Raw genomic sequence first — 288,358 nt, 5'->3', positions numbered from 1 at the left:
CTTAAACATGAAAATGAGGGGAAAAAAATCACTTTTTTTGTAAGCATTTTTTAACAGCTACATTTAAAAAGAATTAATTGCTTCTTATTCTTAATTTGTAATAAATGTGACTTTCTTTTCAATCACTCAAGATACTACTTAGAGTGAAGCTTTACTATTGATGTTTGTAAATATCTGAAGATTTTAATTTTTTTTCTTTTACAGCTTATGGAAACGATCTAATTAAAAAGTGATTGATTAAATCAATAAAAATTGCAACTTAAAAAAATATTTTGCATATTCATTCCTACAAAAAAGTAACATATAAAAGATTATGATGTAATGTGTCTAAGTATGTTGTTAGTAGCTGTAGACGAGTTTTTAAAATAGCCTGCCTGGGACTGTAGGCATCAGGTTGCAGTGACTATCAGGCTAAAGAAAGAAAATTTAATTTACCCTGGAAAAAAAATGTTTCAATCTATTACTTAAGTAATCTGATGACTGAAAAAAAAAAAGGGGGGGGGTTATTACAGCATTTGAGTGATTTCTTGGAGAAATACTACTGCAGTGGTAGCCTGTGGGATTTTTCCTGTTTTCTTTCTGCAGCACACACTTTGTAGGCACTTGTCTGTATTTTGAATACGTGTTTTAGTAGGTGTCATCAATAAATTCATCTGAATCAACATTGCACATGTTAAAACCACGAGCACAGACGAGATGTACACAGCCTCCAGTGCCTTTTGTTAACTAGCATCCAGGTGTAGTCGCACCAGGGCAGGGGGTATGATGAGTTTGATTACAGTAATTGAAAAGGTGGCAAACAGCATTCGGGCTGGCTGGTGTCTAGACTTAGATCCACTCGAGGCTGTGAACGGTTGTCAGTTTCTCACTGGCGAAGCAGCCATATATCACCCTGGAGTTTTACACTTCGGGCCTATTTCTTTCAGTTGGCTTCCCGCTTGCGTGCAGTTAAATTTGCCCAGAAAGCAGGTGTATCCTGTCTCCTGAGCATGCAAAACCCAAGGACTCGCTCATCTTCGGCCACAAACCGCAAAGTGCATAATTTAAATAGAAGATGAGCTATTCCCACTTCATTGAAAAACGAGGCTTTATTGTACACGTGCCCAAGGACACCAGACAGCAGCCGTACCAACGCAGGACACGATGTGCCAGCCCCTAGCGAAGCAGAACAGCGAAAGGCAGCAAGGCGCTGCACCAGAAGCGCACTCAGGGGAGCGTTGAAAGCTCAGAGGCCCAAAGGAGTAAATAATGAAATAAACCAACTCCCGAGAAACAGACCATAACTAGCCCACAGGGAAAAAAAGGCCTTTCTTGAGCCCGCAAGGCTTCATCTCTAGCACCCCAGCACAGCGAGGGCAGCTCCTGGCGAGGCAGAGCCCTTAGGCAGGTCCCTCCGTGAGGGGCTGCGGCGGGGCGGTCTGAGCCGCGCAGCACCGCCGGGCGAGCCCAGGGGACGGGGGGGCTCTGCCAGGCTCCGAGGGCGCCCTCGGCAGAGCCCTTCCCCTGACGAGGGCTGCGGGACACCGAGGAACCGTGCCGGGTGGCGGGGAGCAGGAGGCGGGTCGCGGCTGCCGGTGCCCCCCGCCGGGCTTCGCGGCCGCCTCCGCCCTCGGTCCCTCCCCAGCGCCTCCCGCAGCGGCGCGGCCGGCGGGTCCCTCCCATCCAAGATGGCGGACAGCCTCCCCGAGCATGATCGGATCCTGCAGGAGATCGAGAGCACCGACACGGCCTGCGTGGGACCCACCCTGAGGTGAGGGGCGGCGGGAGCCGCGGCAACGCCGCCGGCCGAGGGCCCTCAGCTCGCCCCACACCGCCCGGCGAGCCACGGCCCGGCCCGGCGCGGCCCGGCTCTGACAGCTCCTCCCCAGAGACCCCGCGGGGCCGCCCGCAGCGCCTCCGCCGAGAGCGGCGGCTCAGGACGAGGGGGCCGCGGCACGGGCAGGGAGCGGCGCTGGGGCGGCCGCGGGCGGCCCCGGGCGGGCTGCGCTGACAGCAGGGCGGCGGGCAGGGCCGAGGCGGCCGCCGTGCCCCCGCCCCCGGCCGGTATCTCCGGCAGCGGCTGGGGCTGGGGCTGGGGCGGCCCCGCTGTGGGCTGGGGGCTCCCGGGGCAGGGAGGTGCGGGGCGCTCCTCCGTGTGCGGGTCTGCGCTGGGAGCCGGGTCGAGCCCTCGGTTTGGGTGGTGGCTGTGTTGTAGCGAGGCGCCTCTGTCTGTGTGCAGCCCTTTCTAATTCGGTGCAGACGGAAACCGCCGCCTGAAATCTGCCACCCTGGACAGTTTCCGCGTCCTGGGGATTTGACAGCGTCCAGAGCGCTTTCCGAGTGCCGCGACCTCGATGGCTTGTCCCTTTTCGATGCCACACTGGCAAATGGCGTGGGATGCGTGTCGAGGTTTTAGAGGTTTAGCTCTGTCCTGTGGTGAGAGAAGCTTGCCGGTGCCAGGCCTGGAGGGAGTGAAGCAGGGTATGGGGAAGGTGTAGGGGCACAGGGGTTTCCACCCCGCAGCTGCTCTGGCAGCCCGCTGGTCAGAGCCCTCTGAAATGAAAGAGCCCGGACACCAGCCAAACAAGGAAGAGATGGCTGCAAGTTTACACATTATCTCTTTGGAAAGATATGGAGATCTTGTGCGCAGGGAACTGGAAAAAGCGGTTTGTGGTGTCAGCATGCGCAGGGCGGAGAGCACACGTTGCTGATTCTCCCTGGAGAGCGTGTACTGGAGAGTGCAGGAGAGGGCAGACATGGGGTGGGAGGCTGGGGAAACCTTTGTGGAGAACTTACGGAAGGAAAATGTCCATTGCCCATGAAACGGGTCATTTTGCGCCTCACAGTGAATGATGTTGTGGCCTGTCTGCAGCGGTTCCTCCAGCAACGAGGGGTCCAGGGGAGTTTGCGGCCAGGGAACTGATGCGGGGCCGGGGCTAATCAGCCCCTGGGTAGCCCAGCTGGGGAGCGTGGTGAAGCAGCCCAGACATCACCAGAGATGCTCTGGTCTCCCCTTACTGTTCCTTCAACGCAGCCAGTACAGGGGGTGCACGTGGGGCCCTGAAGCTGTGCGTCACATGGAGCTGTCTGTGAGCTCAGGCTGAGAGACAGCAGCTGAGATGTTCTCAGACTTGAGTTGGCCCTGGAGGCAATCTAGCCATGTCTGAGCTAACAAGCCCAGGCACACTGAAGCTGATGTCTACAAAAAAAACCCACACCAAAACAAAAAAAAACTTAGCAACAAAACATTAAATGTAATTGCAGCTTCGCTACAATCTCCAATACAGAGCTTATATCAGATGTGCTATATGTCCTTATGCAAAGGACATACAGAGAATCGGGCTGAACAGTGGAAGAAGGCACATCTGGGAACCACAAGCATGGATAGGGGAGAGACATGAAATGGGGAAGGGACGATATGAATCTCTTATTTTGTGTTATGCATCTAAAATATTGTTCAAGTTTATTTAGATCTGTGATTTTTTAACATGCTCCTGTTCTTCCTGTTTACTTATATATACATATAATATGTGCATATAGATATAAATATACCTTGTTGTCTTACTGGCTTTTCAGAAATGTAGCTTTGCATTGGTGACTTTCAGAATTTTTAGAAAAGTGCACATTGGTCTGATTTAGCAGCTAGTGCTTATTTACAAACCCATAAATCAAGCTAAAGAACATTTACATCTGGCTGAGTGTTTTGAAAGAAGTCCAGCTGACATCACAGAAATATTCTGCTTTTTTATAGAAAGAGAAATGTTTAAAATCAAAACTGTCTGTCTGTTCAGCTGTTTGTTAAAATTTGTGAGTTGCTGTGTGAAACTGAAAAGTCTGAAATCTCAAATCTAATTTCAAGATCTATTTCAATAAACAAAAGCTTGAACATAAAATAGAGCATTATTTTCTGCACAAGATACAGCTTTTACTTGTTAAACAATATAAACCAGAGAAATGAGTTTAGTAATTCCACGTGCAGTTGCCTAAGCCTACCACATCAAGCGATCCATTGATTTCCAGTCATGGAATTCATTCATACCAGTTGTGTCACGTAATGACTGAAGTTACGTTCGTTTCATTGTATGAAATGGAACATTTTAGTAATCTTTGGTCTGTAATGCTGGGAGAATATTTATAGCATTGTGACATGAAATGGAGCACCAACATACATTGTAAAATAGCAGAACAAAAGAGGTGAGCACTTTGGATAAGCAGCGTGAGGTAATACTTAATGCTGAAGATCATAGGATGTGCAAGATCTGACTTATCCTGAATTGTTCCTATTGCAATCTTAATATCCTCCTAATGCTTTACAAGGAGGTGTAATTTTTTTTTTTTTTTTTTTTTTGTGGGCCATATGTGGGTTCCATGGAAACGTGCTTCTGCTCCTATTTTTCTTCAGTGTTTTGTTTGATAGCTTGGTGTAGATGTCTCTGCTGGTGTAGCGTTTCCTGTCCTGCTGGAACAGCAGCAGCACTTGTGCGTAGCGTATTGATGTATCTATTGCTGAGGGTATTTTATGTGTTACTGACAGATAAGGAACATTGATCCTGCAGGTGATTTATAGTACTGAGATGCACCCATGTACAGGAATGGGAAACACAGGTCCTTCACAGAAGGAGCAAAGGGACAGCTGGGAGGGCTGGGATTACTTACTATTTAGGAGCGTTAGCTCCTAAAAATTGTGCAACTTTCTTAAATATCAAATGCAGAGATTGTATTTGATTTTTACTTATTTTAAGGATTAAGTGGATGAACTTACAGCTTTCAAATTGCTGGTACTTAACTTGCATCTCTAAATATAGTGGCGCACACAGAGTCCTTACAAATGAGATGTAAATCAACTGTACAACATACTTTTCATTAAATAGGTAAACTGTGTATATAGCAGGCCAGGATTTTTTTTTTCCTCCCGCAGACCCTGTGACTGTTTTATCAACATCTTAACATCTTTCTAGCTTTAATGGCTAACTAAACATGGTTAATGACAACACCTGTTAAAGGCTTGTCACTCTCACATTTTTATATAATGTGTTAATATCTTATAATTCATTTCTTATACATACTGTTGGGCTTTGCAAAACCAGGAAGAGAAGAGATGTCAGTGAATATTCGATCTTTACAAAGGAAAAGGTGAAAAACACGGTGAAAAGCAATATCCCTATTCCCCTCAAAAAAATATCAAAAAGTTAATAACAAAAAAGTTTCAGGCCCTTATTGAACTTCATAGAAATACATATTAAAATTTCTTGAATACTCTGTTGGATGTACCAGGGTAACTAATAAGATAAATTCTATTCAGAAGAAAATAACTGACCTTATCTGCTGGTTAGTGATATGTAGGTCCACAAAGGTCAAACAGAGAAGAAGATGCTGTTCCAGCAATGTCCTGATGTACTGTACTGAAGAGTCTTTTTCAGCTTGTGGTAATGTGTAATATTTCAAAGTCCTTTTCTAAAACCTGTATGAATTAACTCTTAAACTCTAGCTTGGCAATGTCTAGCATAAGCAGAGAGCAGGCTTATTTTTTCATCTTGTGACCTTCACGTCACTGAGTTTGTGGTGTTTAGGGAGCCCCATGTACAGCCTGTCAAGGGAATACCTCCAGACCTGCAATCAATAGGCTAAACAACTAATGCAAAAGTAAAATAAAATAAAAATTAAAAATTACAGGGGAATCAGTGATGGGAATTTTGTAGATAAGATGAAGTTGGTAAGGAGGTGCTATGTCATTGCTATATGGGATGTAAGCAGGATGTTCTCTGTGGCTTTCACCCATAATTGCAGCTCAGAAGTACTCCTCCTAAGTCAGTGTAAAAATGCTTGCAAGTGACTTTTCTCTCGCCCTCTTCCTGAAATCCATCATCACAAAGCTGTTGCCTCAGTAGGTATTCTCAGTTGCTGTAAATTGTGCTGACCATGAAACTTCTTGACTGAGTTATTGGGGGCCTTTGTAGGAAGACGTTGCCGGCATGTTATCTGAGGCTCCAGGCACGGCGCTGACACAGCCGTTACATTGCTGCTTTTCTGCCTGGTGCTGCAAGAGGCTGTGGCGACTGTCCACAGACATAGCGCTGCCTTGCTCTGATAAAGGCAATGGAGCTGCCTAGCTGCAAAGCAAAATCACTTCTGCTGGTGCTGCCTTTTTTTTTTTTTTTTTTTTTTTTGTTATATATATATGGGTTGAACAGAGTTTGGTAGAATGTAGATTTCTTCTGAGCTTCGTAAAAGAATATGGGTGGAGTGTTAGAAGCCATTGATGAAAAAAATTACTCATCCTGAACTTCTGTTTTTGTTTTGCAGGAAAGCTAAAGCAAAAAAAAAGCATGCTCCAGTAAGGCAGTCAGACATCATTCGAGGAATAAATCGAGAAAGCAAGAGTAAAAAAGTGGTGCAAGCAAGACTGTTTAGTCTTTCCTTGATCAAGATTTCTAAGAAAATTTAGAGGTAGAAATATGGAGAGAAACTAATTCTGCTGCTTTTACTAAGTTATGGTACACAGTGCAATTGCAGACACTTTGCCCAGACTGGGGTCTGTAATTTGTATTTCAGAGGTGTTACTTTATCCATTGAGGGGCCTGTCCAAAGCCAAGTAAATGAAGTGCCTAAATACTTTCTAGAGTGTGACAGGATGCTCTGAAGCCTCAACATGATTTACTGAGAGTGTACATGATTTACTGGTAGGTATAGTTTTGTTATGTGACTGTGTGTCTTTAGCAGTACAGTTAGCAGTAGCATGGGCAGTATGAATGATATTTCTAAATGTGGGAAGACAGAACAACATCAGCACAGTCGCAGGCTGGGGAATATTTTTTCTGAGTGCTTGCCTACGGACTGCTGGGATTTGTGATGTGGTTATCCAGTGGCAAAATGTGGTTGCCCTCATTTTTGCCTTGTGGTCATATTTGTCAGGTATGATTATCTAAAGGCATTTTTCCGTGTCCTCATAATTTTGTTTTTGGACTATGAAGCAGCAATTCACATCTGTTCTTTGCCAATAGTTTAGTCTTCTTTTAAAGGCAGAACAAACGTATTGGTGGATGATCTCTGTATCCTTTGTTTTGAAACAGAACTTAAGTGGTTTAATTATATATTTCAATTTCAAATAATATGATAATTAATATTTTAGAATATTATAAGATATTTTTATGGTTCAAAAGTCACTCTGTAACTTTATTAATAGTCCGTCTTCAAATTGTGCTGAGTTTTCTGGTTAATTTGTTTCATTCCTCTTCAGAATGAAGTTATGCAGTAGCCCAAAGGAACTAGCAATTCCTTCTGTGTCAGCTGTGGGTATTTCTGAATCAGGTCGTAGGATGTTCTCTGATGTATATGTATACATCGATTTATCTTTATTATAATAGCTATCTTGTATGTTGCAACTGGGTGCTATAGAGCAAGGAGAATAGCCTGCTCATTGAGAACAGTGTATCCTGAAAAACTGGTGGCTTGCTTGTAGCCTGTCTGTTGCAGGTTTTGTCACTTGGTGCAGGATTTGGTGATATTCCAAATATTCAAATTGAAAGGCAAGAGTCAGATAAAACCACTGTCTATGTGAACAAGTCTATCGCCGTGTATATTTTTATAAAGGAACAATATATATTTTTTTATCACTAGCCCACTATTTAGAGTCAAAACAGCATGAGAATACTGTATGCTGTAGGCTAATTAATTTGGCATTTATTTATTCAGTGGCAGTACTGCATTTTTTAATTTAATTTTATTTTTTTTTCTGTAAGCTAGCCTGATATTTCAGAAATTCTTCAGATTTGCCACTGGTGGCAAAAAAAGATCTTAGAAGAAGGTGAGGATTCGCTTCCATTGTTGTAAGTTTCGGCACAGTACTTCACTTTTTACGAAGGCTGAAACTGTTTGTGGGTAATATCTGCCGTGCGTTGCATTGCATTTTTCCAAAAATCTTTAGGGTTGGTGCTGATTAAGTCTGTCATGAAAAATGTCTGCAAGACAGGCTATCTTGATCTTTTTAAATGTTTATGCATCAGCTTCTGACTCATTTCTTGCAGTGGTTTCCAAATGGACAACTGCCAAATGAAGCTTTAACCTAACTAGTAACCTGTTTGGAGAATACTTCTGACATAGCTCTCTGCAATTTCATGAGTGTTACCAAAGAGCTTGAAATTGTTCCCTTGTTTAGGAGACATGTTTCAAAATACATGAAAGCTTTTAAAATAAAGGCATCATCTACTGAGAGATCCAGAATGGTGTACTTACTAGGCGGTTGATGTAGTTTGTATCATTGTGTTGCATCTAAATGTAACCTTCCCATCATACAAATGGCTTACGTTCAGGAAAGCCAACTGTTATTCTTGTAGTTTCTTCATATTCCTCAAGCCTTTTGTCCCAGATTTTAGACCTGTATTATGCATAGGAAATGCATTAATTTTACGTCCTGCACAAATGTCAGTCATGTGGGTACTTTCCTGCATTTTTTTTTCCCCAGAAGCCAGTGGCATACGCTGTACCCTAGCTTTCTGAGTGCATTTCTGAACCATTGATCTGTGACTTTGCAGTTTCCTCAATACAGATGTCTACCTGAGGAGTGCTAGCATAATTCAATTAAACATAAGCCTATTTTTGACCGATAAGTTCTAGACCATTTTCACTTAGAAGTTAGAGCAACTGCAGTTAAGTGAGTTTGGTCATGTTGTGTTTTATGGATTATACTACTAAAAGAAGTTCGTAAAAATCTGTGAGGACTGGTCTTTCTTAAATAATGCCAGGGGTAGATTTGCAAATAGGAAACTATTTCTATGGGCTGTAGTAAAATATTCAGTGCTAACTTGTTCAAAAACATCAAGCTAGTTTTGCATCAGCATCAAGCAATCAAATTAGATTTTATCTTACTTAAGGGCTTGCTATGGCTAGTTAAAAAACCCAGCTGTTGCCAGTCTTTCTGGCTATTATCTGATGGTGGATGAAATGCCCAAGCCTAATCCCTGTCACCACAGACCTTGGTAAAACAATGACATCATGTTCAATTTGATGTTCATCTTCAGGTGTTCATCTCAGCAACGCATCTTTTCTTCATCTTGTCCACGTCTGCTAAGGAATTGCTTGTATGCCTGGCCAGTTGTGTCCTGTATGGGAAGGAGTTAATGATCTGTTCTGGAAGCTGGCTGTGCCTCAGCCTTTGCCAGTCATACCAAACTGGCAGGGAACTTAATCGCTGATGGAGGTGTTAAGAAGGAAAGAAGCAGATTTTGGAGTGCATCAGCGCTTGTGGGAAGACTTGGGTTTGATGCAGAGGACCTAAAAGATGTCTTTGAACAGTTCTGTACTGGGAGCCTGCAGAGAGGGCAAGGACAGGGACTTTTCATTTCTTTTTTCCCCTGTTCATAGCATCAGATTTTACGAAGGGTGTTCAGCTCTAAAACTGAGTGGGATTTTCGCTGTCTCAGAGAAAGTAATTTACTTGCAAAACTACAAGTGAGTGTAATTCTTGCAATTGTCCCATGAATCAGAGCAATACAAAACTAAGAATGCATATGCTGTAGTACATATATCTAGGGGGATACTCTTGGGACACATCAACTTCAAAAAGAAGTGTTTGCACTTTCAAGTATCACATACTTGAATATTAATACCCTCTATTCTCCTTTCTGTTACAGAACATGGATGTTTCTGTTGGTAGCAGCTGTCTCTGGGACTTTCACAGTTTGCCAACTTCCTTATGCTCAGGGTGCCTTTGAACTACCTCTACCCCACTGATTATCAGCGAGGCAGTGTTTTCTTTTCAGTTTTGTTTTAGGTTAATTTCAACCTGAAGTTAACATAGTTATTATACATTGTGTTTGTTTTGTTTTATAACCTTAAGGAATTGTAAGCAGGAAGCCAATATGCACTCCCTCCTTTTGAAATGTGTCATCAGTGAGTTGTCAGCGCCATCAAAGGAATGGACAGTTTTCTCTGCCATTTAGTCTGTTTATCAAGCAGCTGGAGTATTGGAGTAAGTTAACAAATACTAGTACAAGTCAGTTAACACATGCTTTTACTTGCTACTCAACAGAGAGAAACTGTTAGTTTTAGTTGGGCTTTTGAATTAAACTGAGACTTCTTAAAAGTCATTTTCCATTTTCTTCGGTGATCCTGGGAGACAAGAATATATAGTACAAACTGGATTTGTATGAGAAGAAATCATTTTATGTTTATAGAAAGAACGCAGCCTTAGAGAGTTACCTGGTTTTGTCTGTACTGAAAATAATACATTCTTAACCCATTTGTGTGTAAAACTTCAATTATTGGATATTTCATTAAATCTGAAACTTCTTGATTCCTAAAATAATATATTTACATCTGTGTGGTGTTGGTATACAAAGCAAATTGAAATAAATAACCTAGACATCTTAGTTATGTCCGTGGGCCTTTGTTACCTTAAATGTTCTGTTGAACCTTCATATATCTCATGAGGGCTGTACAGAAACAATTGGTATGTATTTGTCTTGAAGGTTATGTCTAAAGTGTCCCAGATAAAGAAAGCAGATTAGCTGTAGATTGTAATAGATGGCTAACTATTTTTGGACCATACAGAATAGAAGTCTGATCAGATCTTCGAAAACAACTTAGAAGTTCAAATTTTCATTTCTAGATGAATCTCCGTTTGCGCCTAAAATGGAACAATTTATGTTACAGTCTGGGGAAATAAGAAGGGAAAATAAGAATATTGCTTTATGGACTTGAGTTGCCTATTTTATTTTCTATGAAATAGCATTGGTTCCACCTATGTCTGCTGTATTCGTTTAGGCACATGAAACAGATGGCCAGACTTGGCATTTTGTTATGTGTCAATAGCTGTTACCAAAGTGAGTGGGGCTGGCACTTTCTTTGCTGTTTTTTAATCTACTATTACAGCACAAATTTGGAAAAAAAATAGTACAGCACTTGTTTTTCAGTTTCTTGCTTCATACATCAGTAAGTAGCACAAAGGCTTAGCAGGAAGAGGCATCTCCTTGGTCAGCAGTGTAAAAACAGGAAGGAGGAAGTCTATTGCAAATCTGGGTTTGCTGATTATCAGTTCATGTTTCACTGCAGAGGATGTCCATTAACAGCCATCAGCGTGCTACATTGCTTATCCAGAATGAACAATGACTGCTGTAGTGTTGCTACTACAGAATATGGACCCTGGTTATAGGAAGTAATGTTAACTAACAAACTGTACTCAGCCCTTTCCTGCTCATAGAAACAGGATACTATTAGTGAGAACAATTCACAGAAACTGCACATACAGGAAAACCAGGCAAGTAAAGCATACCAGCTAAACTAAGATTAATAAAATCTTTTCTCTGATTAGGCCATAGCTTTGGTTGTGCGTTGTTCTGGCACGTAACATGATCTTTTAAATAGAGTGGTGAGAGGTAGTTATAAATAAGGATGGCAGAACTGGACCCTAGGTAGTGTCTGGCATAGAAAGTCTGCTTAGGTTTTAAGAAATGTGCTTATTACCATAACTCTAGTTGAATTACAGGAAACACCTGGACATTATTTTATAAAGCTTTTTAAGGGTGTATGCAACAACCTATATGAAATTACTCCATGGAAAAATCCATACAAAGTTTGCAGTTTGTGTAAACAGAAAATATCTTTGTATATTGCAGGACAAAGGAAAATTCTGCAGTGTTTCCTGTGAAATTGCAGCTTAAATTGAATATGTGATACAATATCGTGCTTAGGGATGCCATGGTTAGAGTCAAAATGACAGTTCTATTCTAAGGGCAGAATCTTAATTTGCATGGTCAGTTTTTTGCACTTTCATAGATTCCACTGAACTCATCATGCAAATTTGACTTTAAGTATTATTATATATCTTTATTCAATTTCTCTCTTTCTCATCTACTCGAATGCCTCTTGCAATGTGTATGTGGGAGTTAGTTGGGAACTTATCTGGCCTCCATTCAAAATTAGCTTTGGTAGCAAGATACTAATTCTAAAAGCATGATTTTTCACGAGCACAGTTTGTTCATTTGAGGGCTGGTTTTTTTTTTTTTTTTTTTGGTGTGTGACTTGGTGTAACTACTCACTTTGATCGGTTCAAAATTTATTTTTCCCCTACACTTGTAAGTCTGAAGCTCTACAAATGAACATTTTTCTGTTGCATCCTTTGCAGTTCTAGAAGTTGCATGATTATGTTCCCTGTCAAACGTGTATGCCTGTTGTGCAGATGTGTGTAATTCCCACTATTGTCACAGCAGTCACGGGGATGTAGCACCTACTTAATGGTTATCAGTACACAGAAAGGAATGTGTGTATATGGTTTTTAATTGCTTCATGTGTCTTGTGTAATCAGGAAATGAAAGACTTTGTGGCAATGCAGGCAGGGGTGGGGAACCTGCAATTCTTCCCAGAAATGGGACAGGACGGGATGGGCTGGGGGGTGTGAAAATGGTGGAAGGAGGCATGGTCATCGGTGAGGGGCTGCTGCCTTCTGAGCCGTCCTACTGTCCCTGCCGGGGAGGGAACTTGAGTCACATCTTTATCTGCTTAAGCCCTGCTCCTAATGTTTAACCCAACTTTATGAATTATTTTCAGTTGGCATCTTTACCACCATAAAAATGAATGGTACAGAAATGGAGTGCAGAAAACTTGGTGTTTGGAGAAATGGACCTGTTGTTTTTTCTGTGCTGCTAACTGCTGGCCTGGGTATTTCAGCTTGCAGTGATGGATGGAGAAGTGAGCATCACGCTTCTGTCGGCGTGGGCTGGTTGTAGGGTCAAAATAAGAACTGAAAATATTTGAGAGTCCCAGTGCATTTTATACTTGAGCACTTGTAATGAGTGCAGATGTGTTTCGGCCTTCGATTTGCTCCCAGAGCTCTGTTGCCCATCAAACTCATCCATACATTTTCATAGTCTATAATGTGTCCTGTAAAAAGATAGGTGGGATTTTCTCTCTTTTCTGACATCTGTTTTTGCTATTATTTAAATAAACCATCTCTTTTGAGAATCTTTGCTGCCGTTAGAGCATGTTATTATAAATAATTTCATTACTACGAAGAGAATTGTGCACTCGAAAAACTTCCGGTAATGCTGCATAAGCTCAAAGATCTTTCTCCTGAATATAGGTTATAATTAAAAATCAAATCATTATCTATTTAAAGCAAACCAACCAACCAACAAACAAAAAAACCCACAAAACTTGAAGAAATAATGCTTTTTTTTAAAAAAAATTTTGTAACCCAAGGTGGATGTTGTTTGTCTAGTAGACTGTGTTAATAATGATTTTTCGTAGACAATTATTTACCACCAACCAGGAAATCACATTGTCTTCTGAATCATGATTTGCTTATGAATGCTGGAACTTCTTTTCAGTGTTTTTTTTTGTTTGTTTGTTTGTTTTTTGGTTAGCTTGTTTTTCCTTTTCAAGCTCATTTTTGCCTGAAGACTGAGTAGCGGAGCAGTTCTGGCTACCATTTTCAAGTTTTTAATTGCTGTAGATGTAAAGGACAAAACTACTTGAGTTCTCATTCTGACTACTCTTGCAATTCACTCTTGCAAGCTGAACTCCTACCAGGTAGATGACAGTGGAAGGTTCAGGTTTCAGATTATCTTCATTTTCTAGTAGAAAGATGGCGTAGATATGAAGACTGACGGTGAGGGGTGAAGAGGAAATTAGGCGTATTGGCTGAACTCTCATAAATACTTTTAATCTCCTCTCCTTTTACACTTACTAGTCTATTTGCCTACCTTTCCACTAGCTCAGTCAATGTATTAAATTAATTACGATTTTTCTTTGGCCTCTAGCTTTCTTTTTTTTCCCCCGCATTACTGAAATGCTGACCTTCTTTTAATCCACCTTGCAGTTGGGCATTTAATGGCTCGCATTCTGGCTGCCTCCACAGAAATGATCTATATGCATCTATAGCCGAAATGGGTTTTTGAAGCTGTTCTGTAACCATCTGTGAAGAGATCTGTGATAGCAGCTCAGAGTGACAACGCATATGATGGAAATTGTCATTATAATGGAACAGATAATATGAGGATTATTTATTATAAAGGGTCAGGTGGAATTCATGGCAAGTTGGATTTTATAATTCTTTGCTGAATTTTAGCTCTCTGGAGATTGGCCTTTTTGCTTACTCAGCAGATGGTATTTTTGTGTGGAATGGTGCCCTCTGGTGTTGCTGTAGATTTTTTGCAGGTAAACAAAAAAAATTAGAGACGTACTAAATTACATATTTTTCATAGTGTGCTTCAGTTTGAAAATAAAATTAAGAAGTTGTTTTATGGTTATTATTAAGGTGTCCAGTAACCTTGTTTGATTTTCTTTAATAGTAAATGGTTGCATATCTGATTTTTTTCCATCATTTATTTATTGAGACCTGCGTTCAAATATGTTTATGCTCATCTTTCTCCCTTCAGTCCAGCTGGTAAGAAAAGACCAGGGCAAAAATAACCCTTTGGCAATAACATGGAGTCAGTGAGGGAGAGATATCTTTCTCCCTCTTTGCGTATTTTTTTAATCTTTGTGAGCATTGAACTATTAAAGTAAGCTTTAGTACTACACTGTACTAAGCTCTACCTAGATATAATATTTAAAACCAAATTTTGTTAAGCTGCTTTCCAGATCTGTCTTTAACTGGTTTATTATTCTTTTTTTTTCTTTTTTTTTTCATCTTTTGAGTACTTTCTGCAGTATCTTGTATTTACCTGTAGCAAAATAGATATGACTCATATTGTCCAGTTGTTGGGATGAGTCAGAAATAATCTCTGTCTATAGACAGAGTTCTGGGAACAAATAACCTGCTACACTCATTAACAGAGGAATATCCTTCGCCTCTGCTTGTGCTCTTCCTGGGTGCCCAGCTTGCCCCATCTGTTGAGAGTGAGGGTAGCACCTGCCCCGTCCTGACAGCTTGCGCATTGCCCAAATTCACACGGTGATTTCTCTGCTTGAGAGTTGAACAGAAAAGCACAGAATTATTATTAGGATTGCTTGTGGTGCCATAATTTTCAAATAATTATTCAAAGTAGGTAATTATTTAGGTAAATCTAGGTCATTTTTGAAAAGTGTGCAGAAAATAAACTTCAGGAGCAAAAATGAACCACACTGTAGTAGGGGTGACATTACCTAACGGGTAAGTCAGGCACACAGTCCTCAGTTCTATTTCCAGTTTTGAGAAAAAGTGTAATTTCTGTCCATGGTCAGAGGTGGCATGGCTCTCTCAAGTACGTGTATACTTCTTAAACACCGCTGCTTTAGGTCAGACTTCTTTATAAGCCTCTGAAGTAGCATGTGTATAGTGTCCTAAGAGTGCAGAGTACTGAGAAAGTTAGGGAGCGTTTTAATTCGTTTTCTTACTTCTCATGGATATCAGGGAGTTGTGACACAAAGTGTGGATTTCTTCTAAATACTGTGATTTATTTCTTTAAAAGTAGGTGATTCTCAGGGTTTTTTTTCCCTTGTGTGCTGAAGAGAGTTGATTTGTTACTGTTCCCACAAGGTGGAGCTCTTTACATATGGAATTAATATGGAATTTATACCATTAATGAATCTTAAGGGGCTCCATCAAACTATTGGCTTAGATCACAGATTATCACTTACATCATAATTTTGTTAGTATCCTTCCAGTAAGCAGTATCATGTGGAACATAAAATAGTAACCCTTATTTTAATAAGGTAGGGTAATCTTGTGGTTAAGGCAGTGTATTGATATTGTTTCCTGACTTTAAACACTTACTCACTGTATGGTTTTGAAGCAAATATTGTGATAATACCCCTGACCTTTTATTTATTAACGTTATGCACTGCAGCTGCTGGATACCGAAAAGTCACCAGGCAATAAGTCCAAAAAGACAGCGCATTGCTGCCACCACAAGCAGAAACTTTGCTGATACAAACCCAGCTGCGGAGTTCCCCTTCCTCCATCTTTTTACTGTCTTGTTCTCGTTTTAGGTATATTTAATCTACTGTGTTTTGCTGTTTTCACTTACAAATATGTTGAAGAGTGTGAGTACACAGTGCTAGAGAGAAGTCCCCTATTTTTGTGCTAATGATACCTCTTTTTTGCCCTTTTTTTTTTTTTTGAGAACACTGGAAAGAGACCTAAACTTTGAGACTCCTCCTGCTCTTAAAAGGCTTAAGGCAGCAGTAATAAATAGAGCTTTTTGCTTGTTCCGCTTTAGCACATTCCGGGGTAGCTCATGCATGCACAGTATCTGTGAGGGCACTATCTGATGCCTCCGGTCCTCTTAGTCTTTTTATTTCTTCTCCAGAAATGGTGCTCTGCTGGCAGGCAGATGTCCCTCTCTGCCCACCCTGCAGGTTTCAACGCCTCTCACCCTTTTCTTGCAGAGACAGAGCAAAGCTCACGTAACCAGCTCGTGCTGTTTTGGAGCACTCCAGCACCACTTATTGAACCTTTTCCTCACCCCTTTCCCATATCTTTAGAGGCGATGCAGTCCACGTGTCTCCCCCCATTTCTCCAGAGGCAAAACATCAGCTTGCCCAGTGAGGGCTCACCCACTGCCATGCGTCTCGCAGCTTTCTCCCCCCGCCAGGCTGCTGCCTCCCTCCAGCCGGCAGCAGGCCGCAGGTGCGGGTCACTTCCATCTTCCAGCCCAGCCCTTCGCACCGCGGCCGCCCCGGGCAGCCGTGAGGTGTTCCTGTCGGGCAGCCTGCCAGGAACCTCGGGGAGTGAGGCTGGCTGTCACACTTTTGCTCCTTCCAGCTGTCATTTCAAACTGCAGCAGTGGAAAGGGTGAGGGGCATTTTTTTTTTTTTTCCCTTTGTGATTCATTTCATGGGTCACCAACTTTGGATTTTCCGCTGGTGCTCTTAGGAGGAAAGAGCCTGCCTTTCAGTGTGCTAGCCTTCTTTTCCTATCAGAAGCAAAGGAGGATAATCCTCGCAGCTTTTAGGGATTGATTTATCAGACAAACAGGAATATTTTATTGTGTGGATTTTACTCTGAGAAAATATTTAGAGCAAGCAGGCTCTCAGAAGCTGGCTTTCTTCCTTCACCACGTGAGACAGCATATTGCCTTTCTTATTTCTCTAACTTCAATTGCATCTCTCAATATATTGCTCAAGGTCAAAAGGAACTAAAAAAGCGTCAAGAATCTAGTTACAGTCTCTTTTCAGTCTTCCTTGAAAGGTCAAGTTCTTCCCAGCCACTCAGCTATGGGTTTGTTGAACCAGGTGGTGATGACCCCAGACCTTGGTGGAGCCCAGCTGTCTCGTTAGAAAAGAGGATCTTGACTGTGTTAAGTCATACTTCTGCAAGAAGACCAGGAGGGAGGTCCTTTCCCTCTCCTTGAGAGTTTTAGAGGCTTTTGCTTACTTTTGCCTGGTTCTTGAATTTCAGACTGAAGTCTCCCACAAGCAGCAGTGAGACCATTGGAACTTCAGCCTTTTTTTCCCGTTTTATTCCCTAATATTACTATTTATTTATTTATTTTAAATGGCTTTGCCTTAGACATTTGTGGAGAAATCTTTGCAATTATGGAGAGAAAATAAAGGTTAAAAAAAAAAAAGGCAATTTTGAGGTTTTCAATCTCCTGTTTTTTGTTTTGTTTTGAATTCCTCACTTCCTTAGGAGACTTCATACCTTTGATTTCCAGGGTAGCAGATTAGGATTATGGTTAAAGTTAGGGGTTAGTGTGAGTGTTTAGGTTAGTGCTTGTGTTAGGGTTAGGATTAGGGTTAGGAGTTAGTGTTTGAGTTAGCATTTGGTTAGGGTTAGGGATATGGTTTAGTGTTCAGGTTCAATTGTATTAGGGTTCCTTCTTGGGGAAGGGTTAGGTATAGGGTTAGGGGTTGCGGTTAGGCAATGCAGCTCTCTGTAATACCCCTTTTTTGCTTCTTCTACTAAGTCTAAAGCTTTTAATTGCCCACAGTCGTCTTTGCTCATTCTCATGCTTGAACATTTTTCCATGCAGCTTTCTATTTCTGATGGAGCTCAACAAGCTACACTGGTAACTTCTGGAGTCATATTTCCCACTTGAGGTTTCTACATTTAGCACTCAACCAATTAGTAAAATAAACCAAAAGACATAATTTTAGCCATTCCTGAAAGTTAGATCCCGTATAGGTAGCAGCCCTAGGCTGCATATCGTGATTTTGCCTTTAGGACATGTTTTGAGGGGGCTGGAGGATGGGAGGGGAACAGGGTGGCTGGGCATCTGGCCCCAGCAGCACACTGCTTGGGTCACGCTGTCTGCGAGCACCCAACGCTGGCGCTGCTGGATAACTGCTGTTAGGAATACTAGAAAAGCAAATTTGCATGTTTGCACTTTTTTATACTTAGGAAATAGTGGAGTTTGATGGAAAAGTGATCCATGCTATTTGAGGTGGTCAGAGAAACCGAATCTTTTGTACCCGTATTTGAGCATTAGGGCATAAACAACAGACCAGTGAGGCTCAGGTCAACCATGATGTAACTGGTTAAGCACCTGGATTAATGCCATAAGGGCTGGGTTCAGTTCTCAGTTTTGCACTATCTGTTTGTTTTAATGCTGATTTTGGTGGAGTGCATCACAAATGATGGTACCATAACATCAAGTTTGCATGCTTTTGTTTATTTTAGAGATAATTCAATAAAGATTCTTGCATACTACATTTAACTGGTGGGTAGGAAAATAAACTCTGATTTTCTTATTTGTATTTAACAGGTCTGTATATGATGACCAGCCAAATGCACATCAGAGGTTTATGGAAAAACTAGACACCTGCATACGTAACCATGACAGGGAGATAGAAAAGATGTGCAATTTTCACCATCAGGGCTTTGTGGATGCTATTACAGAACTTCTTAAAGTTAGGGCTGATGCAGAAAAATTAAAGGTAAGGAACTAGTTTTTCAGAGTTTCATATCATTGTCTTTAAATTCAAGGAAAAGGGACTTGACTTTTCTACTGAAGAATAGTATTTTCCTGACTATCACATACACCCTGACATTTGCAACAGTTTTGTTTGTTTTTAAAGTGGATTACTTAGGACTTGTGGCAAGGACTGTGTTGTCTGATCCAGTAATACATTTATAAAGCTGAATATGTTATTAGGTCCAATTCTGATTTTTTTTTTAATGTATGTTTTCAGAACATATTACCAAAATTATTTTTGCGATTTCTTAAAGGCTTTCTCACATGGTAAAGAACAACAAATGCTAAAGTATTGGCAAAACCCGTATTTCTTGTGTAGGTCCGCTTTTTTTTAATCATGCGTTTATATGTCAGACCTTAGAAGGATTCAAATCTTGATTAGAAAAATAAGAATGCTGCAATTATTCATGAAAAATAAATTTTATTTACTCTGGAAATGAGTAAGAGAGTAGGTGGAGTTAGCAGTTTTCTTTAGAAATGAGAACTAAGATTTACTCACAAATCAGAATGGAGGATAGTGAATTATGAGATCCGTCCCTTTTAGCTCTCTTTACACTTTTGAGAGCAAAATATGCACACCAGACAGAATGAGCATAGTTCATCAGAGGTTATGATTAGAAGAGCATTATATAAAGGATATTCAGATAACAAGAGACCAAATACAGCGTCAATGAGGTCATTGAGCATCTTTGTTCAGAAATTAATGAGATTTTTAATAAACTAGAATGTGCTTCCTTATTATGATGACCTAATGAGTCACTTACTATGTGGGAAAATCTGAGGTCGAGCTTTGCCTGCACCTGCAGCATTAAAATGTTGCTGTGGTTTGGAGATTTCCACGTTTGATGTTAATCAACCACCCAGTGTTTGCATTCAGCAAAGTATGAATGTTTAATTACCATAAAATGCAATCACCATTTCTTACAGACAATGAATGGCCCATAGAGCTCATTGAGGTTATCAAAAAGGGACCAGTGGTCAATTGGGTCAATGATTTGAATTGTTTGACAGACCTACAGAAACAAGGAAAGTTCAAAAATCCCAAGTAAATTTGAGAAGTTTGCCACAGAATCTGTTAGAAAGAACTGTCATAAGTAATTGAAGTTAACAAAAGCCCTTTGCGATCAAAAGTTCAAGTTCAAGCTGTAGAGTTAATTTGAATTTGCATTTCTTTGTTCTAAGTTTCTCATGAAGCATGATCTGATTACAAGGGTGAGCAGTCACATCAGGGCAATATATGCATATTTGTCTAACAAAGGTGAAATTATTTTTAAGGTCCAAGTTACTGATACCAACCGAAGGCTTCAGGATGCTGGGAAAGAGGTGAGAAAATGGTGCTTCCTATATGGCCATTATGAATATTTGTAGCAAATTAAGTTTATTTGCATAATTTCATTGTAATTTTCTTTTAAAAAAACAACACTCCAAGGTGATAGCCCAAACGGAGGAAATCATCCGATGTAGAGTTCAACAACGGAATATTACAACAGTCGTGGAAAAACTACAGTTGTGTCTTCCAGGTGAGTGCCAGATAGCTGAATATGATGGCAAAAAGTAAGTCACAATAGCCAAAATGCAAAAGAATTTTATTTTTAAGTTGTGTTCTTGTAACATCCAGTTTAGCAGAAGGATTGCTGGGTTTTAGAAAGCTGTCTGCATGTAGATTCCGCAACTTTACAGTGTTTGACATAGGGTAATTATGTCACTTTGTGAGAAGACGTTGAGAGAGAGATAAACGATGCAAACAATGTAGCCACATACAACTTTAAATGCAGTCATACTTTTAATATAAACAATAAATTTGTTGCTTAATTTTTTTTACTGTTTGAATTCTATGAAAAATACTGATGATTCCATTTGAACATCTTTTAGCTGTGTCATTGCAATCTTAATTTTAATAAAGCCTAAGGGCTCTGAAAAGTGTTTTAGAAAGGTGATATTGTAGGATTACACAAGCTCTATATTGTTTGTAATGTTAGCGTAAAACAGATTTGAGAACTTTTCTTCATAAAGTCTTGTTGTTGACTTGTTATGATTACAGTAGATGGTAGTGTTGCCATTTAATGAAGACAGGACATAGACTTGTAATGCATATAAAGTTATGGTGCATAATAAGTGAACAAATGATCAAAGTGTAGTGTCTACTATTCTGTTTAATCTTAATTGTTTTTTTATTTAAAAGCTGTTAAGAGGTTGACGCTTTTTTTCTTTGCCTTAGCTGCTTTCTACAATCTTTTTTTTTTTTGCTAGTTTTACTACATTTCTGTCGTAGTAGGAATCGACTAAGGCAAATTTAGTGTATCCTTTTCTGTGGTTTATTTTGTCCTTTACAGTACATGTTGCATTTTTAATTAACTAAAGCCACAGTAAGATCCATGGGTTAATCTGCTTGTTTTTATGCAGTGCTGGAAATGTACAGCAAATTAAAAGAACAGATGAATGTAAAAAGGTGAGTGAATTTATTTTTCTTAGAAAAATACAACTTTTGTAAATAAACTGGTAGATTAGCAAAAACTAGTGCGGACAAGTAAATTGTCTAAGTCCTGTAGTGTGGTACGTAGTCTTTTTTTTTTTTTATAATATCTTGTCCGTGTTTCAGGAATGTCAATACAAGTGAACAAATGTTATACTAAATATAAAGACTTCTGGGAGCTTAACGATTGCCATGAAACATAATGTTTAGTTAAATAAGCATTAAGTGCAATGAAAATGGGTTTATAAAATGTGAAGTAGAAGGTATTTTTTAATACTTGAAACAGTTTAAAATGCAAGAATACCACAACTGTTAGGGAGTAAAGATCTTTGCATTAATAAATTAATACAAAGTATTAAAGTGTACATTAATATCTGCATAATTTATCACAATATATTAAATCAAAATTATAATCCAAGAAAAAAGGACGTTTTACTCCATATATCTTTCTTCAGATCTGTCTGATATCTCTGTGCTAGGCTTTTGTGTATGTAGGACTATGAGAATAACTGCAGAAAGTGTTGTGTTTTTTCATCTGTGTTGAAAAGAAAATAAAAAGCAAACATAATCAAAACCATAATGAAAAATAAAATTCTATAATAAAAATAAAATTCTATTATAATGTTTTTTTGACTGGTACCCCAGCAGTTGCTCCTTCCTCTGTTGTCGTCTTTTTCCGTTTTCTCCAAGCTCCACTCGCTGCAGCTGTAACCCCAGGATTCCCAGTTCTCTCTCCACAGCTGCTTGGCTGCCCCTGCCTCCCTGCAGCTGTCATCCTGTCCCACAGGGCCACTGCTGCCACCTTGTACCTCATGCACGCCCACCCCAGGAATACCTCTTCTTCTTTTTCTGCTTTCTACAGAATCATTGCTACCTTGTCCCTTGGTGCGCTTCACGCGGCCTCAGTCACACTGATTGCTTTCTCTTCCCTGCTGGATTTGCGGTCATTGTCATTGCCTCTGTGTGCTCCTGGCACCGCTGCAGGGAGCTCCTGCTAACAACTCTGTCTGGACCTGTCTCCATTTAGAACAATCTGTGCGTAGTCAGATGTATGCAGTGTAATCTGGAAGTACTTTTTGACTGTGTGTCTGGATTTCTGTGGTCTCGATAGGCAACACCTCTTGTCATACTGCTGCACACCTGAATATCCTAAACAGTTGCCTCTTTACAGATGATTTACTCATACACAGCCTCTGTGCAGACATGTCCAAAATGGATCAGATCTACACACCAGATTAATCAGCAGCACTGTAGCAAATCTGATGCATCTTTGTCATCGATGTACGTGCTACGTGACACTTGTACACACATGCTGTCTGGGAGTGTTTCTCCAGAAATATGAGTGCTTTGAGGAGAACCTAATGCTATGGCACTTGCTGTATCACATTACAATCAAAACCTGCTGGATAGGACCCAGTCTGGGAGATCTCATTAGCTTGACTACTATACACAAGTTCTTCTGAGCAAAGCACTGTCTTGACGTTTGCTTGAAGTAGCTGGCAGCATGCCATTGCAGTGATTTTTGGAGCAGCTCAGCAAAAGGATGTAAACAGTCCAGTGCCCCTGCTAGTCTGCTCAGAGAATGTACTGCAGGGTGTGCTGCCTGAGCTGCACCACTTCCTGCTGCCTTGTGCAAGGTGGTCTGCAGAATGCGCTGCTTCTTGCATGTTGAAAATTTGGAAACACTAGGGTCAAGGTCTACGTTCTACCATTCCCCTGATCTGTCAGGCAAAATAAACACCATTCTGGCTTTAAAATTTTGAGGGAAATGATAATTCCTAACATCATTGTGGAGAGATCACTTCAGTGAGATAATATGGCAGATGGCTTTTAACGTTTTCACTCTACGTTTACAAAATAGTTTTGTAGTTAGAGTTCACTGATGGTTGATGGGCTTTCTGAAAAAGCATCAGTATTCTTTAAAACTAAATTTCCATTATTTAAAAGATTCATTCATAATTTTCCTGGGGAAGGAGTTGCTAGACAGGAAATCTTAAATGTTGCAAGCCAAATAATGATGTACTGAATTGAGGGATTTGGACATGTCCTTGTCATATCATAAAAAGATCTAAGGGAAAGGGGAGATACCATAGCTTTGATGTACCATACCTTGAAATCACATGAAGTACAGACGGTTTACACTCTGCTGCAGGCTACTGCTCCAGCTCAGATATATCTCATTAGCTACGCTATGGTTACTACTTTGCCTGTGACTTACAATTCTCTATAATACAGCCTATAGGTGGATATTTCATAGAACTTGCAATTAATTCAAATGATAATTTCCTTGTGGCTTACCAGGCAACAAATCCAAAGGGTGAGTGTGTCCTGGTCTTTATCACTAAGTGGTTCAGCAGTGACAAGGACATGCAGAGCATCAGTGCTAATGCTCATAGCTGATGTGTACAGGTACAAGGAATTTTAAAACTGACCTTCCTAAGTTTTGCTGTGAGGCTTTCTTGGAAGAGTCAGAGATATGAGCATTCACAAAGCCTGTCGTAACAAAATGATAGGAGTGTTTATTTTGGACAAAGATAATTTTGCACATAAGCCTTCACTAAGTTTTGTGAATGCAGCAAAGCATTCATTGGCTTAAAAAAAAAGGAGGGGGGGGGGAAGACCTCTTTTCTTTTGAGTTTGTTTGAGCCTTTTAGAATATAATTTCATTATTCCATTGTCTTTAAATCTTGCACTATGAGTCACACTAGCCTTTCTAATATTTGAAAAGAGGGAAGAAGAAAGTGTGGATGTTCTATATTACGGGGAATAGTTGTTTTACGATAAAAATTGGAATTCCATTTATTTTTTCCGTGATGGCCACCTCTTAAGATAATGTGGGATTTGGGGTCTGGAACACATTCTGCTTTATGCAGACAGAATGAAGTTTTACTGAGGAGTCCAAAAAGTCATCGAATGGTAGCAACTTCTGGTCACTACCAACATGGGCTATGTTTGAACTGATGACCTAGAGGTGAAAGGCTCTGTATCCTATTTATCTGTTTCCTGAGTCATGCATAACACAAGTTGACAAGAACTATAGTTGTGAGAGGAAATAACTGAGGAATCTGCTCTAAACAGACACAGTTGGCTGGAAAGATTTATGGAGGGTTTAAAGTCTTAGAGAAGGAAGCACAAGGGAGAGGCGTGGTTTCTCCACTGCTCTTCAGAACACCTAGTGGACTTCCTTTAGTTTTAAGTCAGAGATAAGATCGTTACATGTTTCATATAGCTCTGTTGGCATGGCCTGTGTGTTTGGGTTTTGATATGTTTCGCTGGAAAGAGCTCCCAGCTGCCTCAAGTGATTGTGGATGACCAGTCTAATTGGAGTCATTAAAACTGGTGTTTTTGCAAAAATTCTTTCACAGTAAGTATTACTAAAAACAACAAACAAACAAATAAACACCCCCAACATAAAATGAAAATAATTAAATGATTAAATCTGCAAAGGTTGTTGCTGAATCTTCTTCAGTCTATTCTAGGAAGGACTAAAGAAAGACTATGGTCTTTCAGACTGAGCTTTTTGCCCTGAAAAACTCGGGTTTATTTTCTGACCTTGCTATACCTTCTTCTGAACTGTGGAAAAGACAGAGTCTTTTAGGTTACTAAGGCTCACTAAGAGAGTCATGCAACCTTTCTCTGCATAAACATTCCATGCATTCAAATAAATGTTAAGACATGGAGAATACAAATAGGGAAACTTCATAGTTTGTATAACTTGGTTCTCATATCTGTATGAGAAGGGTAGATAGAGCAGATAAAAAGTGATGCCAATTTGATTTTCTGCATTGTTTTAGAATGATGTCAAAATGAAGCACTGGACTTTACCAACTGCATATCAATACTTCCTAGTGGCATCCTGCTTTTGGCAACCCCCTTCCCCAAAACAAAACAAAACAATAACTACAATAACAACAACAAAAGAAGCACCCTAAAAATAGGCATTTGTCACTGTGCTGATAGCTGCTTTCTTTCTCACCATCTCCACAACATTATTTGTTTGATAATTTCTATTTTAAAGAATGGACACCTACCACATCATTATGGATAAAAAAGGTATTCCATAGAACTTGTTTTTTTTTTGTCACACAGGAACTGTTCCATATCATTTTCAGAAATACTGAACTTTTGACTCACTATCCAGAAGTTTCAGAATAGTGGTGCCTTGATCTTCTCATTTGCTAGTCCTTTGGGCAACTGTTAACGTTAGTATGCTGGAGAACCTTAAAAATCAGGTGTTGAATTATAAAGACAACTATAAGACAACTAGAAATAAAAAAAAAGTTGTTTGTGTAGTGAAAGGTGACATATTTTCAATTGCATTTTCAATGTGTGAATTTGACTCTTCTTTTATTATTGAAAAATTCTAATCAACTCCCTTACATTTATTTTGTTTTGATAGAGAACAAAAAATTTTGAGTGTTTAATCAATGGAAATGTAATAAGAGGGATATATAGTATTTGACTCCGAATGAAGCACACAATTCAGATAATGTTTTTTTCTTTGTAAATTCCTTCTGTTTCTTAATAAAGTTAAAATGAGAATTTCAAGATTATCTCTTTTTTTTTTTTCCAATGGGGAGTTTTAGTTACATAACTGTACATTTCTGTACACAAATACTTGCGTGCAAATGCTTTCTACTCAATAAAATACACAGCCTTTGAATTCATCTTGCTCCCATCCTGTGTCAGTTCTTGACTGCTCTATTTTAACTTGGAGCTTTTTTAGTAAGTTACAGTAATTCTCATATCTGCCTCCAAATGACACTCCACTGTTAAAAAATCTTCTGGTTTTATTTGTTTGTTTTCTAGTCCCACTTTTTGCCGATTTTAGAAGTTTCAATTTTTATAGTGGAGATGTTATTAAAGGTCTGATCAATCCATTTTACAGTGTTGTGGCAGTAATGACAAGATGGATAAGTTCAGTACAGTCTTATTGAATGACCTCCATTGGTGTTTCAAATTTCTGTCTTCAGTTTCAAAACTTACAAGATTTGTTTTGGAAAACATATTCTTACAATATTAGCTCAGAAGAATAGATAGGTGACTGCTACATTTATATGACAAAAATAACACTGAAAATGCTTCTTTAACTCATTTATATTTAAATGGGCAATCTTCAGCATTGAGTTAAATCTATGGAATGTTTTTAAAGGAAAATATACAAATACATCATTCCATGAAATGATATGCAAAACTTTTTAGTTTAAATCCTGGCCTGCAAGTGACCTTCAAATTAATAAGACTTCAGTGCTTTATCTGAACAGATGCTAAAAGGGCAAGGTCTTGAGCTCCATATATATATAATTAGTAAGCGACTCTAGAATGGATTTAAAATGGATTATGTTAATTCTGATCTTGGAAACAGCAGTCAAAAACCTTCCAGATGAACTAACAGTGTTCTGATAAGCTGATCTGTATAATTTAAATACAAACCTTTTATACGATTTTGATGCTATTATGGTTTTATTCCCCAGAAATCTCACCATGTGGCCCCTCTTGGTCATTTGCTATTTAAAAAAAAAAAAAACCCACACACATAATACCCCCAGACCCATTCTTATCTGCAACATTCCTGTTGCCTTATGTATATTTTATATAAACCAAGCATATAATAAACAAAAGCACCTAATTTACACTTGAAACCTCTTTATTTGCAGTCTCCTGAAAGCAGTTGTGTTCTAGAATAAAAGAGAAGGTTTTTCCCATCCTCTGCCTATGCTGAATTGTTAGCTTAGCTTAGAAATGCATTGATTGAGAAAATTAAAAACAAAAATGTGTTTATTTCAGAATGAACCATTAAGTTACAACTAAACTATTAACAACCTACTATTGCTTGTCTGCGGAAGGGAAGGCATCAGTTTGAATTTTATTTCAGTTTGAACATGAAGACCTATTCTATCTATAAAGTAATATCCAGAAGAACCACAAGTGAAAAAGTACACGTTTCTAGTTTTTCTTGAACATTTTCAATGGACATTGCAGATATTCTGCTTTTCCCTTTCAAAATGATTCAGTTATTTTACATTGCTGATTGTGTAGGACTTCAAAAAGAAAAAGGAGCCAAGGTTGTAAAACAAAAAGCTAAAAATGGGCTAAGGATATTGCTTTGCATTTTTGGAAAGGTTTGGAACTAAATAGCAAGTTAACTGAGTTTGATCTCAGTTTTTCTCCTTTTCCCATTCAATACCAAGCTAGAAGGCATTGGTTCACTTTAATCCGTTATAATAGGCCAAAATAAATGCATTTTTATAAAAGCCTCCTGGATTGAGTGGCTGGTAAGAATGCTGTGCAAAGGAAAATTCACATCTACAGATAATTGCTGTCCTATTACATATTAAACTGTATGTACTAAAAGTAATAATCTTGTGCAATATTCATATAAAATGTTTTGTAATAATTTACTGGGAGTTCAGATCCTGTTGTCAGTACAGCATTTTCAATATCATTTATTTTATATGATGGATACAAGTTATTTTTATTTTTCCTGAAATTTTAAGTATTAAAAATATTTTCATTTTTCCTGAAATGCTCCATAATTTCATTTAAATAACTTTATTATGAAAAAGATTAATGAAAAAGTACTTTATTGTGATATTTTGTGTGTAGACAACCAATTTCAGTATAGCTTGTTTCACTCCTTCCCCTACAGTTACCTATCTTTATAATTGAAAAGAAATCTTGAAGAAGACTTGAGAAGAAATATTTCTTGGTGTTTTCCTTTTTTCCCCCTTTCAGGCCATGTCTTCTGTATTTCTGCCTACAAATAGTCTGTAGGCTAACAGAACACTGAAGAACACTGCAAATTATACAATCTTTGCTGTTTTTTGTTTGGAAAACCTTCTGACCTTAAAGCTTATTCAAAGCAGTCATTTTGTTGGTGGGGTATGCTGTACTTTGTTAGAACAGTAAATTAGATGCATGACTTACAGCAAAATATGTTACACTGCTGGAAAAAATGTTGCTCAAGATAAGTTTATGCATGTCTTTTCTAGCTACAGATGGTGGAAGGAGAGTGGGTATGGATGTGTGTGTGTTCACATACACCTAAAGAAATCACATACATGCAGGCACACTTTTCCAAGATTGTTTTCGTTGTTTGGTACATATACTGCAGTGTTGAATGATTGGCAATTTGTGTTTCAAAACCAAAAATTAATTTAAACAACAACAAAAAAATCAATCTAGAAGGAGAGAGAGTTGTTAAAACTTTAATGCCTCTGTTCCACAAGCTTCTGCATGTGGTATTAGGAATATATTGACCAGAAGAGCTACATAGAAGTCTACTTAAAATCTTGACTTGACTGAGTTGCTCTGACAGTTGACTGTTTTTGTTTGTTTGTTTGTTTTTTTCCAAATGAAAGCTGTGTATGGATGACCTTTTTTTCACATTACTCATTTTTCTAAGAACACAGTAATTTAATTAAATGCTTATTGATTGCATGTATGATATTGATATGCTATATCTAATAAACAATGTGTTTTATTAAAATTTGATAAGAAAGCTATATAATTTGCTTTTAATCTCTTTGTAGGTACTACTCTGCTTTAAAGACGATGGAACAGCTAGAAAATCTGTATCTTCCTAGAGTTAGCCAATACCGTTTTTGCCAGATAATGATGGAAAATCTTCCAAAGCTACGTGAAGAAATAAAAGAAATTTCTATGTCAGATCTCAAGGATTTCTTAGAGAGTATTCGAAAGCATTCTGACAGAATTGGGGAAACTGCAATGAAGCAGGTAAGTCTACCTAACAGGATGACTTGAAAACTGACCTAAAGCTGCAAAACAAATGCTAACATCTCATGTAGTTTCTTCCTCTGGATGTGAAGTTGACAATTCCAGTAGTCTCTGTCTAATACAGGAGGCAGCAGCATTATCCCTCGGTAGCATCCAGTTTTTCCTTTCAGATTTGTATCTGTGTTCTAGACAAGATGTATTTTCCTCCCTGGGAATGGAAGGGAAAGTTCTGTGTATCTTAAGTTGCAATAAATAAATAAATAAATAATAAAATTGTGAAATGCTTTGAGTAGTCAGCTACTAGGTAGTCTGTAACTCAGCTACTGCACCAAAACAGAGCAGCACATCTGGCCAGCCTGCAAGGATGAATAAGACTAAACGATGCGTTGAGATTACTGCCCAGTTCTTTCTGAAGTGCTACTAATACAGGGTATATTATTGGCATATTACCATTCAGAGGCATGCTAAGAGGGAAGAGAACTGAGGAGAACTGAGCCAGGATGAGATTTGGACGGATGGAGCCATTGCGTATTCTATCACAAAATACTCTGCCACTTCAAAGCACTGATGCAGGGCAAGTTCTGGGCAAGCAGTTAATGCTTTTAAAAATTATTTGGAGAGCAAGTGAAGTTTTAACTTGACTTCTTGTTGAGCAGAGTTCATGTTGGGTTGCCATTTTGTCATCTAAGATTTTTAGAATTTTGTTTTGTCTTTCAGAAACTAAATTCTTGTAAAATGCAGTGTTTATTAGTATAAATGAAACTTAACTGTGTCTCTCAACAAGTGTTCTTTGGATACTGGATATTGTAATGTCCCGTGCCATACCTGAGGAAAAGAGCATCTCTCCACACTTAAACACAAGATTATACAGTGCTACCTTGGTGCATTTCTTTCAACAATATGGACAACATAGTGCGTTTGACTTCTGCAGCTGACTGTTTGCTAGGGCTTAACTGAAAACAGCAAACAAATAGCTGGAAAGTTATAACTGTACTTCATTTAAATGTTGATTCTGTGCTTGCAGTTTGATTGGGAAAGTTGGGAAGATGACTTTGTAAATTTTTTTTCTACTACATTCTGGGGATTTGGGAAAAAACATGCAAAAAATAGCTGTTGTGATGAATTCAGAACTAGAATTCACCACCTGAAACTGATTAAGGACAAAATCAGCAGTACAGGTTGAGAGCACACATCCTGCAGTTACCCTGATTTGTATTCAATATCACCACCTGTTTTTCATGGCATAGCATATACTCGTCAATGATGGAATTTGCATTACAACCCTCTCAATTGGTACTACTTTTAAAACAGGCACAACAGCAGAAAACCTTTAGTACCACTCTTCCGAAGCAGAATAACGTAAACTATGGTCGGAATATGCATTTAGGTAGAAGCAGAATTTTGGAATCCAAGAACGAAATTACATTGAAGCGAACATTTGAAGAAGATGATGAACATGAAGAAGAGGTGATGTTTTAGTAAATCAGTACATCTTATTTAAAGTGGATTTTGTAGTTTTATTGAACAAAACTTGGAGTATGCTGTCTATAGATGGAACAATGTTAGAAGGGACAAGAGAACACTTTCAAGGGACACCGGACGGGATCAGCATTTTAGGGGGAAAACAAAGTGCAAAATATTAATTGTATGAATGATAGCTTCAGCATCATGTTTGGGGACATTCAATTGAATAGAAATTTTAATTATTCAGGAATTAAATTGCAAGTTATATTATATAGTATCTGCCCACTGCAAATGTTATTGGACCCACTGGAATATTCCTCTGTTGCTAAAGCCAGCATTTCTTTGTTGAGGACTTCAGCTTGTGTTAGAAGCCTTTCAGCTATTGAACACTTAGTATCCATACATTGAATAAAATGGTAAATATTCAGACCTTTAAATCTAAGGTCTAAATGGTGGAAAACCCTGTGAAAAGAATGTTTTCATAACTCAGATAAAATTTAATACTGTAAGACAAAGAGAGAAGGAAGTCAAGCAGTTAATTTACTCTTCTGTGTTAGAACAGTCTCTTTTTGGGTTCTGAATTCCTGGCAAAAAGACTGATGCAGTTGCTCTTCAAGTCATTAATGCAAACTAATTCTACCACTTTGTGTCAAAACAGCAGCTTTTATAGCCATAAAACCTGTCAACATGGTTAATTTTGCTGGACCCAATTTGGTCTGGCTTTTGTCAACCCCAATGTATTTCCATATTCACCTGAAACTTACATTTATCAGTCTGTTAACTTCTCACCCTACTAAATGATTAGTTCTTCCTTAAATATTTCCAAATATTTAAGAAGCCAAATCAAGCAGTTTTAAAGATGAGGGCACTAAGACTGAATTTGAAAGTTAGGGACATTTCCTTTCCAGTAAGATGTCTTACCAAGTACGTAGTAAGTGGGCAAGTTCTGTTGGTGTTGTGTCACATTTTGCAGATCATATGCTTTTTAAGATTTATGACTTTTTCCTTTCCTCAGGTTTTAACTGCTCAAGATCTTGTAGACTTTTCTCCAGTCTACAGGTGTTTGCACATTTACTCTGTTTTGGTATGTATTAAGGTGACTTTAAAAGATCTTTTACTTTTTTTTTCAAGTTGAACGTTCTTTATTATTATTATTTTTTGCAAGCAAGCAAGCATATTTCTTCTAGTAGTTGTAGTTCTGGATGAACCAGGTGAAATGTATATACCATGGACATAGGGCATGACTGCGTATTTTATTTTATATGCATTATAAAGGGCACACAGCAAGACTTACTAATTATGTAAGTGGTTTTAAGAATATATTAAAATGTATGTTTCAATATTGATACCACCATTTTCGCAGTTCCCCTTTGTGTTCTATGTTACCTGAATGACTAGGGGGAGATGATCAATATTGCAAAACATATGAATATTCGTTCTAATTCTTGTGTAGATCAGAATAGCAGAGAAAAATAGCAAGCAAAACCTGGAGATTATGACAGACTGTACTCAAGCAGATTAGATTAGATTCAATGGCAGAGACACAATAGCCCCATTTTAGCTTCTGTGGAAGAAGAGTGCACAAGCTAACAAGGATGAAAACTTTTTTGGGGGGAAACTCAGTAGCAAATGATTTATTATTTTCTCACCTTTCCTATGTCTCAGTTACTTTTGAATTCAGATTACATACAGAAAAAAATGTTAAGGGCGTATAGATGAAATACTTTTGAGTATTGGTAATCGTACAATTTCAGTTGGACCTGGCTTTGACCATTCAGGTTGGGTTAGATTCTTCCTGTGGAACACTTGCAGCTGTGTAATGTGAAAGCTTGTATCTTGAAATAATTTTTAGTGTTATTTCACTGTTAATTTTTCTTAAAGAAGGAATCCAAACAAAAGTATCCGTAATTACATCAGTAATTATTCATATCAGTGAAAAGGAACAGAAAGGCTGCCAGAACTGTTATAAAAGAGTAAACCCTTTCTTTCTACAGAGGAAATAAGTATGAAGTAACATGAGGAACATAAAGTAGACCAGCTGACAACTTCTGCATATTCTTCCTTTAGTGTAATAGTGGAACAGGAAATAAAATTGATAGATGACATTTAAAAGTAATATATGATTATGGTCTTCACTGTGTCAAGGATCCTGATGTTGGGTCCTTGATCCAAGAATATGCTCTCTGGGTTTGCACAGAAAGAACGTTTGCCAGCTTACAAATTTACTGGAGGCAGAAAACAACTTGGGAGTGCTCTCTGATGTTAAAAGCCCTTAGCCCCTTAGAAAAAAGGCTTGTTGATGTCTTCAGAATAGGGCTTCTGTCTTTCCTGCCAACATCATCTAATTAATAAGCCATGGTAACAATATCAAGAGATGTGCGTTAACCACTTCTTGGATTCCCTCTCTTTTACCTCCTATTGTAAAAATTTTTTTTTTGGAGTTTACAAAACTTTATGATGACAGCAAAGGAGAGGAGTTTATACAAAATTCATTACACTAGTATATCAAAGACTTATCTCACAGCAAACATCACCTTCTTAGTGAATTCTCTCTCTCCTACAAAGCTGTAGAAAATATTCTCTTTTAACATAGAACAAGTTTTCTACTCTTTTTTATATCTCAAAATGAGTACATACAATCTTGTGATTGCAAGATACATACACACCAAAAATGATCGTGTATGTATTGACAACTAAGCTTTCTTTAGACTGCTTAACGTCTATACAGTAGAATGATGAGTTTATTAAAAAAAATTAAAAAGTGAATCTCTTATATAGAAAAAAAATCCATAGTTAAATAAGACTGACTAAAATATTTACTAGCTGTTCAGATGGGAAGAAACTTTTATTTCACGGCAGCTTATATTGTACTTACTAATTTTGAGTTTCTTGCAACTTCCTGTGATGTGTCTGAGAAGCATAAAGCGAGAGACAGTTTATATGGCCCATTATGACTGTATATTTCTGCGTTTTAAATGTGAGAGACATCCCGCATAATTTCAGTGTTATATTTGTCACTCTCATCATTATGTATTAGTGAAGTTAGCCTCTTTTTTTTACCCCTTTTTCTCCATTACTCCTTTTGGTGGTGGAAGGAGTCATATTTTTGATAGGGTAGTCTTTACACTGAGACTGTATATTTAAGCAATATACAATTATATATAACAATGTCATTATGTGAGATGCTGTACATTTAATTTTTACTGAAAACACCCTTTTGTATGCAATATTACCTTTTAACTAAATGCTATGTTAGTATAAAATAAATGTTACTATAGTGCGAATCATTTGATATATGAGCAGTATTCTTACAATTTATAACCTAGCATTAACTGATTTGTTATTTCTGTTGATATAAATGCATAAACTTTTGGAAGCTGGGCAAAAGAAATACATTATTTAGGTATATTTTATCTTGGCTTTCCTTTGCTTATTTAGTGCATGAATCACCAGAATAGCTGCTGTACTCTACTGATTGCTTTACAGCATATGTTTAAAATAGTTGTTATGCCTGAATTGCTGATCTTGATTGCATAAGATAGCATAGTGTATAATTATTCATGAGATATTTTACATCTCAGTATTTGGTGTGGATTTGAGAAGAGCACCTAGTCTTTTTCACTTGAGAAGCTTCTGTCAGGACTGAGTAGAGATTTGGCATTGGGAGTAGAATTAAATAATGGCTTTGTGCATCTGAAAACTGTGTTGAATATTTGGGCTGGAAATGACTGTTTAGCATGTCTGATACGTATGTGTTAGTATGAATTACAGCAGACTGTAAACTTCTCCTATAGTAGAAAGTGTCCTGTAAAATATACATCTAATTTACAGTGGGTTTATTCTTAAACAAAATTTCTTTTTTTACTTTTATATTTTGCTAGGTTTGCATATTTCTAAATATGACAAAATACTCATTATGAACTTAAAATATTAAAATTAAATTTTCTTTGTTACATCTTATAAAAGAGTTAGGTAAGTAATGCTGTAGCATTACAGTAGCATGCAGTCTCTGTAATATTTTGATTCAAATTTTTTTTTTATTTTTTGAAGATTTTTTGGAAGTCCAAGTAATGGAATTCTAAATAGCACAGGCGTAATAATAGACTCATGATGTAAAAAACAACCTTAAAAATGCTAAGCTGCGTTATTCTGCTTGCATACAAATTACATTGCATTCAGTAGGTAGATAAGTGAATGTAGCACTGATTTCAAATGGACAGATGGTTTCTACTGAATGGTCATCTTAATGAGATGGCTTGGATGTCACTTGAATTCCTCACAATGTAATCATTAGGCACAGAGGGTGTTGTATTTTGAGGACTGTGACAGGAGAAAAATCCACATCCATTCTCAGTATATTTAGCAATTCCAAAGAGAATAAGCAAATACTCAATAACTCTGTTGTGCTCTGTCAAAGCGCTTGCATTCAGATGTATCATATAAACACAGAAACAGCATTGTAACTTAACTTTGCAATGCAGTCAGTTTCTTGAATAACCTAAAGAACCATTTTAAGAGGCTTAGAGTTTCAGTTATAGAACAATGGGTAATATGCCTTATCTGTAAGCATTAATATAGTCGGAAGGCTATAGTTTAAAACATAAATATTGCTTAAAATGTCTAATACTGTATGATGAAATACAATAGATATAAGCATTTTTTTTCTTTATGGTACATTGCGTAGACTGCGCTTTTTTTTAAGTAATCTGTATATTTCATGCATGCAAAACTTCATTGATGTCAGCTGGAAGTCTCTATGTGGAACAAATGCAAAATATGTGGCTTAGTTTAAGACAGAGAATTCTACCATTATTTTTAAAAAGTGTCTTGTAATACTGAAAAAATGTTCTTGTTTTAACTATTTTTGTCCTCTTTTAGGGTGACGGAGAAATATTTGAAAATTACTACAGAAAGCAAAGAAGGAAACAAGCAAGATTAGTTCTGCAGCCGCAATCAAGCATGGTAACCAATACTTTACTTTTTGCATTGAATTACGTTGTACCTAATAATTAATGGTATTTTTATTCTTAATCTTCTTTTCTTTTTCACTGCAAGCATGAAACGGTAGAAGGCTATAGAAGATACTTCAGCCAGATTGTAGGGTAAGTTTTCTAAATGGAGATTTATTTCAGATGTACTATACTCATTCTTAATTTACCCTTTTTTCTCCCATTGTCCAAAAACTTCCGCAAGATTCAGTTTCTGCACAAATCATGTGGGTGTTGGTAGCTGAATCTGAGCAATGAAAAGCATTCATATCCTACCAGTATGGTGCCCCACAAGGACCCTTCAGCACCCTGGGCTCCAGGGGGCACAAAACAAGCTTTTCACAGTTTGACTTTGTGCTGGGCAAAGCAGAACACCAAACCTACCAAAGTGTTACTTCTCCAGTGGGAAAGGGTTTGACTATACTTGTGTGCGAAAGAGTTTGCTCTAATGTTAAAAGACAACTTAATTTAAGTATTGCTTTATTTTAGTTTCTTTGTAGTAGAAGACCACATATTACACGTAACCCAAGGACTGGTAACTAGAACATACACTGATGAACTCTGGAACATGGCCCTTTCAAAGATCATTGCTGTTCTTAGAACGCATTCAGTAAGTGAAAAGATTTATCAGTATTTCAGTTTAAAATCTTTTACCCAAGAGTTCTGTGTGTATAAAACTGAGATAATAAGAAAGTGAAAAATTACACCTCTCTCATGTTTTCTTTTCCTTGTGATTAAAAATTGCTCAGATATGGGAGGGAGCCTGCCAAGCTTTTGTTTTTTCCCAACAGTATCAGGCTGTGATCCACAGCCATGGGCTATTTGCATAATCCTTCACTGATTTACAACTCACTGGGTCTTCCAAACGTTCTCTTAGTCCAGCAGCTTAGAATATGCAGAGTTAATCTGCTGTTATTATTGCAATCCTTCCTCATTAGTCTCGACTGACCTCTTCATTAGATCAGATTGAATAGTTCAGCACTGAAAGCACCACCAGGAAATAGTTCCTAATTATCATTCCAAATGCTGTGTTTCCAAAATAAACTCCACCAGCAAAACCCTTGGAGCTATCTCTTCAGTGCTATACTAGTAATATGTTTATGTTGAAGTAAAGGTATTGGAAAAATCTTCAGGATGTTAGAATGTAATTCCGTATCAGCTGAGTATTTCAGTATATTCATAGGGTACCTCCTGAAGTTACATTTCTGTTCCGTTTCAAATGATACTGTGTGCTATTTCTTATTCCTCAGCGAAAATCAGTGGAATACCATTGTTCACTGAGACTGACTGATAGCGAATTGCTTGAGTTTACCAGTAAGGGCTGGTTTGACGTAATATTTGCAAACAGAAAAAGTAGAAAAGTTTTATCTTTATCTTTTTTAATGTTTGCCAGTAGTGGTTTCTTAATAGAATGTTATTTTTAGTACAGTTGGACTTTAATTTGAGGAATATTTTACTATCCATATATACTTAGAAAAACTGGGGAAAAATTCAGATTGCAGCTATAGTTTTATCACAGGAACTTTACTGATCAGTGTTATATGAGATGGTCTAATGACTTTTTAATTCATTTCAGAGGATTGGAATAAATTAAGAGATATTCATGTATTTTTTTAAGCTAAATACTTTGCAGGTTAGTTGACTGCATACAGATTTATAGACCTATTTAAGAGTACAGTACTTTAAGAAATAATGTAATCTCTAATTTAAAGAACTCTTCCATGTAATGTCATTGATGTAGTTGATCGTTATTTCTTCTTAAAATGCATAACTCCTATCAAAACCAATTCTATGACAGTCTCTTTCTAACATCATCCTAGTACAGAATAATGTTTAGATAAATATGTATTGTCTTATGAGGTGTTGCAAACCAAACCCTTACTTTATTTAAGTAGACTCAGAGCAAAAATTAAAGAAAGCTGAAACAGTCAAATATAGTCTCTAACCAATTTTTCACTACCATGATGCTTTAAATTATATAAATATAAGTATTTTTGTACTTTATCCACTATTGAAAATAATGAAGTTAAGGTAAAAATCAAGTTTCAGTCATTTAGTCTACTAAAGAATTTAATGTCTGACCTTTTTTCATCAAATCTGTAATTTGAGTAAATACTGAGAAAGTATTTTTATAGGGTTTTGCCCTTACATCTGGGAAACTGTCTGAGGTGGTACAGTGTTAGCACTGGTTAGACCCAGGCTTAGTGTTCAAAAGAAATTCCTGTGGAAATCTCTGATGTTAATTTAGCAAAGCATTTTGATGTATGCTTATATTCCATTAAAATAAATGTAATTTGCTGATTTTGAATCTCAGTTCAACACTAATTTTTATTGCATCTCATATTTTAGTTTACTTTTTCTGAGCTTTGTACTACTGATATATACTTTCACATAAGAAATTGAGCAAAGGCTTTTATATAACTACACTAGGTAAAGATAAGTGAGTATAAGTTGTTTTTCACCAAGGCAGTCAGTTAGGTAAATGGGTAAGGCTGGAGAATTTAACCTTCTGTGCTAATGTTCTTTGAAAACATATGTCCACTATTTAAAACCATTTTAACAAAACCAGAATTTCTCACTTTCAGTCATATTGCAGTGATCCTGATCTTGTTCTGGAACTAAAGAATCTCATTGTAGTATTTGCTGATACTTTGCAGGTAGGTATTATATTAGTAATTTAACTGAAATTCACAGAGTCAAATTTTTCCTTTAGATGAGTAAATACAGTGCTTTGGATCTCTCAGTCATATATATGAATCAAGTACAAAATAACACAATATTTAAATAATTAATTATAATTTTATATTTCTTGCCCTTGTTCCACCTCTTCAGAATTACTAACTTAGTGTATGCATTCTGGGTTATCCAGCTAGCATCTAGTTATTCATATCTATGCAAAATCATTGTTAGCTTTGTAATTTTTGTACGTTTTTGTCTTTTGACAATGTTTTACTTCTGATCTTAAGCAAGAATTAGCATTCCAGCTACTGTTAACTGTGTAACTAGAAGTCCAGATAAATATCATTAAAAAGTATTCTTGCAGTGTTTAACAGACTGATGAAGAAGATAGATTTTTGCATAAATAGCAACTTAAATGTTACAGAAAAATGGGACAAATTTCTGCTTGAAAACTGAAAGCATGGCACAGAATATTTACTAAAAATTTAATATGTAATCTTCTAATTGTAATGGTGTATTTACAGTAGTATGATTTGTTTTATAGAAGGGATAAGATTGAATAATCAGTCCCATCTCAGAATTTTGAAGTGATATGATAAGAATGAATGTATTATTTCTTGAATCATCCATCCTTTTCATTTTTTTTACCTCAGGGCTACGGTTTTCCTGTGAATCGACTCTTTGATCTTTTATTTGAGATAAGAGACCAGTACAATGAAACACTTCTTAAAAAGTGGTCTGGATTGTTCAGGTTAGTATTTCAAAATAATTAATTGTGCTTTTCGTATTGCATCTATTGTTTTTGTCTTGAAGTTTTCTTGATAGAGTTTTAATTCTGGAAGAATCGATTAAGTCTATATGAACTAATTAAGTCTATATGTAGCTAATCTTCAGGGAGGAACCACTGAGGACTGTTTTTATGGTTAATGGGGAGAAGGAACCCTCCTTATTTGGGACTTTATTAGAGAGTCACCAAAGAGGACACCTGTTTTTCTTCATTAGGAACCTAATCACCCTAGCTAGGCAATCGCTATAGGTCATTAGGTTCCTAATTTAGGTTATCTTAATGTTTAAAGTTAGCTGATATGTGTATATCCCTGACAAGAGTCCTGACACTGCCAGTACATCATCACATTCTTTTAATGCATGTGGGTTTCCACCTCTTCCTTGGAATTGCTTGGTTGACCAAATTGTAAGCCTGGGAATAGAGTAGCCTAGAACTGTACTCAAAAGCCTGTTTGCAGATAGGGTATGATGTCTAAATATACAGATGTTGTTTACCATAAAAGATGTTATATCATATTGCAGAAAACCTTAAAATGAACTTGACTACTTAAGATTCTCAAGCTCTCTAGACACCTAATATAGTCAATGGACTAATAGAGAAGTCCAGAGGATACTTCAGTAAAGCTGTGTCCATTTGTGTAAAGTTCTCTGAATCATCTCCGTTGACTCTGTGTAGCTGTGGTACTGAAGTGAGATGTTCTGGATATCTCCTTTAGTGTAGGCTACCATAATTAACAAACATCTCACTATGGTTTTCCTTGAAGCTGACTAGTTGATCTAAAATTCCTTTATTGTATAATTTTTTTGAGACACACATAGTAAAATGTTTTCAGCTATTTTTGCTCTGTGATAATACATGGTCTAAAGAGTTAGCATATAAAAGATAGTTTCAAATTAATCTAAAAATAGTTTGGATTTCTGATATTAGAATGATCCCAATTCATAACATTTTGTGGTAGTAAAATTTATATCCATTTACGTATTTTAACTCTGGAAAGTACTATAAATAAATTAATCCCATTTTTTTTTCACTTTACCAACAAATTCACCAGGGATATTTTTGAAGCAGACAACTACAGCCCTATTCCTGTAGCAAATGAAGAGGAATACAAAATAGTTATAAGCAAATTTCCTTTTCAAGATCCAGAACTTGATAAGGTAACGAAAATTTTATGTTATTAAAGTTTGCCAAAATTCAATTAGGGACTCATAGGACAGTAATGATATTTATAATTAAAAAATAATTAAAATTTGAAAAGCTAGGTAGATTAAGAGGCTAAATCACCTTCTCTGAATGTAATTATATAGTAATAAATAAATATGAAAATTAAAGCTTAGTAATTTGTTCTGATGCTTGAATGAATAATGAAACCCATTGTTTTGTAAACAAATTAATAATATGGTTTAATTAATACAATCTGTCTTTAATTAGTTAACTTAAATTTTGTTGCAAGACATTGGGTTTTGTAGCCCAACAGTATATTATATATTGTAACATTGCGAAAGTACAAGTAATGATAAACAAGGATCTATTAGAGACAGCAACTTCTTTATTTCACTTTGTAAATTAATTATTTGTGTTTGGGCATGTGGGACAAAGCAGACACAAAGGGACTGTAAATAATTCTGCTCTACTGGCATCCCACTATTCTTTCATAGCATCAGCCATTCTTTCACTAAAATATGCTTTCACAGAAAGATGGCTAGTAAGTTCTGCTTTCTAAATATGGTTTTGGTTGTACTTATCAAGTAGTATTAGACACATGGTGGAGTCTGCAGAGGGTAACTAAATCTAAGGACCACATGACAGTTGGAGTAACTGGTGTAGAGGGAAACTGGTTTATCCAAGATCCCTCACTACAGATATCTGCAAAAGTAAAAAGAGATTAATTCTGTGATTCAGCAGTTCATAGAGAAGAATAGACACCCCAGAGGACTAATTCCATTTTGATGCATCTGTGATGCCTATTACGGATTAAAATGAATTTCACCTCTGAAAACGTGTATTTCTCTACAATTAGTATAAAGAGAGATGAAACGTCTAATATTGCATTATAGATTAGGATAAATCAAATTCACAGTTTTACAAGTAAGTTTATCCTAGGAGTTGCTTGCAGCACATTAGGCAGAACTGAAACCAGAACATGAGTAAATATTTAATATACCAAATCCAATCTGACTAGACAAAACATTCTTTTCTGGACTCCACTGTTCAGAAATCTAAAGATGGAATGTGCCAAACTCTCGTGGTTTGGTTATATAATCTAATGTCTGCACTTTACTCCCCGTCCATATTCAGAAATTAAACAACTGGCTTTTCTTTCTTTTTCTTTTTTATTTTCTTGCTGGTTACTATAAGAATCTGTTGACAGAAAGAATGTTGTGTCCTTCTGTATTGACCAGACACTGTACAGGATTGCACAACAAATTGCTTCTCCAATTGTTGAGTGTAAGAAGGTTGATACTCAAGCGCTGCTGTTAGAACATTGTGAAGATCTTTATAGTTGAATACAATTGCTCTTGTTTTATCATAAAAATTCATTGCTTGAATCAGATGGACATATATATGAAGTAAATTTTATCATTAAAAATGTTTTCTATCACTGTTGAATGACACAAATGCATGGCACTTATACCACATACGTGTTACATCAAATAATCTTAAATAAGGAGCTCTGGTTAGAGGGGTGGAAAGGTAATCTGTTTTGGGTTTTAATATAAAACCTTTGAGCTGCTGTTGATTTATGCTCTTATTTAGAGAAATAGAATTCTGCTAGGATGATACAGGTTGTTAATTATTTTTCTCTTGGATTAGGATCTTTCTGTAATAAACAGGAAATTGTTTTGCAGATTTCAAAAAATTATGTATTCAATGAGGAAATAACTGGTTTGTGTGTTTAAATATAGTAGAACTTCTTTTTTCCATCCAAATACAATATCAACTTTAAAAATGAAGTGAGAAGTGTAATTTTATTATTGCAGATGACTAGTATTTCCCATGTGTTCATCTAAATTAATGAAAAGAATCCAAACTATGTTAAAATTTTGTGAATCATCTAGAGGTAAATATGCAATAGTAAATATATGTCTAAACATTCTCATGATGCTTTGAATATCTCAGACACATTGGACAACTTCTGATTTTTTTTATTTCCCTTGTCAAACAATAAGCATTTTTTTGAGCCTCTCTTCACACTTAATTCTATATCTTGTCTATTCAGACTGTTTTCTAATGTGTTTGTAAATTGCTTTCTACAGAGGGATCTTAAACTACCTACTGTCTCTAAACTTTATTGTAATTAAAATAAGTGATAATGTTATATTTTGCTTCTAAGCTATTTAAAAGATTCAGAAGTTAGCTCAACACATACCACTGTTTATATTTGATGAAAAACATAAAAGCATAAGAGATTAAAACATTGGTAGTGTTAAGTGGTTTTCCAGTTGTTGTGTTTAATGCCAATCTCTTCTTAGAATCAGAATTTGAAGTATAAGATAGCATTGTCTTTTATTTTTACAGCAATCCTTTCCAAAGAAGCTCCCAATGTCTCAGTCAGTGCCTCAGATTTATATCCAGGTTAAGGAATTTATTTATGCAAGCCTTAAATTTTCAGAGTCACTTCACCGCAGGTAAGCTTTAAGTCTGACGAATGTGAATGGGTATAAAGTAACCTATAACTTCCAGGTGAACTAACAATATATATTAAATTGAAAATACATTTTCCTGGGTACTTTCTTGTTGTGCTTGTTTAATAATTTACATATTTAAGTTTTTATATTTAATCTGTGATTTCCAGTGCTATAACATATTTGATATGTGTACATGTGTGTGTATGTATGCTGTGTGTGTAGGTGAAGGTAGCTTGGCATGGTGAATACTCTAAAGCAGTGCTGTGGCTTTTTAAACGGTATTGGCTAATTCAAATAATCTGAAGCTTTTTTGTTTAACAAACCCTGTAAGATTTCAAAAATATGCTTTTATACTGATCATTTCAGAAATAATTGTGTAGAACCCCTGATTACTTCAATCTAGCTTTCCCTCTTTAGTGCTTTGAGTTTTCTTAGTGATGATTTCTCTTGCAATAAACTGCTGTCTGCATGCTAATTCCGTCTTCTTTCCCACCTTTTTCTGAAGGAAAACATCATAATTCTCCCGTCTTGTTTACTCTTGTGCACCTCAGAAGCTCAGTTTTAATTACATAAAATAACATTGTAGATCTGAAATCTGGGTGGTATTTGTGGCTGCTCACCCACTTCTGCACTGTTAAAGATGTAAATGACTCGCTTTCACACATTCTTAATTGATACAGTTTATAATTTACGCGTACTAATTGGCACATGTTGACCTCTGTGGTAACTCATTAAAAAACACAAATTACTCCGTCCTAACTGCTGTGTCAATAAACATGTCCAAAATCTAAAAATAACAAGTTTTGCTTCAACATTGAAATTTAGTTAATGGATAATTTGGTAAGTGAAAGAGGTGTTTTGTGCGTTAGAACACAGACGATTTGAAGCAACCAGATAATCAATGCATATAGTTAATTCTGAACATGAAAAGTTCTCTTTGCAAGGAAGAAAATAAGTTTTACTGCAAGTATTGTCATGTACAGCACAGTTATACATGTTTTTTTCAGCTCAACGGAAATAGATGATATGCTCAGAAAATCTACAAATTTGCTGCTAACCAGAACTCTAAGTAGTTGTTTACAGAACCTAATTAAGAAGCCTCATATAGGTTTAACAGAGGTAAGTTTTAAAATACACACTCAAAACTGTGCTGTTCTAAGAAAATTAGTGCTAAAACTATTCTTGTGAATTTTGATATAATATAGAGTTAAGATTGTGTAATAAAAGCAAGTTGTGTTTTCTTTAAAGTTGACATTTTAAAAAGGTGGAGAAGTATAAAGAATTGTCAATATCTACTACATAGATAAATAAAAAAGTAAGATAAAGCGTTGGGTCTAGTTGGAAATATATTTACGTAAGGATGCTTACTGAGAGATAGGTGACAACGAAAGAGATTTGTCTCCTGTATGATAAACAGGGGGTTGCAAGAAATTACCTGAAAACTCTTACTGCTTTGCTTGCGTACAGGACACAATTCTTGTGTTCTGCTTCTGTCTAGCACATAGCAGGACATTGCCAAGTTTATTTTTCCCTTTTAAAAAAAAGATAGGGAGAAATAGCAAATCACTCTATGAACATTCACTGCAGGTCAGGAGACAGCAGGTACTGACTGAAAGATGATGCATGATATTGCTGAAAAGGCATTAGACTGCTGCCATTAGTGCAGTGTTATGTCATATTGAATGTTGCTTTTAAACTGCAAGAATCCCTTTTATAGATGAAATTTTAAAAAGATGATGAGGAGGAAAGCTCTAAAATCATGTATTGCCACGTTAGTAAGACAAGCCATGCAATTTTTCGAGATAGTTTTCTGAATTATTGTAGTTAGCACAGGAATATGTTAAAGGATATACAAAACACACTAATATATTTGAGGTATTTAATTATCAAGACAATATTTTTTGTGAGAAAAATGTTCAAAAGAGAAAACTGTTATTTTACCAAGCATTATGGTAGGGTTCACTGAAATATGTTGGAGCCAGGCAGTCTAGTGAGGATGGCACTCTTATACTATTGTGTCAGTTACTATGCATTGTCTGTGTTGTCTAATTTGTGAACTGAATGTGAATAAAGGTCCTTCTTGTACGAAGATTTATATTGTGTATATCTATATCATACATTTATATCAAAAGCAGGTTTGTTACTATTCGGGGGGTTGAGGAGTTGGCAACCTTATTTTTGAAGTTTCCTAACTTCCTTATGCATCACTTTTATTTGATTTTTTTTTTAATTGCAGTAATTGTGTTTGTTTTGTTGTTTGTTTACTTGTTTTTGTGGTACAAGTTAGTGTTTTTATTTTGGCAATATATTATCTTTTGTTTCCCCTTTTCTTAATTCTAAAATATCAATTAGATTCATTTCACTGAGTAAGTGCCTGCAATCTTCATTTTTAAAATGGCATCATTTGTATGTAAACTGTGGTATTGCTCCTTAATGGTATTTGAAAGATAACTTTAAAATTGCCAGTTAATAGCTGGTAACTTGAAATGCTGTAATTAACTTCTAGTAACACTGCTGTTGAAAGAACTACCCATTTATAAAAAAATGGCAAAGGGAAAAAGGCTTTATATAGTAATTGTTTATTTCTTGTAGCTTGTTCAAATCATCATAAACACAACCCACCTGGAACAAGCCTGTAAATACCTTGAGGATTTTATATCTAACATTACAAACATTTCACAAGTGACTGTTCACACTGCAAGACTTTATGGACTTTCTACATTTAAGGTATAGTTTATGTCATCTGTTACATGACCACATGAAAAGTTAATTCATTTATAGTGATTTTAATGTTTTTTAAAATAAAAGGGAATGAGGGGAAAGCTGCACATTTTCTCATTTTGACTGTGTAAAAAATCGGAACTGTTAAGAATTAATTTATAACACTGAGCAGATAAACACTTTTTATGTTATCAGTATTATCTGAAATTTGTCATTATATGAGAAGCGCATCCACATTGTTTCAGATACATCTTTTACTACGTTACAAAATGACAAGTTAAGCCTGACTGCACCAGAAGCTTTCAATAGATTAAGCTCCAAGCTGTGTAACATCTTCCATTTCTGAATGGAATCATGCAAAAACAGCAACTGTAATCTGAAATGTTTGTATTGTTTGGTTGGTTTTATTCTACAATAGAAATATTTGTGGTATATTTTCAGACTGTGTAATGATAATATAAAAGTAGTATTAAGAATGTGATACAAAGCATAAAATATTCTTTTTAGAATTCATATTTTATTTACATGTCCTTTAAATTTTTATGTGCAGTAATGGTCATTAAAATGGAATATATAGGGCTAAATATAAGTAATTGTATTAAAGTATAATTATCTACAAAAAAGTGTTAGTATTTTTTATCTTTAAATAGTAATAGCTATCCTAAGTAGGAAGGGGAAGAAATTGAAGAGCATTTATTCCAAAACACATGATTTTATCACTTATATGTATATGACTGAGTGGTTGAGATTATATTCAATATTGTATATTCAGAAAGCAAATCTATATATGATCGTCTATCCAAGTGGCCTTTTTGGTTTAGAATAGAAGCAATTGCGTGTGCGTCGGGAGGGACTTGGGGGTTTCTTTTTGAAGAAAATATTCCTACAGAAAAATAATCCTCTATAAGTCACCTTGTCCAGTTAACTCAGCCAGTGTGTTGCCTTCTCAGTCACTTGGGACTTTTATATAGAAATTTTTGGAGGAGAAACAAAACATTAAAAAAAAAAAAAAAAAAGGTTAGAAGGGATTCCAAAGCAGCTGTAACTTAAACTTTAGGTATGTTGTTGTTCCCCCCCCCCCGCCCCCCTTTTTTTTGTTTTGTTTTGGTTTTTGTTTTACAGTGTACACTGAAACAAAGGAAGATGGGATAAGGAGAATTAATCCTATTTAGAGTAGTTCTGTTTTCTGCACCTAATTTTTTTTTCCTCTTGGTACAATATGTAGCCTATCCTATTATAATATCCCCTCTGGCATACATTTTAAAGATGGGTGAGGTGACATCAACATTGCAATACAGTTCATATTTCCACTTGTTATCCAATAATTTTCCCATTAACTTTATTTTTTTTTCCCCCAAAGGGTTTAATGAATAAAGCAAGGCAGAAAGGTTCTGACTTAGCAGCTGTAGCTACTTGTAGCCATTGTCCTGCTAGTATGGTTTTACTAAATTTTGACCTATCCTGTTAGATATAGGCTGAGTAGTTTGTTTGTTATATACTAGTACTGTGCATGTGTATTTTAATTTGCATATGGCACAGTACAGAGTGAGCAGTGACAAACATAAGAAAATTTTTCTGGTTTCTCTCCTATCTCTTTCCCTGGAGAACTTAGCACAACATTCTCCACTTATAGCAGAACATTCTTTTCTCATTAATCCCTATTTTTTTTTTTCTTTCCCTTTCTATCTTAATGAAAAACTACATGTGGTTCCCCAGCTGGGCCCTCATGGAGTTTGGTATGCTATACGATTATTAAATTCATCTCCTGGTGGCGAATCATGTCATGTCCATTCTTTCTGAGTGATCAAAAATCTCCTTTTATTAGCAGTGTTGATCACATTTACATTCCATGAGATGATCTTACAAATTCATCTCCACTTTATATTTTAATAGAAACCCTCAAACCTATTTCATTGCTACTATATTAGAGAACTGTTTTTCCCATTTTATATTATATATAAGATGTCATTTTAAAATACCATTCAAATTCTCCAAGCATTGTTTCATGTGGCTAGAAGGAAAAATAAAAATAAATAAATAAATAATGCTAGTTTCATTTTATCAAATTAAACAATTGTCTAGCGTTCAGTATTTACAGCTACCCTTTCCAGCTTTGGATGACTGACTGCAGAAGTGGATACCATTTTATTTCTTTGTCTCTTGAAATCAGTTTTTGATGCAATTCTGTCACCAAGTTATGAAATGGAATACTTCCTCTTCATCTGCCTCTTGGAGCTACTGCTAATTCACTCTTTATCATGCATGGGATTCACAGTGCTGCTTCTCAGAAGTAATTTCTGGGTTTCTAATCTGTTCACAGTTTTCTCAGGGAACAGTGTACAACAGTCCTTGCTTAAAGTGTTGGCAGCATACTGCTGCTGTTGTAACCCAATAACCAAAGCAAAATAAAAAGTAGCCAAAACCAGGCTTCCAGAAACAAAAACCCATGGGCTGGTCTTGTCGTTGCCACTTAGTACAACCAGTTAACTGTTGAAGATGATACAGCCACTCCATAAATGACTTGGGTTTTGTTTGTTTTATAAACCAAGTAATCTCACTAAGCTTAAGCAGATGTATTTGCAAGCCTTGATCTTATAGATTGTTGAAACTGAGGTTTCATCATTAATTAGAAACTTTAAACAAAGAATTAACTTTAATTGAAGCTGTTACATTAATAGCCATCTACAAACTGTGAATGTCAACATACTCCTTTGTTTGAGACATTTACAGGTTCCCAGATTGTTATGTGTTAGAGGAGAGCTGGTTAGTGGAAGCTTTTACAAGTTGGTTTGGCAGTAAAAATGCCATTTTTAGTGAACCATACCTTGATATACCTACATGTCAGGACCATATGCTTGCTCACTTCCTCCTGAAGTGCCTCACAGCCTGGAGCCTGGCTGAAGATTGAATTTGATGCACACGATGTGGTGCCACGTTTAGGCCTTTAGAGCCTTTTGATTTTTCTTTATTTCCTTTTTCCTTTCTTATTTGCACCTTGTCAGAACTGCCATGATTTTGGGCTGGTAATGGGCTGGTAAGAACTTGTGATGGGACTTTTATCCACTTTTATGTTGCTCCAGTGTACCCAACCTATTTTTCCTCTCTAAAAACCCTCAGCAACTGACCAGTTCATTTAAAATTAAACCTCTTAATTGATTTGTTTTTCAAGATCATTGAAGAAAGTGTCATCTTGAGCCCGAATCAGAGTATAGAATTTTTCCAGTATCATTAAATTCCAGTCTGGCAAAAGCATGCCTTTCCAGCAAGATACACTTTATCAAACATCTGTAGGTAGATCACATTGCTTCTATGAGGATCTATCCTAAACTTGCTTAAATGCTAAAAATGCTAAATGTTATCTCTGATCAGATAGATCATTTCTACATCTACTGTCCCAAAAGGAGGATCTAGATGGTGGCAGAACAAAAATGAGTGTGAGGAAGTAGGGGAGCGCTCTGTATCGGTGTGTTATGATCAGGATATGTAAGGGACGGTGAAAATGATGCGTATTCTTCAGATGTACAGCATTAAATTAATTACATAAAAATGCTATGATTGCTGGACCTCCTGCCGTAACAGATGAAATAATTAGGTTCTTTTGTTATTTTCTTTGTAAGAGAGGGTAAATAAACCTTGTATCAGAGAAAAACACAAGACTTCGGTTTAATTGATGAAAACTATTTATCTATGTTCTACTAGTATTTTAGAATTCTGACAGTTGTGCACTTTATTTATTTTCAGGATGCAAGGCATGCTGCAGAAGGAGAAATATATACAAAACTTAACCAAAAAATAGATGAATTTATTCAGATTGCTGACTATGATTGGACAATGTCTGAATCAGATGGAAGAGCCAGTGGATACTTAATGGACCTTATAAACTTTTTAAGAAGCACATTTCAAGTTTTTACTCATTTACCTGTAAGTATTGAAAATTAAGTTTAATTTCAAGCCATTGTAGCTTTATTTTATTTTAAAATACTGATATTTTGAACAAATATGTGATTTTTGAATTGCATACATGCTAGCAGATTAATTTTTCAGTATTTTCAATACAGACGTGTTTTCAGATGTTTCACTATGTTGATGATGCTTATCTATCATAATAATTAGAAAAATGCTTTTGAATAGTAATAATTATAACAACAGCTAATTTACAAATTGTGTAAGAACATAGGTGGTTTTCTAGAGCAGGCTAGTCCTCAAATGGCCTTCTCTGTACAGTTCTGTATACACATTCATTGATTCAGAGGACACCAAATAGGTGCAAGTCCTGCATTTGTGCAGAATATTCTGGAGGCCTTGGGTTCTCGAAAGTTTTTTTTAGTTAGTCATTTGATTCTTGTTAAATGAGCTTCATTGAAACAAGTCCTTGTTCTTATTCAAATATATTCTTTGTCACTTTGTTCTAGGTAAAAGGGCATTGGCAACCTGTTTTGTGTGCTCATTGTTATATTCTGTTGTCTGATTTCCCCTTGCTTTAAGATAAAAAAGACAATTTCTAATTTGAGTTATCATCATTATAGTTTATACCTTTGTAAGTATGGAGTAACTTCAGTAAGTCTTTTGAGCTGCATCTGCTTTTCATCAGCTTGTCCTTGGTTGCTACCGTCACACTTATGTCTGATTGCTTTACTCACATGTAATGCCTGTCAGGAATTAGTTCTCAATGCACAGAATGTTTCTAGGCTCCAGACTGGAAGTAAAAGATAATTTATTTCCATGCACAGCAAAGTTTGAAGTTGCTGGCATAGCGGGCTTCTCAGGTCTTCTAAATCATGTTGAGTGGTTGTGATTCTTCAGTCTATTTTTTTAATAACTCAAAATGTATCACATAATGTTTATGTGAATGGAAGTATGAGGCATGTGCTTCCATGCCAAGTAAGTCAAGCAATTTTTTAATAAAGAATAGCATGTTTGTTAGTTAATTTCACTGTCACTTTTTGTCACTCTTTGAACAAATGGCACTGCTCCTCAATGGCCGTGTGCATACAGCAGCTGTGAGCAATGATGTACAGCTTCTAGAGAAAGATGTAAAGAAGTTTATCATGAGTGTATGTTGTGATATACCTGTTCTAAAATGGGGCACAGACAGAAACTTAAATAATGTTCTTCTATAAGCTGAAATGAAAATGTGGTTTCCTTGAATGAGATAGTTTGTTAGGAGGGTTGTAAGGATGCTGCTATGGCATTAGGACTTGAAAAGCATGAAGGGAATATAAATAAGCACCTAGGGGCACAAGCCAAACTTTGGAGAAAACTAGTTCCTATGAGGAGGTTATTCTGTAATTTCAAACTCTGGCCAGGTTACATGCTGGGGCTGTAAGATTTACTAGTCTGCTCTGGCAAGAGGGTTCTTCTAACTTGACTTATCCTGTGCATCACTTACTGTTCTGGCTTGGCAGATTGTAGAAATATACAGTCCTATAAATGTTGTTGTGCATGAGCTGTGAAGATTATATGAAAATGTGTATACAGTTTAATTTTGGTGATTCTGGTTAGATACATAGTAGTAAGTTATTTTCATTAAGAAAAAAAAAAATCTACAGTAAAGATATCTTCTGTGGCAAGCTCAGAAGTAAGTTCCATAACTCAGTAAAACAGTAAGTGCTGTGGAGTCATAGGTAAAACTAGATTAGCATACGGCACAGTTAAAATTTAGAATAATTTTAGTATTCATTTTCATTAACAGAATAAGAATGTCACAGTGTCATTTCTATAATAATTTTGTATTGCTGGCAGAAACATCCTACTGTGCAAAATAGTTCTTCAGAACGATGCCTGTAATCAGAAATCAAAGAACAGAAGTTCTGACCACTGGTTGTAATTTTACTAAGGAGAAGAGTGGGACGAGTAGAGGAATCTCTTCTCTTACTACCATAGTGGATCCAATTGTGCTGTAGTGCTAGGGCTTGGGGCGCTACTTTGCTGCATTCATTCTCCATAGTCTCATTCAAGGGTCACTGACTCTGTTTGATACTGTTTCAAAATCTAGTCTTCTGGTAAAAGTGTTATGCTATGTTCTTTAACAATTTTTTTGGCTGTTGTCAGATTCCTGCCGTTAGATTCCTGTCTTGTTTTAGATGTGTGTGTAAGCTGTGTAAACACATGGGGACGTCTCCTTTTGTGCTCTCGCATGGGCCTATACAGAATTATTTCTGTAGAAATGTAGACACATGGAATTGCTAGAAACATCTTACATCTCTGAATGTTTTTTCTCTCAAGTTTTATATCATAGTATTCTTCTCTGTATTTATGCACTGTGCTTTAGTGTCAGTTTGGGGAAAGAAAATATATTTATTTCATCTTCCAGTTATAGTACCTTTAGCTTTGTGTTAAAAAGTATTAATGCATTGTGTTACATTTAGATTAGTACTGTCCTAAGCCATTCTAAATTTTGTGTGAATTAAGTTAATAATGTACAGATTGCCTCTATAGGCCATGACAGTAAGCATGGCATTTATTTTAAAACCAAAGTATTTTGGAATCGATTATCTGTTATAATGAAAACTTTCTGGAAAGGCATATCAACAGATGTTTCCTAATTTGAAGGATTGCTAATTTGATATTTTGGCATACTTGTCCTTATTACAGAAAAACATTTTATTATTGAATTAGTATTACTTCAGTTATAATCTCTTAGTTGGGCCTTGACAAAATACTATAAAAGTTCAGTTTTTTTTCCTTTTTTAAAAAAAAGAAGGAATTATGTAGATATAATTGTTATTTTTTGAAACTTTTCCTTACCTTTTATTGCTACCAATTTTTTATTCTTTTTTTTTTTGATGTTGACAGTACATCTTAATTTTTTTGTTTTGATTGCCTTACTGGTTTCCTTCTCAGAATAACAACAATGACCATGCAGCTATGTCGGTAAGTAGATGAAAGATGAAGAAAAAGCATGTGAACTGAAAAACTATGAACTGCCTGCAGGCTTATTGCTTCAATTTTTAATCATTTAATAAAAAGATCTTTCTGTTTTGCTGATGACTTGCTGTGTACCTTGTGTGATTGCATGCAGGAATCAGGTTAATGACTAACACTGGGTTTTCATGTACTTGAAGGGCAGGAGCCCTAAAAACCTTGCAGAAGGGTGGTGGGGTGTGCATTGCATCCCAAATGAGATCATTTAGAGGAGGCTGAGACCTTTTGGAAGTGAGGTCATGTATCAAAATGCAGCTATAAGGCATGCATACAAAATAGGGGTGGAGCGATAAAACAAAATAAAGAATCAGTGAAAGTTCCATCGTTCCTCTGCTACATCTGTCAGAAGTCAAGGGAATGTGTACCCCCAAATATATATTTGTTTAGAAGATGATGAATTACATTTACAAATTCTTCCAAGTTCTGATTGTTTTCAGGTCATCAATTTATTTGGCATAAGCATTTCCGTTATAATGAAAATGTTGAAATTCATGTTGTTACTTTTACTAGTTTTCTGTGAATATAGAGTTCTGGTTTATCAGCTCTAATGTGTTTGAATCTTATTGCTGTATGCTGCTTAATTGAACAAATATACACTGTGCCATTCACTATTTAAGTGAATAAATGTATAAGGCATTACCGTACACAGTATGGGGATTCATATGTTCAAAGATGTATTTTTTACAGTTAAAATTATATCTCCTCAGGGAAAAAATAATTAACTCAAGACATCGTATGTTTTAGATCAAGGATACTGACTGGAGCAAAAGCTTCGAAACTCAGTATCTAATTGTTCCACAGATCTATTCTCGTAGTCCTGCATTCAGTAAATCACACACTTTAAATACATGTGTAAGAGGTGGGCAAATACGAAGCAGTCATTTTATCCTATTAGTTAAAATATTCAACTTATGTTAAAACAATTTACAGAATCACAGAATTGTGTAGGTTGGAAGAGACCTCCAAGATCACCTAGTCCAACCTCTGACCTAACACTAACAAGTCCTCCACTAAACCATATCACTAAGCTCAACATCTAAACGTCTCTTAAAGACCTCCAGGGATGGTGACTCAACCACCTCCCTGGGCAGTCCATTCCAATGCCTAACAACCCTTTCAGTAAAGAAGTTCTTCCTAACATCCAACCTAAACCTCCCCTGGCGCAACTTTAGCCCATTCCCCCTCGTCCTGTCACCAGGCACATGGGAGAATAGACCAACCCCTACCTTGCTACAGCCGCCTTTAAGGTACCTATAGAGAGTGATAAGGTCACCCCTGAGCCTCCTCTTCTCCAGGCTAAACAACCCCAGCTCCCTCAGCCGCTCCTCGTAAGACTTGTTCTCCAGACCCCTCACCAGCTTGGTCGCCCTTCTCTGGACTCTCTCGAGCACCTCCATGTCCTTCTTGTAGTGAGGGGCCCAAAACCGAACACAGTACTCGAGGTGCGGCCTCACCAGAGCCGAGTACAGGGGCACAATCACTTCCCTAGACTTGCTGGCCACACTGTTTCTTATACAAGCCAGGATGCTGTTGGCCTTCTTGGCCACCTGAGCACACTGCTGGCTCACATTCAGCTGACTATCAACCAGTACTCCCAGGTCCTTCTCTGCGAGGCAGCTTTCCAACCACTCATCTCCCAGCCTGTAAGTTTCAGAAGTAAAATAAAATGTATCAGTCAAAAGGAAAAAAAAAACAAATGGTAGTACGAGTGTTATTGTCTAGGAGTCCTTGCTGTATTTGTCAGTAATTTTCAACAGTAGCATTAGAAAACTTCAGTTATTATTTGTCTGTAGTGTAGATTACAATCTTGTATTAAGGGCAGCCAGACATCTGGACTGTTTTCTAACAGGACAGCACTCTTAGATTAGATGCCAAAAACAGTAGACGGAATCTTGGTGTCTTGACTTCCAAGGAAGTTGGAAGTGGATCCAAAGTACCTTGTGTTAGAGTGTGTGGAGAATGTCTGTAAAGCTGACTGGCATCCATTAAATAGCAAATTCTATTCCTGACTGCCAAGAAAATACATTGTATGTATATAAAATTATATTATGTTTGCTCTTTTTCCTTTTAATTTTGGATGCTTATAATGTTTTCTCAGGATTTTTAGTTTGCACCTAAATTTACCCTGGTATTTTACATCAGATAAAACCAAAGCTTAATTTAGTTACTCAGCCTAGATAGAGCCTATCGCATCCAACTAGCATGCTTCCTCTAGAGCATCAGCAAAAGAGTGTGCTTTAAAGAAAGTTGTTAGAAATTAAGGATCAATTTCCAACATTAAAGGTCCTTAGTAGTGTGTTCAGTTCTCCTTTATTTCTAATGGGGTGGTCTTAAGGTTGGCGACCTCATTAGAAAGCCAGCAGCACCTTGAGGAATGTGCCTCTGTGTCTTACAGAGGCTGGGACACTGGAGCTGATGTGCTGTGGCTGGGAGTCACAGCTGAAGCAGTCTCAGTAAGTGACCCAGTAAGAGTGAATTCCAGCTATGGTTTTATTTTAGAATCTTTCTATCTGTGCCTCTCGGGCTGTTCTCATCTCTTTCAAGATAACTTACCACTCCAAATAATAGAGAGGATGTGAGTTCCACACAGTAGCTTCTTTAAAGCAAGTTCCTATGCCACCTTCCCTGTCAGGAAAAGTTTGGCCGTCTTTATTGAAAGACGTTGTAGTACACGTGTTTCACTAATCAAAGAAGACTCAGTTCAGTGAGTAGCATATGATTTTTTTTCCTAACTTTACACAGCTGCTTTAGTAGATTATGGGAAATTCCACCTGTCTCATCATCACTGCAGTGAAAAACTGTATTAGGCAGAGTTCTTCTGAGAATAGGAAAAAAGAAGACAAACCTTCATATTTCAAAACCTTTTCTGGCTCAGACAGAAAAAAAAAAAAAGAAAAGAAAAAAAAGAAAAAAAAAAAAAGCAATGGGCCTGAACTGGGTAGAAAGTAAACAGCTAAAGAGTAATCATATCTCTTGTTTTGGATAAGTTAAATTGAAATTATAGAAGGTATATAGGGGTTTTTAATCTAAGTTTAAAATTATCTGAACTTTTATTCCAGACACAATTTGCATGCTTTGTCAGTACAAAGTTAGTATTGGACAACTCTTTGGGAAAGAATGACCAGTGTGAAGTTAAAATTACAAATTACTTTGTTAGGTATTTTTGACTATTTTCATTAGAATTTGGAGCAGAGAATGGCAGTAAAATTGAGTCTTAAAACTCTATTTGTGTTTTTGAATATACTTGTTTTTTTATCAATAGTTAAAAAGTTGTATTTTATTCTTGCTTTAGTTACTAGAATCATAAAATCATTTAGGTTGGGAAAGACCTTTAAGATCATCAAGTCCAACTGTCTTCATATGCAATGTGTGGACTGCTATAAGCAGCAAAGAAGCAGATAAAGCAAAGAGTACAAAATCTATGCATTTACCAGTTATTATAACTAATGAAATCTGTATGTTTAACAGTTGGGTGTTTTGTTTTGTTTTTTTCCAGTTTCAGAAAGTTGTTTTTTTTAAATTATTTGTCATTTCATAATGTTAAATTAATTCCTAAGCTTAATTTCTTAGTTTTAACAGATAAGTTTTGTTATCTCCTTTTATGCTGATGATGGCCGTTTGTGTTATTTTATTGTTTTCGTGATTGACAGCAAAAGCCTAATTTCACAGCTTGCAGTGAGGGTGAAGAGTTGGTGGTTTTCTGCAGCTATATTCAAAAACTGTCAATCAAAAGCCTCCATAGGCTACTTAGAGAATGGTGTTTTTTTCCCTGATTTCTCCAAATGCCGCTTCATGCTGTCTTTGATTGGCACAGCCTGGCAGGGAGGATGGATGAATCTGTCACTGGACGGTTAATTGTGTTGCTGGTCTCAGCCTGACATCAGGTCTTTGACTCGTAAGTGGCTCAATACAAAACAAATTAGCAGATTGTAGTCATATTTCTCATTCTATATGCTTTGACTTTGTTGAATGCAGTCCATAAATCATATTGACTGACACCATAGTGAATGATGAAAGCTGCTTTTGAGACGGCTAGCGTGGGTCTTAGAAAGCAGCACCATGAAGGTGCCATGGAAGGATGCATATGGCTGACCCTTTGGGAATTTCCTAGGAGCCAAATGTCTCTTTACTGCAATTGTTCTTAGGAGAAAAGCTTTTGGGCCCTATAAAAAAGGATTTAATATGTCAGCAGATTCTCTTTACAAGCTCCTTTGAAATATAAGAAGTTTGTCTAAGGGGTTTCTCTTTTTACAAACTTGTATTTCAGCAAAATGTGAAGACGGGGTTAAAAAGCAGTTGCCTTTAATACTGTTTGCAGGTGTTTTTGCTTATAGAATAGGGTCCTTGTTTCTTAAACTTTACATTGGTTGAGTGGAAGAATAGGTTTTGTAGATAGCAGCAATTAACATAGGCAGAGCAGAGATAATAGTAGTGTTCCCCAAATGGGAGGCAAAACTGGAACGAATGTGAGAAGCCTCCTGAATCTCTGCATGCTACTGAATATAGGTATTTAATTGCTTGATACAGTAGCCACAGCCACCCCCTCTTAAAAACGAAAAATAAATATTATGTTTTAAAACTAACTGAGATTTGTTTCATTCTGGAAATGTGTTATTTTTATGTTCATAAGTCATTACATTTCCTCTTTAAAATGCATTATGAAAAGTGGCAAGTAATTGATTAATTGGGGAATGATGGAAATTTGGAAAGAGATTTTAAATGGAACTCATTTGTCAACCAAATTTGAATTGAATTATTTTCTGTATGTTGTACATCCAGCGCATTTTGCACTGGGAAGCACTGAATTTTGAGGAGGATAACAGTAAAGTTCGTATTTTTCTGAGTTAAAATTCAGCATTTAGGTTGATATATTTAGCTTCATTTTTTTCCTCTAGTTTTGTGAAAATCAAGTGATTTATTAAGTGTAAACTATGCATAGTAGACTTGTATTATTTGTTGATAAACCATGTGAACAATAAGCCTGTAGTTCAAGTTGCATAGTTGGAAATAGTTTAAATGTTAGGATGTTTCCATCTTATGAAATTTTAAAAGAAGCATTAAATGTTCATGTATTGATACTTCTTTAAAGCCCAAGTGACTTTTACTATGTCATTTCTGTATTGTAACCATTATTTCTTGTGCTCCAGTACTATTGATATTTGCCAGATTGTAGAAATCACCTACAGATGTTTGTCAGAAAGATAAAAATCTGTCTTTTACTTATAATAACAGGGGAGGGAATAAGCATAATTTGCATATAAAACAAATTAAATGTTAAAATTTTTCTTGACAACCTATTAATCTGGTTGAACTTTTATTACATTATAGTGGCAGCATAAATAGGACATGGAGCTGATTTGATGGAGCAGTACATTAAACAGAGATGCATTAGTTGTTCCATTAAATCAAAATGACATTTCCATTAAGTATTTCAAACCTACTACATTGTAATTAAATGAACTGTGGCCCATTAATTCCCCTCTTCACCCCCTTTTTCTCCCCCCCCCCCCCCCCCCCTTTTTTTGGTCCTCTTTTTTTTTTTTTTCATTCATATTGATATTGTTCTGCTTGGGGAATAGAGCTGCATGTCTCCCAGTGTAATTAACATTGGGTTTGGGAGACTTAAGCATGCTGTTCTTGCATTGTTTCTTACATTCCTTGTTGTCAGTTCATCTCTTTTGGTCAAAAATGTTATTTGCTTTTCTGAGATGTTCAATTAAGAAACTGACATCTCATTTTAGATATAAAGCTCCTAACAGTTCAAGGTTTCTTAATGCCAAAGAGGTATTAGCAAAAGCCCTTTAATGTTTCTGTTTGACATATGAAGAGAATGAACATTTTACATTGTATTGTCTACATTTTATTATGTTTTAACAAAGCATGGATTTTTAAAGTACACAATATTTATGGACAAATGTGCTTTATGTGCAATATGTATACATGAAAATACAATGCTATGTACAAGTTGTCTTATTAAGGGGAAGATCTGGCTCTTCAGATGTTAGAGAGAGCTTTCCAAACTTTTGGAAAAGTGAACTGCTGTCAGTCCTTCCCATTTTTCATTGCTTATATGTGTTTCTCTGAGTCAACAGTGAATTGATCATCCTGACCTTGCAGAAAACAGTTGGGGAACCATTGCTTTAGAGAATAGGTGTCATCACTTTGCTGATGGATACAAATACAACAGTAGTGGTTTGTAGCCCAGTAGGTGGATTACATAATTATGATTTCTTTCATATAAATATGTTAATAGTTACCTTTGCTTCCATATATACCATAACATATGTCAGTTGAAAAGTGTGGTTTAAGTACATAAAACTACAGAGACAGAAATTCATATAATTGCATTTGAAAACCAAGGTGTCTCTGCTCTTAAAGATCGCAGTGCTACGAATAGAATGTTGCCATCTAATCAGGTATCTGGTCTTCACTGATTTTTCTTCTCTGGTAGAACTTCCATATTTTTCTGATTTTCTGTATGAAATTGATAGTAATTTATCAAATTAACATCTGATTTTTGGGATTTGTTTTATTGGTCTCTGGTTTGGAAAATTATTTGTCTCAATTACATATACATTGTAAAGAGGTGAAAAAATGTTACTTGCTAAACTGTGATTAGAGAATTATTTGTATTTTGTACAGCAGAGGGCTGCATTTCATTCTGCAAGTTGTTGATTACCGACAGCACTGATTTATTAAGCACCTAAAAGATGATGGATAAGCATGAATATTTAAAATAATTTAGCAACAACCTTTGGGATGGAATTCAAGTAATTAAGTAGCACAAGCTGTAATGAGAAATGCCCCAGCTGAAAGCAATGGTTTTGGTTTATATATATACACATTTATTTATTTATATATTAATGACTGTTCTTAAAAATGTGGCATGTTGATTTACATTCCTGCTTTCATTCTGTTTGGGTTAAAAAAAAAAAATCCACGCTCATGCTTCCGCAGCTTACATTGTTATTATGCTCTTCCATGTTGGGAAATGTCCTTGTATTCTTGAAGACTGTTGGATTTCTGGAAGAAGTATCAGTGATTGTTTGATTGTTTAACATACATTTAATTTAGTTCCCTAACTGATTTAATAGAAACGAAGCTAATGGGCCAAAGAAATAACAAAAAGTGTGATCATTCTTCTTCTAACCTAAGTCCTGCATCATTAAGACTTTGACTGTATAATAAATTCAAATCAGATAAGACGTTCTTTATTGATATAACATTTATTTCTATCTTAAAACCTGTTGCTCTTTCTACTAGGGAAAAGTGGCACAGACAGCTTGCATGTCAGCCTGCCAGCATCTTTCAACATCCCTAATGCAGATGCTACTGGACAGTGAATTAAAACAAATAAGCATGGGAGCAATTCAGCAGTTTAATTTAGATGTGATACAGTGTGAATGTAAGTAGATATTCCCATATTCCTATCCATGTTTGTCTTAGCGTTGCAAAAAAAAAAATCTTTAATGTAAGCTATATAGTGATCTTTTTCCATTATCTACTAAAGCTTTGCCTTTTTTTTCTATTAATATTATTGCATTACAGCCTCCTGTAAAAGTATTTATGATTAATTACGTTAACATTTCTGGGAAAATTTTTATATATATGTATTTTAAACTTTAGTATCTGATTGAAATGTCCATCTGTTGTTACTGCTAATGGCATCATAATCAGTACGTCCCGTAAACAGACCATAGTCTAGCACAGAATTGCCCCAAACCACTATATAAATATTATGGTTTTATAGTTGTGCACCGAAAGGTCAAAAGTCTGTGAAATTTAGTTTTCCCTCCGGGGAGTATTTATTACAATACAAGTTTTAATTGTGTTGTTACATAGGTTTTTGTCCCTCCTAAAACTATTGCCTTACTCACTGTAAGTAGTGGTTCTCATTTAATAAACGTCAGACATGGTTTTATTCTCACTATTCAAAATACAGCATCAGAATTACTTCATAAAACTGGTTGAATCCAGCACTGAAGGCAGGATTAATTTTATCATGTTTTACATGGAACTCGCCACTGTAGGGTGAGCTCTTACTCTGTATTAAGGAAGTTACTTTCGTAACGTTGTGGTATGAATAGGTTTTATGTCTGTTTTTATGGTTGATGGCTGAGATGCAGCAAAAAGGCTGTCTAGGGCTTTTTTAAATTCATATCTTTAGTTTCTTATGCTCTTTTTTTTCCCTGTTTATTTATTTATTTCTAAAATATCATTCCTCATATGTTTGAAGCAGAGACCTCGATTTTGGTGACTGCTGTAAAAAGTGGCAGTTTTGCAAATCCTCAGGTGTTTAGTGTGTGCATATGAGAAAACTGATGATGACTACTTAATTAGCAGCCACCATGGGAAATTGGAAATCTGTTTTCAAGTAATTTAGTGAGCATCATAAAGGATTCTTGTGGGAATAGAGTTAAAGGGCATTTGTGACTTTTTCAGTACAAACGTATCTTTCCTCCTCCTGCCCTGTTTGTTATGTAACTCCATACATGTTACATCTAAACTCCGTAACAAGGCAGGCATCTTTCTGACAGTCCTTCCTCGTGCAGCCTTGAGGCCTTTCAGTGCAATGGGAGGACCTGACAGGATTATCAGAGTCTGTTTTGAAAAAAGTATTTGTGATTGTGATGTTAAAGTTTGTCTTATGATGTGATTGCAGAAGTTGGCCAAATAGAAGTACACAGATGATGTTTTGACATTTTTAGTACAAATTATACATGTATGTATTGCAAATTTGATAGAGTTCTTTTCAAGTAGGTGGGTAGGGGAATGTATATGCACATTTGTGTGGTTTCTTAGTTTTTAAAAAAGATCCCAGCTGCAAAACAAATTCCATAACATTGATAATACTGGTATCATAATCATTTATCTAGACAAGTCAAATTGGTGCATACACTAGACAGTTATCTGCCTTCTGAACTAATAGCATAACAGCAGAGAAAGCTTGTTACCACCGTGTTATTTTGTTTCTAGTGTCCGAAATATGTACAACCGCAAATAGAATAAACTTTAATTCTTTCTATAACACTTTTAAAGCATGTTAGAAAAAAATGGTTTTGCACAGAGACCTTTTGAGTAGTTTAAAGATGGCAGCTTGGCAGAATAGTATGTTGCAGCAAATGATGCCTTACAATCTGTGGAATAAGGGATTGTCACAAGATGTTGTTCAGAGACTGCTTTGCTGTTGCAGTTCATTCATAAGGTCTGTCACAGGCACATTCCAGGCCTGGCTGAGAGGCCTGTGATTTATGTTCTTGCTCATCACCCTCCCCCAGCTTTATTCTTTGACACTTTGGGTGTAATGGATACAACAATGACATTTCAATTAGTGCTTAGGGTGTGCAAATAATTCACAAATGTTGGGTAATTTTCTACTGTATTTTACACATGGATATGACACTTTAGTTATAGACAGGGTGCATTCTGAACGAATAAGTTATGTGAAACATAGAAAGTTATGGATATTTGAAGATGCATTTCAAAACATTATTGGCAATATTCTACATATTTATTCTAATTTTTAATGTTGCGTTTTTATTCTTTCTAGTATGAAATGGAGGAGACCTAAATAAAAGCAGGAAAATGTGATTACTAGTCAGAAAAAGCAATCAGCAGTCCAACAAACAGCCCAACAGTCTGTTAGTGAGCTGTTAAGTCAGTAAGTGCTGAAGTTCTTGAGCCATAGCAACCAGGTAGAATGACGAGTGGAATTCCAAGAAATGGAGGTGGAAGGGAAAGAGGTTATCTTGTGGTGAACGCTGAGATTTCATTATCCTGTGCTGCATTTCAATGCAAAGTACCTAACTTTAAAAAGCAGAACAGAAAATCTGGAAGTATCTGATACTTTTCCTTGAGAATAAGATCAGGTGGTCTTATGTTTTTAAAAAAGAATAGTGATGATCGTCTTGCTCTGCTCTTCAGTTTTGTGTGTTCCTTTCAAACATTCCAAAAGCTTTAAGTTTGATTTCAGGATGTCCTGTTTTAATTGTAATATTTTCTACTCTCACTATATCTTTCGTAATGTAGAACAGTGTTTCACCTTTGGTTTTTACGCCATTCTTTCTCAATGATGATCTTCTGCTATGATGACTGGGTTTCTTACAGCAGTATTCAGGAAAATAGCATGTACTCGGTTCCATTGAACAAAAGCTGGAGAATGGCCTTTTGTTTGCACATTGCATTTCAGTGTCCCGAGGAGGAAAATGGATTGGGGAGTAGAAGCATTTGCCATTTCTTGAAGATGAAATTCAGGTGTGGGTTTCTGTATCTCATTTTATGAGAAGCAAGGTGTAAATAATAGCACACAGTCTTTTCAGTGATGGAGTTGACTTTGGGAATGTGTACTGGTTGTGTTAGGGAATCAAAAATTCACTGCCAACAAGCTTCTGTTCTTCAGTACTTTTGAATTGCAAATGTAGTTGTATCTTTCTGATCTTCACAGAAAAGTAGTGGTAAAATGCTGTAAGCCACTTAATATAGATTTTAAATTATGAGGTTTTTATGTAAAATGTATTAGATAGTTATTGTATATTTTTCTCTTGTTCAGTCAAAATGATTTATAACTGCACTATCAGCAAGTTGTTTTGCTGAAGAGGTCCAACCGTACAAAAGTATGTGTCTCTTTCTCAGTACAAATATTTTATACCTGTTTTCAACTTTCACGGAAAAAAAAAAATGGGGTGAAGCTGACATGTGAATACTAATTTAGAATTCTTCTGTTTGTTTTAATCCTTAAAGTTCACACTATAAGGTTAAGTGGACATAGAGCTTTAATTTAGAAAACCATCCAGATCTAGATACCTTACATCAGCATTTTATTAGTTAAGTAGAACTGATCAGAAATTCTGATTGCTGGGAAAGTTATTGTTAACTTTTGTAATTTATATCTGTTTTAAAGTAATGGAATTGTGAGACAGGATTAATTGGCAGAAGGAGGTACAGTTGAGTAGTCAACCTTCTTCATCCAGCTGTGAATCTGTGCAAGGATGGAAAGGTTTTGAGCCATGCCACTAGGTGAGGGTGAAAGAAATCCTGAAACAGCATCAGCTAGCAGAGAACTACCACAAAGCAAATTGTAATATACCTTCCTGACCAGCCCTGCTTGGGGATTCCTGCCAGTTCTTCCTTTCTCACACACTGTGTTAAGAGCTGCAGCGTCCAAGAGCAAGAGAGAATCTTGACCCATGTGCTCTCTGTTGAGGAGGCCACTTGCTTTACCTGCCTTGTCTCCCTTCTGGGAAGTCAGGTTAAACTTGGCTCACTTGAGACCATCCTTCATCCCATGGCTGCATATGGCAGCACAGGACTGAGGGGAAGCTGCAAGTCCTGGGCAGGGCTGGGGGCTGCTGCCCTGCCAGCTGGCAGCTCCCTCAGCAAGGCTCCCCTCCAGGCGTGTTTGAACAGCTGGAGCCTCCAGCAGGGCTGCGAAGTGGCTAAAGGCTGCTGTGATGGTCACCTGGCTCTCTGCTCCTCATTCCAAAATACATCTTTGCTGTCCTGCCTTTGAATCGAGAATTGATGCCATGAGGCTAAAGGAAAAGCTGCCCTAATTTAGCTTTTGATCCAAAGTTTGGACTCTGGTTGTAATTTTTGCAATTGAACTGCAACTATCTGTCAGAAAATAAGTAAATAAGTACTGAATTTCCAGACAACCACAGGCACACGCAGATTGTGTGTATGTAAAGTCTGGGTTTTGAGAGAATAAAATGAAGAGACTGGTTAATAAATCTAGAATTGCATAGAAATTCAATGCAACCTACAGATGTCTTTAGTTCCATTTTAGCAGATGCCAAGCTTTTTCTTAAGATAACCATCAACACATATATACATCAGTTCACATATATTCTGTATACAAAATGTAATGAAAGGACCAAAATGAAGTACTCAAAAGAAAATGGAGTGAAGTCATCTTTCCAATATTTATATTTATCATTCTTATGTATGTGTTACCTCAGAGCCCATTGTGGTTTTGTTACATGTTGTTTTCATTGGATCCTACCTCTTGTAAATTCCCAAACTGGCTGTTACAGGAAGCACATTTTTGTGCTTAATAGTAATGAGTTCGGGTATACTCAATACATCGTGTCAAAGATCCTGTATTGTATACATAGAAAAGAACTACACAGTATTAATGAAGTGCAGGGAAAAATGTTAATAAAAACCTTTTGAACACCAGTCATCTAATGCCTATTTTCAGTTTATTTTCCTGAAAACATTGAGGTTTGTGATTCAAACTGCTGAGCAGTTAGTTATTTGCCCTTATATGTGATAGTTTTATGGTAATCTTTGCATTTTCACTCTCAGGTATTATAAAATTCCTGAATATCCTTATGCATACTAAAATAAACAACCAAGTAGCCCCCTATCCTTCCAAATCCTCTTTAAGCCTAGAATGAATGTAGGGGGTGAATATTTTAAAAGATGTTTATATGACAATGTTTCATTACTATCTGGAAAGGGACCCCTAGGACACAGACATTAAGAATGTTAATCCTGTTCTTATAATATCTTCCTAAAATGCTGTGCAGCAGAAAACATTTAATTAGCTTTGTAAAATTGTTAGCAAAACTTAAAAGCCGTGAGCTGAGGGGGTTGAACTGTCTGACCATTACCATAAGTAGATTATCTTTTTGCCCTTTGAACTCATGAAATTGTAATAATGAAACAAATCCTACTGTAGGCACCCGTCAAAAATGACCAAAATGTGAGAATAAATGCTTATGCTATAATAAATGTCCCCAGTGTTGTAAATTTATTTATAGTAGGAAATTGTAGTTAAAGAGAAAGGGGCATATACAATAATTCAGTTTGGTACCTTGTGTGCTCCTTGTTCTGTAGCTGCCACGGCAGTAGGTGCTTTGCAGGGAAGCAAACTAATACTGCATTATTAAATGCATTAAGATAATTTCCAGACTATGTTAACCTGATGAGCAATATTAATTTTGTTCAGTGCACAAACTGAAGAGCCTAAGAAAAATTCTCTTAAACTCTTTTAAAGGATGTCTTACTTGAGTGGAAAAGTGAAGCAATGGGTGTTTCTGCAGATGTCTGTGTTATAAATGTATGACTGGGGCAAGAACACGACAACTACCGAGTGAGGCTAAACCTTCCTTTAGCCAAGTGTCCTGTCTCCAGTGGTGGTCAATGACAGGTATTTAGAGAAGAGTGTAAAACACTGGGCTATATATTGAGTGGTCCTTGCCATAGCAGATCCATCTTCTGTAGCTTAGGGATTTAATGAACAGCTGAATTTAGATTGTTGTTTAATCACTGTTGAAGGGCCTGTATTTCAAGTTGTTTTTTTGTTGTGTTTTTTTTTTTTACATTTATATTTTCTGCCTCGTTTATACTTCTGCCATGCACAACTTGCCACAAGAATGAGTCCTATAATTAATTGTATTGTGTTATATAAACAAGTACTCTATTTTGGTTTGTAAAATTCTGCTGATTTGTTTAATTGCCCATTATTTCTTATATTATGTGAAACAGTAAATCAATAATAGTTTCCTTTCCATCTTTTTCATGCAATTAATGACTTCCTAGAGTTTGGTTATTAGGCTTCTGCAGTACTACTGTCTGGAGGGCTCAAGTGAGTCCATGAGTAAGCCTCTGATTGTGTAATGGACTGTATTGATTATGTACTGTGTGCTCCACTGCACCTGATGTACTTCTTAAAGTGTTGTCATGTATTCTATTTTACTTACTCCCCCCTTTACATTTAAGAAGAAACAGTGTCTGGAAATAGATTCATTTGGACACGTAGGCATATTGCATCCCAGCAGTAGTAAGTGCTGCTTTTGAATACACCCTGAAGTCATCTGAAATGTCTAGGACATTTTGCTGAGCTTGTGTTCATGTGTTTTTAAAAGAAGAAAGTAGGAAATTGCTCAAGTCTTGATTTAATGGTGCTCTGTGATGTGGACAAAGGGAAGGGGCTGCTGGAAAGCCTGTTGTCTTCTCTTTCCTGGAGCTGCTGGCCTTCTATAGTACAATTTTTTAAGTTTGCATCATTGCTTCCTGATATTTCCTGGTTGATAGTTCAACTATGATATAGTGTATTGGAGATTTATAGTTTTATTGAATTTCCAGTTTCATTGTTTTTACCTAATGATAACAGAAATCTGTGACATTTCCCTGCTTTTGTAGATGATTTTATTTTCTTTAGTTGCCATTAATTGTATATGAAGTTAAAAAAAATAAATTTTTGTTTATTTTTAGTTTTGACAGTTGATAGTTTCCTAACTTAAATGAGTAGCTAACTTGTTTTGTTAATATTTTACTGTTTTCTGTATTTTGAAGATAGTTTTGCCTTCCTATTTTGACAGTCTATTTTGGGGTTCCAGAAGAGCAGAAGTTCTTGATCAATAAGCTAGCTAAAAGGCATGAACAGGCATTCCAGTTCTGTTCAGAATTGTAGCACTTTGAGCTTTCCACCTGTCATCTGCGCATTAAACTAACTCCCACTTTAGTGTCTGTCTTTTATTGCTATTTGGCTAGAGGTGGGGTTTTATAGAGCGGATGCTATAACAAAAGCAGATGTTTGAAAATATGTTGACAGCCATGGAATTGGTATTATTTCAAAATACTTCAGTAATCATTTACCTCAGGCTGAAAATGTAAATGTGTTGGCTTTCACGCTTGTAACGTTATTACTGGTTTAGAATTTTAAGCCGAATTCGTAAATGTACTCCTAAAGGTATTGTTCCTGGAAGGTTTTGTTTGTTAGTTTGTTTGTTTTAAATCAGGGTGGGTTAATTAGTTGTAATGTGATTGTTTCAAGCTAGTTTCAGTTTCATGCTAGCTAGCATTTATAATGCATGCATTGATTTTCTGTTAGATTTCAAACAATATAAAAACTGCATCCATAATATTTTTAACCTTTCCTTGCAGTGTTTGCTAGTTCTGAGCCTGTGCCAGGATTCCAGGGAGACACCCTGCAGTTAGCTTTCATCGACCTCAGACAAGTAAGACACTAGTTGTTGTTTTTTATCCTACTAATTTCCCCTTTTGACCAGTGCTGGAGTTATTAAATTCAAGAACCTTTCATGTTTTAGAATTCCCATGTAATTAGTTCTGAAAAGCAGTTATTTGAAGTGTTATTAGTGGCACTATTCCCTGTAGCTTAGTATAAAAGTTTTCTCCAGTGTGATGTTAGGGGGCACTGTGCTACTGGTGGTACTATTGCATGTATATAACATTGAATTTTGGTCCAAACAATTTTGTAAGATCACGCGATGCCTTTTTTTTTTTTTTTTTTCCAAGAGTATACATGTTACTGTGGTGTGCTGTTACCCTGATTTCATTTTGAGCAATTGCTCCTTTCTAGAAAGCTGCTCCCAGGAGAGTAGAATTGGGCACGGTGTTATCTAGCATTTCTTTTCCTTAGCCTGTTACATATATTTATTTTAAACAGTTAGAAAACAGCTTTATTCCATCCTTCTGATCTTTACTCTATATAAAATATAATTTTAAATGCCCTAATATTGGAAGCACTTTCTCCACAGTTCTTGCCAAAAGGAAGGTTTTTCTGGACTGAAATCCACTTATCTTAACTTCATGTAGTTATTTCTATGCCCTGCTTTCTAAATTCTGACACTATATCCAACGATAGCAATCCATTTTCATAAACTTTTCATACTTGAGGTAAGCTTTTAAAAGGATTTATTATTTCACAAAATTGCAATTACAAGTGTCATTTAAATAGTGAAATGAATCATTAACTGCACATGGAAGGTCTTGAGCTTTCCACAGATGTTGATAATATTTTTCAACACCATTATGAGTCTGCCAAAGTCATCAGAAAAGAAGAGAAATGAGAAAGAATTAAGTATCAAATTATTTATGTAGCAAGAATATTTTTGCTTTTGATAGTTTAGTATGTTTTTTCACAGTAAGATAATTAAAAGGCATTTCAGAATGGAAAATTCCTGTAGCAACAGTATTCCAGTTTCTCCTAGTAGAAAGGATTTAATTAAACTGTTTTTTTAAATGAGAAAGTTAAAAGGTAGAGTTGTATGTTATATTCCCACAGCAATATAACATAATGAACAATATCTACAATAGGATAAGCCTGGTCTACATGAGGAGGATACAGGATTGTGTCCATAAGATTCATTAATGTGGTAACTATAGAGTTCCAAAATTCAATATGCAAAGATGTGCTTTGCGAGATTTAAACTACCACAAGGCTTGCTTTGACTAGCAGCCACCTTCTTTTGGATTCTGTTTTATTCTCCTTTTATTACCAGTGTTAGAATTGACTAAACGTCTTCCAATTTGTACGACAACAATTTAGTTGAAGGGAAAGGATGTTGAGAGATTTTTGGCATCATTTCTTTCATCCACCTGAGTGCTATAAATCCTCGTGGAGCCTATGTTTGTTTCAAGGAAATCATGATTTCCAGCTATGCAGGAGGGCAGGGTGTGTACATACTTGCTACAGGAAATAAATAATATTTTTGTGTGTTTAAAGTACCAGCTGCTGAGCATGTCACGTAAATAAGGATTATGTTGCTTACGATAGCATTCAGTTTATGTTAGCAACTTATATTTAGAATTCTCTTGATGCAAGTAACACTTTATAGAGAATGCTCTGTATGCCATGGGAATCTAATTGATTTCAGATAATTTACAAACAGCAAAAGTCTGGGCAGCTCTCTGTACCAGGTTGTAATGTGAGCTTGTGCGTGTAAAGAGATCTACTATATTTGCTTTTTTTTTTTGTTTTTACTATATATTTTCATGCCTTGCCAAAAGTGCATACATATTGCAAGAACACATTAAAAATAAGACTTACCATTTAGTATGGATTTGCAGTGTTTTTCCTCTTTTCCTTATTTGTGATCCATTTCTATCTTAATAGGGTGGATGACAGTTCTTTTCAAGAATACTTAGAAAGGCAACAGAGCCTTTTTCAGAAAGTTCTTATAAAAGGTCATGCTTCTGTTTTTTAGTTTGAATTTGATACTTCTTCATGAATTGCAGGATATGAAAGATAAGGAAGTAGGTCCAGTGGTCAGGTTTTACCTGCCCACCCGGACTGTGCCCTGAGGTCAAACTCCTGATATTGGCTGTTTGGTACAGAGGAGCTGATGACAGGTAGGGGCTGATACAAGGGGGAAAGCTTGAACCGTATCAAAGCTAAAAGGCAGGAGATTTGGGACTCAGTGAGAGACTGTAGCTAAAAGATGGATCAGCAGGATTGCCCTCTTCTTAAAAAGCAGCTGACCTGCAAGGGAAAAGACTTTATCGTCCTGCCAATCACATGCTTGCTAATGGAAGCCAGTTATCTCAACAACAGCTTACTCTCTCTGTGTTGTACCAGGACAATGTGTAAGATTAATGAGGATTGGGTGGTAGAATATTGTAGCACATTTTCCGAAAGGACTAAAGTGACTTACGAGGAACCACCAGCTTGGAAGAAACAGAGGGAAGAGCTACACTTGGATGTACCACAGGGAGAGAAGCAGCTTTGAAAAGAATTGCCATAGGTATTTTCATCCTGATAGTTCCTGGTGGCAATGTATGAACAGTATGTTGTTCGCTGCAAGTCCAGTTCCTTCCTTTTTCCTCCCACAAATGCAGAAGAGCCAACAGAAACAGTTGACGTGAGAAAGAGTTGCTTCTAAGAAGAGAACAGTGGTTAGTAGCAGAAAGCTGTACGAGTCTGGGAATGATGAAGGGGCAATCACTTCTTAGTGTCCCGTTTAATGAGCCACCTCTTTCTCCTTATATTATCCCCTTTTATGCTATTGTAATACTTAACATACTCCTTAAAGAAGCTTAGTAATCTGTAGAAACACTAGTAAATAAAGATTTTTACTCTGTTCCCATAACTATAATATCTCAGCATCTTACATATATGACGTATCTGTTGCAGTTGGCTAATCACACATGGTGCATTTGTTCTCAATTCTGTTTTTTGCTGCCAGGAGGAAGACTTTTATGTGCATAGACTTCTTTCTAATTTTTATGTTTTGACTGTGCTCTGCTATATGTTTTTGGCAGGCAAAACAAAAAATGTTGGGGGGTGGGCACAATTTTTAAAGAACTTGAAAGCTTCTATATCACATGAAGTAATCTAGAAAAAATGAATCCAGGATAAGTTTACATTCAGGCTCTCTGCTCTGTTCAAGTGAATTACTTCAAATGGCAGAATCCATTATATTTGCTTCATGCTGACTGGTATGTAACGAGCATAGCCAAAAACATGGTTGGCTTTTGCATCACTGTAAATCTTTGCATGGCAGCCAAAGCGCATATGTAGCTATGTGGTGTCATCCCTCTGCTGGTAAGATGGGTTTGTAGTTCAGACTTGGGAATACAGGCAGTAGCTGTAGAACCATAGAATAACATACAGCAATTTCTTAGAGTTACCTGAAGTTCAGTACAGGGAGAATACCAATATACAATTCCCTGTACTAATTAAGAATCACATGGCCATGACCATCTAGAAACTTGCAGCTATAGCTAGTTTAGCAGGTACTAAAGCAGCCAGCAGCTGTTAAGAAAATGGGAATAAATTCATGGTACTGTACAGCTGCTGTAATTGTCATGTCTCCTGCCACATGTCTTAGCATATGACCTGAGCTCATACTTGGGTGCACCCTTTCACCCCACTTAACACCACTGAGGTACAAGCCAGCTCACCAAGGCAATTATCAAAGCGGCATGTGATTCTTTAAAGAAACTGGTCTTTGGCGTCTCTTGAAGATGACCCATCTCTCAGGTGACTTGCTTTGCTCTCTGAAGATAATCTCTTGCTACTGACTGTATAGGGAGCCTGGGTAAATAGTGTACTGGCCCAACATGTGGTGAAATGAACTTTGGGGAATTTACTACCATTTCAAATCTTAGGTCAATTGGAATTAAACTTCAAAAGTGAACAGATCTTAGGTTGTCCTACTTGAATTAGTCTCCGAGGAAGCTCAGCCTCCTACATGAATTAGTTTTGTCCTGGTTATGATCTGTTCTTTAGTGTCTAAACACTAGGAATTTCTATCTAAGCATGTTCTGTAACATGAGGCAGTTTCCTGGCTGTCCTGGACAGTTAAACGCTGTGAGGAAAAGACCTGAATGTTACAATGTGTGCTTTATTCTTTGCAGAGCCAGTGTAGTGTGTAGTAGACAATAATGATAACCTAATGGTAGCCTTAGAGGTCCTGTTGTATTGTGTCAATAGTTGCTTTCCCAGGGCAAATTTCATGCTTCTTAACCAACTGAGAGGTAATAAATGCTTATTCTTGAAATAAAATTATTGCCTGCAGACTTGCAACTTAAGCTGCCAATTTAGTTTGACTTTTTTTTTTTTTTTTACCTTAGACTTCACAGGTGATTTCTAGTGTTTCTCTCTGCCATGAGCACTACTTCAGATTCAAACAGGCCTTCTTCCTCTTCTGTCTAATCTCAGACAAGTACTGAGCTAGTTTGATGATAGTGGAATTTTCTTATTTTGTCAGGGGTGAAGAGAACTGACTCATCTGTGTTCTTTTTGCACTTAAGCATATGATTTTAATATCCTCCAGTTGCTCTCAGTGCTGGTCCTGTGACAGGGACAGCATTCTGAAGTGAAGCAGAACCATGCACTGTTGGTAACCCCCAAGTTAAGTGACCACCACAGCAATATCTCCACCCATATGGTAATATAGAGTTTACAGTCTGTGAAACTGTTTAAAGACTGTGAATGACAGGGTCCATAAATTCAGCAGAGGTAATGAGAGAAAATACTCAATGTTTTGCAGCAATTTCTGTTAACATTTTGATAGAATTAGGCATTAATTATATATAAAGCTGTAATACAATCAATGCAATCAATATACAGAATAATGTACCATGGAAGCATTAGCACATACATTTTTCTTAGTCTTCTGTTTATGTTGTGTGTAAATAAGCATGCGTATAAGCGTTTCCAATAGCCCAAGCTATTGTTAATACACAATATGTATTTCTTCTAAAAAATTATATTGGATAATTAAAAGTATAGTATATTTCCCTCTGATTCCAAAGCATAATGGAAACTGGACTGCTAGTTTCTTGGGTTGCTTTTCCACTTAATTTGTAATACATTTTCCGGTGTACTGTTGATGAGAAATATCGCTAACCTTCTGAAATATGGTGTTGCATGCAATAGATGTAAATTTATTTCAAAGAGAAAATTCTTTCTAGTATCTTAATATTGTCCTTCTTTTTCTTCTGCTGCACACCGTTGCTTCTCATTCATCACTGAGAGATGTTACTGTCCTGATAACTCAGTAGTGACTCGTAGATAGAAACTGAAACAGATCACTGGAGTTCCATCCCAGCCACTGAGGTGTCTGCCATTAAAGGCAGACTGACAGCTTGGTCTTCCCCACTGTTCTGTTTGCAGTGTTTAATTTGATTTAATTTCCTGTGGTAGTACAGCTCTACATTTCAGCTCTGGCTTCTCTCTGATTCCCCCAGCGTGCAGCGTGCCAAAGCTCCTGCTATCTGTGAGGAAAATGCTCTCAAGCAGGCATCAGAGAATAAGTTGTAGGCTGTTGCCAAAATGCTCCACCATGACTCTTGAATGGCATGGGCTCTAAAGGCATCCCGCACAATCTGCCAGTCCATGCAGTGCCTAGGCCTTGGAAGGAGTCAGGTACACCCACCCCTGGTCCCTGCTTCATGAAAGAGTTTTGACCAGAAGGACCATCAGGGTTTTCCAAGAGGAAGAAATCCCTAACAGTATGTTTAGAAGTAAGTCTTAAAAACTTCAGAGCTTAAAGATAAAAGTAAGCTTCTCTTTTCATAAGACAGCAGTTTGAATTTTTAATTAGCAGGTATTATAGAATATTTCATCTTTCCCTTCCTGAGGGAAATGATTGTTGAGACTTTCATCTTCACAGAGGCTCTTTCACAATGCTTACTGATCCCTTTCTCCCCCATCCATTCTCCAGCTTCTCTGAACAAGCAGAGGAGCATGTTACATCTGTAACATGAAGCCCAGCCTCAGGGTGCGATGTAATGGGATTTGCGCTTCTCTGAGTTTTCAGTGCAATGCTGCTTATTCAGCTAAAGAAAAGAGCTCAGATTTCAGACAGCAACAAAACAGGAGTTGCACCTCTCTGGATTTCAGGTCACAGATCTTCACTTTGCTGGGGAAGGAAGCAACTCCCTTGCTGACCTTCCCCCTTTTCATAAATTGACTCCACACTAAAGCAGGAGAAGGACTTGAGCCACACAGTGAGCAGAACAGAGACACTGCAAGGCTCAATTTCTCAACAGTTTGTGTTATACTGGGGTAATGTGCATATATATATATATATACCTGTGTTCAAAATAACACGGCTACAAGTATGACTGTATGGTAATTGTGTGTTATCCAGCTTGCAGGGAGCACACAATGCCTTCTCTGAGTACTGTAGTCTTACAAATACATGAGAATTCTCCCCACAAACATGACGCTTATATTCCCCAGTGGAAACTCCTGGTTTTGACTTTACCTTTTCACCTAGATTCTGTAAAGCCAATAGGTAATTGTGGTAGGCTCAGATCACAAAATGTGTGTGTAGAAATTCATGAGGAAGATCTCAATCAGTGCTCTGTACACAGAAACCAGCTCATTACTTAGATGGGATTTATATTTGCCAGCTGGTAAGAATTAGGAAGCTTTGGAAACAAATATGCAGTAATTAGCAGTGGGGATGGTCAAAACTAAGCATGGCTTTGAATACGCTATCTTGATAAGGATTTTCAGAATCAAAGCAGGATGGCATGTCAGTCATTTCCTGGCAGTAGGTGTTCTCACCCAGTACTGCCAGGAACTAAGAGACATGTGCCAGTTATTAGATCTGTGTTCTTCAGGACATTGAATCATTTATCAAATTCAGTGCAAAACAGTCTGTATCCAGGTCAGCTTCTGAATGCCCCTTTTTCATCAGAGAAGTGCAGATAACATGGTGATATTGCACCAAGTTTTCATTCTAGATCCTGGATTATTGACAATGAGGGGAAATAACTGAAAAACAGATTAAAAAAAATCAGTTTACAAATACTGTTACTTTACTTCAGTAGCCCTATCAATAGCTTACCTAACTAAAACAATATACATATGGCCATTTATCTACGCGATACATTATTCCACCTCTAGCAAAAACCATAACAGTTTCTCCAGAGGAAAGTACAAAAGATTATACACAGAAGACTTTGTGGCGATGGCTATAATGTTTAAAATGAATGGCATCTCCTAAATGACAGTAAAGAGTACTGTAGGTACATGTAACCGTGGAAGTTATCAAAAATAAAAATATTTCTTGTTATTTCTTTAAGCTAGTTCATTTAAGGGATACAATTCTCTTAGTTCCCCACTTACTGAACCAGAAGTATGCAAGAATTAGTTGAGCTGCCAAGAAATCTGCACCGTGTATTTAGAAAATGACAGAATTCATGAAGCTTGACGTAGAGACCTGCAGATAAAACCTTTGCATAGGAACATAAGCTTGTCTTGAACAAGAGGGGGTTGTTGTTGTTGTTGAGTGAATTTATAGTTTTTAGAATTGAGACGGAAACGGCTTTTGTTGATCTCATTTATCATATGCAGGTAAAACACTTGACTTCTTAGAGCAGTGCAGTGGAGCTTCTAAATATTACCATCATAGAAATCTGTAAAAACTTCTCTGGAGAGGCTGATCAAAGCAGATATTTCAACAATAAAATAAAAAAGGGCAAAAGCTCCTGTCAAGACTCTTTAGATGGGCATATCTCAGTCACTATCTGAATACTACTGACTGTCACAATTAATCAGCTTTAAGCTCTTCTTAGTCATCGGTACTGTCAGAAGACGAGGTTTAGGAGGAGTTAATCAATTCACTCAAAACCTACAGGGCTGTTATGATGAAAACTCCGTATCTCCAGAAAACCTTTCTCTCCAAGAAAGTTCATCTCTTAGTTACAGAGAAATTCTCTGCAAGATCATAATGTAAATGCCACTAAAACTGTATGCTTGGTAGTTGAAGTACATATGCCAGTTATGCCCTGTCCATAATGCCAGAACCAAGAGGTCTCGATTTTCTCAAATGAAATGCTAGATTTCTTCAATAACTGACATGCTACGTGTCTGGGAAGCTATTTATGAAGCAGTCAAGTTTTAATCTGTAATATCTCCAAGGACATTATGAAAGAAAGCACAAAGTAAGCCTTATCTGAAAAAGGTTTCCATTCTTTTGCAGAAGTATCTTTTAATAGAAAGTTGCAACTAAGTTGACTTTCAGATAATTTCTCAATTAACAAATCCCTTGCTTGAATTAGAAGAAATTGATCCACATGCCTATTATATTTATTAGCTCCTGCTTACACTTTCTTTGAGTCACTGATATACATCCCATTCAGTGGAAGTTATTTAGTAGAATGAGGAGTTTCTTTCTGATAGTTTTCTCCTGGCAGTTTTGCTCCCCAGCTGATTCTTGCCTTTATCTTTATCCCATAAGAAATGACATAAATGCAAACTGAAAGCTTTGCTTACAGGAAGATTTGGGTGCCCGACTTTTCTGAAGTTTAGGAATACATTATATCAAGCTGTTGTCTTCCTGCTGACAGCCAGTTGTGGCAGGATCTCTGCCTTTGTGTCTGGGTCTTTCTGTAGCCCTGAGCTGATGGATGGAGTTCAGTTTTGGAGCCCCCCAGCTCCACAGGACTTCCTCTGAATCCCGTGGGTGGTATTTGGTTCCTATGACTAATGAAGGAGCATTGTTAATTGAAGAACACAAGAGAAGAAAACTGTTGTTTTCCTTCAAGTTACTTGTTATTTGTATTCTTTTAACATCTATGAGCCCTAGTCACCCATCAGGGAGCTTTGGGGCTGCTAGCTGCTTCAGTGGATTCAATAATTTCTGTTCCCAAACTCCTTACATCCTCCAGCCTTAGCTAAGCAGGTAGTATCACTGATATGTAGTGCTATATATTGGGCTACACTACTAACCCCTTAACCCTGCAGAGTTGCCTTCAATATTTTTTCAGTTGCATCTATCAACATATTTAGATTCCATTCCTTCCCTAAATTATCTGTCAAGCACAGGCAGCAGGCAGAATATCCCCCTCTCCCTTTTTTTTCCTTTTGCTACAGTTTTGTGAAAAAGAAAGATAATCAATTCTACATCAATTCTTTGGTCATCACTATAAGGGCAATGTAAAATTCTGAAAAATCAAGAGAATCTTTTACAACAAGGATTCAAGGACCGTCCTCTACTTCAGAACAATAACAATGTATGGAAGGAAGTGGGGAGCTTTTGTTTTGTTTTGTTTTTAAACATGAAATACCTTCATAAGTAAAAGGGTTCCAAAACTTTGCATAGATGTAGTGTATTCATTTGGAACCCCACAATGACAAGAAGTGCTGGGGGGGTAGAATGAATAAGACCAGAAATGTGAATAAATGGGTGAGAACATGAAATGTCAGAAAGATAAGTAGATGAAAGTAGTAGATGATTGAGGGGGTGGGGGGGAGAACTTAAAAATACGGGTTGAAGGACAAGAGGTGAAAAATAAGAATAAGTTCCTGGCTACAAATGCACTTTGTTGTCCTTATTCTTTTTTCTTTCTGAGTTTATCATTTTCTATGGTTTTATGCTGAGTCCCGTTAAGAACAGTTTGGTTTTTTTTTTTAACAGTAGAAGTTTGAAGAGGTGTTTTTACCCAAAGGAAAGAAAGGACTTTCAGTACACAGTTAATGGTGTACAAAGCCCGTGAAGCCATCAGGTTGCCTTATGCCCCAGAGAACGCCAGCTTTCCCAGTTTCAGTGGCATGCCTCCAGGAAATCGTTCCAGGAGGACACACAATTAGCCCACGCTCTTCCAGAGTGCACGGTGTAACATGATGCAGTTAAACCAGAAGACAGTTTTCATCTTTTGACCCTGTGTCAAACATGTCAATTGAGCAGCTTACCTGAGATCTGGAAGAGCACACAGGCCATCAGAGACTTTCCCATAGAAAGGAACGTGCGGTAGACACACAAAAAAATGCAGTTTTAAAAATTGACTTATTCACTAAGTAACAGAGAAAGTGCTGAACCAGCCTTTGCAAGGGGCATGACTCAGTGCTTTCAGATACTCCTTTCTTTTTGCTGGTCTGAATTTTAAATAAAAAAAAGTCTTTGCCCTTGCTCAACATGTATGAGGACAGTAAAAGTTGCTCGTACATTTTAAGTGCTAACAGAATATTGAGTCCTGTAGAAGTACAGATTTGATCCTAATTTTGCTAATATCATTGCAATGCATATCCAGATGATAGGTTGGGGAAAGGTTATCTGTTCAGTATAGTGCCTAAGTCTTGCATCCATTCACACAGAGGACAGTTTTAAAAGTTCCTAGTGAAACAGAGTAATGTAGACTAATTCCTAGATGGAAACAGACAGGCAATGGAGGAAAGATGCCTAGCTAGTAGGTTGGAAAGACAAGCTGAAAACTCAAATGACAGTGTAAAACAGTCTCTATAGCTTAATTAAATAAAACCTGTAATGCGATTTAAACTTCTTTGGGTTAAAATTACTTTAATAAGGGTGTTAATTACTAGAGGATTAACACTGCTTACATGTGATAATAGATGTGGTCAGTCAATAAAGGGTGAGAATAATGTTCATTTAAGAAGCAAAAGAATCTAGCACAGGATTACTCACCAGAAAGGGATAACATTTCAAAGTGGCAAGTAAGATCAGGGGAAGAGTTTTTCAGATTGCAGGAGGCATTAGAGGCTAAATTGTGCCATCACTGCCCAGCAAGGTTCCACGTGTATTGGGATCTAATGGGGCTAATATATGAAGAGTAATTGTTACAAATTACATACTATATATAGTTTGGAAATCTTCTCTCTTCCGGAGCAACTGTAAAAATAACTTTTCAGATTAAAAATTTTCAGAAAATGTTGTCATCTGAGAATTGATGAGAAAAGGAAAAAGATCAACGTCTAAGAATAATTTCTGGAAGATGTGTGGAAGAAATGAAGTAATATTGGGGTATTGACATTGAGCAGAAAGGGGTTTTCCTAAAACATTTGTAAACATAACAACAGGAAAAGAAAGATCTTTTTCAAAAACCCAACAAAAACAAATTCTGAGTTATCCAGGTTTCTTGTTACTGCAACTTACTAGGCTCAGAGACCTTTGCTAAACCAAGTTATCTAGACAAGAAAAACAGAAAAAAACAAATACCGGGATTTTATATAGGCAGCAGTGTTTGCAAAATGTTTTGAGAGTCATCTGACAGATATAAATGTGGAAGTAAACTACTTGTGGTAGCTGAAGAAGAAAGTGAAGGTTGTCCAGGAAAGAATAGGGAAAAAAAAGTCTAGTGATTTTGGCTTTGCTTTTAACTTGTCTATATTTACATTCCTGAGCTACTGCTTGTGGAATTCCTTGTCCAGTGGTTCCCAGGTCTAGTATAGCTTTCCCTAAGGGATGTAACTTCATCTGCTGTGAAGGGTGGGTATGCAAGCATACTCTGAATGCACTACTTTGGAAGAAATAATTATCTGTTTACAGTGAAGTCATGGTGAGCACATCTATAAGTGTCTGTGCTTTATAGATTGCATTGGATTTTTGTTTGTTCCTGGATGCAGACAAAAAAGATGCTGGTTTCTGGCCTGTTACGTCTTAGATTTCAGTTCTGGTTGAAACTTATTTGTGCTACTGCTGATAATTATTTTTTTTTTACACTTACAAATACCATTAGTATGCTATACATGTTCTTTAAAACAGAGGTGTAGACCTTATGTAACATGGATGGTATGGTGGTGGTGCTCTGAGAGAGAGTCATTGAAAGAGACCAAAGGTAGAGCAAATACAGCCTCAGTGGAATATTATATTAACTTGGATGTGAAATGCTGGAGGCTTTGCTGGCCACTTAAGAGAGGAGTCCTGAGCACTATGATTTTTAAATTTAGATTTGTAGCTTTTCAAGAACTGTGCAAATCTTTAAAATTAAATTATAAATTCAAAAATTATTAAAGCTGTTGCACTGGAACAATTTGTCTGTGTCTGCTGTAGAAGCTGCAGTTACCTCTGTGGAGGTGATGTGCATCAGTGCACGCTGGAGATCAGTGAACTCTGTGGAGACCGTGTGCTGCACAGTCAGGAAGATGCCCATAAACTTTATAGACCTGATGTATATCCTCCTGTTATGGTGAAAGCCTCAGTCTCTTTAACAATGTAATTTCAGTATTTTCCTGAGATGTTATTCGATCTGGTGTTTAGGTCTGAGTGTGAATATGGCAAGGAATAACTTGACAGCTAGGAAAAGGAAATATTCTGTCCGGCCACTAAATAGCTAACTCTTAGTAGCTAGGTTAGCTGTTTCCTGGGTCAGTTTTGTGAGCTGCAACTTCATACAAAGAGCAAACGTGGTTCATCTTTGCATCCTTGTGAATGCAAGTTTGATGTTGTGGATCTGTGCCATGCTTACTTGTCTACTTGTAGGCATCTGTTGACATTGGCAGGCCAAGACTGTGTTTCTATAACTCCTTCCTTCAAGCCTAGAAGTAATCAGACTGAAATTTAAACGTGAAGGTACAATTATACTTGGACAGACCACTACAGATATTTAGTTCCAGAGTACAACAGCCTGACTTTATGCATTAGGTGTACAGGTATGCAAGGACAGTTTGGATTAGTTAGTTCAAAATAGCAGTTGTCAGGAAATGACTTTCTATGGTACAGTATGTATCCTTACGTTTGGTAAGATTGTCAACATCTAGGGTTACTCACATGGGTACTGCTAACTTTTAAATGTGACAGATAGGACAAGTGTGTTCACTTCCACAACACATTGTGGAAGATGTTTTGTGTGTAAATTTTATTCCAATTACACTGTTAGATTATTTTAACCAGTCCTATTGTCTCTAAATTAGTTAACTTTGACATTAGCTTTTAAAATTTTTGAATATACCTCAAATGTATTTGTACAGGAAGGACTGAGATAAATTATACAGTTTAAGTCAAGAAATATATTTAAGGCACTGTGCTACGTAACGTGCCATTTAAGGCCTTATTTCATAGATAACCAAATAGTTGAAAGCAAGCCTGTTATAAGTCTCATGCAGTTAAAAAAACCTGTTTATTGATAATTTAAGTTTAAATAAACTGTGCTGCAAAAACTCCCTCATCAGTTACTAGTGTTCCTGGTAAGTTTTAGTGTTTAAGCACTACTTACTCACACACCTGTCTGTGCTTAAAAAAGAAAAAAGAAAAATGAAAATGACAGCTTTAAACTTAACTGTGATATATCAAAGGCTTCACGATTCTACCAACTGAAATTGTATTTTCAAAGTCCTGTTCAGATCAGAGGCAGAAGCTCTGTTTTGGGGGCTGCACTTGTTGCTCCCTGCATGCTGTTGGTAGGAGTATGCCTTAGCGTCAGGAGCTCAAAACCAAAAAATTGGTGAAGGACCCAAACATTGCATAATATGCAACTTTTAATCCACACAAATTTTACCACTGACATAGTTTTATGCTTTGTCTAAAGGGACTGTGTGTACAGGCTGATGGGCTTGACTGGAGCAATTTGGCCAGAGCCCGTGCCCTCTGGAGCCTGACTGTCTGCCAGGCTTCTGCTTTTCAAACACTTGCCTGTTTCTGGGCTCAAAAGACAGTTCTTTTGCTACTAGTCCAGTTTATTCGTTAATGATGAAGAAGAACACACTTCATAATAAACATTCACACCGTAATCAAACGAGTCTTCTTTGAATATCTATTACTTGTTTCTACATTCTGTATTGCTTGGGACTTAGCTTTTTATGTTTGCCTCAATGACTGTATTTGAGTGACTTTCTTAGGAAGTTACATCTTTGGTTGCTTGAAGTCTTTATGTTTGTTTTGGTCACGATAACAGCAACAAGCTTGTTCACATGTCCTCAACAGTGTGCATTTTATTTTGCAGGCAGGACTATGTTCATTTGAAGTGCCAAAAAATATTCATGTACATAACAAGATCAGGCATCTGTCAGAGTGTACCTGAAGGTCCAGATTTTAGGAAAGTACTCTTCCCTTTGGGAGAACTTAAGTTGTAAAGGATATATTTGAAAACAAGTAACTTCTCATTTTTTCTTAGCATAACAACAATTCCCAGCGGTTCATAACTGTCCCAGCTGTCATAACTGCTGAGTTTACATGTTACACACGTGTTAAAGATTGTAACCCAACATTCAAGATAGTGACAGATACGATTTTCACTTATAAATTCAAAACAGATGTAAGCATTTAAATATAAGACTGTTTCATTCTTGTAAACATTTAAATATCCCCAATTTAAACACAATTTCTAAATGCATGGTGCTTAAAAAAAAAAAAAAAAAAAGGAATGTTTTAATGCAGTGGCTTAAAAACTGAAAGAAACTGCCTTTCTGACACAAACTATCCTTCCTTTGAAAATCCGGGGCTCAGTTTTCAAAGCATTGCCTAGGAATTTAGCCTGCGACCCCCATTGACACTAATGGGAATTGCATAGCTAAGTCCCCATACCATCACTTTGAAAATGCATTTGCTCTACCAATCCAGAAAAAAGGTAGCATAAACTATAGGGAGACACTCACAGATCAAGAGATCAATTTACACTTTGAAATACAAGACCAAAGTGTGTTATTCCAGTTATGTGATCAGTAGGGGGGGATTTTAAAATTCACCACGTTCACAAAATTAGTCACCAGGAGTAAATAAAACAAAATATTTTGGCAAGTGGCAGGCAGACTTGCTAACCAGGCTAACAAGATATTTGTCAGCAGTAAAGAACACCGACTGATGAAGTGATAATTGCATTCGGTTGGTGCAGTGTTATTCTACGGTTAGCAAATGCTGTCTTTTTTTTTCCTTGTAAGCCAGGTTTAGATACCTATATTTTAAATACTTCTGTTGTTCCTTTGCAACCAGGAAATGTTTAGAGTGAACAAGCTTTGTCTTTCTCCAGTTCTGATTCTGATTCTTAACATTTTAGTTCCGCTCTAGTAAGAGTTTTCGTGGAGTGCATGCTTTTATAAACAGGGAACTTTTTGTGAACTAATGGGGATATTACCTTACTATTCATGCAGGGTTGTTTGTTAATTCAATGGAAATAAGTGCATACATGTTTAATGTATATTTGTGTGTACTTGTGCATGAAACGGAGACAAAAAAGAAAACAACTTTGTTTTGTAGCCATCTTACTGCAGACTGAGTCCCTGTCATAGCCCATGGCCCTATTACGCTGGTCAGAGTATAAATAAGTGTTTTAACGAAAGGAAGAGTGTTGCCTTAGAGTTCACAAGCAGATGAGATTATAGCTCCACTGAAAGGTTAATACTATGTCAGAAGTTATAAAACAACAATTTTGGTTGACATGCTTCCTCTTCGGTCAGCAAACTCATTTGTTCTTCTGAATAGAAGGTGCCTATAAGTACAGTGTGTGAGCTCTTTGTGGGGGAATTTTGAGTGGGATGTTTGTGAATGGCTTCCATGAGTTTGCTGTCTTTAAAATGAAAAAGTCCCATTCATCTTTGGGGCAATTTAGCTCCCAATTCCAATAAGAATACTAATAATAGTATTGTTAATATACTTGCTATTATTTTATCACAGTAATTTAAATGATACATAGCTAGCAGTCATGGGGATTTTTTTCTAGCAGTGCATCCTCAAGGAAAAATTTGTAACATTATTTTGGTATCCTATCTTAAAAAAAGATTTGGCATAGCTTGTAGTTGTATATGGTTGGCATCACTCCTTTCCTAGCAGAGCTCACCAGTTGCCTAGGCTTTGGGATTTTTTTAATTAAAGAGGTCAAAATCCATTATATCTAAATTTCAAAGAATTTACCAATTAGCTGTAGTCTGCAATGCCCAGCAGGTGGCTTTTATACTATTAAAGGGAGATTGTTTCCATCTCCGATCAAAGCAAAAAGAAAACAAAGGAAAATATAGAATATTTTTCTGTAGACAATGCAAACCACAGGCGGTGTAAATTATAGGTGAAAACTGTGTGTAGGAGACTTCAGCTGTACCACTTCAAGCAAAATTCGCTATATTTTCACACTGTTCCCCATGAGGATTTTAGTGGCAGTGTCTAAATCTGTTTAGATTAGAGATTAGCTGAGAAGATTGGACAGCTTGCTATTTCCTAAAATTAAGATTTTAGCTTTTGCTTATTTATAAGTAAAAGTAAAAATGCACATATAGGTAGATTAATGAATGCAATAGAAGTAAAATTAGGGAAAGCTGCCTGTGTTTTAATGCCGCAGGATTCAGGAAAGTTCCAATTTGCACTTTTCAACGAATCTAAACTTCCCAGATTTTTACCTACTTAAAAGAATGTTTGTGACCTTTTGACCCTTTTGTTATCCCTTACTCAGAAAGGCCTTTATTCTGTAAGGCTTAGGTATAAAAAAATAAAAAGAGCGTTAATGGCATAACAGTCCTTTCTGATCACCCTGTGTAAGATGTTTATGCAAAGTGTCAATAGAAGCAATTGGCCTAACAGTGTGACAACCTGCTTTGCTTGGAAATGGGCTAATCTCCTGTTTGGGTTATCCAGAGGTCAGGTAAGGATTTCTTTTTTTGCATTCCCCATAGTGTGTGGGTGCATAACCTGCAAACACTATAGGGAGCAACTGAGCCCACGAATACCACAAAGATGTTGGAAAAAATAAATAAATAAGTCCTGCCCTCTTTGCTTTTCCTGAATTTCGTTTGGATCTGCTTTTGATTTTTCCTTCGCTGGTTCCATCCCAGAACTCTACGTGAGCATGTAACATGTAATGCAGACAGGGCCCAATATCAGTATCTGCGGCTTCACTTTGTGGGTTTGTTTTTTTCTGACCCCAAACAGGCATCATCCCCCCCCCCTTTTTTTTTTTTTTGAAGTTCATGTGGAAACGTGCTTTAAATCCCCATTTTTCAGGACTGCCCCCGTTGCCCTGTCACAGCAGGCTGAACTCAATGAGCACTCAGGCAAGCGGAGCGGCCGCGAAATAGGCCTTGGCTGCGGCCTGCTGGGAGCTCCTGCCGGAGTGAATCAGCTTCTGTGTGTTTTTATAACTGCCTTTTTTTTTCCCCTGTTAATTATGCCCCAAGGCTGTGGAAAGACAGCATTTATCTGTTTCAACAGACGAAGCAGCAAGTGTTCTGACATGTTTATCAGGCAAATTGTACCTGACAAAAGGTAATTACACATGCAATCAAATCCAGAAGTAACTGAGTGATTAGGGGTTAATAAACTGTTTAGCATAAGAAATATTCTGCTTTTGAGCAAGGAGAGGGGGGCAGAAGGACATAATTGAGAATATGTTACAATAATTACTTTTATTTTGATGGAATATTGAGATTTACAGGAAGGTAAGCAGGATGCTGAGTGCACAACTTCTCATTTTTATCTCCAGCTGCTGAATTGCCAGTGCCTCCTTGTACAACCAAAGCTATTTGCTTCTTGATAGTTCAGAAGAGATAACAGCACCATTCCGCCTTGTACTAAGCTACCTTGATACTTTTAAATTAGACAACACCAATAGTGTTGGTTATACTAGAAAAATTCGAACGGAGACTGACCCATTTCCTTCTGCAAAGCCCCTGTCGTTGTCTTGTGTCAATGTTGACTCTGTGGACAGCTAGTTCCCAAAGTCGCATTCTCTCCCAAGATTATTCCTGACAGTTGCCCAAAAGTAAAAAGGAAAGGGCATCTGTATGATAGCCAAGGATGTGACAGAGGTTCAAACAGCATTGAAAGGGCCGGATGGTTGATTCCAACAGTTCCCAGTGCATAAAGTTCTCAAGTAATTACAAGATGGCCTAAATACAGGAGTACGGATGAGCTACTCCGGACTTAAGGTAATATTAAGACAAAGCTTTACCGAGCCATGATTACCATTAATTTCTACACAAACATGGCCGTATCACTTAGATGTTGGGGAAAGCAAGAGTTCTGAACTTTAAGAATAGATGCAAGTGCCCCATTTGAAACAGAATTCTTTCCCTAAAATCTTAAGATGTTTTTATACCTGTGGCATTAGTATTGTAATGCATTGTGTCAAAAAACAAACAAACAAAAAAACCATTAGCTATCAAGTCCTTGAAGTAGGACTTACTTTGACTGAAAAGTAGTTTAGTATGTCTCACAATAATATTGTTGTGTTTAAAATGAAAGTTTTACAATTAAAAATAGCAATTTTATCTGCATGATGTAAGAGTTTACTAGAGTGCTTTATGTAAGTATATTTAAACACCTTTTTTTCCAAGTAGTGTTTATTTCAATCTGAGAAAGCTTACATTAGACATGCAAAAGGTATTTAGAAAATACATAGGCAAGTACAGAAAGTTAGAAAATCCAAGTGTTTTAGGGTATCACTCAAAATGCAAATGTAACACAGCAACCTCAAGCTATATCTACCTTGTCAGTGTCAGTAAGTGGACAGTCTATTGGACACTCCATCTGGTCTACTGGAGAGGATAGAGCTTTTCTCATGTTCCTGTCTTTCTTGGTAAAGATTCACACACACACTTCTCTGCAAACTCTTGTTAGTTGTTCCCAGTCAGAAGGGCTTGAAAATCAGTTCCTGTGCTCCTAGGGAAACATATTCTGCTTCATTATAAAATTCTCAGGTATAGCATTGCCTGTCTTAGCTTATTCTTATCTTCCATGGTTGTTATGGGATAAAGAGAGTGTTCCTGCATAGCAGAATAAGTATATCTGGCTTATTAGGTGCTTCTCTGTGTTTCAGCCACGGAAGTTGGTTCTGACAGAGCACAATCAGGTGGCTCCTTGGGTTTGAGTGGCTGGCTGGCTAACAGCTAATGGGTTGCACTGCTTCCGGACTCTGAGAGTAAAGGGAAAGATTTCTGTCCAGTTTGAAGTATTTCCTGGATGCGTTAAGTTTGGAAAGATACATGTACAAAATAAACATTTTTTCTATTGTAATTTAAATGCAATAAATGCACATTCTAACTTTGAAGAAATAGCAGCCAGCAGTGCAAAAGTGATGTGCTGTGCTATGGACATTGTCTAGTTTTTAAGGCAGGAATATATTTATTGTCAGGATTTGCTCTGCCTGTGTATTTCTCTTAATACAGTGCATGTCACTGTGGACTATTCCTTGCTAGCTAGTACATCGTCTTTTCATTTCTTGTCACAGTAGTAACAATTTTAGTGGATAAAATAGCAGTAGGGAAATGCTGCTTTAATTTGGCCTCTAACAGGTTGGTTTTAGTTGCCACAATAAGGACTATCGCAGGACCGGCATATTCTCCTGTACCTTACACCTCACAGCTGAGAAAATGTGCAACAAGCTCACCTGAATTTATATCTCCAAAATGTTTTGTTTTATTGTAGCCAATACGCTTTTCAGCAAAACTAATATTTATACAATTAGACTTGCCCTCGATGCAATTTTTATTTTTCTGCATGAGTAGTAATCACAATATTTAAAACCTCAGAAATTTACAACCTTCTTTTATTTCAATGGAATTTAACATATCCCTCGTATTACATCTCTGTAGCGTGAGTCATGTCAGCATGTCAAGCCAAATCCACAAAGTATTTCCATGATATCTTCACCTTGAATACCGTGTAATATTACCAAAGGCTGTTCCTTTTCCTTGTGGTTTTGTCCACGCCTAGTCCCTGACACATTGTAAGATTATTTTAGATATAAAATATTATTAGATATGTCTATTTTGAATGAAAATACAGCAAAAATATAAGGATTTTTTTTTAATCCTCTATTGAAGAGTTGGCCAGGTGTTAGTTTTCTTTATGAATTTAATGTAGCTATTTGTTTGCATGAATTAAAAAAAATTGATTTTTTTGCATCTTCATGTTCATCTTTTATTTTCAAGAGTCTTTGTACATAAAGTTTAAGGTATCTTTATCCTTTACTAAAATCATATTCATCTACCAAAGAATTAGGTAGGCCAGTGCTTCATTATGTTCAAATTATATGTAGTAGTCCAAATACTTGTCTGTATTTTTGAATGCATGGGCTGTTTTCCAGATCATATGCTTGTGGTCAAGACAGTCACAGCTTAATAGAGGTCTTTCTGTTTTTATCTAAAAGAAAGAATCTTTATTTAAACAAGGCACACATTTTTTGTAGTAGAAGACAGTGTAAATGAGCAAAGCAGCAGAAGTTGAAGCAGACTGGAGTTGATGCCTCTGCATCATGGCTGCGAGATTGAAGGTAAATTCATGGCTGCACTAGAGGGAAGTGTTGTGTGGGAGGACTGAAGTTATTTCCCATACATGTGGTGGTCCCGGAACCATCATTTCTGCTAGACAGTCCTGGCTGCTGGTGGCTGCTTGCCAGCCCAATCCTCTCGCAAAGTGCCTGCACTGACTGTACATCTGCCAAGTGCCAAGTCAGATGCAGGTGATATGAATGGCCAGGACACAGATCCGAAGAGCTGCACACCAGGCAGCTCTTGCCCACCCACAGTGTACAGTACATGCTGTCAAAGCCCATTACACACAGCAATATGCTGCAGTGCAGAACTGCAGCTGTGAGCGGGACAAAACACACAGTATGTAATTGTGCACAGCAGCAGTCCGATCTTCAGCAATGTCTGCGGTCCTCTGTCACATTTACTGCAGCAACAGGGCACATTTGTCGTGCTGTAGCCCCTGAACATGTGCGCAGGAGGGAAGGGAGTTATGATAGGGTGGCATGTGTCAATTGATTGCGTGTTCCTGGTCCTTCACGTGGCCTGCCACGTGTCATGACAGCTGCTTTAACTTAGGAGACTTACTAGCATGAGGCCGGTTGTGTGCAGCTCTTTGACCAAGTGTGGAGAAAGGAGGGAGCTGTGTTAGTGCTGGGCAGATCCCCCTTGCTGATAGCGTTTCCAGTGCTCATTCTTCAGAGCCAGGACTGCCTTGGAGCACACAGAATATGCTTCACGTTCTCTTGGGACATTGTTTTACCTCGCGAGTTGAAAAGCAGCAGATTGCATAGTCTGTTTAGAGCCCTACATGCCTATCTGTGTTTGATCAGGTGACAAATTAGGTCTAATCTTCCACCCCCACCATCAGTAGCACTAAGATGTCCCAGAGCCACAAGACAATCAGATGGCTGATTCAGATGCTGGAAGTGTGGTATGAAAATCACTCGTGCAATATTGGCAGGAAAGTTTCTTTGAACTTGTCAACACTATCAGTGATCAGTGGCTTTGTTGCCGAAGGGGCACAGAAAAGGTTGTTTAGGATGTATCCAGAGTCCTCAATATCAATGTTACAATGGGATTAAGAAATGAAATCTTTCACCTTTGATTTGCTGAGAACATTGGTGTTCTCCTGTGTGGAGCCCATGACAAATGGCATTGCAGTTGGTATTAATTTATTAGTACATTCCATTTGCTTCTCTGTGAGAGAGAGGGAACATGAAGTCTCCAGATTACATGGTCTGTGTTCCTGTGGCTGTCAGCTTTGTCCTCTCCACCTTGTGTTGCACATCTGACTGTCCTACTTTCTGCTCTTTTGATCATGCTTTGGAATATAGTGCGCAGCCTCTGTGACTGGGCACTACTGACTGGTGTAACACAGGTAATAACTGATGAGTAACATGCAGCAGCAAGTGAGACCATGGGTTTCACAAATGCCACTAATTCCTGAGTTATCAGAGCGTGATAGCTCAGGCCAAGTCTGTTTGCTTAGTGACTAAAGGCATATTCTCTTCTCTCCAGATCAATAGGAGAATTGATGGTGACCGTCCTGAGAAAGGACTTTATGAGAAAGAACTGCTTGTATTTGACCTTGACAGCTATCATGGATATGTAGTCAGTAGAGAATGAAATGGGGTCCTTGCCTTTTATACGCTTTTAACCCAAATGGGGTATTAAAATGTAAAGCTAGGGGTGTCACTGAGGTTTTTAATGGTCTTTGGCGGACTTTGGAAGGACTGAGCAGTAACTATATCAGAGGTCTGTTATAAAGCTAGGAAATGTTACTGCGTGTTCATAAAATATTTTATTACATATATGGGAGGATTAATTCATTATAAAATAATTCATTTAAATTAGATGCTTTATTTGAAAAGAACATAAGAGGGGGGTTAGAAAGTGGACACAGTTAGAAAGCATGTAAATTTGAAGCTGCGGAGTGTGTCCTTGCTGTAACAGTTCTGGTTTGGCTTAGAGGCGGCAGAAGCAAATGTTTGAAGTAGCAAGGATTCTTTATTTAAACAGCAAAATGATACAACCTGCAGGAGTCTGTTATGTTTCTTAGAGTGGTTTTGTCATGGGCAGTCCTTTTCCACCTCACAGTTCCAGGCACCAGCAATGCAGCAAGGCCTCCGGGCGAGCAGGGGCTCTGGGCTGCCCTGAGGCCCCAGCTCAGCAGAGCCACCCTGGGCCCCTGGAGCCGGGACATAGCGCCGCTAATGGCTCCTCACACTCGTTGTAGCAGCAGCTTTGGCTAACACAGGGCAGCCTGAGAACAAGCCCACGTTAGCCCTCAGCAGCAGCAGGATGCGGCCAGGCACCGGACGCAAGGGGGGAAGCTTGGGGGTGTCCCACCGTTGATGTTCCTGGGAGCAGGGCCCCGGCCCACCAGCCCGTGGGTAGCTGTGGGAAAGGCTCCACTGAGCGGGGCCGCCTGCACCCGTCAGTGCCTGGCCTGCTTGCCTCATGGCCGTCCAGGGGAAATCAGGGGTTTGGGCTGGCTGAGGGGCAATTCGGCTTTAAGGGCTGCTAGAGGTGAGGCACTGCGTCTGCTTCTAAAAGTGAGCTGCTGTGCTGAACGGCAGCTCCGAGATCGTGAGTGAAAGGCCCAAACTGAAACTGCGGCCAGACACGGCTGTGCTTGGAGGTTTTTTGATCTCCTCCCCCCCCCCCCCCCCCCCAGCTTAAGTGTTTGGGGTTTGTTTGAGCCAGAATTGTGCCCAGCGCTCGGGGCTGAGTCGTGGGGATCAGTCACCACAGAGAGTCCAGCAGGGGTTGTTTAATTCATTTAATTGAGACTACCTGCCCCCTTGGTTTAAATTACTGAGAGCAGCACCAGCTGCGAGTGTCCCCTTCTGCCTGCCCAGGGTGTTTCGAGCCCCTGGACCGCCAGAGCGGGAAGCCACGAGCATCCCCTCCCAGGGCTGAACCTGCACAGCCACCTCCTGACACACGGAGGGAGAGGCAAAGGTGCTCAGGAGAGAAACGGGTGTGGGATGCAGGGGTTCCAGGGCCCGGCCCAGTGCCTCCTGCCCACAGAGTGGGGGGCCCCAGGCTGCAGCTACGCACTGGCTTCACTCACCTGCCGCTTCTCCCCCAGCTCCTGGACCTCTTCATGGTGTGGGACTGGTCCACCTACCTGGCTGACTACGGGCAGGCCACCTCCAAATACCTGCGGGTCAACCCGAGCACAGCCCTCACGCTGCTGGAGAAGTAAGTGTGGGGCCGCGGGGCTGGGGCCGGGGCCGGGGCCGGGGCCGCCCTCCCCAGCATCTGAAAGCCCACGGCGGTGCTTGCGCGATGCTTAGGGCCCTGCAGAGCTGCTGGTGGAGCCTGAGCGGTGGTCGGAGCCACGGCTCCCTGAGCTGCCACGGCGCGGGTGAGAAATGCGAGAGCTGTCGCTGTCGTGGAGCCGGGGCAAGCTTTCAGCCGTCCCGCGAGTGGGCTGGGGCAAGGGACGGCGCGGTTCCACCAGCCGAGCATCAGCCCGTTTTATACGGCTGGATCCGTGCGCTGGGATGCAAAGGCGTTTTCTAACGGTGTTTTCTTTCCTCTCCGGCCTGCCACGAACGTGTGTTTTGCAGGGTTCACAGAGGGTACGTATCACCTCTATTGTTACAAAGTATTGTTGCGTCAATTTATTTTATTTCACAAATTTCGTTTTAAACTCCTTTGATGCTGGAGATTAGCAATAGCAGTATCGGGTAATTTGATGATGACTAAAGGACTCCTGTTCACTGAGTCTGAATTTAACCTGGAGCCAGATGATTTGTACAAATTCTGTTTTGCTTCCCTCCTAATGCAACTGGTATACTCTGTTTCCTGCTAAAGTGATATTTGATAAAAAGATATTTGCTTAGTACTCACATGCAATTTGTGAAGTAGTATTTGTTAAAATGACTTCTGTATGGTGGAAGTTTGATTTAAGAACACAGATAACCCATTTTGTAACCTTTTGGTTCTTATTAGCACAAAGATCAAAAGAGAAATAAAAGTAAACCTAATGAAGTAGTTGGATTTTTCCTTTTCAAATTGTTTCTAACATGTCTGTATCTTTTGCTTTTTATTTCTCCAGAATGAGAGACTCTAGCAAAAAGAACAACATTTTTGCTCAGTTCAGGAAGAATGATCGTGACAAGCAGAAGCTAATAGAGACTGTAGTAAAGCAACTTAGGAGTTTGGTGAATGGTATGTCCCAGCACACATAGGCCTGCTAAATCAACTGTATCTCATCATGCCAAGAGGTATTTCTTAGCCACTATTTCTACTACACAAAGAGTGGTATCAATTAGGACATTTGTTTGGCCAAGTAAAAGGAAAAATGCAGTAGATTGGTTGTACACAGAGTCCTCAGTAAACAGTTCTTTGTACGTATTTTTAATGGATCGAATACTATTTTATATATTGTAAACAAATGGTGAAAAATGAGACTGTACAATAAAAACCAGCTCAGTCACACTGTACATGGAACAGCTGAACTGTAAATACATTATTTAAATGTCTGTAGACATGATGTTCAAAATTTTGCTCCGGGTAGGAATTATTTGAGAAATGATCCTTTAGTTGCTGTTTTCAGGATGACTCCTAATTAAATGTTTTTTTTAGGCGTTGAGATACTTGCATTTCAGATACTGCCTGTCATTTTCCTGCATTAAATGTAAACTAGCCTTAAAGTGATTGGACATAATTTTGTATACCACATTTTGTAGTCTGGAGGTATGAAAAAATCTTCTGATTTTTAGTACCTTTGAAAACTACCTGAGAATTAGACTTGATATTTATTTAGCATTAGGACTTATAGGCTTTGTTCTCCGAAAGGGTTTAATCTTGAGTTTGTGAATGTAAATAACCATCTGAGTTCTTTATAATGTGACTTTTTTTTGTTTCTGTTCCTCAGGGTTACCATTTCTAACTGTACTTTTTTAAGACCCCGGGTTCTTTCCCCAGGCTGCAGTAAGGAGTAGACTTGCCACTGTTGGTTTCGTGCCGCATCTGTTTGTCAGAATGCGCTTCCTAGAGCCAGCCCCATCCCAGCAAATAGCGTTTGTCCCACAGCCGGTCTCTTTGCACCGTCCCCTCCTGGCTATTTTAGACACGAAGAGAATGTCTAGCAAATACAAACCAAATGGAACGTGTAAAAATACTGTACATTTCGCTGTATTTTTAAGTTATTGACGGTCTAAATACAGTAATATAAACCTTACCCGTGTTCGTGTTTAATTTCACGCCTTAAAACGCGCCTCAGGACCGCGTTTCGCTGGGACCTGCCCGGGTCCCGGCTTCGTTGCTGAGTTACCTCGGGGCGGGCAGGGGCCGGGGCCGGGGCTGGGACCGGGGCCGGGGCTGGGACCGGGGCCGGGGGGCGGCGTGCCGAGCCGAGCCGTGCCGTGCCGAGCCGTGCCGAGCCGTGCCGAGCCGAGCCGTCGGGGGGGCGCCCCTCGGGGCCGGGCGGGGGGCGGGAGAGGGGCTCCGGGGGCCCCCGTCCCCGGGGGGAGCTCGCCCTCCGCCGCCGTCCCCGCGCCCCCTCGATCGATCCCCCCGGCTCTCCCGCTCCAATCACCGCACTTGGCCGCGCTGCTTAAATATGCAGCGGAGACGTCATCTCCGAAGGTGGATCGGGCGCAAGTGGCCAATATCTATATAAATGTGGCCGAGGGGCGAACCGGCAGCAGGAGGCGAGCGGGGCCGGGCGGGCCAGCAGCCGGCAGGGGCCCATCGGCGGAGCGCCCGGCCGCTCGCTGCCTCCCCCGGTGCTCGCCTGGCGGCGGGGCAGGGACCGGGCGGCCCCCGGGCGGCCCCCGCAGGAGGATGCCGGCGGGGCTCTCCTGGCCCGCGGCGGCGGCTCTGGCGCCGCCGGTCCTGGCGCTGCTGCTCGCCCTGTGCCGGCACCTGTGGGCGCTGCGCTGGAGCCTCAGCAGGGACCGCGCCAGCGCCCTGCCCCTGCCCAAGGGCTCCATGGGCTGGCCCTTCTTCGGGGAGACCCTGCACTGGCTGCTGCAGGTGAGGCGCGGGGCGGGGGGCGCGGGGACGGGACGGGGACGGAGGGTTGGGGCTGACCCACGGCTCGTCCCCAGGGCTCCCGCTTCCACAGCTCCCGGCGGGAGCGGTACGGCAACGTTTTCAAGACCCACCTGCTGGGCCGCCCGGTGGTCCGGGTGACAGGCGCCGAGAACATCCGCAAGATCCTGCTGGGCGAGCACACGCTGGTCAGCGCGCAGTGGCCCCAGAGCACCCAGATCATCCTGGGCTCCCACACCCTGCTCGGCTCCATCGGCGACCTGCACCGCCAGCGCCGCAAGGTGAGCCTCGCAGGGCACGCGGCCCAGGTGGCACCTCCTGCCCAGGCTTGGGACTCGGTGGCATGTGGGCTCCCTGCTTTAACTACCTGCCTCTCTTCCCCCTCCTTCTGCTCCTAGATCCTGGCCAGAGTGTTCTGCCGCGCCGCCCTGGAGAGCTACCTGCCGCGGATCCAGAAGGTTGTGAGCTGGGAGCTGCGGGGCTGGTGCATGGAGCCGGGCTCCATCGCAGTTTATTCCTCCGCTAAAACCTTAACTTTCCGCATTGCAGCTCAGATTCTGCTGGGACTCCGCCTGGAGGAAAAGCAGTTCAAGGACCTGGCCAAAACTTTTGAACAGCTGGTGGAGAACCTCTTCTCCCTGCCCCTCAACATACCCTTCAGCGGGCTTCGCAAGGTACTGCCGCCTGCCCCGCGCCTTCTTGCGTGGGGGCCGGGGCCGGGCTGTGGCGGCACAGAGCCCCCATCCCCAGGCCTGCCAAGGGCCCCCCCTGAAGGGCCAGGACCGCTGCAGCACCCTTGCCAGGCTGAGGGCCTGGTGTGTTGCTCGCCCTGCTCCTGGTTTGCTTCCAGCACCTCCCTGCACAGGCTCCAGTACAATGCGGGGCTGCCGTGCGCATTGCTGGAGCCTTTTCTCCAGGGTGAGTTTCAGCTCCCCTGAACCTCTGTTTTCTGCTGCTATGCAGCTGTCGGCTTGTCAGACCCCTTTTCTGGAGGTTGCCAGCGTGCCCCTTGCCTCTTCTCACTCGCCACATACACTGCTAGTGTTGGCTTTGGCTAGTCCATCACGCCTGGTCCTGTCCCATTGCATCCCACTCGGATTCATGCAGAGGCATCTTTGGGCATGAGGAAAAAGGGCACAGCAGGGACCTCCCTGCGCAGCTCAGGCAGGCTGAGGACTTGAGACCCACTTACAGTCCTTGGTCCCTTGTCCACCAGCAGCAGACAGACAGCGAGGAGTCCTGGAGGGGAGCATGGCAGAGGGACAGCTTCCTGTGCCTCTTACAACCCCCAGTTTCTTCCCTGCTGTCCTGCCCCTTCCTACCTGCCTCCCCACACTCCCGCTCTAGGTATCGGTCCCATGTCCCACCCCTCCTGTCACATTTCAATCTGCTGTCCCTCCTCTGGCTTTGGGCCATTCACCCTGCTGGGCCCCCAGCCCACGTCTCCTGCCTCTTCTTGCAAGGTCTTATCCAATCTCTTATTTCCACTGGGAGCTCTGCCCCACTGGATCACCTTACCTGGCCAGCCCCAGCTCTCCCCCAGCTTCCCTGCAGCTCTTCTCACCAGATCAAAGTTCTTGGTCCCCTTGTCCTGCAGGCTGTCACCAGCGTGAGCTTTCAGCATCCATCCTGTCTCAGGTTAGCCACAGCCTGTCTGGCCTCAGACCAACCTCTTTAACTTGCTTTTATCTCCTCTTGTCTTCCCTCTTGCTTTCCCATTTCCTTTGTCCAGTCCTTCCCAACTCAACTCTCATCCTTTCCGTCTTCTCTTCCCAGCTTCTGGTCATGGCCACTTCTCATCCTAACTATCCGATCCAGGTTTTTGCAGGAGGCCTCTTGCTACAGATCCATACTCTGTGACTCCATCCATCCGCACTCTGCAGCAGGTTGTTTTTCAGTTGGCTCACGAAGGTCTTCCTAATGTTTTGCTGCACAGAAGTGCAACACAGCCGGAGATCAGCTGGGTGTGGTTAACATGTATCTGGAAAAGCCACTCATTTGTTACTCATTTGTCGGATGTGCATTGCCTCCTGGACTCAGTTTTATTAAGTTACTGCTTCCCCTCCTGTCGGACAAGCTTCCTTTGGACCTGACAAGACTGTGAGTTTGTTCACTGCAGGCCCCTCTGGATTCAGTGCCGTGGGCTTGCTGCTGTCGTTTCCTTTCCAAGTGTGTTTCCTAGGACTTGTATTTGATTCACAACAGAAAGCTGAAAGAACTTGCAGCAGTTCTCACCGAGCTGCTACCTCTTGTGAGGCTTTGGGGCTGGGCGATAGGTTAAACAATTTTTGCTGTTGCAGATCCTGGGATTAAAGACGACCACAGAAGGTGTCCCCTGGTCTCTCTGGAGAGGGGGGCAGTTCCTAGGGCTCCCCTGACCTGTGTCTGCCTCCCACAGGGAATCAAAGCACGGGACATGCTACATGAGTTCATGGAGAAGGCTATACAGGAAAAACTGCAGAGAACCAACTCAGAAGACCATAGCGATGCTCTGGATTTCATAATAAACAGTGCCAAGGAGCATGGCAAAGAATTTACCATGCAGGAGCTGAAGGTAACCAGAACCCTTCTGACTGGGTGTCTGTGAGAGGCTTGGGCTGAGGGGTGGGAGAAAGAAGGAGCGATGTGGTGGGAGAAGGAGAGTTGTGGTGGGACAAGGAGAGTTGTGGTGGGACAAGGAGGGCTGTGGAGGGACCGCTGTGAGCTGCTGGCTCCCTCCCGCCTCTTGCCAACCCCGAGGAGCCCATCCGCAGTGTGAGCAAGACAGCCCGGCCCCGGCGAGCTCAGCTGTGTGCTTGCCCCTAAGTGTCAGCACGCATGAAAAGCAGCTCATCTGCCTCGGGAGTGAAGAGTGCTGGGGAGGACGGGAGCCTCACCTGGAGTGGGTGCTGGGGTGGGCAGGTGTGCAAACAGCTCCTAGCGCTGAAGCCAGCACACAGAGTTAGTGGGCGGTGCGCTACTCAGATGGTCTCATAGGGTTGTGTCTCTTTGCATTAGAGCAGAGATGGTATTTAAAGAGGAAACAAATGCCTCTTTTGCCTTTCCTCTTTGTGGCCACCTGGCTTCAGCCTGCCTTAGGATGTGTTTAGGGTTATGAGGCTGTGCTCAGGCTCTGCACATTAGCGTGCACTTGGTAACCTCCCAGATGAAGTCTTGGATATATGTAGGGCTAGTTGTGTGTTCCTCAGGCAACCCCTGACATCTAGCACGGTGTGGCGTGCAGATCATGTCACTGTATTCCTCAGGGCCGGGAGCCCAGAAATCACTGAGACAGTACATCAAAACGGGCCCGGGGATGGAACGATGAGTTCTGGGTCATTCCCTATCACCTCATTAATTATATCACGTAGCTTGTGGATTGCTGTGATGCAACATGACTCGTCGCTGTGACTTAGGGATGGACCCAGCAGTCCTCACTGAGACAAAACCCAGTGAAAAGTACTTTGCCAAAGATCTTGGGAAAAAAACTGTCATTAGCGCTGCATCATTCATACCTCCAGGTCATTCTGTGTCGGTCAACAACACATGACGCTGCATTTATGTAACAAGTTTTGAAGCAGTTTTGTATGGGTACAGCAGCTGAATATAGTTTAAAAGTAAAGGACACACAATTTTAGTGTTTATTTAGATATTTAAGGAAAATTATCTGAAGACAAATGTTTTGTATGTATTTTGTAAGTGTAATCTCTAAATTCTGAAGTGTTTGAAAGACATTACAGAGACTATCAGGTGCAATTAGAAATAGCGTATATTCTTAAAATGGCTTCATTATATTTATTTATATTATTTATTATAATAATTATTTTTATTATAATTATGAAGAATAATTTCCAGATTCAAAATGTGATTGATTAGACTTGGTTAATCTCTGTTAGTATTCAGATGTATATTGCACAAGGATAATTAGACGATCTCTCATCCTGTCTCTGACCACAAGTGAGACAATAACAGTAGGAATAAAGGGATATTAAACACAGTGACCTAGGGCCAGCTGGTTCAAGTGACAGTATATTTATATGCAGTCTGGTACATTTACGGTTAGAAACTTTCTACCTTGCCTGCATTTAACAAAATGACTTGCAAATCAAATGCCTATGCTTGCAAATACAGCACTATTATCTGCTATTGTAGAGCTCTCATCCATTGCAGGTGTAATTGGGTAGAAAGTTTAAAGCTGTCCTAGAGTCATGGATATATTCAACTCTGAGAGACACTGCAAAACTTGTGACACTAGTTACTAATTTGCTTTTTTTCTTTCTTTCTTTTTTTCTTTTTTTTTTTTTCCTGCATGATTTGGGAGGACATTTTTCTCAGAAACTTTCCTAAATATGCTGTGGTTTTGCACTAGTGACATGAACTCAGCAAGAGCCTTGAAATGTAAAGGTCGTTACAAATATATCATTTTGCCAAAAGTACTTTTTTAGAAAGTTTTAAATCTTGGAAGGATAGAAAAAAGCATCCTGTATAACCATGCTGTCACTGGCTGAGTGGCTGAGCAGCAATGCTGTTGGTCCTGCATCACAGGACGGGGAGCTGGGCTGCAGCACAGGGACAAAACCAACCGTGGGAGGGTACAGCCTCACTGTCATGGCTCATGTTGGCATTGTAACAGCCAGAAGAGACAGTAAGCAGCTCAGTGTCACAGCTGGCATGGCAGCACCATCACAGGTTGATGCAGAGAGTTGTAAGAGCTATCATTTCAAAATGCAGAGTCTCACATTGCACTGTGGTGGCTTTTAATTGCAAGCTGTGGGACTCAGAGATTTATTTTCATCTGGGTCTGCTATCTTTTGGATGTAAAAATTCTTCCTGATGCCTGCAGGAGGTGCGATGGGGTCGGTAGGGACCTGTTATTTCAGAGGCTTCAGTTCAGCTGAAAGATGCCTTTGCGAGCTACACTTTGGCAAAAACCCATAGTTCAGCCAATATACGGTGATGAGGGCAGTAGCAAAGACCAGTCTTTGTTACATGACCCTTGACCTTACCAGACTTCGTTCCAGGTACTTTAAGACGTCAGGTGTCCTTTCCACTGCTTTTGGCTTCTCCCTCCAGACCCAGCTGTGGGTAACTCTTAACTTTCTGCTTTTGAGTGTCGGTTTGAGTCACCTTCCACATAAGCAAATGGTCAATTATAACTGGAGATGGATTAAATGCAGCCCATTTTAGCTGCCAGTGCATCTGTTATCTATACATAAACATGCCTCATAACCCCTGCTGGCCAGAAAGGCAAAAGCTGGGCACAAAGGGGAATTGGCAGATGAAGGTAAAACCTATAATGCTTAAAGTGAATGTCACTGTATGATAAAATGTGTGTTAAAATTCTTGTTAGGGTTTGTAAATCTTGGGAGTAGAGCTGGGAAGAGGGTGACAGGTCTGTGGAGAGCAGGGGCAGAGGCAGTGGCAGGGTCCTCTGCCCAGGGACAGAGCCTGTGAAGGGAGAGGACAGACGGGCAATTCAATCACGACCAGCCTAGAGTGGCATTCAAACTTGTCACCTTCCTTCCCTCCCAGGAATCAGCCATTGAGCTCATATTTGCTGCTTTTTTCACCACGGCCAGTGCCAGCACCTCTCTCATCCTCCTGCTACTAAAGCACCCCTCAGCGATCAAAAAAATCAGGCAGGAGCTGATGTCCCACGAGCTGTACCCACAGTGCCAGTGCTGCCCTGCGGGACCCAGCCCGAACACCTTGCCCATGCCAGGCAGGGACAGCAAGAAGCAGCTCCCTGCCATGGCCAGAGATGCTCGTGGGGACCAGAGCCAGTCCCCAGGCCCCCCGGAGGAGGCAGAGCCCAGCGGTGGCCTCTCCCCACAGCCCCCGGCCCCACTGGAGCCCACACACCCCCAGAGCAGTCCCCAGCCCCAGGCCTGTCACTGCCCCTCAGACATCAGCCTGGAGAAGCTGGGCCGCCTGCGCTACCTGGACTGTGTGATCAAGGAGGTGCTGCGGGTGCTGCCCCCCGTCTCTGGAGGCTACAGGACGGCGCTGCAGACTTTCGAGCTGGATGTAAGTGCTATGGGCATAGAGGAAAGGGAGGGAGGGCTGTCCCTGGGTACCACCGTTCACAAGGTGCCTAACGTTCCTGTCCTCTGCCCCCACAGGGCTACCAGATCCCCAAGGGCTGGAGTGTGATGTACAGCATCCGTGACACGCACGAGACAGCCGCCGTCTACCAGAGCCCCCCTGGTGGCTTCGACCCTGACCGCTTCAGTGCTGCCCGGCCAGAGGCTGTCAGCCGCTTCCACTACATCCCCTTTGGCGGCGGGGCGCGGAGCTGCATCGGCAAGGAGCTGGCGCAGGCCATCCTCAAGCTGCTGGCCATCGAGCTGGTCACCACGGCCCGCTGGGAGCTGGCCACCCCCGCCTACCCCGCCATGCAGACCGTGCCCATCGTGCATCCCGTGGATGGGCTGCAGCTCTACTTCCACCCCTTGCGGCCCAGCCACGGCAGTGAGGCCTAAGCCAGGGTGCTGCCCCCAGCCCTGGCTGTGGTACTGCTCCGTGGCTGGCTGGGTCGCTGCAGAGCAAGGCCCCAAAGGTCTTTTTTTTTTTTTTAAACCCTCCTGGTGTCCTGCAGAGTAGGGTCCCACAGAGTCCTGCAGACAGCCCCAAGCACCGGGGCAAGCCTCACCCCCAACCCCAGGGGCAAAACAGGAGCAGCCGGCAGGGAGCATCCCCCATGGGTGCCCAGCCAGCCCCTTCCACACACAAGTCCCTGGGGAGCAAAAACCCCAGGCCCATAGTTAAGGCTCCTGGAGCTTTTCTCTCTCATGGCTTTCTTCTATGAGCGTGCTGTAGGAGAGGCAGGAGGAACATCCTGCACACCAGGGCTTTTTGGAGATGTAAAAAGGGGGAAGAAGGGGGGCTCTGTAGGAAAACACAAACCAGGTCTGCCCAATCGACAGCATCAGCTGTAGCTAGAATAATAGTTTGTAAAGTTTTTTTTATTGTAAATATTTCATCTCTTTCCTGCACTTCCCATTAGAGTCAGCACAAACGGGACATCTGTTCACCAGATCATAGTAGCTGTGGCTGTCGTGCCTGAGCACCGTGCTGCTGCTCGGGGTCTGCCATGAAGCCCCCTGCGGGGACCCTGCAGGATGTATTCCCCAGCCAGGGAGTGGCCTGAAGCAGGGGAGGGACCAGACCTGTGGGGAATAAACATTTGGGAAACGGACATTTCTGAGTATGCCTGCTTCGTGGTGGCATGTCCCGTGTTCTTGCTTGTATGGCTCAAGTGGTAGAGGGGACATCTGCATGGTAGCAGAGGGGTTGTGAGCCCGTGGTGGCTGTCCAGCTGAGTGACCACCGTGTCCCTCCTGCCTGGCCCTGCTGGGGAAGTGCCGGGCCGGGGGCTCCTGGGCCAGTCTGAGGGTGGTCCCTGGGGCTGAGGGCACCTTCCCAGGCACTGCTGAGGCACAGGGTGTTTCTCTCCCGTGTAAAATGATGTGAGTGCTGTCACCTGCACTCTGAATGTCCCGCTTTAGTGCCAGGCCAAAACCCGCCCTGCCCAGGCCAGTCCCTGTTGCAGCCCTGCAGCAGGGCGTGCGCTGCCACTGGCCATCAGGGCTGTGCAGTGAGCACAGTGCTACCTGGGGCAGAAATGTGGCTCCCAAATGTGACAGGTCAAATCTGGAAGAGGTTGAACCACGGGGCTGAGTTAAGTGCTGTTGGCAGCTCGACCCCGTCATGAACCGGAGCCTCTGCCCCTCCTGACCTTGTCCTGAGAGGTGAATCTCTCTGGCTATCAGAGGTGAAATCAGTAGGCGGTGGCTGCAAGTGGCAATGACTAACTCTGATGAGCAGGCACCGCCGGCGTGGCCATGACCCACGGGAGATGCGGGGTCCTGCCGTGGGCAGGGCTGGGCCAGCAGCCCTGGGTGCAGGAGTGTGGGGGCTCCTCCTGCAGCGTGCTTAAAAATTACCCCGGGCACTAACGAGCCCCACAGCCACCCACTGAAAAATGTAACATGAATCTGGTTAAAAAAAAAAAAAAAGGACTTGAAACTGATTTTGTTTTCAGATAAACACGAGCATTTACAAATGAAGTGTAATAATTGTTACTTGTAATCAAAGTTTGTTCATATTAGGCTGTTAATTTCTTGACCTCCTTCCAAGATGTTTTTAATTATCCCTTTCACTCTTTACCATTTGATTCTTTTCGAGCCGATGGCTGCGGAATACACAGCTGGGGAGATAATAAAGCCTTCCTGCGGCAATTATCGGTGCTCAGGCCACCGTATCTCGTTATTTTGATAGACAGTGAACTTGGCGCGGTTGCCGGCCGGGTTCACGCAGATGTCACGGTCCGTGTTGTAGGTCACAAGCGGGTCAGCGCCCGGCAAGGGGAGGGCGCCGGGTCAGGGCGCGGCCGCCGCTCCCGGGCAGCGCCGCCGGGCCCCGGGTGCCGCGGAAATGCCCCCGGGGGGCTCCCTCCGGGGCGGGGGGCTGCGGGGACCGGGCAGCGCCGCGAAGCATCGCAGGAGGAGGGAGGGTCCCGTCCGACGCGTTGGTTGTCGGAAAAGTAGTAATTAAAAATGACACCTCATCCCCCCCCCCAGCACAAACACACGCACAGCTCCCAGCGTTTATTGAGTTTGTGGTAGGAAAAATAAAGAAATAAAAGGCAAAAGGAACGGGAGGAAGAAGGGGGGGGGGGAAGGAAAAAACATAAAAAGCGGGCACGACAGTTTATTGGTAGCAGCCGAACGGAGCGGTCCGCGGCTCCGTCCCTCCCTCCGCAGCCCCGCAGGGACCGGCGATCGCATCCCTCGGACGGCGCATCCTGCAACGGGACCCCGCGCTCCCGCAGCCCGGCCCCGCCACTGTCCCCCCGCCGAACGGGCTCCGGGACCTGCCAGCGGCTCCGGGAGGGGAGCGGGGCCCGGCCGGGCTCGGTGCCGCGGCTGCAGGCGCGGTCCCGGCCACGGCAGCCCCGATGGCCCCGGGCGAGGGCGGGCAGCGGAGCCGGGCACAGGGCAGGGTGTTCCCTTTCCGCGCTCACCTCCCTTTCCCTCGGTGACCCGCAGGTGAACCTGCACCGGGAGGCCGAGACGGACTGCTGCCCGCCGCTCCTTCCTCCGCAGCCGGGCAGAAACACAAGCCGGCCCTTTCGAGGTGAAGCAGAGGACAGCGGAGGAAGCTCCTCCGCCGACGCGGCGGCTCCGCTGCGGCTTTGCCCGGAGCTCCGCGCCCCAGCCAGGGGCACCCCCCGGCCCCGCTGCCCCCGGCTCCGGCTTCTCGCTCCCCCGCCGTCCCCGACCGGCGACGAGAGGACGGGCGAGGGAGCCCCGCAGCTGGCAGCGAGCGGCGGCGCCGGGCTGGCAGCTCCCGGGGGTGTCTGCCTCCGGAGCGGGGCATTTCTCTGCCAGGCGCAGCCTGTGGAGCTCCAGCGAGCATCAGCGATAAATCCGAGGAAGAGGCGGCCGGCCCCAGCCGTCGGCAGCGTCCCTCGGGCCGCTCCCACCGGCACCTCTCATCCCTTCCCCGGCGGCTGTCTGCGGCGGGCAGGATGCGCCGCGCCGAGCAAACGGTTAAAGATTTCGGGGGGAGGAGCCAGGCCCCAATCCGCAATTAAAGATGAACTTTGGGTGAACTAATTTATCGGACCAAGGTAGGGTGGGCAGCAACCTGGGAAGGGTATAAAAGGCGGCCCGCGGTGAGCCCGGCCCGCGCACTCGGAGCTCCCGGGGGGCCGGGCTGGACTCGCTCCCCAGCCATGGGCTTCTCCGCCCTGCTCGCCAGCGCCCTGTGCACCTTCCTGCTGCCCCTGCTGCTCTTCTTGGCCGCCGTCAAGCTCTGGGACCTGTACTGCGTGAGCAGCCGCGACCCCAGCTGCCCGCTCCCGCTGCCCCCGGGCACTATGGGGCTCCCCTTCTTCGGGGAGACGCTGCAGATGGTGCTGCAGGTAAGGCGAGGCGATGTCGCGGGGAGCGGAGCAGTGGCCCGGCTCCTCCTCCTCGTCCTGCTGCTGCTGCGAGGGACGGGGGCGAGCAGCGGCTTTGCCGAGCTGCCGTGCCCAGGTGGGGATGAGCCGCTGCCCCGCCTTTTTTTTTTTTTCTCCTCTCCAACATATTTATTTTCGCACCCCTCCCGTCCACCAGCGGCGGAAATTCCTGCAGATGAAGCGCAGGAAATACGGCTTCATCTACAAGACTCACCTCTTCGGGCGGCCCACGGTGCGAGTGATGGGCGCCGAGAACGTGCGGCACATCCTGCTGGGCGAGCACCGCCTGGTCTCCGTGCAGTGGCCGGCCTCGGTGCGCACCATCCTGGGCTCGGGCTGCCTCTCCAACCTCCACAACGGGCAGCACAAGCACCGCAAAAAGGTACGGCCCCGGCGGCGGGCGGGGAGCGGGGACGGCTGCCCCGCGCAAGGTGGCTGAGCCCGTGTCCCCTTCCTCCTCCTCCTCCTCCTCCTCCTCCTCGTCCCCCCGGGCAGGTGATCATGCGGGCCTTCTCCCGGGACGCCCTGCAGCACTACGTGCCCGTCATCCAGGAGGAGGTGAGCGCCTGCCTGGCGCGGTGGCTGGGTGCCGCAGGGCCCTGCCTCCTGGTGTACCCCGAGGTGAAGCGCCTCATGTTTCGCATCGCCATGAGGATCCTGCTGGGCTTCCAGCCCCGCCAGGCCGGCCCCGACGGCGAGCAGCAGCTGGTGGAGGCCTTCGAGGAGATGATCCGCAACCTCTTCTCCCTGCCCATCGACGTGCCCTTCAGCGGGCTCTACCGGGTAAGGTTCCCCGCCGGCCGGGAGCGCTCCCCGGCGCAGCGGGGAGTGGGTGGGAGGGATGGTGGCACGGCACAAAGCCCACCTTGCTCCCCCCGTTGCCCGTCCAGGGCTTGCGAGCGCGCAACATCATCCACGCTAAGATCGAGGAGAACATCCGCGCCAAGATGGCCCGCAAGGAGCCCGAGGGTGGCTACAAGGACGCGCTGCAGCTGCTGATGGAGCACACGCAGGGCAACGGGGAGCAGCTCAACATGCAGGTGAGGTTCCCCAGGGCCAGATCCATCCCCCTCCCGCCTGCCTGTTTCCTCAGTCAGCAGCATGCTTATCTTCTGGGCCCAGAAGGAGAGAGCAGGAGGTGCAGCTCCCTTCCCAGGCAATAAACCAGCCTGTGCAGTGCACTGGGGTCCTCTGGGTGGAGGATGCAGCCAGGCTGTTGGACGAGGTGTGCAGGACCGAGGCTGTGCCCATAGGGAGCATCCCCCACCCTGGCTCCAGCCTGGGTGCAATTATAGCATTAGTAGTAGGGTGGGTCTGGTAGAGAGAGCCTGTTCAGGGCCTGTTTTATCCCTCCTCTGTCCTGTGCAATAAGGAACTGAAGGAGTCTGCCACGGAGCTGCTGTTTGGGGGCCATGAAACCACTGCTAGCGCTGCCACGTCGCTGATTGCCTTCCTCGGGCTCCATCACGATGTCCTGCAGAAAGTGAGGAAAGAGCTGCAGGTGAAGGTGTGTGTCTTCCTCCGGTGGGCAGTGGGAAGCCCCCCTCAGGAGAGGTGTCCCAGGCAGGGCCCCCCCCCCGACTGAGGAGGTTCCCTGCTTGTAGGGGTGGCAGGAGAATGCCACTATCAGGGGGGCAGCAATTTTGTGGTGCCGGGAGCCTCTTCCAAAAATGTGATGGCAGCATCTTCTTTTCTAGGGGTTACTATGCAGTCCCAACCAAGAGAAGCAGTTGGACATGGAGGTCTTGGAGCAGCTGAAGTACACAGGCTGTGTCATCAAAGAGACCCTCAGGCTGAGCCCTCCTGTTCCTGGAGGATTTCGAATTGCACTCAAGACCCTTGAGCTGAATGTAAGTGGGGCTTGGGCTCGCTACTCAGAGCACCTGCAAAATTATGAGCACAATGACATAGCGTACCCACCTCAGAGTGACCTGCAGGAAGCCAGGAGGGAAGGCGAGGTGCACCAACGTGTCCCACACTGATATTTCAGCCCCTTTAACTCAGCGAGGCATTTCATGTCTTCTCTCTCTTCTTTTGGTAGGGTTACCAGATCCCAAAAGGTTGGAATGTTATTTACAGTATCTGCGATACCCACGATGTGGCAGATCTGTTTACCAACAAGGATGAATTTAATCCGGATCGCTTCATGTCTCCATCTCCGGAGGACTCCTCTAGGTTCAGTTTCATTCCTTTTGGTGGGGGCTTGAGAAGCTGCGTGGGCAAAGAGTTTGCAAAAGTCCTTCTAAAAATATTTACAGTGGAGCTGGCTCGGAGCTGTGACTGGCAGCTGCTGAATGGACCTCCTACAATGAAAACGGGGCCCATAGTGTACCCTGTGGACAATCTGCCTACCAAATTCATAGGTTTCAGCGGCCAAATCTGAGAGTTCAACACTTGCCTCTGGATGGATTTCTATATAACATCTAATATGTACATAGTAATTTTTATAGTAAGAAAGGCCTTTAAATATTTAAACTTGTAAATGTACAATAGTTATTTATGTCTTCTAAGTATTTTAAATGGCTATGATATTTTTCCCCAAGCACTACAATTATGGATCTCTGATTCATAATTAGATAATATTATTTCTATAGAAATAAAATTTCCCCTATTTAAAAATCTTATTGAAAGCTGGCCAGATAAGTGTTTGAAGACATTTCACAATGATGTATGTATTAAATATTCTCAAAGGAATTTGAAACAATGGTAACTAGCTATTCATCCAAATTACCTAAATTGTTATTGTTTGAGAATGTTTTCAGTATTATTTGCGTCTCGATCTTACGTTTAATGTGTGAATTTTAAGTTTGATAATAAAGTTTATTTTTGAAGATCCTCTGTATGAAGATCTGCCTGTATGCTAGAGAATAGCATAACCAGCTCACGCAGGTCTGAAGTGTTTGGATGTGAAGTTGCATCTGCTTTTGTGAATGAGCTGTTTCCTATTTCCACTGTTCTCATACCTCTGCCCTACCCTCCCGTCCAACCCGTATACTTCTAACTTGTGCATAGTAAATTGTTGTAACAATGTGGAGTGATAGCAAGTGGTAGAGGTCTCTCTTTGCCAGGCATATAATTTTGAGACATAGTAAATAAGAAGCGAAGGGAAGAAGAATGTGTAACATAAAGCTTTCTCTGGAACTGGAGAAAATAGGTTGAGGGGGGAAAAAAAATCCATAAAGGTTCTCTTCTCCCGTATTTCTACTGACTTGTATAAACAGACCACTGGATTTGTTCTGTGTTGAGTCTGCAGTCTATGAATCTTTACTTATGAAGGTGTCTCTTATCAGCTGTTAGAGCAAATAAAATCTGCTGTGATTTCTTGTTAAAATGCAACAGTTCTGCATAGGGCAGAGATAGAGCATGCATTTGGTTTAAGAACTTTCCTGGAATTCAGCAAAGTGAAAACTAAAAGGCAGGCACTAATGTGAATTGATTAACAGGGAATCAACTGTTGAGATGTAATTCCCCAGGGGTGTGTAAGCAGGGCAGATAAAATGCCCTAGGCATGACCCCTGTTTTGGCTTAACCATAAGGTTTTTTTGTACACACCACACCCCCACCCCTGTCCCTATTACTACACCTATTAGTCTTCCCTCAAAAGTCAAACATAGGGTGGCTCTGTAAACATCTACAAAGTAAACTCATGTAATTTGGTGTCATGATCACTTATAGAAATATATAGACTAATTTGTTTGTTTGTTTGTTTCTGGAAAAGTCACTTTTTCATTATTTTCTACCAAGATCAGAATTAAGGATGATGTTAAGATGATCAAAATCACTGCTGGTGTTTAATAGCACATAAGACGTTCGTGGATTTTTTTTAGAGACTTGTTCTATAATGTGTTTGATACGTATTTAAATGCTAACTGGAAACAAAAACTTCTCATGTAATAACCTAGACATGACTTACCCACAAAAATGAGCATAGCTATCAAGACTTTTTCATAGTGATTTTTTTTTTTTTAGTCTTTAAATACAAGAGACATTCATTTTAGATTGTGCTTGGGTCTTCTTGGCAATATTTAGAATCTTAAATAATTTTTGTTTTAATAACCTCCTGTACCATTATGCTCTTCAGCGATTTGATCAATAATCTCAGTTTAAGATCCCTTTATTAGCAATGCAGTAGCAGAAAATTGCAAACTGATCCTGATTTGGAGGTGATCCTGGAGTCTGGAGAGCATCAAGACTCTTGTTTTGGTATTCCTTGTTAACATTTTCCTCATTATCAGGGTTTGTAGGGTGTTGTAATGTTAGATGCTGATATCCTAGGAATGTTTTATTTATTCTTAATTGAAGTTCTTCATGTGTGGGAACTTTTTTGCATGTTGTTATTTGGGTTATTTTAGTTTTTACTGGCTTTTTATGAAGAGTGGAAATCTAAGTGGTGTATGGAGAATATATACTTAATTCACTGTGTAAGCCTAAGATAATATACACATTTCTGTTTCCTTATTTATTTATTTATCTATATATTCATTTATTTATTTTTTAATTCAGGTTTACAAGGCTTTTATGTTTGTAGAAAAAAATCATACACTTAATTTTATTTTGTCTTGATATCTGGGGGCACATCCTCAGCTGTTGTAAATCACGACAACATAGCCTATGTTAGGCACTGCCCCCATATCATTTATCTCTGCAGTTAAATGGTCTGTCACTGCTGTATAATTTAGGCATCGTGGAGCTACAAGCTATCCCAAAAAATAGTAGCAGTGTAGCTGCAGTAATATGGAGCTCGGTGTGGGTTAACTGCTAAAATATTTGCCCGACTTCTTGAGCAGGTTTTACAACCCCTGCTAATCTCCTCTATGCAGCTGTATCTCCAGAGTGTGGATGCTGGCTGCGGACCAGTTTCAGGTGAGCTCTGGATTAGTTATGCAGCTCTGCCTGCTCAGTAGCAGCTGGTGTGGGTACAGGCTAGGACTGCGGCTGCTGTTCAGGGGCAGACCTGCTCGTCCACCCTCAGCCCTCACTCCTCTCATTATGCTGGATACAGGAACTGATCCTGCTAAAAAATTGCCTACCAAAAAAGCTATGACTTCTACTTTTTCTAGCCAGACCAGGTCCTCAGCTCACTGCAGGAGTAGTTGTTTGTGCTGGGATGTTACAGCAGGCAGAGGAGGTAGGAAGAGGAAGCAGCTGCTTCAGCCTGCATCGATGCTAACAGGTAGCTCCCGGAGCCCTGCTCTAGCTCCTTTTGCAAATGTGGCCATGTGTTGCTGCATGTGCCCGGTGCTCCAAGACTCACAGACCAAAACACACCAAAGGGCTGCATCTGGTGGGGAGTGCTTACTCTTGTCTTGTAATTGGGCCTTTTGGGGAATATTTCATATTCCTTCTCTTCAGTAGTCTGTCATTTAAAACATGCCTTTTTTTTTTTTTTAATAGCATCTCTCTCATTCAGGAAAAAAAAGGCACATGGCTCAGTACTACGTTTTGGTCCTGGAGCAAAAAGCCATGCCTTATTTGTAGTGTACTAATTCTCTGAGGCTCCTGTGACCCACGCCTCTCCTGAACCCGAGTAACAGCAGTTCCTGCCAGCCTGCAGCAGCTCAGCACTTAGAATTTCTGAAGCCTCCATGCAATGCTTAATGTGTGGTTTGTGTTAATAACACACATTTATATCCATTCTTGAACCAAAATGACATCAAAGAATGACTTCGGTGTGAACTGACATTGAGGAATGTTACGGGTAAATCAATTCCTGATTGAAAAGCAATAGTATTTCTAATTCAGGCCAGAACAGGTAACACTTACTTTTGTGAACAGTTACATAAACAAGAAAAAAAAATGCAGTCGAATGCTGTAGGTTTATTGGAAATAAGAGTATATAGTTTGAATAATAATTGTTTGATCAAATAAATTATTATTTATATATAAATAAAAATAATGTTACTTTTAGCAGTTGAGCCAAGAAATGATTTTTTTTCTTTCTCTTTGGTTCTTAAAAGCACCTATTGAATGAACATTATAACTTTAAGCCTTTTTAAAAGTTATAATACTTAAGGTTTTGCACTTTTCTGATGCTTTTAGTTTGTTGTTTTATGTCTTTTCTTCAGGAGTCTCTTCCTGGACCTTGCAAAATGAGAGGATGACAATCAGATTGCTCTTCTTTCTAACCCATTTCAATTGCTTATATTTTCTTATTTTACTCTGGTCACTGATTTAGAATAAACTTTGGAGGGTTACCAAGAAAAATACTCAACAATATGTAAAATATTCTATCCTTGAATTTCAAGTGGCAATTACCTAAGAGCTATAGGAAGTTTTTTAAACTGTTTTTGTTGTTGACGATGTTTGTTTTTACAAACCAGCATCTAGTTATCTTTGAAAAAAGAATACTGCTCTGTTTTGTTAATACTGCACATTGACAGAAGTTTTCAGTGTAGATGCTGATGAAAGTGTTAAAACCAGCTGGTTAAAAACCAATGTGCATAAAATTGGACCCTATGTTTCACACCTTGATACTTTTATTTCTTTGGTATTAGAATTGCTTTTGTGAGGTATAAGTAAAAGGAAAAAAAAAAAAAGCTACCTGTCTCAAAGAGAGCTGTGCTGCTGAGGATCCCTGAAAATCCAACTACTTGTCCCAAATTAAGCAGCCTAAATGCAAGCCACCCATTTCAGAAGTTTTTTTATCTTCAGAATGTTACATAGCATCTTTGCTAGGACATTTTCACAGAATCCCATACAGGACTACGTCTCTGCTTAACATTTACAGAAACTAAAGATCAATCTATAGATTTTTGGTAATGTTTCCAAAGTTACAAAAGGCAGTCGCAGTTCTTGTGTTTGGGACATATTGCTCAGTAGGATATCTTCCAGTCCCAAATTAGTTACTTTTGTTTACGGCTAAAAGGTACTGTGTTACATGTACTTGTCTTCTCTAGTGTAACAAAATAGAGTGGCTAGGTTTGGATGCTATTTGTTAATGCAGATAGTTTTGTTTGCCAGGTGGTTTGTATTGTAAATTCTCTGTCAAGTTATACATCCAGCATGCAATGCAAAACATATACAGATTAGCAGCAAAGATTCGAAAAGTTTATTAGTTGCAACCATTAGAGTGATAGATTAGGAGAAAGGAAACATAACTGGCAGCAAGTTTAGAGAAGGCTCATTACTAGACTGGCTTGCTTCACTTGTTTAATAATGTCTTATGAAAAATGTTATATGAGAAGTTCAATGAATAATGCAGCTTTCATTAAGTTATGTAAATGAATGTAACTTCGTGGGTGGGTTAGAAATAAAATATTTAACATATCTGTTTATATTCAAAGAGTAAGAGAAGCAGAGACAGCTTTTAATGAATCTCAGATTAAAATATTTAAAAGGTGACAGACGAGAACTTTGGTAGTATAGCATAGTAGTGCTGTTTTAATAGATTTTTACAGATGGTCTTTCAGTCGTAACACAGGCAGGGCAATATTTCAAGTATTTTCAGCTAATTAAAGTGTTATATATTCCTTTATCAGCAGTCCCTATGACTCTGTTTCACTTGTGGATGTTGCTAGTACCCCAAAGCTACACGTACAACTTGGGTGATTTGCAAGGTAGAAGGATCGTTTTAGCAAAAGTGACTTATGTACTTGTTTGCAAGGTCATTTTGTTCACAAACACACAATCATTCACAGAAGGGTTGATTTCAATGCATTTTTGTTTTTCACTTTATGACCATTTAAGAAAGCATAAGTCTCCACAGGTTAAGCTTACACTGCCATACTGGATAACTGCCATAACATAAGAAAATTATAAACCAAAAACTAAATCAGCTGTTGACAATATGCTTTCCTACCATACCCACAAATGCCAACTTTTCTTATGCCTCTGCCTGCACAAATCCTTGGATTCGGGCCTCACAGCTTACTCAGAAGGTCAAAGATTATGGGAGGCTGTTTTTGAGCAAAGTGGGGAATAAATTCCAGAGCTGAGGGCCCCTCGCAGGACCTTTCAAGAGATAAAAGTAACCAAAAGGCAGTCCCATTTGCACACGTTAGGGTAGGAGGCAGGTCGGTAACTTTTTGCAGTAGCTGGGAGCTGAAAAGATCAGTGTCAACACGGAGATCTAGGTCCTGAGCAGTGGTCTAGCTACAGCTGAGACAGTTCAGGATGTGCAAAAAAAATGCGTACACTTGTACCAAGGCTGTGTTGTCATCATTGTTAATGCTACCTGAAATAAGAGCTTTCTCCAGGAAAAAACAATTTACATTTTGAGGGAAAAATACCAACTTGCTTGCTTTATTTTCTGCTTTTTAGTTATATGCATAAGGTCATTGTTAAATTAATATGTCTGTATCTCAGAAATATACTGCTTTTATGTATAAAACGTCAGCAGAACAAACATCTTTTCAGGATTAGATCTGAATTTGCACTGGAATGATGATAGGTCTTGGCTTTCTTGGCTGGCTGACTTAATTGACTGAAAGAAGTAAAAGGCTGTGGCATGCTTTCCCCTAATAGCCTTTATTTCATACCAAGGCCCCTCTGAATTAACAACCTGTCTGTGTCCCACGGGAGAGGAAGGAGGGGACAGGGTGATGCCCTGCCAGCTATAGCAGCGCCAGCCTGCCTGAATAGGATTGTTTTGTTTTCTCTTGCAAGTCTACATCGTTCACCTAGTCATAAACCACCACGCTTCTCTCAAATGTTTCCCTCGGAAGCCTGGGGACCACATAGTAATTGGAAAATGCTCTCTGACCTGGCAATAGCCTCCTTTTTGTGAATTGGTCTTAACTTCCACGGGAATAGAAGGAGATAGGGTGGGAACAAAGGGGAAGGCACCGCACCGCGCCGTGCAGGGAGGCAAACAGCCCTAGCATTGCAGCACTGCTCCATCACCCTGGCTGCATGATGTACAGGTGATTTTCACTCCGGTGTCATCCTTCTTGTCCCAACTTCTTGCACCCTTGGCTGTCCTTATAGTAAATATACTTTATTGATGATGCCAATGATGCTGTCTACAGCACTGTACCAAGCTAGTGCATGCATTATAAACCTCGCAGTTATAAAGTTCATTAATCTTATCAACAGATTGCTTGAAGTAGCAGCATGTCATGACCTTTTTGCTCATTGTATGAAATTAAATGGTTCAGGTTTGTGTCATTTTTGAAGGAGCCTTTCCTGTGTCTGGGACTGAGGGAGTGCTGATCTCTGAAATGTACTAATTATCAGTCAGCATCTTTAGAAAAGATTACAAATTCCAGAAGAGACAGACACAGAAAACTGCATTTCATGGAGACAAGTTACATGCCCACAAAGTGGAACCAACTGCATTTTATGGAATCATCGTTTGCCTGTTTTGCGCAGTGTCAATTATTTAATTTGTTTGCCTGTTTTGCACAGTGTCAATTCTTTTATTTTTTTATTTTTTTATTTTTTTTTTTATATCAGAGTATTCAGTAGGGGAGAGAGAGGAGATAGACAGAGCACGCTGGGTGAGGAAAAACGAGAATCCTTAATCAGTCAGAGGTACTATTTGTTTATTTTGGTGCCTCCGTGGTGATTGTTCTTTTCACCTTTTATTAACCTGCAAATGGATTAGTCCTCGTAAACTAAAGAGGAGAGACCAGTGCACAACCCACTGCCCCAGAGATAAGGTCACAAAGAGGGGACGTGTCCTGAGCACAACCTCGGAAAAGAAATAGAAGTCTGAAGGCATTTACACTAGGCTGCCATTGCACTTTACTAGCACTAGTGTGATTTACCGTATCAGCTCAACTGCTGACACCTTTATGTCCCTCCCTCCTATCCCAGCAGGCCACAGAGACACAGTCCATGATAGATGCTGGTGAACTTTTCCTCTGATCACCTTCTGAAGAACTTTCCCATAATCTATTGTTTTCTATCACAGTGGAAAACAAAACAAGGGTTTTTTTTGACTTTCAGTTACCAGCTATTTTGCCCTAACTTTAAAGCAATGTACTGAATTTATTACATCAGTGTGAAAGAAGTTTTAAACTCTTGTCTCTTTATCTTACTCCCTGAACTTAACATGGTCCAGAGTAAATCAACGTAATTGCTGTTAGACCTACATTGTTGCAGGAATGTTTTATATTCCATGTTGTCAGTTATTTAGAACAGTTAATTGAAATTGCAAGCATAAAAGAGGAAAGCTACAGTTAAGAAATTAACTTTTTTTCTGTGCCTGTGTCTACTGTATGAATTATATGAAGCACTAATGTTAATTTCAGCATAAGACCAAAAGTGTCCAGAATACCTAAAAGAAAAAATACAGGTTGTAGATTCAAGGCAAGTCTTTCCTTTAACTGACCATATAAAATATGAGAACTCATTCTGGATTGAGAGAAGGAGCTGACCTAGCATAACTCTAAAATACCTACCTGGTCCTCACTGAATGTTGCATTTGCTTCTAAATAAACGCCATAGGATGCACCTGTTTTTCTCTCATCGAAATTCAGCACCAGTACTACATCATAAAGGGAAAAGGAAAGTCACAGCAATGTTACATGTATTGAAGAGAGTGCACTTGAAAGTTAAAAGAGCTGTGCTGCAAACTGTCTCCTGCAAGGGTATGTCCTGAGTACGCCCTGCCTCAGCTGGCCTCCTTGCTGCCTCAGCGGGCTGAAAGGGTAAGCAGAGAGATGCGTGTACGAGCAAGCTTGTCTCACATACAGAGGAATCAGTATGTGTGTAATGGTGAGGTAACTGGCAGCTGCTCTGGGGAGGAGATATCTGAGAAAGGCTGATTCAGTGCCTGCCAGTAATGTGCTCATTGCTGTGCTGATCAATTTCAACCTTTGAGCAGAGAATTACATTTGAGGAGGTCTATGCTCAAGGTGCTTCGAAATAACGCTTTCCCATCTTCCCCAAGGCTCTCTGCACTCTCTGGGTTGTGACAATACAACAGTACATTAATCTTCCAGATCATGTATATGGAGGGCAATGAGTAATTTCTGCCAAACCAGAATTGTCATTGCAGTGGCCTATGAAGCGATATTTCTAGTGTGAGACTGTCTTTCAGTCCAGAAGATCCTGCTCTGTTGTGGGGCAGTGGAGAGCTTAGGAAAGGAGTGGAAAGAACAGTGTCAAAGACTTGGGCAGGATTTAAAATTACCTCTCACTTTCCCCAGAACTAGGCAGCCAGTCTTACTAAACCAGAACATGTCAGGCTGCCGCCACGTGTCCTGCCTCTACCCTGTGGGTGGTAGAAGTGGTGCCACGGCCACAGCGTTCCCCTGACAGCGGACATGTTCCCAGTGAGCCCTCTGGTTTGGGAGTGAGACTTGTTTTCCCTGGAGGCTGGAGGAAGCACAAGGATTTCAGAAGAAGCTTCCAGAAGAGATGCACTGACCTTGCAGCCGAAGCAGGGAAGGGGCAGGAGTGAGGTCAGGCCATCAGCTGGGGACGAGGTCCCTGAGGGGATGAGGGCCTCCTGCCTGCTCAGCGCCTTTGGACAGAGAGGACTCAGGTAAGCCGAGGAAACAGTAAACAGGGAGAGCAGAAACCTGGCACTTGCACACTGTGGCTCCCGTAGTGGATCTGGGGCAGTGTGAGGCCTCACCTCCCTGTCAGCTTCCTGCGTGTCCTTTCCAGTCCTCCTCTGGCCCCCGCATGTCCCCAGTACCTGCTCCTGCACTGTGCTGCCAGTGGTTTCCCTGTGCTCCCTCAGATCCCTGGACAGAGGGTAAACGTGGTTTCATGTCCCCTCATGCTCCCTGCACCTCTTTCCCCTGTAGCAGGCAGGCTTTCCTACTCACAGGCTTTCCCTTTCCCCTCATAGCCCAGAGCAGTGCTCTGGGTGGCCCTGGCTGCCACCTCTGCCAGGAGGCTCCCATCTGAATTCCCAGTCTCCTACCCTTGCTGAAGGCAGTCTCTCCAGTCTTTATTTGTCTGGGAAATAGCTCATTTAACTGGGACAGGGAAGATGGGCAGAGATGAGAAAGAGCCATTGTTATGCTGAAAGCAGTTAATGGGTGCCACCAGACACTTGTGTGATCTACAGACCATAGCAGAAGTCCCTTAAGCTGTGCTGGTGCTGCCCAGGGCACTTCCCCCTTCCCATTTTTCTGATTTTTTTTTTTGCCAGTTGAAGAAGGGTCTGGCACCAGTCTTGGCATTTTCTAATGGATTGGATGGAGTAGTCATGACACACCACAGCAAAGGGAGAAACACCCTTGAGAAAAGGTCTTACAATGTGCAATCAAAGACCAGAGGCCCTGGCTTTGGAGAGGGCAGGAGCTGCCCTGCCTGCGAATGACCGATGGCTGTAGCTGCAGACAGGGCTCCCACCATGTCCCCTTGGAGCTAGCTGTGCACTTGCTGGATGTGTGGAGGAGAGTGTGATTTGGTGGCCTGGACACTCACCTTCTCTTGAGTGTTTAAACATGCTATGAGGAAAACAAACAAACAAACAAACAAACAAAACTTTTTTTTTTCAAGAGAAAATGCATTTTTCACAGGAAGATGCAGGGCCTTCAGCAGATGTGTCTGTCAGCTGTATATCTGCTTATTTGATTAAGGAAGTCTTTGTGTTTCTGTATAAATTTGCCTTAACTCTGGATTGCGCACTGACAGATAATTTGAAAGCCTAAATTATAAATTAACTCAGGATTTTACACCAAAAATCATTCGCTGTCATATTTCTTCAGTTTTTCAGGTGTCTGCCTATTGGAAGCGATGTGAATTGTTGCTTTTTTCCCTCTTTTTTTTTTCTCTCCTTTACCTTCTGTCTGTCTCACAAATGTTGAATTTAGTATTTATTTCTCCACAAGTAATAAGCCCATTAGAGAGGCCAACAGTGTTGCCTTGTGACCAGAAATGTGGAATATGGGTAAGACTTTGCTGGTCAGAAATTGAGTGTTACTGGTTCACTGAAACAAACCCAAGTGGCTGGTGGGATGTCTGTAAATGTGCTGTAATGAATCACTAGTGACCTCTCAGGGGAAGATAATGTGTCAGAGATTGCCCACAGGTACATCTTCTAGATTGGTATGGAAGATGGTTGTTTCGAAATTCTCCGAGAGGTATAGGAAAGGGACTTGAAATAAATCTTCTAAGAAATAGAGTGGCTGGCATATGGTGTCAGTCACCTACGAGTCACATCCAGCCCAGCTCAGCAGTGGCTGAAGTTGTTAATATATCATTGCCCTTTAATGGTCAATGAAAATGAACTTTTGATCCCAGTCCTGTTTTAAGTAAACAGATGACCCCATCAAGCAACACCATCCCATTTGGGAGCTCAGCAGAGGCTAAAGCTAGCAGTAAAAGATCTGCCATTTACAGACATTGCTAGTCAACTGTGAACTTTTGTCCAGGGGTGGTGGTGGTAAAAGGACACAGAAGGAAGAAGGAGGAGTGAAATTTGGGCCTGATGAATTTCTGGCAGAATTTTTCAAGCTGTAGTTCCTTCTATCACAAGATACTTTGGAAATTAAAAGCATTATTCATGGGTAATCTCTGGAGGCAGAAAAGGTTACCATCCCTGCTGTATCTCCTAGAGGCTACCTGTGCAGTGGCAGGAGAGAAGTCACGTATGGTTCAACTGTCCTCTGCTGAGAGGACTGTAGTGGCAGTCCAACTTCGCTGCTTTTATTTAGACGGATGCTGAAAAATGACAGCACATGTGGCTTTGGCCTTGCTGGTCTGAACTCAGTGATGAAGTGAATAAATGTTTCTATCAGAACTGGCCTGCAGATTGAACTCTCTGATTCCAATGCTAGGAACCAAAAAGGTATTGCAACATGCTGCACTTAAAGGGTACCACAGGCCACTTCTAATTTGATCTTAAAAACTTTTTTTTTCATGAACAAGAAAATTCACTGTCTATAAACCTATTTTTGCAAATTGCAATCTTCTTTGGTAAACCCAAGTCACTAGTTTAAAGTTAAGAACTGCCTTGTACCATAAAGCTGGATAACCCTATTTTGCTGGGGGGAGGGAAGGGAGCTGCACGGCCTTTCACCCTCCAGCTTTACAAGCAAAGCCAAACTTCTGGGCAATCACTGCGTTTTCTCCCTCCCCCCCTTCCAGTGATGGCTGCAAACAAAGGTCTTTAGGGCTGGCTACTCCAGACTTCAGGACTTTTAAGGGTCTTTACTTGACTGGAGATCAAAGGTTTCTCCTTAAAGAGTTTATCACTCAGACAAATACTCTGCAGTTAGCATTTCAAACTGGGTTTACAAGTCAAATAATTTAGCAATTTCTTCCAACCATGTGGCCTTATGCAGAGGCTGCTGGATGCCAATTATAGCACCACTTTGACATGGAGTGCAGCAGTATCTATTGACAAATGTGCGCACCCTTTTCACCATTCTTTGCCATGGGGAAAAGTGTTTTCCACATATTGTGAGTAGGTCCCAGACTGCTCAGCTGGGGCTTGAGTTCCCTTCCTGGGATTGCTGATTCCTTACTTGGCACCTTCAGGATGTCTCTTCACCTCTCTCTCCCCCCTTCAGAAAGCATTTTTCTCCTTCGAAAGCATGAGAGCTGTAGAGACATAAGTGGATGGTGGGCAATATTTTAGTAGGTGTACAATGCAGTAATATGACTAAAACGTATTAAACATCATTGCTCGGATTTCCCTTACTATTAAGCTTTCTCTGCTGAAAGTTGTTATTAGAATGTCTTTCATGTTAGCTGTATGAGTCCAGAGATCCATTTGTGTTCTGTGCTAAATTTTCATCTATTACAGTCTGGGTAGATTCTCTTGTCCTGCTTATTACTTTCAGCATCTTTCAGAATTGCACTGAATAATGACACTAGCACCTGTCTTGGATTCATGTATTTTTTCACCTCATCGGGCAGAGAAATGGAGTCAATGGCTTGTTTTGTGGAAGGTGGAACTTTATTTCTCTTTCCCATTTTTCTAATCATGCATCTTGCTTCTCTTGCTTCACAAAAAAAAAAAAAAAAAAGCATTTACACATTTTAATCTGAATGTAAAATTATGGTAGGATATCAGCTGTCCATTACATTCTGAGAAGAGTAATAGAAGGCATTAATTGAAGGGAAGGTTCCTAGGTTACATGTTGATATTAGACAATGTGCTCTACCTGCGCCTGTAGGTATGTGAGATGCTGGTTAACGATTACTTTTCATTTGGAACAATTTTTTGTTTGGGGATATTAGGTACAAAACACCACCTCTAGTTTTATATGACTATGGTAGTTGGTCAGCAGCCTGATAACTTACCAGTGCTAAACTTGTAGGATGCATTTTTGATCAAAAGATCCTTTCCCACTCATACTGTCTCACAGACGGCATGGTTATTTTCTCATTTATGGAAAACTGCATGGCTTCCATTCCCCAGTCTAACAGTTCCTATAGGAAGCTAAGGCCATTTGTCTGAATGCATTGGCTAGATGAGAATTGTAGGTTGAGGAACACAGTATTGTATTCTGACTATCTTCTTGCCCTCCTTAGCCTGTTCTTGCCTTCTCATCCTTTACACAGGTCTCCCAGTACCATATCAGAACAGTGTCTCCACCATGCTAAAGGCCTTAGCAAAACAAGTTGAAGAAGATGGGGTAACTACATCACTTCAAAACCAGGAAAATTGATTTCTGGAAGGCTTTCACATCCAATGTAGTTTCTGAAGATCATACTGAGATCAAAATCTTGCTTAGTTCTGTTGAGAAAAACTGATGCTCGGTTGTTTCATTTCTGAATCCTTCAGGAATGGACAGGACTCAAGTGATTTCTGGAAGGCTTTCACATCCAATGTAGTTTCTGAAGATCATACTGAGATCAAAATCTTGCTTAGTTCTGTTGAGAAAAACTGATGCTCGGTTGTTTCATTTCTGAATCCTTCAGGAATGGACAGGACTCAAGTGAAGGCACTAACAGCTACTGTGTTCATATTATCTATATCTAATGAACTACCGTTGAATATCACATTAACTCATCTAACCGCCCGTATGAAAAAAGTTGCCAAGACAGAAATGCAAAAACACTAGATTCTGATATACTCAGGTACTGACTGAGTTACCAAAAAGATAAACAGGTAACTTTTCATTATGTTGGTGTATAGTGGACTACAGAAAGTGGTGGGATGCTCAACTCCAGGGGAGAAAATTGATTTTTCTTAGCACAATCCTGACAGAACAAGATTATAAAGATGTATTGGGATGGCCAGGAGGCAAGATTCTAACATGGGAGTTGGGGTGCTCATCTGAAAGTGAGGGGGCTTGGCTACACCTTTTATAAAGTTGAATGCCTTTTGACAAAAGCCTGATTAGGTTGATGATGAATTTGATGTTGCCATTTTGGCTACCGTGGTGTTGAGAGGTATAGACAAGAGTGGAGCTGATGTTTTTACCTGTGTGTACTTTTTACAGCTACCTTAGCACTGGAAAACAAACACCCAAACATATTAATGATGACTGGTTTTAATTTTTGAGAGCAGAATATTTCAGAGAATGAAAGCTAACCTGCCAGGAGACTGTACTCCCAAAGGCTTATGCCTTACCCTCCATGACTTAGTCCAATTGTTTCCTATGATGACAGTGAAGACCAATGCACAGAAAAGCATATATGCACATTGTGGTCATGGGAACAGTAGTTAAAACTGACAAAAAAGTGTGAGGCAAAAAGCAGTGACACTGGCTTACTGTAGATGTACTCAGATTTCCTAATGGACTGTCAATGTTTCTGTGCCTGAATACGAACATTGTCCACTTTATTATCTCTGTCTGGAAAGAGGAATTGAGTAAAAAATATTCATAGACCTGAAGCTTTCAGAGTGATTTATCAAGTCATAGGAGAATTTGGAATATGAAGGTTAAATCTGGAAAACAGCTGTGTTATGGACTGAATCGATACAAAATATAAATTCCTAGTGCCTTTATATCCTATTTGGTTTGTTCATTTCATTTCAATGTAGTACATAGAGATCCAGTTTTGCAGTCCTTACTGAAAAGCACTATTAATGTAAAAGAATCACGTTGTCTGAAAAGGAGTTATGATAGGCCTGAGTTAAGTAAGACAGGATGGGGTAGTAAGTCATACACTACAGATTAATAACTCCCTAGCATAATATTATTATGTGCCACAAAAACTAGAACTAAAATATCACATAGACTGTAAAAAGATCTTTCTACATCCCACCACATCCTAAGGTATGTTTTCTTTTGGAAGCAATGACATATTGAACTTTCAATAAAACTGGGTAAACATTTTGCATAATATATTCCTATCATTGCTATTGCTTTGTGAAATGTTTCTTGTCAAGTTTAGTACCTGCTGAAGCAAGTGGTGAGAGCAAGAACAGTTGTTCCTAGATTTTAGTTTTGAGAGATACAGTATTATTCTGTCAATACCTTGCAGGTGTTATTTTACGGATAACTTTATTTTGGCAACGGTGTAGTCATTTTTATATCAGAGTTGGTATGTTTTATCATAAGCAATATATTTTATAGTGACGGGCTGGAAGAAACCCTCGTTGATACTGCTGTTGCAGGTAACTACTATCTGGTCACAAAACCCATCCTCAATATGTGTCAAACTCAGCCTTAACAACAGTAAAGATTTTTGGTGCTTCTATTCTTAATGGAAAGCTCTTGTTGACTGTCTCTTTTCTAACAGTTAGTACCTTCTTTGAAATCCAGAAAAAAAATGCTGAGCTAGATTATATCTATTTATTCTTGCATTAATTTAGTTTTAAAATTAAGTATGATTTCTTTTTTTTTTTCATTTTGAGTAATCATTTCTTTCATGTACTTATAGAGAACCATCCTAGCAGTCTTCACTCTGTTGCACCACACAAGCCTTTTCATTCTCATCTCCTGGATACTGTTAGTGCAACAAGTCTTCTCTCCAGTCATTCAATTGTGAACGAAAAATAATTTTAAGGGTGGGCTACTATGAACAATATTCCAGATGAGGCTTGAACAACACCTTCTCCAATGTTCTGATTATTTGACTATTTCCACTGGAAATGCCTTGCCTCATATATTCCAGGATCACTTCTGGCTTTTCGCAGCCGTATCATGTTGGTGACTCAGTCTTTCCATGAACAGGTAATACCTCCTGATCTCTTCCCCTCTGTTGTTTCCAGCTGATGAGCCCTTCAGCTTAATTTACTCTTTCATTATTAGTTTTTAAATATATTCTTGTACTTTATATATTACTTTTCTTCCAGCTTCTATTAGTTTAACCTTCATGAGCATCTGTTTCTCTCGTGTTGTTCTGATCATTCTTTTGTTCATACCCTCGCCTTGAAGCTTTTTGTCATTTTGTGAAACAAGATAGGTCACAAAACTTCATCATCGAAAACTTACAGAAGTAAACCACCTCCAAGCAAATGTTCCTCCTTTCAGCACCTCACCCCTAGCAACTTTTCATCCACCTTACAACTCTCTGCTCCTGCTTTCTCTACCTTAACTACCAACTGCTCAGGACAGGACTGAAGCACAGCATCAAATACTCTGCCATAAGCTTTGCCTGTGCCCAGAAATTCTGTTATTTTCTGAAAACAGGCCATCATAATGTCTCATCCACTCTGGTATATTTACTATAAATTCTCACAAGTAAAGCTGAGCTTCTTACGTTAGTTCTGTACAATCTCCCAAGACAAAACTGTCCTTAATGTATCAGGAAAATGGAAATCATACAAGAATTGACCCAAGACTACCACAGAACACGCAAGAGGAGAAGAGATTGCTTTCTGTCAAAGCAAATGATATGGATTCGATTTTATCAATGTTTTCAAGTTTGGAACCTTATCATATGTCCTACTGGGACAAAGACATCACTGAAAGGATATTCTACTAAATGTTATTTGAGATGTGCAATTGTATGCATTTCAAATATTGGTGATAGTATTATTAGCAGGTGCAGCTTTGCAATATGTTAGTGAAATATTAAAAAAAAATTCTTCCATTGTAGAGGGGATAAAATGTGGTAGCAGGATAATTTTTTTTTTTTTGAAATGCTTCTCTGACTTGCTTGTTGTCTGGTGTTTTTTTCCAGAATCTGTGTGATGAAATTCTTTCAAAGCTGATGAAAAAATTTTCATGACTAAATATCTTTATTTACTGACTGACTAAGTCTTTGTAATATCTGGTCTATCCTAGTAAAAAAAAAAATATGCTTCAAGTAAATTTAATTTTCTCCTAATTATATGGAGTTGAGGTACATTTTAATGCCTTCATTTCTGTATTGTTTCATGATACTATGCTCATTTGAATATAGATGAAGCACTACTAAATTGAGAAAGGAAAAGATGAATTGTCTGTTTTTCTGCTGTGGACAGCTACAAGCAGATGTAATTACCTAAACAAAACTATCTGTATACTGTTTAAAAAATTAGGCTTCAAAATTTTTCCATTCTTGGGCTCTGTTGCAAAATATCTTCTCTAATTTGTATATTAACTATTTTTTTTTAAATAATGTTCTTCAGATACAACCTCCTAGTACTTTTTTGTATTTATATATATTTTTTATTAATTCCATCATTAATAATGTTCTGGAAAAGCAAGTAAGGATGTGGTTAGGGCTCATATTTGTTCAGATGACAAGTACATCTGGTAAGGCACCAACATCTTTTCTCTGCAAAATGGAAAGAAGCCATGAATGATAGGATTTTCTTCCTCAAAGAAAAATATCTGTATTTTTATAGGTTACGAAACCCAGCTAATAATAATAAGGTAAACATTCAGACTTTAGACTCAGACACCTGGTTTTGAAACACAAAACCACCTGTGCAGTGTTAAACATTAGAGGAAGGAAGTACAGTATACAAGGTAAAAAGTACAGGGCGAGGTGATGTGATGTATCCTTAGGTCAAACAAGAGGCTGTTTGTAAATGACCCTTCTGAGGCAGACATATGACTTCCCAAGATTGGAGCATTCTACAAAGGGATGCATAAATAGCAGTTGTTCACAGCAAGGGTTATACTATATGGCTATTAGAGTGAATAGAAGCAGCTCCCTTCTTGCCAATGACAGGAAATAAGGTCAAGTAAAGATAACAGGTCTTTGAATTAGAGGTTTTCAAAATATTAGTCTTACGCCTTCAGTATGGAGTTGAATGGTTCTCTTTAAAATGTCCTGCTTCTAAAACTCAGAGACATTTGAGACCAAGGGTATGAAACAGCAATCTTTAGGTTTTATATCTGTGTTACTCAGCTTCACTTACTGTAGAAGGCAGTACAATTAATAGCATAGCCAGTCTGAATGTAAATAATTAAAAAACACAATGGAGGAAGGCCTTTGGGCACATTTTAAAATGTTTTTGTTTGACCTGGTTGTTCTCTAAAAATAAAGGAGAAGAAATTATGAAGTATGTCAATACTATAATAGCACAGCTAAACATTCAACTTGATAAAATTTCTGTGACAGCGACAGCATAATGTTTACCTTTAATGTCTGTATTCCTGTGGTACAGGTATAGTTTTCCTTTTCCATAATCTTGAATGGACTAACTACTTAATCCATTTCCAGAGTGGCCCAAGACTCAGCTTTCTTTTTTTTGGCATTCGATAAAGGAAAATTTATCTTTTCCTGCTGTATGTTGCTGAATGTGCATCATAGGTCATCATCCAAAGACAGTCATTACAATGTTTTATAATGCAAGCATTTAAAATCAGATTTTGTTAGGGGAATAGTTTTAAAGGGATTCTTACATGTTCCGTCTGAGCTACTGTCCTCTTGAAATCTTAGAAGAAAAATTTTCCTGTGAATCATTAAAAAATGTGAAGTGATTGGATATGATAGGTATATAAAACTAATCACAGGCATAATCTTAGGATAATCTAAACTCTGTCAGTAAGCAAAGTGAGCCTATACACATTTGATCCATGATGGGGTGAATTCAAAATTAGTGAAGCTATCAGGAACATTGAGAATCTGTGCAAAACATGAACAAAATTAAGCACACGTTGTTTTGTAGCCCCCTTAGTAAACCAGCAGATTCCATTAATTTTGTTTAAATATTTTCCAAATAAGAAATTAAGAAATAATCAAATGCAAAATCATTTCTTACAACTGATACACATCTGTAACATAGTTGTGTCTGTGTACAAATTTCATGTGTTTAATAGGTATGTAATTTGATTTTGCACATATATTGTTCTTTCAAAAAATACAAATTGCTGCTAGATAAATAACTTTTGTCTAGTCAGTAGGGTCATGTAGCATGAACAGACAGACTTCCTATTTTGTTCAAGTGTTTGTGTATTTGTGACATTTCTGTTTCAAGTCAAATGTACAACGAAAAATAGGTAAGGTCATTAGGTCATTTTTTTTAGAAGGGAATAAAAAGTCTGGTCTTTCATTTAGCAAGAAAGGGTAAAAACTCTTGATGGTCATTAACACGTGTTAGGTGGGCTAGAAAAAAAAAGATTAAACATCCTTTCACATTATCCCTTAATCATAGGCAATTTCCTTGATGCAGCAGTTTCATACCTTTCATAGGGATGTCAAAATGACCCATCTAAATAGATCAGCTGCAAGACAAGGAGAGGAAAAGGTTCACACCTTTGTGTTGTTTTTGTAATATTGCAGCTCCTTCTTTAGAACGACAGAAAGCATATTTCCACTTGGGGTTTTACATTTAAGTGAAAAATCTTTCCCCTTTTCTGCTTTGTTCAGCAATAAAATGCCAGTGATGTTAACTAGATAGATAAATATTGTAATTACATAAGCAAAGTATTTGTTTCTAGTAAAAATGTGCTGTTCAGGCAGAAGAAATTGGAAATGTTAAAATTTGCTTATTTAAAATGACAAGTTTTAGGTATGTATCATGCCTATAAGAAATGTTTCACAGTTCACAGAGTGATCTCTAACTTATAACGAGTTCTATTATACAGAACAAATGCTAGAAATAATTTTTTTCCACCTGTAGTTTAAAGACTGATGCTTTGAAACTATGCTAAGACAAGGTTCTGTAGTTAAAACAGATTTCTTCACTACTGTACGTCTCTTTAAATAGTGGGAAACAAAAAGGTGGTGGTAGTCTTCATCAGTTATAATATCACATTAAAAATCTAACATAAATCTGAATTGTAGATGAGCACACAGAAAGGGTGAGACTGTTGTCTGAAAATATAGATACTGTGTCAAGATCACAGATCCAATTGTTTCACAAAACTGAATATAACACCTGCCTGCTATCAAAATTTCTTCCGATTATTTGTTTATATATTCCAGTATGTGTCTTTGGAAGGGTGGAACAAAAAAAAAAAAAAAAAGGTATGTTATTTACTTCGAAGTCTGCCAAATCTAAGCAGATTAAGGTTCAGCTTTAATTGTTCTCTTCTCTTCCTCTTAGCCTTGTTAGTGACATGATGCTTAATGACTACAGAAAGGCAGTGGTATGTTGAATGTGTTCTGAGCAGCACAGCAGAAAAATCTCCTGCTTCTAGTCCAGTTCCAATAGCGAACATTTTGTTCACAAGTGCAAAGTAGAATGTTTGTTGATAACCAGTAAGCCCTATCTGTAATAACATCCTATAAATTATGGAAAAGGAAAAGAAGGAAAAAGAAAGAAGAAACAACTCATTACCGCCCCTCTGATCCCCCACCCCTCCCACAAACCAAAATAAAAAAGCTAAAATTTGAGCTGGTTGATGTGGTATAATTTACTTAGAGACTCATTATCCTATATGAGTCTAAAGTACTGTTAACAGTACATTCACATAAATCTAGATGTACTGGAGGAAGAAACCTACTTCATGTCTGGAATTTCTCAAGGTTTAGTAGTATTTGCCTCTAAAGTTTTGAGTCTACTCACTCAGCAGCTGCTATTCAACAGTCAAGTTATGTTAAGGCATGAGCAGGGATCAGTATTCTGTGTTCCCCAAGGCACATGCATCCAAACATGCAGTAGCAACCAGGACTGGCTACGTTGCTTCTCCCTGTATTGCTCCTGCACTAGAAAGCTGTTTCTTACACCATTTCCTTATAGAAATCCCCAATTTCCAAGTCTTTTGTCCTTATTGAAGAAATGGAAGAGAGAAAGCAAAAAAAATAATAATTTGCAATACTACTTTGATTTTTCCACAAACGTTTGACAGTCATGTTTTTTTTTTTTAATTTTTTTGGTTGATTTTGAATAAAGAATTTTTAGAGTTTTTAAATAATTTTTCGAGTTTTCCTTTACATATTTTAATATGTATGAAAGATTGTCTGTCTCACACTGGTCCTTTCTTCTACTCTTCATTAACTTTAATGATTGCCTATTTCAACCATATATTCTGTGAGGTCCCTAAAGTAAATTTCTGAGTAGTATTTTGTTTTCCTTCTTCCTTTGGTTTTTAACTTTTATTTAAAAACATTTAAGAACTCGTGCTACATTTCGCTGTATTTGTTGTCTTGAGTTATTCCTTATTCTTTAAAACATTTCACTCAGAGTTTGCTGGTTCTGTTAACTCTTTTATTCGTGTCATTCTGGTGCAAAGGATGACATTTTACCAGGGTTTGAATGACTTTTTTTGGTAACTGTCTGAAGTTAAATATTTTTATATGCTCATGAGAGGTTTACTCCTCCTCCACATTTGCCATCTGTATGTGGATAGGATGTGCTAATTCAATGTGCATGGCTGTGCTTCTGTGCCTTGACTGCACAGAGCTCAATCATTCTGTTCAAACTTTCATTCCCAAACTGCTAAGAGGCTTCCTGAGCAGCACTGTCTGAGACGTATTTTAAAATTGGTCTGTCCTGTGTGTGGTCACTATGAATATAATACCTGACTACTGCAGTCCCAATGCTTTTTCCTTGCATTTTCCTAAATAAGGAAAGTAAGCATTGTTATTCTCATTTCACATATGGTTCATCATGCTTCAGTTTATAGCTGGCTCAGTCTTGTGGTGGATGACACACTTCAACACAGATTTTCAACTCCTCAACTTATGCTCTAACTACTAGAGTCTTAGTAGGGTTACTATGTTTTATGTAGGGTTTCTACCTCAACTTTTTAAAGGAAAACTCTTTAAAGACATAGGAGTCTATACAGCCCCAAATTCTTGAGTTTTTGGACAAAATATGCTGAGAAGTTGTTGCACAAACTTACATATGAGCTTGCCTCCTTCTGCTTTGTCTTATTTTCTATCTGTGCAGGTGTAGTTTTAGGTGTGGTGTTTTGTTGTTGTTGTTTGTTTGTTTTTCCTCTTGCCATACATATACAGACTTTCTGTGTCTCCTGCAGCAATATTCAAAAACATTAGTATTGTATCTGAGGTGCCTGCTGAGTGTTTCCAACACTTACGCTGGGAGGGGCACATATGTTAGTAATGATATCTCCAGCTGCCACTAAATAAATCATAATGCCATCTTAAAAACATTGACAAAATAGAACCAGATTCCATATTGAAAGCTGGCCAATGTTTCATATGATGTCTTTCACAGAAATTCCTGGGCACCTGTTATAAGACTTACTCTTCACTTTTAATTAAAAGATATCCATAAGTATTTTTATTAAATACCTAAGCACACGTGGTCATCTCTTTTTATCTTTTTTTTTTTTTTTCTGTAGAGTGTAAAATCACCTGCCAAGCATTGTAATCTGTGCAAAGTTTGTGGTTTGAAGGTCAGGTTAAAATGGGAAACCTGACAGATGAAAAAATGGATGCACAACGCTGAAACTACACATGTATATTCAATGCATACAATGTTGCCTTCAAATGCACACACTTTTGTTTTATTTTTTTTGATCTGTCTTCACTATAATCCTTGTATCCTAGAAGCTTTAGTGTATTAGAGCAAAAATATTATATACTGTTTAATATTAAAGAATGAAAATATATGTGGAATAAGATTTCTAAGAAGCTCAACTATGCTTCTATACTCTTTGCATTAATGTACCAAACTAAAATCTCATTCCTCAACTGTGAAGGTTGTTCTGTTGTTTTTCTGGTTTCCTGTTCTGTGATGAATGGATAGGCTTCTGCCTACTACTTAGGTCTTTCCTGTAACACTTTTGTACTTTTTTTTTTTTTCATTTGTGTTCCTGTCTCTTGTTCTGTCTAAGGAAAACTGCACAGCTACAAAAATTACCACTAGCCTAGAGCATTCAAATTCACTGGTCACTTTTTATAGGGACTTATCCATATTCCTTCCGTGTTTTGCTTTCATGGGAGAATTTACTTCAGAGCTTAGAAATCCCTTCTTAATAGTCTCTTTCAGAAATACCACTTTGAGACAGTTTTTCCCTATGTGTCAGTGAGCTCTGCAAACCAGTGTCTGCTTTCAATGCAGGTTTTGAGGCAGTCACATCCTCTGATCCTGCTCTGTGCTGTCCTTCATATTATTTTAGCCTAATAGCAAAACACCAGTAGAGTAGTGACAGTTGTCTTGAGGTAAAATGAGTGAGAATCTTTGGACATCCAGACTGTGTAGAGAACCATATGTATACCAAAATTTTAAAAATTTTCAACATAAATCTCCTTAAAAGAAAGAATTGTGAAGCCGAAAGCCAAATAGAAGTACATTTAAATAAACAAGCTTCATAGCTTTCACCTGCAGTCTGTATTGCAAGAAGGATACTTAAACCACCGGCTATTCTGTACAGTGGCAGAAGTAGGACATATGTTCAGAGGTAACCAATGCTGCTAACACTAAACTATCATTTTCTATGCATAAATCTACTATTATGCTGGAATTTTCTATCGTGAGATCTATTAAGAGATGGAATGAGACTAGAGAAGCAGTGCAGCACCATTAAGTGTTGACCTCTCCTCATTTCTGAAGGTGGATGATTCGTAAAGCTGTTCAGAAAAATCTATCTATCAGAAGCTCTTAAGAAATAGAGGACAGTTGATTAGGAGAACGTAATCTAGCAGAAATTAGCATGTATTTATATACATTTTGGTATCAATCACCAGACAGTGGAGTACTAGTATGAAATCATTCCAACATATAACACCATGCATGAGCACAAGCAAGAAAACTTACGTCAGAGGTGGTGTATCATACATCTCTTAACTTCAGCTCTGTAGAAAACATCGCCAAGCCAGGAGGCCCTGTGTGCCTTACGTTGAACTTGCTGTATTTATTGCCAAACATCTTGAAGAAACTGTTAAAAACCGTTTATTTTTATGCAAAGAGAATCCCTGAAATTGTGCCAAGGTTAATGTTAGCATGGGTTGGAGACCATTCCAGTGCCCACAGGGCTAGAAAGCTTGCCCAAGGGCATAGGGAGGGTGTAGCCTCGTTTGGAATGGCTTAATGTGATGAGGGATGTAATGTAATCACTGGATACTAGAAAGTTATAAAGCATTATGGATTAAAGATAGAATTTACACTTTTTTTTCTCTACTTTAAATATATGCAATGGAAACACAACTCTTTTTTTTTTTTTAACTTTCCTGCTCTAACCTTGTACTTTAAGCTGTTTTTCTTCATGAGTATAGGTAACTATCCATTTTTTAGAAGCATATTCTCTTCATTAGTCTCTTTTCCTCCAGTAACGTCCTCAAAAGCCAACACTTTTAACTGTGAACTCATTTAACACCCATTAATGGAAGTGTATGTATATTGACGGTGTGACATAAAATAAGTCTAGAGTTAAATTTAATGGATAAACCACAGCAAATATTAAAACTGTTCCATGTAATAAATAAAAAAGGGGAGTAAAAACTGTCTGGGGTATTGTCATACACAAAGTACGCAAGACATCTCATCTGCTTTCTGGCGTTAACCCAGCTGAGACCTAGCTACCATGTAAAAAACAGATTAAACTAACATCCATCAAGGTGAAAGATAATTATTGCTTGTGTCAGACAACACCTGTTTTTGCAGCATTCCTCAACTCAGTTAAACTAGAGACATGCTGAAGCTTTCCACTGAGTTTTACATTTGACAGTTCCCTCAGGCAATTGTGTCTGTGAAACACCTTCACCTCTTCCTTTGTTTACATTTTGGGTAGTATAAAAATGTTAAAATACTAAACGGAAAATTTAAAATTAAGCAGAAAATCCAGCAGCAGAATATGGATATTTGTTGAAAAAAATATCACAATAGTCAGTCTATTGTGAAGTCTACATAAAGATCTGTTGAAAGCATTCATTTGAGAATGAGTACCGGTTACCTTACTTATGTGAGTAAGCCCATTTACTTTACTGGAAGTTTGTAAGGTGGAAAGTAGTAGTCCCTAGAAAAGGACATAATGCACTCTTGCTATCTTTAATGGCACTGCATAGATTGTAAGGCAAAATGTTGATCCTATGTGTAATCTGTATTACAGGCACAAGACTTCACAACAAAGTCCTGCTTCAGATGTGCCAAGACAGCTTAGAGTTGATGGATCAAAGTGCATTCTGTTATGTGAAAAGGAATGATACACACGCATGCTATAGCTTTTTATAGGTCAGCTCACAGAAGGATTTGGTGTCTTTTCTGTTTCATTTTGCTTTTTTTGTGACATGTAGGATAAAGTTTGTTTTTTTGTGATTGCAGTATCAGCAGAGGTCTTTTGAAATAGAACTTATTTTTGCTGTAAATAGATAAAAAGAATTGAGAACTCTAGGTCATCAACTCCTCTGCAAGTTACAATGTAACTTGATCAGGTTAAATACTAAAAGGTCCAATCCAGACTGCCCATGCATCAGGAAGTCTTTTAATCAATTGGGGGTTGGAGAAGTGTTGGAGTATTCCTGATAGAAAGGCCAGGTGAATGATTTTGCTAAACAGCAGCCCATAAATGAATTTGGCTGGAGATGTTACTTGAAGGAGAGAAGACGTGCAGAGTTTGGTACAAACTGCCCATTGAATCGAGAGGGAAGGGAAGCGGAGTGCATATAATGGAGTACCAATCATCCCATTAAAAACAAAACTGCCAGCACATGGTAATCTATGGTAAACCCTGTTCAAAAGGTGAAGAAAGCCTCTCTGCAAAAATGTGCTTCCCAAGAGAGAAACACCGAGGTACATAGAACAGAATGAGCTGAGGTCACAGATGTGATGTTTATTGGGGCAATAGAGCCAGAGACAGCACAGCATGCCTCATTGCAAAAGGAGGCAGCAGTTAACAGTGATCGGTACTAGAGGTTTTTAACGACACAGTGCTTCTAAAGACTGCACACAGATTTGAAAACAAACATGATTGGATGGCGAAATGTGAAACATAAAATGCATAATCCAAAGGCCTTAAAGGAAAAGGTGCTGCTGCAAACAAGTTAGGGGAGGCAGTTGCACTACTAGAGATAAAAGAAGTAAGAGCATCTTGTGGGAAACATTTGCTGAATGACCAGGCAGAGGAAATATTGGGGCTACCTCAACAAGTCTTTCTTAAGGGTTTTATCTGAGAGCATGTCAGGGCAATATGGTCACAGAAAGGGCAGTGCTGACACCACCCACAAATAGAGGGGTTGAAATGACTGCGGTGTTACCTTTTCCATTTGAAACTCATGTGGAGGGCAAACTTTGGTCAGCAGAGTATGTCCTTAAGTGAGTAATCATACTGCTGTTAGAATTAAGAGAGCAACAAACAAAACAAAATCAATAGAGGAGACCACAAATTGATTAAAGTCAATTGGCATCTCACCCAAATCTTAGTGGTCTATATAGATCCCTGAGATTTTGTTAACATAGTAATAAAAGAGCAGTATTACAGAGGACGGTTGGTGACACAACAGTCATGAGCTTTTCATAAAAAGGATGCTTTACAAGAATCCATGGTCTTACGATAGATGACAGAATGGCCAAGATATGAACATTTTGTAATACTTTAGTAGCATCGACACATTAGTTTCCAGAAACTTCGGAACAATGGATGGACAGAGACCCAAATCTAATCTGACAATACAGAAACCAGAGGCAGGAGTTAAGAGTATGCAAACAGCGAGAGTATGCCTGTGGAAAGTGTTTTGGAGATGATGCATCAATAGTGGATGAGGTCAGTGGAGAAAGCTGTCAATTATTTGAGCTGGAAATCTACATTTGCTGGGAGCTGTATTAACAATACAGCTGGTAATGATTACATAAAAGCAGTACAGGAAATACCAGAAACAGAAGATAAAAAATGTCCTTTGGCTTAAATGTATGAAAAATACATCTTTGTAGTTATAGTGATAACTGTGGAAGGTCTTAGTGCATTTCTTTACATTTATTTTAATATACTGATTCTGTGTTTTTGAATAATGTGCTTAGAGCATGACTCAGTTACATTAAACCTAACTAAATAAAAGGTGTAATTGGTGGTTAGAGTAGTGCAATGAGATCAATGGGAGGATCCAAATAATTAGGTTCCATACAATGTTTTTCAGAGTTTTATTTTTCCGACAAATCTGAGCACAGACCTAACATACATTCTTTCAAATCCCAGACATAAAAAACATTGTTACGGTTATGAAACATAATAGTCTTAGCCCTGGAGTTTATAGCCTAGAACTGAGTGCCAAGTCTATATTTCTATCTGTGTTAACACTTTAACATCTAATACCATCTGAAATGATTGAAAACTGATAGAGAAAAACCAAATCCCCAGGCCAACAACCAATTTGAAGAACAAATCATTACAATTAGCTGCCAAAGAGGAGATGCTAACAGCTGGATTCTTGTTGAAGGAACTGGCCCACTGACCATGTGCACCAGCTGAATCCCATGTAACAACCTCTTGCCCCTTTGTCTGCATGACACCAGGTACTTGAGTTGGTACCAGTGTTGAACACAGCACTATATTTATCTTACTGATTTTTTCCTGATCCATATCGTCCAGATACTTACATAGCTAAAACTTTTTCATAAAATTCTCACCCTCTCATATCTCAGTGCTAACATATATTTTTGTCTGGTTTTCACTAATTCAGTTTTTCCCTGTTCATTTCCATTCAGAAAGACAGCTAAAAAATTATTTTCCTAGACTGTTATTTCACTCATCTCTCTCTCAGAAACATTCTCTCTGTAGCGTAAGTCAGGGTAAGCGATCTGTCTTTTCTTTTAAGGAGTTTCATAGCTTATCTGAGCTTCTCATTCAGCATCTAAAGGTCGACTCCTATTTTTAACCCGTTAATAATGCCGGTGTCTATTTTCCACTTGTTACATTTTCAAAAGAGCACCATAGTGCTTTCATCCATATATTTGGCAGAAGCGTCATTAAGAACTTCTTTAGAAGTGCAACCTATTTATCTTCATTGCCCTTAGATACAATGCCTACACAAAAATTGCCATCAACAGACTGCTGGGGTCCCGAGACGCCTGCTCCTCAAACTGATGAGTGTTGCTCTGGTGTTCTGTTGAAAAGCTCTCTGTAATTTGTTCTCTTTTATGGAACAGTCGAGGTCTATGGGGCAGGGACTTAGGGACTTTTACTGCTCTGTGTTTATGCAACATTGCTAGGACCTACAGTAATGCTAACAGAAGAATAATTAATAAGACAGCATCCAGAATTATGACTCCCAGACGGCAGAGTTATTTGCCGCTACCTTACTGCTTATGGATAGCTATGCACAGGAAGACAACTTTTACAATAAATGGAAGACGACTTTTACATGATCTACCAGCTACCTTGAAGACCTGACCTTTCTTTAGCACCAAGCAGGGAGATCCTGCGTGATTAAAGATGCCATGTCTGAAAAAAGACCTAAAAAACTGGCCCCAGCCTATTTCGGTGGCACTGCTCCCTTCTAAACTTTCTCCCTCCTAATCTCTTAAAAATGTATGCATCAACACAGCAGTCTAGCAAGCCATTTTAGGAGCTGATTTGATTGATGCTTCCGTAATAGGTTGCCAGTACTAAGTCCTACAACAAATTAGAAAGAAATGGGAGAGCAGGGGCACACACAGGGTCTACAGAGCAAGGGTCAGCTTCCTAAGTCTCACAGAGGATTCAGTGTTTCAGTTGGGGAATGGGTTTGATATACTGTTCTGAACTTCCCAGAAGAACAACAAGGGGATGTGAAGGATTAAACACATATTGGTCATCCACACCTGCCGCTGTGATGGTAACAGCAGCCTCAGGAGGGCTGGCAACAAAATCTTTCCTGTCCATTATCATGCCAGATGCCAGAGGTAACTTTCTCTCTGGCTCACAAAATGGGTGCCAACAGCCACTCCTCCACCCTCAGCCCAGAGGGATCGCAAGGTGCAGCTGCTCTGCGGGTCCAGGCTGAGCTGGGTTTGCGGTAGCTGTGTCTGGGTCTTCTACTGGAATGACAGCAGATGGAAAGAAAGTAACTTTATCCCTTGAAAAAAACATCAGGCTAGTTTATGGAGCATATAAGGTGTGAATTCTCCACTTCATGGGGAGTACATGGAGCCAATCAAAGGTTCAACTGATTTTATTACATTTTTTCAAATTAGTGCAAGTGCTGGAGAGAACAAAATGTTCGTGTTGTAGATCAGATCCCTGTATGAAATTTCACGAGGGTACTGCCCTTCAAACTGTGTGTTGCTGTCAGTTTCTTCACATACTTAAGGACACTGTAGGACATTGGGGGGGGGGGTCCCAAAACCGTAAAAAAAAAAAAAAAAAGGAAGGAAAAAAAAGGCTCTGCCATCACTGCTGGCACCCCTGGTTAGCATGGAGGGCTGGATTCAAACCGCAGGTGTGACGGCCACCTCCAGCCCCCGGTCCTAGCACCCTCCGTGCCAGGAGGGAGCCCACTCCCCGCTCCGCGGTTACTGAGGCGGGGTGTGCGTGTGAGGGGGCAGCGCGGCCGTTAGCGGGGCAGCCGTTAGGGCCGGGGGCCGCGGCCGTTAGGGCTGAGGGAGCAGCGCGCGGCGCACAGGTGCGCGCAGCGGGGCAGGTGCGGCGGCGGCACGAAGGCCGCCCCCCCCCCCCCCAGCGCCGCGGCCGTGTCCCCTCGCCTCCGCCGGGCTCGTGACTGGAAGTGGCTGGAGGTGGCCGCCGTTCCTCGGCCGGAGCTCGGCGGTGCTGGGTTTGGAAGCGAGCGGGGAAGGCACCGGGACCGCCCGCTGCAGGTACGGGGGAGCCGTTTGTCCGCGGGCAGGCGGGCGGGGGGCGGTTGGAGGTGCCCGTCGTGCTCTCCGCAGCCCCACGACGCGTCGGGGAGGCAGGCGTTTCCTTTTCTCGTTCCTGCAAAACGCTCTCGCCTTGCAGGGGGTTTAAACAAACAAGCAATAAATAAATAGATAAATAAATAAAAACCACCAAAAAAACAACCCGTGTGGTGGAAGTGAGCCTTGCCTACCACGAATGAAGTGGAAGGCTTAGAAGCGGAACTGTGTGAGTGGGCTTTGGTGTGAAATGGTCACCCTGAGAGGTTTAGGGGGAAAATAATGGAATAGCAAATGCTTTAGGGGTTTTTTGGTACTCGAACTTGTCTTCCTGGTGTCATTCAGCTGGATAAAAGCACATATATCTATGTTAGTAAGCTTTATTGGAGAGGTGACATTAAATTTAACATTGTTGGCAATTGTTACAGCTGCAGAAAGTAAATAATTAGGTAATCTCTTCCACTCTTCTGCATGGAAGGGAAGTCCTGAGCGACTCTAGTCTGATGGGATGGTGAAATAAAGGTTCTGGTGCGGAGTGATTAATTTCACCGGGGATTTAGAAAGGACTGAATGGTTGTAGGGCTTCATCACCCATCTGTTGATGTTGTAAGGCCCATCTGAACCCCGTGCAGTATGCAATCATCACTGTTAGTGTGGTCAGATATCTTTGTCATTCATACATGTTGGTGAATTATGAAACTGATCGTGAACTTGAAGTGTGGGACATCTTCCAGGGTCTTAAAAGTAATTTTAAAAGCCTCAAAATATTTTCCAAGTTTTGCTGGCTGGTAGGTCTAAAATTGGTAACGTGTGAATTGAGACTTCCTTCTGTAGAATTTTTAGCAACTCTTAAGAAGGGATCATAGCAGTCAGATGCAAGCAGGCCAAGATTTAGGGTCTGTGAGGAGCATTGCCATAAGAATCTTAAATGCACCATGTTTTCTCATTTTATTTTTTTTTAAGGACTCATTCTGGTATATGTCAAGACAAACTTTTTCCCTTTGGAAAAAAATATTTCAACTTCTCCATAATAAAGAGAATCCAGCCTGAACATAAAAATGAAATTGCAGTGTAGGGAGCCAAGTGAATTCATGTGTGCAGAGTATTTTTTTTTTTTTTTTTTTTAACTAACTTTATCTGTGAACTCCCAGCCCTGGAGCCTATTTGAAATAAGATAGGAAGCTTCAGTCTTGTCACAAATGCAGCTACAACTTGTCCTGGGGAAGCCTTCGTAACGGGGTCAGGTAAAGTTCAATGAACTACCAAACCAGCACTATTTCAGAAATGCTAAGGTGCTCTTTCCACTGATCTCTCCACTCTCTCTGCCTGTTATTAAACTGGTAGTTTTTACAACATCAATAAAGAACTTTCCTACCCAATTGCCCCAGACAAAGGCCTGAAAGCTAGGTTTAAACTATGAAAACTTTGTGTTAGGTTCATTTAGATTGTTTTGCTGTGTCAAATACTCACTTGAGTTCAAAAGTTCAGATGAACCATGAACTTTGTCATTTCACAGCAGGCAGTTCTACAAATATAATCGGAAAGTGAAAAAACACGCAATATTTAAGGTGCATTTGTTGTTCTGTGAAGAACATATTTGGAGTTCTGTGTTTGCAAAGTTCTGCTTGATTTCAAGAAACTTTTAACCATTTAAAAGATGGAAAAAAAGGAACTAAATACAATTAAGCCAAATAATTCCTTGATCCCTGACCTTTTAGGCTTTCAAACCAACACATATTCAGTGACTAATCATTACTGCACAAACTAAACCCAGCTAATCTTCTTAATAAATTGTGAAGTCTTGTATGTCTCATGGTTTCAGTGATGGCTTTTCTCCCTGTCTGGAACACTGCAGAATATCAAAACAAATGGGTCATGGCTTTATGTATTTGTTTAAGTTTGGATCTATGTCATCTCATGATACAGTCTTGAGTTGGGCAGGTTTTACAAGTGTATGTCAGTTATAAGACTGTTAGGAATGAAAAATCCGTCAATGCAGTTTTCAGCTACTTATTAGATAAAAATGTGTCAGCAAAAACAGTTTGTGCAAAGCCACTTTTTAAATGTGGAAACTTACCAGGCTGAAGAGCCTGTAATAAATTCAGTTTCTTTTCCACGAAAAGGAATTCCTTATACCTATTCTCTCCTTGCTTCTAGTAGGTCTGGAGACTCGATCTATCGGGAATAAGCAACGTTTCTTTTTCAGACTTAAATTTGGCATCAGAAACAAGTCTTGCTTTAAGTCTGTCGTCCCCGACTGTTCAAAAATTGTGATTCATGGCTCCCGGAATTGCTGCATCTGTTTCAAATAAATAAATAATAAACCCATGACATTATTTGATGTGTATTTTTTAAATATCGCATTTTCTGATTATTACATTAGAAACAGTTAAAATTTTTGAATTTCTCTTTATGCTGTGTAAGAGCTTATAATTACAACACTCTTGGAAATTCTCATTTAAGGAAAATGTCACATTTATGGATTTTTTTGGTTAAAATTGCTACATTTGGTCACTGTATGAAGTATGTGTTCTTTGCAGAAGGCATCGTTTAATTGTATTGAAACAATTCGTCGCTATTGTGTTACTCAGCAAAGAACAGATATAAACATAAGGAAGAAATTAGCAGTCATGTCCTTTGTGAACAACAAAGAGGGGAGAATGAGGAAATGTCAAATTTGGTGGACATCTGCAATAGTTCAAGATCTACACTGCTAAGCCAATCCCTCTAGTTCAGATTGTGATCAAGCTTGTGATGTGAGTTGTGATTGTTACAAGGATCATAACCCTACCTCCTCCCTCTTGCTTCTGTTAAATGGAAGAAACTACATGTTGTCAGAAAGAGTGCATTTCAGCCTTTCTGAACAATTGCAAGTGTTCATTGACTTGGGCAGTTCTGCCACATCAGAAAAGGCTGCAGTATCTTAACTGAGTACAGCTATTCCAGCAGTCGGTTGTCCTTATCTCATGGGGCTAGCTCTGCTGCAGCAAGCATGAGCTTTCTTCCCACTTTCAGGATACTGTAGGATGAAGCCAGGGAAGGAAAAGTTGAATTTTCCAGATTACAAGCAGTGTAACGGCAATATCTTCTTATTAATGGTATCAGGAAGGGATCAGGATATACCACAGACCTTGTTTAATGGTTTGTTTATAACCTGTTTTATGTATATGCATATAAGTCTTTCATCAGTCCTTTATACTGGGTAAAAATCACAGAGTGGTACAAAAACCTTAAGAATTCTAAGTCTAGGTGAGGACTGTCTCCTGTGACTTCTTGTGCCCTCTCTTCCAGCACTTGTGGGGACAGGTTGGTGGTAGGATTGTTGCTGGAGGTGAAGGATGAAGGCTGTATCATCACTGAGATTCTGGGCAGCCTTCCTTGATGTGGGCAGCGAGAGACCCCAGACAGTGGGCTGTGGCCCAGCAGCAGGGAGGTTTCGCACACAGCTCCAAGTCAGTTGGGAGTTCTGTCCCTTCCCTGAAAGCTCTAGGCAAGGCCACGCAGGGGTACAACCTATGTGTGGCTTCCCTGAAGAGCTGTATAACTTGAGCTGATGATAAAAGCAGGGTTTGTTGTTGTTTATTTGTTTTGCAGTGTATAGTTTGGGCCAAAGTCCTGTAATGCTAAGTAAGGTAGCCGTTCTTTGCCTCCAGCTGTTGAGGGTGTTTTTATTATCAGTTCTGCTAAATGTTTTATAAATTGCTACACAGTGCATTTAAAGTATTTTGGAGTTATAAGGAGAAAATTGAAATACTAATAAAAAACAAGTGGGACGCACTTTTTGTTAGAATTTTCTTCCTATAGTTTGTCTCGGTCCTTTTTAAGTACAAATAGCAAAAAAATGATAGGCACTCAGATTTCTTACTAAAGCTATGTAAAAAAAAAAGTTAAACTCACCTAGCACCAATCCACAGATTACACTATATTAATTTCTCACATTCTTTTGACTGAAAATAATATTTGTGATAATTACAATCCATTTTTCCATTCAGGTTACTGTTAATTGGAGTGATCAAATCATTTAGAGAACAAAAATGTCTCTAGGATAAGAGAAAGACTGACATTGATCTCGTATTCCCTGTGAAAGCTTGAGTTGCTAGACTTTTCTAATTGTTTATTATAATTTGTTATTTGTTATAACAAATTTGCTAGACTTATTTGTTATAATCTTATGAATCATTTTATTTGTTGCTTACATTGATGTACTGGCACTGTATCAACATAGAAAGAAAGAAAGCATGACTGTTTCAAGAAATATTAAAGTTGTGATTTGTTGATTTAAGCACCTAAAATACTGTCAGTTTTTCCAAGCTTCTTGAGACTTTAAATGTTGGCTGGAAAAGCTGAAACAAAAAGTTGATTTCTGGTATTAACCTCTTACTGTCTATTCATTTGGTGAAGAGAATATTCAGTGGTATTTTGGCCTTTTGGCTCTGCTTGCAAGGTAAGTAAGATTGAAAAATCATTAAAGTTATTTCAGTAACGTTCTGTTTAGACTCGATGTAAAAACATTTAAAATATTTCTGGATGACAGTGGTGGAAAATTTGTACATTTTTTCCAAAGTGGTTGAACCATCACTAATTCAGTGTGATCTTACCCATACAATGCAGTAGAGGTTTTGAGCTTCTTTTTCAAGTAGTATCCTTTAAGAGTAAATATTAGTCTCATGCTTTTCCTTCATTAATGTTGCATTACTGTGGTTGGTTACCAGATTAACCAGTCTTTGGGGGCTGACATGGAGTTTAAGTTACTTAAAATAAGGGCTGGACAATAGAAAATCTGAGATGACAGAGAAGGGGCTTGCACAGTAGTACGCTTGTTTATTGTATTGATAGCCCACCAAAAGATGTAAGAACCTGATACTCGGCACAAAAGTCTGAAAATAATAGAATAGTATTGGTGTAATCCTAAAAGGGAAAAGGAAAGAGGTAATTGGACTCCTGACTCAGTGATTGTGGTCAAGCCTTGCACTAGTATGGGCAAAAAGCTGCAGTAACTTCATTTTTGCCATTGGTGTGTAGGAGCAGTGAGATATCCCTTTTGGTGACTTGCCAAAGCGTTTCTCTTTAACAGGAGTGTTCAAATACATGGCAGCTTACTTGTGAATGGCAAAGAAAAACATGATCAAAACAATGGAAAGAGAAGAATGAGAATGCTAAGTTGTAATAATTCCAACAAGAAGTTTGTCTTGGTTCTGTCTGCCTTGGGATTCCCAAATGTTTTCTTTGACATCCTGTTAAGGATACTGTCAAGAGAGGTCTTTGCTTGACCTTACAGAACTGCCATTTTCCTGCTAAATGAGAATCCCTGACAGCAGATTAGCCATAAATTGGCATAGTTCCATGTTTCATATCCTCCTCATCAGATCAGATAACTCACTGAGTTGTGGTTAGCAAGTCTAGTTCTTTGGGTTTTTGGATTGTTTGCTGACTGCAAGACTGTGTTGCTTAGGCCTTCACGCTGCCTTCTGTTCTTCGATCACTTACTCAGCTGCTCTCCTCTCTTCCCCTATTTTTCTTCTAAAGGCTTTTTTTAAAATTTTTTATTATTATTTTTTTTTTACCCCTCCGTTTTCTGTTGGCTATATGCAAGTGAGGAACTGTCAGTACTGGCTTCACAGCCCATAAAATATTCTGTGCTATTGATAGTTTTCACTGCAGTATTTTGGAAGTTGTACTGTTGTAGGAAGCTGCCAGTGTGGGTTTATATACCCTGTGGAGCAGCCTGAGGCCACTCAGTAAAGTGACACTTCTCGCCCCGCCTTGGTAGGCCATAAATGCTGCTGGCTTGTCCTGTGCCCTGGCAGGTTATCCCACCCCAGCAAAAACTGCAGAGGATTAACTAATTTGCTGCAGTGAGAATGCTGGTGCCTTGTCACTGCTGCAGGGTTTCTGATGTGGCCAGTCTTGTTCAGTTAGTTGGTTTTGAAGAGAAGTTGAGTTTCAAATGGAGCTTGTCAACATTTTTTTTAGTTTGTTTCACTAAATCAATAGGTGTATTTATACAACTGAGGGAGAACCCATGAATGCAGACTGACACACTTTGTTTGTATAGATCAGAAAAAAAAAGAAAAAAAGCATCTTTTCAGGCTTTTTTGCAGCTGCAAAAAATCATCCTGTCTCAGGTGTCTTTTTATGCATTTCGCTGCCATTTTATGCAGGCAACATATTTGTTAAGGTGTCTAAAGGACACCTTAAGAGCCTCAAAAGCAATGCTCAATTGCATAGAGCTTTGTTTCTGGTGGAGGGCCTGTTCTGAAATGTTCTACGCTAATTGGGACTCTGCGGTCCTTTTCCAAGCCAGAATGTCAAGATTTTCCAGATTTTCTGGAGAGAATTGTCTCTACTTGCAGTCATATCCAGTAAGTATGCTAAGCTGTCTGCATTTGCTTGCTTACCGATATGCTCAGAGTAGGCTGAGCCATCCCCATGCTCAGGATGGCTGGAGCCACCCCTGCTGTATGGCTGAGAGGCTGTTTCGGGACTGAGTGTTCTGTTAGGTGATACGGCCTTGAAATTTCATAATGACCAAAAAATAACTGGGAGTGACCTTTAAAGAGTCACATTTTTATGGTGTAGTCAGTGACATTATCAACAACTTATTTCAGAGAAGTCTGGTGGGAATGGGAAGAAAACAGGCAGCTACCCACTTTCAAATAAATCTGTCACATCTTCTACCTCTCTTCAGATGAATCCATTATATTCAGAAGGGAACTTTGATTTTATTAACCTACTATGTTTTTCTGTATTACTTATTTGAGTTTGTTTCAACAATATTCATATACAAATATATATATATATTTCTGTTGAGAACACATATTTTAATGGATAACTTTTTTCCCACTGGCAACTTTAGTATACAGATCCTGGACTTGCCTGTCTTTATGCTTGTATTTTCTTTGGAGCTTTTTCTTAGATTGGTATATGAGCAATGTTAAATGACCACCTTCCTCTGACTACTAGAAATGAAAGATTTTGTGGTGATACCTTGTTAATCTGTGTGGAGTAAGTATCTTTTGACTTTAAATATAGTTTATTACATAGGTTAATTGTATTGTGAAAGATAGTATTCTTTACCGAAACCAAGGCATACCCGTGTGTCATCTGCTAAAATCTCTGTGCTGTAAATTCTGTTAACTAAAGTTCTGCATGTGTTTGCTTTTTAATGTTTTGAATAAGTTCTACCAATCTTCATAGGAGTTGCTTCTTTGATCAGTTATATTAGTGGACTTCCTGATGTTATGTTTCCAACTTGAACTGGATAGTGCTGTGCATGCAGCACACTCACAATTTGTTCTACCTCTGCGAAGTCAGTCCAAGGAAATCACTTTCTTTAAATGATTCACGGTGTAATTTGTAGCTGGATGCTTCTCAGACTCTAGCTGTTTTGCTTAGTTCACAATTCACTACTGACACTGATTGTCTGTTCAGCCTACATTTTATTCCATAGACATCTGAAATTTTTGTAGTTCTTGTTTTCTCTAAAAGCATGAAGTTGTGGCTGGTAAATCTGAAAGTTTGTGGTAATGCTGCAGAATCAGTATCTATTCTAAGTTCAGATGATGTTGTTCTTTTTTCCTTTGCTGTTTGTTTTCTACATGCTTCTAGAAGGTATTAATTCTTAAAAAAAATCATCTGTATTACCTGCAGTGTCACCTATTCACCTTCATATTAGCCTCATAAATACCAGTGAGAAATGACACTGATACTTAGCTGTTTAAGTATGGGAAATATGTTTCTCTCAAAAACACTGTATTTTAATGGAATGGTTTTCTGTCACAAAAACATGCAGAAAGCACGGCTAAGAAGAAACAGAACAGACAAAATGTCATTTTTATGCTACCTAGGATCTGGTTAGCTTCTGACACAGATGTGCTTGTAGCAATCTTGAATGACTGCTGGTCAGCTGGTGTGTGGTCCAGAACAGGGAAGTACATGGTAGACTCGGCTCATCTTCTGTATGGAAAGAAAACATACAGCTTTCTGTCTTGGGCTTCTGTGAGGATGTCTTTATAGCAGCAGAGCAGCAGTGATCATTTTTGGATGCACAGCACTTGTACCTGTTGGTGAATGTGCAAGTATAGGACCTGGCTGCAATGTATCTACTGTTTCCTATGGAATATTTCGTCTCCTTGTATTGGCACATCTGTGACGTGAGGGTATTAGCAGAATTGTAGAAGACCAGGATTTTTCAGATGGTCCAATATTTAAAGCAGTGCAGTATTATTGAAGTTAAGATTGGGGCATTGTAATTTAATTAAAAGACTGGATTCCTTGATGGAATGGGAAACCTGGGAAAACAGGGATTACTGCTTAGAGAACTGAAAGAGGGGAGAAGGAAAAGGTAAAATTGGGAGCTGATGAGAAATTATTTGGCGTGAGAGGATGGATTCATCATATGTCAGTGGCATTTTCAAATAACAATCTACTTTTTAGATGTTCTTACATCTGTGATCTCTGCTCTGAAAAATCTCCTCTTGCATTCTTTCATCTTACAGCTGGAATATTGAATAAGTGACCTTTTCTGACTCAGACACATTGTTTTCTCTGACCTCCTCAAATCATGGTTTCACCTCTGTTGGTGCCAGATGCCCGACTATCTTCCATCTCTCATTTCTCTATACCTCAAAAACTGTCCTTCATTCCTAGCTGAGTCTTTTGTGTTGGTCTGTCCCAGAGCTGCTTTTCTCACCACTTGCCTCTCAGATAATTATAATTGACAGGCATTTACATTTTATTCCACTTTAGGAAAGCAGCTTCCATATGGAAAACACATTTTATTTGATGTTTGATTTATCCAGGAGCTGATCTTAGTCATAATAACTGTTTCTCATTCAGGGTTGCTGCTTTTCTTTCTGTATTTTCCAGCTGGACTGTTTGAGGCATAGGAGGTCAAGTGACTTGTCCCAGACTATGAGTCAGTGCTGTGAATTTGGTCTAGGACTCAGTATCCTAATGGCTCTTAGTCTTCTCTGACCATTGCTAGACCGTGCAGCATCTGTGAAAGGCTTGGCTCTGTGGAATAAAAGAAATTAAGAACAGAGTTTGAATCTTTAATTCCCAGAATGTAGTTACTGAGCCTTGTTCAGATTACAATAAAAACATGTTTTTTTAAGTAAATAAACCATGTAAGAGCTTTTTGGGTTTGGCTTTCTCTCTTTTTCTGACCTGCTAAATCCATAGTAGTGGTGGGTTTTTTTATTATTATTATTTTTATTTTTTTTTAATCAGGGAAAGCACAAAGGGGAAGAAATCTAGAAATATTTGGCCTATGACCATGATTTAACACACATTTCTGACAGACTCCTTTTGTAATTGCATGCAATGGCAGTTGGGTGCCTATTCCATTTAATTGGAGCATACTGCTGTTTGGAGTTTGAAGGTCAAATCGTCTTCCTTATCTGTGATGCATACTGAGTTTTCTCAAAGGTGCCTTCTGGAATGCTAAGGCTTAACCACAGTTAAGACATTTTGCTTTCAGAGCAGCTCCGCAAGGTGACAGGGTACTCCCACCTTTATGTGAAGTATGACTGAGATGAAGGGAAATTGGTGCAAGAGTGTCTGTTAAGTTTGGGTCTCCAGTCTAACGTGTTTAGACTTGATACATGAAGGAAAAGAAAGAGATGGCTGATTGTTTTTTAAAAGAAATTGAATCGAAAAAATCTTCATGAACAACATCAGTGTATTTCCACAAGACGGAATTTCAAAGAATCAATCCCACAGAGACTTCTGTCAGAGTTTTTGGGCTGACAGCACTTTAGTTTGTTGTCCTCAGTCACTCGTGAAGCAGTAATTAGTCTGTGGACATGAGTCCTTTTGCTAAGGTCCTTTTTTCTGCCTTCCCCTCCATTGACTGATTCTTCATCCTGGTCTCCATACGGAGCTTACACATGTACAAAATAATGGTCTGTTGAGCCAAGTTTTAAAGTCCTTGTTCTTAAACGTGATTGTGCTAGGCATTGTCATCTGCGTGTTTTGATGGGGCAACGTTATTCTTCCTTTCCTAATCTCATTTAAGGGAGCAGTGGTACAATTGCACTGAAGTTCTCCAGAAGACTGTTCCAGGGCAGGGAAGAATGAGAGCATCCAAATTAATCAGTTGAGGATTTGCAAAATTATAGGCAGTTGATAATATAATGTGAAATATTGCATAACCTTAGCTTATGTTGAATCAGCTGTGAATAGAGAAGCTGACAATGGTACGTTGGTTTGGCAAGAGCCACCATTACATTAGCAATCTGGCCATCACGCTGAGTTCTGAAGAAAAGCAGCAAGATTTGACTCACTGACTGCACAAATTTTGCTAGGTACCTGCGCTCCAACAGTACTTCCTGCTGTCTTTTGACTAACATTCAGACCCCTGACTGCCTCCACCTTCTTTGTTACCTCGTATGTGATTAGATCTAAGTTTGCTTTTAGTTCAAAAGCACTGATAAGTGTCTCATCAACACTTTGACTTGCATATCTGTGTTGCTACAAACCAATGGTAACCCCACTCATGATGATGCATTAGGTAGTCCTTTGCAAAATAAAAGACAGAAGCTCGTCTACTTTTGAAAGTACCTAAGCGTGATCATTTCACACTACGTTTGGTCAGCTAAGCATATCACCTGAGTTGATTGGTTCTTATGTCAAATGTTTTTGATTATCTTCAGAGTTTATAACACAGTGCTGGTGTTCCTCTCCCTTTTAGATGCTCTGTCCTAGGTAAACATAGCAGAAGCAGATTGGTGGCCCTTCCACCACAAGTTTAAATTTAAAATTTAAATATTGTAAGCCTCTAAATAAGGGGGAATACAGATGGTACTCCAACTGGCACACCCCTAAAAATAATGAGTAAAGAGGTTTAGGTCCGGTGTAGTTTGAGGTTGGATTGAAGAAATGGGCACATAAGAAATAGCATCCACATGCTGTAAGATTCCAAGGGAATTTTTTCAAGGTTAGCAAGTCTTGTAAGATGTCTGCTCTTTGAAACACAGTCCTCATGGAAATTCATATTCTCATGAAACTTTCAACCAACAGACAGATGAGAACTGGAGCAAATCTGTCTGGTGTTGATTTTAACTGGAGTCAAAGCCCTTGGTTTAGTATTGTGCAACTTCAGGGAGTCTGACTCGCATATCTGAAGTCCATTTTTCTGCTGAAATGTTAGGCTGAATCAGGGCATTTCAGATGAGGTTCTGATTATAACTCCTAACACACTTTCCATAATTGTGTTACACATAACTTTTTTACTTTTTTTTTTTTTTAAAACTAACTGTTTACCAATTCATACCTGTTGTTGAAGATGAACGCAGGGTGAGGAAGTGTTGTTGCATGTTATGGAGATTTTGGGAGGGAGGGTGTTGGGGTGTGGGTTCTGTTTGTTCTTGTTTTGTTTAAACTTGAATTTGAACTCTGGAGGTAAAGCTTTCCAAAGAGTATCTGTCCTGGGTACTTCTGGGACATAGACACTTGTGAAATGGAGAACAGCTGGTTCAACACTGTTAATCTCCATTTAGAGAATGCCAGTTAGTTATTACTCAGTCTTTATGGTGAAAAGAAAATATCTTGTTTTCCAATGTTATCTGTTGTTTTTCTGCATTTGAAACTTTTCTGAGGTAGTGGAACAGAAACAGTACACACTGCAAATATAACAAATGTATTATGTAAGCAATGGATTTTTTAGCTCTGCAATTGTGAAATGGATAGTTTTAGTGCTAGCTCAGTCTGGAAAAATGAGCTACTCTAAATAGCGAATTACAATTCTGCTTACTTTATTGTGGGACTACAGTATGCAAACTTGCAGTGTAAACTGTTGCATTCAAATGACAGAAAATGAGGGCAAGGGAGGCTTGCCTGGTTTTTCACCTGCTGCAGTGAACTTCTGACTTCACAGAATTTGTATAAAGCCTCAAAAACCGTTAAAGTTTAACAGCTACCGGTCTTTCATCAAATCATTCGTAAAAACCAGTGCTTGAAATACCAGTTGATCCCCTGGGTTTCGTATGAGCAGCATAAGAACAAAATTTTATTTTCACTCTTTCCCATGTTGCTTTAACTCCTATTTAATAAAAATTACCAAACAATAAACTGCTTTACAACACCCACTGCCAGCCTCCCAGAACTGTAGCTGTTAAGGAGATTAGAAATGTTTCAGTGTTTTTTGTTTGTTTGTTTTTTCTCCCATCTTTCCTCTTCTTCTCCCCTCTATTCTTTCTGCTTGGAACATCCATATTGCCATTAACACTTGACATCGACATTTCTTCTTTCCTCCACAGTACTCTACAAACTGGGCAGATGATAATTTTGCTTGATGCAAAAATTAAGGTTATGTACACATAACTCACATTCCCCATTAAATGCTGCTCTTACCTCTATTAGATCCTGCTCTTACCTCTTTGAATTTCCACTGTCCCATCTATTGTTCCAGAAACTTTGCTCTTCAGGTTAGCTGCTGAACATAAGTAGTTTGCATCAAAGACTCTGCCTAATAACTGCAATAAGTTAGTAATGTAAGAAAGAAAGGAAAAGCCTTAACCTGTATTACACTTCTTTTAATTCGTAGGCTTAATTTTTACTGTGGTCATCCTTAAGCTTTTTTCTGCAAAGAAAATCCTTTGGAGGATTTAAGTAAAAGCAAACGATTTCCACAAATTTTGCTACCTACAATAATTGAAAGGTAAATCCAGCATGTTCTGGTATTGTTTTGTTTTGGGGGAAGGAAGAAGGTTCCTACACATGCAAGATCTCCTCTGAAATGAGGAAAAAATCTGTGGGAAATCTGTTTTATCTTTATTGAATTTTCTTTTTAATCAGTTATGACATGGTGCACCAAGAATGGCTATTTCCCTCCCTCCTCCCCCAATGAATTCTTCAACAAGTAGCAAATTATTTAAGATAAATGTCTACTGCTGTAGACAGCTGCCAGAATAGAAGTGAAAATAAACTGGTGAAAGGAAACTGCCCAGTTCATGGAAAGGGCAGCAACGATATAGTGCAGCAAGTCCATGACACTTCTGGATACACATGCTGAAAGACTTACCCTGGCTGGCCTGCTACAAATCTCCCAGTAATTCATTAAGGGGAAACGCTCCTTGCAACATTTCACTCCTATTTTAACACCCTTTGTCTTTACCTTCCATACTCAGTGGGTTCATTCCTATGTCAAGTGAGCCTCAGTGAAACCAGTTTTTCATTCCTGATAGAGCATTCTGTTTTGCTGGAGTAGAAAGATTAGATGGATGCTTTTACTGTAAGTATTTTAAGTCTGTGGTATTTTTCAAAGTTTGGGGTCAAAAGAAGGATTTGATCATTGTGATCCAATAAATAATGTAGTCTAAAGTAGCGTGACTAGTGACTGAAGCAGTGGTGAATGTTATCATGTTTTGCCCTAACTTTGAGAGAGAGCCTTGAAGAAACTGTAATCCTCTAAATAAAATACGATCTGCTGTATATTAAGATGAAAAGATAAAAACATATCCTGGTTCTTCTGATCTGCTTCAAATCTCTGAAATTACAGAATTATTTTATTTTCATTATCAGAGAGATGAATTTGCTCTAGTTGTTCAGGGAGGAATCCCATTAACCTCACTCTTGAATTTTTCTGAATGCTGACCACAGGATTTGACCTGTTTAAACAAAAAATCTTGCAATTTATTCCAGCTAGTATTTAGTTACATCAAGTGTCTCTATTCTTCCTTATGTAATTTGACTATCCTAAAGAAAGTCATAGCTGAGTCCTGGTTTAGTAATTTTGTATCTCTAAAACAGATCAGAGTGACGGGACAATACTTGAATTTACACAATAGTTTCTGAAATATGTTGGCAGAAACTTTGGTCTGGATAACCTGAGTGCATCCACAGAAGTAAAAATGTCATCTTTTGCTCATAGTTTACTGTTTTATGAGAATAGGCAGAATGGGAAGGCAAAGTATAGGAAAGTATGGGAATACTGGTACTTCTGGTATACTTTTTAAAAAATTATTATAGCGTAATAGGTGCACAATGGAAAATTTGGTGCATAACGGAATAATAGCAATTGCTGTTGTAGCTAGAGCTGATTTGATTTTCTAAACAGCAGTGTGCAGGTCCTTGAGCATAGTTTGTGAATGGTTCTATCAAGAGAAGCTTTCAGAATGGTTTGAAAAGGCATGCAATTCAAGAAGTCTGTCTTGCGTTAGTGTGGCTCTAGCTACAGGCTCCAGTTTTTTGAAGTTATATTGTTGTTTCCCAGTCTATAAAATAGACTATTTTTTTAGACTAAAATTGATAGCCTTCTGTGGGGCCTCTGGATTTCATTCACAAACCTTTACATTCTAATGGGATTTCCATGGTCCTGAGATGCGTTTTATTGTGCATATGCACTCATACATAAGTGTGCATGCTGCAGTCTTATCTCTGTAAAGAAAACTCTTCTTCAGTGAAGGTGTATAAATGAAGCATCATCTATCTGATGAATCTTTATACTGGGCCAAGAGTGGATTGTATATTCAGCTTGGTCCCTGATGCAGTAAGAAAGCTAACTGCTATAGTTCTTGGAAGTTTTATTGCCTATTTCTTGTGTTGCTGTTGTTTTAAATGTGTATTTAATGGTACTAATCTGTGTGACTGAAGGTACGAGAAACTAGGCAGCAGTAACTTCTATTAACTCTTGTAGATTTCAACTTGGAATTTCAGTGAGCTGCTGACTCCTTGGTTTAACACAAAAGGTAGTTGGATTTGCTTGCTGTAACTTATGAGGATGGAAACATACAACACTGTAAAGCAAAAGGAAGCAAACGTTGCGTGCATTAATTATTTTTTTCACTCCCTGCATTAAGTTTGAGACATTAGCATCTATTAATTTAAGTCTGTTCCACCTTTCTAAGTGATGAGAACATCTCATGTTTGTTTGTGGGTGTGTGTTTCCTGTTTAGCTCTCTAAAAACATTAAGAATCTGTATTTGGCATGATATGGAAGTGCTATGTTTGACGCTCTTTCTTTTTACACACATAGAATGTTATTAAAGTTTTGTTTTCATCCTTACATTTTATCATTGCTATGTGATATCACTGTGATTTTATGTTGTGTCTAAATATTGTTTGTGCTGTTGTTAGCTTAGGTTTAAAAAAACATCCCTGCTCTGTTGGATACATGCTTCTCCTGCTTGGTATCTTAACACATGCTTTGTACTTTGAGAGTAGAATGCAGTGACACGGTTTGAATTCCAGTGTGAGCTCACAGTACAGTGTCCCTCTGGATGGTTTTGGAACCTGAAGTTTCCTTCTTGCAAGGCTGATAAATTCTCTGGGTATGAATGTGTCTTCTTGTAAAGACCATCCCACAGACCCTGTGAAATTGCAAGGCTCCAGAGTTGTAACAGGGGAGAGAATTTTTCCCTTTGATTTGCATGACAATATCTATTTGCTTTTTGCTTTTTTTTTTTTTTTTTTTTTTCCTCTTCCAGCTCCTCCTTCTCTGTTTCTCTCACAAGGTTCTAGTCTGGAATTGTAGGCCAAGTTATAGATCTCTCTTCATAGAAGAATGGACTCTCTTCACATACATCTTTACCCAAATGACCTTTGGTTCATATCCATGTTGTGCTAATAAAGAAGGCAGTCGAAGATCTAACTTAAAAATAAATATATATTTTTTTTTTTTAAAAAAAGCAAGAGGTCTTTAAATTAAGCCTGAAGAGCACTGCATGTTATGAGGCAAAATTTTCTAGAGGATATTAAAAAAAACCAAAAACCACTATTTCCTTAAACATAGCCTATATTCTGATCTTTAGTGTATGTTTACACTGCCTTCACACATATGATTCTTATGTAAACTTAAGTTTGTTTAAAATTGAAAGTTTTAATAAATTAAAATACATCTGGAAGATCTCTTTGTGTACAAATAAGATGATGTATGACCTTAAAATTAGCATTTAATGCATTTCTATAATCCATAAGATTCTATTTTTATGGAAGTAATCTTTTCATTGCGGTATGTGAGATGGAAGTGTAAATTATGTATTCTACACGCTTTAAGAATAGGAAAGAATTTACTCTTAAAGGTATGTGTTTTTGTTGTTGTTTTTGCCAGTGAATTCATTTTTTGAAACAATTAGTAACTTTTAATAGCGTGAAAGCATTTTAAGAACCTTTCAGCTCCAGAAAAGGATCTTACTGAGACAATACTAAATGCTTTTCTATGCTCCAAGGCAAACAAAGTAAAATTCAAAGTAAAATAATTTTTTTAAAATCTCTTTTGGTAGGTAAAGTGATAGATTGAAAAATTGTTACATAAATCATTATTTACAATTAAAGATCATTTGTATGCCTTGTAGTCTGAGCATGGCAATTACATGCAAGCAAATTGTTACTTCTTGTTGACCATTCATTCTTCGGTAAGAAGAGAATTGACACATTCTCTCTGCCACAAGTGCTGCTATGTTCTCCAAATTCAGACTGTTTGATTGTAGCACAAGTTTTATGAGTTTAAATTTTACTGCTGGGGTTGCATTGCTCTTTGGGTATCAGGTAAATTGTTACTCCTCTTTTTAGCTAGAGGGTAATGAACAACAAATAGAAGCATGTTGTTATTTCCATGATTTGAGTTATCCTTGACCACCGTGAACAAATCATTCCGTCAATGGTTTAAGTATTGAAAGTTCTTTTCTTATAGATTTATGTCCTGTGTCCCCAGTTCCCAGCCATACTCTTACTCCATTTTACGCTATAGGGTTTCCTTGCCTCAGACAGTTGTTCCTCTGTTGAAAAACACCTGTGACTCACATACGCTTTTGCTGCTAGTACAAGAAGCAGCAGCATGTCCTTAGTTGGTTTAGATGTAAGTGTACCTATTTGCTAGTTATTTCATGTGTTCAAATTAATCAACAAGCGGGCCATGCAGAATGGGTGGCTATTAAATAAAGGCTACCGTCTTTGAATGATGTTGCTGGTGAATGCTTCTTTACTCAACTTTTGAATTCATGAAGTATATATGAGTTTGAGATTTTGAGACTGGTACTTAGCTTTCAGAGTTTGCTTAATCCAGTTAACAGGAATAAAAATTATGGGGAAGAATGGCAGACATGCAAACAATACAATTGTAAGAACCTCATTTTATGAAAATGAATTAGAAAAGCATCTTTTAATCCAAAAATTCTTCTGCTTCAAGAACACTTGATAAACTTTTAGCATCACTTGGAGAGCTTCTCCTACCATACTCAATCACTTCAGGTATGAATGAGTCTTATAAAACAAAAGAAATTAAATGGCTGTTGAAGTTCTGTGCTCCTGTTTCAGCAGCTACTTTGTCATAATCTCTGAAATCACACTTCCTAGCAATGAAGAGTTTAAAGAGTTTTATTCTTGTATTCTCTGCTGGAATTACTATCTAATTACTAACTAATTACTAATTACTACTAACTAATTACTATTACTATAAAAATTACTATTTTTATTAATCCTTGTTATTTACATGTCCATTTGTTTTTTCTTCAAATACTTTGGTCTCTAAGCAACATTCTTACTGTGGAATCTGAGGAAATATTCACCCTTTGAGTTTATACCTCTGTTTTCTCCTGTTCTTACTTGGTCCTAAACAGAGTTTAAAGGCTCAGAAGGAACCTATTTTCTTTCTTGCATTTTAGCCACATAGTTAGGAGTGCTTCTCCTATAAATGCTGCAGCAACTCAAAACAAGAGTAGGGTTGTCAGTGTCATGTGAAAGGGGAATCCATTCCTCTCTGTAGGCTGCTGAGCTTGCATGGGAACTTACAAAAATATGAACTCTGCAGATTTCTAAGCCATATCAGGAGGAGCTAGACTGCTACAATTTTTGAAAGGCTACTTTACATATAGAAACCACTAAACCTTAGCAATAAAATATACCACTGCACTTGTGCACAGGCAGGTACCATTATTACAGCCATTGGTGATCTTCTCATGAAGATGTCTTCTTTGCATGCCATTTCCTTACCTGGTGTATAACGATGAAAACAGCATCTAGGATAACTGTTTGAACAGGCAGAAACTCAAACATGAAGCCACATGTATGTTTTTTATTTATTTGTGCAGTCCTAGAATATAGGAATGATATAAATGAGCGTAGCTTTCCTTAATGTTATCCTGCAAAGGTTTGATTTGTTCACCAGCTTCTATCTCATGCAACAAGCAATTGAAATAAGGAGGGGGAGAAAAGGCCATGTTAATCTGAGTTTGGGGTGTACTGTCAGTCTTTCACACAACTGTAGGCTATGGTGGTTTACCATGGAAAGCAGCTTAGTGATACAATGGCTGTTCCTCTCCTTTCTTTCACCTTGACATTGAGATTGTTGTGTTAAACTTCAGTTTAACACAACTTTCTTTACTGTACTTTCTGAATCCAGAAGTTATGTAACTCATAAGAAAACCTAGACTCGAACAGTGATGAGCTGTAGTTAGGGGAAATGAAAGGATCCTTTAAAGGCAAATATTTTTGAAGCACAAAGGTAAAGCAGTCAAAAGGGCATCAAATTTAAAGCCACACAAGTATTGTGAAAGGCTAGCCCATCTTTCAATTCAAATGCAAGTGTTCTTGATACAGTTTCATTAGGAATTCTTTAATCATACTTCCAAAAGCCTGTGCTGTGCACAAACCTGTTTCTCATCACACAGACCTGTTAATCACTGGTTCCATAGTTCTTTCAGAAAACAGCAAAAATTGGTGTTACTTTCCAGGAGTTCATCCCTTGATACTCTGGATGTTGTCTACCCCAAAATTCAGATAACTTTGTTTTTGAAAAATGAAAGTACAGCTTGTCATTTGAGAAGGGCTTGAGCAACTTCCCTGTTGGAAACCTTACAGCTCCAGGAGTGACAATTGCATTACCTTGCAAGGTTTTTGCACGTCTATACCTTATAGTGTACCTTATAAGTGCCATAACTTATTCCCTGGATTGACACAGAGCATTAGTACAGTCATAATCACCATTCCTTGAGTTCAAAATAAGAATCCCAAAGCTAAATTTTAAGTAAAAAGAGGTATACAGACCTGTGGGATGGAGTGTCTGCTTTACCAAAACATCTTAGTTTTGTATAGCAAAAAAAAAAGGGAAAGAAAGTTTGTAATGCGTAGTACAAGAATGAAGGGAAAGCAGCAGCAGGAATGTTTTGCTGATTGTGTTTCTGCTTCAGGAAGTCATCTTTACTTTAGGAAGCATCAAAAATAGAAAAATGAGATGATAGGGAGGAGAAGAATAGGAGCAAATCTAGCTGAACGTGAGAATAAAAAACATTGTGTATTAGAAACATAAGACTTTTTCTCCATTGAAAATGAATGAAGAAAAATTGTTTTAAATCAGGAACTTGCAGTAATCCAGTGACACGTTTGTTCTCCATGAATTGGCAAGAATTGTTACTAGGTTAGGAGACCTGGAGAGGTCACTTCCATCACGCTATTTATTCTACCTCATGTGTTGTGCATGTGAATGTATGGCAGGAAGTGTGTCCTGCCAGTCTTTCTGTGATATTTTAAAAAGGGCTAATCAACGTGAAATCTGAGCTTAGTGTACCTTGACCAGTGAGTTACTTTCTCATCTGGTAATGATGTGAATTACAGAAACTGTTACAGAGGAAGGAGGACGTGTGGAGAGCAACAGGTCTCAGAAATACAAATTTCTAAGTGTTTTAAAGCCTTAGAGATGCATAGACTTGAATAAAATAACTTTAGAGAACAGTGTATGCGGTAGTGGAATAGCTGCGTATTTTCTGAATTAGATCACACGAAATGCTGAATTAGCTCATCACTACCTCAGTGACTTCAGAGAGGAGCCAAGAACCTCTTTTAGTTATCAGAACTAACAGTTCAACCATGGAAGCAGACTAAAGGCACAACCTGATAGTCATGTACCCTTTCATATGTTTAATGTTATTGTTACTTTCCTTCTGGGAGTCTATCTCCATCAACTAGTGCTCCTGTTTAGTGTGTCCTGGGAAATAAAGAAGGCATCTACCCCTAAATTCTGGACATTGTCTCATCTAGAACTGGGCTCAGGTTTCAGAATTCATTGTCAGTCTTCTTTAAGGTGAGTTAGAAGTTGCCATAGCTTTGTCAGCTAGGTAAAATAAAACTCTCAGACACTTGGGTTTGGATTTGCCTTGCTATCATCGCACTAAAGTACTAAACAAAGAAACCAAACCTAATGCCCCTAAATTTTATTGAACTTTTAGTTATCTACCAAACTACTGCTAGCAATACTCATACTTGAACTTGGCTACTTGCTAAAGAAAGAAAAGAAATAAATAGAAATTAAAGTGCATTACAGTTTCAGAACAGCTCAGATTGCTTTGATCCAGTGAGTGGCACTGATTTGAGATGAGGTCTCTGCAAGCTTCTGGGGAAATCTCATTGCAAAATTCTCTTTGCTTTCATGATACTTCAGGATTCATGCTTGTTCCTGATCAAAGGTACTCTTTTTGTTTTCTTGGAAACAGCTGGGTATTTAAAGGAAAAGACAAGTAAAGGAAGACTTCAGAAATCAGTTTAAATTTTAGTCTTAAGATTTGAGATACTACTCTATTCCAGTTATTGAATATCTGGAATACTAGCTGGAATACTAGCTGGATACCTTGAAGAAAGGTTGTTCAGTGGGAAACAGGAATATTTATATATTCCTGGGGAGGAAAGGTAAAAATCTGCAGGTTCATGATTAGCCCATGATCATGAACAACAAACCAGTTTGTCTGCTGCTCAAGGGAGAAACCCTAATATATCCATGAAGGTGTGTAAGACCTTTAGTAGAACATAAATGGAAAAGATGGCAGTCTTGTCTTAAAGGAATTTCTGACGTGAGCATTCTCTGTTTAGTGAAACAGAGCTTTCAGAAGTTCTGGGACTGACTAAGGAGCTCTTAATACAGAACAGCAAATGCTAAAATATGAAATTAAGAGTGAGCTTCAATGAGCTGCCATGAGGATTTCTTAGACGATTAAGAATCACTATGAGGAAATCTTGCCCACAGAGGTTTACCTAGGATCATATGACAAGTTAATAGCTGTGCCAGGAATACAGCATGGATCTCTAGGCTTCCAGTCCAGTGCCTTGTCCGGTGCCAAAAGCAAGTAAGGTGATTAACGAAAAAGCATCAACATGGATTTTGGCAAAAATGGGAAGCCGTAATATGTTTGAGATGACAAATGCCAGAAGTCTGTTAAATTCACCTCTTAAACACATTCAACTTACAAGTACATTAACAAATCTCAGTTGGACAAATGAGCAAAAGTAAGGAAATGTAAATTTCCTAGTTAATCTTCTTTTAGTTACTCAGTTCTGTAATTCATACAAATGACTCCTGCTTATCAAGAACACTTGCAAATTAGATGGGGAAGAAAACAAATCTGTTGAGATCTTAGTTAATTGTGAGAAATTTTATGTCCCACTGATTTTAGTGATATCATTTTTTGTTTTCTGTCTTTTTTTGGATGTTTTCCCTTTTTGGTTTATTGTCATTTCGAGATATTTTTCATCATATTTTCAAGGAGCCTACCTGATTTACTATGTCCCTTTTAACTTGAGTTACAAAGTTTTAGAAGTTCAATAATAGTTGTTCTTGCTACAAAAAACGAAGTTCTCAATGAAAAAGGCTTTTATATGATGATTGATAGGTCTACTGTATTTCTGGTTTTGAAATTCACTTTGTTCTTTTTTTTTTTTCCTCCAAAGAATAGTGTCAATATTACATTCTATTCAGACAAGTCCACTATAGGCACTCAGATGTCAAAATGTTTCAAAAACATATAAAAAAATAAAGAAATGAATAGAAGCTTCCTTGTTCCTTAAATTATTACTGTGTTACCCTGAACTGTAAGTGAACCCTTTTTGCTTATAAAAGAAGCAGCTGTTCATGCGATTGAAACCATGGTTCATTACAAGCTGACCTCAAATTCAGGAGTAAAACTTCCTCTATTTTACTACAACTATTCAGACGTGGAGTAGAGATAAACAATAATCAAAATCAGGATGAAACTTGACTGGGAAACCTTCTATACTCTTTGGCAGAATTATAGCAGCTCTTGGATCACCGAGAGTGATATAATGTTAAATGACCCTAAAACATTCCCTTCTCAAATGCAGCAGGTCCATGCTGCCAACCCTGTAGCAAACAAAGGCTGATTGTAGTGACTCCTTAAGCATAAGAGTATAGAAACGTTAATTATCACATTTTTTCACATTAAACATTTACAGAGAGTCAAGATGTAAATGGGTCTGTTTATGTTCATTTTGCACTTATTTTTGGGTAAATTGTTTTTAAAACAGATTTTCCATGTGTCCTATTTGAGTTTCATATCTTTCCTAAATGGTTTTGTTTCTTAACTAGTTTTGTAGTTATGTTGGATGTAAAACTAACAAAAATAAGCTACTGTGATACGTCTCTTTTGACTGAAGACATACGTCTAGAATAATGTCATACCATTAAAAAAAGTAAACTAAATTAATGCTAATTACTAGCCCAACTGTCTTTTATAAATGAAGTAGGGCAGTGACATAGTGGCTTGGATGTATGTTTCTCTCTTTTGGTCTATTGTGTTTGTTATCCCTCTTCTGTAGCTCCCTTGTTTGTTGTTGTTCAATTTTGAGACACAGCAATCCTTTCTAATATTAGTCATGACCCATATAATGAGACTTAGAGATAAGATCTTTTACTATTAACTGGAGTGCCATATAAGATTTCTTGATAATGTACAAATAGCAGATTCTTTGTGAATGTGTGTTTGCCATGATACATTTAATTACATAGATTTGGGGTAAAAAGTTTGAGCCAGTGAAATAGAGTATGCATCAAGTAATAATATTAATGATTCTTGTTCAGTAATTTGGAATTCTTCCTTGTGTTATAACTGTGTTCAGACAATTCTTTTGGGATCTGACCTAACTTAAGTATGGGGATTTAAAAAATTCATAATCCATTAAAAATATGGAAATGTCTTAAGAAATTGCAGAAGGAAAAATGTGAGCGGTGTGGGGCAGAAGCTCTTCTCCTGTGTTTAGAAATCTGCTGGCTGGGGTTGTGTAATGCTGTTCTGAGATAACCTATACACAAAAGCTGATACTATCTCCCACTGATGGATAGTTTTCCTTATGCCTTATTCACCCACTGAAGTGCTTGTGGTGTTTGACTCTCATTATTAATGCATGAAATTGTTGATTACCCGCAGATTATGAGAGGAGTATTTTTTCCAGAGATGATGTTTAAATTGTCTGGTCTCTGAATCTTTGGGAAAGAAAAATCACTGTTGGAGTCTCATTTTTAGGGAAGATCATTGACAAGTTAAAACTTCAGACTTCTCAGAAATGTTTTCTTAAGTTTGTTGGATTTTCTTTGCTCATAATGCATGCACTGCATGCAATGTCTTCTTCCCTGCTCTGTAGAATTCTGTGTCTTCTTTGTCTAGGTGTCTCCTGCCATTCCTGTAAATAAGCCAGGAGGAGACCAGCTACTTTTCACATCAGTCTTACTAACTCTGCTGTGTGGTTTGATCCTAGCACCTTCTGACTGCATTAGATTACTCATGCCTGCTTGCCAGAATATCAAGGAGTCTTGCTTGGAGTCACATATGGAAAGAGGCTAAACTAGATAGGTGATGTTTGTTTGTTTGTTTTTTAAAAAACTTTTCTGTCTTAAGCTATTACCCTACTAGTGCAAACTCAGCCATAGTCTAAATGGGGAAGATAAAGGAAAGGAAGGAGGGAGGCTGAGCAGCTGTGACTACGCTGTCTGACAGCATCATGCTTAATGCTGACCATAGCTGTCTACTGCAAAATGACTACCCTTCTCTTTGTCTGGACTCTAGAGATGAGTCTCTCCACAAGCTGCACATATCCTGTTTTCAATATCCTACAGTTTGTCTCTACTTGGCCCATTTTGATTGCAGCTGCTGAAACTCATTCCATCTAGTTGTGCCCTCTTTTCTCATATTTTTACTCCTACAGGCCTTTCTTCCTCTTTGTTTTTGAACTTCTGTCTTCTCTGCTTTCAAGACAGACTTTCTGATTTTGTTTCCAGTCTGGTCTCAGTCCTGGTGATTACTCATTCTATTTTTTTTTTTTTTTAATGTGAGAGCGTTAGTATTTTAGATTTGAAATCTTTTTTCACTATTAGAAAGTGGTATTATGGTCATTAGTTAAGTATGTCTACCTCGAGTGTAGTTAGCACTGACCATACCCAGCAATGATCAAGCTCCTTTGGCCACCGCTGTAAGAAGAGTAATGGATGTCCTCATTTTCAGCCCCATGTATCCTTGTTCATCACCGCAGAAATGTATCCAATGGATCCATTGCAGTTGTTTGATGTCAGCCATTTGCCAGTACTATTCCTGAACTCTGTGTGAGGAACTCCTACAGAAGGAAAAAAGCAGAGGCTGGTGAAAGCTTACTGCTAGCTCTGGCTTCCACTTAAGGAGGAAGTCAAGCTCGCCCATAACCTTTTGGACCTATCTTTGTGGTCAATTAACTGGTAGGGCAGCACTTCCACTTAATGAAGCTTTAATGGTTCAAGGCAGCATGTTGTGGTTTATTACATCCTCTTGTTACCTGACTATGAAGTGAATCAGCAAAATGTATCAGCTTTCTACAGGGGGGACTTGTTTCTTTTATAGGCGTCTGCTCTGCTAGAAGTGTCTAAGCAATCTTACTGTTAAGATAGGGACCCCAATTACTTAGATACTTTTGATGAGTGAGCACCCCCCTTGGTACTGGTGTAATCAGCAAATTACCAGACCTTTTTGGTATTCATTGGGCACAAGTTCATTGGTCATCACTACTTGCTAAGCCTCTAGTCTACTTAGTCCATGGATGACTGTGGTATTTTAGATAAAATCAGCTCATTTCAAGATTCTCTTGTGGGCCGTTTCTAGGCAGAGCAGGTCAGCTAGTCTTCTTGTATTTTCTATTGATTATTTCTGCGTCTATGAGAACAGCTGAAACTTAGCAGCAGCTTCTGGAGGTACCTTTCAACAACATTGAAATACATCAGACAGAGATTATTGAAGAAATGCGCTAGGACAGTGTTTTTCAGTTGGAAGAGATATATGAATCACTTGAAATCACTTCATCTGCTCCTAAAATGGAGCCATGTCAGTTCCAAGAGAGGGCACAGAGGATGTGCACTCTATAAGGAGAGTAGAAAAATGAACAGAATTGCCCAGTGAAATCAGTATCTTTACCCCTATAAATGACCTGAAATCATTAAAGATCTATGGGATTAGGAATACTGTTTTGTCTGTTGCTCTGAGCGTAGGGTTCAGAGTGCTCCAAAGCCAAAAGGAGTACATTCCCCTTGCCTGGTGGGAGTAGTGTTACCTGAACCACTGTTTCTGTTGCTTACAGCATCCTGGATTGTCCTGTGTGTTCTCTTGTCAGTCCAGGCTTTAACAGGCTGTTGGTAAATTTAGGTGATGGTACAACGTGCAGAGTCTACCATCTTCTGTCTCCCTCTTCAATCTCTTAGACTAATTTGATAGATAAAAGAACTTTTGTAGTTTTAACCTTTCTTCCCCTTTTCAATGGTTTGAGTTAAAAAATGAGGTGTCAAATATAATTTTTAATTTCCTGCCTATTTCATTTTAAGCCAGGTCTTTTTGCATTATTTAATCAGTGTGATATTTTAATGTGGCTGGTGACAAGTGACTCTTAGGCGTGTTTAAGAAACACAGAAAGTATCTGCAATTTAAAAAGCAAATGATGCCTTGCAAAATTGAAAAGTATAAAGAGCAAGGTAGACTTATTTTTCTCTATATTAGTAGAAGACAATAAAAAATGGTTATTCTAAAGCAGCCTAGGGTGGACTTTTAAAAAATGACAAATATCATATGTGCTTGGAAGATGCTAGCCTTAGATGTGGCTCATACAGGTGAGAAAATGGTTTAAAATGTGAGGGACAGTTTTAATTTAAGAGACTTGTAATATCTGGAGGCATTAAAAACTGGTAAACAAAAAAAGTTATCCACTGCTATTCATTAATAGTAAAAACAAAACAAAACTAATACGTGCCTGTATCAAAACCTGGTATTAGGATAAAGCTTACACAGAATTTAAATAGCTGCTTTTAAAGTTGGCAGTAAGATACACTGTTTGATGTCATTCATGGCCCCTCTTTTAGGGAAGTTCGATTTCCCTGTGGTCATATTGGATTGACTCAGGAAAACATAGAGGGGTCTAAACATCTCAGAGGGAGGTCTTCTATTGCCTGATGCAGAGACTGCTCACGTAGTGCTGTAGATTATACCCTTTTTCAAAGAGTCAGAACAAAACCACCTCTCCATGACCAAAATCAAAATATAAGGTACCTTAAACGTGTTAGCCTTTCAGTGCCTTCTTTGTTCTGATACTGCACCATCTGCCACATGCTGCACTGTAATTCTCTTAAGTATTTATATCTGTAGTGTCTGCAAGTTTGTTCTATGTATGTTAGAAACACATAAGATGGTGAAGCTGTAACCGAAGACCTTACAAGCCAAACAAATGGGATACAAAGGGAGGAAGGACATTTGTATTTATTTCTCCTTGTCCTTTTCTATTATTTTGTTTTGCCCCTTCCGCTGCTTTATGTAGTTACTCTATTTGCTAGCTGCTTTCTGTAGCAACTGGGCATTTAATTGCACACACATGCCTGGTCTGTTTTGTAACCCTTTCTTAATCTGTCATGCAACTTTTATGAATTTTTTCGTTTACTCTTTTTCTTCCATTTTCACACTTGTGTACAACATTTATTTCAGCTGTAAAAATAGTGTTCTGCTTCAAACTGTTTGGTTGTCCCAGGCCTTTTGGAGAATCATTCTCTAGCATGTAGGTTTTTGTTAAAAGTGCTCATTAGTCTACTAGCGGTCTCGCTATGCCAAAGCTGCTGGGTGTCTGTCATGGTCATGAAAGATGTGCTTGCTAGTCCAGGGTGTCGCAGCCTGAGACATCTTTTACTTGCTTGCAAGAGCATGGACATTGTGATCTGCATGTGTCCCCAAACACAGGCAGCTACCCCCTTTTTCAGGATGCTGGTGTCCCTAAGTAGAAAAGTACGGCGGACTTTAATCTTTTCTGTGGTTACAGAGAAGTTAGCAAAGAAAGTAGGCACTAGGTTATGCAATTCAAATATCTTAAGAGGCAGATTATTTGCAGAGGAGGAGGACATAAAATAAATCTTTCTGCTCCTGTTATGTTAGCTGATATTTGTCTCTGATTTTAAAAAATAATGCACTCTATCAAGGAATACTGATAGCAGGCCCCCAAACTGACGAGCACTGCCGTGTTCTTCAGTGGCTACTCATGGCTTATTTCATAATTGCATTGCCCCCCCCAGCCCCACTTCATAAAAGTTACACTATTCTGCAAACTGTCAAACTGTTAATGAAATGAACATTAATAGTTTCAGAACTATTACTAAATGAACCAAAGAACTAGGCTGGCAAAGCCATGTTTCAGCTATAAATTCAAGACCTGTGAACTGGCTTAAATCCAAAGACTTTGTAGTTTTATGCTACTGCACTTAGGCTGGCTTTTTTTTTTTTCCCTCCTTATAGCCACTTCTTTTCTGCATGGAAAATCAGACTATGCAGGGCAGGAAGCAGTAAGAGTAAAAGGGTTCGGATCTCAGAAGTCCTTAAAAAGATCTTACTAAGTTGTTGAAGTGAAGAGATTTGTCAGTTATTCTACATTACAGCAGTAGGACAAATTTGTTCGGAGTCAGGACTCCTGGCCCAAAGCTATGATCAGCAGGCTTTCAGCTCCTAAAGTTGCAAGTTTTGGCAAGGTCAAGGCTTACAAGGTCAAGTCTACGTTCACCATGAGCAGGAAGCCCACAAGTGGGTGCAGTGGTCAGACAGGATAACGGCATCTGGTGAAAATAACATTGATATGTGTGGTGACCAGATCAAATGTAGAGTGTTATAGTAAAGACTGGTTGGATAAGTGAGAACTGTAATACGCGTGTAGATAGCTTGTTTTCCAGACACGCTAAGCATCTTGGGTTTATGCAGAGGTCCACTTTTGTAGTTCCACATGGGTGAATTGTTCTATATATTTTAATTTTATTGTTTTCTCCAGGTTTTTTTAGGGAGGTGAGGTGAGGGGGTTGTCAAGCATGTGAAAAGACTTAAATGCTGCCTTAGTGGTATTTGAGGTCTCTTTCCTTCATGTTTTTGTTTGTTTGTTGTTTTATTGTTGTTTGTTTTGTGTGTGCATGTTTCCTTTGGACTTTTAAACCCAAAGTGACTTGAAAAAGGTTTAGTCTTTAAAACACTTTTTTTTCCTTGGCACATCTTAAAAAATCATTGACCTTAGATGAGATTTGAAATACATTATTACTTTATTACTTTTTTTTTTTCTTTCCTAAACATTTATCTTTTTTTTTCATGCTGCCATATACTGCTTGGCTCAAGCAATGAAGTACTCATACTCGCCTTTGACAAGTTTAAGGTACCTTGCAAGACACTCAATCCATCTTTTCAACCAGCGGGCACTTAAAAATAAGAAAAGTCTTGTCTGATCATCATAATCTTGAATGTTTATGACAAGTGATTAAAGATTTTTTTTTTCCTGTTGAACTGTAATACCAAACTGACTCAATAGAACAGAAGAAGCAGATCATGGGGCCAGCCATGGTGGGAACATGTTACCTCTCCCTGGCTTTGCCATTGCTGGCTGAACGCTCATTCCCTCTTGTATTCCTAGTCTTTATCTCAGTAGAGATTCCCAATCCTATTATCCGAAGGACATGTCTGCCTTGTTTAGTATCAGCCAAGGTTAGTATCGTTGAACTTGGTGCATTTGCATAGTTCAGTATAATTTAGCACAAAGATATGACTCAGGTCCCAAAAGGGAAGGATAGTACTGATGATAATGCGGGGCTGCACTCTTTCTCAACAGAGTTTATTTGAGTATGACACTGCTTTGGCTACGGTAGTAGAGAGTTTTTGCTGTTTTAAATGCTCTTCTCAGGCAATGACTCGTTAATTGTTACATTGAAGTCTTAGAGAAAGTTTGTTCTGGTGGATTAACCTTGGATCAGTATTTAAGAAATCTGGCTCCTCTGGTTTCTGACCTGTTTGATGACAATGAGCAAATCATCTTATCACCTTGTGCTTGATACTTAGCTAATAAAGCATGTTCATATGCACTGAAGCTAGATATCATTATTACACACCAGAGCCAAGGGTAAGAGTGTTTCACCAGAATGTGAGATGGCTTAGTCTGATGTGACATTTATCTTCACTCATCAGAAGTGCGATCAGTAGGGAGTTACCCAGGCCTTTGTTCATGAAGATAAATGTCAAATGTTATCTATCTCCATTCTCATATGGTGTCTATCACCATGGTATCTATGTGCCTCCAAAGCAATAATGTACACAAATTTAGGTCTAAACCAGTCAGCAAATGATGATCATAAAGATGTCTTCTGACAATTTTCTGGCAGTGGCTGTTTGAATCAAATCTTTCCTGTTTCCTTTCATTCTGTAACAGACAGTGAGAGATAAGCTTGTTTAATTATTTGAGGGGAGAGGGAGGGATTAAAAAAGGATAGACTCGGACAGTATAATGGAATACTGAATTCATAATAAATTCTTTCTTTCACCTTCCTGCTAGTTTGCCTTTCTGCCCAGGAGGCTAAAGACATGTTCTCTTTTCTGAAGTCAGTCTTGGAGTAAGCACTGCCAACAAGACCAGGTGTAATTTAAAAATATTTATGCATTGTCAGTTCTGGAATTAATCTTTCTTAATTGAATTGACACGAACTCATGTCTGCAGGTAATGTAAACTGTCAAACACTCTGCCAGTGACAGCATGTTGGTCAGGGTGGTGAAGTTAATGAGAGATCTAAATTGTGATGGAATATCTCACTGTTCGCTTTGGAGCCTGGTGTTTATAAATGCATTAGTAACATCACATTAACTACAGGCTGCGAGACTCTTGAGTTCAGAAGGGCTAATTATTTGTTTGCGGTTTCTGAAAGAACTGTGGACGAGATGTCCACATGTTTTGTACCTCAGAAACATTTTGGTAGTGTGTTTGCTGCTGTGAAATGTCTTTCCCTTGAAATGCATATAATGGAATTTTTAAGTAGAATGTATTTCATTTGATAAACTGTTCTTATAGTCTGGAGATACTATTTTTACTATTTTTAATTACACATATAAAAGCATTTATCAGCCCTCTCTGGGAAGGTCTTAGCCATTTCCACTGACAGCTATATCAAGCCTACAGTTACCTGTTAGCAGAGCACGTAGCACAGTCTAATAATCATGCTTCCGTTTCCTTTCCCTCACGGCAGTATGGAATTGCTGTTAGCTTTCCAACATCCAGAGTAGTGCAGTGAGGATACTGTGTGTGTTGAAAGAGCAAAATTAGCAGATGAACCATTGCTTGCTGTAGACAGCCATTTATAAGGTATTCCCAGGTTCCTCCAAGCTTAGTGAAGTATGCACTCTGCGTGACATGCTCAAGGGCTGAGGCTGCAGCCAAGTTTTTCTGAGTGAAGGTAGGAGCTTATGAATCTGCAGCCTGAGTGCTCCATCCCTTGAGAAAAATACTTGCTTAAGTGCCATAATAAATACTAGTAAGTATCACACTGCTTTCTGTGCTAATTAGAGTTCAGACCCTCTTTACCGTATACAGGCTGAGCTCAGTGGAGATTTACCATGCATAATGCAAACAGGATGGTGATTGGATTTTAAACAGCAAGGGGTTGATTAAGGCTTTTATCTTGAGGTATGTGGACCATAAGAGAAGACCTGACTGATAAAAATAAAACCAATCCAATGATCCAGTCTTCCAGACCAAAGGCACTGTGTTCCTAGGTGGAGCCCTGGGAACAAAAAGCCAAAATATTTGAATATGAAATGTCTGAATGTTTGATATGGGGACAGTCAGCCTATGGATTTGAGTGCAAATGAATTATGTTTCCTTGAGACATACCATTTTTGCTTTGCCGTTATTTAAAAGTACTCCTCTTGAAGTCATGCATGGTTCTTCCAGAGATATGTACTTACCTGAAGGAACTAAGCAACACAAGTACAATTTTAGGTTTGGGGGTTGTTTTTGACTGTCAGGAATGGTTAATAGCTGATTATCCACAATAAAAGTGGTAATGGAGAAGATACAGACATCTGTGCAGGCAGATCTGCTTTGCCATGAGAAATGCACTGCATGTAAAGAACAGACAGGTTCCTTCCTGGCGTAGCTGTCAAAGTGGTGTTATATTTGTGAGAAACTTGGTGTGCTGTGATCTTTCTTGTTTTACAGTCATGGATGAGTAGTAATGTAGACTTTTGGAAAAGGAGATTTTTGAGAAAGAGTCCTTTGATAGCAATCCACAGAAGCAGTCGTGTTCACTGATAAATATTATTCTTACTAGACTGCTATTTTCTAGTGCTTTTTTTCCTCCTAGAAATGTAAATTATTGGCCTTTTTCCTAATATATTTTTAGTGGCATCACAAAGCATGAAAATTCTGTGAAGACTCCATCTACATGTTTACAAGGCAATAGCTCATATGGCATAATTCAATACACTGCTAATTTGTCTCCTTTTGATTCCTTCCCTGTTACTCATTCTCTTGCTTATTTAATGCAGACAAAGATGAAAGCAATTTACAAATGGCTCATCTGAAAAATGCCAACCCAATAAGACTACAGTTCACCAAGATCTCTTCATGTTAGCACTTGGCTTCCACGTCGGAGTTCATTCTACGGTGTCATGTCTGCCAGCTATTTCCATATGTTTTTTCACTGTTCTCTTACAACTGGGGTAGTACAGGAAGTGTTAGAGTAGACCAGTTCAGGATATTCTGACCAATGTTTCATATCATTCTTCTAAGGCCCAGGTGATTTTCTGGTTGAAATTACAGTAAATAGTTTAATCCTTTCACATTTTATAGGGTGCGCAATAGTGTGGGTCAGATTTTTGTCAGACTTTTTTTATATTGTTATTTATTTGTTATTTTATTTATGTTGTTATTTTTATATTGTTATATCGTCAGATTTTTTTTTACATATATTCATTTTCTTATCTGCACTCTTCAGTATTTGTCCTGCCATGATCCTAGTTAAAAAAAAAAAAAAAAAAAAAAGAGTAGCACTTAAATTGGCAGTTTGCATGACATGGCCTTGTCTATATGGGCTAATAGAAACACTTTCTACTTTGCCCAAGGCTGGGAGTAACTTACTTGGGTTAGAAACACCAGTAGAGAGACCTTTTCTAAATCAGCTAAGAAGGGGCAATGTAACCACTTAATTTTAAGAGGATTATGAATAATAGAAGATAATTTCATTGAGCTTGAAATTTCAGTTGAGGTAGTGTGGGTGTGTTCATCTGTTGTAGATAATGGGACAATGTACTATTACAGCTTGTAATCCTGAGGGTCTGTACAGCTCCAGCACCACATGGGGCTTGTATGTTCCTCTGCCTACTTCAGATGTAAGCTACTACTACTGCAGGCAATTTGGGTAGCTTTCTGCAGCTTTTCATGGAAATTAGTATTTATGATAAAACTAACATGGATGTTATTGTCACAGATGGGCAATAGATTTCTTTCTCCCTCTTTAATTCCTTTCACACCATTAATAAATATATAATTGCATTCAGACCAAAAATATTGGAAATGAAATTTGGGAATTCCAGTTTCCAAACCAGAAACTCAGCTTTTGAGGTAGAAGTGACATGCAGCAGTGGAAACGCGCAATATAGTTGAAGTTTTATGGAGCAGGTGGCCAGATGCTGAACAATTGCTGTGGGAAGGTGTTTAAAATGTAATTTCCTCACAGAAACGCTGCATCAGCATCTCTACTGTGTGAGCAAAGGTAAGGCTGACTGAATTGAAGACGCTTTCCTATGTGCTCCAGAAGGGACAAAGAGCCAGTCAGCAGTTAGAACTGATGCTAACAGCAGAACTCTTCAATATTTTGCCAGGCTGGCCTAGCTTTTGCTGTGCCAGATGGGTTTGGGGTTTCAACCCCCTTTTTTTTTTTTTTTTTTTTTCCTTATTGCCTCGAATGCAAAAGTTTGCTCTTGGGTCTTTTGATAGTTTGGGAGCTACATTTCTCTTTTATTGCTTTGGGGGATTTCCATTCCATTTTCCTTTAATTTGCTCCTCCCTGTTAATCGCATAAGAGAAGCTTAGAGTGTTAAGTGAACAGATAATTCTTGGTCTATGTATATGAGCGAGAAGAATTCAGATTTACATGAAAATAGCTACCCTCAGGTTAGACCTTTACATTTGGAAATAAGCTCTTTTCAGGTCTATTTTCCCTCCATTGTTATGTGCTTTATTTAATGTGAATGGTGGATGTTTGGGGAGGGACAGAGGTTTGTTTGACTATTCAGATTCATTGGCAGGGTTTAAGTTGGCACAGCATGGATCAGAGCAAGATGAGTGGAGACATCTGATTTCTAATTAAAAACACACGCAGCACATATGCAATTGAAGTAAATCAAGTAAATCCTTTCTCAGAGCTGATTGCTTCTACCTGTCTACTTTTTGTGTGTGTGTGTTTAAACTCTCAGCACAGTGGGACCATCACCATTTTATTTCAGGATTTTCAATGCGCGAAACAGACCCCAAAGCTAAAAGAGCTCCCCAGTGACAGAGCCTCTGTATGGGAACACCAGGATGAACATCTGCCCAGGTGTTCCAGTACTTTTGTTTATTGTATAAATACTTGTTTCAGTCTATTTTCTTTCTTAATTTTCTAACAGTATCAGGTACGCTGTGCAGACTTTCACATGAGGGCTGATGGATTCTGTGGTAGAGTGTATGTGTTTTGGGCTAGGTGGATCTGATGTGGGCAGAATTGTTTTAGAAATCTCATTTCTATTCCAAAATGGGAATAGTTGTGAAAAAAGCCCGCTGAAGTTGATCTTTTGTGCCAGGCCAGGGAGTGTCAGAGATTTAGAGTAGGAGCTAATAGCTATAGAGTTCCCAGAGGTGCTGAATCCAGTGTGTTTCCTGCACCCTAGTAGAAAGAGCATGGGGCTGAAGTGAGGGCGCAGATTGACTGTTACCAGTTCTCAGCCAGAAGAAAACTTTCAGAAAACTGTCAGTTGTCTGAAGTAAGCTTTTGTTAGGCATGTTAATTAAAACAAAGGCTTCATGTATCCAGGAGAGCAGATTCATGTACGGAATACTTCTGCAAAGCTTCTCCCCTTGAAATCAGGAAAAAGAGTGTTGGGAAATCTGAAATTTTGCTGCAGAAGCCCTGATGCTTTTCTCCCAGATAGTGATATCTAAGGGTATGCTACAAACTGGAGCTTTCATTGTGTTAGCATACATTTTTATCTGTCTTTTACACTTAGAGTAGCTGTTGAGTGTCTTAAAGGATTCTGTATCTCGATTGCTTAGTTGACATATTTGCAAGGTCTGTCCTCATTTCTAGTATGTGTGGACTGGTGGCTCAGTACTTTTTTGCTGTTTAATTTTATTTTTGTTTTCCTGTGATATTTGTCCTCCTATGAGTAAATAAATTCTTCTGAAGGTCATTCCTATGTGGCAGACGTATTCTTGTCCACTGAGTCTGCCAGCAGTCCTGAAACAGAGCTTTGGGGCAAGGGGAATGCTAACTGAGGACTTAGTTTGAGAATATCTTGTTTGATGTCTAAATCAGCTTAAGATACTATTCTGTAGCCCATACCCTCCATGATTTGTGTCAATACACTATAGTACTATGGTTTGAAGCAAATAAGAGGATAGTCACACACTAAAAAGAATCAAAAAGGGTGTAGGAAGAAGTTGGTGGTGTTCTGATTTTGTTGGTTGAGGGCATGGTAGTGAATAGGAATAAATAGTAATGCTGCCAGTGTACTGTGAGGTGTACTCCACTAGAATGGTGACTCTGAAGCTGATCCATGGTCTTTAGAGAATTTAATTAATTGTGTTTTCATGGTATTTGATCTGATAACCTGAGTAGCAAGAAGGAATATACACTAAAGGCAGGAAAGCTTGGGAATTCTGCAAGGAAGAACGTCTCTCACAGCTGTGAGTGTATCCTGCTGCTCCCAGTTGTGCAGCGCAGCCTGAGTTGAATGCCTTCCTGGAGATTCCTGCCAGTAAGCATGGGATGCAGTGAAGTGTAAGAGCTTGTTTGTTTTGTAGTGTTGTCCAAATATGTAAATGTAGGGAGGTATTGCAGCTTTTTGTTCTTATCGAGTTATATGGTCTGATGGTTTGTTCCAACAGTTAAAATCTGCACTAAAATGTCTCCTCTAATGTTTTGTAATTTTTTTTTGCCTTTTCAGTTGAAGGTTTTGAGGGGAAAGGAGTTTTCATGTGTGCACATGCATGGTTTTACATGGTTTTAATACATTCCCTGAATAAAAGCATCAGATTTCTATGTTCTCTACCTTTCTGTAGCTTACTGTAGATGTATTTTCTTGTTACTTTGTCACTTTTCAGGCTAGGGCTGACCTCTTAATCTTTTCTTGTACAGGAGGCCTAATTGGTTATTCTCATTGTCAACATTTGAATCTTTGTTCCTTTTCAATGTGACTTTTTTTGAGACCTGTGACAAAATCAAATATGAAGTGTGAACATGAGCTAATTATGTTGGATAGAACAACATTGTAACAGCATGATATTGATTTATTCATTGCTCCTTGTCTGATGATGGCTACAGCTTTGTTTCTTTAATTTCTGTTTCATATTGCTCATCTGCATTGTTTCATCTGCTCTCACTGGCAGATCTGATTAGAGGGCATAGCTGTTTAAAGAGGTACTACTGAGAGGAGTTTAGGTGCAAATCTATAATTGTTTCATTACCGCCTAAGAGCAGTTGCACTTAAGGTTAATATAAACTCCCCAGGCACTACTAGTTCTGCATCTCTTCCTTTATGGAAGTGTCTGTGTCTTCTTACAGCCGAGAAGCATGACACTTAAGCTTAGTCATGGCCAAAAGATTCGGTATCTGTGAAGGCTTGTGCTTGAAGCAGTACAGTCAGAAGGGAGGTCTGTACAGGTTCGGTTCACTTCTCTGCCTGAAAGGTTTAAGCCTGAACCTGTTACCTGGCTGAGTGTGCCCTTACTGGTGGGGTGTTGGTGGGGACACCCTCCAGCACCACTATTGTGGTAGCAGCACTGATGCAGGAAAGAATGGAGGAGAGGTGGCTTGGTCTGTGGGTCCTGAATGGAAGCTGGCACCTTGCTGCAGCTCTGAGCTATGAGGGGGAAGATGCTATAGGCTCATTGTCCCTCACTGATGATGAAGTAACACCCCTAAAGGAAGTCAGTGAATGCCCCACTCCTCTGTGCTGGCACTTATAGATCCCTTTGAGCTGGCTGGTGGTCCCAGTGCTGTGTTCAGGGCATCTGTGTTACCTCCAGCAGTGCTCTGAGTGCCCCAGTGCTTTTTGCTGCTAGTTGTGGCACCTGTTAGGGCTGGGAAAGTAATACAACTGCCTTGGAGTCTTTCATAAGCAACTGTAGTGTATTCAGAGCTTTCTGGTGGCTTCAAGAAAGTATGCGTTTTCCCATCTCTGTTCATCTTGCACTTGTCAATGGATTTCATCTGTTGGCCATAGCAAAAGCTTACAAAAGAGACAAACGTTTTTGAAGGGTAGATTTGTGGTCAGAGTGCTGTTGGACTCAGTGGACATAGTGTCTATGTTCCCTCTTTTTTTTAATATATTTATTTTTAGAGAACTTTATATTTTTCCTTCTTTGGAGAATTTACTTTCTAATTCAGTTGCCTGTCTATATACATGACAGCTTTCTTCATGCACAACTTTACACAAGTGTAAAGCCCTGAGTATTATTTTCTAGCTGAGATAGCATATGCAAGATTCAGCAATGAGTGCTACAATCTCACTGTTTGGTTCTGCTTTCAAGTTGCTAGTAGATACTTAGGCATCTAGTGGCACAGAGTGGAAACTTTCACAGCTGCAGCTGCAGAATGAAACTTTCACAGTCAATGGGGACCAGCCTTTCTCTTTCAATCCCTTTCTATTTGTATATATATATTATATAATTATATATATTTATTATTTATATATTAAATAATATCAATATATTATATATTACATATATCCAATATATATTATATATAAATATATATTCTATATATTATATTATATATATTAATATATATAATAATATATATATGTAATATAAATTATATATATTTGTAGAATTGGTAAGTCCCAAATGCATTTGCAACTGTGCTTGCTAAATACACTTTGCAGCAATGGACTTTGATGGGATTGTGTTTTCCCTTAATTATTAAATAATGTTACTGTTCATATGTGAACTGTATTCAGGATAGGAATGAAACTGGAAAGCCTTTGTGAACACATGAGACTTGGGATGTCATCTTGTGGTTGTTCGAAGAAATGCAAGGACATTGTGGGTGTTCGTGAGTTTACTCCTTTATCTTACCCCGAGCTGGTTTAGGTGCAGATTTTTTCTCAATGATTCTTTCTTGTATAATCTGTGCAGTTGTAAAGTACGTGACAGCAGCTGTTAACCTTCTTACAGTCCATTTCAGTAGTCAGGGTTTGGGGTGAATATAGGAAGCATTTACCATCATTTGAAGGGCATCTGATAAGAAATAGCATGCTTCTTGGAAAGCTGAATGTATCAAAGAGTGCAGCTGCTGCTTCTTGAACATAACACAGTGTCAGAGCCAGGACTCTGATGTATTGCTGGCAAGTGAGATAGTGCTTTTATTTAGCCATTTTTGTTAAAAGTGCTTCCTGTCTAGCTTTAGCCTTTCCCAGGCTGTTTCAGCCAGCTATCATCTCATGTTTTAAGGACACTCAGGTGCAGAGAAGGCAGCCTCATCAAATAGATTTTTTCCAAAACAGAAGTCACTTTGGACCCAGATAATCATCTCTGTGGAACGTAGAGTCTGTGCACTAAGGAATTGTGACAGGAGTGCTCTTGAACTGAGCACATCAGCTCACAGCCCAAAATATTTTGGATGACGGTGCCTGTGGAATTGCTGAAGTGAAAAACAGAGTTTATTTCACTTTGTTCTCCCGACTACTAAGGAAGGAACTGAATATTGAGCATCTGTTGTGACCTGATCTTCTCTGTCATGGATGAAGGGTAGATTTGACTTTTTTGATTGTGTGGCTGTACTTCCCAAACTGCTTTAAAAGGCTGTAAACTTGAAGGACACAGCTTGTGGAAAGAGTGGCATAGATCTGTTCCAGGCCTTGAGGGAAAATTTGATCAGAAAAGCGTTCGACTTGTGACTCTCATGTGCCAAAACACAGACTGAGGGCAAAGATCAACTAGAGATGTACGCCTAGTTGTAGTACTGAAGATAGTAACACAAAAATCTTGTATTTTTATAGAGTAGTCAAAAAATCATGGACATTTATATTTGACAGGTTATTATTAATTGAGGCAAAGCAACCTCCCAGGAAGAGGAATTCCTAGGGTTTATTTGTTTCCTATTGTAAGGAAGAGTGTTAGGTACATCTATACCCTGCCCTTTTTTCTGTATCCTCAGAGGGTGTTTCCCTCAGTTGCTGGTAACTGGAGCAACATGGCCTAAGTGAGGCTTTCTAGTCACACTACTTGCGTGTGTCACACTTTCTTGCGTGTGAACATGTGTATTCTTTTGTTTGTTATGGGGACAAGCTGGGAGGCAGACTAGCTTCTCAAACTTTTCAGTTATGTTTTTAAGTATCATTTGCATAATTGTAGTGAAACTATCATGCCTATGCATGTTTACACAAAGAGGCATCTGGAAGACAGTGAACTCAGAAGGGGCAATACCTGCCCCTCCTTCAAATGCTAGGTGAAGACGCTTGCTCAGATCTCTACTCTGCTTCATAATTGGTTTCTGAGGAATGCTGTTCTTAAATACCTCCTTAAAGTTAAATGCTGGCCTAATGACAACCATTACAAGTAACACACTTTCTTGTTATAGAATGAAAATAAGGCTGCTATGATTTTTACCTTCTGTCATATTTATGGCATTGACTGGGACAGATTTTAATAGTGGATGATCAAACATTAGGTGACACAATTACTGGTTATTTCTGGAGTGCTATTTCATCATTAGTGAAGGGACAATCTGTCTGTATAGTGATTAGTTCCAGCTCTGAGCTCTCATTCATAGGTCAAGATGCTTGACAGTGTCTTAACCAAAAAATAAGGGTGTTATTATCTTTTTGACAGGATGACTGCTACTTCTGCCTCCCCTCTTGCCAAAAGGACTTCACATTTATGTAATACCTTTACTATAGCTTATTCTACAGAATTAAATCAGTAACATTTTTTTTTTATTTTGCCTGACAAGTGCATGGTTAGTTCACAGTGCTGTAAAAAGCATTGTGTGCCATTAAATACACAACAGATTTTTTTTCAAGACTAATTCTTGCAGTTGTTACTGCCATCCTTTTAAAGACAGCAGGAATCTTAATGCAGTTAAGAATGTGACTATCATACAAAATGTTGATTTCAGGTTCTGCTGCAGATTTTTTACATTTAAAGCACTGGAGAATGCTTCTACTTTGGTCCTTCATAAAATCAAGGTGGAATTCCAGACTATAACCCTGAATTTAGTGCAGATTATTTTATATTCTATGGTAACTAGGAGGAGGAGTCTAAATAAAATACTGTGCATTCAGATCATGTTTCAAACCAGGGTTGAACTAGGTTGTATATCCTTTTATATTCTGATTCAAGATCATCTCTAAATCCAAGGAGTATAATGGAATTATTCAAGAAGTTTCATTTCTTTATTAATTTCCTTGTTAATGAGTAAATTCATTAGAATTTTGTGCAGAAGTATTTCCTTATTCTTCACTGTGAAGACAATAATAAAATACCATAAACTCCAGATTAATAGGCTTATTTCCTCTGATTGACACTATACAATACCTAATGCATTGCGGTTTTGCAAAAGAAATGAAATCTGGAAACTTGCATTTTACTTGTGGATAACTTTATTTAACCATTTTTACATTACAGTAAGTAAACAGTATATTAATGTATTTATTTCTGTGTGCATGCAGTTGTCAAGATACGTACAGTGTTGTTAAGTCTACAGTGCAATAACTAAGAATTTAAAGCAGAATGATGCTGGAATCTTTTCTGAAAACATCTGACCCATTATTCATGCACTGTGAGGTTTCTTAGGCATCTGTAATTATAAGTAGGGTTTGTTTTTTATTAATTTAAAATGCAAAGTTTCAAGGTGTACCCAATACACAGGAATTCTCAAAAGTGTCCATAAAAGTATCCATAAAAAAATAGAGATAGCAAGAGCAGGCAGTCTCCTGAGTGATTTTTATTAAAAAAAAGAAAGTTTAAAAGCAATGGAAGATAGAACCTTACCATGTGTAGATACTACTGAAGTCAAGAAATATACACACAAGGTCTTGTTTGTTTGTGTGTTTTTTTAAAACACCAGTCATGACCCCTTGAACCTTGGCTAACCTTGGTTAAATTCTTTCTTCTCATCTATTTTCCAGTTCAAAATAGTAGCAGACAATAAGCATGCTGAATTTGGTCCACAGCCTGAGGCAAAACCTCACTGCTATTTAAGAAGATGAGGTGAAAAAACTCTTCTTTTAAATTGGTTTTACAATCTTCATTGACAAGTAGTTCTGTGGGAGTGAGAAGGGAGGAAACAACAGAAGTGAAAAGATTTATATGAAATATTTCAGTGTAGTTTTCTAAAAGACATTTATCCTAAACCGCATCAGAATGTGTTCAGGGTATGCTAATTTCAGTTAAAATATGGTAAAGATAGTAAAGTAAGATATTTCAGAGTAAAATAGAATGAAATCCAGACACAATTTTTAATTATGTACATTACTAACACCTCTAAAGCACTCATTTGCTTCATCTTTAGTTTTAACATAGTTCTTTCTCATTAAAAATCCATTGGAACTGTTTACAGGTATAAGGATATAACCCCTATCTCCCTGCTAGAATTGAACTGATTAGAATCTCTTGTCTGAGGAAAGGGTGTATGTTGTTGATGACACTTACAAAAGCTAGCCTCACACTATAGCTGAACAACAGTAACACTGAAAAAATTCTTACCGGCAATGAATAGAGGAGCACTGCTACAAACAAGAGTATAATCAGCAAGATGATAAGGCCTATGAAGAGCCATTTAAACCTGCGCCACACAATAAATTTCATTGTCTTGCAGGGATTTGTAAACCAAAGGAAGGAAGTGTCTGGTCGGCTGCATTTTGAAAGAAAAAAATATTAATCGTACTATAAATACAGGGAATAGTTAAGTGTGACAGACTAACACAGCAAACACTCTGGTTTTAGAGTTGAAAAAAACATAGATAGTTTTTTAGCCTAAGATAGCAATTTCAGTAAATGCATGCCATTATAGTGAAACCACCTTGCGTTTTCATCCTTACATTTGAAGAAGGAAACACAGATGGCTTTTATAAGCACAGTTTTGCAAAGGATAGTTCAGATCTAATAGGTCACTTGCTGCATGCAGATCTTGTCAAGAACATCACAGTTGCTAGATGCATATTTCTCAGGCTAGTAAGAGAAAAACATCTTACTTTGGTAGATCTAGTTTGGGGTTCATGTTGGGTTCATCTCTTCCTTTACCTGCTGGCCTTTCCTCAGCTTCTTTTTCATTAACAACTTCCAATGTCATTTCAACTTTACCCTTCAGAAAATATGTGGCATGAAACAAACATCTTACTGAAACAGCAGGAAGAATACTTGTTTGATACTTAAACAGCACAGTCTTGTACAAGCTGCTTTTGTGTGCATGTGTGTGTTTCCATTTCAAAGTATACTTGTTTCTGCACTGTGGCAGTGTCACAATACAGTGGTAGAGAATGACAAATAAGAAAAAAGATACAGTACATAAAACGGTGTGCTAATTTACTAGCAGTTCAGTTTTAGGCTACGTATTGCTTTTTCCAATTTGGCAAAACAAAGTTCTGTTTTTCTTTCAAGAACAATGCAAGGACTGCATCTTTCCCTAATGACTAAGAGTCTCATTTTTATATTGCTGTTGGATTGTTTTTTTTTTCCTCCAGATAGATTAGATCCTTGGCAATAAAAAAGTCAGGTTAAATTGCTTTGGGTCTTCTGATAATCAAGAAGCCAGTCTGTCTTTTCAGTATATAAATTTTATATATATATATATATATATACACACACACACATTATATATAATTATAATATATATTATATATTTATAGTATATAATATACACACATATAATTATATATATTAAATATATGTATTTTTTTAAAAAAAAAAGCTTTGGATTTAAAGTTTTTTTCTTTATTCTTTAATTCATTTAAGATGTCTCATGTTTCTCCTAAGCAATAACATGCTAAATTCATTCAAATAATAACTATAATAATAATTGTTGATTTGGTGAGATAACTAGACTCAACACGGTGCCACAGTCCTTCTAGATAAACAAAGTTAAAGACAAAATAAATGAATTAAAGTATTTAACTCATAGTTTAATTGTTGATGGAGCAAACTTCCTGAATTTGTGCATGGGACGAAGTATTTACTCCTCCTCTGTCTACTGAGAGATAACAGCTAAGCAAGGGTCTCTTTACAGTCTTTCTTGGTTACTTGAAAAGCAAAGTAATTTTTAAAGAAGTAGTAATCATACCGCTAAAATGCGTGAGCCATCCTTTTCAACATAACATGGCCACCACCCTTTCATAGATTTCTGTTCAAAGAGAGAAGCAGTCTTGGGAGCCTTCTGAAAACTGTCTGCCTTGTATTCTGGAATCATGTCTATATTGCATTTCTCTGGAACTTTTGCTGGAATGATTGTTCTATGTAAATCAAGTTCCACAAAACCTACAAGACAGAGACATTAAAAAGTTGGCATTGTGTAATGCTACCAGCCAAAAGCATAGTGTTTCAAAATAAACCTTTCTTATCTCCTAGCATGTTCTAGAGGAAAAGTGATGAACAAATGTGTTACATTCTTATTTATCTAAGCATGTTGTGAGGCAGGTAAGAGGCTGTGTTTACACCTGTCTTGTTAGTATTGAAAGCATTGGTGTTGATATAATGGACTCAGCAAGCTGCCCCCCTCCTCCTTTTTAATGCAACATGACTTGATATTTAATAGTGTTTTCCCCCATGTACCTAAAGAGAAAATAACCACGTACAGCAATATAATGCTCATGTAATTTCTGATAGTTAAACATATTATTTAGCTAACTTTAATGATGGTTATAAATTGATGATTTGTTTCCAGTTTTTGAGGGCTATACGGTTTGCATGTAATCTAAAGATTTATCTACCTTAACACAGGGTGGAGAATTTTCTGCAGGGCAGTATCTCTATAAAGTCATTTTTTGTGTAAGCTAGGATATTTAACTTTGAAAGTCAGTATTTGTCATTTTTAGAGCAAAACTTCAGATTGGTCAAAAGTGACTAAGTACAAAATTTATTGCAAGTCTTCTTGAATGACATGTCTTATTGAAAGACTTCTGTTTTCCTGTGTGTTACATAGTTAAATAAAGATACCATCTGAGAAAAAATATCCTCTGGTGTTAAGAAGTCTCAAACAAATACTCTCAATCAATGCTTTTCACTGAACGTAAGTAAAGGCCTGCCTCAGCAAGGATACTGTACGAATCTGAATTAATAATAGCATGAAAGAGATTGTTTAACCTAATTTACAGCATTATGTCAGTACCCTTACTTAGAATTGAAGTACTCTCGTTTGAAGTAAGTTTTCGTACACTTTATGAAATTTCATACACATTTAAAGGTTGGACTTGGTGCTTAGGGACATGGTTTAGTGGGTGACATTGGTAGTAGGGGGACCAGATGATCTTGAAGGTCTTTCCCAACCTTAATAATTCTATGATTATCTTGCCATTCGCATTTTGTGATAAGACTTACATGAATACAAAGTATATTGGTTTACCTCCAGGTAGGCTTTTAGTGAGTGAATATCCACTCATTCATTCACGAGCACAAGTTACAAACACTGTACTGTGTGAAGGCAGGAGTGTGCTTGCATGCTCAGTAGCTAACTTTGAAAATATAGACTTTAATGCAGTAATTTAAAATCGTTTTAATACCCTACTTTGAGATGATGATAATTCTTAAAATCTTACCCAGATAGTCATCCAAGGAGAACTTGTCATTATCCCATATCTGGATGATCAGTTTAGGTGGGATTCTGAATTCTGTCTTGTCAAGACTCCAAAAATGTTCCTATTTTAAAAAACAAAACACAAGTAACTTTTTAAAATTACATCTGAAAATTCAGTTCTGTGGTCTGTTAGTAGTTGTGAACTCTGGGGTGGGAGTGGGGAAAATTAAGCATCTCTTGACCTTGCTAAGAGGAGACTGCTGTTGTTCCTTGCTCAAAGGAAAAACTGAACCTGCTTGCAATAGCAGCTTGAGAAAATTATGCAGAACTGAACCAAGCTGCCTCTATATGTACAACAGACAAAATTAACAGACTAATTATGGTATGTATTCAAAGTATTAAAATCTTTAGAAATACCTACCTTTTTGGAAACTATACAGAGTTGCTCCGCTGGGAGATAGTCAAAAGGAAAAACAAATCTCCAGTTAAAGTTCCCTTCACCATCCAATGATCGATAGTGAACATCTGTTTTCTGCTTATTTTCCTCATTACCAGGCATCCAGCTGAAAGTAGAGACAGACACGTTTACTGTTTGTAGTGGAACCACATTGGTACTTATTTGTATTGCAACCATGGTTTTGAGTGGTTGCAAACAAGCCATAGGAGTTGCTCATGGATGGCTAGAGGCTTCCACAGACACATGGATGGAGACTTTCCCATGCTTTCTCTTTGGTTCAAACTTAGCGCTGCAAATACAAAAATCTGAACTGAACTTTTGATCTGCTAAGACTAGTACTCCAACTGTGGTGAGTTTTTTTAATTTTTTAGGAAGAATTAGATAGGCATTGGAATAGGCTGCCCAGGGAAGTGGTTGAGTCACCATCCCTGGAGGTCTGTAAGAGACGTTTAGATGTTGAGCTTAGTGATATGGTTTAGTGGAGGACTTGTTAGTAGTAGGTCAGAGGTTGGACTGGATGATCTTGGAGGTCTCTTCCAACCTAGACGATTCTGTGATCAATAGCCTAGTAGTATCTTGCTGTGTATTTTTTTTTTTCCTTAAGACTAGGAAATGTAACAAGATTCCAAGATATGTAGCACTGAAACTAACACACTAGCTTGTCTGTTGCTTCTCACCTCTAGATTTTATTTTTTTGTAAGGCTGAATTTTTGAGATCTTTCACAACACATTAACTGATCATGCTATATCTCATGATACTTCTGTACTTATCTGAGGTTTGCACTACTTCAGAGTGAAGGGTGCACTGACTTGGCTGAACGAAATCATCTTTGGTATCCATGTTCTTGGCAGCTCCAGTATATTCTGAACATCATTTATCTGCAAGTGTTAAATGACAGGGTGCTCCTACCCTTTCACATAAATGTCACTCATTTCTTCCCCTGTGATGCTCTTTTCATCCAGAAGGACATCTTTGGTGTTCCAGACAATCACACGTAAAACATACCTAGGAGAGTAGATGTTTGGGGAAAGAGAATTGAATTGCCTCTGTCATGGCTGCCAGATGACGTGCGATATATACAGATACTCACTTCTTGGCTTTTCGGGGAGTGATGTTGAAGGGAGGGCCTGGAGGCCCTAAGCTTTTGGGGAAAACATCAACCCACATCTGGAGCTTTCCCTGTATTAGTAGAGAAGATGAATGAGGGATTGTTTGCTGCATACACGTTTGTCATGGTAATTCTGTGGAAATGCCTATTGATTAGTACTAATTTCTAGCTCACTCATGTTAACAGTGTCAGAACTTGTACAGGCTTCAGATAGTGGTAAGCCCAATCCCTCACATTATGCAAACTTTCTCAAATGAACAACACCAAGAATTCAGAAGATGGTAGGGACATTACCTCCTGGTGAATTCAATGCAAGTTAGGTGCCTGTATAGTTTGCATTCTGTAGGTCCCAGTTTCTGCTCTCTCAAAGACAGTATTAAGTGCAGTGTGATTCACGTGTCTGGTTGTTTGCAACTGATGGCCTATAGTACCCCTTAACTAGACTGAAGTAATGGAACCACTGCAGATTTTGTGCTCCATTTCAAATATAAGCACACTTATTTATTTTGACTTTTCTGCTTGCTACAGGAATGCTCTATTTCTGTATTCAAGAAACAGAAGTAAAAACAATTCATAGTACCTGAGGGATGTTGGGCTGGAAGGTGCTATATAAGGTCCTCGTCTCCACGTGCTCAGGTACCAAACCCTGGGTTCTGAGGATATGAAGGGCTAGCCGCTCTTCACCTGGACCAAGATGCTGATGCAGTACTTTGTTAGCTTCTGAAACAAAATAAATGGAATAGAACAGGGGCTCGTGATTCAGAATTTGCATTTGAATTTTTTATAAAAAGTTAAAATTGAGCACAAAACTGCATACATTAAAGTCAAAATAGCTGAGAAGTTTTATATTTGTGTCAATGTGAATTCAAGAGGGAAACGTAAGTAAACAAACTCACCAACTTCCTCCAGAGCATAGTCTTGTCCCCCGTAGTTAATTCTTCTACCATTTTCAGAGATGACAGGAGGAGCATAACCTTTAAACCTGGCTATGTTTTGCAATAACTGGGTTGGTTTCAGTTGATCACGCCAGGTATTCACACCAGAACTTTTAGGAGAACAACAGAAACATACCTTAAAATTATTCAACATTCAGGGCATTTATGAATTATCTTAAAGTTATTTATTAGTTTTAAAACAATTCAGAAAGGACAGCAACATATCTGCTTAGATTGGCTGCTTGAATATGATACAATGACATGATTTTGTATCAGCTCAATTACCTTTCAAGACAATGCTTTTTCTTTACATATTAAAATAACATATTAACAGATACTTTCATATTAATTATCATGAATAGCTCAGAAAACTGTGTTAAGTGTGTGTTCTCTGCATAGAAAAAACACACATTACCATATGAAAAGAATACTAAAATGTTTTATGTCATGGTTTTCAGTCAAGGCTCTTTTGAAGACTTTAAAGCTTAACTTGGAATTCAGATGATACAGTGAGCTCAACAGCAAAGCATCAGACACCATACAATTGTTTTAACTATACAATTAAGATGAAGGAAGTCCAGATTTGTTACAGACAGTGGAGACTAGATGTACAGATATGACTTTTCAACAGACTGTATGACTTACATGCAGTACTGCTGCGGGATGCCACAGTGAGATCCATAACGAGAAAGAAATCTGTTCTCAAGATCAATTGTGGTTTCTCCCACTTTTTCATCACGAGTCAATGTGTCATAGTCATAGACTGAGATTTTCAGATCTTTTTCTTGAGGTAAGAAGCAGCTGAGTTCATACATTCTAAATATAAAAGTATCCAGTTAACACTATCACTCAGAAAGTTTATTTTTGATACATGTCCTTTATAAGATACTAAATGGATGCTTCTAGTGCTGATAATTCTAGTAGCAGTTACCACTGATATTCTACTTCATATTTGTAATTGTTAATAATTCTGTTTTGTACTGCTATGGATATTTCAACATTCCTTTCTACAGAATGCATTACTTACGGTTTTCTGTGCAGCAGCTTGAAATGAGACTTGGAAAGAAGCTAGTGTGGCTCTTGTTAATCACACTGTTAAAATCTACATTTTTTGCATGATTAGAATTTCTAAATTTTTAAATCACAATACACAGCTGGAGCTTTAATAAACATGGTCCAAATGTTCAGTGTCTGACTAGAAGAGATTAGTCATCTTGCTGCCCTTTACAAAAAAGGCTGGAGAATTTCCTTAAATTAATTCTCTGAATCTACTTTCAAAGTATTCAGCCTGATGTTTGTCACTGCTGCAGAATCCATTACCTTTGAGTATTCTAGTGGAAAATTATTCTCAGTATCCTCTTTTGATTTAATTTCTAGTCTGACTTTTTAACGTAGACTTCCAGATTCATTATAGAAGAACTTGGAAGAGCTGGTTATTCATTGTGACACCAAAGTACGTTTCAGAGCCAAAACGTTTTCCATATTTTCTAAGCACATTTCATTATTCTTATATGTATATAACACAAGGCAGTTTTAAGATATGTTGTTTGCATTTGTGCAGTGTACACGTGTAATACAAAAAATATAGACTAGCCAAACACCTACACTGTACATTGATTTCAAAAGGAAATACCTTACATAACTTCAGTCACAATTGTCAGTATAAAACTGTGAATACAGCATTGGATATTTAAGATAATGGTACACGACATTCTCAGAAAACATGAAACATTCTAAAATGCAGAAATGGAAAATAAAATTTGTTACCTGCCAAAAATTGGGTTGAGCGTATTAGGCACGTAATTATCTCTGTCTTCAATTACTTTTTTACTTAGGGATATTTTTATGTAAGGATCACACTATTTAAAATAAGAAGAAATGTTATTAACAAGTAGTTATAAGACTAATTTTATGTAAAATATACTACAGCAGAGTTAGCTCACAGACATTCCAAAACCAAGAAGTCTCACCAGCCCATTATTATCCTGGGGTTGAAGCTGCAAAGCTCGAACAATATAAATGCGCACAATACACTCCTGAGGCCCGCTGTCTGGTAGCTCGCGGAACTGGCGAGGAGGAGCTGGAGTAGTGGGATCATCAGGTAATGCGTAGATTTTAAAGGATCCCTAAAAAGTAATACAAAGACTCAATAAAGATAAATGTAGAAAAATCTATATTTTTTTTCTTATTTATCCTATGCATACACACAGTTTTACATAGAAACAGGAAAATTATATCTGTCTTTAACTTAAGAGTTGTCACTTGGAAGTCATTTGACTTTAGTGGGTTTTGGGTAAGACAGCAAAGGCAAGGTTACATCCTTAGCTGACTGAAATTGATAAACCTTTTAAAAATTTCAACAGTATTACTTAGTTTGCTCCTGCTAAGAACATGTAATGTACTTCATGTTTATCTGCCTTAACAAAAACATAATTTCTTTTATTTTTAAACCTATGTTAACATTATTTTCATCTTTAAAAGTCACAGATACAGTATAAAATACTGTTCACAAATTCATTCTACAAATGTACTTCGCTGAGAATGTCTACAGGTGAAACTTTGACTGTTCAAGAGACTATCTGGAAAGGTTCTGTTCCACAGACAGGTCCCCAAAGAGGTTGCATTAGCAGGAATGCTATTTCTTTGAACTTACCATGTATCACATTTAACATGAGCCATGTGCAGCTGTTCCTTCTGTGAAAAAAGGAAAAGCCTATACCTAAGCAAGTAAGAGCATCTGCATTTAACTCTGCTGAAATGCTTGCATGTAGATTTACTTAAATGATAAGCTCCCAAGTACAGAAGACTGTATCCAGCATTTTGTTGTTGCCCATTACCTGAAATTTACCTTAAATTCTCCAACCACTGATGGATCATCACCGTCCTCAGTTTTGCCTCTGTACAGCTTAAATGTATCACAGAAATCTGTTAGGTTATTAAATTCAGGTACTTTCTCCAATTCACAGTCGTACACCTTAAAGAAAAAAAAAAGGGAAAAAGAAAAGAAAACACACAGTTTAGAAATTATCATATCTATCAGCTCCAACAGTGTGGCACTGCAAAGTGTACTGTATATTTGATGGAATATCTTAAGGACCTAAAGCATTAAAAGCTATTTTTACTTTTACATCTAAGTGAGTGGAAGCGATGCAATATTTGGAGAACATGCTATGAGGCTTTATTTAGGCCTTGTTAAAAACAGAGTAAATAGCATTTCACAACCTTATTTTTATTTTCTTCATTAGGTGTACTTAGATGAGACATGAAAGTGATCTGGCTTCGACTTTCAACAAAGGGACAGTAAAAGATGCTGTCCTCAGTCTGTTCATACTTTTTTCCAATCTGTAGGTTGAGTTCTAGGACCTGATTGGCAACCAAAACATTAGGAGTAAAATTCCATTTGACTGAAGGTTAGACTAAAATGCTTAACTACAATTATTAAGAGAAGTATTAAGTAGAAAAGAAGCAAAGATTTCTTCTTAAAACTTCCATTTCACCATGTGAATTAATAATAAACCTTTAAATGAAATCATGTACAGCTAAATTTTGAAAAGCGTTTTAAAAAAAATGAAGGGATCGGCTCTGACCAGGTTTTGGGTCTGCAAACGTTGGCAAATATTCATTTATTTTCTCTACAGCAATACCTTTAAAGTGTCATATCCTTTTTTAATATACTGTCCGCATTTTTCATGTTCTCCTGTTGAAGCATAAAATTTGCTCCACCAATCCACAATTTCTTCCTCCTGAAAAAAAGAAAAAAAGAAAAAAGAAAAAAAAAGAAAAGAAAAAAAGAAGAAAAAAAGAAAAGTCTTTCATTGGGAGATGAAGCCTGTCATATCATATAGTACAGCAGAAACAATGAACAGTTAAAGGCAGGAAAAGCCAGAATTCTCTAAAACTCGTTATCAGTTAAATAATAGTAAAAGTTCATCTGCAAGAGGAATAGAATGCAAATGTTAAGGCTGAAAAGATGGAATTTCTCTTACCCAGGGTTAGACATCTAGCTAGCTTGTTAGTCAACAGAGAGACATCTCCAATAAAGCAATTAATTACTGCTGTCTAGATAACCATTTCAAAGGACTGCTTTCTGGAGCTATATGTATTTTTCGCCTCCATCTTCCAGCCGTGCAGCACAGCCTAACCACCTAAGTTTTAGATTGCTTAAGTCACAGGAAGTGAATGTACACTTAGCTGGTGCAGTCATTGTTTTGTCTGCTAAGGAAAAACACCATCAAGTCTGGGATTCATTACAGGATTTTCATTCTTGTAAAAACTACAAGTGAACTTGTTGATTTATTTATTTCCCCTGAAGGAAAAAATATGCTAGATTCCTTTCAGCATTCCCATTTAAGTAACTCTAACTGCTCCGACCATACATCTTTCCATTAAAACCAGTGGACATCATCTGTACCATGGCAAAATCTAGTCAGTTAGTGGTCTTCCTTAGTGATTACCAAATGTGGTTAAAAAGAAGGAGCAATGAAATCTTGAACTCTTAAAAATATTAAGTCATGCAACCACTACATGTACATGTACAATCTACACATTCCACTAAAACTGTATTCCTGTGGCTTTTTTTCCTATCTTTACTTATTTATTTAAAACTGATACTTTTTTTTTTTTCTCAACAGAGTACTATTTTCTATATTTTTCCTCAGGGATTAACATAGTAGAACCATTTGCCCCTGAAAACATACTCTAATTGGTAATAGTATTCTTTCGCCGTGTAATCTTTGACTGTTTGGATTTAAAGAAACTCTTAAACTACTATACAAATTACAGATCATTGAATGTAAGTTTTTTTTTTTTTTGACTGTCTAGGGGTTATTATTTCAGTCTTACATATTTTTCCTAAATTTACCATTTTACAAGTTGATGTCAAATACTGTCAAAGATTACTGTTCTCATCCTAATGATTAAGATTTAGGAAGTAATATTGATATACTGATTTTCAATTGAAGTTCTCATTTACAAGAAAGCATTTCGTAGATTTTTAAATATAGTATACATTACCTTTTCTGTTAGCTGCTCAGGAGGATCAATTTATATAAAAAAAGAACAAAATAGGAACAATGATAAGGACATGTTTTGTAGAATTGAATAAATTAAATGAACTCTGAAATCTTTGCTTTTTTGTATACAATTTTGCATTTAAAGTAACTAATGTCAATAATTTATAACTTTTTAGGATATTTAGACACAGTATATATATTTTTTGCTGCTGTCATTATGGCTTGGATGTTAAAACTATATATGTATATATGTGGAGCAGATATACGTATATGTGCTCCGTATATATACACATATGTAGATACATACATTTTTATCTGAAATCAGAGCACTTACAAAACTGGCTTTATTCTTTTCCAAAGTTCACATACATAAATGAAGTGATTTTTGCACCTTTTGAGTATCTACTTCTTTATAGAATAATTCACTGAAAAAAGGGCATTTTTCCTTTGTGTTATCATTTTTTAGTTGTTTACAGGCTATAGAATTTCAAGAGTCTGAAAAAAAAATGTGAATATAAAGTACAGCAACAATCAGTACATGTGCCTACAGATCTATCAGTGTAAGTGCAATAGCAATCTGCACAATCCAAAATGCTTCACCTGTTAAATCACAGATACTGCAATTATGATCAGATATTCCATTAAGAGTAAGAATCATGCATCCCATTTGTAAGCTCTAATAAGCTAGCATAATTTGTGCTAGTGTTTACATTTTGTCCATTGTATTTTAATTTAAAGGCATAATCCATAATTTTTTTATGCAAAGCAAAGCAGAATATGCAAAACATTTTATGAGTACAAGCCAAATATATCAATAGGTCAGGACATCATTCTGATGTATCATATTCAATTACTTCCATTTTTATTCTGAAAATAGTTATCTTGCAGGGATATTCAAGCCTGCTACATTTAGTAATCTCGTCGAACTTCAAAACAGAAATACATATTTTTTTTCAGGTTAACATGACACAGATGGTTTTTCTACAGGCAATTAGAGTGATTTATTCTTAGAAGTCGTACCATTACTGATTTGCAAAATTTACAGGCAAAATTCAGGAATTAAATTCTTTGCCATATTTAAATTTGACTTCGTTTAAATGGTGTTTTATAATGTTGACAACCTGAAAGGTAGATTGCATACCTGTACAATAATTGTTTGAACTCCCAATTAGAGCCTTTTCACAAAATATAATTGTGTAGATCTGTGAGTCATTCACTAGAGCATAATACTTAAGGAGTTGGAATGGAATTAGGCATTTTGTGGTTTTGTTCCTTTTGTTACTCCCCTTCCTTCCCCCCCCCCAAATAATACACCTTCAAATGTCTCTTCAAATAATGCACTTGGTAGCTCTGGGAAGAAGAGGTTAGGAAAAAAGACTAAACCAGATCCTTCAGGCCATCTTTAAAAATTCCCCAAACAAATAATGAGTCTTCTGTATTTGGATACTATTGCTCCTAAAACTGGTAAGCAGGATGTGCTCATAGAATGGGGGGTGAGAGCCATGATGATAAATTTGAGATTTTGGAGTGAAACATTCACGTGGTAATAACTATGTACCAATTACTGTCCTTTTAAAAATATATCCATTGACTTCACTATGAATTGTTATATGTTCAATTTTTGAGGTACTATTAGCTTTTTGAACATCTTAAATTTATGGAGGGAAAAAAGAGAAAGAGACGTAGTGGATCCCTACCATAGTTAAGGTTCAAGTTTTATTTACTGTAGATTTATTTTATTCTCCACAAAGGTGACTTTTGAACAAAGCTTAAATAATGTGGCTCAATTATTCCAGTTAATTTTGGTGCTTTTAGTACATAGATTCCAAATAAGGCAATAGAAAAAACCACGTTTTAATAGTTCATAAATACCATACAGACATAGTATGATATTTATGACTTTCCAAGGAAGGATACCTTAATTTGTAACTAATCCTACTAGATTTATAAGCATCATTTCCTCCAAAATCTCTCTATCGAATGATTGCTAAGAGAAGCTCAGCCTCAAAGCTACGTCCCGTTATCATTCTTTCCCCATCTGCCCCCATTCTGGTCCATGCATTAGCTCTGTACATACATACATGCACTGTGGTTGGAGAAGCCATTTTGCTGAGTGCTGTTGACATACTGCTTAAACACTGGAAATTGGAATGTAATTGATGAAAATTTGCCCTTTTGTATTGTCCTTAGGGTATTGTCTGCGTATCACTTATGCCTTCCTTATTTATTTCAACCTGGATTGTTTCAAATATTGTTTCCTTGTCTTATATGCGTGTTATCACTGTGTCTAGTATTACACTATATTTGGGTCAAGTGATGTCAAACTCTAAAAGAAATTGTTTCACCTTAGAGTAGCATTTAAAAATTTCCCTATCATAGATTAAATCAGGTATTAAAATTCATAGCAGTATTGCCACTGGGTTCAAAGTGCTAAGTTTTTTACTTAAATCTTTTTTCTTAAAATTTCTAAAGGAAATAATCATCTGTACCATCTATAAAGTTTTTATATTAGAACAGAAGGCCTAATTCAGATGAAAATTACAGAATTCTTTTTTGCTACTGTTATAAATTAAATATTCATGACACTTTCCATGTATGAGGAAAGTAAACATAAGAAAATGTTTTAAGAGACTTTAATTATAGTCTGAATATCATGACATTAAAATAGCGAGGAAGAAGTAAAGGAAGAACAATGCAATCAGTAATGTTACAACAGCAGTGAGAGTTTGAAAGTTAAATTCAGTAGTATTTACTTTGGGACCTCTGTAATGATTAAATTAAAAAGCCTGTCTTTTTGAAAAATCAAAGTTGTGGATTAAGAGCCTACAAAACTAATATATTAAGGGGTATAAGTTTAAAGCTTCCTTTATAGTAACAAGCTATCAGAAACTTATGAAAACACCTTCTAACATTGTACAGTCCTAAAATTACTGAAAAAAATCCTTGAAAATATATTGTCTGGAATTTGCCTTCACTCAGGTTTCAATTCAACAGCAAAATTCTGCAGGTGGAATTATTTTTTTTACCTGTAAAGTAAGACTGTACTGTGGTGGTCCTGAAAGAATCAGAGCGGTAGTGTAGAGAGATTCACAAGGCACAACAGAACAGGAAAGAAAAGAGGTGTTAGCACAGGAAAAAAATGTTTCAGTGTTAAAAGTTTTGGATGACTATATGGTAAGAAAGGGAAAGCCATGACTGTGGAAAAAAAAATGAACAGCTCTAGGTTTGGGGTAACATGGCTTTGATTCTGTACTGACCAAAGCATTAACCTACTGCCAGCTCTATTTAAAGCTGTTCAGTCTGTGTGGGACCAGACTGAGAGATTAGACTGCATCACCAGTGGACAAGTGGGCAATGTTCTATCATATGCTTTCCATAGCTATTGCATGAATTCATTCCTAAGCTACTGGGTGAACTTTATCTTGCACAAAAAGCTGTAGCTTGATGTTTACTATTTGAAAAGAGAAGTAAAAATAATTAATGTATTTCCTTTGCTTTCCTGTCACAAAGAAAGTTTGCTTCATTTCTGACCATTTTATTGTCTAGATAGTTTCTCAGAAATCACAGATTTGAAGAAAATCAAGCATCAAATTTCAAGCATTACCTGGGCTGCTAGCAGTGGTTGTGCATCTTCCATTTCAATTACCGTGTCCTGGCGTGGTGCAGCAGAGAGTAGGCTAACTGTAACCAAAGATTTTATTAAGGCAACACAATTTAGGAAAAATACCTTGCTGAACATTTCCATAGAATTTGAAATCCAGTTACGTAAGATGCAAAACAATTCATTGCCTACATGCTTGGACCTCTAAAGAAATCAATTGCCATGTTCTGCTAAAAATAGATATACAGTATATTTCTGTGCAGTATGCACAAACATTTCTCAAATATATAGAATTACAAAAAGTAAATTTTGGAAAAAATACAGTGGATTATCTCAGCTTCACATTCAGAGCGTTCTTGCTGGAATTGTTACTTTGGTAATCAGAACAGTGGTAATCTCCAAGTAGTTAAGCTCATACTAAAGCAGAACTTCAGGATCCAGTATTCTCATTCTGACAGTGGACTTTCCTTTGCACTCTTACACCACCTCAGAGGTATATTGCACTACTTACTGAGTTATATGTATTTTTTTCTTTCAGATCACACTATCTTCAAGTAAATACTCAATGTGAGATGGCTATTCAGTACAGTATGCAGAGTAAACTCCAAAGGTTGGTTATTCTAGCATCTCATAAGAAGCATAATTTTACATTCCATCTATTTACCTTTCATTTGTGGTGCAATGTCTTCTTTAGTACTGTAGGGATCACAGCGAAAACTTTCCAGTAAGTCAATAGTACACTGTCCCACAATAGGCTTCCGTCCGAATGGTCTGTGGTCTATTACTTTAATAACAAGAGATGGGCTGTACAACTCCTCTTTTGGCAAAAGCTAAAAGTGAAAGGTTAGATTTTGTTTATAATGCAGACAGAAGGAAAATGAACCAAAAAAAAAATCTCCTAAATTAGAGCTGTTACTACATTTATTTAATATTAAACTATTATGTTCTATGGGTGTATGGTAAATTAAATTTCTAACCTCATATTATGATTAAATAAAAGTCAGTAAGTAAGAATACTTTTAGTTACTATAAATTTTTAGTATTCTTGAATCTTACGCAGCTCCCATCCTAGCAGTAGGAAAGTAGCCACACACATACAGGTAAATTGGTGTCTTCTCAAATAAATACATCTATACACTGCACTGGAGCATATAAGACCATAAAATTTTTCAACATATGTACAGACACATTTACACTATCTTTATCAGTCACACTCAGTGCCTTGCTTATATTAAGTCAAAAAAGGACATGCAAGTTTTTCTGTTCGTGCTTACATGAACAAATCCTTCACCTTTAAAAGTATGGTGTAACTGTTTTTGCTATAGATAGCTGGTATATAGTTTTTAGCAACGTACAACTTTCATGAAGAGAACAGAAGATGGAAAATTCGGTGTCTTTTTGAGATTTTTGATCACCACAGATTCCACCATTTCACCCCCACATTCCACAATGAGACTAGGAGACATAACAGGTGCCAATTGGTAGTTTTTCATGTTCCGCAGCCCCCAAGCCAGAATCTGTAAAATAAAATTCAATTTAAGTAAGACAGAGAGATCAATATGCTTAGAATGATACTCAAAAAGATGCTCAAAAAGTAGGAAAGAAGAAATGAAGTATTTTCGGTAATAAAGGGTGACTGGCAAAATATTTCAAGGTTGTTTTACTAGGAAAGCTAATGGAAAAAAATCAAACTCAAAAATGTGTATAGAAAACAGTCCTACACATAGTTCTCATTATGATTTTTTTTCCCCTCGATGCAAACAGACAAAGTTGCTATCTAGAAGATGAGATGACTGCACTTGTTACTTTAAAATTAAACAGTACCTCAACAGCAGTGAGTTGAACTACTGGTCTGATTCCTTGAGGTACCATGTAAAGCTTCGGTGCTCTTTGCGATGGAAGAATTGGAAGGTTGGTGCCGCCCTGTTAAGACACACATATAAGTACTATTTTCTCTCCCCTTCCTTAAATGAAATATCTTGCAAGTATTAAGACAATTCTTCATATTATAACTCACTATGAAAGAATATATATATGATGATTTTATATATACATACATAATATAATAAGAAATACATACTTTGTCTCTCAAAATAAGTTCTGCAGCAAAAAGAATGTCTCCGCTAGCTTTGCCATTATTTATTACGGGATACCAGAGCAGCTTTGGTGTGACATCCTCTTCTGGGATCAACTTCACCAGGGGAGAACAAACACTTCTTCCAAGGAACTCATCTTTACCCTGCAATCAAAAAATAGTAATTATAGCCATTAATGTTACTGTCAAATATGATAAGAACAACAACAACAATAATAAATACAATCAACATAAAAAGCTTTTACGTACCACTTGGTCACTGTCAAACAGTTCAATAACAACATTAGGTGGATTCTCAGCTACTGTCTGTGGGTCACCATAGATCTCAATTTCATTAAATATGAGAGTTTGGTCCCATGTAGGATTTAGAGTTGAATGAATGATCTCAGTTGTTTTGCTTTGATGGAGGAAAGAAACATGAGCATACGGATCTGAAATATTATACAAAGATTGAAAGTATATAGTTACAGACAACCAAAACCTTATGAAGTTGTAAGCCACACGAGCACAATTATCAAATACAGTACCTTATTTTTCTTCTCTTCTGTCATTACCAGTTTTATAAGCCATTCTATATAAAAAAGCCCACTGTATACATCACTCACATTTAGTGGAGCAAATTCTACTTGATTACTAAATAGCTTCCATTATACAAGTCATTGAAATACCTTGCAAATCACAATGTGAACTTGAAAACTAAAATTAAACATTAACTATATGAAGCTCCTCTTAAACACGGTCTGTAGAAGCTTATCTTGTTGTATCCATTGATATACAACTGTATTGACCCATAAATAATACAAGGAGATCGTTTCAGTTCTGACTCGTTAGTGGCAAATCACATTCTCCCAGGCTCTATTGCTGAGATCAGGCTTTGATTTCAAACATGCTTATTTATATCAACCTCTTCCTATGAAACAGCTGAATGATTAAAGTGGTCTTGGTCCACTGTTTGGCAAGTCTTTAAATCATAAGGAGTTCTGTAGAAAACATCTTATTATTAACAGTTCCTGTACAAATTTCAATTACTGTGAATTTGAGGTTAATTTAAAGATTATCTTCAGATTATTTTCAACAGCTTCTGGCTAGGTACCTGACCGGAATTTTATAAAATTTGGCTAACTCTTCAAACTAGTTTTAGAGGAAAATAAAACACAGCCATCTTGGTTTATCTGTGGGCTAAAATCTAAGGTACCCATCTTGAATTCTACATACATAAGTTAGAAGCATTTATTATCTTCTCTTTGTATTGTTCTTTGTATTCTAAACATTCATCTCAGTAATTAATTAATATAAAATACTGGACACTGACAGAAAGTTGCTGACATAACAGCCACACAGCTTTCTTCATCCTTGCTTTGTACAAGCTTTCTGCAGGACAGTTTAGAAACAGCATGTATGCTTTAGTCAGAAGGAGAAGCTAAAGCATGGGGAAAGGATTGGTCATGGGCAATTCAGACCTCAATCAATTCCCATTCCCTCACTGAGAATTCCATTGGCAGCACTAGGTGCTGCACATTCAGACCACTTATTTTCTTGGCAGCATCTGGGGCAGTACAAAGTAGATTTGGTTCATACATAATGAAGTTGAGTCGTCTTTCCTGGCATAGTTTCAGTAATTGGGACCTATGCACAGAACTTACAGATGTAAGATACTCTGTAAGTAAATCAAATTAATAGTTCATTGCAAAAGTGTTTTTTTGCACCACTAGTGGGATTTTTCCATACCTGAAAAACTGTCTTTGTCTAAAGCCATGAGATTTCTTGCCTGGTAGACATAACAGCGAAGGTGGTAAATATATACTCCTGTACCAAAAATAAATAAATAAATAAATAAAAAGTTCAAATGCATTACACGGACATCTTTTCTGAAATTAAGATATACAAACACTTTAAACATTTTCTTAACTAAAGCACGAGCACTGTTGTAACTTCTGCTTTTCTTTGCTAGTGACAAGTGTATTAGTACCAACGCATTAGCACCTGTGAAAATTTGTTTAACCATAACAACTTAAAGCAGAAATGAAGAAAAAACATACTAACGCTATTTAGGCTTTTTTACTGAATGATCATCTAAAACTCCTTTTACTCAAAAATTCTTGTTTGAAACAGTGATAGTCTAGCTCCTCCAAACAGCAATAAGAACTGGGCGTTCCAGTACATAATTTAAGTATTCACTACAGCACTTGCAGGGACCTAGGGTTTCACACTTTTTGCTATTAGTTCTAGAAAATTATTCTAATTGCATCCCTCTCTGACAAAAAGATTAAAAATAAATAAATAAATAAAAACGTTGCAGGCACAGTGGAATAGCTCGAAATGAGGACATGAGGGAGGTCCCGACCCAGGACAACGTATGGCTATGTTACTACAGATTTTCTCTGAGGATGTCATCTCTAACCCTTTCAGACCTTTGGAAAAAACTGACCCACTCTATCCACAATGAGCTGAAATCTCTGAACTTTCGCAGGAAAAGAGGCTATGTTCCTCCTACTGTGATCATTACTTGAAAGAAACAGCAAGATTACTTCCTCAGGTTCTGAAAGACAAGAATCTGGGCACCTGTTCCCAGAAGCGAGATCAAGTTCTGTAGTTACTAAACAAACACCAATGTTCCAGTTAGAGATCCTCAAAAAGGATTTTGAGTCTTAGGAGAAGCGTTGGATTGGCCTCTGTTCCTAACACTGGTGGCTCCCACCTCAGTGTTCCCACTTCTGTGAATCCTATCATGGGGATTCCAAGGCATTTTTAGCGAATCGAGCAGGACAAAGTTACTGTTCTGTTCACTTTGCTGACTGACCTATGTGGTCTTCCTGCTTACGCTGGGTCAGGCATTGGTCTGACCCTGGAGTTAGCTGATTAAGTGAGCTACACCAGCAGAAGATTAACTGTGCATATATTGTCTTTGCTGGCTTAGCTTCCTGCATTGTTATGGAAGGATCCTATTGCTAAAATTGCATCTTTCAATAGAGCTTAAAATTAAGCTGTTGCAATGTTTAGCTTTAGAATTCCTGCCCCATAGAGGTTTTACAAATGTCTGAGTGGCATTGAAAAAACTGAGATTACTTGATCCAGATAACATTACCTTATTCCATTTGTTATATTAAAATATGAACTTTATATAATATATAATATTATATAAAATATATTATCATTTATATAATTATATGAACTGAAGACTAACATATTGAAATTACCAACTGGATTTTTTGTTAGTAAGCTAAACAGAGCCTGATCAAAAATTGGATGGTAATTATTGCATGAGGTGTATAAACCTTGATGTAAAACACAAAGAATCACAATCCTGTTTGAGACTGAAAAGAGGCAGAATTGATTTATAAGAAAGGAATTATTAAGAACTTACTGTCAAAGTAGCAAGAAACAAGTGGCGTATTGGCACCAAACACTTTCATAGCTGACTCCTTGGTTTTCTCTGAACTTTTCCCTTCACCATCATCAGTACTAGTGTCTGCTCCCTAAAATTATGTGAAGGAAAAAAAAAGTCACTGCATGCTTACAAATGCAGAAAGCACTTCATAAAAGCGGACTGTATGTGAGAATATACAGGTTTCAGTCTTTCCTCCAGGATAAGGAGAAATTTACCTTCCTGAGTAAATGTACTGTAAAAGATGTTTACTCATGCAAAGGTAATTTCTTGTTGCCACTGAAGCTGTGCAGAAATCAGATCCAGTCAGTTCATCTTCCTTGCCAGAATGTCTTATTGCTGGAGATACACTAGCTACCTCTCAGCTCTTACTGCAGGAGAGGTTGTAGGTCTTTCTGCACTGCCCTGTTGCAGAGAAGTTCTCTAAGGCTACCCTAGCAATAGGATAGCCACCTTGACACTGTAGTCAAAAGAGAAACGGAAATTTTTAAACTCTGTGGCACCAAAGTAAGTGGAGAAAGAAAATACTATCAATGAATCATGGGTTGACATTTGGTGCAAAAAAGAGAAACATGCTAAGGAAAAAAAAAAGCAAACTTTCATTAATACTATACTCAAATCATCAGCTCAGAAAAAACAAACGAGCCTTCTCTACTAAGGCTGTGCCTTACTATTATTCACTCCAATTTGTATCTTGGTAAATAGAGCTTACCTATGAAGCTGTGTTAACCTGGAAACTTGAGGTATATTTATATTTTGATGAAATATGACTCACAATATTCTGATTTGTCCTATACTTTATTTTTTTCCTTGTGCTTGGTCACTCATACATGCAAATACACTTAAATTATGTGCAGGGAAAGCTTGAGCCATCTTTTCACTTTACTTACACAAGGCTCATCTAGTCATTTTGCCTTTTGATCGAAGTCTCACATAATACAATAATAAAAATAATTTATAATTTGAAGAATCAAGTAATAAATGTGTTATTCAAAAGCCTCAGTAGTTATTTCAGTGCTCTGTTTCAGACTTCAAAAAATTTAAATACTATAAACTGCATTGGTTCCCCAGTTATATATCAATGTATGATTCAGGGACTAAAATAGCTAATTAAATTGTTATTGGTATTTAATTGCTTATCTACTGAAAATTAACAGATTGACCTTTTAAAGACTTTATTAATATTGTGTTCCTTACCAAAGCACCTTCGAGTTTAAAAATAGCTGCCGCACCGTGTGTCTCTGAGGGAGCCATTTTTCGTCTCCATCGTCTTCGACGGAAAGTGTCAGAACTGCGTTGTTTCCAGTGAAATTTCCAGCCAATCAAGGAAGCATATTCCCATCCTTCTTGATCTTCATATGATGGCACCCCCTGGGAGATGTAAATCCCTGTTATCCACAGTATTGTATAAATATCATAAAAAAAGGGGGGGGGAATTGCTCTGGCAGACACTATTGCAACATGCAAGAAATACAATCTGTGATTGTATCTCTTTTCTGCTTACCCTTCCTGTTGTTACTGCTTGAGCTGGATCCCTCTTACGCTTCCGCACCAGTCTTCGTCGTCGGTGCGTATGATACATTTTCTCTGCAGCAACCCATGACTTCGGTTTAGAGTCTGGAGGAATAGTAATTCCATATTCCCATCCTAAAAAAAAAGAATTGAATAGTTACTATATTTCTAGAAACACATTCAAGATGCAAATAAGAAAAGCATGAGTGGTAGTTTAACTGCAGAGGGTGAAGATTTAGTCACAAAGAGCTATTTGGTATGTCCTGTGAAGACAGGCTGAGAGAGTTGGGATTGTTTAGCCTAGTTGGTGGTATAGCGGTTAGCATAGCTGCCTTATCGGTCAACGGGTGGTGAGCAATTGCATTGGGCATCACTTGTTTTGTACACATTATTATTATTAATACTATTATTATTATTATTATTTTCCTGTCTTAATAAACTGTCTTTATCTCAACTCACAGGCTTCACTTTCCCGTTTCTCTCCCCCATCCCAGAGAGGGAGGGGGGAGGGTGAGCGAACGGCTGTGTGGTGTTTAGCTGCCAGCCGGGTTAAACCACAACAATAAGAGAAGGCTCAAGGGTGACTTTATAGCAGCCTTCCAGTACTTAAAAGGGGACCACAGGAAACATGGGGGAGGGACTCTTAGTTTAAAGCCTTGTCCTATTATTACAGTCCCTGAAAAAAGAGGGTAAGGTTATATGAGACGTTAGGAAGAAAATCTTCACAATGAGAGCGGTGAGGTACTGGAACAGGCTGCCCAGAGACGTCATGGGTGCCCCATCCCTGGCAGCGTTCAAGGCCAGGCTGAATGGGGCTTTGGGCAGCCTGGTGTCCCTACCCATGGCGGGGGGTGGGGTGGGGTGGGGTGGGACTGGATGGTCTTTACGGTCCCTTCCAACCTAAGCCATTCTGTGCTTTTGTAATACTGAAACCTTAAATGCCCAATAGCTAGAGAATGATCTTCTCCAACAGATAGCATTTTATGTGCTCTTGCAACTCCAGCAGCTTGGCTTTTAAATAACAATTTGAACTCTGATCATAAATATGTAAGAATTGGTGAAACTGTTACTTTAGTTTGGCTCTGCATGTTAGAATTCAATTGCCAGGTATCTAGGACTCTGATTTTTACTGAGATTGATCTCTTACTAAAATGTTGCTGCAGAACCCTATCAGAGGTTCAACAACAAGTAACAAGCATGTAGAAGTCATAGCAAAACCATGAAACTTCTTTCAAACAGGGATAGGTTCTATTTCCAAGTACACTGTTTTATACATCCAGCTTTCCAATGTGGAACCTCTCATGTCAGTAGACCATTGTTCACGTTAGCCTTTTTACTTGCTTAATTTTTCAAAGCTTTTGACTCAAAACTCTCATCTGCTGCTGCAGTCAAAACCACTGTACAGCTTCTTAGATTATATGACACGCTCTCTAGTAGACACTTACAAATACATTTATTACATAGCACATGAACAGTAAATCTTACCATGCTCATCCACTGCTCGATTTAAATCTGATTTCCAAGCATCATCTTCCCACATCCATCCAAGAGGACATGTGAACTCACGAGGTGGTGGAGCCTTTTCTCCATTCTTTTATATAGAGAAAACACAACAGTTCTGTGCTTTAATAGATGAAATACACTGTGTAGCAAATCATAGAACTCCTTCTCTTAAACCTTCTTTTTCAGTGAAAAGTATTAATTTAGAAATCTCACCACATCTGTGTAACTCTCTTCGGCTGCTTTCCATTCCCCTCCAGGATAGCGACTCTCATTTTCATACACTTCGTCAGTAAACTCAGTATGACCAGCATCAGCTTCAGTCAACAAACTACAAGCTCAAAGTAAATACAGTATTACACCAAAAATATTTAAGTAAGCTACAAAGAATATATAGAAACAATGTATATTCTGTAATTCTGGATTGTCCATCTTTGCTAAGGTCTGTTTATATAGCAATAGGAGGAATGCTACTCATGAGCAACTAGCAGGAGTGTTTTAACTGCTGTAGTATTCAGGATCTGTTTTGAACGCTTCTTGGAAAAAGTAAATGTATCATACATTTAAATGCAAGGAAAAACAGACTGCATGACAGTTACATGCATTTCTAATTTTTATGTAAGTACGCACTAAAATTGAGCAGTGTTATTAATTTTATCCTCTTTCTACTATTGACAAGGTGAGTAATCCATTGGCTAATACTTTTCTAACATGCAAGTAAAATAAATGAGAGAACATTAATTTACATAAAATAGTCTTTGTTTCCACTTGTGATTAACTGGGATTCAGAAAGCACTAAAATATGTTCTGAAATGCCATCTGCTGTTCAAATAAGGCCATGCAGATTATTGTCCAATAAAAACAGGTATGAAGCATAAGCATACTTGAGCATTTTAACAGTAGTTTCCTTCCAATTATTTGAGAAAATGCGCTATTGCTTTTATTCATCTCGGACTATTCATTGAAATAACATGAAAATAAATACATCCATACCTACAAACGCACGTGATTTTAAAATGGATCAAATAGCACACATTTTCCTGCAGAGTGTTCCTATAGCAACTGTCCCGTGTATTCCTTACCATCAGAACAAGAATTAAAAATGGAGTGAACCTTTCATTTTAAGAAAAAAGCATCTTTTTGGAGGCTGGATTTTGTTTTTTAGACAACTTGTTTACCCAGTCCACTTTAAAGTGTGGCAGTGCAAATGGCTGAACAGGCACAATTTAGGCATTGAAAACTTCTGACTGAGCAAGACTGAATCTGCTGTAGCTGGGGAGGACAGAGAACTCATGAATGAGATCTGTCAGGAGAGGAAGAGTCATATGGCACCACAGCCTTGGGCTCTGAAAATAACCCCTGCCTTAAGTCACTCTGAGAAATCACTTGCAACTTGTTGTTTAGTAAGGGCCATGGACCTTTGCAACATTTAGCAAAATAAACACAAAAAATCATCTATTGTACGTGAACAACCATGCAAATACTATAATAGTGTTGATACATTGGCCTCAGATTTATACCAGATGTCTAAGTTAAGTTTCTATCTATGGAAGATCAATCTACCTAAGGGTCTTATCTGATACCTTCTCAGCAGGACACGAGAACCTCACACAAGTGATCCCCACAATAGCTTTCTAGGCAAAGAAAAATATTACCCATTATTTTAAAGATGGGGCCCTGAGACACTGGGAATATAAAAGCAATATGCCTATTATCACATGAATACTTTTAAAATGTAACCTGGTTCCTAGGAAGTAGATGCATTCTTTTTGTCATATGATTTACTTTTTTAAAACATTGTAGTATCTTTAGAGTTACATTACATGGCTTTGACTATTGGCTGGCTTTTGCTGTCCTAAAAAGTTCAGCTTAAAAATCTCCCAGTGAAGAAAACAGAGAGGGGATGTTTTCCTCTACACTCTGAGGTCAACTCCTTTATTCCTGCTTGTATAAAATTAAAAGAATCTGACCTTCTTTCAGGATCAACCATCCATTCTCCTTCCCAGTCCCAGCCCTTTGGGGGTAGAAAATATTCTCTTTTCAATTTGATTTTTCCTGTGACATCAGAAAACTTGTGGCGACCTACAAGTCCTGAGGTACCCCACTTTCCAAAAAGAAGAGCCTGATTTTCATACTGTTTGAGAATAAAGAATAAAACAGTACTTTAGGAACAACAAAGAGATTTTAGATGGAAAAAAAAAGATGTATTACATCACGTTACATGTGTTACAATTGAAACATTCTACTATATATTTTCTTTCTCTGAAATGAAGTATTTCCTTCCCACATTTCCCTGCACTACCTTCATTAATTTCTTCCTTTCATTTTCTCCTGTGTTGTCTTACAAACAATGATTCCCCTGCTAAACTACACTATCTTTTCAATTTAATGCATCTCTACAGCTACAGTCAAACTCCCCCCAAACTAAAGGCTTGTTAAGTAAAATTCTTTTACATTATTCAAACAAAAGTTTCTTCCATTCCCTAAATGTACGACCCTCTCATTCTTTTACGTCTCAAACCTCCTCCTATTTATACCCTCTTCTTTTGTAACATGCCAAATTGAAAATAACGGTCAGTCTTATTACGGAAGTTACTGGGGGAACAATTCCGATGTCAGCACAGTTTATGTAGTATATTTCCCTTTCTGCTGATGGTATTATTCCTAGTTTTTGATGGTCTTGAGTTTTCTGCTTTTATCACTACAAAAATTTTGGATTGCTGTATTAAGAGGAAAAAAAGCGGTATTACATAGCCTCTTAAACCCCTACACTTAATAAAAAATGTCTTTGAAAATCCATTGCCTATTGTAAATTACTTACTATAGAACTACTAAGTATTTTAAGTATAGGTGTAATGGTGGCACAAGCCTCTCTAAAAATGCCTTGTTTCATCAACGGATATCGATTACATGTGCCATTAGGCAATGAGGCAGAGAATAGATGCTTGCAGCTTATTATCATAGAAAATATGTATTATATGTGAGACTACTTCAAGTATTTTTATTCCAATTTTTGTTAGCTTTTACCATTGACTTGTTATAATACACTCTTTTGTCAGCAAAATCTACTGCATTTGACCAGTTTTTCATGTAACAGTCAACTTTTGATAAATCTTCTGCTCCTTCAAAAGAACCATTGTTAAAAAAAAACAAAAAAACACACTTGTATCCGTGTATAATTTGTAGAGAACTGAAGTAATTAATATAGAAAGTTATTCGCATGCCAAAACATTATGTTCTAGATCTCAATCTTAATTACACTGATACCAATCTAAAATAAGCATTTTGAAATCACCAGAGTTACCCAGATTTTCACCTGATTAACCAGTTCAGAATCTGTTCTACTGAAGTTCACCTGGTAGGCACAATGAACTTGATCATTAATTGCCTTTAATGTGGTCTACTTGTTTCAGTGCTTTTTTCAGGATAATAAATCCTACTCTCCCTCTCTGCCAAGCATGCAAAACAATTTCAGAAGAGCTCCAATTTCACTGGATTCCAGAGGTTCATATCCAAGTTTCATGTAAGAAAGCAATGACGGACATACCATTTCTGCAAAAACACTGAACGTTCCCTCTGCAAAGCTATTGAACTTCTTTTCAACTGCACTCAGCCCAAGCCAAATGTTAATTCGCAACTCCACAGGCATTTTGACATCTTTTGTGTTGTCCTGTGGATACTGGCACACACACACAAGGTTATTCTTTGTTATGTTATGCAGGTATTGTAGCTTTCAGTAAAATACGTACAATAACACAGAAATATGAGTAATAATACATGATTTACTGATCTCTTCCTGTACTGCATTTCCTCAAAAGGAGCTAATAAAATGGTTCAGGAAGAAGACATTCTTTAAACGGTACCTCCCCGGGACATGTGAAAACCAAACACAGTAACCATTAGTATCATCCCTGCTCCTGTATATCCTCTCCCAAGTTTCATCCAGTAATGAGTTTTTTAACTGGGATGGCAACTTTAAATTTTAGTGTTTTTTGTCAGGAGAGTCTAGAAATGCAGCAGGTAGTCAGAATGGTTCACCAAACTTAGAAGCAGTGCATCATAACACACGTGATTAAGAGTCATGCATAAGATCATTAAAATATGGACTTATCTGCAGTGTAACTAGTAGTACATTAACAAACTCTAAATGCTATTGTTCCACAGTCAGATTGCCTTTTTTCTGGTCAAGCTCATACCACTTAGAAACAGTATCAATTAACTGGAGAAAGGCACTCCTATTCAAGAATAAGACTTAATGCAGAGAGATGTACCAAGGAACTTCTGAGTGTAGACATGCTCTACAGTACATGCAGAAAAACATACAAAACTTTGAATAGGTTTATGGAACTTCTCTGACTTACACTAATTCTTCCCTCTGAAAGTCTCCATTCATGTCCAACCCAAACCCACCAACTCCAATAGCACTTTAAAAGCCCTATCAAAATTCTGAGCTTCTCCAAAAAAGCATCACAGTTAGGGGCCAATGACTGTTCTAACTCTGGCTTATGGCAAAGTTTACATTAAAATTTATGTGATTTGTTGAAGAAACTATATGCATTTGGCTTTTATCTGCTCAGAATTTTGATACCTCATCGTTCAGAATTTGCTTGCATGTTCCATCCATGTGCATGTCACACAACACTGCAGTTTAGGCAGTTAAAGTTACAAAATGATTTTGAGAAAAAAAAAAAAGAAAAAAGTACCTTTAAGAAGATTGTTTGGGTCTTTCCGCAATATTTACCAGATGATTCAGGGCTTGTGGTGGAATACAGCACTTGGTGTGCAGGAACACGAGCATAAGCCAGTCTTTTCTCCCCTCGGATCATCCATATGATTACATCAGGCATACTGTTTTGTGGCTGTGGATTATTTGCGTGGAAAAGAAAGTAAAAGTTGGTAATTAATAGGAAGTTAAACTAACCTAATGCTTAGACAACAGAAACGTAGACTGGTTATGGTCAAACGGATCTCCCATTTAAGAATCAATACTAAACATGAATTAATGATAAATGGAAGAAATTGTTTTACTTTGCAAGTAATGCAATACATAGTTCTGGAACAATCATTGAAAATACCATTAAGATTGTTGGAAAACAAGATGCTCTTGTTAAGAGATTTGTTTCCTACATCTTTTGAAATTTTATCTAGAAATATGCTGTGACCCAATTCATTTACAGTGACTGATTCCAATTGCTAAAAATTTGGCTTGATGTGGTACACATTTAAATGCTTGTAATGTGGTACACATTTAAATGCTTGTAATGCTTGCATGCTAAGGGTAGATGATCTTAAGACTTTTAGCAGAAGACAAATACTACTTTTTTTTTTGCAGCTTTGTCCACACCTTTGTACACTACCTTCCAAATGAAGTTTTTTTTTATTAAATAAAAAAAATCAAAGCAGAAATGACAAAGAAAAAACGAAATATTCCTATAATGTCATGAAAACCAATTATTAGAGAGCATAACGCAGATGTTTAAGATTTAGGACGTTATTGAAAATTCAAAAAACTGTTAGAAGTAATGAGCTGCAGAAGTACTACATATATCCTACAGTTCCCGAACCAGCAAGGTGACTTGAAAATCTGGAGGAAAATAAAGGGCAAAATACTGCCACCTTGTACAGGTAAGAGTCTATTCTAATTCTACAAATCAGTGGTTACTTCCCAACATACATTCTCAGTGAAGCTGGATAACAACCTAGAACAATACATTCAAGTAAATCCTAATTACAGAGGCGCACATATTTACTTTCACAGCATCTAAAATTTCTGTTCTAAACAGAGGGGATATTGCTTGATCAGCAGTGAACATCACACCAGTTTGTGTTGGATGGCTACTTCTAAACTACCTGAATCACTGATGTTGTATAGTACTAACCTCTTCACTCAGTTGCAGTAATTTATCCAACCAATCCTCAATTTCTGTCAGAGTGGCTTTCACATCAGTAGCTTCATTTCTCATCCTTGTTGCTGCTTCTCCAATCTGTTTGAGAGACTTCAGACGCAGTTTTTCTATCTGAGTGTCAAGGACTGTAATATTAGATTTGCCTTCTATGAGGGGAAATGGTTTACTAAAAAGAAAAATTATTATCATGGTTAATAATCTAAGTGGATTTTATTTAGCCATACACTAAATGTAGCCATGCATAAAGCCGCAAGAGATTGAGTGCTACTATTTTCTTTGATTGAAAACCACCAGAATTAGAAATGTCTCTGCATCTATTTCTGCACAGATTTCCAACTGACAAAGCATTTACAGTAAGCAACAGAAATGCTGTGCTTACCTAGGACGCATGAATATAAAATAGCTTGAGGTTTATGCTTTAATGTATTTTTCCCTGTATATGCAAATCAGAAAATTGTCTCAGAACATACACCTGAATTAGTTCCTTCAGACCAAGATTAGGATCTTTTCTTTCACTGAAATGTAAATTCTCAGAAATTCAATATAAAAATACAGCTTGTATTTATGATAATGAAAGCTATCTAACTCTTTGGCAACAAAACATGGAAAAACTCTAAAACAAATCCATGACACAGAACTTTCAGTCACTAGAGGGCAGAGTACACTTTTTAATGGAATCAAGAAATACTATAGCATTGTAGTAGGGCCCAGAAAAAAGTTTTTAGGGTTTTTTTTTATATTTATTTTTTTTTGAGGTGGTGGTAGTTTGAGGAAAAGGCAGCTTTTCAAAGACCAATGACTGTATTCCTTCAATAGATTTTATTAAGAGGTCTCTAATATGATGATTAAAAAAACAATTAAAAAAAATCCAGAGACACTGCCAAGTTTGGAAAGGATGATATTCCTTTGACCTAGTTTTAATAACAAGTCATGTATTTCTGACTGACTCCGGAAAACCTTATTACTGACTGTTGCACTTACAGTTAGTTAGTTCTGCTAATCTGAATGGAAATGCTATCTGCCCTGGGTTAAAGTATTTACACTTGATTCAAATGTACCAGATCAGAACTTCCAGAAAATCATCACATTTCAGGTTTAAATGGTGCACTGAAAACTCTTTCAAACTCCTACTCTACTTAAAACTTTAACATGATAAAGAACATTTTTCATGAATTCAACCCAGGGTATTACACCTTTGGAACAGCTTTCATGTGTTTCCTGAAAACACCATAAAGGGCACCATATCCTGCAAACAATAGGAAGCTAATGTGGTTGATACATCTGGGTGCTAATGCTATTTAATAAAATAATAGCCTGAATAACAGTGCAGATATGTCAGAGGATGGCATGTTATAACTGATATAAGGCCTCGAGTTCCTACATTCTCTAGATGGCTCCATGCAACAACAGTTTGCCCTTCACATTTTGCTTTCCTGAAGTATGTCAGTTCTTTCTCTGATTTTTCTGTATGAAAGCATGCATTCTATAAAGCTACTAGTTTATATTTTGACATAAGCTTTCTATAATAAAATTCTGTGCTAATGTATATCAGCTTCCATTGCATTTGCTTTTTCCTATGTTCATTTTTGTTTTGGCTCTTCAGCTTGATGAGTTAGTTCTCTCATTTCATGTTTTTTGCTATTTTCTCTAATGAATAATAACCGTTCTTTCATTTTTCCTTACCTTTTCTCCTTCTTTTTCTCATACAGTTCCTTCCTTCCTCTTTTTAAACCCTAAGTGGCAACTCATATTGCCTTCTCTGACCACTCCCATACACTGAGACATGTTGACTAAAGGATCACTCAAAAACGTCATCTTTATGACCCTTAAGCTCTAAACTGCTTTTACATTTTTTTGTTCTGTGCTTACCAGTAAATAATGGAATTTCTTCCTTCTTCAGTTTCACAAATAACTTTGAAATTTAGGTAAACAAAATGTACACGAGGAATTCTAAAGGTATGGTGACAGATAGCAGAGAGCCACGATTTCACATTTGCACAATACCTTTTTTTTTTTTTTTTGTTTATTTCAAGATATGCTGTTTTACTGCTGTCATTGACTAAGAGTGGAGAATTATAAAACTAGACAGATGACTTCACTGGCAATATCTGTGCTGCTTTACTACTTTCAGAGACTTAGAATTGCAGTTTTCAGGTCAGTTCATAGCAGTAATCAGTTTTATAGTCCTTAGAATTTGTTTTCTGACTTAGTAAAGGCAACAGAGAAGATTCCAAGCAGGCCTAGAATGATAAGGCAAGAGATAAAAAAGAACGCGGTACTTTTACCTTATATCTTCTGTAAGTTCATCAATCAGCTTCAACCACATCTCAGCTAATCGGTTTTCAGAAATTTTAGCCTGCATTCCTGATTTTAAGGTGGTTAAGTTGGATTGCTGTGGAATTTTAAATGAAAAGATTTGCACTTACAAACTTCCATTGTGATATTATAGTCAACTCAATTTTTAAGGCTTTATTTGATCTCACTTATTTGAATGTATAAATCCCAAATCAAAAAAGACTAAGATGTTCAAACCTGATACATATTTAAGAGGACTCTGTATATTCTTTCACACTGTATTTAACACTAATAATGTTGCACCTAATTTCCAAATCAATTACAGTTATACAAAATTAACATGCCCCTAACTAAGAAGACTTCCTTCCTGTGGGACTTTCCTGCAGATTCAAGCATGAGAGCATTGGGCGTTGCCAGAATACACAACTATGATTAGCAGTGCCCTTTGTGACACAGTTCTATGTTTAATTTTGAATAGGAAAAAAAGAATTAAAGAAAAAAAAAAAATGTTCCACAATTTGCATACAATGTCACTTTTGATTATACCTCTTTATTTTTTATTTTTTTTAAAAAATAGAAAAACAGAAAACCATATCAGCAAAAAGAAAGTTACTTACCAGTCTTTCAACCATATTTAGGATTACATTCACAGGGTCTAATCTATGACTTATGTCCTCCCAAAAGGAAGTCAGTGTTACTACTGGCTTTGTGTTCCCCCATGGCAAATAGTAATAATAATTACCTGGTGTGAAACATCTGTATGTTAGAACTCATGGCAGAGACACATACTGTACATTGTACAAGTTGCTCTTTTTTTCACTTAGGTACTATAATTCATGATGAATGCACATGCTTGTCCAAACTTATCAAAGGATTTAAATTTTTCAGCCAACACAGCATCTGCTGAATGTTAAGCTTTTACCTCAAATTGTTTCAAATTCAGGTTTTTTTTAATCAATAAATCATCTGTTAATATGTTCATTATTCTATCCAGTAACTTACTGATGTTGATAGAAAATTGATGTGTTTCTCTGAAATAAAATGTTCAAATAATCATTTTACCAGACTAAAACTGATCACTTCATTTAATAGGCAGAAAAAATAATTTCTACTGTTTGCATTTAATAAAACAAAAGTTAAAGCCAAAACATATTTTTCTGTGATTTGGGTAGGTTGTTTTCTTCTAGGCTGCCAGACCCTTGGTTAAAAAGGTAAGTTTTTATTATTTTTTAAATCAGAATGTTCTGATGGTATTTTCCCATCTTAATCCCTTGCTTGTAGATACCTGTAAAATACTGTGATTTTTTTCTTGCCAGTTTTCCTGTCTACATCTAGTGCACAGTCAAAGATCTCACTGAATTCTACAAAAATATCTTTAATACCATCAGTAGGCTTTGCAGTGTTTATTAACAAAATATAACTTTTCATCAAAGGCCATGAGGAACCAAGCATTATTTTCTGTCACATTTTCAGTAATTTTTACTGGGGTAAGAACTGTCATTCCAAAGCTAGAGAATAAACACCCTGCACCTTCAAAAGAGCCTTTTACATGGCTTTATCCCCATACCAGCAGCATCCTTACCATCAAAAACAGCACGACTGTACTGAGTTGTTGATGCCAAAGGCTTACAGGTGGTATCAAACTTGTTGCCATAGTTACCAATGCTAACTTCAAACTGGATAGGCTCGCCAGTGTCTTGCAGCATGGTAGCAGAATGAAAGACAGCAGCCAAGCAGAACTTTCGTCTGCGCTGGTATTTCTACAACAAGAACCTTTTTAGTTGTATTGACATATTTCTAAAATAGAATCCACTATCACAGAAAACGGTAATATTTTTTTCAATGGAAATAATGATTTTAATATTTTTGCTAGTTTCTGAGATGTACCAAAAATACATCCGTTGTATAAAAAATTATCGTTTGAGATTATAAAAATGTCTCAACATGTCATGCTACCAGTGTCATACATTTTTGTAACCACACCATAAAAAAGCACCTCTTAATTCTAAGATTCAACTCAACTGCTTCAATTTTTAAGTCAAACCAGTCTCCAAAACTAACCAGACAAGGCTCATTTCCATTACCAACAGTGACAGTAAAACAAGAATTTACCTCTACAACCAGTATGTCATCATTAGGAATCATATCTAACTTTTTATTAACAGGTTTGCTTTCAAGTACTGTTGATAGCTCAACCAGAATTCTCCCTCTGTAAGCAACTCCTTCTCCCTGTAAAATAACGAGACATTTAATCCAGTTTTATAAAATGTAGAGATGCAGATAGTGAAAATCACCAAAACCACTGCTGCTCCTTCAAAAAATACATAAAAAACATAATATTATGTCATACTATCTTGCTAATCATAAATACAAATTATTATTCAAAAAGAAACACCAAAAGTAGCATAATGTGAAACAAACATTAAAATGAATGAATTCTTTAATTAAAAATAATTGGGTTTAATCCTTTTATTAAAAACAGTGAATAAAGAAACTGACCTTTCCAAAGTTTAATTCATCATATGGATCTGGAAATCCAGTGTACTCTCTTGGACTTCCATAAAAGTTTAGGTAGCAAGGCCCAAATGTTGGTAAAAAGCCTACTTCTGCTTCTCCAGTGTTTGCTAACAGGAAAACATCAACATTTTATTTTTGTTAATTATCATTCAGAGCCAGAAAAGCAATCACCGTTACTTTGAAATCCAACAGAACAAATGTTAGATATTAGTCAGGTATTAGTTATTAGTGAAGTAAGAACACTATTTCTGGGTATGCAATATGAATTTAAAGTAGTTATATCAATGACTGTATTTCTTCCTAACTTCCTCTGTCCTTGTACAATATTTACTATATACTACTTCATGCAGTAGAAAACCCCACAGAATAAACAGAACTTCTGCCCCACTTCAAATATCAGGTTTTCATTAATGTGAAAGAGTAGTATACTCTTATGTTAATGGAAAAACATCGCATACAAATAAATGAAACTGAGTAACATGACATTTGCATTCACTTAAGTGCACAGGTCATTACCGCTCTCGCTAAACAGCTACAATAAAGATGCATACCATATCACAAAAATCTAGTATTTAGCAAAATTAATCCTACTGTTTCTAATGTAGTATATTTTTTTCTGTGGTTATACTTCATGGTAAAACACAGACTATTGCAGACTCTGTAACTGCGACAATGCAGAATACTGAACAAACTACCTTTTAAATAAGTTAGAATTCATGCAAGACTGAAAGTCTGCAAACTCGGTTAATTCTCAGTTAATCACTACAACAATAAGCTCCGTTTTATATCCTATTTTTATTCCACAGCTAAGAAAAGTATTGCATAGTTATGACCGAACAGGAAAGATTCTATATTCTATTTCTTGCTGTTTCGTAACTCTTGTCTTGTTTAAATGATCCCAGTGTAAAAAACAGATCACAGTCAGGTTCTAAACCTTGCAACATAAATCAGTTAGAATAATCTGCAGCACAATGAATGACACATTTATCACAGCAAAGGATAGCTGAGGTAAGAAAGTGAAAATAAAGGGTTATGCCTTCCGTGACTGCCACAGTGACAGGTGACAGAAATGAATAATAAAAATTAATGTCATGTCTTGATACAATTTTCCGTCAAAGACATTTAAAATCTGCAAAACATGAAATAAAGATTTGCACTTCTCTATCTTGCATCCTTTTGCCTTTTTTTTTTTAGAAAGCTTATGGTCTCATTACAGAAAGCAATTTCAAAACACTACTTCGATCTTCAATTTAAAACTACTTTATTAAGAAAGAAAAATTATAAACTAAGTATTTGGGTGGATGAATGTGTTTGTTACCTTTGAACTGCACTCCAACTGTATTTATTTCTCACTATATCAATATTTAACACAAAATTTTTCAAAACTGGATGTTAACCCATACAGTTACATTGAGCCATCTCTCCACAGGTTGTAACAGAATCAGATATCATTTTTCAAACTTATACAGCTATCTAAGCATAAGCAAAGCAAGCACTAATTATTTTATGCAGTTATTTACTTCTATAGGGCTCTGCAGCTGGAAGCATAGTTTTGATCTCACTGCTATGTTAAAAATTGCAAGCCATTGTTAGAGCACTTTAAAATTGAAGCGACTGCATAGTCAGCTCTAAAACACAGCCTGAAGCACCAGCCAAACAGAAATATTTTCAAACAAGTTCCAGTGCCAAAACTGTTTTATAAAGTTAGCAGTGTTTGATACTTTTTAATAACAATGGTGAAGCCCTTCGCAATTTTTTTATTTTATTTTTTAAGATGATGCGTTTTCTCAAGCAATACTTCTCAGTTTGGGCAATGGAAAGAAAAATCAGTTATAGACCAAGATATAAACCTTCATATGATGAAGCCCCAGTTCCCGAAGATGAAAATTCTATATTATAAAAACAGAAGATGTTACATGACAGGAGACAATAGCATTTAAAAAATAAATACAACAAAAAGCCCTCTGCTTTAAAAATAAAGTTGAAGGCCTGAGAAAAAATATAATTCAATGGGCTAGAATTTTGTTTCCTGATTACAGTAACGAAGGTACTACTTTTCTTGTACCATTTCCAAAGAAAAAAATGAAAAAAGCATATAGCATATAGCTAACACAAGAGATAACTGTTTTGTTGCCTGTTTCAGATTTGTACAGTCCTCCTCTCCAATTATAAAAAAATCTTAAGAACATTTCAGAAAACCACTACATTTCATAGCCCATTAGGATGTCCTTATTTACTGAAGACTGTAGACTAGCTCAGTTTCCTAATCCCACTGAAGTCAGAACATGCTTCAGGCGTTGACCTCCTGGAAAGACTATCAACTGTGATTTTATACAAAAATGGCCATTCCAATGTCAGAACTTCAAAAGAGAGAGAATCTACTTAGACTCATAAGCAAGGTATGACTCAGCAGCAGTTCAAGTTACATACTTCTGTGAGTAGCACAAGTCATTTCTCCACAACTGAATTTTCCCCAACAGCCCAGCCCTTCCATCTTTAACTTCCCATTGCCTTTTTCTATAACCTTTGCTTTTGCCTCTGGTTGTGTGTGGGATACACAAAAACAATGTTTGCACAAAGTTGTACTTTCAACAGCAAATACTTCGAAGGGGACTGGATTATAAGCTTGCAGTTATCTGACTGAAAATACAGTTCCATCTGATAAGATAATTAAATACCTGCTCAAGTCATTGCAGGATTGGAGCCACTCCTTTTGTTTCTGAACTCCTGACATAGCTACCAACTCAAGGACAAACTAGTCTGTTTTCAGACAACATGCACATATCATAAACACAACAGAAAAAACAGTAATTTAGATCCTTATTGTGGAAATGGTTTTGAGTCAGTGTCCTACAAGCTAATGTACACATATAAATAAATCTTAAGTCTGTTTAACCATGTCATTATGTATGGACACCTAATATGCCACACTATGTATATTAAAAAGACAACACAATTTTTTTCTGGCAAAGTAACACAACCATTGTCATGGAGCTGGCTCAATTGTATGAAAGATCCTGATATAAAAATAAGATGGGATTATAGAAGTAGATCACCAAGAAATTATTAATAAAACATTCACAACATTGTATTAGAACAGAAAAATAATAGGAAATGTATTATTTAATATTTCCCAAAAATTGCCTAACAAAATTTGTTCTCTTGCAGTTAATCAGTTCTGCCTTTTAACCTTTATGAAATTACAAATCTAGTCACCTAAACTGAAGCACGTAAGCTAATTCTCTGCAATCATAGTATTGCAGACATTCCATTAGTTCATTGAAGCTACTAAAACAAGGGCTACTTAATAGCTATGTGGAGCACTCATATGATGAGAGGCAGTGGCAATTTATATAAAGCTGCTGATCAAAGCAGTGACTGATCCAACTCCTCCTCCCCTCCCCCCACCCCCCAACATCTGAAAGCAGTACAAAGGAAATGAGCAGATGGTTCTACATCATTCCTGCAGGCTAACTACTCAGGAACATTCTCCTGTTTTTAGGTTCTCTGTCTGTAGCACAGACAGACTTATAAGGTGGCAAAAAAAAATCTTGTCTGCTAGTGCCCAATGAAGTAGTTAGTGATTATGAAACAGTAACTCTGGATTGTAAATGTTGTAGTAAGAATCTTAGTAAATGTATGCATCTCACTAACGGCACAGAGATTACATGGTTTTCTGAAGTTGGGAAAGAACTGGTTTGCAAACTTAATTGATTGATTACCTTTATAAATAAAACTGATTTTTGAGGTAGTTACTGCAATTTGATGATGATGTGGTTTAAATGTTAAAGTTTTACTACCTTGAAAAGTCCCACTGTATGTTTTCTATGTGCATTGTTTTGAAAACTCTGGAAATAGACTATCTTGTTGCCACAGAACTGAGAAACTATAGGAAACTATATTTTTTTAGGAGCACCGACCCTTGCTATTCCTAATAACACAAGAGAAGATAGCTGAATCAGTTACCTTCAACTTCTCCTCCAGAAGAAGCAATTTTTGAGAGACTTAAATATGTTGTTCCTACTACATCATTTTTTGTAAGACGATCCCTACAAAAAGAGAAAGATTTTAGTTAAACATAATGCTGACCATCCTACATAGAAGCAAGCGAAAGGCACTCCAAAATGGTATATTCACATTTTATATCACTTGGAATGCCTTAATATTACTAACAGAAGGTATTTAATTGATAGTTACAAAAGCGAGTTGTATCATGAGGAAGTCACGTGAAGTACTGTAAAACTCTTTAAAAACCTGGTAGAATTTCAGTAACCAACCTAGGAGCTCTGTTGAAAAAAATCATTTGCTTCTCAGGAGTACAAGTAGTCAGCAACGTGCAAACCAGAGCCCTGTGATATATTCTGTCTTCTCCCCAGAACTATGCTTAATAAGTACACTCAGATATACAGAAAGAATAGCAACTCTGTGGCTTACTAGTATTTGAACCACCTAAACCAGAACTCAAAATATGCTTAATGTTCTGAATAGCATTCAACAATACACGAACAGGAAGATGATATGAGAAAGACAAATGTTTACAGAAGCAGACATTCAAGTTTTACTTTAAAATATAATGGAATTAAATTTTTTTAAAAGCATTAATGAACTAGTTAGTGGGCACAAAACTAAGAAAGAAAACTGACAAGTGCATGTATTAGAAACATTACATGATCACCTAACTAGCAATAGCGCTCACTGCTCACTGTACAAAAGTAACAATACTCCCATATTATGCTAATCACACCTATTGTAAAGAAACCATATTACTAAAATTACTTAAACACTTGTTTATATACTTGTAGATTGAGACTCCAACAACACCTGACACAGAACCAGACTTCACTTAACATAATTTATCTTGTCTAGTGCTTTGATTAAGTCATAACTCACCAGTCAACAACTGCAAGCTTTATTTTCTCACACATTGAAGGAAACTGAAAAAAGCAATGATAATAAAACAACCCATTACTTATTTCAATTCTGTAATGTTAATGCCCTAGATTCCAAAAGAATGCCCATTTTCTAAAGAAATGAGAAAAAAACTGACCTTGACTTGAAGATAAATAATTTGGTTCCACTCTGGGTTAGCATTTTTCTCAATTATGTTTGTGCAAACCTAAAAAATAAATATCAATTACATAGCACATCAAAGATAAAACAGACAGAAAAGCATATACTAGCTATGATTTAGGATCAATCGTATTCTAATCAGAGAGGGAGTAGTAGTTAACGATGAATGCTGAGAGGTTTATGCTCCAATCAGCTTTCATTTGGTAAATACTGCTAAACTGACCTACATATACAATGTTAATGACTATTAGATGGAAAATAAAATTTTGAAACCGTGTTTAAACTTGAGGCTGGAGTCGCCTTAAAAAGAAAAAAGTTTGTTATTTCCACTAGCTACAACAAAGATGCTTTCACACTAGTACTGATCTCTTATCACAGCAGAGAAGACGGACACAGGAATGACTTGATTCCAGATTATTTTATGTAGATTTTAGAGAGGATGAAGAATATACTCTATGGGAAAGACTATATTAATTATCGGTAATGTCTGCTGAAGATTCCCTATGTTTACTGGGGGTGTTGACCTGATTATATAACATACGAAAGGACTATCATTTTTCCTCTTGAAGACTGTCTAGCTATGAATATAGGCTGTGCAATTGGGCTTCAGCTCAAATTTGGCATTCTGAGGAGCATATTAGTCATAAAACGCACAAATGCTGTTAACCTGTCCAGAAAAATCTGCACCACCAGTTACAAAACCTGATCAGGAACAACCAGTAGGTAAGCAACCTGGCATACATAATTTCCTAGCATTTAGTCATACATTCCTTTTATTAGTCATCAACTTTGCACCCATTCTACTATATCTCATAAGTTTGCCCTCATTCTACTAAGTGAACTTTAGGGCTAATACTTTTTTATTTCCATAACTTAGGTAAGCTTAAAAATGTATATTGGCATATAAATTCTGTTCTCAGGACTATGACTAAAATAAAGTGATTCAGGTATTTACTCTATTACCTTTTTTCCAGCAAAGGAAACTTCTACAAAGGGATCCACCAGGTTTTTCTTGTCTGCTTCTCCTCCAAATATTTCCTTGACAGTCTGTGCAAAAGCATCATCCACTGCACAGAAGTTTCAAAAGAGAAATAAGTGTTTATGCTTTTTTTTTTTTATAATTATTATTATTATTTTAAACTTGCCATAGCAATCCCACCAAAATCAACCAATTTACAGCTCTAGGTAGGGTGAAGTCTAATCTGATGAACAAAGTTGTGAAGAGTAAGAATCTACCAGTGAAAATGGAGAGTTTAGGCTTTGGTGAAATTTCAATAATATAATTTTTGGAAACATCCTAAGGAGTGCTAATGTGCTCCTGAATTTAGGGGCATAGTTGTATTTGAAAAAATTTACTCAAGTACCTGTAGACACAGTCATTTGTTGTCACAGATAAAGGGGAAAAATCTTGCTAAGATGGATGAAACTGAAACATGCACTATATACTCAAACTAGACATGCACAGAACATCCAGCGTACCTGCAGATCACCTGGACTCGAATGTTAACTTCTGTGATTGGACATAGTCTAATGAAGATGACCACTACTTGAAGCTGTGTGGCCCACTCAGCAACAGAGGAGCATTACTCATCTAGTGTGTAACATTAAATTATCCATTACAAGAATTAAGTAGACTTACTGAGTATTACCAAAGAGCTTGAAATAGGCTACTTAAACCATCACAGAATTATTGGCTCAAATAATAATGTAAAACACTCAAGATGTATTATGTTCATGAAATGTTTCCAAACAGCTATCACAGGCAATCTAATCTATCTATCTATCTAATGGCAATCAAATACACCAATAGACAAGTAATAAGAACTGATGTACTTTGTGGAATGTCCTCAGCTCTATAGATTTTGAGAAGGAAAGTGACCCATCGAAGTGCAATTCCAGCTGGTAATAACAGATTGCTCTCCACATCATCGCTTTCATTATCTCTTTCCCGTTTTTCAACCTGTTGGGAGATATATTGGCACATAGTATCTGGTATGTAAGAAAGACGGAGTAATCCACAGATTTAAGGCAATTAGTTAAACTGGTGCCCACAATACCTTACAGGTAGAAGACTGTGTCAGTTTCATTATAAAGAATGAGACTTCATTGAATTATCAAACTATAAAAATGAATTCTAGTCAAACTATTTTGTTTATATTTTAATCTCTATGCTATTCAACTGTAGAAGCCTACTATGACAACACTTCTAAAAACATCATCTGATGATCAACCATTATTGCACTCATAAATAAGGCCAACTTAGTGCAATTTTCATACCCATCTCAAGATGAATATTGTGGTAAGGAATCTTACTATAATTAGAAAATACATACAATTCTGATATAATTTACCAAAACTTACTGCTTCCTCCTTTAGAAATAAACAGGAGTTCTAAAATGTCACCACAAATAACTACAAATATCCTTGTGATGTCAAGAATCATGAAGACAGCCTGACCTCTAAAGGTCCCTTCCAACCCAAAACATTGTATGATCCTATAATATTGAAGGAGGAGGATATATTCCATGGTGGTAGTGACATTACATTTAACTAAGGAGTAGCAGAATGTAAAAATCTTAAGCAGGAATAACAGCAGTATTGGAACTACAGACAACAGTCGAGAAAAACGTCACACAGAGAGGGCTTATTTTTACCTTGACAAGACAACAGACAGTTAAAAACTGAATTGTTAAAAGCAGTAGTTACTTTTAACAATAATATGCTTTCCTATCCATCAAATTAATTCATGCCTAAACTGTAATTATTGATGGGCCTGATTTTCACCTGGTAAGTATTAGGAGCTTTCTGGTTCTCGGGTTTCTCTGCAGGCTCGTCTATATTACACAGTAGTCGAGACATCCCTGAGTTAGTCCTGGAACTGATATCAGTATGCTGCTCAGCCTGATTAGATATGCTAAGAGGAATTACATATTAGCTTGCAAGCGACATCAAGCTAACACATCTGTGCTTATTCCAGGACATGGAAGTTACATAATGCTTACAGAGGACGTTATACAGAACTGTGAGGGGGAACATGAATTATCAAGGGTGGATAAAGAAGAAAAGCAAATAAATCAAACTTACTGGTGGCTCATCTCCAGTTCCCAGGACAAACATGCTAACTTTCATATAGCCTTTAGCTCCTGAGCTTGTATCCTCAGGATCACTCAGCAAAAGCCATTTTCTCATAACTGCATGGCCTGAAATGAAAGTAAAACACCCCTAGTAACATCCATTAAATAAAGACAGAAATCAATGTCAAAGCCAACTGCTCCAAAAAGCCTACTTTAACCTACAACTAATTATTTTAAAAATTTATCCTTAGACAGGTCTGAATATCTCTATTCAAAACAGGAAATCTAGCGGTGTTAAAACATTACGTGGCATGCTATTTCCCTGACACAATTTACAAATACTTTTGCATCATCTTTCAATTTTTTTTTGGTCTTTGATACCAAAGCTAATATCCAAATTTTATGTGCTTGTTCTTCATCTTGAAACCATTGAAAGGAATTACATATTGTTGGAATTTTTTTTTTGTTTATACTTTAAGCAGCAATTTCAACTTTCCATTTACTTACATTTTTACTTTAGAAATAGTAATGGAAATGTTTCAATTCCAAGTTTCAAGAACTCAAGCACACCTTTTCTTCTAGGAAAGAAGCTCTGAAGTAGCTGTTACTTACCAGGTTCATCATAAACATAGCCAATGTCAATCTGCAATAAAGATCAAAGGCATTATATTGGAAGAAATACCAGAACAGGAAAATGCTAGGCAAGTCCTCCAAACTTTTTCAAAAGCTTGTCACAAACAAAAGAAAATTTACATAGCATATTCTTGGGATGAGAAAGAGAAAATGCCTTACGTTTACAAAAAAAGAATTCTGAATGGGTAGAACAATCAAGAAGAAAATGCAATAAAAGATGGATGCAAACTAACAGCTTGCTCCTTCCTTCCTCAGATCCCCAGCTTTCCCATTTATTGGAAACAGAAGATGGGGCTAATTACTTCTTCTTGAACTCCCTATGCTCCTCCATTATTTTATGTTCATACAGGCTTTTCAGACATCTTTTTTTCCCCTATTTCCTTCTCAGCATCTCATAGTTCAGTTGCAGAAGTTAGGCTTTTTTTTTTTAAATGAGTAATTTAATTTCTCTTTTATAAAAGATGAGCAATTTTTTCCCCACTGTGTCAAACCTGGACATGATTGCACATGTACCCCTACTGTATTGATTGTATCAGGTTTCAAACACGTTTAGGAATGCAAGTATGTTTATGCATGTCAACTGGGCCAACATTCCTTGCAGGTCTGAAAAGGTCATTTTCTAGAGAGAATTCCTCTCGGAGTTTTTTCCTGGAATGCATGTGGGAACAGAAAGCATCTGAATGACATGCTGTCACCTGCCTGTTCTGATTAGTCCTTCAGTCCTTCATAGAGAAATATACCTGTCTGGATCATTAGAAATTACATGGTAAATAAGCAGCACGGAGCAAAAACAAGCAAGCTGCATCTAGAGAGGAGCACTCTTCGTCATGTACATATTTTCATGAAAAGGCGGTCCAGAGATGTACTGAATTTTTGCAGTACAAAATAAGCAGACACAAAAGACAACCAACACTGACACTGGAAATGTTATAATAGGGGATCCCAGAAACTATTACAATTGTCGTGTGAATACTTTGTCTGTACTGCCTTAGGATACCTTCAATGGGCAGATGTTCATCTCTCAATAGTGACTGTAATGCATACAAACAAAAACAACCTCACCAATATCATCAGATCCACATAAATTAATTTAAGAAGCTTTTCCATGATTTTTACTTAACATATTTCTGATAAAATGACCTTTCCACATCACTTGAGAATGTGCATCTTTATGCTGCCATGTGCATTACTATTCTGCCTAATACAATTATTTCTGCAAGCCCTACCTCATACCAAATAATCACCTTGTTACTTTCCAAGTGAAACATTTACCTTTTGGAAAATACATTTTTCTCTTGGATACAAGTGAGAGAACTTGGTATATAAACCACAATTTTCTTTAACAACAATCATCTACTCAAATAAGAAAACTGATTATCAGTGGTTAGAACAAACGGTCTCTAGCATAACAAGCAAGACATCACTAGGTAATCTTTGGCCCCATGCTAAAGCTGTATAAATTTAAACATTTAAAACACGGACTTTAAAAATTTCTCTCATTTTCTTTAATTTAGTCAAGATATGGAAGTCAGTTTCATACCCACCTTAAACTCTCCCATTAGACAGTCTGCTCGTAGAGAATAAGAATCATACACCTATAAAGATAGATACGAAACAGGAATGCTTCTAAACTTCACAGTGAAATGGCCAGACAACCCTATATGCATCCAGCAGCCCCTTGGAACATGCACCATTTTTTCTTACCCGAATGCTAATTGTTTCATCAAGTAACTCTAAAGGAGTCATGTGGACATTGTAGAAAAATAGCTGTTAAAGTAAAAACATAAACAAAAAAACATTTTGAAACAGAAAATGCATCACATAACTCTCTCAATAGAAAATATGAAAACATGATTTTAAAAGGCTCGTGAAGTATGCCTGCTAAAATACTATCAGCCTGCCTCCTTGTTGGAAACATTATCTGATAATTTAGTGCAGAATTAAAAACTGAACTAGGTAAACAAACTTAATATAAAATAGAAGACAAAGTCAAGACTTCCATTTGAAAGAATGTAGTAGTAGGTATAGTCCTGTCATAAGCTTTCAGCATTGCCCTTGCTCTGCACTTCATAGTCTTCTCAGGGGAACAGCTTCTGCAACTGTAAAAGCTACTTGTTCTTTGGGACATTCAATTCTGGTCTAGTCATCTCTGTTGTACCTGTCAAAATGGTCTTTAGTGTTCATGATGATAAGTGATTGTAATGATTTGCATCTGTGAAATTCAAGGCTATTGTAACAAACCTGATAGTCTGACAGCATGAAGATAAATATACTATTTAACAGATTATTTGCTTTATTCATAGTATATGCTTTACTAAGTTTGGTCTTTGAGACCAGAGATATTTCAGTCAGTACTCTATCCAACAACAGGAGTACACAAACATGGTCCCACCTCTGAATACTGAGACTGACTAAAAATTGATTTGATACAAGCTGCATGTGATTTTCTCCCCTTCCCTTCCCCCTCTTTTCTTTTTCCCAGCCAATGTTTAATAAATCTTGAATGCTACCTACAGCTTAGTTCAAGTCTCAATCTTTGCTGTACATTCCTTGTTTTTGCCTTCATGAGTTAAACATCCATATGTTTACTGTTCCAGACACAGGATCATTTATTTTTGTGCTGTTTATACTACTATAAATTCCTTCCTGCCATTTCCATACATTTAATGTATAAATCCCCGTCTGGACAAAAATCTAGCTGTGCATTTACAAATTATGTGTAGTAACACAAAGGCTTTTCCAGATTCTGTGTAGAAGTCTTACTGACCCAAAGCACTGTATGGAAAGCTCAGTTGCAAACACCAAAGAAGTCTAGAGTGATTTCCTAATTTTTCTGTGGTTTTATAACCTGCACAGAACTATTCAAAGCCCTTATGTCACATGGCCAATCATATCAAAGAACAAGTTACATATGTTTCAGTTGAAGTTTGATTTCTTTCTAGATAGTTTGCTAGGGCTGCCAGAAATAGTGATATTGCATTTAGTAATGTGAATACATAAAGAAAGGGACTGGGCACTTGGAAATTCATGTTAGTCACATTATCCTTAAATATTACAAAATTATTATTTATTGACTATAACGAAAGCTGTGATAACCATTTTTTCCTCATTTGATGGCATCAACCTTTCAGCTGAAATTTTCTTACAACACTCACTTCATCAAAATATGGGTTGTTTCCTCTTTTGATTCTTGTTCGGTGTGTCTGACCACAAACATGAACTTTGACAACTGGTTTTATGTTATTTCCAGGCAGCTGACGACCTTCAATGACTCTAACACGAATCTGAATAAATATAAATAAATAATAATGAAAATCAAACATCTGTATTAACTCATTCCCTATGCTATCTCTGTTGACAACAATTTCTCAGTACACCACCAAAAAAGTTAACCAGCACCTGAAGTTGCTGGCAGATACAGACAGACTTTTTAAGCATAAATTATGATAGCAAGTATAATTTTACTTGACTTTTTCAAGACAAGTTGGAGATAAGTTTTTCAGCAAGGGTTTTTTTACATGCTTTTACTACTTATTTTTAAAGGTGCTATTGTAGCTTGATGTCTACAAACGTATAATAAATACGGTTTACCTAGATTTCAGTCAACTGTTCAAAACTGGACATCTCTGTAACAGGCACTTTTGAAAAATACTTTGGAAGTACAGGCTTTCAAACGAAGTGGTTAATTGTTTCTACAGTCTATTAGCTTTGCATGATCTGACATTAAATTATACTCAAGACAATGTGAAAGGAGCGATGTCATGCCAAGTCAGGAAAAGGCAACATGCAATATTTAATAAATCTATTACCTGGAAATCTTGTGGTTTGTTAGAAAGGATTCTCCGTGTTTTCTTTCCTTTGGTGATGCGCCTAGCTAGCTGGGCTTCCTTTGTGCCACTTGGAACTGTTGATGTGATGTTACCAACATCCATGCCATCCTCATAATCTCCATTGTCTTCTCCATCTGCTACAGTTAAAAAACATTGCAGTTAACAAATAGTCCAGCTTAATATTGAAGTTTCAGGAATAAGAGTCTGATATACAAGAGTTATACTGGAATTGTATTATCATCTCATTTTAACAAATTTATTTATTTATTTTTTACTGACCACATGCTTCCAAATCCTTTTGAAAGTTAGTCATTTTAACCTGCTTAAGAATAAATTTATATCCTAATCAAGGTAACTGTAGGTCTGTCCCACTTCAGGATGCAGATTATCTTATACAATTCCTGTATACTTTTTTGAACCAAACGACTGCCGTTGTAGCAAAGCGCAATTCAGTTGTAATTAATCATCATGAGAATATCACCAGAAGCAATTACTTTCATTCCAGTTAAAGCTATTTTTCCTAGAAGAAAGACTAGGCTCTAGCGTAGCATCTGAAGTTTTTACTTCGGAGCCTTGAAAATATGAAGACATTTAGGGTTTCTCAAGGGTGGATACTGCCATCTAAAATAAAAATCTGAATCCCCCTCCACAGCATTTAACTGTGGAATAAAGGGAAGTTTTTAATAAGTCTCTTCAAAGACAGTTCTGAAATCACAATAGCTCTGTGGAAGACAGTTCTATATCATACAGTGAAATTCCAGCACTGCAAAACAGGATCCATAAATATCTAGACTACAAAATTGTTTAATTCCCTTGTGTTTCTAATTTCTTTTCTTAAATGGAGGACAGTGAATATGGTAAAATCTACAGTAAGAACAAGCTGTGCAACTGGTGGCTGGCATTAACAATGTTTATTAACTTCATGAGTTAAATTGCCAACACAGGGTGATGAACACTTTGCATAATGAATTCATCAGCAGTTCTTGTAAGAGATGTATAAAACCACAAAGACTGACATACCATCTACTTGATAACTGGAAGACTCCACCTCCCTAACATTTTTCAGATTCATCTGCCCTGATGGATACATGCAACTGTTTGATTACACATCCTGACATAGCACTTCATTTTTAATTTCTGAAAAGGAACTGCAGCAGTCACAACTGGGGAGGTGACTTCATTTCATGGGTAACAGGTATTTACAATAATGAACTAAGGTGTGTTTGCTAACTGGCACTGAAATAATTTTCACACACTTGCTGGATACTAGCTAAAAGCCTGCTGTGTTCTATTTATCTGTATTACCTCATAGTTCAAATGTAAGTGCATTTTTAAAAGGCTATCAAAATAATCTCATACAAGTCAATTAGTATTTTTAGCCTGCAAGTCCATATTTCTATATAATATTGTGAAGTTTAGTAATTTAACACACAACTTTTCTGTTTACATTACCTAACCTTCCACTCCTCAAGCACACCTCTCAGTGGAATCAAAATTTCTGGAGACTCTTCATTTCAAATTTTTTTCCTTCTTATGTAACTATCATCAGATAATGACCAAACTAATTTATTTTTTCTCAAACGTATTAAATTTTTTACATTTAATTTTGTCTGCACAACCACAGCCTGGCTATTACAGTAATTATTTGCCTGTCAACTGAAGAAATCTGTTGTTACTTCACAGTTCTCCGATGAGTCTGAAAAAACAGTAGATCTCAAAAACATTCTCAGAGAAAGACTGGGTAAAATTATACATCAAGACCAAAGAATATTCCCTACTGATTACGATAATTATATGGACTACTCAAGTATCAAGCCTAAATGAAGATACAAAAGTGTCTTTCAAAACTTACTTATTCTACAAAAAAAATGGTTAATGCTTTAAGAAAATATTTTCATAAAACTCCAACATAGAAATATATCTTTCAAAAAGTGCAACTTCCCTGCTTATTTTTCTTACCTCTGAAGTATTACGACAGATAACTGCTATTTCTCTGAGCATTAAATATATATATATACATATATGTATGTATATATATATAAAAATTTCATTCTTTAAAAAAGCCCTTTTGAAAAGCTTTTAAGCAAAGTTATTCTTCTGTAACTCAATTCCACTGGAGAAAATGAAGCTAAAAACATTTTGTGTCAGGAAATTCCAATTTTCCTCCTAACTGTAGTGCTGAATCATCCTTAATTTCTTTTTAAATCACTATTTGGCAGTCTTGGCATGCTTGCTTCTGGTTATTAATTATTATTATTACTATTTTTGTGACGAACAATTCTGTTTAATCACTTTCTTGCCTTGTCTTACATATTTCCATGACCTTTTAACAATAATGTTCTGAAAAAAAGGTTGAAATACCTTCTTGTGCATTGGTCCCTCCTGGGTCATTAGGATTTGCAGGTCCAGCTGGTGGCTCATATCCTACTACCAAATCAATTGTTGCCTATAGAGAAATACACGGTTTTGAATGAAGCACACAGTATTCACAACAATTCATTTAAAGCCTTAAGTCATTGTAGCACTGTACATGAGCAGTAACTATTCATGGTCACAGCAGAGTTTATAATAAAGTTTCAGCTTATTAGTAAATGAGTAAATTGATAATAAGCTATACACAGATACAAACAATAAAGGCTAAAGAATTTGCAGGTAACGGAATAGGCTCTAAAACTATATTTAAAAAATGTGATTGCAGTGTTTATATTTAGAAAAAAACTGTTGCAATGCAAGCATATAAGATTTTCAACAAATATTAATATATTTTCACAATTCTGATGGCAGATTAAGTGACATCCTAAATTTACAAATGAAAGGCAGAGAGAAATGACACTATCTAACAAGTCTGAACCATAAGTAAAACTTCCTATCTGGCTCTTCTAATTGCTTGTTCATACTTCCATCCTGGAAAAAATACATGATGTCATTTTCCATTGTAATTACAGAATTGTTTTTTAGTGCTTGACTGTGTTTTTGCATTGATGAATAAAACATTATTATTCCTAGTTGCCACAGTAACATGAGGAGTCAGCAAAACCACCACAACCCTGTGACCAACTAACCACAATATTAAACTACAGCTGAAGAGATACTGAAATTACCCTTTAAAGCCTCTTATTAAGAAGACTGGAATGTAGTATGAAGTGGCTTAGCAGCCAGTCTGTGCAAACAGTAAGGTCCCAGTTCTAGACACTACTTTTAACAGATATCAGTTAATCACTCAGTTTAGCATGTGTTTAAATTTAACAAAGTTAAGCAAGTTCTTGCCTAATTTTCTGAACTGAGCTGAAAGTAAACATGCATGTGATTATGTGCTTCTTAGAATCAGCATTATGACACAGGTGGGTATTAGAAAGAATACAGCAAGAAGTGAATATGGAACTATCTGTTATTTAAGAAAATGCTTTTTCTTTCTTTCCTTCGTTGTTTTTTTAAGGCTTAATATAAAACAGGCTGATTTTCACAGTATCTATAACACATGTATACAAATACATAGTTCATACAGAGAAAACTATTTAAAGAATTATCTTTGATATTAAACTCGGCGTAATTACATCCTGTTATAAATTACATCCGAGGGTTTTGCTACAAAATTGCAAAGAATTTAATCTATACAGTAAAAATAACTTGGAAGTATATTTATATCGCTATTCGTTCTGTTGCTGGAGCATTTTGATCAAGAATATAGGAAAAGAAGGAAATGTAAGCCACTCACTCCAGTTTCTTGTCCCCTTTCGTTTAGCAGAGGTATGAGTTTGAAGGGAAAAGATCTGCTTTGGTTACCTACAAGTTCCTTAAGTGCTATGGATGCACTGCCAATTAACCTGAAATGAAGTGAAAATCATTATCATAATTCAAGTATACATCAAACAGAAGTTTCATTTTATCTTTTGCTTGTGTCTGTCAACCAAATAATTCCAGCTGTGACTTGAAAACCCAAGACAAAATAAAAGATCATTGCAAATGACTGAGTAGCACTAATTTGTATTTTTTGTTTCACTGAACTTAAACGTGCTGTCTTTCTTTCTTGAAGACATACCATACCATTAACCTAAAAGAGGTTAAACATCTAAATTTAAAAAAAGATGTATTTTTTTTAATAACTATTTTCTGTATAACCTTTAACAGCCATGTCACCTGTTTCATCCACAGAGTTCTCACTGGTAAACTACAGGATGTAATACGTTCTTTACCTACGTAGTTTTGCGTTCTCTTGGATGAGAAGTACTGTATGAAGGTATTACAGCTGTATCACACAAAAACTGACAGAAAAAGACATACACGCATCTCTACTGAAAACAATGAAACGGAACAATCACAATCAACGTGCTTACTACATTCTTCACAAAATTAATCTTCTTGCCCATACTCTACTTTTTGGAATAGGTTCATCTGCTTGCCTCTAAATTCTCCAAATATTTAGATACGGTTCATGGGAGTGCTACCAACAGAAGATGCCCAGGAGATAATGACTCCTGTGGCAGACCCTTCTGAGCTGCTTCTGCCTCCTTTGGGACAGCATTTGTCACCCTCATCCTCCTCAAAAAGTGAAAATTGCATGCACTTTTAACCTTGGAAACGTCTTTTAAGCAGACTTTCTAACAGTGTGGCATTGGTCTCATGATTTCTGGCACTGCCTTTAGTTACCATAGTACGCAGTAGCAGTTTACTCCAATACTGAAGTGGATTATTGGAATACCTGAGATTGTTGCCAGTGAGAAAATCCTGAGATAATTTCACCTTGTAAATACTATAGAGAACATTTTCAAACAAAATACCAACTTTGCAGCTCTAGTGGGGAAAAAAAGACCCATGAGCACAGAACTTAAGTGAGGTTCCTTTGAGTAGATTACAGTGCTTTTTCATGGAGAAGCTAAGGATTCTCTGCAACAGGATTATGCTGGGTCTATGCAGCTCTCCCTCTCCCTACTTCTACAACTCCCTCCATGACAGACGCAGAACTTCTCCCTGCTTCCCTGCTGACCCTTCTTGTTTAACTTGTGACCCTCTGGACATCCTGTTTCCCAATCTAGCTTTCCTCTCCTTGTCTTAACCTCCCTCTTGCCTGTCTTTCCCTTTCTTTGTCGTATCTTAAAGAACACCCAGCTCTGTTTTCAACCTATTGTCAATTCATTTTTATCTGCCAGTTCACTTAACGCATCATTTACATTTGACTGGGGATGCTCCACTTCAGCTCTGGGAACCTCTTCAGTCCATCCTGTTCTCCCCAGCTAGATTGAGAAAACTTGTAAAAGTCTCTAATGAAGTCTTCTCAGCTAAATTTCAGGATCTATAACACTGTCTTGACTGAGCTATCAGCATATTGATACCATCATTCACACACTTTTCCTCCAAGCCTTAGCCTTCCTTTAGGTTCCATAGATCTTTCCTACCCTCCTTACCTCTTTCTGTCTAAAAACTTCTTTAGTTTGTCACAGGACTTTAGAAGTGAAAGGATATAAATAGGGCACTAGGCTCAGTCTCCTGCTCTCATAGGTGTTAACACAATCTTAGTCCTTTACCACACAATATTGTCATTAAATTAGGTTATGAATTAATATTCACAATCCTCTCTTGCAGAGTTTTTTACTGTCCGAAATTAAATTGCTTTTGGTCCTGTAATTTAAGTGACAAGCCAAATAAAGTAATCATTGTGTGCTGGCACGTTGGCAATCCTCAGCCAGCAGCCAGTCCCAATACCAGCTGGAGGACTTCCACCAGCCCTGCTCCTCAAAAAAAAAAAAAAATTTGGGGAAAGAGCGGCCAGAGCACAGTGATATTCCAGCTATGCCTCACATATTTCTCACACACAGGAGATGGGTTAGATGTGAAAAGCAGCTTAAGATCAGGCTTTGCTGTACAGGTACTGCATGAAGCTGTTCTAACCTTTAAAACTGACCACAACTGAAACTGATGCCATTTCTGACACCTGCCTTTCTTCTCTTTACTGAACGGACACCTTGATTCAGTAGCATACCCTTGATCCAGTGTCCTTTAGGAGCGATGGAAATATATCAGGTTATTTCAGTAAGCATTAAATCAATCCTAGATACATCTTCACTTTTTACAAATTGTTGCACAGAGCTGGACATTAGCTGAAACTGACACCATGCATGTCTCAACTTTAGGGAGCTTAAGAAACGATTTCTCCTGTTATGTAATCATAATTACATTCAACCCACAAGACAAACCTAGATTTAGAACATCAGATATGCATTACTTCAGTGTTTATGTTATTAAATTATTTAGGTTATTTATACCTCCAACTGTAGTATTATTTAACATTGTCTGTGATTTGATGCAGCAAATCTTGACATCACGGAGTAACATACACCCAGCACAGGAAACAACAGCAGATGGCCTTTCTCAAACAGAGAGGGTTTATTATTTTTTTCCTGTGGCTTGAACATTCCAAAAATTGATGTTCTATACAACTCATGTAAGTCTGACATTACACACCAAAGAAGCATCTCCCTCTACATTTGACCAAACTTTTTTAAGAGCAGATGTCCTGCAGACAGGCGCTGATATTATTCAACAGTCAAAGATAAGTCCAAAAGTTTCATTCCATATGACTGCAAAGCCTAAAGCGTATAAGCCAGAAAAATACTGTGTAGCTTAATGTCTTTTTCTCTTTATCACATCAGCTTCTAGAATGTAAATATCTTCGAAAGTAACTATAACATGAACAAATTGGAAACAATTCCTACAGGTGAAAGGAAGAAATGCTTCAATGTCCTTTATGCAGCTGTATACTGAAAAAACAACTTCTCTTCACTCTTTTTCCATCAATGCAAAATTAATCAACAAAAAACGTCTATTCCAAATTTTCTTATTTTCCCTTATATCGTTCATCCACCAGTATGACTTCCTATTTCAGAACAACAGATAGAAATATACGTGGTTTAAAGAATCATGGAAGGGGAAAACAAACAAACAAACAATAAGACTAACCTAAACCAAATCCGATTCCAGAGAAAGGCAAATAAAATATTTTCTCATGTATATTTGTAGAAAAGTTTTGCAGACTCGCTATTTTGTTTTGCTATGGAGCTGGAGTGACTTACATTAACTCCCAAAAGAAATTCAGAAGTCTCAAATCATCTGGATGACTGGTTCAGCAACCACACCCTCTTACATGGTGACATTAACTCAAGAATAGCTCATCAACAGTAGTGCTTTCAAAATTTTCCAGTGTAAATTTGCACTTCCACATTTTCATCTGTCCTGAGCAAATGACAGCAGTGTGCACATTTGAATACATGGTAATCTTTTTTAAAATAGCGATTACCTCAGGAAGGGTGGGTCAGTTAGACAGTCTACTTGCCTGCTACTAGTTGCCTCTGAAGTCCTTTGTTTCCTCCGGCTCTAACAGGTTGGACAACAATAGCCTCCCATCTTTTCCCACTCCAGCAAGAGCAAGACATCTAATATTCAGCTGATATACTATCTTAGACTAATTCTAAGCTTTAACCAAACTTCAAGCTTTAGGCAGTTGGTCTTTTGCTTTCCCTAAAGTGGTCCTGTTCACTGGATGCGGGATGTTTCACTCCTCTCTTAACAGAATGACAGAACTGCTGAGGTTGGAAGGGACCTCTCAGGATCATCTCGCTCGACTCCACTGCCCAAACAGTTTCAGCTACAACAGGTCACCCAGGACCATATCCAGTCTGGTTTTGATCACATGGCTACCCAATGGCTGAAGTCATGTTTTCAGATGTAATAAGGGTGCTTCAAGGTCATCCCTAAATGTGATCTGTATGACTTCCAAGGGTCTTGGAGAAAGCCTTCCCTCCTCCACCCTCCCATCATGTCTTTCAACAATTTGTTGCTGTTCAATCCTTTCCTGCAAGATCTTCTACTCTGCTTGTTTCTGATATGTATCTAGACACCCAGTTTTCTGCACCAGGACTGTGGATGCCTATGAAGAAGTTCTGTTCCTCTGAACTCTCTAGACTTTTTTTTTTTTTTTAAAAAAAAAACTCAAGGCAGAATTGCCTGCAATCTCCGTCCGCATCATGACTTTAAAGGTGACAGGGGGTCCTTTCCTTCCCGCATAGCTGTAAAGACCTTCTGTCGTCTATTCATCTTCAAAGGACACTGCCCTTTTCTGGTGTTCTTTCAGCCTTCTTGCTCTTGCCTGAGCAGACAACGTGTAATTCCAGCTCAACACCGGTCTCCTGACACCACCAAGTGGCACATCTCTAGCCATAGAATAGTTTCTGCTTTTGAATGGCTCCATAAATCTTCTGACCTTTTTTTCAATCAGGTGTTTTGGCAGTAGACAGCAACTGAGTGTTGCTCCTTAACTCTGCATACATACCTTTCTGGCCATCCCCAAGACTTGCACACGTATGGTGCTCAGTCAGGCAGGTCTCAAACTTTTCCAGCTTTGCTGAAGTAAAACAACAACAAAAAAATCCTGCCCTGCCACAAACAGTTCTGTTATATCACTAAATAAGACATCAAAAGATAAATGTAACTCCTACCTACCTTCAGAAGCAGATTTTAAATCACTTCAAGTATACCATATCAGTACTAGGTCTGCGATACTTTCTTATCAGTAATCAAAAGGGAAATACTTAGTTTATCACCATGAAATGACTAATCTACCGATGACCAACTATTAAACACAGCGTTGCATTTGTGCCAAAGCTAATTAATCCGTTAGTGCTGTGGTTAGCACTTCCTCTTAGCTGCCCAAATAACCAAGAGAAGTGAAACTTCACACCCATTCCTGGGTCTGAAAAAGCTAACTCACATTACCAACCATTTTATTACTCTCTCTCTGTTAGCAGGTAGCAACTTGCACTGAACTCCTTAGCATATCAAGTCCTCCATCCGCTTACATGCTACATCTACTGAGTTCCAAGGAAGCCTAGTGATTTTAACAAGCTACGATTCAAGCCATTAAATTCTTCTGGCTTATTTTAAGGGCTTCTTTGGCAGAGATTTATACTGATTATTCTCATCAGCAAACTTGATCCCACACTGCAGTTTTAATTTCTATATTCGCCTTTTCTTTTTCAGTATATAAGTTTCATTATAGTTTCTATGCTACAAGACCTAACACCGACCTTCTGTTATTTGCTCTGTGTTTGAAAATTTTTGTTAAGAGTAAACCAACTATTTTTATCTTCTTTAGTTATTTGATAATACTCATGGCACAAACAAAGAAACAAAGCATGGATGCTATTTTGTGCAAAGCAGAAAACCCCCAAACTGAATCTTAACCACTCTTAATCTTCCATTACAAAGTATGTAAAGGAAAGCTTGCCATCATGCCACACTGACTTCAAAAAGAAGTCACACTAAAGGATCCAACTGCAGGAGGATTCAAACAATCTAGGAATTATTTAACTATGGAAAATACTTAAACATGATTAAATAATTTGCTGCACTTTTAGTTTATGACTGCATTCTGCTGCTTGAGAAAAGGGTGTGCACAGTGTTTTTCCTCTGTGTTGCTATGTTACTAACTACGCAAAGAACCTGGAGAAACACATAATCACAACCCTTTCCTTCAAATAGAATGAAAATCACTTCACTCAGACAAGACTGTAACTTCCTGTTAATTTTTGTTGTTCTTTTAACTTCACAGGGACAACTGAAGGATTTTTGTTGTTGTTTCGTTTTTTAGACTGCATAAAGATTTGTGTTCTGAGAGTTTGAAATCTTTTTACTAACATTACTAGACATAATAGAAAACAGATGTGTTCTCTTTTCAGACATCTTTACACTGGAAAATCTAGCTTAACACAGATCATATGAGTTCTATTTTATTCCTGTGGTGATCCATCTGCATACATGTGAGTGCAGTTTGCTTTATTTATCTTTTCCGATGACTGTTTTTACCATCAAGAGCACACATTTAATCTATCTGCAAAAGTTTAGTGATCTTGTAGATGAAGCAGCAAATTCTATCTCCAGGAAAAGAGGAATGGAAAAATATTCAAATGTTCTTTCAAGCCTGTTTTATAGAAACATGCCAAAGCCATGAGTCAAGTGTTTTGGCACAGTGTAAAAACAGAATAACATCCATTGTGCTCCTCCTCCTGCGTCAGTATAGGAAAGTTCCTCCAGAACACAGAAAATAAGGCCAAAGACAGATACTGTAGTTTCTTGTCAGTGCTTTCTCAGGCAACACAATCCCCTACACATACCTTGTACAATCAAAAACTAAATCCCAGTTCAATCTAGACTTTAAAATGAAGTAAAATGATAAATAAAATCATGAACCTTTACAGAAAACATTACTGATTTAGACTCAAATCTCATTACATTAAGCACAAGACATACCTCTGAAGTTAATGGATCTGCTCATGAATAACATCAAAAGCCCAAGACAAACACTGCTTGACTGAAATAATGGGCCATTAGTTCAGTTAACAACATTACATCTAAATATTAATACAAAATAACCCTGCTCTGCCTTTATTTTTTATTTTTTCACTGTAATTTATAATGACAGTAGTGAGAACCTTAGGTAGACATTGAACTCCATCTTTCCAATCCTAAACTAGCATGCAGACAATGCAATGCAAAGTCATTTGCACACCCCTTCTGCTGAGCATCTTTTTGGAATGCTGCAGCACTGAAAATATGTGCTGGGCTGCCCTGAGGTCTGTGCAAGACAATTTTGTCCGTACTTTGGCTACCTACCTTAGTTAGCAATAAATTAATAGAAGAATTAACTGGAGAGGTTTTCAACATAAATTCTCAAAGAAATGTATAGAAAAAGCAGAATTGGCAGGGTGACCTCCTTGCAGTACAAGACTTCTGCAAACCTTTTGAGGACTTCAACAGTTCCCTAATTATAAATGTAATGTAAAACTCCCTCTTCTTGTAAGTCAGCAGAAGCTGAGACTGATGAAATGAGAAAGTAAGGCTTAGTTTTGGGAGCAATGCCTCATTTATTCTCTTTAAGAACTAAAAATCTGCATTCTTCTTTATTATATATAAACAAGTATAATAACCTGAAGAAAAAGACAGCTATAATTTCTAACATATTTATGCACTTTGAAGAATAAATATACCAATATTACTGTGCTTGGCTGAGTACAAGATCTTGTCTTTAAAAAAGAGATTGTTATTTAAAAAAAACAAACACCACCTTTTTTTTAAAAAAAAGAATTCTTAATTCAAATACGTTTTAGTCCCATTAGCCTTTAAAGACATTTAATAGTATGTACACCCCATAAAACCTCTTAGCCTATGATTGAGACCACCTTGGTACAAACTACTATCAGACTATTCTGAAGAATAGATGAATACCAACAAAGAACTTTTATTTTCTCAAGTGTTTAGACCTTAAGGCTCACCTGCAATACAGGTCTCTGAAGTATGAGCCAGAAAAATCACTTTGGTTATTATGAGCAGCCCTAAAACAAAACTCCCCAGAAAAACCAACCCTCTCTACTCTACCAGATGTATATTGAACTAAAGCCATGAAGAAACAATAAACAGAAAACCTCTCAGCATTCACAGCAAAATCTAAAAAAAAATATTTGAAACGCATCTTTCATGTTATAGAACGGGATGAAGTTGCTACAAAGTTTATTTACATAACTTTTTTTTTTTTTTTTACAGACTTTCTTCCCTCAAACTATTAGAATAGGATACTGTGAAAGAATGTCAAAACAATAACATGGTAGTCCTAAAACATTCTCCAACTCAGTAAATAGAACCAGGAACTCTAAAACCTTCTGCAACTCAGTATTAGTAAACAGGATCAGTAACTCTCCAGAAATACAGGTTATGCATACATGCAAGTAGTATCTGGGAAACTTAATGCAGATCTTTTTCTACCTCTTTCATATGCTCCTTCATCTAAATGTTCATTAATACCAAATCTCTTCTGCTGTTACAGTGCTTCCTGTCTTTAAAATAAATCTGAGATGACATTTCCTATTATCTTCTTACAGTCAGGAAGCCTGCTCATGTACTCCCACTTCTAACCCCCTTTTATCCTGCTTCCCTGCCAATAGCCCTTCCAAATACATTACATGCTACAAATATGTTCAAATATGTTTTTTTGTTTGTTTGTTTAGGATTTATTTTCAAAGAGTAAAACTTTGTAGATGTTGCTTTGTGTTTGGTTTAGACTATACACATTTCTGCACTGTTCCATGCATGGAACTCATTTTCCCACAGGATTTTACTGGTTTACTTTTTTTATTTACACAGAATAAGTAAGTGGCAGACAGTGCATAAACAAAAGGAACAGAGACAGGCATTTGCAAAAGCTGGGGGTTAAGCTCTACAGACATGAGTCCAGGTGACATTTACAAACAGGGTTTGAAAAAGAAACACAAAAAACACACAAAAAACCCAACATGTTCGCTTAAGTTTGAACCCATGTACAGAACAGAACATTTTAGGGCTTCAGATAAGCACCTTCTCTGATATGGTGATATTCTGTAAAATCCATTACAAAATTCTGATTCCTGTCAAGTTTTCCTCTATCAAGTTCTGCGGTTTCTGAGATTTTCCTGAAGTCAGAAGCACACAATATATTCCTGCTTTTCTGACCTAACAGAATCTCAGCAATGAGAGACCTGAGGGCATCTGCTTGCCTAACAGTGATTTGAAAGTCAAGTCTGATGAGGTACTGTAAAAACCTGAAGTGCAATTTACATGTTGGGAGGAGGCAGAAAGCTGTAAAGAAAATCTAGAATGGAAGTGGGCTACCATCAATAGATGTGAACATACATGGCATCATAAAAAAAAATAAATCCAAATTTACCACAAAAGAGAAGATGATGACATTATATCATAATCCCTTTCAAAACAGCAACAGGCTATGCTACTTTGCATTCATGTGAAGGAACAGGACTGACCAGAAGAGAAATGAATCCTTTTTCAAAAAACTAGTACAAAGTAGTAGGGAACTGGCATTTCATTATGGATAAGTTGTGGGTATTTTTTTCTGCAGATTTTAAAAAATCCTCTCTGAGCTGGAAAGTGGATGTTTGTCCAAATGTACATATTTAGTTTTTTAGAGAAAAGTAGAGATTGGCAGAAGAGCCTACCCACTATGGGATAGATAAAGATTAAACATTCATAAAGCTTTAATTTCCTAGGAGTGTTAAGAACTCCTAGGCTTTGCCAGAGCTTTTAGAACAACCATGTTTGGATACAGAAGTATACACTCTATCCCTACTACAGATTCCTGAAAGAAAAGCTTTCCGATAGCTTAACCTCACTGAAGAACTTAACCTTCCCCTGCAACTGATTTTAGAGAGTAGATTTATTTCTGTGTGACCAACAGCAGGCAAACCATGAGAGGCTCCCAAAAATTTCACCAAACTTCCTGTAATTTATGTCTTCGTTACTGGAATGATCTGTGTGCACTGCTTTAAGTTGTCCTGTACACCGCTAATACTAATAAAATATTAAAGCTGAATTTCCACAAAACAACACAGAGATTTTAAAAGCAAACAAACAAAACAACCAACCAAACATAAAAACCCAAACAACAACAAAAACAAATCTTACGTTCAGAACCACACAAAACTTTAGAGTATGTATTACGCATTTGTTTCTTCACAAATATAGCAAGAACCTCAAAGTCCAGGTTAAAATCATATAAGAAATAATCTAAACTTTACTCAGTTTATATAACGTATGTGCTTTTTAAGAGATTCTGAATTAATTCCATTCTAGTGTTGCATGTATACCACTTTATTTTTTTGAAGCAACAATTTTTTCAACAGCTGCCATAAAAAGGTCCAATCCACTGAATTCGTAGGAACAAAATTAATTAAAAAAAAGTAAGCTTGAAAAATACATGAATTACTTTTTAAACTTAGTGGGACAAGAATGCTTTGTTATTTATATATTTATTTACTACATGTTCCTATTCTGTAAGAATATAAACCTATGAAAAATGTTGAAATACCAACATGGACATTTGACAGCATTTCAGTACTCTAAAACGTTTTATAACGTCCTCTCCCTTCACATAAAGATAGCAGCTTCAATTTAATTCTTCATGAAGAATATTTTTGTCTGAGCACTGAGTACTTCATCAAAAGCCTAACAAAAACAACCACATAATTAATGAAACTTTCCTTTGACCTCTCACAACAACAACAACAAAAAAGATCAGCAGCCTTGGATCCCATGATGCTTGATTTTTGGATTCCTGAAGAACGCAGAAGCTGATGTTAAGTATATGGATGTTCTATATACTGCACTAGGAGAGTTTAGGCTTCTAGAGTACGATTCAAGCCTACCAGCATACATTAACAGCACAGACCCAAACAGAAATATAGCAGGAAGGAAAAAACCTTAAATACCTACCACTAAGGTTATTCAACTTTTCTCAGAAGACTATCAGAAAATATTTTCTTTTCCTAACAAAAACAAATAAAAAAGCCAACAGCAAAACAAAACCAAAAAAATCCTCAATCTGTTTTTAACAGTCTTTTTATAAAACAACTGATGTGGAGGTAGCAACAGCACTGCCAGTCTTCCATATATGTGCTGAGCCTGAGTCTTATAACATTCACCCAGCAGTTTGAGACTGAGATTCAGTTCCTTGCTCAGTGTGAGCGAATTTACCCTCACATTGAATAGAGTTCTACAAGTTGATCTTGGGAAAGGTACTCTTGTTTTCAAGTTCAAGTCTTTTACTGACTGTCTAGAGAACTAACATTCACTGAGTCAGGAAGATTACAATAAGAACAGGACCCCACTGGCTACGACATTCAAAAGAACAAGAACATGGATTTCATTACCAAGACAATTTTTGTATTTCATCCAACATATTAATCTTGATAATTAAGTCACTCTCCCAGGAGACTTAAATCTAGCACTTCAATCCTAATCCCTTCAGACAAGGTAGGAAAATGAACTTAGGCTTCCACTTTTCTTTGACAAGACTTTAATAAGTGTTGTAAAATATATCTTTAAAAATCTCACCTAGAGGCTATGAGCCTTAACTGCATTTTGTGATTTTGTGGGGTTTGTGTTAGCCACTCTCTGAGAATGCCTAGTTAGAGCTCTTCAGGGCTATTTTTTGACATTTTAAAACTATAGTAGTCTTGGGTACTGCAGTACACAGTTATGCAGGATGACAACATATTCCAGGTATCTGGAGTGACAAATCTAGTTACACAAGAACCCTAATTACAAGGAAGCACCAACTGAATCACGGCAGCTTTTCAAATGACAGTAATAGCTGTAGAGATCTAAATTTTATTCAAATTCTGCCTTAAACACCATGGATTTAGCTCTAGCATTTCTGAAATTGTCTAAAAGGATACCTGGCACTTTCCTTCACATTACCAGTCAAACTGGTGAAGGATGGGAAACTTGCTGGCTTATTGGCTACAAGTAGTTACTACATCAGAAAACATTTAATTGTATTCATCATTTCTCTCCAGCAACTATCAGTTCTACTTTCTCCCTGGACTTATGCAGTGAAAGTTGTGTTTGATATTGCAAAAAAAGAACATACTTGTTTTGTCCAATTGTTTCGAAATCCTTCACAATAATTGTCAGGGAAGATGAATTATCCAGAGCAATTCCTTTCAAGTCAAATTCAAGAATCTGAATAAAAAAAAGGTGAAAAACAAAATCATAAGTTACACAGAAATTAATTAACAATGGGGTAGCATATACAATAAAACTATTCAGAAATAAATTTTGCATTTAATTAGAACAGATCAGATAAGTTTGCAAAAGCAAAATTAAAAGTCTTGGAACATGCTCACAGCACATTCTTGAGCTGCTAGTTACTATTAACAATAACAGAAAAATAGCTCAATTGTTCAATACTGAGCTATTATTTCTTTTGCAGTTCCACTTCCTCATACTAACATAAGTATTTTCATTCACAGTATCTGATACAATTCCCCTTCAAAATTGCTTCAAGTCAGTTGTTGTTAAATTAGACAAGTATTTGTAGGTTTCCCTTCTTTGAAGTTCTATCTATAACATGCGAGAATAATCTTTAACTTTCACTTCTGGCTGTAAAAAACATACTAAGAAAATATTTTCCCCAAGAAAAATATTATTGAAGATGCAACATAGGAGCAGCCCTACACATAAACTACAAGGATATTCAATTCATAATTCATTCTAATATTGTGACTTTTTTTCTTAGCATACATTAAAGGATCCAACTATGTACCCATATATATGACTAAATGGCTGGGGGAGAGGGGAGGAGGCAAAAAAAAAAAAGGCAAGTAATACATGGCCCAAGATAAATCCACTCATCTGTATTTGCTAATACCTTGTAAGAACACACATCACTATCTCCTGTTTCTTATATTCATAACTGTAGAAATTGACTTACAAATTTTACAAACATTTGTATTATAAAAGATCAAGAATTAATTAAAATAAAAATTACCTCATTCCAAACAGGATTGAGTTCACTGTCAATTTTCTTTGTTTTCTTTTTTTCATCTGTAAATACAAATAAAGCATTATGATTTGCTTTCACTAAAGCATTGCAAGTACCAGAATTCTTCCTTTCATTTTTCAGAAGGAAGCTTGAGCTTTAAACCAAACTTTCCAATTCTTTTTGCCTCTTCCAGTACCTGCACATTTTACAGTCAAAAAGTTCCCTGGGCAATTTGAGAGGTTGTTGAGGTTGTTTGAGGGGCTTTTTATTCTGTTTTGTTAAAGCACAGCTAGATGTACTCCCATAAAGAAAAATTGTCTAGGTACCTCAACCTTTTGTGAACTTTGACTACAACTTCAGTACTGATTTAAAAACACAAACTTAAAAGGCCTGGAGACATCCAACTGAACAGTAAACTCAAAGGGATGGAGCTTAATTAGCAAAGAAAACATGCTACACATTTTCTGTATCAGTGTTACACAATATTTGTAAGGGCATAACTCTGAAATAGTATCACTTAAAAAAAATCTTCAGAATGTATTACAATGCCAACACTTTCTGCTTTAAATGAGCAATATTAGCAAAAATAAAGGAAAGGCAAAAGAAAAAAAAAAAAAGCTTCCAGAGGTCATGTAAATGTATCACTTTACTATCTTTTACTGTAGCCTAAAAGTTACAATTTTTCCATACTTCCATGCTAAAACTTGCATTTGGTCAACCTACAAATGACAGAGGAGGGTGGGATTGTAAACTACTTAGAGAGTGACATTTCTATTCAAGCTCCTTCTCCTGAGAAGGACAATACAACCTAAGTGCTGCAGAGGCCATTTGCAGGTCCTTCTCACCTAAAAACAAGCCAAACACAATTCTGTTGTTACAACGGGTACAAAGCAGGTAACACATTTTTTAGTTGTATTATACACATACAGCTCCAATGGAAAACGTCTTTACAGAACACTTGGGAGCACCAAACACCAGCAAACAAGCAGATCTCTGAACAGAAATGTCATATATTAATGACAACAAATGAGTACATCTAAGTAAAGTTAGTATGCTAGCTGAGTTTAAGGAGTACAGTAATTGTGGTAACATTTTTATTACTTGCAAGTTATGGCTATACTTTGCCAGGAAAACTTTGTAAAAGCCTGGGAAGCAAGAGTAAAGATATGCCACATGGGCAATGTCATTTCATACACACTATTCAAGCAGGAGACTGTGGTGACTCTTTCTGTTGGATGAGAGTGGTATGTACAAAAAAAGTCAGCCCAGAATGCAAATGGTGAGAACTGACTCACATTTATGTAACAGGAATTGTCTACAATTTGTTCAGGATATTGACTCACATCATACCACAAAGGAAAGAGCATTCATAACCTACCATGCTTCAGACTCGCATTTTGCGGAACAAAAAAGTAATTATCATGCCAGTAAGGGAAATCCAACTTCACATAAATGAAAGTTACCTACTAGAAGTTAAAGCACTCTTAAAACTGAATAACCTGAACATCTGGGGTTTGGACTCGGTACTCCAAGTCATCCCACAAATAGGAGCTGACAGTCAGAGAAAAGATGTTCTCAATGCTCTTGGAAAAAGGAACAGTTGCAGCTGTTTGTAATGGAGACAATGAATCACAGACCTGATCCTGAGAGAACTTGTGAATAAAAGTCCTATGATCCCCGCCTAAGCTCAGATGTAACTGTAATGTACGGAAAGCCCTGGCTTTAACAGCAGTCAAGATAATTCTTGACAAGGAATAAAATTTTCACACTGTGGACTATCAATTTTCATAAACACAAGAGAATAAGATTTATGATTCCACTGAGAGTATGCGTATTCTAGACTATACCAAGGAAAACCATTTCGTGTTGCTTGTTTGCATGAAAGTTGGATGAAAAGCACTGGGAAGCAGGGCTTACATTGGTATTGAGCTGTAACTTTAGTCAGTCTGAGTGTAGCATTCATATTTCTTAAGCACATTTTTTGCACGTTTTCTCCTCTTTCTTTTTTTCTTTCTTTGCCACCTTTCTATTTATTATACTTTAATCATTCTTCTAATTATTATTATTATTATTATGAGCTTTTTAAATTGTTCGCAAGTGCCTTCTTCTTCCCTCCAAAGGTACCTTGCTAAACATTTCTTTGCCACGCAGGATAAGATGGACTGCCCAATTTTCCCAGGGGCTAACATTAAACTTTAGGTCCTCGGGCTGTCCCTTTCTACTGGTAATGAGCCCACGTACAGTAGCCAAGACCGTAAACCAAATCGCAATAAATTTAAGACAGGGCCAGTCATTATTTTTAGTTTGGCCCTACCAAGAAATAAGTACAAAATGATAATGGGTACAGGTAGGACACTCTACACATCTGTTTCATTAAACAACTGTGATAACCTCCATACCGTAAAATAAATCTTTCTTTGCTTTATCTTGATGGAGGCATCACACTACCGTGGGTTGTTCAATAGTCTCCACTGAAAATATTTCAACATAAGAAGAACTTTGTGATAGTCAATGAGATGGCAGCAAAAAAAGTAATTCAGAGGTGATCTGTTTAAGAACTGTTCCATCATTACAAAGGTAATTACATACTACAACCAATGGTTAAATCTTAAATTTACTCTCCTATTTTAAATATTATTTTTTATCAATTTCAGCAGGTGAGGAATAGCAGAAGCAAACATTATCTGCTAGAACAGTCCTAAATCTGAAATTCAAAAGAGTATCACGTTCTAGTACAATAAGTTTTCCACAGAAGTGTTATTAATGAAGTATTAAGATTGCATGGTTTTAGCAACTGCAGGAGGAAACATGGAGACCTCCAAAAACCAGGAAATGCAAGTTAGGGTAATCGAAATCTCTGCAAAGCAAAAAATATGTTTTTGTGAACAATTACATTCTAACAGTCCTTTCTTTCACACACTGAAATATGAACTAACATATTGCTGCAGGCCTGCTGGAAAGCACTTAGATTTAAAACTAATGGAACAAGACATTGTGTTCATGTTGACCCAATAAAACTGAATGCTGTTTCATGTCAGTGTCTCCTGACTGCACATATAAGCAATTATATCATTTTTTGCATCTAAAGACATTAATCTTACATTAATTTTTCTCCAGTTTGGTATATCTAACTGGATTAATCATTATCACTTCGTGCCACTTTAGCAAATAGCAGCACTTTTTCCTTATTAATTTGATGAATACTTTTATCTCACATAAAGTGATGACAAACTCAGAATTCTGCAGTAACAGCACTGAGTTTCAGATGGCAATACTAGTTTGCTCTCAAGGGTGTAGCTCTGTTTGAACAATGAGTTGTTCTTAAGGTAAATAAATGAAACGTTCCAATCCACTGGACTGGAGAGAAGTGTGTTAAAAATGTCAAATGCTTGCACAAAAAGCCTCTATTGTAAATAAAGCATCCAAATGGAAATGACTGCCTATTTCCTCTTAATATGTACTTAGCATTACATTGTGCTGACTGTAGATAGTCTATAATGAGCTTAGCTCCACAAGTATTGATGAAGTCTGTTCTATACATAAATAAAACTATACTAACATATGCATGTTAGCATATAAAGTGTTTTCAGGGTCACTTACATACTAATATTTGTAGGTTCATGGCCTTTTTCATGATATGGCTGTGAAGATCTAATCCTGAGAGATACTTAGTATTTTCATTGAAGTCTTAAGATTACTTAACCTTGACATCAGGGGAGGCTATGTAAGCTCAATTTTGAAAAGCTGAAGAAGAAAACACCATTTAACAAAATGTGAACTTCCAGAACAAAATGTGAACTTCTCTCAGACAATCAGAGTACTGTACTCTGATACTTCTCCAAGAGTACTCCACAGCATTGAGTCAACCAAGAACATAAAAATGTACTGCAGGGCTGACTTTGGCTTCTGAGTTTCTTCCCAGTCTGGGAAATAAATGCCCAGTGGTGTTTTTTTTTTATGTCCTACCCAGGAGCCATGATGGGTACGGACTACAGCTAAGGACCTCTGCCCTTTGACGCACACCTTCCCAGAACTAAGGCCGGTTTTCCATCTCCACACACTACCGGGTGAGGGGGAACTGGCTGCAGGTAAAACACCTCTAAAAACAGCCAGCCAGAAGTTCGATGTATTTCAGACATGAGGCCCACTCCCTTGCACTTGTCAACCGGCAACTTCAACTACAAATTAAAACAGGGCTCCCCAGCAGCAGCTACAAGCCTGATGCTTTCTGCTCCCTTCAAACAACTCTCTACAGTAGGCAAAAAACCTGACCTTTGCTAAGTAGTATAATGACATAAAAAGAAGTGGCAGGTGTAATGATAAATTACATATTTTAATTGGAAATCTGTCAAAATTATGAAGTTGCGTTTAAGAAAATAGTTAACCATGTTTATAAACACTAACAATGCCAGTTGTAGAACATAAAAGATAAAACGTCTGATGCAAAATTCCTATGCCAGGGTAACTGCAGGACTGAGAAATCCAGCAATACATAAATAAATAAAATCTGTAAATTATGCTTCCTGGGTAAAAATGACTTGTATTAGAGCACACAGTAGAAGCAAAAGATTATAGGCAGGAATTAAACAGATGCTTGAGGCATAAAGAAAAGAGATGGCATAAGGCAACTCTAGAGCATAAAACTACAGGAAATAGAGGTGACACAGAAAAGGCAAAAGTGAGACAGGAAAGGAAAAAAAAAGACAAGAAACTTAAAAGAAAATATGAATGCTTATGATACAGCAGCAACAAATGGAGCAAGACAGAGCAATTACAGTACACCGATTTTTAATGGCAATTTTTGCAGGGCAAATGAAATCATATTTAAGAATTGGGAAGCCCAGAAGCTCCTGAGACAGGCTCAGCCACTTGCCCTCCCTGAAAAAGGAGGGAAAAAAATAAAAAGGAAATGGAATGATACCACATCTTTTTCTGAAGTAAAGTATCTGAAATTATTTTGGAAGTTAAGAAATTGGATAACCACTGCCTCTTCCTCTTCCAGCCTCCAGCAAAATGTCATGATTTCATACTTGGCTTCTGAAGGTGGTAAACCCTTGCAATGCACTTTCATACTGTAAGAAACACCATTGCCATTTCAGTGCACAGTTAGGAAACTAAGTCCCCAGGAATTAAGATAAATTTGTCATAGTTCTGTTTAATGTATTACATGATCCAAAATTGCTTGGATGTTTCTGCACCTTTAAGATAAACCAATACCTGAATTGAAATTCTTTTAGTCTACACATGAGAGAAAACAATGGCAACAGGTAAAACATACAGCAAAATATCATTATCTTTACATATTACTTATAAATGCTAATTATATCATTTTCTCCCTCTCCCAGATGCACGTAACAATTAAAAGCTCAAAGTGTATCCCCCCTTAATCTTTAAATTGTCTTAAAAGGGAAAAAAATAAAGTGCAAACCAGATTGTAAAAAAAAAAAATAACCCTAAGATCTTCAGTAATTGTACTACTGTTTTTCAACATGATGGTAATACAGCAATAAACCAGTCAAATCAAAGGTAAATTGCTGTTAGTGAGCAGTGGCTGGGAAAAGTAATAAGACAGAGGATTGATTTTTCAGATCAACAAGGAACAAGGTAATTTAAAAAAAAAAAAGAAAACATATTTATCTATACAGCATAGCTGAGGTTTTTAAAGCAAAGGGCTAATCCTTTGTAAAAGCTCATAAAATCTGGATCTTGCAAAAGAACCGCTGCAGGCCAGAAAAAAAACAAGGCACTCCACCCAGTTCAAACCCCATTCAGGTAACTCCAGTCTCTGCAATTAAGAAGTCTTCCCTGACATTACATCAGCTGTAACTTCATGAAAACGTTTTCAGAGATTTTCAAATTCTTACACAGAACATTATCCTTACAAAAACCTCCCTTCCCAAGTACGTTTATGACAGTTTTCCTTACCTTTAAAAATAACAGAAACAATAGGATCTGGTTTCCCAAACTTGGTTTTCGGGATATTTGTAGCAGATTCCACAATCACCCGAAGCATTGTTTCCAGCCTTGCCTAAATGTCAATTGTTACCAAAGAAACTGAAGGAAGTCTAAGTTGCAAACTCCATAGTCTCTGGACTGAACTGCTAGCAGGAAGAGGAGGCAGGGAATTGCTCACCCACAGTAAAGAAAGTCTATGGGTGGATCTATGACGGACTAGCTCCTGAAGGCTATGAAAAAAGTGCCTGTAAATTGACACCAAGTACTGTGCTGTTGCACAAAGGGGCTCTGACTGGTGAGATCCAGTAACAGAAAGGGCACGGTATAAAAACTGCAGATTTCTTTTGTTGCTTTGATTCCTACACTGGGTGACAAATATCTCGTAAATTTCCGAGGCAAGAATAAGCTTATGCAACACAAGAAGCACGACTCCAGTAGTCAAGATACACCCACAGCTGTCTCTTGCAACACCGAGGCATTAAATTTCATGACCTTGAAACGCTTACGCGTTTTTCCTCTTCATTCTTAGAACATCATTTGTAAATGTTTTTAGCCTGCCCCCGTGTCCGCCTGTAATCAGAAAACAGCCGTGTCTGCAAGAACAGGCTAAAAGCTCCCCCTTCAGCTGCGCTCTGGAACAGCCAGGTTTTAATCTGCTGCAGGTGCCGCATTTAACTCGGTGTGTTTAGTAGATCTCTTAAGAAACGACTAGAATACATATTCGTAAGTTAAAAAGATACAAAAAAAAAAAAGCAAAATAATAAGAGGAGGTAAGAGCCTGTGTATCTGAAACATGTACTTACTGCATGTGCTTGTGTTAGGGTTGCACTACGATGAAACTTGGTGAAACTTACATGGCATGAACAAGAGCTCTCTGCATTGAGCTGCCCAGTCGCCAACACTGTAGCTTCTCTCAGCGGTGAGCCAGCTGTAAAACAGAAGCGGTTCCCACCACTTCCACAAAGCCTATTTCAAGCAGAGACGAGAGAGGAAGATGGAGCCAGCAAGACAGAGCACAATGAACCACCCACAGACACAGGGCAACATTTTACCAGGGGCCCCATGAGAGCCGCCCTCAGCTTATCATCTTCGAAGCAAAGCCCACTGGCGATCAGATTTTAGACAGCTAAAGGGACAGGGAGAGCGTCAAGGGAAGGAGGAGGAATCCGAAGGCAACGTGCCCACGAATGGAGGAGGAGGACGAGGACAAGGACATGGAAGCAGAGAAGGGCAGAGTACCGCCACTAGGCTTGCAGCCGCCGCCTGGCCCCGGAGCCGCCCGTCGGGCTGGCTGCCCTGTGAGGCCGCCGCGGTCCCCTCCCACAGAACGTTAACGGCTGCCGCGCGAGGACGAACCCGCCTCGAACACGCGGGTGGAGGCGGCACAAGCGGCGTGGCAGAAGGAAGGCCCCGCCGCATTGGCCAGCCAGGCTGCTCCGCCGCCCGCGCCAGCCAATAGGATGCCTCCTCTCATTCACCCCGCGGAGAACCCAGCCGCACCCACCGGCCGTTAACGGTCCCCTAGGCACGAGCAGCACGTGCCCCCGCGGCCACGCCCCCCTCGCCGCGCCGCCTGTTTTAACCCCCGGGAGACGCCGTAGCTCCGGCTTCGCGGGGCGGGCAGTGCGGGCGGAAGTGACGCTGGGGCAGCCGCGGGATTCAAACTCCTCTCGGCGGCGCCGGGCGATGAGCGCCTGGGCGGGCCGGGAGCTGCTGGCGGGCCGGTGGCGCCGCGGGCACGGCGACGGCTCCGGGAGGGGCGAGCGGGACGACGCGGCGCAGAGGAAGCCTCTGGAGGAGGCTCTCGCCGCGCGGGGCCCGCTGGCAGCCCCCGAGAGAAGCAGCCTGCTGCAGGTGAGGGCTTGCCTCTGGCTCGGCGCCTTGCTCCGCCCGTCGCGTCTGTCCTCGGGCGTTTTCCAGTGGTGTCTGGGTTGACGCAGTTGTAAGTCACCTGGCAAGGCACGGAAACGCAGAGCCTTGAGGCCCAGGCACCCGTCACTCCGTGAGGTCCCGGTGTGCGATCAGGCCCTGCAGAACCGCCCTGAGGGCGCTGTGCGCAGAGCGCTGCCTTCACAGGCAGTGAGGGTGCTCCAGGGAGTACTGAGCGCTTGCTTGAACCAGGCTCCCAAGTTCCCACTCGGCTGCAGGTGAGTAAAGTGGTAACCGGTGCCCCGGGTGGTTCCACTGCATCCACTGAGCAGGAGCTGGGGCACTGCAGCTTCCACACCTCCTGGTCCATTAAAGGTAAACCTGTGGCTGCAGAGAAAGGAGTCAGACTTCTTATGTGACACTATCAGGCTTTCTAGGACAACTAAGCTTTAAATGGAGGCTTTCAAAGGATGTAACAGGCTAGGCACAACGTTTATAGGCCACTTCCTTTCACAACGTGGACCTTGACATGTCTGTGCTGCAGTGTCACTATGTGCTAGCCCAAGTACCATCAATGGCTTAGTGTTGGGGCTCAATTACTTAGTGTTTCTTGTGTGTAGTGGAGTTCCCTGAGTGCTTTACGTTGGTTGCTTAGTATCTGGTTACCGGCTTCCATGTAGAAAATGAAATGGCAATTTCAATAGTATGTGGTGTCAGTGTTTTAGTTCTAGTGAGTGCCGTGTGTTGTCCTTAGCTCCCTAAATGAGGCCCTGTAAAATAACGCTGCTTCTGGTTTCTCTGCCATCTTCTAATGCCTTGATACCCATGCACAGGATTTGAACTTTAACCTTTCTCATGGAAAAGAAATGCTATTGTAACAAACTTAGGTAGAGCTCCAAGGTGTATAAGTTCTAATGCTATTCAATAATTAACAATGCTGGAGGCTAACCTAAAAGAGTCACTGAAAATATCTAGTAAAGCACATTTTGAAACTAAAAGGACAGGTAATTTAGGAAACAAACAGCGTTACTCTCCTGAATATAACTTTTTTGTAACTTCACTAATTGCTACTTAGCTTGCAAGAAAGTTCTCTTGCTCCTCAAAAACTACAAAATATGACATGAGGAAAAGGATCACCAACTTTTACTTGTAACTAGTTCTTGTACTGCTTGCATTTTCAAGTCCGTCTACTGCAGTGATTCACATTCATATACAAAACTGCTAAGTCTGTGAAATTTGGTTTTCTGCATTATTTCCTTGTTTCATCTGCTGTAGACTGTCTTACCATCATCTGAAATATTTCAGGTGATCATTGTAGCACTGTCTTACTAAAAAGTAATATTCTAAGCTAACTAAAGGTGAAGAGAACCTTTCAAAGTGACTATTTTAAGCTGTTGTAAACTTACTAATGCTATTCCTGTATGCAGACACATACTCATTTGTGCTACTTCTTTGTGTTTCATTTAGAAAATATTCTCTCTTGAAAAAGAAAAACAAAAACACAACCATCTCCTTGGAGAGAAGGACAAAGAAATCCAAAATCTAAAAGACAAGCTTAAGTCCAAGAACAAGAACAGTGAAGTCTCCTCATTACGAAGTCAACTAGAAGAAAAAACAAAGGAAGCAGAAAGGAGAGAACAGTTACTTAGTTCTCTATCAGAAAAAATGAACAGGTTAAAGTGTAATTTATCTGCTGTTACTGCAAAATGTTCTGAGCTTGAAAACAAAGCCAGTAATTCTCAGGCATCCCAGGTAAGCACTGAAAAATAGTGTAACTGTTTACAGGTTAGGGTTCGAACTTGCATCTGCTAAGCACCAGTGTCCGTTATAAAATGGGATGAGTTTTTACTCTTCTTAAAAATCTTCATACAAGATTTCAGCATGCAACATGACGAGGTACCTAGACTGAACACTAAACAAGCAGTCAGGGAGTACAGCTTCAGGTAACACAGCCGAGAGAATTCTGTACTGCAAGGTCCCTTCTTCAAGCTGCCATGCATGCAGGTATGACAAGTGGTATGACATGCAATGGCCCACTGTTGCTTAAACAGATATATGCCCTTCTTGAATTCATATGCTCAGTGGTTAAGCAGACTGAGAAGGCAGCAGTAGAAGAGAGATGCGGCCTTAAAAGAACACTAAACGCATCACCTAATTCATGCTCAGTGATGACAATACCTCTCTCTCCTCCCTGCTGTTATGAATCATCATTTGTTCCTTGGTTAAAACTGTCTGCAATTTACATGGCATAATATGTGGTAAATGCTTCAATGTAACAAGATAGGAGAGGAATAGTAAGTTGTTGACTCCATTTAAAATGCTTAATAGCTATGGTGTCAGGCACTTGGCTGCTTTTACAAGCACATTTAGTTTTCTACAGTTGCTTATTCACCCCTGTCTGTTCTAATGCTCATCGGGAAATTCAGTACCTCAGTAGGGGGACATGGAAACTGCTGCTTTATGGGAGGTGCAGCTAAGTCTTTTCCAGTTTTAACCTATAGATGGTGCTAGTTACCCAAACTATATAATGAAATTGAGTAATTTCTAGAAATTCAGCTTTAGTTGATAATACTGCATTATTCAACGTCATACAAATATGGATCTTGGGAAATATTACTACTTCAAATGTAATGTGCTTACTTCCAGTTTCAAGGGACTTTGAACCTTGTTAGAGAAAATTAACATCTTTTTATGCTATCTTTGTCAATGGACTTATCTTTCTAGTAATTGCCACAGGAATTTTTCTTCTAAACCACAGCTATATCAGAAATGCATCTCTGAACATGAGTGAGCCAAGAGGCTTTTAATTTCGAGAATATCAGGTTGCTTTCCGTATGGACATTCCTTATTGCGTTTAGCAGAGTAAGCTGCAGGTAGTTAAACAGTACAGAGTTGAACTTCAGTAGCAATACAGTATAATATTCTGACTCTGCAGAAAGGTTTAGAGGCATGCCAGAATAATAGGTCATAAAAAAACAAACAAGGGCAAAGAATCCTGTAGTCTACGGAATCCTTCCTGGCATTGAAGGATGAAGACCACCACTTGCTATCTGTACAAAGTCTCCAGCACTGATATGAGAAATTCCAAGTGGTCTGCTATATGAAGGAGGTGTATCTTTCTTTCAATCTGAGGTATAAAATATGAGGATTAAAGAGTGTAATTATAACCTACCTGTTAGACAAGGTTTCTTTTTGGTGACATTAGAAATTGGGCTCTTTCTCTACCTTTAGAATAGCTTCCTTGCTGTCACAGTGATAAACAGAAAGAAGCCTGAAGATAGCAAGATATAATGGACAGTTATAAATTGGATTCTGATTATCAAAATATCTTTTAAATTAAAATTATATTTAATTTTTTACTGATGTATCAGTGAAGGACAACAAAACTTCACTGACTATTTCACTGAATGTTTTGGGAGACTTGAAAAAGAGTTTAGCAATGTTTCTTAAAACTGCTAGGTGGCATACAAGCAGCAGGTATACGCTGAAGTGGAAACAACAGTTGTATGCCTATGAGGAAGTGGGAAGGTTTTCACTGATGCAGAGTTCTAATATTTACAGAAGTAAGTATCTGAGCAGTTGTCCTGGATCTAAATCCTATTAGAAAGCACTGAACTTTAATAACTGTATTCAACACGCAAAATCTCCTATTTTTCCAGCTGTAAAGCTGGTTCTAGATCATGCTCTAAAAACAGAAAACTTTGAGGAAAAATATAGCTTGGATTTAGGTAGTAATCTACATTTGTCTTTAAAGTTATTTGTCTTTAAAGTTCCCTCTGACTTATCTATGTAACTTCAAAAAGCTTTTTATGGAGTAGTGAATAAGCATGTCATATTAGGAATAAAGTTTAAATGTTCACCAGCTCTTTAGTTTTGTGGGTCTAAAGAATTCTGAAACTCATACTTTAAGCGTTCTACTTTGGATCAAGTCTTGGAAAAGTAATCAATGTCTTTATGGTTCCAGACAGGCTTGCATGGTTTCCCAGATATTTATAATTCTATGGTTATCACAATGAAGTTGAGCTCTCTAGCTTCCCCCAGTGACTCCTATAGGTCTGCTTTATTGTCAAACTGGTATTCTGAGGATATGAAAATAGAACAAACACACTTTGTTTTATTTAAATAAAACCCTACATATCTGAATTTATCAAAAGCTCTCCTATACTTTTCAGTTCTCCCAAGACAGAAGTTCAGTGAAATATTCTTAGAAAATATTTTAATGTAACTGAGCTTTAGGATTATTGAATAAACAAAATTTAAATCTGTCCCATATTTTCCAGTAGATTTTTTAGAAATCCATGAAATGGTTTCCTCCATAACTTAGGTCCTTCTAAACAGACTACAAATATCTCTAAATGCAAGTGTCAGATGTATGCATCTTTTAAATGTAAAACTACACTTCCATTATTTATAGTCTTAATAGTTACATAGAACTAGTTTTACTGTTTCAGTCTTCTATTTTAAACAATGCTAACTGATTGTTCTTTGTTTGCAGGAAGCTGTAACAAACAGCACTGGATCATCAACTAATCTTAGTGAAGTAGAAAAACAACTGAAAGATGTAAGCTTTCTGTACAACATACCAAGGATAAATCACGTATTAAAATCTAAAAGAATAGGAATTATTACCATATATTTTTGGTAGATTGGGACCTCAGAGTATGTTTCCGCTAAAATATTGTAACTAAAATTATTTCTTGAGAAAGCCATCAAATAATGAAGGGCTTGTGAATATATATATTGTGAATATATATATGACATTTCTATAATATTGCAAATCTAAATCTATAATTGTTGAAAACAGTCCTTGGAAGAACAGAACATAGTGGCTGCTGAGAGAACAGAAATCCCAAGGAACATGGTCTGTCCACAGAACTGACGTTGCCTGGGATAGCATAAGGTTAGATTATAAGCCTCCTGAGGTCCCTTTGAACCTCAGTAATTCTATGATCTACTGAGACATAAAATCTATGTACTTGTTCTTAGAAACTTTAAGTTGTAATTATACAGTTTGAGTTATATACAAAATAATAGATCCTGATGATGAAACAGAAAATGAAAGGATAATTCTTCATTATCTGGGGCATGTTTCATGAAAGTGTTTAGTTTTGAAAGCGTTTAGTTCTGAGTCATTTCCCTATTCCCGCAAATAAGCCAATGAGAATTTAATATTGCTGCAATTTAACTTATGCTCAATGACCCAAATCAAGATGTTTTTTTATCATACAAAGATAACTACGGTTTACAGAGGAATTAACTAACTTTTCTTTAAACAAATGTATAACATTTACATTTTTAAAGGAACAAAACTAATACTACTTAAATCTGATAAACTCCTAGATGCTTTTCTGTTTTTCTTCCGTTCCTTTCCATGAAGGCTCTTGAGAAGAACCAACAATGGCTACTGTATGACCAGCAACGTGAAGCATATGTCAGGGGACTGATTGGAAGGATCTTTGAACTTGAACAGAGGTCAGAAATAGTTAGCCAGCAACAACCAAAAGAATCAAATACAGAAGGTATTGATTTTTCCTTGACTAACTCAAACCACAGTTTTCTATAGAATACATTTTCTGTGAATTATAGCATATGATTGACTTTTTTCACAATATTTTGCTTTCTTAATGGGAAAACTTAAAAATTTGTGCTTTATTTAGCTGTTACTTGATCAATATTTCTTGTTCCTATCTGCTTCACCAAATGTTTTTCTAAAGCCTTGACAGTCTATTGGCCACCTTTCTGTTTGCAGCAAGTGTTGAGGTAAATATATGTATATACCATCCTTCAAAGTACACTCTCAGCCTACATAAAGGAAGCGTTAAGAATTTACTGGCTAGGTGTGGATCAGTTTCTTTTTAAAATAAATATTATAAAAGTGACTCAAGACTGGCATGTTCTTTATCCCTCTGAGAAGTTCTTACATGGCATGAAAACCTGTGATAGATTTTGGCACCTACCCAAAACAATGGTTTGCAATATGGATATGGTAATCTCTAGCTTGCTTCTATGTGATGCAGTTCCTCATTAGCGCACTCTCAGTACCATGCATTCAGATTGACTTGAGTCATGCTTGACCAGCAAGTGGAATAAAATTAAAATAATCTCAAGCAGAAGAGCCAGAAGTTTACTTCCCTTTCTTATCAAACTAATTTCATATGCTACAACTGGTCTACATGGTAAATTCACTAAATAGAACTAGCTTCACCTAGAGTAAGAGTATGCTCACAGGTACTTGCTGCTTAATAACTTGTTTCCAGTGGCTTGGTTTTTGTATTGCTGCTGGTATCCTTATGGGAAACAGTGAAATATCATCTTAACCTTTAGTGCTGTTTTAGACATCGGTGTTTTAGTATTTTAGAAGGAGGAATATTGAAGTAGCTCACCAGAAAAAGCAACTCAGTTACTGCAGTCAAAGCTTTGTCATCACAGCAGCCAGGAAACATGGAGTAAGAGGATGAAAGTTCCTCTTCAAACAGACAGTAGTAGAGATCAAAGATGAAAAAAAATCTAGTTTGACAAATTGAAAGTAGATATGACAACTCTTTTCCAAGGAAAGCCTTGGTATCTCTCTGAAGACCTTGCTACCTTATATAGGAGTATTGTTAACAAAAAGCTAAGCCTTAGCTTATGTTTTCCTTGGCTTGAAAACATTCAAGCAGGAAAATTTTCCTAGTAAATTACACTTTGAAGAACATGAGGGAAGCCTTCAACAAGAGAAGTACCAAAGTCAAGAACTTCAGAGTGCCGTAAATCACCAAAGCCTTTTTAAGACAGCATTCCTTGTCCTGTTCTAGGTATACTTTCTATTACATCTGAATTCTTGCAGACTGACTCTTCTTTCGAGTTGATAAGCTTTTCTTGGGTCAACAAGCACCCACTTCTTGAGCATTGTTTTAAGCAATAGTCACTAGCCAAGAAGCAGATGGTTTTTGATCAAAAGGCCTATCCTAGTTTGCTTTAGTTGCAATTTAGAAATAAGTGATCACATAATTTGAAGACAGTCTGTAAAAGACAAATATTCTGTCTTTAGGCAATGACAGAGACCATCAGAACCCCAGGGTATCTCTGGAGTGAGATTAATGCCAGAACCTTGCCTAACATGCCTAAATCTGGAAGTGAGAACCTAGAGTCTTTAGGCATCTATTTCAGTGCCTCAATATAATGCGTGAGGTTATATAAGAACTGTTTGTGGGATCATGCAGTTCGTGTAGTCAGGGCAAATGATGTAACATTGCTATAACTGTTAGTCAAGGAAGTAGCTATAGCACAGTATTGTATGTGAAAGCACAGTTGCTGTTTTCCTCTATCCTGAGAGATTTTTCTCCTTTAGAAGTATTGAAAGTTGCTTTAAGTCCATCTTGGTGATAATCTGAGCTGTGTAACAGCCTAAAATGTCAATTTATTATCAATATTTTTTAAAATGCTATCAAGGATTTGGTGCTCTGATTTTTAAGTGATTTTTTTCCCATGTTACTGTCTCCTTGTTTGTCTCATTAAGGTCATCTACCAGAAGAAAAGCAAAAATATTATGACCAGCTGTTATTAACTGCTAAAAGTGATCTTGAGACTGAAAGACGCACTATAACCCAGCTGAGGTGTGAACTTCATGAATTCCAAAAGAAGTATGAAGAAACACAACAAGAAATAATGAATTTAAATGACTTACTGCAGTCCCAACAGGCTGTTGAAATGAAGGCTCTAGAAAATGAAAACAAAATAAAAGGAGAAAAAGTGCAGAGACTAAAACAAGAAAATGAAAGTATTAAAGTACAGCTAAGAGAAGAAAAGGAAAAATCTGAAGAACTGTTATCTCAGGTAAGTGGATGTATTTGGAAATTGAAGATCATTAGCAAAGATTCAAGAGCTGGGAAGTCATACTTGCTCTGGTAACTGCTCTGTATGTACATCTATACTCATGTCCTTGTGGTTAAAACTGAGTTCTTTAATACTGATTTAGGTCACAATCCAAAGTTTTGTGAGATTTACTTGTTTAAAAATGTTCTAGTTCACTTATCTTAAGAGTCTTGTGGGGTGTAAGAGGAAATGAGAATGCATCATTGACTTTAATCTGGCTTCATCCTCAAGGCTATTGCTGAATGAGAACAGAAAAAGTAAAAATTCAAATTCATACAGGCCATTTTATCATGTGGTCTGAACTGGGATGTTGCTATTTGCTGTCAGCTGTAATTTCATAATTGCTGGATAAGTAGCCATGTTCCTGGATAGTGCCCCCACCCAACAGTTGTAGCATGCAGCAGGTTTTTTCATTCAGATGTGTTGCTGCAACAGGCCCTCTATATATTGTCACAGATAATAACTAAGCAAGCACATCAGACTACTAAAAAGAAATGGCCAGATAAGCAAGGGAAGGGAAGTTTATCGCTGTTCTGGACAGCTATGGTAGAAACCACTGATAAGAGTTCTGGAACTTCTCACAAAACTCAGGTAGTTGCATGTGAGGCAGGCTGTTCATTATGCCTGGGTTTCACTGTTACCCCATCTGTTTTTCTATCAGGTTCTAATTGTTTGCAGGGCTTGCCTGTCTCCCACGGAGTAACTTGATGACTTCAAGTTAAATAGTTCTGTTATTTGTATGTGTAGTTCTTGATTCTTCCTTCCATTTTCCTGAGGCCAATGACCTTTGGGTTAAGAGTTTTCCCCTCAAAATAGGGAAAACGTGCATACTGTATGTTTGGATTAAAAAAAAGATGCTTTTTTTGGAGTAGTCATGAGGACTTTGCCACCTTTCCTACGTGGACAACTACTGTGGTATCTTGAAACAAAATATTCTTGTTAGCATCACCACGTTGACAAAAACTTTCTGGATATGAAATCATGATTACCTACTGGTTGAAGAGAACCTGGAAAGTTCTCCTTGAAGCTCTGTCCTCAGGTCATCCAAATATGATACACCTGCTACTTAAAGAAGTTTGCAGTCAATAGCATAAAACAATATAGAACTGAAATTTGAAATAAGAGGATATAATTTACTAGGCACCAAATTAGGTTAACACTAGAACATCAGTTTAACTCTCTAAAGAGGCTTATGCAGTTACTTAATCCATTATTGTTGAGTATTTTCTAACTTTCTCACTTGTATTTAAAGATACATTGCTTAACTTAAAAAAAAATTCATGGTATGTTAGTCAAAACATGTATTTTGTGTATTTTTCTGTTCTGTCAATCACTGGGAAATTTTTTTTTTGTTTAACTATAATAACCTACATTCTTCCCCCTCAGTGCAGTGATAACACTTCCCTGGGTTTTCCCCAAGGAAGTATTTAAATTGGGCTTGGCTGTTGCATAACAGGCATATGTTTTCTGCTGGTACTGGCATACAAAAACTTAGCTCCATTCCTCTCTAGACTAATTGTTTCAAGTTTATTATCTATTGTATGTGGAAATTGTTACATGTTCTTCTGCCTTGTAGGTACAACTTCTTCGTAAATCATTGCTCAAACAGCAGGAGGAACATACTAGGATAGCTTTGTTGGAACAACAGGTACCCAATTACATGTTCAGATACTGGGTTGATTATTCAAGAATCTGATACTTAAGTTGTGTTATATGCAGAAAGGTTTTCTAGACTAACTTCTCAAGTTTAAGAATAAGTGGTATATTAAAGTAATGTTAGACATAAATATGAAATTATGGGTGATTCCTTAGTTCTTCTAAGAATTCTGACCCTTGTTGAAGGAAATCCCTAACCTTTTATAGGGGAGAGGCTGCATCTAAACCTGATGCTACTTTCTATGCAATTGCTTGTTCAAATAAATAGAAACTGTACAGCCTCAAATTAGGTATGGGAAACATCCTAAAACCATTCAGCTCACTGAAATCTGTAACATACTCTTGATAGTCATACAAATAACTGCATTGACATCTTTCATGTTACTGATCTTTTTCCCAACTACATTCTTACAGATCTAACTGATGTCCTTGGGGAAAAAGTTATATCACACTTACTTGCTAAGCTTGGGTGTAGTGTTATTCACATATTCTTTTCAAACCGCTACAAGAAAGATCCCTGAGTAGGAACTGGCATTTTTATTGAGAACATGTACTACACGCTCTTCCATGCAAAATCTTCAGTTTAAGACTGAGATAGGTCAAATAGGACTGACCTGAGATAGGTCAAATGCTCTCTAACCAAAGTTACCTTTGACTCCACCTCTACGGACCTTCCTAATTGGGCACGTATGAACTTTACTGAAATGAAAGGAACAAATAATTTTATCCCATTTTAGGATATGATTGCTGAGTAAAACTTCAAATAGATAAAGGGGCCCTCACACACACTTAATTCTGCCTTTAATTCTTTAACTTTCTCTGGGGGGTTGCCAGATCCAGATATGTACTACAGACTTTGAGAATGAAAAGCTAGACCGCCAGAACTTGCAGCATCAGTTAAACCAAGTCCTTAAGGAACTGCGCAAGGCCAGGGAGCAAATAACCCGGCTGGAACCTTTGGTATGTACTGGATAACTTGCAGGAAAACTTGGGGATTTTGCATAAATGAACACTTCTTCACTTCAGAGTGCAGTTAATGTCAACAGATTTTGACTGTAGGTGTTTACAGCTCTTAAATACATAGTCCTAAGGTGCAGAACCCTATGGTAGCTAACAAGCTATTGCTATTTTCTCTGCAGCACCACAGACAGCTTGTACTGCAGAAGGAGATATAGAAAGAAGGAGATATAGAATAGTCAAGTCCTCAGTAGGCAATTTGTATCACCATATGCAACAGACAAAACTACATACACAATAACAAAGCTGTAGCATGCTTCTACTGGAATTTGCTGTTAGTGGACAAGGCACTACCCTTAAATGTAGTTGAATTCCTGCCTGACCCCCATTCTATACACCCACAATATAGGATGGGTGTGCCACTAGAAGTGGATCTGCCTACTTCCTAAAATGAAAAAGAATACTTGTACTGAGGGCAATGGTCTGTTTGCTACTTATATAAGCCCAAAGAAAGCCACCTAGATTTGACCATCTGATTCAAAAAATTTATAAGAAAGGTTTATATATCAAGCAAGACACTGTGGAACTCTATGATACAGGGTCTTGTAAGGTTAGGTGATAGCTAAATAGAATTGTCAAGACTGCAGTTCTGGATTTATTTAAATGAGATTCAGAACAGAAATCAGATGCCTGTGTCCTTCATTAGATCAGGTCTGAGGCTGCTGTGCTAATTACAGAGAATATAAATGCAAAAGCTCCTAACCGGTTGCAGAGCAGAAGAATTCTTCTAACTCTGACAAACTGTTCTCCGTCTTAGATGCATGCAATGTGGAAGTACTTTCTCGAATGAATCCTGAGATACTGATGATCTTCATGTGTTCTTGTCCCTGTGAGAGCCCCACTAGCTAGGATTGTAGTTGCTGCTGCTGCTGCCAGCAGAGGCCACTAGAAAACCTTCTGGCTGCCAGAAGCAGCAGCTGTTCAGCTGAAGTTCGTGCAGAGCAGGGGGAAGCTGTAGTGCTCTTTTCCCTGTGCTCAGAAGCTGGCTGGCTAACTGCCAAATGAAGAACTGGGTGACTTTGTCTCTTCCTGCTTGGAAACTGTCCATGGTGTCCGGTGGAGAAGAGGAAAAACATGGAAGAGTTTGGGAAGGTAGCTAGGCAGAGGCAGGCAGCATCCTCTATAAGAGGGGGTTGAGGCATTTATTATTAAGGAGGCATAGCATGTGTGAGTGCCTAGGAAGATGGCTGGGGAAGGGTTTGTTGCAAAGGTGAAACAAATTTCCTTTATATAGGTATACCTGTACATCACGTTGAATTCCCTGGTACATGTATGGGCATATTTTTAGAAATTTCAAAGGTAATCTAAACTTCCAAAATAAATGCACCTTAATTTTTGATCATTGCACTTGTTATGAGTTTAATATTGATATTAAGCTTGGAGTCCTGTTGTAACAAGGTTTCAGTCCTTGTTCTTTATTTCCTTCACCCTTCCCCCCCCCCCAAAAACAAATGTATTATAAAATCCTTAAAATACCTCTATGCAGTACCAACATTTCTAAGAGCCATGCTCAACTGTTTCATATTTAGTGTACAGAAACTTTGCTTTTTTATTAGGATGTATATGAAAGCTGTAAGAAGCCTAAAATGCTGTGTATTAGCAGTGATAATATGGGAGTCTGAGGCTTGTTGTCTCAGCTTTCACCATGGCTTCTTTCCTTATACCTTATGAACCAGCTACAGTTTAAAAGTGGCAGGAATCGCATTTATTCAGTGGCCCATGAAGGGAAAACTACTTCAAAATAAGAATGTGCACTAAATAGTGACATAAGTGATGTACTCATATTTGTATACTTAATCAGACATTGTGGAAAGCTTGCTTTAAATAGCCTGCGGAAAAGCTACCTGCAATCTAATTTAAATGCAGTGTTAAAATTATACAACAGGTCCATATTGCTCTGTTTTTAATGCAAGTAGCGTAATTGCCTTTAGCCATCTTTAAAATTCAATCCTTAGTGCTGTAACACGCATGATTTGTGTGCCATTAAACATCTTTTTCCCTATGTCTATTTGACTGGGACCCTATCTGATGCATGTTCCAGTCCCTCACTAAAGATTCTCCTTTTCCAGAAGCTCCAGGAATCTGGATGTGTGGAACCACAAGGAGACTTGCAAGCTGCGTTTGAAGAGAAGATGACAGTGTATGACAGAAGTCCTTCCCAGAAACATTCAAGTCTCCTTGATGAAAGTTTTCTTGAGTGTCCCAGATGTAAAGTGCAATATCCAACAAGCCAGCATAGAGAATTACTAGCGCATATTGACTTCTGTACAGCTTAAGCTCCAAATGGACTTATTATATTTGCTCTTTACACACTGTCAGCATACTGTCCTGCAAAGGCAAAAGATTTTTGTAAAGCTCTTCTTTCAAGGTTGTATAAAGGACTACTAGCTTTGCATTTCAGTTCAAAAAAAAAAATTAGTAATTTATTTGGCCTCATATTTCACCTGACATTTGTGGAAACAGCTACTACATTCCTTGTTGCAAGTGGAAATAATTTGTAGAATTAGGAATATTTTCAAATAATAAACTACTGACATATTTTATTGCACTGTTAAAAATAAGTAAAACACAGCTATTGTGTCAGACTTCAATACTTGGCATATCGAGTTCTTGGCTGATGAATCCTGACTGCTTTTAGCAAAAAGACTTGGCTATAATGTGTGCACTACACACATGTATGTAATGTGTCACATCTATATATACAAACTCAGGAAAGTCTGTGTTAACATGTCTTTGCTACTTAAGATTTTTGTTGAAAACATTTTAAGTAGCATTTTTCTGAACCACAGTTGGGGTGACTTGGAGCGCATACAAAAATGCTGACCATGTGTAAGCTCTTCTCAAAAACATCATTGGGTAAACAACCTCCTAGCAACTGTGACTGTCATTGGTACTGAAAAAAGCTTCCCTCTAAGATGCTGTCAGAAACCAGTTTGGAAGTTTCAGTATCCAATTAAGCTGAAGTGAACTTTAGTTTGCGCTTCTGTATTTTACTGGTTCAAGTAGGAAAATGTCAGTTATTAAATCTGTTTTAAGTCTTCCATTTTAAAAATGCAGGTTTAAATAAAGTACTCCAGTGAATTTGGAGTGTTGCTATTTCATACCCGTACAGAAAATGCCTGTTAGTGTTCAAGAGGCATTTAGATAATGCCATGAACAGTATGCTTTAAATTTTGGCTAGTCCTGAAGCAGTCAGGCAGTTGGACTAGATGATCTTTGAAGGTCCATTCTAAATGAACTACTCTCTTCCAAAACAAGCTGGCAATAACTTTTTGCAGCTAATTAGAAACTGACAAAAGCTGAGTGTTTATTGATTTGCAATCATATCGCTTTCTTCTAGCATATACTGTAAACCTGGGTCTGTTGCTAGCAGTTTCTTCCTTGTACCTTTAGTAAAGATCAACAAGTATTCCTTTCATGAGAATGATTGAAGTGAAGAAATCTTAAGGCAGCACGCTATCTAAGGTATTTGCTGCTTTTACAATTTTATGGCTTGCTGAGGCCAGGAAATTACCTACGCTCAGCCAGACTCCAAGGTGTACCTTTCTCTGGTATACTGAATTGAATGGCTACCTGGTGTCATTTTTTTCTATTACAGTTTACTGTAAAATTTTGTGCCTCCAACCCATAACATTCTCTCTACTCTTTAATGGTTAAATCTTACTTTTACATAGAAGGGTGTTTTCAAAGGTTTTTTTCCAAATTATTATTATGATATTAATTATGTTGTTGATAAAGCCAGTGTTTGAGACAGAGATTGTATTGCCACTTTTCAGTTTTCCTGACTGTCTCTCAGGCTAATCTTTGTCTTTGACAGTTTGGCCAGAAAACCTGCTGCTGCTATTTAGGGAAGATGTGATGAACTAACAAGTGAAGTAAATTATGCTTTGGAATCATAAGGTTTTGCTATGATGGAAATTCCCTTAATTTCATGTTCTTCTAAATACCTTTTAAATGCAGGATAATAACTGCACTTTTCATTCCAGCCTTTGACTTTAATCTCTTATTAAACTACTTTTGGAAGTTTAAGTTGTCTTTTAACAGCACGTTAATCAGCTAGTATTCTGTTCTCAGTTGTATACTTAGCATGGTTTCTGTAAGAAGAAATTATGATCTTTTATGTATTATAGATGAAATAAGTTTGCCTGCTACAGGTCAGCAGTATTCTCTGAAGTAATTCTGAGGCTTTCTTAAATTAGCCTAAAACACTTGCTCATTAGAAGCTGGTACTGTAGAGGAGGACTGAAAGGCAGCAGCTCATTAGGTGGTCAGTTATTTAATATTAAAGTGAGTACATTCAGATAAAGTTGATATATTAATATCCTTTAAAATATTTTGTTTATTCCAACACCTCTTCTGAACTCTCACAACATGTTTAGGTGTAACTAAGCACAAAAAATGTACCGATAAATTTATGCACCATCAATGTTGTGTATGTTGAAAACTGGTAAAATGACAATCTCCAGTGTCAAAAGTCCAACTTTGAAAGCACAACCACAAATATGTCATCACTTACAGGATTACAACCAACTACAGAATGGAATCACAGAATCACACACAATCATCTAGGTTGGAAGAGACCTCCAGGATCACCTAGTTCAACCTCTGACCTAACACTAACAAGTCCTCCACTAAACCATATCACTAAGCTCTACATCTAAACATCTCTTAAAGACCTCCAGGGACGGTGACTCAACCACTTCCCTGGGCAGTCCATTCCAATGCCTAACAACCCTTTCACTAAAGAAGTTCTTCCTAATATCCAACCTAAACCTCTCCTGGCGCAACTTTAGCCCATTCCCCCAAACTCCAACTCTTTCATAAAGCATGCAGGTGATATCACTGCCTCTTTTTTTGGCCCTTTAGAAACGAAGTTAAGGATTGAAAGTAAATTTTAGTCTTAAAAGTAAATGGACAAGGAAAAGGTCTGCTGCTCCTCTCTGATTATATCTAAGATAAGAGGTTTGTGCCTAATGCTCATCTTAGTGCTAGGATTTAGCTGTGAATTTAATTCTTTGTACAACAGGAAGTAATAAAAAAAAAGATGTTATTTCATGCACTTTGTATTTTCAATTTCAGTTGTCTATTCTGAGTTATGTCCCTTTCAAGTAACTGAATTTCAACACAATTATAGTTCAACCTAGCAAAAATTCTCTGAGTCTGCCTCATTTGAAGATGCTGGTCTAGAGAAGCTTTTGGATTAAGACAAGGGTTCACCAATACTAGCATAGTAATAAATCCTGGCTTTCACATCCAGTGTTCTTTGTAAGTGGAAAGCAAATTAAGTGGTTTTGATGCAAGGTGGTGGGGTTGGAAAGAGCCATACTGCGTATAATTACTGACTTTTATCATGAGGACAACTTGTGAAGTAACAGCAACTGAAAGATGGCTCTGTTCTTTTTCTTACATTAAGTTAATCAACTTACATAGAACCATTCTACCAACTCCTCATCATTTAATTGCTTGTGCAACTTTATCTCTTACTCTTGATTTTGATAAAAAATCTTTCACACAGTTATTTGCCACTGACTGTTCTACTGATGTTTAGGCAAACTATATAATAAACCACTTCAACTACACAAATAAAAAGTGGCAGGGAAGCCATAGTGCCTGTTACGTTGTAAAAGCATCATGCTGAACAGCACAAATATTTAAAGACAACTGTTCATCACTGCTCGGCAGATAACACTAATGTAAATGGTACAGTGTCTTCAAAGCAATTAGGGGAAATACTGCGCTCATGATATCTATGGACCAAAGCAGATGTAGGTGAGAGATTACAAGTAAGGCAGTACAGGAGTTTTAGACACTTCCATTTTAATCTGCTAATCAATCTAGTTTTCACATCTTGTAATGTGATTGAGCTGTTAAGATTACAGAGACAGTCGTGGCTATGGTTTTAACTTAAAAAATTGTAATCAATTATCATACAAAAAGATACAAGAAGAGATTAACACTATATTGTAATATAAGCTATGTTACATAGCTTGGTACTACACAACTCAGACTACTTACAGCAGTTCCAAATCTTTTCCTTTCTCTAATTTGAAAAATATGACAGAATTAAGTAGCCAAGTGGATCTGTTCCCTGCAGTAAGGGAATGTAAGGATGATCCTGTTGAAAGTTTCTGGGTGTTAAAAACATAGAAACATTGTCACCGTGAGGGTCTGTGAAGGCACCCATCCAGGCAAAGCAGGTATCTACCAGGGAAAGACAGTGCAGAACATCCCTGAAGTCATCCATGCAGCTATGTTGTATGCTATGATGTTTGTGGATTCTGGAACAGGTAGGATTTTAAAAGACTGGGAGGGAAATAAAGAAAAGCATGATGCCAAACAAGGAAGAAGAAAAGAAGTCAAGGAATTTTAGACCATATCAAGATAACGGGGAGAAAAAAAGACTATCATAGAGCTGGCACTATGAATCTCGTCATGTGTCTTCTGTTTCCTTACTAACCAAGTGCTATGGATCAGGAAAAAAGCAAAAGATATGCTAACATGGACCTTCTATTTCAAATGCCAGTTTCTTAAAAATGCAGGGAAATACAATTATTTCCTCTAGCCTATACCGTGGATAGCACAAGTGGCTGAAAAGCTGTATTACGTAATTAAGTATCAATAAATCATAGTCACAAGAACGTAAGTGCAGCTAAAGTTGGTCTTCGGTCTGACTGACGTAGTCAGAACACAGTGTCTCTGACAAGCAGCCGCAAGTGGATGCCTTGTGTAAGGATAGGGGATGCCTCTACGGGACCTTCTAATAATCTCAAGCTTTGACAGGCAGACATGGTTCCCATGTGTCAGTAGCTCTCAATGGATTTCTCTTCCCCTTAAGCCTCCCCTTAAGCTTCTGTGAAAACATGACATGAATTAAGTAAGGATAATGTATTAGGCAATTCCATGGTACTATATTTGATTCCAAAACTATTTACTGTTTCCACAGATGATGCACATGCTGCTGGAATAGGGTACACATAAAATCCAAGGTAGGAACTAAGAACTCGTTAGAGGACAGCATTAATTTTCAATTTGTCAAGACCAATGAACTAAATAGGATGAGTACAGTAAGTATTACAGGTAGGAATAACCCAAAAGCAAAACACATAGTATGACAGTTTATCAGGTTTAAAGGAAAGTTTCTTGGGATTACAGTAAACAGAAACTGAGCATGACTCAGTATCCCACTTGCATGATTGTGCAACAGTTTTACAACCTCATGAATAAATAGACTCTTACATATTTTACACATAATCTTGCATTTCTAGTCAATACTGTTTAGTGTTTTAGCTGGAATACCATAACCAATTTTGAGCACTGTACTTCAAGAACAGTTTAGGCTAATGAGAATGTAATAAGCCTTTCAGATTTCTAATCAAAATCATTGAAGAATCAGGGTTATGTGGTCTACAAAGACAGCATGTTGTCATGAAAAATGACATTTCATACAGAGGAAAAAATAAAGTCTTCCTATGTTCAGTGAGAAGAATAACAAGCGTAGAATTGGAACAGGGGAAATTCCAACCTAAGGAAAATCTTTCTGGTGGTTGGAATAGATGAGCAGTGAAACACGGTGCTTATGGAGGCTGTACAACCTCCACCACTGGAGATTTACCAGGACAGTTAGATAAAACAATCTAAACCATTCCTGACAGGTGACTCTGCCTTAGGTCATTGGTATTGGCCTAATGTTTTCTCAACGCCCCCTGAAGCCCTATGTCTGATTACACACATAGACCTTTAAAACAACAGACTGTAACATTCAAAAAAGAAGCAGTTAACATAATGGTCCGCCTTTCTGCACTGACTCTCCATGTTATTTCACAACATATGAAATTAGTAGCTACTGCACCACAAGTCATTTTAACAATTCAACTTCACCTTGCTTCTCAGCTGGAAAAAATATTGGCATTGCCATGTTTGTATAAACTTCTAGTCTGAGCAGACAAAGCCATTTTAAATCACTAATTGCACTCACGCATCTGAACTCCGCAGGTGCAACTTGATGTCACTTAATTCACAGAACCACAGAATTGTAGGGGTTGGAAGGGACCTCGAAAGATCATCAGGTCCAACCCCCCTGCCAAAGCAGGTAATTCCTTAGTGCTGGGAACTGCCTCATTCCCACATCATTTTAACAAGCGGAGCTATGGTGTCTGGCTCTTCCTCACTCTGTCTCTACAACTTCCACAGCTCCAAGCTGGGAGTTTGGGATCCAGCCCACAAGGTGCCCAAGAACACAAATCAGGAAGCCACATACTGAGGGGAGCTACCCAAGGAAGCAAGAAACCATCCTTGGGAAAGGTTGAGTGTGCAAAAAGGAGGTAGTATTAAGGATTTGCAGATGTAAATTTTCTTCTAGTGTTGATTGCCCAAGAAAAATGAGTCTTTTATTGCAAAAAAGTGGACATTGTCCATGTCAGATACCCACAAAGCGAGGCGTGCTTTTGCACCCAGTCCCCCTTCAGAACTGCAGCAGAGCTCCCCACCAGTAGGCAGGGACCTACATTCATTTCTGTGGTCTCTGTGTAATTGCTGCCTAAGTGTTTTATACTGAATAAGTAGTCTCAAGATGAGTGCGCAAAACAAAGTGCCTCAGAATATAATAAACAAGTCTGGGACCTTATCATAATGACATCCAGTTTGCTTCTTGACAGAAGTGCAGCCAGGTTTAATTTCCCTGATCTACTCAAAAGTGGTGTATACGCAGACTGCATCCGCGAGAGCACAAGTTTTATCAATGTAACAAGTATGATCTGGTTAGCATTATCTCATTTGACTGGACCGAAAACTACACTTATCATTTAGGTATCCACGCATTCTAGACATGGTTTATGAGAAACTGTAAGTCACATCTCTTTAATCATTTCATATTAAATTATAATGTAACCAGACTCCCAAACAGCCACTGATAATGAAAAACATGAACAGTGTGGGAAATAACATGATTTAGTGTTACACTTGGGAAGTTAGAGGGTTTTACATCATATCTTACAGTTAGCTATACTTTTTCTTATTGGTGTTGCAATTTTTTTAATTTTTCTTTCTCTAGTCGTAGTTTAATCCTAGCTGAGTACAAACCCTGTCTTCCAGTAAAGACAGTTTTTCTTTGTTCCAGGGAAGCACCCTGTAGCCCTTATTTCCAAAATGCCTGACTTTCAGAGGCAAATCTTATATCCTGATTTTGACCTGAAGGACCACTGCTGCTCTCAACAAGTTACTCTTCTAAGATGAGATATAAGGTAAAGAAAGCACACCAAACCATAACTAAGAGCATTCTCTAATCACAGAGTTCTGCAATACAAAGGAAGACGATACCTGTGATCTCTGCACTGTGTGCAGCCCAGTGGACAGGCATGTTCAGAGAAGGTCCAAGTACATCTCATGAGCAAGACAGGTTGGTGACAAGTTTTGTTTGTAAATCCTTCACAGAAACAACATGGCATTTGCCTTGATGGCCCTGCATCAAATCTCATCAGCAGGTATGTGAGTAACATAATGCATACCTGAAAATTAGTAACAGAAAGCTAGGGGGAGGGGTGTTGATGACAAAAATCTGACCCAGCTGTTTTAGTAAGCACATCCACTGAGCGTATTATTGGTGGTTTTCCTTTAGTCTGAGGCATTGGCCAGTAATTCTGCTGCAGCAGCTTGAATCTACAGCACCACTAGCACACAACCCAGCCTGCTGGTAATGGATACTGAGCACAGGAAAATGAGACTCCCCAGAAGCAACTGGGATTAGTTCTTGACATGATCACACAGATCCAATGAGCATCTGGTATTTTCTGTGGATGCTGAAGTGGGTGAGCTTGCTACTATATAAAGACAAACAGATGCATTTAAATTTGCATCAAGTTTAAAATAATCCCTTAGACATTGGTGTAAATGCTTCAGCTCATTGATAATGAAAGCATACTGTGCATGAGCAGTTAGAAAACTCCATAAAAATGCAAAATAAATAAAAATAGATTTGCACTTGAAACAAACATGACAATGGCATAACTACTTTCGAGTGCTTTATTAATAGTATCTAGAAGAAGAACAGCTACAAGTATGGTAAGTGAAAAAAAAAAAAAGATGAAAATAGAAAGCTAATCTGTGTTGCAACTTTTGCTAAAACCCTTATTATATAGACACAGCTTGAGTCACCTGCCAGCTCGTAACCTCTTTTGTGATGACAGAGTCAACATTTCTAACACGGTGAACTTATATTGCTTAGCAAACAGTAAATATACAACACACCTGTTACAAAAGTGAGTACTATTTACTCATTGTGACACAGGTGCAGGGAAATACTGCCCAAGGACCTACACAACAATCTACAGGCAAGAGAATATGTAAATAAGGCAAAAAGCTTTCCCAGGTCATGTCCAAGTGGAAAAAGAATGCCCACCTCCCAGCATCACCTAGCCCAGGAGGTCTCTCTGAGATGTCTTTCTTATGCCCAAGAAATAAGTAAGCTGACCTATCCCCATCTGTCGTGACAGTTCATGGTTGTCAGGGGAACAATCTGAAAAACAGAGCCCAGCTTATGGTATCAGGTAACAGAGCCCTTATTTGCCATAGAGAAGGCAAAGACTTGGGCTTTTATTCAGGACAAAAAGCACAAAAAAAGAAACAAGATATTCTTCCCCATAGGCTGGCTAACTAGATCTGCAGAGGGCCTCATAAATTTCATTTAGGCTAGAACTGGGAAATCTGAGTTGACTCTGTGTTGCATCACTTCTGAAAGTACAAGAGCACGTAGGTTGAAAAAATGATATAGGTTAAGCAATTGTAAGAGGTTTCCAAGCATTTTGTTAATCACTTCCTTTTCATAAGCATATGTGGACTATATAGTGCACACAACATCCACCTATTACAGTAATGCAAGAGTGCTATATTGAGGTTATGATTCCTCCCTTCCTCAGCTTTCATGATGTGATGGTTGCTGTGATTACAGCCATCCAACAGCAAATACAGCTTTTGTACTTCATGGGAGGGAAAAGAAAACTATTTTTTTTAGGTAAATGGATCCATTAAACCCATGAATAATCAGACTGGTTTTTTCCTGCAAGGACCTCCAATTCATTTGATAAAGCCTCACTGAAATGTGCTTGTTTCTTCACACCTCTGCAGTCTCCATGTATAATATTCTGTACACAGGCCAGCCTGAAGCTCTGACAGCATATTGAAAGCAGCACTTTGCTTTGGTACTCCTGAGCAAACAACAGGTTTATATCAAGTAAATAAGGTTCTCATTCACACCTAAGGACCAAAGCTAAAGGTGACCCTTTCTAAAGAAGATCAAAGACCTGTCCCAATACTTTCACATTTTCAGATCTTCTGCTCCTCCACAGCATTTCTTTCCTTCCTGACTGAATGTATCTTCACTTCTTCGATAACTCTGCTTTGTATGTTTCCCTCCCTATTTCTTTCCTGCAATCAGTTTCCATTGTGTTTACTTTACCCTGAATTGATAGGATCAGTTTCCAACTTCAATTTTCACTTATGCCTAAGGTCATGAAGATTTTATTCATAACACAATTTGCATTGATCTGTGCTACCAGTGGTCAGCTACGCCCTACAGGTCCTGTTAATGCCTTGTAAGTTTTTGCATAGGCACAGCCAGACCTCTGATAATTGCCCTTTTCCACATCCCAGCCTCTAACAGAACCGACCTCATCGCTGCTACTGCTACTTGCCCACAACTTTGGGGCTGCTTTGTCAGCTTGTATCAAGTTCCAAGCCTGAGTGACTGTGGCAACAGGAAGGTATTTGCTGTGTTTCAAGATTTGCTATGCATTTTACAGAATCAGTCCATGGCACAGTCAGTATAAACCGTGCCTGGATATGACAGGCTTTGCTGAACCTTCTGCAATATAGGTGCAGTTTTTTCTCCTAGCAAATGATACGGAATGTGTTTTGAGACACTTGTCAGTCACTTGTGTTGCTGGCTGCCAAAAATTCATCTTTCCAAGTTTTCCTATTGTTTTCTTTTGAGGTCATTGTTCACAGCAGCCACCCACTCACTAGCCAATCTGCCCACATCTGATACAGTCAAATACAAATCAGCAGGAAGTAGTAGGAGCATCTCATCTACCTGCTTAAGTGGCCCTTTAAACTCTGATGAGACAGAATAGAGAGTTTGAGCCACTCTAGCTCAAGAGAAAACATGTTAATTAAAAGAAATGTAAATTCTGCACTAGCAAAGATGTGGGAAGCGGTCCAGTAAAAATCTCGCTCTTGTCAGTCCTCATTACGTGATCATCTCCTAGAATGACCAAGTTTCTGGAATCCCTGCTAATGCCATTACATAACAGGTTCATTTCAGGGGTCACATCCAGAATAATGCAAAAGCAATGCCTGCTTACGAAGTCCTGCTGATATATCAGTATGGAATAACTCTCACCTAGAATACAGTTGATAAGAAAATCAAAAGGAGTAACTCCATATGGCAAAGCCTCTAACAGAAACCACAAGCACCTACATTGGCACTGAATCAAACTAATTCATCTAGAGCTGTCTGAAGTTATACAACTGTTTACACACTTTCTGAAAACATTTTATCTTCTTTTATGAGGCATTATCTGCTTGTTTGTGATGATTTATACGCTTCACTCCCTGTACATTTCTAAATCATCTGGAATGAAGAGCGTAAGCAGGAAAGCCTCCTTTACAGTTTGAGCAAACACTCAGAAATTAATGTCCTGAAAAAAGACGGTACTTCCTACACGTCTTGATTAATGAGGCTTCTTCCTCAAGAACTCGTAACACAGAAAGGTAGGACTCTGGATCAAACTAGAACAAGAATCCACAAAACAGTACTGTTATGTCTCCCCCCAACAGTGGACCACCATCAACACATGCAATGCACAGGACCGCTGTTTCCAAAAACCACTATCAAGACCCGAGGCAATGGATAAATTCCTCTTTTTTACCTTAGAACAGCACTTGTTATCCTGGCCCCTAGAAGAGCTCTCAAAGCCATCCCTCCTCAAAAGCCCTTCCTGGAGCTTTTGTTTTGCCCTGTGCTTTACCACAGGTGCTCCCAGTGGAGGGGAGCATCATGGTGCAGCCTGGAAGGCCTCCCCAGGTCACTGGCACCCCAGGGACCTGTCTGGAGAGCAGGGCAGACCAGGACCACCCTGAAGGATGTGGCCAAGCCTGGTCCCATTGGCACAGAGGTGCCACTGCTTTGCTGCACACCCTCCCAGGGAGGTGTTGGGTGGCCCCACTCGCGCCCACCCCTCTCTGCCTCCCCACGCGCACCAGCCTCGCCTCTGTGTGAGCTGCGCCGTGTTTACCCTCCCACTTCCTTGTTCCACTCCGGCACGAGGGCCATAAACCGCACTGCTGGCACGGCTGAGCCCTCGGCAGCAGGACCAGGAGGAAGGCGAGGAGGGGGATGGCGGCCAGCCCCCCGCCCCGTGTCAGGAGGGCACCCCGGGTGCCGCCGTGGCGGCTGGGAGCGCAGCCCTTCCCCTAGCTCGCTCATGCCCACCGGCCGCCCTCATGCCCGGGGCCGGGGCCGCGGGGGGCTACAGGACCTACTTCCCCTTCTTCTCGGACTTCAGGGGCCGCAACGTGACGGCCCTGCGTGTCGGTGAGTCGGTGGCGCTGGGCTCAATCTTCCTGCTGGCCTTGGTGGGCAACGTCTGGGGCATCTGCCTGCTGGCCTGGCGGCGGCACCGGCTGTGCGTCGCCAACTGCCTGGTCCTCAACCTCTTCTGCGCCGACCTGCTCTTCATCACCGCCATCCCCTTCATCAGCGTCGTGCGCTGGACCGAGTCCTGGGTGCTGGGCGACGTCATCTGCCACATGCTCTTCTACATGATGACCCTCAGCGGCACCGTCATCATCCTCTCCCTGTCGGCCGTCAGCCTGGAGCGCGTCGTCAGCATCGCCCGGCTGCGCCACGCCGCCTGCCGCCGCCGCAAGGTGCTGGCCGCCGCCCTCCTCGTCTGGGGCTTCGCCGCCGCCGTCACCCTGCCGCTCTGCTGCTTCTTCACCGTGGTGCGGCTGCCCGCCGCCGCCGGGGAGGTAGGGGCCAGCGGGGAGAAGGCTCCAGGCTCTCCGCCTCCGCCACCGGGGGGCGAGCGGCGCCGGGGAGCGGGCAGCAGCGGGCTGTGAGGCGGGCGGCAGGCGGCCCCCGGCCCGTCCCGAAATGGGGCTCGGCAGCGGTCAGGCTGCTGCTCTCCCCTCTGCAGGTCGAAATTCCCCGTTTCGGCACACGTTAGTGTGTAAAAGTTGCCGTTAGCATATTGTCCGGAATTGATGGCACTGACTAGACTGAGGACAACTCACCTATCTGTACACGTGTGGGCTTTAAGAAACATAAAGTGATACATGAAAGTTTTCACAGGTTCAGTTTAGTCTGCAGCCGTTTTCTCCGTAGGCACGGGGGGGGGATAAGGACAACGTTGTGGTAAAAATAACTGTATAATGTTAATTTGCTTCTTTATTCTTTGCAAACAGGAGGTTCAGATTTGCACCTTGGTTTGGCCCAGCACTGCAGGAGAAATACTTTGGGATGTGACCTATGCCATTGTTGTGTTTTTAATACCGGGATTAGTCATTGTCATCAGTTACTCCAGAATCTTGCAGGTACTTTTCTATTTTGTTAAACAACTAGGAGAAGTAAACAGCCATTCCCTAGGCATCAACATATCATCATCGTATACAAACACACTTAAAGAGTATAGACATTATTAGCTCTGGTAGAAAAGTGTGTGATATAAACTGAGACATTTCAACCTGTAAGCCTGTACATTTCAACTAAAGACATGCTTAAATGGCACATTACCAGAAGCCTAACACAAAGTTTGTCGTCATTTATATACAGTATTTAATACCCTTCTCCATTTATGTGTTATTCATATTTAAAGACTCTCAATCTCCTAAATTCATACAGACTTAAGCATCTGAAATAACTGAAAACTAGATGTTGCATTTCTTTAGCTCAGAGTCCACAGACTTGCAAGGGAGTTGTAGGAAAGCAAAGAAAGGCAGGATTGGAAACAACAGTCCTTCCCTTTTTAGATCTACTGATTTTTCTGCTTTCTGCATGGATTTGTAGTTCACAGATTTTATTAGAACACATTTATTCCTCCACAACTTCTGACTTTGCAGACAGAGTGTAAACCGAACACCACATCCTCATTCTTTCTGAGTAGATGTTGAAATACAGGCACCAAAGTCTATATCCTAGCAAGCATGGTACTAGACACCTAAATTCATTTTAAAAATCTGATTTTATAACCCCTCTTCTTCCAAAAACAGTGTGAGAAAAGAGCTAGAAAACGTCAAACTAAGTACAGGAATGTATGTTTTTTTAGCAACTGCCCTGGAAAGATTCTTGATTCCTGTATGGACTAATTAAATTTCTCATACTATTTTACTAAGGAAAAGTAAAAGCTTTGGAAAGGAACCTCAAAATACACCAATTATTGAGCAGGGAATTAATTGGTGAAATGGTGAGCACCAGAGGCTGTGGGTACATGAAACAGAGGTATATGTAGGTGTACATGAACCTGGGACCTAGACTCCAAGGCTGTGCATGGACTGCTATTGATCGGACTCAAGCTTGTTGTCAGTCATCAGTTTTGAGTTTCTCTACACTCTAACCTCATTACAATCTTGAGGTTAATGCATTAGGTAAACCTCTTCTAGTGAAGTAAAATACTTGCCTTTTGCAACCTCATACTGCCTGTAGGTGAAGAGCATACAGTAACTCAATGGGGAGTCCAAGCCCTTTGAAAAAATTGCAAGAAACTGAAGGCCGAGGAATGCCACAGTCCTTGTTCAGAGAGCAGGACAGGAATGGTGTTCTGCTTGTCCTTGCAGACTCCAGATTATTGTAGGTAGATTTGGAAAACACAGTGGCACGTATGGATCTAGAATCCCCCAAAAGCGTTCAGAAAAGTGGATTACAAAACAACCCCTTGCTGCTATGCTCACATTTCTTTTCCAGCTTGATAACACAGATGCTGAGATGTGTTACCGCTTCTCCTGAACTGAAAAAGGAATAAGGCCTATAGCAGATTCCCATATGTTGTAATTGTTTCTTTCTCACAGAGCTCTCCAGGAAGCACCCAGAACTCAGATGGAGTATAACTTAATCCTTGAGTCATTCCCAAGAACAGATTCACTCTAACTTCGTCAGAACACTCCACAATGCCAGTACTCACTGGGTACAATGCTAAGTATTACTGGAAGCAGTTCAAAGCATTAGTGTATTCATTTAACATAGCATCTATGAGGATGATGCTCTAAGTTAATAAGAAATATATTCTACAAATGTAGCTCAATTTAATCTGAAACTGAACATTATTTTTATACACTTCCCAGAACACTGGCAAAAATGACAGATTAGAAGGCATGTTTAGTTAATGGAGTTACTTGTTTCTGCAGTGTTCCCCCCTCAGGCAAGGCCCAACCCATATGGATTTAGATAAGAGGCAAGAATCAGTAAAAATGTTACTTACTTGTATATACATGACCTTTAAATTACTTGTTCTCAGAGTGTAGTCCAGATTCCCACTGTATGTGTCTAGATTCCTTATGTTGGGCACACCAGAAAGGGATCCAAAACATGTCACTATCACCCCATTTCAGTTGAGCATTTCATTAAGTTGCAGTTGTGTCTTACTGCAGTACTGGTGATTCTTTTATTCTTAGTTCTAGACTGTGCAGTTCCAACAGGGAAGATGGAGGGTGCTTTTATGGGAGATACAAAGCCTGCTGGTTGAGGACATTCTGTAGACATTGCTTTGAAACTGAAAGCTGAGGAGGGTACAGAGCTTGTTTTTCCTACTTTCTGGACAAATGCTTAAAACCCTGCACACTTATACTTGAAGTGGGCATTAGTCCTTTGTATTTTATGCAATGCATGTTCTTACTAAGGTGGGTTATGTATGCTCTCGGAACAACTCTTGAATCATTCAGAATTAGCCTGATTTCTGGATGTCAAGAAGGTACAGCAGGAGATGATCAAGCTGCAATAGTTTTACATGTTCAAAATATCAGAATTCTCTGCCCCGTTTAAATCAGGGAAGCGGCTATTGATATTGTTGGTAGATGTCTAGGTTCTTAAGGAATACTTATTCTAGGACATCAATCTCTGTGACAGACTCAGCAAACTGCAGAAAGAAGAACAAATTACTCAATGTGTATAACTATTTTCATCTTTACCTGAACCAGGAAACTATTAAGTATTACTCATATTAGTCTTACCCTTCTCTTAGTTATTGGTAAAGGGAAATGCCACACATACAAATACCAGAAAGAATCTTATGCTTTTGACTTTCCTACTTAAATACCAGATTGATCGAAGCTTTTGAAAATAACCATGCATGGGATAAAATGCCATCTTGATTATTTAGCTTTTTTTTTTTTCCAAATATTTCTTTTTTTTTTTTCTTTTTACTTTGCATCACATATATGAATCCAACAGACTTCAAATGTTCTGTGCAAACTACAATGAAGACATTGTGAGTAGAGCTTAAGATTTAAAGTTTTCTGCAAGACCTTAGGATTCAATATTCTATCTAATGACAGATGATACACACCCATGAATAGCAGATTCCCAAACTAGCCGTCCTCTGGTTTATTACATCAGACGGTAATTTTACAAGACACAGAGATTTTAATAGTGACAAAAGGATCTGTAAGATTTCAGATTAATTCATAGAAAGCAATTCTGATTACTGACTGAAAAACTAAGAGTTTACACAAAACCTGAAATCCCATTCAAAATTAAAACATACCATGATTTAGTTACTGTAATAAATTCATGCTCCTTCTAATACCTACCTTATAATACCAGCATGGCCATAAGAGAATTGGATTGTGTTCGTTCTTGTGCATCAACAGGATTGTTACCTGTGTTCCAGTTTGCATTTGTGGAAAAATCAATGGGATTATTTAGATAGAGAAAATGAAGTTGTAATTTGAAGTTAATGGGATTTCATGAGTAATTAAGGCCCTATTTTATGCTGAATAGTATTTATGGCTTCTGGAGAGCCATGCAGAGAACAACCAGTTTCATTAATACTGAGGTGAGCTCACAGCTGAGAGGAAGAAAAACCTCGGTAGTAAAGTGAAAATGTTTGAAATGAAACCATTAACAAAAAGTAAACATGGAGTTCTCCAATGCCTTTTTTAGTAGTCACTTTTCAAAACAGAAGCATCATGTGCAGACACTTGCTACCTGTAAAAATGTGTTGAGAATATTTCTAGGTTTCAGTGAAATCTACTTTCTTCTCTTTTACTGCAGATTACAAAAGCATCAAGAAAAAGTTTAAATGCTGGTTTGGCCTACTCACAAAATCATCAGATTCGTGTTTCCCAGCAGGACTACAAACTATTCCGAGCCCTCATTGTGTTGATGATCTCCTTCTTCATCATGTGGAGCCCAGTTATAATCATTATTTTTTTAATTTTAGTCCAGAACTACAAGCAAGATTTAAATATTTTGCCATCAGTTTTCTTTTGGATAGTGCTATTCACTTTTGCCAACTCTGCTGTCAACCCAGTTTTGTATAATGTTGCCCATTTCAGACGTAAATGTCAGGAAATTCTTCTCTGTTTTACGGGGAACCATATAGGGAATGGGGCTGGTACAGAAACCACTGCAAAAAGAAGTAAACGTGAACAACCTAATTTGTCTTTCATTACCAGATAATTATTTAAAGTCTGAACAGTGACACACTTTGGATGTTAATGGCTATACTATCCCAGTTTGAATAGGTCATTATACTATAGTATTACATGCTGGAAAAGGCAAAAAAAAAGGGGGGGGAAAGAAGCTAAATCTGTATTATTTTTAATTCCAGAAGGTAAAAATTCTCGAATTCATTGCTTTGCCTCAGTAAGATTGCACAATTTAATCCAATGGATTGAATTTATACTGGAAGAAATTGAAATATGGCAGTGAATTTGGTGAGTGTAAAATAGTTGAAGTACTTAGCAGAAGAATTAAATTCTATGGGATTACATTTTCTGTTGACATAAATGTTAATTTTAATGAAGTTCTAATGAAGCTATATCAAGAGTAGACCTGTTCCATTTTTAATCTGTATTTTCTACTGAGTGAGATCAACTTTCTTGTGCAAATATACATCCACAGAGAGTATCTGCTCTTGTAAATTACCAGAAAAAGGACACTTGATTATACAGTTAGAAAACTGACTACCTGAATAAAGGTTTGGGCAGATGAGATGATAAATGTGTTGTCACCACATGAATGACTGTTTTGGTTCCATCTCAAATTAAAAATATGGACGTAATGCCTGCTAATTTATAAATAAAGAATAAATACATGTTTACTTGTTATGTTTAAATTATTTCTTTAAAAAAGATGCTTTTTTTGGTGTCTTCAGTAGTCATAAAATCAAGCAGTGATATATACAGTCATTGAAATTCATTCTTCCTTTCTAAAATGCTATTGGAAAAGATTTCCAGTATTTCCTAGAAAAAAAGATGACATCATACTTGAAAAGAAAGTAAGTTTTAGAAAGCAAATACACACGTATATATATTCCAATTAAAACACTATTAGTCAGAAATTGAAACCGATAACAAAAAAGATTAAATTCTTAATTATTGACATCTGTCAGCAATTTAAAATAGTGCATTATGATAATGGTTTATTAATAAAACCAATGTCTACATATGTGCAGATGTGCATACAGACAATTTGCATCCCCTGTAATTCAAGTTTATTAAAATGTTTCATTGGTTTATTAACAAGATGAGCTATGCAGCTCAGATAAATATATTCAAAATCTAAATGAAGCCATCTAAAGGCTTTTCAAAAGAGCACCTGATCAACGTATTAACTTTACATCCATGGTGCTGTCACGTGGTTTACTTCCATATTTTTGGATCTCCTTAAGAGCAAAATCCTGTAACACACAAAAAACAAAATTTAGTTTTTAATCCATATTAGACAAAACTATAATATACACACTTTCACCAAACTTAAAATGAATACATATTTAATTTCTTTTAATATGTTTTTAAGTCCAGTAGTCTGTTGCTTGTAATGATATGCCAATACTTAGCTCTGCACTTTATAAGAATTTTCAACTCAAAACAGGAATTTATCCAATCTGTTACACCTGTCCTGAGCATTTTAATACTTTCACAAGCAAGGCATTTGAATAGATAACTGGTAGAAGTGTTATTTATGTACTTAAGCTTCAAAGTATTTTCAATTTAAAAATTGCTAATTTAAGGACATCTTTCAACAAAATTGGAATCTCCTGACCTCCAAAACTTCTAATGGCAATAGTAAATTAGCTGAATTTACTACTTTTTAGCTGAAAATACTGCTCTTTAATTCAGAATTTTTGCTTCTAATATGCGCTAAACTGCAGATTTAGCTTTAAATTTTACTAATTTCAAGCTCTAAAAGCTTGCTCTAAAAGTAGCCACACCGTGATATCCACTCCCACGTTGCATAACTTAAAAGCAACTGCGCTATATACTCTGGGAGACTGTATCAGTGTATGCAGCACAGCCAGATGTATATTTGGAAGGGAGCTACCACCTGAAAGGCAAGATCAGTTATAACAACAACAACAAAATCCTATGTTTCTCTTTTGCCTAAAAGAGGCAGTATACAAAGAACAAATTATATATATATATATATATATATATTTTCCATCAAGGTAAGGTTTATACATCTATTAGTTTTTTGGGTGTGAATTTAGTACAGTATAAATTTAAAAAGTTGCGGATAGATCAACAGAAAAAATATTTAGCTTCAAGACACAGGCAGAGTACTCGCAATCAGAAACAGATACAAGCCTATTCTTGCAGTATCTATTAAGTTCAATCAGAATTTTACCGCAATAACAGCTGAATGCAGGCTGGTGCAGATAATTGAAGTTGGCTCTTTTTGCTAATAATTCTGCAGCTCTTAATAGCAGAATTAAAACTAAAGTAGCAAGGCTTATGCTTAAATTCATGAGGAATTAAGTGATTTTTGTGAGTTTCTAATATAAAGCTTTTAATAATCTTTTGTCAATTTAGCTTGCAGTCATTCTCTCATTTCCAAATGTATTTGATATTCAGGAACTCAGCTTAATGGTACCAGATAATTCAGAATCAACTAACTAAATGGTAATTACGGGTCTTGATCACAGTAATGGAAGAATGCAAATTGCTTGCTCTAAGTTTCATTTACAAATGCTGCAGACAACATTAGAGACCAGACTACCATTTTTCATTTGCAAACAGTATTGGACTCAAATGGTTTTATCAGACACAGCACTCAACACCTAACATCTGAATAATATAAATGAGGGTAGGAGACAAGAGAACAGCACTCAGTGGAACTTGGTAGATTTGATATTTCTGTAAAAAAAATGGAGGCAACAAGATCAAGTTTTAAATTAAGGTTAGGAACGTAAAAGAGTATTTGGGGCTTAACTTTCAAAAAACATTCTGAGCTTTTAAATTACCCTATTGGATCTATATTCTGTGAAAAATACAAGCATTCTATTATATGAAAGTTCTGAGATATTTAAAAAGATGTAGCACAGATTATGAATAAATTAATAAACTCATTTTTTCTTTTTTTGGTTTATACTTTCTTGCAAGGATTGACAATGCATTTATTGCCTTGTGAGCCTCATACAACTCAGAAAGTACAGAAACACAGATTCTACAGTGCTGAATCAGACCGGTACTCAGACTAGTCCAATGTCCTGATTTTACAGTTGGATAGTAAAAAACACTTTCTCTGGTTTGACAAAAATGCAAGGAACCACCATAACACACACCTCTCACAGTTAAAGCACAACAGCTGTATATCTACACTTGATCTTAGAGTTAATGTAAAAACCTCCCTAACATCTCTAATCATCTCATTATTTTGTTTTCTCATCTTCAGAAATTTTAATTTTTGCCATACTTCGTTTGAAGAGCAGTGAGTGTGGTATTCAAAGCAAGAAAGTATCATCAATTTATATAATAACATTGTTTATTTTCTATTGTACACTTCATGCAATCAAACACATAATTAACTTTCTGATTGCTGCAGCAAATGAATCAGAATTTTAATTATGATGTCTGCTGCATCATACAGATGTCTTTCCTGAACACACAGGTCAGAACTCAACAGCATATGAGTGGTTAAAATTTTTCCTGTGAAGCTTTGTCACCAAGTACTAAACAAAAGCCAATTTCATTTGCATCTGTGATTTCTCTTAAACCTGCTTTAAATACTGTTATGTTGCCTCCAAATTCTCATTCAAGAAAAAATTTTTATTTTTATTGTTGTCAGGCACTTTTTCCAGGTCACTAATGAGTATACTGGCCACCAACCACCTTAGCAGATCTTTCAGGCACCCTGTTATCAGGATACTTACTTTACAACGTGGCTATATATTTACTCCCTGTTTATAGATCAGATGAACAGGTAATAAAGACACAAGACCTGACTACTCATATGTTCTGACTTTCTTTATAGTACACCAAAGTTCCTTCAGTCAATCCCAGTTTATTCCAACATGTTGTTTAGAAAAGCCTTTTATCTTGATTTACAGATTTCAGTGATGAAGACCATGGAACAGCTCTTGATAAATAGTTCCAAAGGTTAATGAACTTTGGAGTTAAACAAATGGCTATTTATTTCTGCTCTGAATGTGTCCAGTTTAAAGTTCCATCCATTTTATTTTATTATTCCTATGTTTGCAAGTCCTTTACTATCCAATTCTCACTGCTTGTGTGGGCAAGCATAGACTTTGCTCAGGTCAGTCTTCAGCCTCTCCTGATGAGAAAACAATCAAGCTTTTTGAAATAGTCACTAGGGGACACATTTTGCAAACTCAATCATTTTCTCTGCTTTTCTTTAAAATTTCTAATTAATCCTCAGTACCCTTTCCAGTTACACAAGACATATCGAGTGGACCTATGCCAAGCACAGTATTCTCATATGAGTCTGTAAATTCATCTTTGACACCCTGATTTATGCACTCAAGAATCACGCTAACTCTTTTGGCCATAGCATTGTATTGGGAGTTCACATTCCGCTGATTCACCAATCAAGTATTCTGTAAATATCTTGTTTTCCAGAATGCAAAGATAGGAGTGGGGGAAAACTGCTATTTTCTTTGCCCTAAATATTCTGATCTGTCTTCTTCATAATTTTCTATTTCCCACTCCATGTGTAATCTTTATCAGTAAATATACTATGTTTTCTTCCAGATCACTGATTAAACTAGCATAAGTAGTCACTTGGCCTTTTCTAATATATTTTTGAACTTTCTGTGCTGCAGTCTACAGGCATAATTTTCTGGATGGACTAAAAACAACTTGAGTCTTTCTCCCCCTGTCCCCACCTCTTGAACACTTCTGTTGTGCTGGAAATGTGCACATTGCAAATGTAGCCCCACAGCTTCTCTGCAGTTTTTCAGACCCAAAAGTAGGACGCAAAGATAAGCTATAGAGGAGCTGAGCAGAAGTGAGCTAATCTGTATCCCTCCTTGTGTTGCAAGTTCCGCTTGATTATATAACTCAAGATAGGGTCATACCTCTAGCATGAGGGATATGTCCCTCTTCTATAACCCTTTGTGAAATGGTTAGCATGAGGACCTGTGAGAAATGGACACCCTCCGCTGATATAAAGTCTGCATCTGTATCCATTCCAAAAATTCTGATTTCCTTTAAAAGCCTTTTGTGAATAATTTTCAAACAATTTTTTGAAAACACATTCTATTTCTTTCACCAACGCTTTTTAAGGAAGGCAAAGAATTCTGATTAAAGAGAGAGAATTTCTCTTTACAGCAACAATGAAGTTTATCCTTACTATGTTTACTCATATTACATTGATTTAATTGTTTTACAACTTCCTCCAATTATTGTTTCAGCTGATGTGATACACCACATAAAAAGCTATATACCTTCGCTCTCCTTCAGATAAGAGAAGTAAAAGTAGAAGTGAACTTACTACAAGCTCCAGTTTTCAAAAGACAATATTACAGCCACTTCAGGCATTTGCTATTTAATGAGCAACAGACTTCAAGTACTTTTCTCAGTAAATCCTGAAATAAAATTGTTCAAAAAGATATTCTTACCATTATGAACGATAACTCTGTATTTTCTGTCCAAGCAGAGGTCTATCTGCCTTTGTCTGACAATTTTCTGTGCCTCTGGAGGCAATCCCTTGGGGTCCCGGGAGAACACAAAGGAATAGCTATCGGCACAAGTGCCATCTTCATTTAGCTGGCGGCAGGAATAATGAAGAGCATATGTATCATAATCTGTGTCCACTACCCAGTGATCATCATCTGGAAGAAACCATAGCAAAGAAGCAAAGGAGTTACAGAGACACAAGTAAAATCTAATAAATCAATAGAGATCTATAGATCTATAAAGATCACGGTCATATATAGAGTTAATACAATAACTTTTTTTTTTTTTAAATAAGCATATATATTAGGGGCAGTGATGGAGAGATGAATAAAGGTTGGCACCACTGCTTCTCCTCTAACATGGGCATAGAACAAGAGCAGCATGAGGAGGTACTAGTAAACATCTTGTAAATCTATGCCTGAAAATCATTACAAAATATGGCAGCAAACAAAAAAATAGAACTACGTATTAGAGGAGCTACTGTGAATGCTAAGAAGATTTTCTTATTTTAACCAAACAAAGGGTACAGTCAGAAATAGTTAAAAAAAAAAAAGAGAGCTCTTGGTCATGCCAGTCATGCCAGATTACTCAAAAGTCATCACTATTTTCTTTCCAGGGGTGTTACTTAAATCATATTTTTAAGGAAAAAGATTAATGCAGTTGTCAGTTGAATTCAGTTATCTTCCCTATCTCTCCTGTGGGTGGGGACCACAGTTTTTAGGAAGATAGAGCTCCAGGTCAGCAAGTAATCTGCAGTATCCATGAAAACTTGATTCATCAGCATGCTGTGAGGAGATTCAGCAACAATTCAAGAGAAATTGGCACCCAAAGCATTCTTTATAACTGTGCTTTTGGAGAGAATGGAGTTTCAATCACTTCCAAATTCTACCTGCTTTTCTTGGAAACAATCCATGGAAATGTCTTGAGCTACAAGTGACTGAATGTCTACTTGGCTCAATAAACTAATTTTGCATAGGATGTGAGAAATGACAGGAAAGGAAAATATGAATACATATATATACCGGATCATATTTGTTTCTTAGAACAGATAAATCCCTACATTTACAGATACCAGATTAAGCAAAAGAACAGTTGCAAAATTCTCTTGCCTGCTGTACCAAATCTGATGTTAGACTTTTTGCAGAGAACAGAGGAATCCAGTAACTGAGTTCTGAACTAAAACAATACTTAAAATACTTTATTTCTTCCAAACAGTGACATTAGATTATATTGCTTGGTAACAAACAAAAGAAACACAAAGATATACAGAGGTCTGGTCTTCAGTTTTTTAAACAAAACCAGACAGCTCTCCCATCCAAAAAGTAGTGATTACCTTGTTCATGTTAAGACTTTGCTGTATTATAATTATTAGATGTTTTAAGTGTTTAAGAAATTCAGCACTACTTTTTTCTTCCCAAGCATGGACATTCAACATAAATAGGCTCCCAATTAGCTCTGCATCTTCTATAGCTAAGTACTCACTTCCTTTCTGCAGAAAAGAGGCAACTCCCCAGTACTTCATCTTGAACTTGGCAGGATCCTCAGTGTCAGTGAAAGAGCCAATCATATCAGCACAGACATCCCAGTTACTGCAGTCAGGGGGAAAGGAAACATCACATTCAAACCTAACAGCACAGATTTGGTGAGACTGTGTGACTGCCACAGGGATAGAAGGTAGGATTGGAGCACAAGCAAGCAAAGCAGAAACTTAGTGGAACGGAACAAAAGGAAGACTGCAAAAAACTTACTTGAAGAGTCTGACTCTGCCCTTTGCAGTGGCACTCATCTGTCCATTTTCATCTACAGTAAACTGGGCTACCACGTTGTCCTGCAGGAACAGCCCCTCAGGATCTTTTTTTGCCATGGCATACCAGGTGCCGCTGTACTGCAAGGAAATGAGAAAGGCTGCAGTTAGCCCTAGAAGTATGGAAAATATTACAAACAGACATTACAAATTAGGGTAGGGTGACAAATGGAAGGACATGAAGATCTTTGACGCCATGCCTCAAAGTTGTACCTAAAAAACAAATTTAGGTCTTCTAACATCTAGCATGTCCTACTGCAGATAAAAGAAAGAATTGTTTTTTGTTGTTGTTGTTGTTGTTTTTTTTTTTTTTTGTATTTACAGTTCTGCTGTATTGAGAACAGAAAATTTGGTGGGAGTAGGATAACAACTGGCAGATCTTGACATCTACATATAAATATGTTTTTCCTTTGTAATGTTGCCTGAAAACACCAGGCATTTTTCATGAAAACAATGGAGTCACTACAGTCCTTTTCCATTTAGACCATATAGTTTGAGAGCAGCCTGCTTAACCTACATTTCTGCAATATTCCTGGATTGGTTGCATCAGGATCCATCACTGTAGAGGTGTGGGCAACATCACACACTTCTGCTGTTTCTCAGCATTGCAATCCGTAACTTTGAGTAAAAATGTGACCACACAGTGCCAGATGTTGTAGCCTGGGAAGGGCAGCTAGGCAAGACATCACAGATCTAGAAAAGAAAGAAGTTTTACCCTGTTCTTGTCGAAGTTCTCCTTGACTTTGAAGCTGCTCACCCGGCAGTCCCGCTCTGCCATGCTGCTGCCCAGAAAGGTGAGTGCCAGCAGCAGCAAACAGGGCAGAGCTCTCCTGGTGTAGGCCATCCTACCCCTGCAGCAACAGCAAGAGACAAAGAACAGCATCAGAAATGGGCTCCATCAGACACCCGGGAAAGGGAGGAGGGTTGCCCTGACATGTCCCCAGGGCATTGTGCAGTTTTCCCTGATGCAGGCAAGGTGCCCAGTTCCCCCCAGCCCACCGCAGCAGGGTCCCTTACAGTCAGTGCCAGTCCCTGCAGCCTCTCAAGATCTGTGTGTTGGGGGCAGTGGCCAGGCCACCCAGACAGAGAATGCTTTATGTAGTCCTGGGGCTTTCGCAATCCCCTGAGGAACAAAGCCAGAGTTGGAGGGGGAGTAGGGAGGCGGACTGATGCATGCTGCAGTCTGGGGCCCCTTCACAATGGCCCCTTGCATAATACCCATGGGCTCAGGTGGTCTTTGACCTTTACCTGCAGCCAAGCGAGCGGGTGCTAGGATCGAATGCCTCTCTGGTTTTCCTAACCCAAAGGCAGAGCTCACACTGGGGGGAAGGGGTGTGCACGTGTGTGGGTAGAACAATGGGGAGGAGAGGCACCCCACCTTTTCACAGCAGGGGAACCAGCCGCCTCCACCTTCTCTGCCATTTTACACACTGCGGTCCAAAGTACTTCTTGCCCAATGTGCCAGTTACAAGGTGCAGGCTTGTTTCCTCCACCTCCTCCCCAAATTCCTTTCCTCTCTTCCCCCAGTAAACAGTGGCAAACATCATACAAGTTTCTGCTACCATCTCTGAAAGCCTCTTCAGATCCTCACTACCGGTTCCCTCCTGCATCCCAAAGGATGGCTCCGGTGCCCAAAATTACATCCCAGGAGAAGGAGCTGGGGCCCTGCAAAACCTCAAGAAGGCAGAAGAACACATTTGTGTGGCCCTGCAAATACCTGAGAGCATGTACACACCCCATCTGGTCCTTTTGGCATCAATTATAAATCAGAGCTTCCAGAATTTCTATTTTGTTTTTGGCAAACTGTTTTCAGTTATATAAACCATTATTGTTTTCTCCTGTCCAGGCAAGTTTTCTGCCTGTCAGTCAATATTTGTTCTATAGTTTCAACATCTTTAGGAAGCATTAGAGAAAACCTGTTAATTATTTTCTAGATATGTAATCAGAGTAGGGTAGGAATGATCGTTACCAAGAGAACTCATTCACCTACTTATTTCACCTCCCAGTTTTTCAAAGAATAAAGGCAGAAGCCTGTTAGTTGAAGGGTTTGTGTTCATTACTTTCAGAATTAAATAAAAATATAATTCAAATATGGAGATATTGATGAAGCATAAAAATATTTCAATAGTGGGTGTACAGAAATAAAACAGTTTATTCAGCATGGTCTTTCCAGGAAATGTGTTTCACCTTTCTGTTTTTTTTATATATTAAAAAATAAATAAATAAACTTTCTACTGTTGCCGCCCTTTAAAATCTTTTTCATATGTAATGCACACAGTGGCACAGACTGCTTGGTTTATGTTATTCTTTCTTTACTGCTTTGCATTGGAACCTTTTTGCATAGAGAGTACTATGCTTTTGTTCACTTTCTCAAACATAAAATGCTCTGGGCTGTTAAAGTCTGTTCTGAAGCCTTTGATTCCCTGGATATCATCAGACACATTATATTATATTTAATGTTAAAACTGTTAAACTTTTTTTTTTTTTTTTTTTTTGCGTAAAAAACCTATTTAACACAGGTAACCAGAAAAATTCGATGGATATTAATTGTCTTAAAACTTTCAACAGTAGTCTTTCAAAAAGCCAGTATTTCCATTTTTTAAATGAGATTTCAAGTTTGCTAATTTCCACACAGACCGAGGAGCAACAGAAATCTATTTCCTGCTAGTGACTTTTAAAACCTTGCGCCAGCATCTGGCAATGGTGATGCCAGTTATATATACAGATCTTTACACAACTTTTACAAAACACACACTAGTGTTAATATATGAATTCATCATATTTACAAGATCAAAATCAACATGGATTTTCTTCATTCAGTCTCACATGACTGAAAGATTATGGCTTTATTTATAAACTTTAAATTTCTTACTGTCTTTAATGCCAAAGAAAACATTTCTCTCTTTATTCTCTGATAATTTGTGAAACATTATTTCTCTTACTTTTGTCCTTTTCAAAAATCTGTATACAGATTTATATTCCCAGAGAGGTTCTTTCAGGATCAAACCTATTCCTAAAAAGTTTTGTTGATAACATAATTATCCATGAAAAATGTATGGCAGAGGCTTTCAAAGGTGTCTATGGTCACGCATCCAAATTAATCAAAATCTGATGAGATTTGGCAACCTCTGAAAATCTAGGTCACTAGTCCCATTAAACTTATAACACGTTGTCCTCGGCAGCTTTACAGAGAGGAGACCAATCCAAGTTTCACCAAAATGAACATTTACTTCTGTTAATTTTTTATAAAATCAGTTCTATATATATATGAGCCATTTTAGTCTCTTAAATTAATCTGAGGTCATCATCAATAATAAATCAAAATAATTGTATTTTGTATTAGCCATGGCACAGCATTTCTTTAACTGCGTGCCTCCAATGACCTCTGCAATGTTTGGCAGCTCATGTGGTGGAGGTGCCTGGCGAAGACTTAGCAATTATAACATATAATTCATTCAGTTCTTCAGGCTTGGGGTCCCTAAAAACTCTGCGCAATGCCAGAGAAAACTTTTATTTTGAACTGCTGTCTTCGTGGATTTGTGGCAGTGCAGTCACACCGGTATTTCCAAGTCAGATTTCAACAACTGCAGAAGAGGACCTGGGCAAGTCAGTAGGATTTGAGGTCATATTGGAAATGTTTGGCTCTCTGCCTCTTCTGGTTTGCCTGTATTTCCAACTCTGCCTAGCTGTGACACGGTTTACATTGATGAAGTCCTTTCACAAATGCTGGTAAAGCACTTCTTTGGTTCAATGAGACAAGCTTTTTAGGCAAAAAGTCTCCTCTGCTAAGCCAGTTACATCTGGATCGGTAGTGTAATGGAGGAAGGAGGGGAGGCTGCTGGCAGGCTAGCATTGTTATGGCAATTCAAGGGTGAATTTTTTCTCAGTCCTAACAGATGCAGCTATGCCAGCTAAACTCATATGTAAACTCATAAACAGTGTAAACTTTGCCTCAGTTAATAATCATTTGGATTGAGTTGGGCTATGGGCTCGGTTGAGAAATGGTGCCAGCAAGTGATCCTCATCCAGATCTTTGGAACCAGGATATAGCCTTTGCAGATTTCTACTTCTCAGGCAAACAGAGAGGAACAGAATTTGGGCAAGGGTTTCAATTGAATCTGAGACCAACGTGCAGAGATCAAGTAAATGGCATCAAATGATGGGTTCTGGGAAACCCAAAATTAAATTTAAAAGATTAATTAAAATATCAATAACATAAGCATAGAAATAGCCTCTAATATAAATCATAAATTAACAAAACTTGTGCTAAGTTGCCAACTTGATAAATTTCATATATGACTTTCCATTCCAACATTTGAAACTGGCAGCATATTTTGAATATTACAGAAAGTTTTTAAAAGTGGGTATGTATTTCTTAAAACTAATTGAGGAAGAAAGAAGCCTTCTACCTTTGCCAGAAAGGGTTAGCTTCTGGCAGTGATTTTGCATTTAAATTATTTTTTTACATTAATAGCTTGTAAAATTCTGTAATATTTTCCATTAGGAATAGTGACAAAAAATATGCAGAAAAGGTGAGATTTTCAGAGCAAATGGCAGAAAAAAGCTTTCATTGTAGGACCTATTTTAGTTTCACTTATAATTGCATAATAAAAAGGAAGGAGCGAGAGTCAAATTACCATTTAAAACATTTTTAATGCTGAAACATTGAAGCTTTAAATATTAAAAGAACTAGATTTTTATTTATGGTCACAAGAGTAAGTCTAGCTCTTAGGAGAAAGCTGACTCAAAGAACTGGCAAGAGGAAATGGAGCATCCATTTCCAGCCAGACTGTGCACCAATTGAGAGGCTTCTTGCTGTCTTTGCACGGTTATTTATTTATGGAGTGCCATTCACAAACACAGGTATCCATTAAACTCTTAGAGGCAGATTTTGCAGGGGAGCGACTGAGTGCTGTGTGCACAGAGCGGTGGATCCGAGCAGAGCCCCAGCCATGTGGAACCAGGCTCTTACGAACAAAGGACAACAAATGGTGTGAGCTGAGCCAAGGAGCTCCGTGTACTTTGCAAGGGACAGCTATGTACACTGTCACCATCACAACTGTTCCCCTTGGAGGCAGTCTGAGTACAGAGGTCAAGGACAGCATTAAACTGAAAATACCGGTCTTTGCACCATGCCAGCCTGTGCGCTGCATGTTTTTGTAATTTAATGACATGACACTCTGCTTGAAGGAGTATATTCACACTGGACTCTTTATAAAAAAAATAAATTAAGCAAACCTAGTTTAAAGTGGCAACTTTATTCTCTTCACCAAACATTTGTAGGGATCATGATTCTGAACTGAAGTGTTTTTCTAGATGTACTATCAAAATGAAAATAAACTTGAAACAAAGATGTAAAGATATCTCTGCCAACAGGCTGGCCAAGCTAGTGGGGAGAGCTTTAACGCGTGAGTGACAGGGCAGGGGATGACACCCAACAAACGAGTGAGCCTTGAAATCAAATAGAAAAATCAAAATTCAAGTGTATGCACATAAATAAAGGGATGCACACAGGACATTGTCATGGGGGGAGCTCTCAGACCTCCTCTGGGAAATCAGCATGACCAGGCACCTCTCTTACATACCTGTACGCTAACACATGTGGCATGGGGAGCAAGCAGGAGAAGTTGGAGATGTCGTGAGGTAGCTGACACAGCTG

The 288,358-nt window shown here is 38.3% G+C and overlaps 7 protein-coding genes and 1 long non-coding RNA gene across 40 annotated transcripts in view; 6 read left to right on the top strand and 2 right to left on the bottom strand.

Annotated features, from left to right (window-relative positions):
* Positions 1-92,525, top strand: part of EXOC6 (exocyst complex component 6) — a 93,025-nt gene extending 500 nt beyond the window's left edge. The window contains exons 2-25 of one of the 13 annotated variants that reach the window (XM_080597188.1): positions 18,603-18,774; positions 20,088-20,135; positions 20,242-20,332; positions 21,216-21,261; positions 28,818-29,022; positions 30,334-30,489; positions 31,502-31,570; positions 35,365-35,448; positions 35,542-35,588; positions 35,964-36,084; positions 38,060-38,131; positions 38,807-38,904; positions 39,992-40,097; positions 42,460-42,569; positions 43,577-43,688; positions 45,162-45,296; positions 49,032-49,211; positions 52,134-52,163; positions 59,478-59,619; positions 67,107-67,180; positions 90,425-90,537; positions 90,909-90,920; positions 91,400-91,568; positions 92,222-92,525. In XM_080597188.1, coding sequence (XP_080453314.1) covers positions 18,603-18,774; positions 20,088-20,135; positions 20,242-20,332; positions 21,216-21,261; positions 28,818-29,022; positions 30,334-30,489; positions 31,502-31,570; positions 35,365-35,448; positions 35,542-35,588; positions 35,964-36,084; positions 38,060-38,131; positions 38,807-38,904; positions 39,992-40,097; positions 42,460-42,569; positions 43,577-43,688; positions 45,162-45,296; positions 49,032-49,211; positions 52,134-52,163; positions 59,478-59,619; positions 67,107-67,180; positions 90,425-90,537; positions 90,909-90,920; positions 91,400-91,532 — 2,356 coding nt within the window. In that variant the 3' untranslated portion in view covers positions 91,533-91,568; positions 92,222-92,525. The other 12 variants (XM_080597191.1, XR_013952642.1, XM_080597185.1 and 9 more) reach the window with 12 other exon arrangements.
* Positions 92,526-92,646: 121 nt separating this feature from the next.
* CYP26C1 (cytochrome P450 family 26 subfamily C member 1) lies at positions 92,647-101,853 on the top strand. Of its 3 annotated transcripts, none has more exons than XM_080597196.1 (6): positions 92,647-93,324; positions 93,399-93,623; positions 93,741-94,016; positions 95,741-95,896; positions 98,854-99,348; positions 99,444-101,853. In XM_080597196.1, the coding sequence occupies exons 1-6, from the start codon at positions 93,133-93,135 to the stop codon at positions 99,801-99,803; spliced, it is 1,704 nt and encodes a 567-aa protein (XP_080453322.1). In that variant the 5' UTR covers positions 92,647-93,132; the 3' UTR covers positions 99,804-101,853. The 3 variants fall into 3 exon arrangements, with proteins under 3 accessions (XP_080453322.1, XP_080453323.1, XP_080453324.1); XM_080597197.1 differs by having other exon boundaries at positions 93,741-93,800; positions 99,444-101,582; XM_080597198.1 differs by lacking the exon at positions 93,741-94,016 and having other exon boundaries at positions 99,444-101,574.
* Positions 101,854-102,053: 200 nt separating this feature from the next.
* Positions 102,054-118,844, top strand: CYP26A1 (cytochrome P450 family 26 subfamily A member 1). Of its 7 annotated transcripts, XM_080597205.1 has the most exons (10): positions 102,586-102,955; positions 103,087-103,249; positions 103,446-103,670; positions 103,784-104,071; positions 104,179-104,328; positions 104,661-104,795; positions 104,986-105,138; positions 105,330-108,151; positions 108,349-108,461; positions 108,683-109,216. In XM_080597205.1, the coding sequence occupies exons 2-8, from the start codon at positions 103,205-103,207 to the stop codon at positions 105,669-105,671; spliced, it is 1,338 nt and encodes a 445-aa protein (XP_080453331.1). In that variant the 5' UTR covers positions 102,586-102,955; positions 103,087-103,204; the 3' UTR covers positions 105,672-108,151; positions 108,349-108,461; positions 108,683-109,216. The 7 variants fall into 7 exon arrangements, with proteins under 7 accessions (XP_080453330.1, XP_080453326.1, XP_080453328.1 ...); XM_080597204.1 differs by having other exon boundaries at positions 102,054-103,249; positions 103,820-104,071; positions 108,683-109,218; XM_080597200.1 differs by lacking the exon at positions 108,683-109,216 and adding an exon at positions 118,703-118,841 and having other exon boundaries at positions 102,434-103,249.
* Positions 118,845-134,315: 15,471 nt separating this feature from the next.
* LOC308197706 lies at positions 134,316-192,136 on the top strand. Its single transcript, XR_013953228.1, has 3 exons — positions 134,316-135,107; positions 190,786-190,857; positions 192,012-192,136. It is a non-coding gene; the product is annotated as an uncharacterized lncRNA (long non-coding RNA).
* Positions 174,989-245,795, bottom strand: MYOF (myoferlin; the record flags this gene model as incomplete). Of its 12 annotated transcripts, XM_080598658.1 has the most annotated exons (56): positions 174,989-175,669; positions 176,112-176,259; positions 176,600-176,709; positions 177,685-177,878; positions 179,156-179,255; positions 179,555-179,696; positions 180,501-180,596; positions 180,682-180,770; positions 181,280-181,419; positions 181,596-181,744; positions 182,280-182,450; positions 183,402-183,493; positions 183,605-183,760; positions 184,483-184,608; positions 185,279-185,377; positions 186,648-186,659; positions 188,728-188,784; positions 190,251-190,327; positions 190,912-191,077; positions 191,603-191,764; positions 192,072-192,170; positions 192,328-192,486; positions 192,592-192,773; positions 194,071-194,148; positions 195,707-195,818; positions 196,925-197,098; positions 197,232-197,374; positions 198,725-198,830; positions 198,956-199,070; positions 200,710-200,873; positions 202,287-202,418; positions 203,443-203,598; positions 204,619-204,811; positions 206,931-207,037; positions 207,558-207,682; positions 208,523-208,700; positions 209,053-209,169; positions 209,440-209,564; positions 211,308-211,346; positions 213,424-213,506; positions 214,348-214,391; positions 214,505-214,573; positions 215,491-215,594; positions 216,361-216,487; positions 217,612-217,727; positions 218,214-218,244; positions 219,779-219,829; positions 219,939-220,001; positions 221,390-221,518; positions 222,044-222,201; positions 224,426-224,510; positions 225,780-225,888; positions 237,528-237,619; positions 238,428-238,483; positions 245,231-245,342; positions 245,616-245,795. In XM_080598658.1, the coding sequence occupies 56 exons, from the start codon at positions 245,793-245,795 to the stop codon at positions 175,634-175,636; spliced, it is 6,435 nt and encodes a 2,144-aa protein (XP_080454784.1). In that variant the 3' UTR covers positions 174,989-175,633. The 12 variants fall into 12 exon arrangements, with proteins under 12 accessions (XP_080454784.1, XP_080454788.1, XP_080454792.1 ...); XM_080598662.1 differs by lacking the exon at positions 188,728-188,784; XM_080598666.1 differs by lacking the exons at positions 245,231-245,342; positions 245,616-245,795 and adding an exon at positions 244,347-244,921 and having other exon boundaries at positions 222,044-222,198.
* CEP55 (centrosomal protein 55) lies at positions 245,689-259,314 on the top strand. The gene is made up of 8 exons (XM_080598670.1): positions 245,689-246,230; positions 247,713-247,997; positions 250,741-250,806; positions 251,623-251,764; positions 253,744-254,060; positions 255,676-255,747; positions 256,590-256,715; positions 258,842-259,314. The coding sequence occupies exons 1-8, from the start codon at positions 246,063-246,065 to the stop codon at positions 259,046-259,048; spliced, it is 1,383 nt and encodes a 460-aa protein (XP_080454796.1). The 5' UTR covers positions 245,689-246,062; the 3' UTR covers positions 259,049-259,314.
* Positions 259,315-259,901: 587 nt separating this feature from the next.
* FFAR4 (free fatty acid receptor 4) lies at positions 259,902-276,079 on the top strand. The gene is made up of 3 exons (XM_080598671.1): positions 259,902-270,794; positions 271,230-271,358; positions 275,029-276,079. The coding sequence occupies exons 1-3, from the start codon at positions 270,267-270,269 to the stop codon at positions 275,434-275,436; spliced, it is 1,065 nt and encodes a 354-aa protein (XP_080454797.1). The 5' UTR covers positions 259,902-270,266; the 3' UTR covers positions 275,437-276,079.
* A 294-nt stretch (positions 276,080-276,373) lies between these two features.
* Positions 276,374-283,876, bottom strand: RBP4 (retinol binding protein 4). 2 transcript variants are annotated; one of them, XM_080598673.1, is made up of 6 exons: positions 283,717-283,876; positions 283,415-283,550; positions 282,644-282,780; positions 282,378-282,484; positions 280,838-281,050; positions 276,374-276,658 (listed from the first exon to the last, which is right to left on the bottom strand). In XM_080598673.1, the coding sequence occupies exons 2-6, from the start codon at positions 283,541-283,543 to the stop codon at positions 276,645-276,647; spliced, it is 600 nt and encodes a 199-aa protein (XP_080454799.1). In that variant the 5' UTR covers positions 283,544-283,550; positions 283,717-283,876; the 3' UTR covers positions 276,374-276,644. The 2 variants fall into 2 exon arrangements, with proteins under 2 accessions (XP_080454799.1, XP_080454798.1); XM_080598672.1 differs by lacking the exon at positions 283,717-283,876 and having other exon boundaries at positions 283,415-283,597.
* Positions 283,877-288,358: the final 4,482 nt, after the last annotated feature.

Source organism: Anser brachyrhynchus (assembly GCF_964034855.1).
Source record: "Anser brachyrhynchus genome assembly, chromosome: 6".
NCBI lineage: Eukaryota > Metazoa > Chordata > Aves > Anseriformes > Anatidae > Anser > Anser brachyrhynchus.
The sequence above is the reverse complement of the archived record's forward strand: the minus strand, read 5'-3'. Positions and strand labels throughout refer to the sequence as shown.

Coding starts and splice junctions, on each gene's coding strand:
- FFAR4 (XM_080598671.1), top strand. CDS start 270,267: ATGCCCGGGGCCGGGGCCGCGGGGGGCTACAGGACCTACTTCCCCTTC. Junction 270,795..271,229: donor TGCCCGCCGCCGCCGGGGAG/GTAGGGGCCAGC, acceptor CTTTGCAAACAG/GAGGTTCAGATTTGCACCTT. Junction 271,359..275,028: donor GTTACTCCAGAATCTTGCAG/GTACTTTTCTAT, acceptor CTTTTACTGCAG/ATTACAAAAGCATCAAGAAA.
- RBP4 (XM_080598672.1), bottom strand. CDS start 283,582: ATGCTGTTCTTTGTCTCTTGCTGTTGCTGCAGGGGTAGGATGGCCTAC. Junction 282,485..282,643: donor GGCAGAGTCAGACTCTTCAA/GTAAGTTTTTTG, acceptor CCCTGACTGCAG/TAACTGGGATGTCTGTGCTG. Junction 281,051..282,377: donor CTCTTTTCTGCAGAAAGGAA/GTGAGTACTTAG, acceptor GGTTTCTTCCAG/ATGATGATCACTGGGTAGTG.
- CYP26A1 (XM_080597203.1), top strand. CDS start 103,061: ATGGGCTTCTCCGCCCTGCTCGCCAGCGCCCTGTGCACCTTCCTGCTG. Junction 104,329..104,660: donor GGGAGCAGCTCAACATGCAG/GTGAGGTTCCCC, acceptor CTGTGCAATAAG/GAACTGAAGGAGTCTGCCAC. Junction 105,139..105,329: donor TCAAGACCCTTGAGCTGAAT/GTAAGTGGGGCT, acceptor TTCTTTTGGTAG/GGTTACCAGATCCCAAAAGG.
- CYP26C1 (XM_080597196.1), top strand. CDS start 93,133: ATGCCGGCGGGGCTCTCCTGGCCCGCGGCGGCGGCTCTGGCGCCGCCG. Junction 93,624..93,740: donor TGCACCGCCAGCGCCGCAAG/GTGAGCCTCGCA, acceptor TTCTGCTCCTAG/ATCCTGGCCAGAGTGTTCTG. Junction 95,897..98,853: donor TTACCATGCAGGAGCTGAAG/GTAACCAGAACC, acceptor CTTCCCTCCCAG/GAATCAGCCATTGAGCTCAT.
- CEP55 (XM_080598670.1), top strand. CDS start 246,063: ATGAGCGCCTGGGCGGGCCGGGAGCTGCTGGCGGGCCGGTGGCGCCGC. Junction 254,061..255,675: donor CTGAAGAACTGTTATCTCAG/GTAAGTGGATGT, acceptor TCTGCCTTGTAG/GTACAACTTCTTCGTAAATC. Junction 255,748..256,589: donor TAGCTTTGTTGGAACAACAG/GTACCCAATTAC, acceptor GGGGGTTGCCAG/ATCCAGATATGTACTACAGA.